The sequence below is a fragment of the Bemisia tabaci genome, chromosome 4 (genome assembly GCF_918797505.1).
Source record: "Bemisia tabaci chromosome 4, PGI_BMITA_v3".
In the NCBI taxonomy this organism is placed as follows: Eukaryota; Metazoa; Arthropoda; class Insecta; order Hemiptera; family Aleyrodidae; genus Bemisia; species Bemisia tabaci.
This window is the reverse complement of record NC_092796.1, coordinates 59,833,090-60,076,882: the sequence shown is the minus strand read 5'-3', so window position 1 is coordinate 60,076,882 and position 243,793 is coordinate 59,833,090. Positions and strand designations below refer to the sequence as shown.

Genomic DNA, 243,793 nt, shown 5'->3' with positions numbered 1-243,793 from the left:
CTGAAATGCTAAAATGCTTTTGCTATGCAGACAATTCACTATGAAATTTGCACAAAAATCCGCAAAACCGTTTTCATGTAAAACATTAAAGTGCCCGATTAAATTTGGCAATAGCTGACGTGGCTTGGTTCCTGTCTTCTTGACGCGGTCCATGTCTTGCATTGAATGCAATGCATTCACGATTTTCATAACGGAAAAGCTTTCAAATTTTAAGTTAATTTTTATTAATCTAGCTTTACTTTACTGCTGACATTACCGGCCGACTCGATCTACAAGCTAAAGACATTGCAATTTTACCGTGTGTACTCACTCATTGCGGCGGGCCAGAAAATGGTTTTAGCCACTATTAATGTGTCTGTGACGCCTTTTTCTTTTTTTGCTCTTCGTGTAAGTGGGGTTTACCAGGGAATTTTTCCTGCTGCCACTGGTTCTCAATGATAGAGAATTGTTATTACTTTCCTTTATATTCATTTTTATCCATCTGTTCTTCATTTGAGGTGATATTACGGGCGTGAGTCCGTACTCACTGTGGACTCTCCAGGCCTCATCTTTAAGCCACTGCCTCAACGTGTAATTTTGAAGCGTTGAACTCAATTTTTAGAAAAGAGAGCAATTATTATTATAAATTGAAAAAAAAAAAAAAAATCGATTTTGACTCAACCGTCTTTTTCTTTATCTTTTCTTTGAGTACCTATAATAATATCAATGGCGAAAGTCGAAAAACACATATTTCGAGTATTGCTACGTTTCAGAATCTGGACTTAAATTCACACACAATTCTGCATGGATTGAGAAGAAAATCTATGAAAATTCTGAGAAATAGTGGTTAAGTATTGGTCTCTATCTGAAACAAAGTAAAAAGGATCTGCAACATCGAAAATCGAGACGCATGTGTTTCGACTTTCACCATCGATACACCTATAAAGGGCAGTGGCGTGACGTGCTTTGCGATAAATCGATTGATCTGCCATTTAAACCTATGGGAAAGGATCGATAAACAGGGTGTTCGCGCAACGAACACCTTAATAATCGATTCTTGAACACAGCTTCAAATGGGGAAATATCGATATTCGATCATTCACGCCTCACGACTCACCACTGCAAAGGGATATGGAGTGATAAGATGTATAATCACGCCCATTTTTCTTTTTGTGTTAAAGGGCGATGGGCTCTCAAATGGGTTATACATACAGGGCGTTAGAAAAGTTAGTTAATATTGATAGATCCACTACCCCCCCCTCCTGAAAAGTTTAAAGGGACCAAGAAGTTACTCTCTTTGACCTGGGTACGTCTCCCAAGTTTCAAATCTTTACCTCAGTCAGATAAAAAGCTAGCAGGAAGGAGGGGACTTATTTAACACCCTGTAAGTCAATGCACTATCTGTAGACGGTGAAACTAGAAACAACTTTAGAAAATCTCGATTTTGGCGATTAAAAATATCTGATTTGATTTCATATTCCAAGAAAATATTCATTATTTTACGATATTACTTTTTACACGACATTTTTAGAAAGTATGGATGGAACAGTAAGAAGAGATCGCGTGAAATTTTAAACTAAAACGATGATTTTTTTTAAAATTTATTTTTATTTTAATGTGTGAAACATGACACGAAATCTGCGACGCAGCATTTATCGACGTACACGATGTTCTAGTTTCACTGTCAATTATCGTGCTTTTGGGAAACTGAAATCACGTGCCAAGAAGAATCAGGCGGCGCTAGTCAGCGCCGCCGCCGACATGGGCACAACAATTCGTGAAAAGAACTCGATCGGATTTCTCTTTATCATGAGCGCATACTAAAGATTGAAGATTGCTCTGTAAATAGCACGTCCGTCTTCGGTCGCCGATGTGCGCGCCTTAAATTCCGTAGGCATACCTTCACAAGTATTCCTATTATTGCTGTGAGCTGTGAGCAGCACTTACATTATTAGTACTCCGTGTACATGAGGTTGCAGCGCTTTAATTTGAAGGCGTTTTAAGGCTGACTCACCTCCCCGCTCTCTCGCTCCTATAGTAAACCAATACCTACTCTTTTAAAACCAAACCAACCGCTTCTTGCATAGTTGTAATTTCTTCAATTTCTAAGCATTTTTGCTATGTACTGACTTTAAAGATTGAATGGGAGGAAACAGAGGGTCCGTCCCACGGTCGCTACGCGGTCCAGCCTCAAGCTGAGAGAGAAATTCGCATCCTCCACACGTATAATTTGTGACTCTGAGAGAATTTTTACCATCTTAGTAAATTAATATTATTTGTTTTAAAATATTTTTTGCTCTTTGCTGCTACTTTTTATTAGTACACACCCCTCATGACTGAAAAGGAAGATAACTCGAATGTATGGTAAAACACCCGTAATAAGCAAATCGGAGGGTGACCATTAACCCAAGGGGGGAAGGGGGATGCCAATGTTTATGACGACTTTGATGTTAGAATAACGTATGCCGCCTTGTAAAATTTGTTAAAAAATCACTGATGGTTTTTGCGGTGTGCGTGCGCTTCGAAATCAATGAAAAGACGTAAGATTTGTTGATTTGAATTTTCCCGCGCGCGCTCTGTGAGAACGGCCTTGGTTGACAGCTGATTTTGTTTTTGTTCTCTCACTCACACAATCACACATTGACATTTGTTTGTTTTGTGCACGATGAATAATGTAATGTATCTTTCATTTCAATGAAACTTCTCAGGTTTCTGCTTTCTTAGCAAATTTTTCTGTTTTCTCCACTCTGCTTTATGTATGTTAATTGTTCACTATTGCTTGTGTTACTCCTGACATTGCTTTAAAATCGTTTTGAGTGTTTTTGATTCGTTTATCAGCATTGAGTCAGACACCAAGTTTACTGTCCTGTGTTTTTGGTTTCTATCCACAAAGAATGAATCAGATCAGTGCACTGAATGAAAACTTTATCAGAAGGTGTTTTCACATCGTTAGTTAATTGTCTTATGTAGCCTATAACATGCTATCTGTTGTTGATCAGAATTTGCTTCGCCATGCGTACCGTCAACTTGTAACTGTGACGGAGAGTCGGATTCCACTCATTTATCTTCAGATCTAACACAGGAGACTTTAAAATCAGGTAACGATGTTTGCTGTTCCTTCCTTTTGTTGGATCCATACTCTGTTTTTGGTATAAAGTCCATCAACATTCGACTAAATTATTCCTCATGATGTAATGTAAACTCGTTAAGTTAGAATAGAAGTCGCTACTATAGTTTGTTGCATTTAAGTTATTTAAAACAGGCTGTTTGAACATTTATGAATGACTCTCATTTGGGATAACTCAATCCTAAATACATTCAAATTTCTTTGATCCAGTGTTTAGGATAATTATAATTGAAATCCTTACAAGTTCAGCCTAAATATGTACGGATCCTTATTCATTCTCATAATCATTTTATGAAATAATTTTAGTCACAACTTGTGACAACCATAGAGATGTTTAAAGACCAACAGAGATGTTTTAAAAGTGACTGGAGCTCCTGTCAAATAAGTTAGCAGTTGGTTACTTTCCATTAAGGTGAATCGATGGACGCCATATTTTGTGTTAGAACGGCATGCGGTATATCGCATCAATTGGCTCCATTTTTTCAGTTACTCGTCAATTTTGAGATCGCAATTCTGTTGTCAGGAGACTAAAGCACTCACTTACCAATTCTAACACAGAAATTCAACGTAGTAAAGACTTGGTTTTTTTAAAGAGAAAATATCGCATTCAAGTGCTGTTTTGATATCAGTATCGAATGCAATGTTTTTTCTCTATAAAAACCACGTCTTTATTATGTTGAATTTGTTTGTGAAAATTGGTAAGTGAGTGCTTTAGTCTTCTGACAACAGAATTGCGATCTCAAACTTTGAGAAAAATGACGAGTAGCTGAAAAAATGGAACTAATTGATGCGATACATTGCACGTCGTTCTGACGCAAAATATGGCGTCCATCGAATCATCTTAACATTAGACCATGCTGCTGTTGTTCAGTGGCGATTTAGGATCAACAGCAGGCAATGTCACTGCTGTGCGCAGATCTGTAGAGCGGTCTACTCCGCAAGACCCTCAGAAGTAAACAAATGCCAACTAATTTATCCTGAGATTTAATAGAAATGTTAAATTGTACTACATATGCAGCTATACTATTTACAGCATGTAGTGTAATGTACGGTAAACATCGTATTGGAGGTGTGCAAAAGTTTTGAGCTTTCCCTGAATTCAATTGGTCCTCCTTGACATTTTACAGAAATGTCAGAGTGTTTCACCCTCTTTGCATCAGGCTCCTTTAGATCGTATCTAAAAATACCAAGTTTATAGAAACTCGGCTGAAGATGTCTTGATCTCAGATGAAGCTATCTGGTAGGGAAAGGTGTGGACTATTTTGTGTAAGATTTTTATTCTCGTATATTGTCCCAATTATCCTCTTTGTCTCTGTTTTTTCTGTCATCAGATCACCAGTGCAGAAACAAACCAACCATGATGGCCCAAAAAGAACGCCGCAAAAAAACGAAAAAGGAATCGGAAGTCGAGTGCCTGATAACAGATGCCATGGGCTGTGATGGAGATCATGATAAGCCTAATGAAACAATTGTTCACATAGAAAATGAAACAAGCGTACAAGATGCATCTAAAAAAATGGTTAATGACAAATTTATGTATGTGAACATGTGTGATAATATCATTACAGATTCAATCGAGGCAGTGCACAGTAAAATTCCGCAACCTCCCACACTGGAGAAATCGACTGAGGATCCTGGTAGCTTTTCTGCCACTATTTCTGATATAATTGAAGATGTAGATGGAATAAATCACAAGAATGTTACAGTTGTAGATACCCCTATTGCGCCTTCTGCAGAGAATGGAAACGAATTTGTTCCAATGGACTCTTCTGTTGATACTCTTCTTGATCCTTTGAATCAACTCGAGATAGGATTTACATCACCATCAGCTCCAAGTATGGTTCCAGATATCGAATGCACTAATCACATTCCTAGTCAACCCAAGAGTCTATCGCTAGACTCTCGCACAAGTCCTGTAGATTCTGTAGCAGAACTTTCTAGTCTATTGCACAAAAAAGATGAGATGGAACCCTTTACGCCTGCTCAGTTGGCTTCATTGTACCGGAACAAAGAGCTGGAGCAGAATGAGGCAATCATTTCAGAGTTTGTCGATGCTGAACTACGGAGTGGACATATTGTGAGGCACCCACTGTACGATCTACTGGTGAACTATTTAAGGATCAGAGCCAAGATTGATAAAAACAAACTAGAGCTGGAATTTTTAAAGCAAAACTGCGCTGAGTATCAAAAGAACATTTGGTCGCTCGAACTTGCAAGGATATCTGAAAATGGCGAGTGTCAGGTAATAATTATTCCATCCTAACTCTTTTCATTTTGGTATGTCCATGGTGGGGGGTTTCAAGCTTATTTTAAACATTTTCTCCGCCTTTGAAAATATTTCAGTTTTCCAAAATGGACAAATTATCCCTAGTTATATTTGAAATTCAATAGGTACAAGAAAATAAAACCACAGTCAAGAACGTATGATTGAATCAACTTCACATGGAACTTTCAGTCATGAATGAAAGGCTCCAATAAAGTTCAAGTCAAATAGGTAAGGCTGAGTTTGCTTGCTGTATTGATCAGTGTTCGAATCTCACCTTTGAGTTTCAGGAGCCATGTGGCGCATCAAGATCGATTTTTAGGGGCCATTAAAGATTTTTTAGGGGCCTAATTGACTTTTTGCCTACATACCACAGCGCATTTAGTGAATAGTTAGACGCAAGATGTTTTAGTTACAGAACTAGTAACTGCAACTTGGGGGAAATTTCGAAAAACTACCTAACAGAAAAATTAGGATTTTTTTTGGAGAGGAGAGGGGCAATCTTTAGGGGCCACGTTGGCGCAGAGCCTTCTTTTTTCAGGCGCCATGACTGATTTCTTAGGCCCATTTGGCGCGTTGGCGCATGTGAGTTTCGAACACTGGTGGTGATGGCCTTCATACCCTAAAATACTTGATTTGAACTTTTTCAAATAAGTTTTGAAAAAGCTCAATCTTATGAAAACAAATGTATCTCACATTCGTAGACGTACACTTAAAAATTGGGAAAATAGTGCTCAGAAATACTTACTTTTCATTTTTTTAAGCCTGCTAGAGCCACAATGAAGTATTACTTAAATTAAATTTGAATGAAATGAGGTATATTGCACAATGAAATGAATCATTCAATCAGGTAATACAAATGAAATAAATGAGATTTGCCACCCTTGATGTCTTTAATTATTTATTTATTCGTTTTGAAGGTTTTTTTGTCATGTGTCCATTTAGTCGAATATCCAATACTCCTAAAGATTTCAAGGAAATTGTAAAAGTACAGAACCCTGAGAACCCATTTGGAATATAACATTTTTTGAAATGACACGAACACTCTTATTTTTTAAGTCATAAATTTTCTCAGCTATCCGGCTCAGTGTTTCGAATGCTCACCAGGACTAATCTCATTATTTCAGGATGGTAACCCAGTTGTTGGGACGTACGAGTATCGAGTCTCCAGGATGAACGAAGTACTGTACTCCAAACTCTCTCATAGCCTTCTCGAAATCCAAGAAATACGTCAAGAACTCTCTTTCAATATTCACTCTTGTGAAGTCATTAAATTTAAGGTGATGCACTTTTTTCTTTAATTGAAAACATGGACATGCTCTTTGTCTCAGTTTATCCCTTTCATAACTTTCTCTAAGATGTATTAGCTTTATTCTTATGGTTTACCTATCTGCTGGGCTTTGCAACTTGAAGATCACTCAGCATAGATTTTAGAGACTTTGGATCAATACAGTTCTTTTGTGAGACGAATTAGCAGTTGAGCAAAAGAAACTGAAAAGATGTGCAATAATGTCTTTTCAGTCGATCCAGGAAAACAATTTTTATTAATTTAAAGTGTAGGTAAATTATTCTGCCAGACAGCAAAAGTCTCAGAATAGCATTAAGTTGGTATTATTTTGAAGCCGGAAGTTCAAATTCCAGTCCACAGAGTGTGAATTGAATTTCCTATACAAAATTGGTATTGAAACCTATATTGCTATATATTTTTAAACATCGAAGTAAGAGAATTTCTAGAAAAATATAATGCATAGTTAGTTACATTCAATCAAGGCTCTGTTTCAAGTTTAAAGTATAATGATTCTCATAAATATTTGCCATATTTTACCATCATTTGTTCAGGCTTTACAGCTAATACAGGCTTTTGCTTTTTTTTTTGCAGGTCGAAAATTTTATTCAGTCATTAGTGTCGCATTTCAATTTCTTAAATCCTAATACCCCAGTGTCTCTAGTCCCTGAATCATCTGCTGTTTCGCACCAAGTTAGTCATATCAAAATTGAACTACGGAGTGCTATCTCTGTTTTATTTGCATTCCAAAGACAACCCATCTCAGATGAAGGATTTGTAAGTTTTGTACGCAATTATCTGAACCAGTTGATTGCTATTCTGGTACGCGTGGCTACCTGGAAAGATCACTTGTTTATCTTGAATCACATTCTAAGGTAAATATTACATGCATTTGTTTACTAAGACTTAATCAATCATACCATGCTGCAATAAAATGAATTAATGCACCCAGAAGTGCTCTGAGAATATTCTTTTATCAGATATAGAGATTTATGTATACATTTTCTACACAATGTATCAACTCTAAGCATATCAATATATATAATTTTAATTAATATTGTCAGAGGCGGATCCTGCAATTTGGCAACACCGAATTTTCTCCATGTAAATCTATGCTAATTAATCAATTCTTGTTGGAGCACCTGCCCCCTCCAAGAATCGATACATTTCCATGGGTTAAAGGGAGGAAATCCGGTGTTGCCAAATTGCTGGATCCGCCAATGAATATTGTTGGGATGGGCTTAACGATGAATGTGATTAAGTCTACCTGTCTAAAAAATGTGGGCTAATACTTCTTTTTTAGAATTGTGTGAATATGTTTTCCTTTACCTGATAAACTGTGAAATCATGCAGAATCCTCCTACTCTAGCCATCTCATCTGGCAGGGAATCTCAAATTGATCATTGACGGTATCAGTCCCAATTTGTTTATAAGCTTTTGTTACCTCTCAAGTCAAAAGACTTCCCTCAAAATGTTGATATCCCATGAGTGTAAGAATTTTTTTCAACGTCTTTACCTCGTTTTGCAGGTGTCCCGCTGGGTTTTCCAGTTGGGCAGCAAATTTCATTCAGCTTCCTGTTCCATATGAAGGATCTCATCATGACCAAGCATATCTAGATCATTTCATCGCAGTGTTGGCCGGAGTATTACTTCCTATAAATAGCAGAGAACAGTTTTTGCAGGTTGGTATTTTTTCATCCAATCAAATGTGTGAACTGTATTCTCGGATTTTAATTCCACCCATGTGGGTAGAATTGACCCTCGATCGGTAAGAATGTAGGCCATTTTTTATCAAACAAAAACTCCTGGATAAAGCAATTCAAAAAAAGTTGCAAAGGGGGACTGACCAGTTGGGATTAAGGGGCAAAAGGAGTCAACATTTTTGACCCATTTTCAAAATATTCACTACTGAAAAGAAATTGAAATAGGAGACATGAAGCGAGTTGCAGGTTCTTATCCTAATCTGCGACAAAATGGCCTCCAGTTGAAGTTGAACGCATCAATGCTTTAACTAGCCTCTACTTTGACAAAAATACAAATCGTGACTTGCGCCAGCATTTGTCTGTTTTACGCTCTTTAGAACAATGGGTCATGAGGGGGGAGGGAGGCAAAATATTCAGTCATAGGGTCACCATCACATTTTATTATTTAGAATGATTCTCATCAATATCTTATTTCCAAATATATCTAAGATTCCCTACATCCAAAGAAATTCTTTGATAAGAACGATTCGCTGTAATAAATGTTATAATCACAAAAATGATCAATCATAGCAATAAAAAAACAGTCCTGAGCAATAATATATATTTAAAACAATAAAACTTTATCATTCTTATCAAATTCAAACAGAAAATTATTTGGTCGTAATTTTAGGTGGATAAAAAATTAGCCAATCATTATTGGGAAGGGAGCTAAGAGGCCAATCAACCCCTCCCTCCACTGAAGAAGATAAAGTAAAATAGAAGAAAGGAGAGAAAAAAGGGAGAAAAGACTGTTGCAGGATTATATGTTTCTTGGAAAGGATGAGCCAGAGAATTTGAATATTGACTGACAATGAGTGACATTTATGTCTCTTGTTTGGTCCTAGACTACGCTTACAACAACTTTTTCTCTCTTCATCTTTCAGTCATTTTTGAGTGATTCAGAATCCGAAGGGGAGGCATTGTGGGTCTTTGTGAATGAAGATGGTGATGATGAAGCTGATGAAGTAACTGGAAAGAAAATTGTGTCCGCTCTCAAAGAAGACGATGTGACTGATTTGTTGAATCAAATACCTTTTGAACAATTTTTTCGACAAGTAAGTTTTGGCTTCTGCATCAGTGTGAAAGGACATTTAAACATGCCCATGGCCAAAGTGCGAAACCACGTATCTCCAATTGCAATGTTGAACACTTCTTGTTGTTCTTTACTTTTTCTTGAGAAAACTAGTCAACGTAATTTCTTGAAAACTTTCTTGATTTTTCTTCTTTGTTAGCAGAATATTTTGTATAAGAGTAGGGGTAGAAATTTTGGAACACCACAATGTAGATACGTGGTTTTGCACTTAGACCATCAATGTGTGATATTCCTTTTGTTTATTTTAATGTTTATCAGGAAGTTGATTTTATGCATAAACTTTAATTCCAGGTGATTATTTATGGTGTATCTACCACTATGCGAGTAACCATTTGAAATTCTGAGTCAAGACAAGGCAATTCCTTTCATATTCTTACCAGGTGAAAAGGTTCAATGTCAACTAATATAGTCCGCGTTAAGTTTTGACAGGTTTCTAACTTGAACCTTGATCTTTCGTTTTGAAGTTTTTGGGGTCAAATACAGGAATCAGGGGTGAAGTTTTATTTTCGTCTTCAACACCAAGAAACCGCAAAGATCATTCAGTAGCTGTGAAAATTGGTAATTTTTAGTTTACTGCCCGCTTCTTCCAAAGTTGAATATTAATTTTTCCGTTTCTACTTTTCACAGTTATTGCTTATTACAAACAGAGATGGGAATGACTTCTACGATCCAAGTATCATCTCAGACAGGGATATTCTACGGATGTTGGCCATTTCCTCCTTAGTTGTCGGACTTTTAGAATGCGGCATGACAAATTTCAGTGCTCCTCGCTACAAGCAATTTGTTAAGAGACTGGGAAGATTAGCTGTCCATATAGTGGAGTATGCTTCTGATCATCTCAAAACCTTCAGGTTTGTGAACTCCATATCTTCATGAATTTAGGCTTTTTTTCAAAGGTTGTTCAATTTGAAGAACATTAACGTTACCAATGGCATGGCCTTTTAACTAAGTATAGTATATGGTATTTTTCCTTTTAATAATTAATATAATTGCAGAGAAAAAGTTAATGAAGGTCAACACTTTGCATGAATATCTTGGTGTCCTAGGAGCCTTTCCTCAGAATTAAGAAAAATAAGTATATCTCAATTGTTCAAGTGTCACTTTAAGCACTATTTTGTTATTAGCTGTACATAGTGTGAACCTTATGGCAGTGTCTGTAAAAGAGCGCATAAGCAACAATTGGACTTCATTTTGCATTTAGAAACCACATATCATCTCTGGCTTGCGTATGGCAATTCTCAGCTTATGACTTATAAAGTCATGATTAAGCTGTAAATGTTTTATGAGGTTGTATTATTAAAAAAAAAAAAGATGCGCATGATAGAAACTTCTTTCATTTTTTTAGTTGTCTGATTCTTTTTCTTTCAGATCCGTTTGCTCTACTAGATCAATAGTTGATAGCAGTCTGTTTTATCGTTTGCAAATTGAGTATGATGGATTTTTCAAGAGAAGTTTTCTTTGTTTGTACAACAACCAAGCGACATGGCAATTTTTGACTTCCCTTCCTTACGACTTACTTTCCATTCATAACTTGTTCAAACTGTTTCCGTTTCTTGTGCCTTTCTCTAATAACTTACCTGGTAAGGAATTTTTTATTTGAATTCTTAAGCACCACATGTAAAAGTCTCGTAGATATCCTAATATAATTCTGTAATAGGGTCTGCTCACTAAAATAAGTTTGTTGAGTCTTGAACTTTTTCCAAAATCAATACATTTTTAGCAATTGTGAAAAAGGAAATTAATTTGACTTCCTTAGGCTTAAGTAATGAGCTTCAGAGGAAGCTAAAGTTTTAAATGGGTCTGTTGGACGCAAGAGAAACAGCCAACTGAATACCCTCTCCAAGAGGTACTTCGCTTGAAAATAACGTTAGGCACATCAAAAAAGTTTGAAATCGACTCCTTAAAGCGCAATCTGCATCGTTTGTAACATGCATTTTCAAATTCACTGTGTATACAGGTAGTTTTTCTTGGCGGATGGTAGTCAGGTTTGCCTGGAATGAGACCCAACCTGCATAATTAAACAGTCTCGCAAACTGTTATAAACTCACCTTGCATAAGATTTCAATTGATTCAAAGCACTGGCTTTTGCAAAATAAAGAAAGAAAAAAGAAACAATACTTGAAAAAGATTGAAATCAAATAGTAGAAAAAGTTGAAATCGAAAGAAGTGAAATCGTTTGTGATCTCGGATCAGTTTTTTTTTTACTCCTCTGCTTGTGCAAACCTGGTTGGCAGTGACTGAGAAAAACTGCCCGCAGACGCAGGAAACTTGAAAAAATTTGTTACAAACTATGCAGATTGTGCACTAAGGAATGGTTTGCAGACTTTTTTGACGTGTCCAGCGTGATTTTCGTGAGATTTAACCTGTGAAGAGTATCATTATTTGTCTGTATCTCTTGCGTGCAATAGACCCATTGCTTCTTTTGTCTATTGCAATTATTTGTATCGTTTATCACCTTCGACGTCTAATTCTTACCTCTGACAATATACTCTGGCAATAAGTAAGAATTAAATTTTCTTACCCTCCAGTTCTTGGTAGACATTAGTTTTTTTCAATTTTTTTTTTTTTGGGGGGGGGGGGGTTTAAAATTTCTAATAATTCCTGATAATGTTTAAATCGGTCATTTTACTCTTGTTTCTTCTTCTTTCAGATGTTGAAGCCTTTGAGGAGACATTGTTGTCTTTATCAGATGAAAAAATAATATATCTCCTAACAACTATTTCAAACATGGCATCAGCCCGATCAGTCGAAGATTGGGTCTTCATCAAATCCATTGCATTGCTCCTATTAAAAGTAAGTTTAAATAGGGATATTTAAACAGTGATCAAAGTAAGGAATTAGAATCTCAATCAATCAAACACAAAAATCAGAAATAGTTTATTTAGGTACGCAAAATTTGTACTTTAGTGTCTGCTTGAAACTTGGAGACTGTGAATGTCTTCCTAGATCTCGTTTCTAAACATGAATAAAAACGATACACAGGGGAAGAGATAAATGCTCTCGCAATTACCTTTTAAACTTTCTTATATGATTTAAAAATTATGAAATTAGGTGCAAGGTTTAAAAATCTCTCAAGCTTCTCAATGGTCAGTAAGCGGCTCAAAATTTTAAATTAAAAATCTCGGGGAAGTAGCCAGTCAAATTATTGCAGATTATGAAATTGCACAAAGAATTTTCTTTCTTCTATCATTTATTCTATACGCATGGTTTGTGATTTTTAAGGTTGGTGTAATGTCCAGCAAATGCCGAGATAAATGTTCCAAATCTGTCCGCAATCTGCTCGCAAGCTTAACAACCAGGTTTCCGAATCTACTCTCAGAGTTTATTTACATTTTCAAAAATGAATTCTCTGATGCTGGAAAGGTAATTTTAATCTTCATAATTTCTTCATCTATTCTGACAACTCTGTTATTCTTTAAATATCACTATACTCTCTAAATTAGCTGTTACCAGTCAACTTATTTTCATAATTTTCAGTCCCTCCTAAAGTATTTTCCGAGTCTCAAGATGTCTGAATGCTGGAACCGAACAACTACTGAGAATATTTTAAAGAGAGTTTTGTTTCCTGACCTCACTGGTAGCCATCAAGGTCGCCTACCTATTATCTCATAAAAAAAAAAAAAAAAAACAAAAAATTTATACGGTCTAGACTGTATCAAAATTTTTTTCATCATTTTTCAATTAAAACTTAATAGTTTTATAATTTTGAGCCTAAAGTTTGAAAATACAGGGAATGTTTTAAATGGCTGGACTTTTTAGTTATTTACTCGCATTATGTATTAATATGTAATTGTTTTTATTTTACAAGCGTCCTACTCTTCTGACGTAAATTAATCTAGTGTTTCTGTATTCTTTCTCAGATCACCCTATTTTTATTTAACACCATGTGCTTAGACAACTGGAGGCCAACCGAGCAAGATTTCAACATCATTAGCAATTGGTTGCTTCTCTATCCATTGATCTCCGCTGAAAACAATCTCGGACGTTTTATTATTGACCGCCTAAACTATGGCTTTGATGCCTCCAATGAGTAAGCTCCTATATATATTAAATTGAGACTAAGATGCACCATCTACCATCTTTATTTTAAAGTTAGAATCTTAGTATTTGTCATTCCTAAGATCTCATAAAATGATGAACATCTTAATCAGCCAAAAAACATCAAAATAACAACTTAATCAGGGGGAAGGCCAGAAGATTAAAATAAAACCGGGACTTCTTTCCCTCAAGACGTTTCAAAATAAATGCAGCTAGTTGTTTTTTGCTCTCTCCCAGATTATAATTATTTTGAAACATCCTGTTTTTTTTTACCTTTTATTTTATTTTAGACTTTCTCCAGATTAAGCTGTGAGATCTCATAAATTTTATCCCTCTGTCAGCAAAACATGCATGTTCGTGCCGTAACATTCTATTATTGAAGATGTCCTGTCGGTAGTGTTCGATTCCTCTTTCCTAAAGTTGGGTTAAAATAGATCAATGTTTTAATTCTGTGTTTTAAATTCTGAGATTTAAATTTTTATCTTTTTCAGAAACTTGTTTCTGCCTTATGATGTCCATTGTAAAGTTGCGATTCTAGTCGTTAAAACTGCTGTTCTTCATGCGCCAGAAACTGTGGGGTCTCAGAAAACTGATGTTCTATCAGAAAGTATGAAACAGGTAATTTGAATTTACACATCATCATGGTCAAATTATGGAAATAAAAGAGGAGCTCAAGGATTTTTCAATTTAGACTTTTTGTTCGATGATGGATCTCATTGTGTTTATAATAAGGTAGGGCCATTCTGTTTTCAAAGAAAGCCAATGGATTTTTTATTGCGACTGCAAGAGAAGGGGGTATAACACTCTGAGCATTGCTGTCAGCTCCAAGCTTAAAAATGATCTCCAAAATAAAGTCTCAGGATAGTCGATGAGACAAAAAGCAATGAAAGGGATACTCCAAATTTTAATGAGTCTCTCTACTGTAAGTAGTAATTTTTTTGAATGTCATTTGTGGCCTTGTCAGCCTGTCGCTTCCGAACAAGGCGACGACAATTAATTTTTTGTGCAGTCATGGGTGGGGAGGGGAGAGGACCAACATGAATGTTGAGCATTGGACGTTGTATCGAAGATGGGAAAGCAAAATATGAGGCCTCGTCTCCACGGGTCGTCCCAGGGGTCCAGGGTCGCGATTGGTCCGAGGGAAAATCCCAGTTTCGAAGTTGGGAAAAATATTGAGTTAATCAATACTTTTCTCAGTACCAAGTATGGTCCTTATACCCCTAAAACCGCCGAAAAAGTGAAAGCAAACCGTGCAATATTTTGTTGTTTACTCGGTTTTTTGTATTTATTAAAATAATTCGTCTGGTTGTTAATCATGTTCAATTATCATCTTAATTCTGCTTTAAATACTCAACTTTTAGTCATTTATCTTCCTGCGCCAACTTGTCACAGGAGCGCGAGAGCCCTGTTCCGTGGAGACAATAACTGGTAATAATCCCAGAAGTTCCATTTCTGCGATTCAGACTTCGGACAAAGCCCATGAATACGTCCCGTGGAGACAAGTCCTAAGAGTGGCTTGTTTAGTACCAAAGATTTCACAGGTCTCTTTGCTTTCCTCATCATTGCTTTCATTTATTTCATTTTTGTTTTTGTTTTCAATTACGAGTTATTTTAAAATATTTTTCACTCCTAATTGAACAAAATCAAATGATACCTACGGAAGTTTCTTATCCATTTACTAAGTATTATCTGTGCTATGAGGGATGAATCTATTTTTTAATAATTTTCAGTAATGTATATGTATATGTGTATCTCAGGTTGATTTTTGTCTTTTTCAGAATGTTTTACTATTCTCTCATAAATATTTATTTTTTTGGCTCTCAGGTTTCTTCTATCGTCAAATTGCAGTCCCCTGAGCAGATTCTAAGTGCATGGGCATGGAGAGTTCTATTGAAACTGCGGTTACACTTATTGGACCAATCCAGTGCGAAAGTTTTTAAGACTGTGATAAATGTTTGTCAGGCTGTTTCGAATTTACCCTCCTTGGAGCACCCAACAGAGGTATTTAACTTCATGGAAGATTTACTGCTGTGATGTGACAGCCTCAGTGGTGTAGTGGTCAAGGCAGTTTGCTGCCAACACTGAGGTCCCGGGTTCAATCCCCGGAGGTGAATGATATTTGAGGACACTCAAATATCAGTCATCGTGATTGTGGATGACTATGCCACTCCGATACCCTGACCCTTTGAGGTAACAGGGTGCGGGAGGGACATAGTCACCCAGTAAGTAATCCGTCTGCACTGTTCGACTGGGTTGTGAAAACTCGTAGTGTGCGCGACTGCCAGCGCTACCTATCAGTGTAGATTGCAACAACACAGTCCAACTCGGTGGAGGCATGGCCGTGCTCCGAAAGTCCGTGCTCCGAAAGTCCGTGCTCTGCAGCGTCTGCCACAGTCTTTAATAAGACCTTCCGTTGGCTATCAGATGGCCGCTGAGCCTTGCGGGAATATAGAGGATACACAATGTGTCAATAGTACAAAGTTAAGGAGCACGGTCCAACTTCGGGGTGCATGACGGCAGGATTCCTGCCAGTTGCCTTGGCCCCTTGAGGGCATCTCGCCGGTTAGCCCGGCCCTTACTTACTTACTTACTGCTGTGACGTGAAATTGAGAATTGAGTAATTTAATGATTTGTATTTTACTGTTGTGTTTAGATTTTAATAATTTCAACAGAATACTTTGTACAATAAACAACTGTCAAATGTTCTCCTTTTTGCTGACAAATTATAACAAGACAAAGGAAAAGTTGCTATTTGTCTTGTTACGGTAAATTTTTCAGAGCAAAACAAGTAAACATGTATTTCTCCTCTTTAATTTTTCAATGGTACGTTGGTCGGATTCGAACTATTTTGGAAATCTCATCCATCCTTACACCTGAACTTTCATTATCTTAAATAAGTTGAAAAATAATTTTCTTCAATTGGTAAAGGAAGGATTTTGGCTAACATTTGTGTTTTTACCTTTTTTCTAGGAAATGAAATGTTTGTCAGAAAACATTGGGAAGCATCAATCTATTGCATTTTATGCAAGTTTGATGATGACTACAAGTGGCCATAGCCTGCCCCTCATTTGTAACCAAGGATTTGACTTCATTCTGAAATTAATAAATAGTTACTATTATACCCCAGCATTTGTTTCCTTGGAACTAATATTCCCGCTTTTTATCGAATCTGCTCAATCGTTGTATTCATCACAAAAGTAAGTAGCCTTTTTTGGCTTTTGAAGAATTCACCTAATTTTTTTGTTGTTTTTTCTAGGTATTGTTGATATTCAGACAAAGTCATCAAAATTAATGGATACTCAGGTTTATGTTAACTGAGAGGGTTACGTCTAAACGTCCTTCTAAAAAGAAGGCACTAATGCTCTATCTTTTTTTGTTGAGAGAGGTTGTTTTCAATCTAAAGCTCGAATTTTTTTTCAGAGAATGAAAGAAATACTGCTAAATGAAAGCTGTGTTAATTGTGCTGAATGTTTGAAAATCCTTAATACACCTAGCATTGTTACATCAGTAATCGATGTTGAATTTTTAAGTTGAATGATTTTCACACTGAGAAGAATAAATCAATGTGAATTTACTCAAACTCTAATAATTTTTCCCCCTCCCATTCATTATGGGTCCTTCCATTAAAACAATTTATTTTACTCTCCAGATTCCGCAATATTATGTTGTCATTATTAGCCGCAGACCGCACTTACTCAAGGACTGCCAAGAATCTCATTTACACCGATTTTCCTGGCCCAATTTTGGCTCAATTTGGTGACCTCATAAATTTTCATTTAAAAAATTTTGAAAGGTTGGTAATTATTATTTATAATATTTGAATTAATTTACTAATTTTATTTGTTACTTTTTGTCTAATCTGGAAATTTGCATATTTTTTTGGATTCAACACTCAAAAGTTATATCCAATGTTTCCCTACACTATCCTCTGATGCTGACTGAACTTGAAGCAATGTTTACAATTCAAAAAGAGTAACCAGTAATTAATGGGAAGTTAGGCATAGAATTTCTCTGATTTCTTAAGTCGAAATGGCTTTACCCTGGGAAAGGTGTTTCTAAGTTTGAATCGATAGTCTGTCCGTAAATATCTGAACATCCGACATTTGTAGTATCAAGAATTCACTTTCAGTTCTTTGTCAGCTATTTCACGTTTACTGACGTATTTTATTATTTTTTCTCTTGCTTAGTTATGCGCTTAATAATTTTGGCCCAATTATTGAGTTGTGGCTGAATTGCCTCTTGTCAGTTTGGAAAATGGAACCTGCTAGCACTGTTTATCTAATCAATATTTTGTTGAAGACTGCCTTTTTTGATGCAAATATGAGACTGAGGGTCCTTGAAATCCTTACCACTTTTTACAAAGTAAGTATATCATTAATTCTATTAATCAACCTGTTAAAGTTAAATTTTACGCAGGAATGACTCAGATTTTTTGATACCACTAAGAAACTGTTTTAAAAGTAAAGCTCTTAATTTAAAATTCAGCAAGTCACAGCTCACCCAAAAAATTATTAGTATTTTTTCCCATTTTCTACTATTTTCTGTCATGTTTTGTATCGTCAGACAAGAAAATGATTAAAGCATGGCTGGGAACCCTCGAAAATTTGGAAGGAAACAATCTTTTGCACGACTAAAAGTAAAAAAAAAGACAAGAAAAAGAATACTGTGGATAATTTTTTGGATTCTGTTATATCCTCCTTTAATTGAGTCTTTGAAATTAGGGTTACAATTTACTTTTACTGGATCTGATGAGAGTGGAGTAACGGCTTTTGTAACTTGTTTAAGCTGCAGAATTCCAATACCAGGAGTAACTTCTAAAATTAAAAAAAAAACAGCTCTAGTCTTCTGAGTTTTTCCTCTTTTTTACCAGTATTTTTATTTTTTTTTTCACTCTAGTCACAGATGATGGGTGACTCGCACAATTCAACGAACGGTCTTTCGTTCCTAGTCAGCTGGATGTCTAACAGCACTCAAGCGTACCCAACTCTAATTCCAAAAAACATCTTCCAACCAGAATTGAGCTGGTATGCCCTCTTTGTTCTCGAAATTGAAGAGAAGATCATGGAGATAGAAACCAACGTTTGGTCAGAGCTTCTGCAATCGCTCGCCTCATCTAATAAGAAAACCTCAATCGACAATTCTCTGAAAAGAGTTTGTTCGAATCTCAAAATACCATGTTTCGGCAGTGCCATGCTGGCTATTTTTCGGTGGAGCCAGTTTGGATTAGCCCTACCTTGTGACGATCCAGTGTTACCATTGTTCTGGCAAAAATTCTTCATGCTGTACTTAGCTCGCGTACCTGGGTATGTAAGCATTTTAGTGAAAGTTTTTTCTCTACCACACCAACTATTTTCAAAATGGATAGTCTTTAAAATTAAAATTATGCAAGGCAAACATTTATTTTATACTCATTTCTTATTTTAAAGTGAGTCTTATTTTAATTTTATTCAATCAAATTTTTGTGCCAAATAAATGATTGCCTATCTGGAATCAAAGGTGGCTCAAAAATAATCATTCTATAAGAATTTTTTTTGTGTGAAGAAAGTAATAAATTTAACAGGGTCTTCTTTTTTGCATCTATCCTGGAAATGATCCATCATCAATTATGTAGACATCCCATCACATGTTGCGTTCATGTTATTTATGAAAAAAATGTTACGCTTTTTTTAAAGTTTCGCAGGATATGAAATGCTGATAAATTAGATTAGACGCGCAAGTCGTAAAATTGGAAGAAATTGCTGATTTTATATTGAAGCAAAAATGTTCTTATATCTCCTGTCACCCATCTCATAACATTTAATTTTTTTGTATGTTCAATTTTCTCAGTCCTTCTGACAAGGGTAGCGTTGGATACAAATTTTTCGAAGGCATTTCAAATCAAATGTATTTGAAAAAAATTAAGAAAAAACTACTCGATTCAGTAGAGCATCATAATAATGAGCTGAAGAAGATAACTTCCAACAATACACCACTTGAAGAATTTCATGAAAACCTTGTTCGGTAAGAACTTTATGTTTGTTTTTAAGTCTATTTTAATGCATGGTAAATGACTCAAATAATTGCAGCAATAAATTCATAATTAACATTCAAAGAGATGTCGGTTTTGTAGTCAAATCTAACTGAGTAGAATCACTCCGTAGTAAGATCCCCTTTTACACCATGAAAATAACCCAATCCTTTTTTTTTTGTTGTTGTTAATGTTACGCAATGTTAATAAAGGCTTACGTTGTAGAACCCTAAATTCATAGAATTTTTTACTCCGAGCCTGAAAAGTTTAAAGAAGGCTCCTCCAACTTTCTTATTTACTGATCGGTTTTTTCTTCATTTTCTCCATTCCTCATCATAAATTCTCTCCGCTATGCTAAACCAAGAAAGGAGAAACTGTGCTGCAGATAATTTGTTTTGTTGGAATACTCATTTTTGGATTGTAATTTTTTGTGTTCTTTTCCGTAGGTTCTATAATACTTTACTTCTTTGGCTGGAAGAGGCTCGTTTACAAGAAGCAGATCTTTTCCTTCCTGCTTTTCCATCCAATTATAACACCTACAAACTCTCGCTGATCTTAGAAAAAGACGCTGTAAGTTAAAAATTATCTTAAGTTAATCATATACCTTATGTAAGTCAAATATTTAACCGGATAATCTGTTCTGTTGAAAGGTGATGGTTTTGTTCTTAAAATTTCATGCAAAAAAATTAACTTCAATGCAGGTATTGGAGGAGCTGGCATCATGTTTTTAAAAATGAAACATGTCAAACAAAAGATAAAGAATTTACTCTCTAAAAGAGTCTCATTTAACTTTCCGATTTTTTTTCAGAGCTACTGGACAGAGTACTTAAATGTAATGGTCATCGAAGATGAGAAAAAAGCATCAATGAAAAATTGGATGGATTCTAAGAACCGAGGCAAAGAAAATTTGTTTAGCTCAACTGCTAATTCTTGTTTAATGGAGGATGATCCGATCAAACGCATCATTAAAAGGTATGAGACTATTTTTTGCCAATCCTGGCTCATCCTATATCCATAAATGAATACTTAGCAATTGGCAAGGAAGTCGAAAATATTGAAAAAAAAAAGTTCTGCAGTCACCTTACCAATTATTTCCAAAAATTCAGTAAGGATTGCGAGTTATTGTAAATTTTGCTGTTTCTCCTTCTCCTTCACTATAAGTGTCTCAATGGTTTATCTACAAAGTTTGCCTACTGCTCGAGCCTAATTTGAATTCCGCTCAATTCCAAAATGCCTGTATTTTCAGATTGAAATCATATGATACTCCTAAAGCTCCACCTCAGCTGAAGCCATCCAGTCAAGTTATTCCCAGTTACCCGCGGGACGCCTTGCTAAATAAAACAGTAATGATGGAGAAAGTTCAGAAATCTTTGAAACCTCTCGCCAATTTTTCTGCGTAAGTTCAGCCAATCATCTTTCACGACTCACCTTCTCAGTATTGCCTGGAAACGTGACAATAAATCCAAAGAACCATCTTACCAAATATTATTTATTTATTCCACAGAGACAGCCAGTGTGTGCTTTGCTCAAAGCCCTCCTTACTACTGACTTGGTAATGGAGCCAAGTGCACTTAGATCTTTTGTTAGATTTAAAATCGATAGTGAAATTTCCTAACCATGTATCTTGGTTTGCGGCATTGCAGGCTTCCCATCATACTTTATTTTTTAAAGGGACAACTACTCAATGTCAACTCTTAAAAACTTCCATGACCTTTTTTTTCCCTGTGTGCAGGGAATTCTGAAAGAACTTAAAGGAATGTTTTTGATTTGTTCTCCCTGAAAAAAAAAAAAAAAGGAGCAGAGATGTTTCAACACTGCAAACGAGATACCGATGGTGGAACTGCATAAATGCATATCTTGGTTTGTGGCATTGCAGACTTCCTGTCATACTTTATTCTTCTCATTAAAAACTACTATACATCATTTTTTGAAAATGTCAGTGATTTTTCTCCTCTTTATAGAGAATATTCTGTGAAAACTTCAAGCCATGATGTTGGTTCAATCTCCTTTTAAAAAATAAAATACTAATGGAGATTTCAAAACATTGCAACCGAGATGCGCATTTTTGCAATTTCATCGTCAATTAAGTGGTTTGGGAGTTTCCCCATCAAAATTTTATCAAGAACGTTTTTAAATTCCTTTAAATGTTCAAAAATTAATTCAGAATGTATAAAGCGCCCTTAAATCTTGCCCCCCGTTGAAGTGCAGTAAAAAGTATTCAGTTGCTTGTTGAGGTTCTTTGTTATCTATCAATTTTATTCAAAGTTTTGTTCGTTTAATTCCATGAAGTACTTAACTGTATGTTCTTCCTTTTTTAGCTCTCACGCAGCCCAACTGGAGTTATACTCAGATTTAGATTCTAAATTTTTAAATTCATTGCTGGAGCTCTACAAAGATGTTGAGAAGGAAATAGTCTTAAAAGCAGCCTGCGACACTGTGAGTCCCAATCGAAGGAAATCGCCACAAAATCTACATTGTGCTGGGCCAGCTACTATAAGATTACTGGTAAATATTTTAGATCAAACTTTCCTATAGAATCAGAACTGTATGCTTAGTTATTCCTTAAGCAGCTTCTTTTCCCAGGTTGCACCATATGGTTTACACTGTGATTCAGGGACGTTCAAGGAAATCCTTGACATAGCATCATAGAAGGACAAGTTTAACGAACCTCTTGTAAAATTTAATGTTGTAACTTTGGAAACACATTCTTGCCAAGGATTACAATTTACAATGAATTGCGTCTGCAAAAACTAAACGTATAAAAGAAAATAATTACAGATTTAACAATTTTTATGCTCAATTCGTAAAAATATAATTAAGTACCAAAATAAACTTATTTGAGAAAGGAAAAGAAAAAAGAATGAGGTCAGGTAGTGAAAGGGTTAAGAATGCAATGATTTTGGGCAAGGTGGTAGTCTGTCACAAAGCGGTACCACCTCTTCTGCAGAATTCCAGTTCCTAATTTCTGGTTTTTTAACTTACCATCATTTTTATCTATCTTTATAGGTGAGAGAAGCTCAGATAAACTATGCTGTAGATGCTATGCTGAAAGAAAATCGTTCAGAATCGGAGCGCCTTCTGAAAGCATCCCTACTGGAACCGCCATCAAATTTGTGCATTTCAACTATTTTTATTGAGAATCTAGTCAAGTAAGTATCGATCAATTCTTTGTATTGCTGCGTTATGTATTAATTAATTGTTTGCAAATTTCAGAATAATCAAATTTTGTACATAAAAGAATGCTGTTTTAAGACTATTGCATCATAATTTATTGGAAATATCATGAGAGAAGTTCATCCTGGAAATTGATGAAAAATGAAGTTTTGTATTGTAATTTTTAAAAAAAATTTTCCAAAATAAATCAAATGGATCCGAAAGCACTTTCTTGATGAAAGCTATAAGGGTTGATGGAAAGTTTTTGCAAGTCTATTCCTGTGCATCGATATTATTAAGTAGATTTTTGGAACACTCTTGCCCACCCCTACGCTCAAAATAATGTCATTCTGAAGGGCAAGGGAAAAAATTTCCCCTCCAAAGGGAATTCGCCATTTCTCGGAATTGATGCTACATTTCTTTTACAAATCGGACTAAAATTTCTGAATGTCATATTCGGAAAACGCCGCAACAGGAAACATTTTTCGTGGTTACTAATGGGAGTTTAGCTGGGACCTAAAGTGTCTCATGTAGTCATGTAGTATCAGGGAAAATTTTGTTTTAAGAAATATTATAATGAAACTTAACTGTGTGCATACTCCTTGTTAGATAAAATTTAAAGTTGGATGTTTTATGTGTGTGTCTCTAGAGCATTTGAGCAGGAGTTTTTGGAGGTGTCCAAAATCGGAGATGCAAAATTAATATGCGCTCTCAAGGACGTTGGTGTTGCCTTATTCTATCATTTTGTCTCGGTGTTTGAGGTCGAAACATTTGTTTATGCACCAAGCAAACAGTTTATCCTGGATATAATCCATTTGCTTGGAGAGGTAAGTGCTCTCTTTTATTTTTGAAAAATTGATCCGGAAATGCCAATCATGGATATAAGTGTATTTTTTATTTTTCAAATTGTATTACCATAACTTAACTGTGATTCACTGAATCATCAACACTAACATCAACAACATTCATCAAGTGTCCATCATTTTCACTGCCAAGATTTTTGAGCATCAAAGGATAAAAATAGTTCAGTGGAACTTCCATAAAATGACTTTTTTGATGTTAGTTTAGACAATATTTTAGTAGGAAGGCGGCGTTAAAATGAGCCTTGATTCCGAATAATGATAATTTCTTCAATAGGTGACAAAGGCAAAAAAATTTTAAAAAATAAAATTTGTTTCAAACGTTTGCAAGCTCCCAAGAATCGATGCTTTTTTTACATTTAAATGATGTCATAAAACTGGTCAAAAGACTAATAAAAAAAAGAACAGGTATAACTTTAACTGTTTCTAATGTGGGAATAAAATTTGCCTTTTCTGTTTTTGACAATGAGAAATCTCTCCGCAACTTCAACAGAAACTTAGTGAATCATTAATTTTTTTTTTTTTTTTACAGCGTTTTATAGATAACGAAGAAGCTGAGTGTTCTAGATTGCTGGATACTGTTTTGAAGAAACCAAAATTGGAACAAATTCTAACCACTCACTTCACCCCTCTGGCTGCCCCTTCGCCAGTTTTCCTGTTGATGTATCGAACTCTCTGTGATTCTATAGATTTTCAAAGTGTGGATCTATGTTTTTCTCTCTTGTCCAAGGTAAACATATGTTTTACACAATAATTTATTCTCAGATCAAAGAGTTAGTAATTTTATCCGTGTCGATTGTTTGTCAAGTGCTCTTGATCAGTAAATCACTGTTTTTTCTAGCCGTATGCTTTATTGATCAATTCATCAACACTCTAAGCTTTGTGACTCCAAAAAGTTTCATTTTTGTTCTTTGTAATATTTAAAAATCCATTAAGCAGATTTTGATAATTTTCAACTGCAGGTCAGTTAGAAGCTTCAAATGAGCCTGTTTTTTTTTTTTTTTTTTTTTTTTTTTTTTAAATTTTTGAATTTTCGTTCAGGTTATTTATCGGAAAAATTTGTATATTTTCTCCTGTCAAAAATTCAAAGTCAATACTTTCCAAATAGAACTTCAAACCTCTGATTCTAAGTTCAAACTTAATGCATTTCTGTTAAAATTGGTTCTAGTATTATAATTAAAATTGCTTCTGCCAGATGTGTCCTTTGTTTTTTACTGACAGTGAGTCTTCAGCTTATTATTATTTTTTATATCCTTTCAGTTTGATGTTCAGCAATGGCTAGTTAGCAAAAAGCCCCGCTTGTCTGAACGATCTCAACTCCTCGATTTAATACGCAAGTCTCTCTCGTATTTTGGCAGTAGGCCTGCCAATGCAGTAGCATCCATCCATGAGGTAAAAATGTTTTATTTTTTTAATTTATCCTTAATATTCTGTATGCATCATAACTGTGGATTATTAAAGTTGATGAGCTACAAAATGTCGCCAACTGGGTCAAAAGAGCTCAAGCTCATAGCTCGCACAAATGTATGAGAGTCGTTCTTGTTTCTACATCGAGCCCACTGCGACTTTTTATGTTACACCCAGACGGTCATTTGTAATTTGCTTTCATCCAACAGTATGTCTTCATGTCTTTGTGTGTGCATGGGTCAGCATGTCTTCAAACTAAGTAAAATTAACCGAAGTTTTGGATTATAAAAACCAACATTTTCTCCTTTAAAATATGCAAAAATAATATAGGAGACTTGTGCTAAGATTGTACGATGGGAGATCCTGTTAGTGGATTGCTGGTAAAATTAGGGAAGCTTTTTTCTTACTTAGTTTTTTCCAAAGAAGGAAAATTTGCCTTTTTTTATCAAGTTAATTTTCAAAAATCTTTCTCTTAAATTCTTCCAAAGGTTTCAATTATCTTGTAAATTTTAAAATTTTGTCAACATTTTCAAAATCTCCTGTAAATTCCACCATTTCTGCCAAATTCAAACTTCTTTAAATTTTAGAGTTTCTCGGGTTCCAAGAGTATTTCTAAGAATTGCATAACTTTTAATGTTTTGTTACAGGAAAATATTGTCTAACTTTCTTTGTTTGTATCTTGTCTTAGGTTTACAGGAAACATCTGTGTGTGTTACTCGCCCATGAGTTTCCAGAACACTATGGTGAAATCCTTCATAGTGTTTTATCTCATACTGCAGAGGAATCAATATCTCCTGAGGTCTGGTTCAGTGTACTCAACACTTTAATCGGTTCCTCTCAGTACGTTTTGAAACCTGATCTCTCAATATCCCAATTGAAAGATATAGCACGAAAGTATGCCACAGAACAGCGGTCACTAAGTTACCATGAGGTAATAATAGAAGAATTTATTTTATTTTCAGAAAATTTTCATTATACCACTTAAACAAAAAATTTAAAATATTCATTGCCATAAAATAAAAAAGCAAGTTTAATCCATTAAACATGCTGTTTCAACAGAAAAGAACACTTTAGAAGTGTTGTTACTTTACCTCTTTACCATTTCTCAATATTTCCAATAGTATTATCAAAGCAGGCTAACTGAAAAATTTGTTCTACAGTCTTCGTTGCATAGCTTGTATTCATTTAACATATCTCTATCAATGATTTTACTTCTGTCCTCTTTTGGCGCGTATACGTAGTATACCGCCTTTGCGATCGTTTCGACCCCCCACTCGATACAATAACCGAGTCCCTTAGTTCCTTACCGAAAAGTGACTACCGCGAACTTCTGAGATTTTCCAAAGCGTGTAAAAAGTTTATTTATCCGTCAATAATTATGATTTAAAGTTGTTTCTCATTCTGGGGCTCGCTAGTTTATGTGTAATGAATACCAAGAGTCTACGTTACTTGGTTTTTTTTAAAAAAACCTTAGAATGGGGCGCGCTGATTTAAAATATGCATATATAAGCAGAAGCAAGCGAACTGATTCGAGGATGGCTGATCAGGTCGGCACTCGTTGAATGAGAATTTCACTTCTTCGTTTTGTTTAAAACGTTGCTTTGACAGATCTCCACAACCCTGTTATGATTTTCAAAATTTGGTACTCCTTGCTCTGATAGCCGGGGCCAGCAGGATAGTGGTAAGTGCAATCTGTGATGAGCCTCGAGACTCATTAGACCATGTGCTAACCGTGGCCCATACAGAAATTCACTCCCCTATCAGGCCAAAACAGTGCACAGGCAGGCACAAAACCCAGGTAGTGTCCCGGTCCTGGCTCGGTTCGCCGCGTCGCTTCCCAGCTGAAGAACAAAAGGCGACCCTCGCGGTCCTCGTCACAGTCAGACCTAATTACTTTCACTCGATTACCCATTTCACCGTCACGCTGGGATCCATCAAATTTTCGAAAAAATTGTTTCGCGAGTACTTAGCAATTTTTTCCTTACTCTCCGTTCAAAGACGAATTGAAAGAGGTCTCATTCATAAAAATCGGCCGAATAGAAGAGAAGTTACAGTATTCGAAATCCGAAGAAATCAACGAAACTTCTCCAAACAAAAAATAAAATGAAGGGGAAAAAAGAAATGTATAAATTACAATTAAATATAATTGACCTCAGAATTTGGCAAGCAATTCAACTATATAACGGAGAAAAAATTGGGAGAAATTACAAAAAATTCGCCTCTTGCAAGGGGCTTCCTTGTAAGAATTTTGATCTGAAGGCAAGGATTGAATACCAGCGCAATACACCATACAATACATGGTGTGCCTGAACGAACATTTTTTTTTTGTGTCAAAATCGAAAATTCTTTATATTTTTTAACTACAGTGTCTCTTGAGTCGTTTAAGCCAAAAAAAAAATTCCGTCAAGATTCTGGAAAGTAAAGGCGCTTTAAAAGTATTCTGGGGCTATGTATCCTAACTGTGTCCACACATGGTTTCTGTTCAGCATATCCATGTGTAAGTATTTTTACACGTAGAATCTAATTTTCACGTCAGGGAGTCGACACATCTCGATTTTTTCGATTTTATACGGAAAATTGATGGTTTTTCGGGATTGAAATTATTATTGTTTCATGAAAAATAAATGCACCCAAAATGACTATAGCATATTGATTTTTATATATTTGCACCCACGAAATTGGTTGGTAAATTCAACGAGTGAGTGCATCGACCTGGTATATCAAGTTTCTGCAATTTTTTACGGCAAATCGGTAGATTTTCGGGATGTAGATTGCTTACTTTCAATTCATGAATGAATAAAGCATGGACATGGTTGAACTTCTTTGCATGGAAATACGTTTAAAATAACAAAATCAAGACATATTTAATGCAATTACATTTATATCGAGTCAATTTCTTTTCAATAATATATCGGGATTTATAATAGGTACCGGTGATTTGGATATTTTAGCCCCAAAAATACCTTTAAATCGACTGTATCTTTCAGGAGTTCGACAGAATTTTTCCTTTCTTCGCTTAAATTATTCCGTAGCACTTTTCTTTAAGAATCTGATAAGATATTGCTGGGGGCAGATCAAAAAACTTAAACTCGTTCGAATGGCTTTCTACATTCACAATACACGGTCTCGTCAAAGTGCGTCGTCGAAGAGTTGGATCGTATGAATTCTCTTGTTGTGCTACTTGCCTATTTTGAAATCTCTGTAAATGAAAACTAAAGGGGTTGATATGTGTGAGTTAATGACGCGCCTTATCAACACATTGTGTTGGAGTTCACTGCTGTTTCCTGTTGTTTAACTCTTCTAGGTATGCACTTCTGTCATGTTATCCTAATTTCAACATTGACTGTTTCAGTTGACGGAAACCATAGTGTTGTTAAGTAATCACTTCATGAAAGAGAGGGTTGCCAATGGGCTCTATGGTCTCTATCCCAAGTACAAAATTTACTTGGAAAGTTTTAACATTCTGTTGATGTTGATCAGCCATGCATTGATCGCATCAATTCTGCAGCAAGATAGGGGTTCTCTTGGAGATAAATGTAAGTCAAACTTGTTGATTTTTCAATCTCATTGAAGCATGCCCATTGCATAATTTTTCCATTATGTTTTCTTGTGCTCTTTTATAATTTCTTAGTCAATTACACATAATTTGTATGCAATTTACTATCACCTTCAGCTATTTTCAATTTTCTTCCGCACGGTATCACTGTTGTATCATGATTTTACTGTTAGTATCAATGAAAATAAACATTAGGTAAAACATTGTAAAGGATTCATTCATCATTCAAATGTAGATCAGTTTATGCTAGTATTGAGCCAGTGTTTTAGTCTACAATTTTTATATCATGACTAATCAAAACCGATGAAACTATTTTTCTTATTGAATTTTTTTGCACTTGCATTACCGCATTTTCAACTCAATGCCTCATTTTTTAGCACTGCACTCATGGCAGAACCAATTATGTCGTCTTCACACATGCCTGGTCTGCACTGCCCTCTTGATTTGTCTTGATTGAGTTTTTTCCGAGTAATACCTCTTGAAATGTTCCGCAAGGATTAGATAAGTCAAGTCTTTTGCTTCTGCTGTATTTAGTTTAATGCTTCTTTTCTAATATAAAATTCTTCAATTTTTGCTGCATTCAATTCTAATTCTCTTCTTCTTCTTTTTTCCAGTGTGTGAACAACTATGGCCAAAACTTCTGAATCTCTTCTCTCCATGGATATCACCATATTTCACATCTCAGCTTAACGAGCCAACTCCTAGTTGGGTTCAACAGCTCGCCGATGACCGCTCGGTTTTACCCCCATTTGTTGCAGAAGATACCTCCAAAGCAAGCAAAGTCATGACAATTTTTGTAGAAGCCATCAAATTCATTTTTGAAGTCTTTCCAAGTAAGTATATTCTAATCTGCATGGTTTAGAAGGCACAGAATGAAAAGTACATACCAATCAGTAAAATTTTCATGCCAGTTTTTATGAGATATATCTTGAAACTTAAATTTTGAGATATTTTGTTATCTGTTATGCACTCATTAAAACCTACTGCATTGGCTCCAATGAGTGACAAAAGCAAAGGAGTCTTCCTTTAATCACAATGTTAATTTTATTGAGATAACTTTAAATTGTGAATCAATATGTTGCTTATAGAAGAAATACATTCAAACAATATCAACGATTAAAACTTCTTTGAAATTTCAATTTTTAAATTTATTTATGATTAATGAATTCAGATGTCAGACAGAAAAACTAATGAGTGAACTCTATTCTCAACTATTGTAAATGTCAAGCAGGTAAAAGGAATTCTAAACACACTGATGTACCTCTATGTTTCTCGAAACATCGTTTTTCCAAGAACAATGTTCATTTTTTAAAGTTTCGACCAATTGCTCATCATAGCGTCTCTTAAAATGACATTTTTCTGGAAACAACATTTTACTTTTAAGTCCCTCTCAAAAATGTCATAACGAGTTACAACTGTATAATTATTGGCAAACATTACACTGAAAAAAATGCTTGAAGGTTATCTGCAATCATAGCTATTTCAGCTCCAGCACTGATTCGCCTTCCAAGAGGGTCTCCTCTGACATCAAGAATGAATTCTAAAAGGGACGGTTTGCAATCCAAAAGTACAGTGTCTTCTTGTGTACCACGCTTACCATAATATTTCCATTTTTTCTCTCTTTTTTCAGATAATAGCAATATTCTAAGTTTTGTTTTGCAATTCTATGGAACAAGTTACGCAAATGCAGCAATCAAAGAATTTATTTTGAAAATTGTACATGATAATCTCATTACTTTACCTTGGCAGAAATACGTTCCCTACGTTCAAGATTTGGATTTAATGATTAAAGTAAGTAATCTTACTAGTTTACAAATTGAAGGTCAACTTACAACACCAAGTATCTGGTAAATATTTCTGGTATCACAGGAGGAGCATGAGGGGATTTTGCTAAGATCAGATTGGAAAGAGGTTGAATGATCGTTATTACTAAAATGCGAGAATTTTAAAAGAGAGCTTTACTAAAAAAACTAGCTTTTTTTTTAAAAAAGAAAACTTGATTGTAGAACTGTAATGGAAGTCCATTGTTAAATTTACAATTCTAATTCTGAATTTCTGAGACTTGAAATGAAGCCATAAGTTCTCCTCTTTTCACCAGTGGTGAAGTGTGAATAATTGGCCGTCGATATTTTTCTATTTGAAACTATGGTAAAGAATTGATTGTTAAGGTGCTCGTTGCAGAAATCCCGATAATTGATCCCTTCCTGTAGGTTTAATTGGCAGATCAATCAATTCATCGCAAAGCAGATGTAATTGAAAATCCTTAGGTTGCATCAGCTGGTTGTATAGATATATGTACGACAGAAATAAGCATCAAGCTATATCGACGGTGTAAGTCGGCAATCACATAACTCGGTTTGCGATGTTACAGACTTCCTGTCATATTTTATTTTTTAAACGGAAAACTACTCAACGGCAATTCTTTAAAACTGCTGTGATTTTTCTTCTCTGTGCGAAGTAAATTCTGCAAAAACTTCAAGGAATGATGTCAATTTGTTCTCCTTTAAAAAATAACATAGGGGCGTAGATTTTCAGACACCGCAAACAAGATTTGTGATTGCGGACTTAAGCCGTCGATATTTAGCCATTCATTTTTGTATGTAATGCACTGGTATTGATTAATTCAACTTGTTCCTTTTGCAGCTTGTTAGGGAAATGAATTGACTTTATCATCTAATTACTTTTTTCCGAAGAAAGGACGCTTGATTTTTTTCTTCTCTCACCTCAGTTTGATTTGATTTCAGATTGTGGATCAGTATTTACCCAACTGTCACACATTCCTTGGTGCTATTTTTATTGAAGTGCAGTGGCCTTCTATTGTAAGTTTACCCCATCCTGTGCCTGTCAGAACGAAAATTCATTCCATCTTACTTCACCTCCTCATCAAGTTAGGCAATGAACCGAATGTACGGCAATCAGGAGGCAGGATAACCGTATTGCTACTGGAAGCCCAAAAATTCCACTGGTACTTAGTCGACTCCAACTGTTACCAAAATGTTTGCAACTGGTTTGTGATGAGCTACGATCCTCGAGTCATCTTGTCAATCGGAAACAATGATTCAATTGCTGTTGACATAGCTGCGCTGGAACTTCTGCAGGTCTCAGCAGGTGATGACCTGTTCTTTCTTTGAATTACTTTCTTTTATCCACCTAATTTCATTGCCTTTCCTTTTTCTAGATAAATTTTGACTGTGTTGGGTTAAAATAACTGGGGAAAATGCTTTCACCTTTTCTTTCATTCAATTTTATTTTTCATCGGATGGAGGTAGGGAAAAATTATTGGAGAATCTATGCATATCTTTGTCTCTTTACTTCTTTAGAAAATCCAATCATTTTTTTCTAATTTTCCTGTGAAAGGGCTATGAAGCTTTGGAAAGTTCCAAGAAGCTTTCAGCAAAAATTCAGTTCCTAAGACTATTATTGTGAAGGAAGGCACTTTGCCGATGTTATCGTTTATTTTAATTTAGATGATGATGTTCGAAATATTTGCAACTTTTTATCCTAAAATTCCTAAAATTCCTAAAAGTATCCTAATTTTTCAGTTGCACATCTGTTTCAGGTTATGTTGACAAAGCCCAGTATTACCATGCTACCACTTCTGTTAAGAGGCAATTGTATGTTCGTTCAGTAGTCAAAATGATTCTTCAGCTGATCACAAGGCATAAAAGCATTGCACAAAGCCGACTTCCAGACTTGAAGCAAGCGATTAGTCGGATACTAGATAAAATGGAATTGGTCATCGTTGCCAGTGAGTATATAAAATGAAACTGTGCTAATAAACTAACTGCTGAACCAAAGCCTCATTGCTGGTCATTTTGCAATGCAGGAGCAGAACTTTTTGGCTCAGAAGCCCAGGTCGGCTCCGTCTGATCCAAGTTCTATCTTGAGCTTTTCCAGGACTTTGCAGTACTTTTCTGCGTTTATGGTCTCATTATTTGTACATAGTCAATGAGTGATATCTTTTCAGCATCCCCTCAAAGTTAGCCATAATTTTGCAACCTGTTAATGCTATCTTTGCAGTGCTGCGGAAGTAGAAAAATTGGACCTGCGGCAAGAGGACATGGATGCAGAAAAAGTTGAATATCTTAGAACCCCGAGATTTGAATTAAAACAATTTATAGCTTGTTTTAAAGCTGAGAGTATGGCCGATAAAGTAAAGTTTTATGGTTTTAATCTATGTATTTTTGTGGAGAAAAAAAAAGCGGAACTGACTTATTGGGAGACCCTGGTATTATTGAAAAAATCCCAGTGTCCCCATGAGTATCTCTAAAATCATGGCAAAGCCTTTTTTTGGGTTTCAATTTGAAAATACAGTCTGTAGATCAATAGAATTATTTTTTTTGAAGGTTTATTGTCCTCTCCCAAATCTGTGTCAATTTTGTATTTAATATAGGTAATCTATCGCATCTAAAAGAGTTTGAGTCAGTTTGATTTCGTGTCTCAATATCTGTTCTTGTGCTTGACAGGTGTTCCTCCTGAAAACCAAACAAATGAAGTTGGGCTGTTGCTTGTTGAGTTTGTTACCCTGCTGAATCAACCACGTGGGACAACTTTGTCAAACCTTTCGACAGAGGTGTTACTCAGTTGGCTTCAGAATAAGTCCTTTAACTGCGTTGTTCTCCGCGGCTTGTTGCACATTGCAGGCTCCTCCATTGAATTTGACGAGACCCTTGGAAGTGTTTTAGAATGCTGCTGCAATGCTTGGTTCAGTATAAATAAAAGTAAGGCAAACTTATTCACCAGAATCTTTTAAATCTCCCAAATGGAATCTTTGAATATAAAGAGCTTAATTTAGTTTTTGTCAAGTGCTATGTATTGGCAACACTCTCACTACTCACTTGGAACTACTCTTCACTCAAATTTAAAATTGCTCTACCTTATCAAGTTTGCTTACCATTACCTTATTTTCCTTCATGCTTCGACATTCTCAAAATTTTTCTTTGATGCTTGTGATACTTTTCACCAAAGGGGACAGCATATCTTTCCGCTGATCTCGTCTGGTAATTCCAGCCATATCTGTGTTTGATGTCAAAAAAATTATCATTGAAAAGTGCATGAAAAGTGATGGATCACATTCAGGTAGGCATCCAAACAAATCAATGGTGAAACTCCCGAATCATGCACCATGGTTTGCGACATTTCATACATCCTGTCGTACTTTATTTTTTAAATGAAAAACTAATCAACTTCAATTCTTTGAAACTTGCGTGATTTTTCTTCTCTGTGCCAAAGAAAGTATGTGAAAACTTTGAGGAATGATATTAATTTGTTCTCCTACAAAAAAGTAAAATGGGAGCGGAGATTTTCAAATGCTTAAACGAGATAAGTGGTTAGGGAGTTTCACTCACGAAATAATATTAATTCAGAATCTTAGACTTTATTACCTCAAATGTAATTATTCAGGATGATTTGTAATATTTGCCCTGTAACTTTAAACAGGATGTCAGAGCGAAGTTGGTTTCACACTTTCCTGAGGAAATAAAGCTGAAAAAAGTACAATCACAATGAAGCTCTTGTAACTCAACTCTCTTAATTTGTGTCTCTAAATACTTTTTTTCTCTCTTTGGCAGATGGAGTTGCGCATCAGCAGTGGGATCATATTTTACAAGTAATTCAACCAATTCAACCTCGTGCCATTCCCATAGAAAACTTTCTTCTCGCTAATAATCATCTCCTGATTCTGTTTGCTCTAACATTGAAGTCAATACCATCTCCACAGAATCTTTCAGAGGAACTCTCCGTTTTAAATAAAGTTGTATTGTATATTTCTTCAGTCAAACCTTGGTAAGTATTACGGGAGCAAGGATTTGTATTTTTTGGTTACATTAAATGAGAATTCAGGCACGCAGGAACTTTCCAATCACTTAAAGAAACAGGAAGGCTTTGAAAATTGAGAGAACTAGTTTGCAAGTGTGTTAAAATTGCGATGAAACTTCCGTGCTTATTGTACTGCTATGCTAAGGAGAAATGTCGCATGAAAATTTGAGAATTACCAAATTTCCTCCAAGAAAACGCTTATTTTTAATGAGAGCTATGAATATTTTTTCTTGAAATTTTCAGATTATTTAAATCTTATTGCAAATAAAATTCTCCAAAAAAATTGGAGGAATCCACAAAATCCTCTAAAAATTTGTTTTTTACCAAAAAAATTTGGGAAAGCCTTTAAGCTCATACAGCGTTCTTTCCTAGCACGGCAGTGCAGATGTACGGTTTTGTGTGTTCGGAAAAATGCAGCCATTTGTGAACAAGAAAAGGTGATAGCTTTGAAAATTTTGGGAAGAAGGAATTCTACAAATGCTAAGGTCGGTTTAAGAATGAGAAAGGCTAAAAACTCTCTGCATCCCAGCGAGAATGCGTCGAAGGAGGTGAATTATGTTATGTATTGTAAAACTTAATGGAAAAAATACCTACTCTGCCTAAGAGTTTTTATGAAAATTGTCACAACATGAGTGCCTTAATCCTGCTGGAAAGCATTCATTCTCCATTTAATAAAGTATTCAGCCACATCTTTTATCACAAGTTGCTTATCCGGGTGGAATAAATTAATAATAATAATAAAAAAAAGTTGATTGAGTCATAAAAATTGAAAATTGTTTGATCTAACAAGTATGATTTATATTTCAGCAAAACTAGTGAAATTAAGCTGGTCTTGTTCTGGGCTTTGGCTCTTCGTCTATGTGCCAATCAAGTGAGTGCTAAAGATTGTTCAACGGAAACATCCGCCAGGATAATTGAGTATCTCCATAAGATAGTGGCAAACACTTCTCTTTTTGCCGAGCAAAAATCAAACTGGGGATTTTTGGGTGCAATTGGACTTGTAAAGCAAAATTCTAACATAATCAGGTTTGTCTAAAAAAAAATTCTCTTTAATGTCCGTTACCGAGTTAGATTTATGTTATCTTCATCAATGCGCACGTAAGGAAGGTCCAGGAAGAAATATTTAAGTTTGACAATACAGTGTTTGTCTGAGAAAAAGCTGCAAAAGATGATGTTTTTTTTTTCATCTGACTTGATCGTAAGATATTACTTTTTACTTTGTGTAAAAGTCAGGATGGTTAAATCTGGAAAGTATCTAAGATAGTAGGCTTTTCAATCTGTTGGCCTTAATAGCAACAATTTTTTTTAAATGCTTTCAGCAGTAAAGGTAGGAACTGGTGTGGGGTCACTGACTGTCAGCTCTAATCTCAACATGAATACATACTCTTTTATAACATGATACAGGGTACCTTTGAATGCAATCTTCTACTTATTCATCAAAAAGATTGTCAATGGGTGAATCATTTTTATTATTGTATGAGCTGTAATAATTAGTGGAAGTAAGTTTCATCCAAAGTATTTACAAAAAAGGTATGCTCTTCTTTTATTCAATTACCTGAAATCTATATCAGATTCAGTTGCGCTTGTTCTGTTTTGGTCTTGGCGGGAAGTTTGAAACAAAAGCACCCTCAAAACTGATTAACAATCTAAACAAGTGTTTTGTAAATTTTGGGTGATCCTCAGTGGAAGTACTTACCTTCATTTCACTTACCTTTAGTGTCATTAATGCATTTCTCTTTTCAGTAAAGAGATAAGTTTATGTAATGCTAGGTCAGGAAATTGACCTCTGATAACAATGTTACTGTTTCTTAACACTCTCAATCAGCATGATCACATTTCAAAGAAAATGTGGGAGGTGTCATTGATGTACAACACCTTCAGCCCTTTAATTGGTCAGTTCCAGCAATGCAATTAAGGGTCATTGCTAATTCAATCACCGTTTGTTTGTTCTTTAATGCCACAACAAAAATTGGAAGTTAAAATTTCTAAAAACAGATACCAGTAATTAAATTTTATCATTCAAATAAATATGTCTACTAAACTTGGGTTTAATCAATCAAAAAAAAAGTATTATAGTCTGGTTTAAGTTCACTGGTTTTTAAATTGAGACTTTTTACATTAAGTCAAGTTGTTCAGTCATTAAACTAGTTATTTCATTTAACTGAAAAATTGTATCAATATTGCTTCTTTCCATCTAAGAATAAATGCACATGGATGGTAAAACTTCCAAATCACATATCTCGGTTTGCAACGTTGCAGACTTTGTGTCATACTTTATTTTTTTAATAGAAAAGTACTCAACGTTTAAAACTTATGTGATTGTTTTTCTCCGTGCCAAGAAAATTCTGTGAAAACTTCAAGAAGTGATGTTGATTTGTTCTCCTTTGAAAAAATAAAAATTGGATCGGAGATTTTAAAACACCTCATAGGAGATACGTCGGTTGGAAGTTTCACTATCATTATGCAAAAGTACCTTTGAAATGTTCTAAATTTTTTAGTTTGTTCCCTAATGTTCCATGTTATTTATGATTTCAGGTTCCGACTCTTGGCAAAAGCTGTCTCAACATACATTTTGGCCCAAATACCCAACAAGTTCGAAGCATCTTCCTTCTTCATTCGTTGCTCTAAGGATGCACCTGGCGCAGTTTCAGACACATCAGGGTGAGTGGATGTTTTGTGATTTTGCCCACCAGCTCCTCCGTCTTTTTGATAAAATTATAATGGCTTAACTCAAAACGCACAAGGTTCACAAGGACACGAGGGTCCTTTGACTCAAAAACAAAATTTGATAAATTTGTTTGAGGTTGAGTTTGAGGTCATTCTGGAACCTCTATCTCACGTCATTCTCTTTGCAGGAAACAGTTTTAGGACTAGAAAATGACCAAAACCAGCTTACCATTACTAAACATATTTTTTCCGCTCATTTTTCATGCTTAGAATTGTTTTTAGAATGTTGATCACTTCAGAATGTTTCATTCAAGCTTCAGCAACAATAGTCATTATCGTACATTAGTCTTGTAAAAATGAATTTGTATCAAAAGGAAAAAAAAAACTTTGAAAAAATAAAATGATGTGGGAGTGAAAAATTGTGCCTGATCATATGGAATGGCATGGCAGTCAACGTCTTGTGCAGTGTCTTCCCACCAAGCAAGGATAGATTCAGTCGAATTAAACCACATCCTTTAATCTCAATGTTTTTTTCTGACATCAATACATAGAATATCTTTCGCGCTGCAAGTACAAGGTGACCTAGGAAATGACTTTAAATAATGCATCTCATTTCATGTGCATTTCTTTGATGCTTAAAAAAAAATGTTTGCAGTTCCCCAGTTTCAATGTAACCATTTTAACTAAATCAAACAAATGATTTAAAATTTCTGTGTCAAATCAGTCGTAGACTCATGATAATTTTTTTTTTTTTTTTTTTTTTTTTTTTTTTTTTCAGGGAGCTGACGCCAAGTGTGGAGGCATTAAAGTCACTGAATTCTTTGGAGTGCCTATTGTCAGAAAAATCATTTGTGGAATTGAAAAATATCATCGAACTATGTATCAGTATGATCAAAGGCCCTGAGAACTCGCTCGATAACGGTGATAACTTTGTCTTATCTATTGCAAGACTTCTATTTCCGGAGGGTTATGTGCATGCTACGCTACCCACTCTGACTGAATCTGGCAATTGATTAAATTAGTTTAAGTTTTTCGGCAGTTTAAATTAAGATTCTTTTTTTTATTTTTACCCTCTCATTGTTACCTCCATACCATGTACTTGTTATTACAAATAGTTTTGTAATGTTGAACTTTTTTAAATACAGAATCTTCCATTTTCATGATGATTTTTTACACATATTACATTTTTACATTTTTTAGCACATACCCCTAACAAGAATGTATCAGCTTGAACTGTTTTGAATACTCCACTTGAGCCTAATTGTCGACATTTCGATTTGTAAACTTGCCTCCAGAAAACCTATCATAGAATGTATGATCATCAACTAAAATTTCAGGATCAAAATTGAAAATTGTTGGATCCGGCTGAATCCCAGCTTGTCCGTGTGGAAATGAATCGAATTTTTCAGTCGGAAAGGCTTTACGTGACCTCTGATCCACGTCAAAAATGTGTGTTTGTCGAACTTTCACAAAGGGCCAAAAGCACTCGTTTCTCAGCTTGAGAAGCCACTGAGAGCCTTAGAACTTCACCCAATCAGTTCTATGCCTCGAACTACATAGGATTTGACACTAATCTCGGGTCTATTTTTCCCGACCAAAATCGAGAAAAATTGACAGGGTAAACTTAATTTTCGGGGTCAAAATCTAAAGTTCTCGGATTGGGCTGAAATCCAGCTAGTCTCCATGTAAATGACCCGGGGAGTCCGATTTTCAGGTTGGAAAAGCTCTACGCGATTGGCGAGAAACGCGAGTTTGTCGAAATTTCACAAAAGGTTAAAAACACTCGTTTTATAACAACCTCTTTGGAGATTGCAGGTTTTGATATTCAATTCAATGTAAAGCACAAAAATTAAATTTGGCTCCGAAAAAATTACATAGGCTTACAGATATAAGTGTGGAGAACATAATTCCTCCCCTGTCTCAATATGCCAAAAAGTGGACGTTGTAGGTTTTGTTACTACGCGCCTCATGACTTTCAAGGTACGAATATTTCATTTCCTTTGTTATTTATAATCTCCTAACTCGTGGAAAGTCTGGGCTCGAAAATCGTATCATCTCACAAGCTGAAGAAGATCATCTACGGCAAATTTGTACATAGTGGGCTGTAAGGCAAGGTATGCAACATGTTTCCTCTTCAAAATTTTACGATGGCAATGAATCACACAAGAAGTCCGAAAATCAACCACTAAACAAACTAAGTATAATAGTGCACAATTACTATTTATTAAATGGCAAAAATACACACGACATCGTTTGTATAATTTAAAAATTAATCTGTGTGAAAATCACTTTTTAATATTTTGTTTGGTGTTGATCTCTCAACTTCTGTTGTGTGAACCGTTTTCTATCTAAGATTTTGGAAAGAAAACAAGTGACATTTTTTTTGGTTCAGACCTCGTCTAGTAACGTAAAAATAGTTATGGCAGGTTAAGGAGGTAAATTAAAACTAATTTTCAATAACTACATTAACAAATACATTTATGAAAACATGTAAATATTTAATTGAAATAAAATTTACTGAACGTTTAAGTAAGTTAGACTTATAAATAGTATATTGTAAAGTTCATTTATGAAGAAACAGTTTTTTTAATCTGAGGAGTATAATTCACTGCAGTTCTTATGTTTATCAAAGTTAATCAAATGTCATTTAAACATAATATCAAGAAAAATAGAGGTATTTACATATCTTAGTCGTATTTACAAACAATAACTACCCAGTAAATATAGCATTTTAGGAAGGTGGAAGTTGATAGCCTAGTTGGAAAAACACTTATACATTAGAATTGTAACTTTGTGGAAGGTCTGCTAATATTTCATCATTGTCTAGGAATACAAACTGCTTTACTCTCAGTAAACTTTTCAAGCATTCATACATTGAACAGTCAGACAGTGATTAAATAAATTATGAACAGAAATTTTGAAAAGTTCTAATGCCAACAAGTGTTATGAAGTGGTAGCAGTAATTCTTAATATAAAAAAAGAAATCAGTATTTATTTGTGAGAAACTCATACATGCAGAATAATGTTTAGATTTTTCGTACATATTTCATCACTTTGATATATTACAAAAACGAAAGAAGCAATCTGCTGATAAAACTTCAAGATAATAACTAACTTACCTCCTCAGAGGCACATGAGAAAGTGTCTGTGTTGATAATTTATAAAAACAAACTGGCAGAATTCCTATTAATATGTTTCAATTTTTTATTTATTTTTTATAACTATTCACAGCTGAGTTAAAACTTTGGGGTTTCAACTGATTGAGCGGAAAAAAATGTACTTCCAACATTTTAAAAATTGTCTACCTACTTTTTGGATAAGCTAATTTCAAAAATTTATGTACAATGCTTTTAAAATTATCTTTGATACCCACTTTTCCTCCCCCTTCGAGTTTTAAAAGGCTGAATAAACACAACCCACCCCCCCCCCCCCCCCCCCCCCTATGTTCGTATATTGTAAAGTCTAACAGCAAAGTTGAGTTGAATTTTTCAAAATCTTCAGAGAGACTTTGATAATAGGTAATAAGTGTCAAAAATACCTTTAATTAAAGTTCTCTAAAATATTTTGAAATTCTAACATTTCAGCTTTGAGTTAAGATTTTTGCAAGAAATTGCAGAAAAATATTCTTTGTCTCACCAAGGACTGACCATTACCATTTTTTACGGATTTGCCCGCTGATTAAAATTTTAAAAGCACCCTGGATACCTGTTAAATTTTAATCAGAGGTTAAACCCTTGGTTTCAAAGTGACCCATCAGAGTCCAAATTGTCATCTGGACCGTAAAATGTATCGTAAAAGCCCCAAAACCCCCTGAAACAGTGTTAGAAGTTTTCCTTTGACAAGAAATAAAAACCAGAGGTGGTAAGAACCGGCCCTAACTGTTGAAGAGAGCATATGTATTAAAATGATATATTTGGTAGCACATGATTGGTAAGTACACCAAATAAATTCTCCTAATGTCATACAAGGTAGTAAGACCAGTAAAAAATATTGAAGATTAAAAAAGCTACAGGAAATACAAATCTAGAATACTCGTCGATCGTCCTTGCAACCATGGCTTGGTTCACTTTAGGGCGGCAATATTGGTCTACTGGCTCCTCTTGGATGATCATCTTTTTCACCTGTAAGTCAAAATTCGTTCGAAAATTATTGCAAGTTGAAATAAGGCCCCCTAACAGGTCAAGCAACCCAAGTAGCACGGTTCAACGAAAAATTTGAAATTATATTGCAGTTTGATTTCAATAAGATTGTATGTAATTTTTTCACCATTAAATTGCAATATTTTTACATCATTTAGTCGATTCATGCCAATTTTAAACAATCAACAAAATGAGGTCCATGTGTCAGAAATATAGGCAATATGCAATGCAATGAAAAATTGCAACGTGTATTTCAATTTTGTTGCAATAAGTTTCAATAAATGTGCCCCCTTCAAATATGAGATCAGCAACATACACACCACTCACAAATCAGTGGAATTTGCAATATTTTTTCAATGCAATTGCTACTTATTGCAGTTTGTGCTACTCGGGAAAGTACTGTCAATCAAACAGACACAAGACTCACAAAATGTTTTTAAAACCAAAAACACTTTTTTTTTTGTTTTTTTTTGTTTTGTTTTTTTTTTTTGGCGTGATGACAGATGACACCACTATGTAAACTAAAGTCGAATTAGACCCATTTCATATATAAAAGAAAAAGAAAATCAAAAGCCATCAGTAACAGTCCATCTGCAATGAAAACCCTAAAACAAGCATTTGATGTAGATAAGGAGTAAGTTACTCCACGCTCGCTTTTCCACGCGGTACTGATTCAAGCAGAAAAGCTCTCTCGAATATCAGGAGTTACGAAATGAAGCGTCGCGTCGCGTCGGTCTTCTCAAAAAGGCTAGTGAGCGTGGGCCATAAATCACCGAAAGCTCCTTCAATTCATCGTATATGCAATTTGGTCTCCGGGGAGTTAAAATAGTTGCTCGAGGTCAAAACAGACCGGCGCGGCTGGACCATGGCAGCCGGCGATTTTTTTGTTCGTTAGGTTCAATTCATTAATCACCGAATACCTGCCCGAAGTGGACCTAGCACTTTTGATGATTATTATACTTCCTTGAACAATTCTGATTTTCAAGTAACGGCCTACGTGTACTGGAGTACCTTTATAGACAGAGTATGGCCATTACTGTTCCGGTTTTTCATTGGTCGCAAGCGAATAGGCTGACACGATGCTCTTAGGGCCGTAAATAAACAAACAAGATGGCTGTTATCAGCAAGCAAGATTGAGGTTATGCACATCTTACATCCTCCGCTGTGATAAAGGTGAAAGGTGATTTAACAATGTTTTCGTGTTTGCGAGAGTGTGTGTGTCCCTTTGACGAGCCGCGGGTTGCCGCATCTGATCAATGAGTGGGAGAGAGATAGACGATAAAACGGCGGCTTGTCAAAGCCGAGTGTGCTCCTTTGACGTGCCGCATCTGAGCAATGAGTGCGAGAGAGAGAAAGGACAAAACAGCGTATGGCCCAATCCAAAGTGAGCCTTAGTCCCCGTTTACGGCCGTTCTTTCCAGGGCTCATGGTCGGAAAGCACTCCGGTGTTTTTTCGGGGCACCCGGATTCGGGCTCGCCACTACCACCGCGGACCAAATTACGAGGCCCAGCCTGTATTTTTGCGATTGTGTGTGTGTCCCTTTGACGAGCCGCGGGTTGCCGCATCTGATCAATGAGTGGGAGAGAGATAGACGATAAAACGGCGGCTTGTCAAAGCCGAGTGTGCTCCTTTGACGTGCCGCATCTGAGCAATGAGTGCGAGAGAGAGAAAGGACAAAACAGCGTATGGCCCAATCCAAAGTGAGCCTTAGTCCCCGTTTACGGCCGTTCTTTCCAGGGCTCACGTTCGGAAAGCACTCCGGTGTTTTTTCGGGGCACCCGGATTCGGGCTCGCCACTACCACCGCGGACCAAATTACGAGGCCCAGCCTGTATTTTTGCGAGTGTGTGTGTGTCCCTTTGACGAGCCGCGGGTTGCCGCATCTGATCAATGAGTGGGAGAGAGATAGACGATAAAACGGCGGCTTGTCAAAGCCGAGTGTGCTCCTTTGACGTGCCGCATCTGAGCAATGAGTGCGAGAGAGAGAAAGGACAAAACAGCGTATGGCCCAATCCAAAGTGAGCCTTAGTCCCCGTTTACGGCCGTTCTTTCCAGGGCTCACGTTCGGAAAGCACTCCGGTGTTTTTTCGGGGCACCCGGATTCGGGCTCGCCACTACCACCGCGGACCAAATTACGAGGCCCAGCCTGTATTTTTGCGATTGTGTGTGTCTCCCTTTGACGAGCCGCGGGTTGCCGCATCTGATCAATGAGTGGGAGAGAGATAGACGATAAAACGGCGGCTTGTCAAAGCCGAGTGTGCTCCTTTGACGTGCCGCATCTGAGCAATGAGTGCGAGAGAGAGAAAGGACAAAACAGCGTATGGCCCAATCCAAAGTGAGCCTTAGTCCCCGTTTACGGCCGTTCTTTCCAGGGCTCACGGTCGGAAAGCACTCCGGTGTTTTTTCGGGGCACCCGGATTCGGGCTCGCCACTACCACCGCGGACCAAATTACGAGGCCCAGCCTGTATTTTTGCGATTGTGTGTGTGTCCCTTTGACGAGCCGCGGGTTGCCGCATCTGATCAATGAGTGGGAGAGAGATAGACGATAAAACGGCGGCTTGTCAAAGCCGAGTGTGCTCCTTTGACGTGCCGCATCTGAGCAATGAGTGCGAGAGAGAGAAAGGACAAAACAGCGTATGGCCCAATCCAAAGTGAGCCTTAGTCCCCGTTTACGGCCGTTCTTTCCAGGGCTCACGGTCGGAAAGCACTCCGGTGTTTTTTCGGGGCACCCGGATTCGGGCTCGCCACTACCACCGCGGACCAAATTACGAGGCCCAAGCCTGTATTTTTGCGATTGTGTGTGTGTCCCTTTGACGAGCCGCGGGTTGCCGCATCTGATCAATGAGTGGGAGAGAGATAGACGATAAAACGGCGGCTTGTCAAAGCCGAGTGTGCTCCTTTGACGTGCCGCATCTGAGCAATGAGTGCGAGAGAGAGAAAGGACAAAACAGCGTATGGCCCAATCCAAAGTGAGCCTTAGTCCCCGTTTACGGCCGTTCTTTCCAGGGCTCACGTTCGGAAAGCACTCCGGTGTTTTTTCGGGGCACCCGGATTCGGGCTCGCCACTACCACCGCGGACCAAATTACGAGGCCCAGCCTGTATTTTTGCGATTGTGTGTGTCTCCCTTTGACGAGCCGCGGGTTGCCGCATCTGATCAATGAGTGGGAGAGAGATATACGATAAAACGGCGGCTTGTCAAAGCCGAGTGTGCTCCTTTGACGTGCCGCATCTGATCAATGAGTGCGAGAGAGAGAAAGGACAAAACAGCGTATGGCCCAATCCAAAGTGAGCCTTAGTCAGGCCCGCCACAAGGGGGGGGATACTGGGTCCTTGGTACCGGGGCCCGGGCCCTGGAGGGGCCCGTGACGCAGGTGACAAACCACTACGAATTCATGTGTAACCCTTGTCTCGTAGGGAAAAGTGAAAAAATTACCCTAAAAATTCCGCAAAAGGTGAATAAAGTTTCAAAAACACGCTAGGGCACTATAAAATTTTTCTTACTTTTTTAGAGATTTTCAAGATTTTGAGTACATCGACGGTGAAAGTCGGCAATCACATAACTCGGTTTGCGACGTCGCAGACTTCCTGCCATACTTTATTTTTTAAATGGAAAACTACTCAACGGCAATTCTTTAGAACTGTCATGATTTTTCTTCTCAATGCGAAGAAAATTCTGCAAAAACTTCAAGAAATAATATCAATTTGTTCTCCTTTAAAAAAATGACGTAGAGGCGGAGATTTTCAGACACCGTAAACGAGTTATGTGATTGGCGACTTTCACCGTCGATATGTAGAATGATATTTTTAGTAACTGGGTTTCATTTTCTTCCGTTGTCGGATGCTAAGAGGCTCCTTTCTGGGCATCCTCGACTTCAATGGCTTAACTCCCTTGCCATAGACGTACAATAGGAGAGTCCAGGGGGGCCCGGCTCCCCATAGAATTGAAAATTATCATCTGCCCCCTTAAAAAAAAAATTTATAGATGTTTTGAATGCAACAATTCGAAAGTTTTTGGTGCTGAAAGTAAACAAAAAGGCGTAATTATTCTGCAAAAATTGATGGAAAATCTCCATCATAAGAGCTTCATAATGCGTCCAAATAGATTTAAAATTTCAAAAATTTCCCGGGGGAAGCCCCCGGACCCCCCCCCGTGCTAGGGGCCTGGGCCAGAAAATTGGTACCAGGGCCCGAGATGGGATGTGGCGGGCCTGGCCTTAGTCCCCGTTTACGGCCGTTCTTTCCAGGGCTCACGTTCGGAAAGCACTCCGGTGTTTTTTCGGGGCACCCGGATTCGGGCTCGCCACTACCACCGCGGACCAAATTACGAGGCCAAGCCTGTATTTTTGCGAGTGTGTGTGTGTCCCTTTGACGAGCCGCGGTTGCCGCATCGATCAATGAGTGGGAGAGAGATAGACGATAAAACGGCGGCTTGTCAAAGCCGAGTGTGCTCCTTTGACGTGCCGCATCTGAGCAATGAGTGCGAGAGAGAGAAAGGACAAAACAGCGTATGGCCCAATCCAAAGTGAGCCTTAGTCCCCGTTTACGGCCGTTCTTTCCAGGGCTCATGGTCGGAAAGCACTCCGGTGTTTTTTCGGGGCACCCGGATTCGGGCTCGCCACTACCACCGCGGACCAAATTACGAGGCCCAACCTGTATGTTTGCGATTTTCGTGTGTTATTCGTAGATATGCTAGTTTAAATTGTTACTGCCGTATAATTGAAATTTTTTTCAAATTTAGCTTCTTATCGATGTTACGGTGAGTCGCCATCTTGTTTGTTTATATACGGCCCTAAGAGCATCATGAAGCCTAAAAACTCGTTGACCAATCAAAAAGCGGAACAGTTTTCCTGTAGTAAAAAGATACGAATGGCCATACTCTGTCTATAAAGGTACTCTAACGTGTACTGTTAAAAATCAATGATTTACTCTGAGTGAATAGCCGGCGTGAAAAAAAAAAAATCCAGCGCGAATTTCGCGCCGTACTCTGAGTGAATAGATCAGAGCGTAAATATCACCAACGACGAACGAATTAGTTGAGGTACCTCAAGTAACGTGAATTTAGGGCCTCCTGGTACGAGCGCCGAATGTCAAAGTGGTAGCACACTCGTCTATCACAGCCGCGACTCGAATTCAAATCCATGCTGCGGCAGTTCCGTTTTACTTTTGCCTGTCAGATTTTCACTCCGGCCAGAGCGCGAAACTCGCGCCGAGCTTCTTTCGCGCCGGATTCATGCACTCAGAGTAATAACATGTGGTCAAAATAGCAACTGAGTAAGCGTGAATTTCGCGCCGGGATTTTTAACAGTGTGCGTAAAAGCATAACTCAGGTTTGAGAGCGCGACTTTATTTGGTTGAAAAAGACTCACCGTAACCATGTTAACGTTTTCATCGTTGGAGCCTTTCGTGTTCGCTTCTCCGTTGACCGGTTCCGGAATAGCAATGAGCCTCCTCATTGGCTCAGGTTGATATTTCCGCCACATGTAATTGACGAAGGTGAATTCTAGTAGAGCGCAAAATACGAACGCTGCAACAAAAGACCAATGTAATCCACACGTTTCTGGAGTTGGGGTTTTTTCTCTCCTTTTTTTCTTCTTTTTCTTCTTTTTTCTTTTCTTTGAATGTAGGGATTCGTGCCCCCGAGAGGAGAGGAAAAGGTGCAAACCATGTCCCTTTGGGCGACCCTCACCTCCCAGCCCGAGGGTGGGTATGTGGGCATGTGGGACTAGAACTTACCTCTAAGGAGCCTGAAATGCAGCTTGGAAATATTTTTCAGCATGATCCATAATTGGACTGCATTTTGCAATTTGGCACTATAAATTCTGGCTCATCTGAAAAAACACTTACGTGCATAGGGAAACTAATGGCACATACGTTGTTTTTAAATCGGGCCAGAATTTATAGTTCCAAATTGCAGAATGCAGTCAAATTATGCCATGTTCTTACTTTCGTTTCGGTTCAGAATTTAATCAAAGGGAACTATAAAGAAAACCATTGATAACAACAATTAATTTTCTGACTCGCTGTAGGAACAACGTATGTGCCATCAGATACCTTAGGCACGTATGTGTTTTTACGGATAAGCCAGAATGGCAGATACGGGTTGGCTCCCAGTTGCAAAATATCGTCCATTTGGGGCTTTAAATTGCCGAGTAGAGTGCACCTTTACACCCATGCAGAGTATGGACTAAATCATTTGTGACTATTCTACAGGACAGCAAAGATTCCATTGAAAAATGGACTCTTTTGTAGACATCGGCAAATCGTGCTTTAAAAACTCAGATTGTGATTTGTCGCCTTAACTTGAGGAGATCTTACCGCAGGTTCTGGTACATCTACCTATCGATATATCGCATCGATTCAGCAAAATAAATCTACCTCAATTTTTCACTTAATCGATGCAATATACTAAGTACAATCCTTCGATCGATTAAGTAAAAGATTGATTTAGTAAGATCGATTAAGTAAAAAATTTCGGTAGATTTTTTTTGCTAAATCGATGCGATATATCGCACGCTAGTTCGACCACACCAGAACCTAGGACGAATCACCCTCACAAAATTTGCTCTTGTGAAAAATGATTTCGACAAATTTGTTCTGGCCTTGCGTGGACACGACAACCATAGACTGATATTGAGGAAGAAAAGAATGCTTGAAAAAAATGAAGATTACACAAAAAAATGCGCAAAATGCAGCGTCAAAATTATTTAAGAATCCAACGAAGTTCACTATACTCACCGGTGCAAGTGCCCATCCAAACGTCTATAGCTTTGACGTAACTCACTTGCGGCAATCCACTTTGAATACCTTTTAACAAAGTCGGAAAAAAGTTAAATAATTTGCGAGTTGACAAAAATACTCATCATGGATAGTCACCCAAGGGGGCTGATTACCGAAATTGATAGACAAAGCCATAAACAAAGAAAATATAGGGAGTATGGAGCGATCTTATCCCTGGTAAAAATTGGCAGTAGAATCTGTGTTCCAAAATACCATCGACTTACAGCCGGCTGTAAGATTTCCAATAGCTTCTATAGCCGGCAACACAATTTCTTATGGCCTTTTATAGCCGATGGCGACCAAGCAACAGCCTGGCGATAAAATGTATGCTAAACTTTACTAATTACGGATGCTAGGACTTAGTGAGTTTTTGGACTACCGCTCTCTTTTTGGGCCGTTTGATTTATTATGCGAGGAAAGCTCCGTACTTTTGAAGGATGCCTGCCATTCCTAACATGTAGGAGCGCCTGCAATTTCGTATGATACTGTGCAATACCTCTGGTGTGAAATAGTTGCTTCGAGCGCCGTGGTACGCTGCGGCGGGCGGGCAGCCAGTGCAAAACGCGCATCAGCGCCTTCAAACCTAACAGGGATACTTCACGCATTGCGCAATGCGTGAAGTATCCCTGTTAGGTTTGTAGGCGCCATTGCGCCGCCGCTCCGCTTTGTGTTGGGCTCTAATATTTAATCTCGTGGAGGCAGCGTTTTTCAACTCATGACTTTAAAATGTTTGCACACTCTGTATGGATTATTCTCATTTTAATTGATGAAAAAAAATATGTAGTAAAGGAAAATATAGTGTGCGTTTTGTAAATATTAAGGTGATTCCGTACAAACTTAAGGATTTACAAAGCACACGAATTTCTACACAATTTCTTATAGCCTTTTATAGCCGATGGCGAAAAAGCAACAGCCAGGCGATAAAGTGTAAAGCCCGGCGATAGGAACTATAGCCCGGCTGTATAACTTTTTATCGCTTCGTGTAGCCTGGCCGTATGATTTTTTCCACTTTCTACAGCCAGCTATATGATTTTCTATCGCCTTCTTCAGTCGACTGTAAGAACTCCTATGGTATTTTGAAACGCAGCTCCTATCGCCAATTTTTACCAGGGATTGGTTAAAACGGGTGCTTCTCATAGATGAAAAGGGGAAAGGATGGACTAACTGGGGGGGGGGGGGGTCTTTTGTGGGCTGTCGCTAGTTAGTCTATTACTTACCTCCTTTGCTCATCCCAGCCACCAATTTCAACCAATGAGCTCACTTCATTTTGCCTCTTCCTCTTATGTCTGTCCACGGTTCGTTTCAGAGGGAGGTAAATAAAATAGTGTTGCCCACTCAAAATTCCTTCGGGATCTTGAAGTAGGATGCATACACAGTCATTTAAGCCTAAAATGAAAATATTCTGTCGAGCTCTTCGAAAATAAAATCGATTTTTGTGTTTTTGGCGCTAAAATGGCCTTCAAAAACGATCAATGATTCAATTCCGATGGGTTGTGCATATGCAAAATGGTACATGTATGATGAAATCTACGTATTTTTGGACCAGAAATCGATTGAGCAGGGTCCCGAATCGGTTCGAAGCTTCAGTGACCGAAAAATGGGCCTTTTTTGGGATTTTAGGGATGTTTTGGGCCCATTTTTTCCCAATTTTGGCGTGAGAAAACCTGTGCCGTCATGGGTATTGATTATTAGGTACTTTCGGGCGAGAAATCGAATGCGCTTGGTCCCGAGTCACTCCGGGGCTTCCTAATCCAAGAATACGCTGTAGGCCCAGGTGGAGCTCCGGAAGAGCTTTGAAAATATTTTTTGTCTTTTATGTTCAAACTGGATGCTGAAATTGGCCTTTCTTTGACTTTAAAATGAGACTCCTGAATAAGTAACAAGAAACTTTTCTATAATTTGATGACCTTTGGCCTCCTTCAGCCAGTCCACTGTGTAAGCTCCTGCATGAAAGCACGATGCATATCTCAGATCTGATCATGCGCTGTGAAGAATGATATCAGTGCGCACGCATGCTGATCTGCACTGATTGACGGGTTCACACACATACACATCAATTTCTCTTTTTCAAAGACCTTCTGACGAGAAATCGTATGCGCTTTATGAAGAGACGGTATAAATTTGGACTCGAAAAATGAACTCCTCTTGTGGGTTTTAATATTTATATGCAGAATAACTATTTTCCCTCCTTTTTCGGTCAAACAAATAATCTTAACCCAACCAAGCCGAGAAAAATTTTTCGGCCTAAGAAGCCCCGGAGTGACTCGGGACCAAGCGCATTCGATTTCTCGCCCGAAATTACCTAATAATCAATACCCATGACGGCACAGGTTTTCTCACGCCAAAATTGGGAAAAAATGGGCCCAAAACATCCCTAAAATCCCAAAAAATGCCCATTTTTCGGTCACTGAAGCTTCGAACCGGTTCGGGACCCTGCTCAATCGATTTCTGGTCCAAAAATACGTAGATTTCATCATACATGTACCATTTTGCATATGCACAACCCATCGGAATTGAATCATTGATCGTTTTTGAAGGCCATTTTAGCGCCAAAAACACAAAAATCGATTTTATTTTCGAAGAGCTCGATAGAATATTTTCATTTTAGGCTTAAATGACTGTGTATGCATCCTACTTCAAGATCCCGAAGGAATTTTGAGTGGGCAACACTATTTTATTTACCTCCCTCTGAAACGAACCGTGTGTCGCTTTGTCCATTGATTTCAATAATCAGCCCGCTGGTATGTAAATTACTTATTCAATAGACATAGACAATGAGGTTTGAAACTGAGCCTTCTTTTAATTTTTAAGCTTTATCTCTCTTTGAAATTTCCGCAAAAATAATTGCTACACCAAAAAATCTAAAACTTGATTAGGTTTCACCAAAAGACGAATAAATTAAAAACGAGAAACGGCAGCATTGCGAAGAATGGTATATCAACGGCACAACTCCCAAACCACGTACCTCATTTGCAGTGTTCGAAAATCTCCGCTCCTTTTTCAATTCTTTATAGAAGAACAAATCAGCATCATCACTTGAAGTTTTCTCAGAATTTCCCTCGCACAGAGAGGAAAATATCACAAAAGTTTTCCAGGATTGACGTTGAGTAGCTCTTCATTTAAAAAGTAAAGTACGACAGAATGACAGGAGGTCCGTAACATCGCAAACCGAGTTACGTGGTTCGGAGTTTCATCGACAATATATGAGCGTCGTAGGCAATTTGCAAACGGCTTACTAACGTGTTGTTTCGATGAACCGCAATACACGCATAGGCATACTTAAGGTTTGAGTGGTAATAGCCTCTACAAGCCTGATCTCGACTTGATCTCGCCCCTTCATTTTGCCGTGATACCTTATGCTTTGTCGTGCAGTTACTTTAGTTGCTTGTCCGAGCCAGACCCATTTAATGACACGGATTTCACTACTTGCTCCAACGAATTTGTCTTATGCTATACCTCACATTGGCGGCAGAAAAGCGTCTAATCCAATTGATGGCAAAATAATCAGGACCATAATCTTATTCTTTTATCTCTGGATTTCATATTTTTCCATTCATTACCAGTGGCTTGTGAATTGCCGGCGATCACTGATTGAACCGCGTTCACCAGAAAGGAACCAAGCCATATCAGCTACTGCCAAATTAATTTGGAAATTTAATTATTTTACATGGAAACGGCTGTGCGGATTTTTGTGCAAACTTCAGTGAATTTTCTTCATAGTACGAGGCAAATTCCTGAAAATTTCCAAAGGAATCCGCACAATCAAATTGCTCAGTTGAGTTAGGCAATAGCTAAATTGGCCTGGTTCCTTTTTGTTAAACGCAGTCCACATGTTCATAGTCTTACGCGCAACGACGCTTAACTACCACACCGTAACGTGAGGATGCGACTTTCACAAAGGCGCTGCATACAACTATTCGTACTTAATGGATGTGCGGGTTGCATACGCATTCATTTGAAGGCGTTTTAACTTTCTTCGCTCTTGCCAGGCTGCAGTGACCCTGACCCTATTATGTATGCTATGTTTTAATACAGGATGTAAAAATCCCACCACTTTATAGAATGCTCGACTTTAGGACGACGAAAGAATGCTCGTGAAAATACCGCCATGATGGTTTATCCAAACATGAATTTTCAAATCCGGATATTTTGCAAAGGAATTTGACAAACATTAACCCAAGTTGAGCCGAGGGCAGAGAAGCAACAGAGAGCCGGCAGACGCGGAGCCTGAATTATAGGGTGTCACATTGAGGGGTTTCAAAGAGAAGTTTCCGGGACGTCTTTCCCGTAACAGGAGATTGCACCGCAGACGAAATCTCCCGCGGAAAAACTTCAGCAGTGAACTTGAGTCAAGTCCTCAAGCTTTCCCCGGCGCAGTTTTTCCGGGTAGATTTAGGATGGCTCCCGAACATAGTGTTTGAGACTTCGCCTGATCGCACTTTAATGGCGCGGCTCAATATAAAAGTTCTTGCGCTGTGCTCTGAGTTTCACGAACGGAATCTACCTGTATACCTATCTGCCGAATTTTAGAACTTGAAATTTTCATAATCCTAATCATTAATCATCCGATGCGATGTTTTTCCTTCAGACTTTGAAACACGGCGATTTTGACTCACCTCCTACAAAATGAGTATAGTTTGAATTCGCGTTATGTTCCTCAACCTCTGAAACGATTGGAAATCTCACATGGGTGCATAGCGCTCGTTTGAGGGCCCATAGCTGCCAGATCGTACAGAAAAAGCAGCACTTTCCTCAGTAAAATACCTACATTTAATTGCAAAATCTGGCAACTTTGTCTGAAGTCGAATTCCGCGGATTGTATCCCTAATTTGAGAACAATGTGGAATTTGTAGTGTATTGTTTCCAAGAGAGCTCCTCAATAACTCCTTCGACCACTATGACCGCGGGGCGCCTGAGAACGGCTGCAGAGGCTCCAATAATGGGCCTGTTGCAAACTTCAGCTAGAGCAAATAGAAGATTTGTACCTAATAGAAATGGCTAAAAATCACGATGAGCGCATCACACTGAAAAAAAAAAACACATTGGATCTAGAGTCCAGACTCTTGAAAACATTGACAAGAAAAAGGACTCTTGATTCAATCAGATTTAAGCTTGAATCAAAAGGAAATCCGCTCAAATTAAGAGGCTTGGTTATTGATTTAAGCAAAAATCCGATTGAATCAAGAGTATTTTTTCTTGTCAATTTTTTAAAGAGTCTGGACTCTAGATCCAATGTGTTTTTTTTCCAGTGCATGAAAGTCGTTAATACACTCCTATCTTCACAATCTACGCAAGAAAATATGTGTTTTATGAAGCTTCCGACTTCAAAAATGAGAACACAAGCAGAACAGAATTAACTATACCGATGTAACCTGGAAAAAATGCGCGTCATTGAGTACTCCTTCATTTTATTTTTTTGAAGTAGACCAAATCAATATCATTCCTTGAAATTTTCCCGGAATTTTCTCCGCACAAAGAGGAAAAATCACAGAAATTTTCAAGACTGGATGTTAAGTAGTTTTTCATTTAAAAAATAAAGTATAACAGGAAGTCTGCGACGTCGCAAACCGAGATACGAGGTTTGGTAGTTTCACCGTCGATATCTCGTTTGCGGTGTCTGAAAATCTCCGTCTCTGTGTTATTTTTTTAAATGAGAACAAATTGACATCCTTCCTTGAAGTTTTTGCAAAATTTTCTTCGCACAGAGAAGAAAAATGACGGCAGTTTTAAAGAATTTCTGTTGAGTAGTTTTCCGTTTAAAAAATGAAGTATGATAGGAAGTCTGCGACGTCGCAAACAGAGTTATGTGATTGTCGACTAACACCGTCGATATGTTTATCACAATGATAGGATTTGTCTCTATCTATCAATGTATTCATTAATGCATTATACATTACTGCAAGTATTTGCAGAATTTTCTTCGCACGGAGAAGAAAAATCACGGCAGTTTTAAAGAATTTCCGTTGAGTAGTTTTCCGTTTAAAAAATAAATTACGACAGGAAGTCTGCGACCGCAACTGAGTTATCTGATTGCCGACTTACGCCGTCGATATGCTTCTTGTTACAAGGATGCAAAATAACGATGGATTTTGTTTAAATTACATGATTCTCTAGCTACAAAAGTAGAGAATAGAGTGTTGAATCACCTGATGACTGGCTGGATACCGCGAGGAGTGTGGTGACACCTAGAGTGGTTCTGCCCGGCACAGAGTCAACATCCATCCAGAAAGAGACCCACGATATGACTACGATAAGTATGGTCGGCAAGTACGACTGCACAAGATGGAACCCAACCGAGCGGCTAAGATAAAATTCCGCTACCAGACAACTGTAGTTTCCTGAAAAAATTGATTCATGGAATTAATAACCAGGTGAGCGAAGAGTAGTTAAGGTATGAATCCAAGCGTTCTGATATATGTTTCGTAACCAAAATGTCACGTAAAACACGATTTACGCGACGAAAATCACTGAAAACATTTAATAATTTTTCTAGTCTCACTAAGCTCTTCCAAATTTTTTCCAAATTTTTCTTGTGTGATTTTGTTGTTAAGCAAAATGTTCCTACTGATCTGGGTGTTTCCTTGAAAATTTTAAAACTACCTAGTGCGACCAAAAACAAAAAACAAAAACAAAAAAACAAGAAAACACCTCCTAGTGAATATATTGACATATTTAATTTACATTGGTTCCAAGGATCTCAAAACCCTCGCTCACAAGAAAAACAATGGTTTATTTGAAACAATCGATATATAATATAAAATACTCGATATAATCGAGATAATCTCTCGTCAAGTAAATCGGATTTTATCCTTAAGTCTGCAAATTGGCATATCCTGTATCAATACTTTAACGAGAATTCAACACACGCTTCTGAAGTATACCAACCGATTTGGAAGGATTCTTGGCAATCTGTGGCTTGGATTTCGACGATCTCGAATTGGGGCATTTTCAACCCCCGGCCCATGATAATCGGATTTACTGACTTCCACTCCAACTTCAATTCTTCCGTTGTCTTCGAAACTGCAAGAGGAAGAATAAGAAAATATTAATAAGAAGCTCCCTCAGAGTATTGAATTTTCACCCAACCCCCAACAGAAAACAAACCAAAAGCAGATACATGTCATTTCTGGAATAAATAAAACCGACATTGATAGCTGTTGTTATCGATAAAAATAATGATTTATCACACGTACGTAAACCAAGGCACTATAAAATGTTTAATGAGGAACTGTGCTCGAATCAACAAGTGCTTCTTCCTTTCTTTCCCCTTTCCCCTTTCACCTTTCATCTATTCTCCCTCCGTTCACTCTCGATTTTGACCAAAAAGTTGAACAAATAAAAGATCCATCAGATAATTTGAAAACATGACAGCGCAATAGAGAATAGAGCTAATGCGAAAGTTGCAATTGAGATTTTTTGTACATGTCAGTCTACAAGCAAAATTTTTAGATTGGCTGGAAGTATACCTATACTACGTCATTCCACATGTCTCGGTTCTCAAAAATATCGGGGAAAAATGTATATTACCACTCTCTGTAGACAATTTGTATTTTTCGGAGTAAATTTGGCGACATCCGAATGTTCATGCGGCGTTTTTCAATGACACATCAGAACGGCGGGTCACTTTTTTTTTTAAAAAAGTGAATTTCTATTGATAGTGCGTCGCCGACGTGACAGGCGCGGAACTAAGTGCGGAAAGTGAAAACGCCTTCATTTTCATGCTATGCAACACGGTCATCCATTGAGCACGAATAGTTGCATGAAGGCGCTACTATTAACGGCGCGAGTTGCGCCCGTATCAGCTGAGGTTTTTCAGAGCTTTATCACTCCTCACCTCTTCAAAAAAGACGCAATAACCGTGTAACAAAAAAAATCAGAAAGGAAAGTCGCTGTATAAACTCTCAAACGCTGAAATTTATCCCCTTTACATATGAATTACAAAAGGATAATCATGAATATTTCTCTTTGATATTACAACAAGTATTTTCGGATTTTACTATACGTTCAGAATTAAAAAATGATTCAATCGATCGACTGCGAGTTTGTTTTAAAAATTGCCCCATTCATAAATAGACCTTTGAAGCGTCGAATGAAAACATGGGTAGGCACTTACAGCTGGCAACCTCCATCGTGCAGACTTGGCTGTCTAGAGGGAATTTCGATAGGTCCATCATGCAGGAGAATGTCAACTTCAGCCTGGAAAAAAGGAGACATATGTACAATTTTTGTGATAAAATCGCAATTAATTTTGTTCTCCAAAAGACAATTACTATTAATGCCGCACTGAGGAAAAAGTTCAGTTAAATACCAGTGCAGAGTGTGTGCGCCTCATGACCCTATACATACTGCCGTGCAAACGTCTGACTGCTCGAATGGCGTCATTGGCGGATCCAGCAAATTGGCAACATTGCCTTTTCTCTATTTAAAGCTATGAAAATGTATCGATTCTTGGAGGGGCCAAGTGCTCCGACAAGAGTCGATTATTTAGCATAGGTTTAAATGGCGGAAATCCAGTGTTGCCATATGGCTGGATCCGCCTCTGAATGGCTTATACTTCCTTAGCACTCGTGTAACTTAACCGTCCAAACCGGACTCTCCGTTCATACAACTGCACTTCGGTTCATACAACCGAACTTAAAAAATAGTTCGGCTGCATAAAATTAGGATATGGTCACTAGAACCGAAAGAATTTTTTATAAATCGAATAGTGCGGCGAATACAGAAAATCGCACTCCGGCTTATATAACTGAACTTTCTTCATGTGTTGGTGTATGAAAATATAAGGAATAAAATGTGACATTTTCGAGACTGCCGGGGTCAGCGAGTGCCGTTCACGTTTTTCTACAATTAATCTACAATACCTTTCCCCGATCGTTGCAAGACAAATGCGACAATTTTGAGACGTCATCACGACAGAGATTTCATATAAACTGAAAAAAAAAAAAACACATTGGATCTAGAGTCCAGACTCTTAAAAACATCGATAAGAAAAAATAATCTTGATTCAATCAGCTTTAAGCTTAAATCAATAACCAAGCCTCTTAATTGGAGCGGATTTCCTTTTGATTCAAGCTTAAATCTGATTGAATCAAGAGTCCTTTTTCTTGTCAATGTTTTCAAGAGTCTGGACTCTAGATCCAATGTGTTTTTTTTCCCAGTGTAAGATAGGGATTCATATTTCTGGCAAGCGGTCCCTCTGGCAAAGTGGCGAAGAAACTTTTTTGCGAGGATCTTTTAATTCACCTCTCCGACATTTAATCCGGCAATTAGCATCAGACAGGGAGAGGAGAGAGAAGGCGAATGAAAAGGGGGAACCCGGTTGCCGATTTAATTAAATTTTCCGCCTTTCTCTGGATTACGCCCGAGAATGTTAACATCGGCACGGCAACGCATGGCCAAGAGGGCAAAACCGACTTTCTTGTTTTGCGAGATCTGTATTTGATTTGTTTTCGAGCGGTACTGCTGCTTTCGCGTAATTTTTTTCCCATCATTTGTTTCATTAAGAGGCACTTAAATGATGATGGTATTCAGATTCATCTCGGAAAAATAGCTGCAGAATTTAATGACCTAGCTGTGCAAAACATAGCATTTCTTTTCCTGGGGAGAAAATTTCAATCTTGATGACCTAGGTATTTCTACAGCTTATTTTCACGGGCAATGGATGCAGGTAGCCAGCGTTGGTTCTATTCGAGAGGCAGTGCCTATCGGCAAGTGTTCCAGCTCAAACACATCAAAAACTTAAAATTTACAACAGAGAAAGGACAAAAAATACATCTTCAAAACCATGAAAAATGAAAAAATTAGACCAAAAAAATATGTTAGCATTTAATGTTTTAATTGCAAGAAAAATACGTAAACATATGTTCTTTCCTATTTTTCCGAGTAGGTATTTTGTATCACGAGTTTTCAAAGTGAAATTCTTGCCACCCAATGACTCCGATGTCAATTTTTTTTCTTTTTTTTTACATAAAACTTTCAAAGAGCCTCCCAAAATAATCGCTGACTTTCGCCCCTTTATCGGTATTCGACCATCAAACCAAGGTTAAAGTGGAAGCTTATAATAACAGAAAACTCAGGAAAAAATTTCAAGATGAGTAAAGGAACTGAATTTGAGTTACCGGGGGGGGGGGGGGGGGGGGGCAAATGAGTCAAACTCCGGCCTTATTTTTCGCTATTTTCTTGTTGAATTGATGAGTCTACGGGGTCGTTAGCGTTGTTTACACATGTTATACACACCGGTTCCTACGTATTTTTACACGCAAAATCTAATTTTAATGTTGACGAGTCGATGTATCGATCGGGTATATCGATTTTTTAAGATTCTTTACGGAAAATCGACGATTTTTTTGGATTGGAATTGTTCATTTTTGATTCATGGATGACTAAATGCACCTAATAAGACTGCAGTACACCGAGACCTAAGTATTTTTTCTTGTAGAGTCGATTTTTAATGTTAACGAGTCGATACCTCAATCGCTTATACCAAATTTTTGCAATTTTTTATGAAAAATCAATGACATATTGGTATTAAAATTGGTTATTCTCCATCCGAGAAAAACCAAATTTTGGGTTGGAACACAATTCCGGTCGGGTGATTTTCTAGTTAAGTCAAGTTTTCGACTGGGGCACATTCCCGGTCCAGTAGAAATTAAGATTTTGAGCTCGCCCACTCGGGAGAGCTCTTTGCGATCGATTTCTTTTAGCATTGGTAGTGTCCGTGGCGACAAATGGATGGTTCTCGTTGCCGTCGGAGGAACGGCCAAAATCCCATTGATTTCAAGGTCTAAAAGTTGAATTTTCGCGGGTTACAGTTTTCCTCCGTCGAACATTTCCGTTCCCTCATTCAACTGAGGATTAATTGTTCCTCGTTTGCTACACTAGAGAGCAGCACTTTCCAGTGGCCGAGTATATCATAGCATGTTGCTATGGTTTTATAGCAAATTACCTAATTGTATGTTATCATCCTCTTATCTTTTCAATGCAGTTTTTGTGTGCAGTTGTACTTGCAATTGTTATTATTTCTTAAAATAAAAAACATGGTGACCTCGACGTGATTTAATAATTTGTTCAATTAATTTTAAGTTACTAAGACTAAGATTGAGATTTGCGCATAATTAATGGATAATCCTTAAGATTGCCGTTATTGGTACCATAGAAGGTTAATTAACCTCAAAATAATTGCATGCTTGAGAGCTCGGTTGAGACTCGCATTGGGATCCTTTCAGAGTTTGTTTAAACCTCATATTAAGAATGCTTTAGGATTCGTTTGAGCCCCTCGCATTAAGAATGCTTGGGAGTTCGTTTGAGCCTCGCATTAAGAATGCTTGAGAGTTCGTTTGAGCCTCGCATTGAGTTTCTTTAGAGTTCGTTTTAACCTTAAAATACAGATGCATGAAGTGCTCTTTCGAGCTCCGTGCTATTTATAGTGCGCGAGGTGCTCCATTGAGCCACCGCATACATACAAAGGCGTGATGTGCTCCATTGAGCCACTCGCATACAAAGACTTGAAGTGGTCTTTCGAGCTCCACGCTAAAATTCAAGTGAGTTCCTTTTCCGCTCTTAGTGTATACCATAAGTATTGTGTAAGAATTATGGCAGAAACGTTCCTCCGAACCGTGCTCAATTATAGTTTCTTTGAACTCTGTGCCGATAAAAATTCAGAATTTCAGACTGCCAGCTTAACAAAGTATAACCTTAATTCAAGTTGGCGACTTGATTTAAAAAAAAAAAAAATTAAAATTAAATCATATGGTTTCATTACATTGTTGACAAGTTAAGAAAAAGCTTATCAACGATGAAAGCCAGAAACAAAAATGCGATGGCAAAAATAGCCATTGCAACATTTGCCGCAAAATCACATTCATAAAAGATAATTCCATTTCTCTCTCTTTATTTCTCTTTATTTATTGAAATGTGAAAAATTTGACTTATGAAATTACGTCATAACATTTTGCATCGGCATGTAACCTCTGATAATTGGGTAAAGATTCATTTAATACGTATACAATTTTAGAAAAAAGCATTAATAGTTGTTAATAGTTTCCCAAAGGCGAGCTCTCCAACACAGTAGTGTTCGTGTGTGTAAGATTTTCGATTTCCGGTCAAGTGTTTCAAGTGGATAACAAATCCCGTGGATTTGGGTTTTCTGTCGGTCAGATTTCCGTGTGTGAGGTAGGCAGCCCCCGCAATTGATTTCGCAGTTGCCAGGGGGGCAGCCCCGGTGCGGGGCCTCTTGGTTGCCAGGGGGGGCAGCCCCGGGTTTGGACCTCTCGGTTGCCAGGGGGAGCAGCCCCGGTGCGGGGCCTCTTGGTTGCCAGGGGGGGTAGCCCCGGTGCGGGGCCTCTCGGTTGCCAGGGGGGGGCAGCCCCGGTCCGGGCTCCTTGGTTGCCAGGGGGGCAGCCCCGGTGCGGGGCCTCTTGGTTGCCAGGGGGGGCAGCCCCGGGTTTGGACCTCTCGGTTGCCAGGGGGAGCAGCCCCGGTGCGGGGCCTCTCGGTTGCCAGGAGGAGCAGCCCCGCTGCGGGGCCTCCTTGGTTGCCAGGGGGGGCAGCCCCGGTCCGGGACTCCTTGGTTGCCAGGGGGGCAGCCCCGGTTAGGGCCTCTTGGTTGCCAGGCGGAGCAGCCCTAGTGCGGGGCCTCTTGGTTGCCAGGGGGGGCAGCCCCGGTCCGGGGTCTTGGTTGCCAGGGGGGCAGCCCCGGGTTTGGGCCTCTTGGTTGCCAAGGGGAGCAGCCCCGGTGCGGGGCCTCTTGGTTGCCAGGGGGGCAGCCCCAGTCCGGGGCTTCTTGGTTGCCAGGGGGGGCAGCCCCGGTGCGGGGCCTCTTGGTTGCCAGGGGGGTCAGCCCCGTTGCGGGGCATTTTGGTTGCCAGGGGGGGCAGCCGCGGTGCGGGGCCTCCTGGTTGCCAAGGGGGGCAGCCTTGTCCGGGGCCTCTTGGTCGCCAGGGGGGGCAGCCCCGGTCCGGGGCTTCTTGGCTGCCGGGGGGGCAGCCCCGATGCGGGCCTCTTGGTTGCCAAGGGGGGCAGCCCCGGTGCGGGGCCTGTTGGTTGCGAGGGGGGTGCCCTCGGTTCTGGCTCCTGAGAATGCAGGTGACACTGTAATTCGTACCCCGTTGCCTGAAGTCAATGAATCGCCTTCAAATGGCCGGGTATGCAAAATGACTACCTTGACGCACGAATAGTGGTATCAGAATTTTGCATTATGTTTACGGAATGATTTGAAGGCGCTCTTCTGTATCCACTGTGAGTGGCCTTGATTATTGATGTTGACCAAAAAGTTTACAATTTCGAGTTTCAAATTGAGCCGCATATTCGAAAAATGCTAGGGAATATTATTTTGAAAAAATAGCAAGATTGTTTTTTCCTTTACGTCTTATTTCAAAGAAGAAAGTGCAGGCGGCTGGATCAAATTGTGTATTTTAAGTTCATTGGTTCGGTCACCATATTCTGAAGCGAAACTGAAAGAGTCGCCGTTTACAAGATCGCAACTTACTCAAAAGCGGTTGTGAATATGAAAATTTTCGCACGGATAAAATGAGTTTTCTTTGATTAACTGTGAATAATTAAAATTAATGAAAAGGTACTTTGTCCACTGGTCCATAGGAAAGCGTAAAACGTGGATGGATGGAGCATCGATGACCAACTAAATCTTATCTGATAAGGAATTTTAAGTGTGAAACCCTTTTTTCAGTTTTTAATGGATCCAAATCCACCAACAAGTTTAAAACACTAATTGCAAAAATGCGTATCTCCTGATGAAGTGTGGATTCTTAGTGCCAAAAACGCGAATCCAGGCATTTCTGCCGTATTTTCAAATAGTTCGAGAAATCATTGAAACTGCTGATGAGTTTGAAAAAACATCTTATTCTTGCTATCCTCAAGAATTATTACCCTTCTACCGACAATAAAGAGGAATGCAGACAGTTTTTTTACTCTCCTGGAAAATCGTTTTTTCCGAGATTCGCACTTCTGCACTTTCACCATCGATAAAGTGCTTTAGTATTGTTTAATTAACATTTGCACAGGCAGTGATTGTGATTGTTCAGTCAGTAATTTTTTTCTCATTAATTTCTTCACAAACATTCTCAGGTATATATGTTGCAGGCAATTAGCAATCGCCGGCAAATTGCAAGCAATTCGTGTTTCATTAACAAATTAAATCGTTTTAAAGTGAAAAAACGAGATTGAAAGTAGGGATGATTATGCTTTGAATTCAATCATACACTAGCCCCTTCTCCCTCGATACATGGTGCCAGCTAGCACACTCGCGAGTTCGTGAAATGTCATCAATAATCTGTGTTAGGTTCGGTTAAGCAACTAAACTAACTCCTTGGCAAAGCGGAGAGTATCGCTGGATTTGAAGGCGTGAAAGAAAGCTTTAATACATGATAATTACAATTTGACGAATTGACAAGTACGGAGCTTGCAAATTGCCGGCGATTGCTGACTCCCTGCGACTTATACACTGAAAAAGATTTCAGAGATATTTATTTCCATCTTTAAGATTACATGTACTTTTCTCTCTTCTAATCAGCATGTGTGTTTCTTTTTTGTTTCTGGTGCATCCCTCGGAATTCTTGGATTCAAAAATCGACGATCTTCCTGAACAACGCAAATCGTCAATTAAACAATTTTGAGCGTTCAATTAAACGGGACACTTGATTCACTTAACTGAATCTTTAAATTACGAAAATTTGACTAGACTGAAAATTTGATTCGATCGAAAATCTGACCGACCGGAAACCACAATCAACGGGATTCGTTATTCACCCGAAATTTCACTTGACCGGAAATCGAAAATCTTAATTTCTACTGGACCGGGAATGTGCCCCAGTCGAAAACTTGACTTAACTAGAAAATCACCCGACCGGAATTGTGTTCCAACCCAAAATTTGGTTTTTCTCGGATGGAGAATAACCAATTTCAATACCAGTATGTCATTGATTTTCCTAAAAAATCGCAAAAACTCGATATAAGCAATCGTTTATATCGATTGATAAATCGACTCGTTAACGTTAAAAATCGATTCTACAAGAAAAAATACTTAGGTCTCGGTGTACTGCAGTCTTATTAGGTGCATTTAGGCATCCATGAATCAAAAATGAACAATTCCAATCTAAAAAAATCGTCGATTTTCCGTAAAGAATCTTAAAAAATCGATATAACCAATCGATATATTGACTCGTCAGCATTAAAACTAGATTTTGCGTGTAAAAATACGTAGGAACCGGTGTGTATAACATGCGTAAACAACGCTAACGACCCCGTAGGCACATCAATTCAACAAGAAAATAGCGAAAAATAAGGCCGGAGTTTGACTCATTTGCCCCCCCCCCCCCCCCGTAACTCGAAAACGGTTCCTATACTCATCTTGAAATTTTTTCCTGAGTTTTCTGTTATTATAAGCTTCCACTTAAACCTTGGTTCGATGGTCGAATCGAATACCGAAAAAGGGGCGAAATTTTGGGAGGCTCTTTATAAAAATTATCAGCTAACATTTTTTGCGCAAGTAATTTTATGAGCTGTGCTATTCAGGAGGGTTGACCATCATAACGAAATTCTGCGATACACGCCACGGACCCATTCCAGTGGTAGAAGTATCGTCTCATGGATCTCGGTTTGAGACGTTGCAAATTTCCTGTCACATTTTATTTTTCTGAAGAAAATCTAAGCACTTTTAATGCACAAAGTGTTGCTTGATCCTTTTTTCACTCTTCCAACAACATTCTCTGAAAAGTTCTTTCTTAAAAGTAGAACAGTATCCTCTCGAAAATATAAAATATAAGCGGAAATTTTTAAATATCGCCATCAAAGTCCGTAACAAGACGGCTTGATAGTTTTACCATAAATTTTATATCCACCCGAAAAATACGTATAGTCTTCTGTGACTTTTGCACTCCTCTTTCAAAAATATAGAAGTTACAGTAATTTTCATATCGACGGTGAAACTACCAGACCACGTATCTCGTTTGCAGTGTTTTAAAACCTCTGCTCCTTTTTTATTTTTTCGAGGGAGAAAATTTCAAAATCACTTCTTGAAATTTCCTCAGAGTTTCCTAAGTATAGAGAGGAAAAAACACGGAAGTTTTCATGAATCGATGTTGATTATTTCTTTGTTTAAATATAAAGTATGGCAGGAAGTCTGCAACATCGAAAATCGGGATACGTGGTTTGAGCGTTTCAACATCGATATGTATTGCGATTTATTACTTACAGGGGCGGATCCAGCAATTTGGCAACAACGGATTCCCTCCATTTAAACCTATGTTAAAGAATCGATTCTGGTCGGGGCACTTGGCCCCTCCAAAAATCGATACATTTCCATAGGTTTAAATGGAGAAAAACAGTGTTGCCAATTTGCTAGATCCGCCAATGTAACTTACCTCAACATGTACAAGATTTCCCCGTCGGGATTTATCCGGACAAGAACGTTGGGAACGGTGACGAACTGGAACTCGGCATGTTTAGCATTCGGAAAGTAGACCTCGGGTTTCCAGATGGCTTTCACTAAGTTCGGATCGTTCAGGTCCAGAGACTCGGTAATGGCTGAGTGTTTGAGACGCTCGTCTTGCCACTTCTGTCGTAGGTACAGATCCACCTCGTAGTCCTGTAACAATCAACGATAGGATTTCTTCAGTGGCGTGACGTGCTTAAAATCAAGACAAAACAATGAAAACCTCCCGAATAGGAAACTCAAAACTAATAGAAAACACAACATGAGCAGAACAAGAGAAAACATAGGGGACCAGTCCCAAAACATTGATAATCAAAATAAAGAAAGAAAAAGAGATAAATAAAATTACCCTAAGTTTTATAGTATTATAAAAATAAAAATTGATTCATTGCGATTTATCGATCGATCTACCATTTAAACCGATAAAAAAGGATCGAAAAACAGATTGTTCGCGACGAACACCATTATAATTGATTCATTACCATAGTTTCAAATAGGGAGATATTGTTACTCGATCACTCACGCTAGTTTTCACCATTGAGAAAAAAAGGAGGTGTTTGCATTTCGGGCATCTTAGAATTTTTTTGATGACGTAGGTCGGTACGGCGACTATTATCATCGATTTTCTCGGAAATTGTGTAGTTTATAGAAAAAATTCATTCTACATGAAGTGTTTGAAATTACATCTTAAGTTGATGTAAGCAAAAAAATCGGACGTTATGGTCCGTTTTTCATACTTCGAATTCCGGATTTGGCTGACCAGATTGTACCGACCTACGTCACAGGGTACACAATCCTCAAGATGCAAACACCTCCTGATTTTCTTTATGAGTTTTCACTGCATTTTTTATGTATTTAAACGAATAATACTTCCGAGAAATTAGCACTGGGAAAAAAAAACACATTGGATCTAGAGTCCAGACTCTTGAAAACATTGAAAAGAAAATGGACTCTTGATTCAATCAGATTTAAGCATAAATCAAATGGAAATCCGCTAAAATGAGGAGGCTTGGCTTGGTCCTTGATTTAAGCTTAAATCTGATTGAATCAAGAATATTTTTTCTTGTTGATGTTTTTAAGAGTCTGGACTCTAGATCCAATGTTTTTTTTTTTTTTTTTCCAGTGAGGTTCTAAACATCTCTTGATTTAAAAACTTACTTTGGACCTTGAGATAAATGCCAAAAATGAAAAGGCAAGTATCTTACTCTACACACGATATAATCATGAGAGTATAACGCGTAACGCATGTGGCTTGAAGCGGCCAGGAGGAGTTGTCCCCTAGACATACATTTTAAATTATCAACGCTTATGAACCTTGGTATGCTGTATTACTGTGTCCGTATTATTTTAAAAGTATAAAAATGAACCAAATAACGAGAACGCCTTCACTTTTTAAGTATGCAACAAGTTACGCACGAACAGTTGTATGCTTGTTATTAAGGATTTAGCGTCGTATTTTTCGTCCGTATTAAAAAACTAGGGGTTCGCCCTCTACCGCTTCGCAATCCAACTCTCCGAAGCGCTTCGCGTCCCAGGAGTTGTAAGTTACGCGTAAATCTTACGTTCTTATATTATAGAGTAAGATCAGTGGCGTGGCGTCAATTGCGATTTATCGATTGTTATGTCATTTAAACCTATGATAAATAATCGATTATTAAGGTGTTCGCCGCGAACAGGAACACCCTGTTAATCGATCCTTTTCCATAGGTTTAAATGACATCACAATCGATATATCGCAATTCACGCCACGCCGCTGAGTAAGATAATTAGGGTATTGCAGAGAATACACGAGAGGGTACCGGTTAATCGTACTACCGAAGATATAATCTGGTCGTAGAGGAAGAAAACAAGTATTGTATTAGAAGTCGAGAAAATTCCGTGAAATCTTCCCGATGAAAACGAAGTTATCTGAGCGCTTTTAGCATTGGCCTCATTTCTTTCCATTGTACACGGCATCGAGGATTTCTTCCGCCGGTATTAAAAAATACCTCTCTCTTTCAACTTTTAAAGGCCCTCGCGGCCCGCAGGTGCACACGTGGGGAAGCGAGGGAGGCCGACATTTTGAGGGAAAAACGCTTTTAACGAAGAGTCTAATCTTATCCATCCCTATTAGGCGTGAGAATTCAATACAAATTAAACCCATTTGCTCACACCCAGTGGCGAGGCGTGAATGATCGATACCTCCCATTTAAAAGCACGGTAAAGAATCGATTATTAAGGTGTTTGTTGCGAACATCCTGTTAATCGATCCTTTTTCGTAGGATAAAATGGTTGATCAATCGATACATCGCAAAGCACGCCACGCATTTGCTCAAATAGAGGCTGCCTTTGAAAATTTGGGCCTTCTCTTCCATTCTCTGCTCCATCTACGTTTCAGCTGAGAAACATCGCAAGGTAACCAATTCATATTGAGAAGAAGTCAGGAGTAAAAGAAGAGAGAGAGGAGGAAAAACAGCTGAAGTTCTAGTTTTATAACTTTACAGAGTGCTGGAGGTTAGATTAGGTTCGGAAAACGAAAATACTGACGACTGAGCTTGTTCTAACAATCGTAAGAAGTGATGAATTTATGTGATTTTTTTAAACCTAAAGATCCATTTCGCCTGACTGCCATCACAAATCAAACAAAGTTAACATCATCATTTTCGGGCATTATTGCTACAGAATGACGACAAAGGCAACAATGACAGCAAGAGAAACTCCCTCCAGGGCTTGTTATTTTTGCGACGATGCACATTTAAAAGTTTTGATTGATGAAAACATAAAATCTCAAGCGGTATCGTTCGAACTTCGTGATTAATGAAAACGTTGAACCTCTACACCAGCCCTCCCCCTTCCGCAGGTAACCTTGCCCCTGCCACGTTGCGGGAGGAGGGGGGTAATTAAATCCCCATCTTTATACTCCGGTGTACCGACCCTCGCTCATATGAAACGTTGTCACGTACGATGAAAAAGCAACGCCAAAGGTCATCGCACTATCTCATCTCATTTGACCACGTGCAGTTTCGACGTAATCATTGTGGCAACATTTTCAAGCGGCAATGCAGAACCTGGGGATAATAAAAATAACAAAATAAACTTCCCTCCATTGAGAATCTAAATGACGCTCGCTTTTACATTGTGTTAGAATATTAGTGTTTTTTCGATCTACCTATAGAAAGAGAACGGATTACGGGAAGGACGATCAGTTAAAGTTCTGTTCATACGCGGTGTAACTTTTCTCGCGACATAGCATTATTGTTAAATAGTCGATGGCCTTGGAGGACAAGGCGCACAAGTGCAATTTTTCCAAAAATTGAGGGATTAAGTGATTTCAATTAAAACTAGTCTTGAAAAATATTCTGGGAAAAATTTACTACTGATATCCGACGATTATGCATCAAAAAGTGAGTTTGAACATTCTTTTCGCCATAAGACTCCTGCAATATTGAAACTTTAAACACACATTTCTTGAAATATAAAAAACTGCACTTGTGCACCTTGTCCTCCAAGCCCTTCAATTGATGGTGAGATGGGTACACGCGAACAAAAATTGCGCAAAAAGATGGGAACTTGAACATGCCGTCTCATGTAAGTTTTCATTTAACTTTTTGTTCAAATGCTGTGTAACTCTCCGTTCAAATAACTACGGAAATGACAATTGCAAACTTTGCTACAGCTAGGAGGACAGTTCTCTCTGCCTTTAAATCGCTTACAATCTCCGTTCTTTATACCACCCACTTTGGAGGAAATTGTGGCTACTCTAGTTTTTTGCTTCAAAAACTAAGTATACGGCCACAAAAATCTAATTGGCCACAGTAGATAAGTCACCACTCCCACCATTCGATATTACTTCACGTAAAATATAAAATGACCGCAGACTACCATCTCACCACACAGGATTGTTCTATTTGACGATGAGTACCGACAATGCAATTTTTGAGTCTTTGGAAACTTTGAAACTTTTCAAACAGACATAAAAAAAATTGACTCCTGTAATTCTTTTAGAAAGGGAACGTAACAGGAGGGAAATTCGAAGAAAGGCTGCCAAAACAGAAGCTTGATTGGGTCTTTTCTGGGAGGAGACAGAGAGGACGCACTGTGAAAAGATGGCGATGTGCGGTTAAACGAAACTGAGGGAATGTCAGCCCCCCGCGAGGCTTTCGAGGGACAGGGTTATGTGGCGGTTGGGTGTCGCAGAGCGGCAGAGACGGCTCAAGAAAAATTGCAGATCCAAACGGGGAGAGGGGAGTTGCAGTGGCTCTTCAACACCCTGATATGCATCGGCCCTAAACCCGATTCACCGGTATTGGGATTCTATCACCATCAAAGGGCTTGATTTTATGTGTGGGAATCCAGACAACGTTACCATTGACTCCAGAATCCCACCTTTCACCGATGCATTATATCGGGAAAATGAGTTCAGCGGAAGGGCTGAGATTCGCTGCGCTCCAGCGGTTGGAGTAAAGGCGGAATATAACAGTAAATGGGCAAAGAAGTGCTATCGTAATAGCATTACCGAATTACTGGATATTGACCATCTGTAGTTGCCATGTGGTGCGAGGTGGACTCTCTCTGGACGGTTCTATCGGGGATCAGGGCTATCTCGGGCTCATCTATCGACGTCGCAGCTGAAACCCGCGATGCCGCGGCAAAGAACGCCCGAGCGGGCTAATGCAATGCTTTAGGTGAGCGTTAATACGCCTTAATTAGTTTCATTGCCAAGCCATGTTGCCCGCTCGATTGCTCACCGCCGTGATTCCAGCAAAAAGTTCACTTCATTTTTTTTTTTTTTTTTTTTTTTTTATATAATAAAATGTACTACTGCCCCTTACGGGGCATTAATTACATGGATGTTAGCTTAAGCTTAAAGCTAATCTTAAAACTAATATTATAAGATTTTGTTTTTAGTTAATAAATACATTCAGACCTTAACCTACGCTTCTCAATTACAATCCTACGTTATCCTCATCATTCATACAAAAACATACATACTACAAGAAAAGCAGATGCAACACAAAGTTAGCAAATGCAAAATAAATTAGTTAAATTGTCTAATGGCTTCACAATAGGAGCCATCGGTGTCATGGGCACTCACTGTAAAGTAGTACCCCGCATTAAGCTGCGTTTTGTTTAGGTACACCTCATTTGAGGAAGCAAAGATATGTTCTTTATTTTTCGATTTACTCACTGGAAAAATGCTAGTTCTTCGTATTTCTACTCTCAGTTCTGGCCTTAAAATGATTAGAAAAATGGTGAATTTCATCTCAAGCATGAAAAAAAAATGTTTGTTGCACTACGATGCTTATAGTAGAGTCTAGCTCACATCTATTTCAATAGTCGGTGATAAGGTTAAGCGTTTGTGGTAAAAATCAATTCGATGCCGGTAGCAAGTCAAGTTCGTGACCTAGATTGACAGCATTGTTACCCGAAGGACCTTTGAAACTACGACTAAAAAAGTGAATGAGCCTTGGAATCCACTAAAGCATTGTAAATTTTGTTTTTCGAATGAATACTTTCAAGCCGACATTAGTGCAACGAACATTTTTATCGGCAGACATCTCGTAAACTGACCATTCGAAGTTGCACATTCCTACTACCTGTCACGTCTCTGCAGTGTCTCTTGGTCTATTGTAGATCAATGCCGTTGATCACTAAAGTTTGTTTTTATCTGAAATGTCATTTTAGGCTCAAATTACTCACCTTTTTGCATTAAAATATGCAGCTCAAATAGCACTCTAAATCAACACAGCAAGACTCAACTCTTCGTAGGTCGCGGTCGGACCAATATAAAACGCCTTCAAATGAGCGTGATACTGTGCAACACACCAGAGTTTAAATAGTTGTATTCTTAGGTTCGAACCTAACTCAAGTAAATTGCGCTCCCAAACGAGGCATGTTAATCTGTTACCTGCTGTATTTCAAATTATCTAGTATGTTTAATGCCCATTATCGCCCGTGACAAAAATTTCAATTTCAATTGATTTAAAAAGGAAGATTTATTATTATAAATGTAGCCAAAGAAACAAACTCCTCTGCGGAAAACCTTTACTATACACTCTTATATACACTTTTATACTCTTTAAGCGCTCCCGTTAAGTACCGAGGGTTATTTTTCTTTACAGGAAACTCAAATTCCTGATTATATTTTCAAAACTCCGAAATCTAATATGACGGACATGCCTTGAAATGCTATCTCGGCTCCTGTGCGATTGATATCGGTAAAACTCGGTATCAGGGAATATTTTTTGACGATAAACTTGATTTTTTTTCGAATTTTCAAACTTCAAAATTCAAGATGGTGGTCATGGTCTGTAAGAGCCGTATTGGCTTTTCCAGAAGTATCTATCCTTGCAATCAAGACATGTATTAATTTTCTGTTCATTTTTCATAATTGATATACCCTCAGTTAATATAGACCTTGATAGGTCGCGCTCATCTGTTGAAATTGCTTGGTTCGCATTCTGAATGATTTAAATTTCACATCTTCAACAAGAGTCCTCCTTTTACTAACTACTCTCCTGACTCTTAAAATTCAGTGGCAATCACTGAGCACGACATCAAACACGAGTTGGACCGATCCTCGAAACTTGCTTAACACTTTTCCTCCGACAACCTCGCCAGTGAAAAACTTGGAGATTATTTCGTTCCGGTCCGTTCCACAGTGCGCAGCTTCTTGCCTCCCTTCAACTCCCTTGGCATTTGCTCTGAGTGTGGATAAAGCAAACATCCGTTTCTTTAAAACTTAGAATTACCGGTGGCATAAAAAATTTTGAACTGAGCAAAAGAGCAAGAGTTGCTTGAGCTCTAATTTCCTTCCCGCGGCACAAGCAGGTGTTTCCGCCTTTGAATGTTGCCTAATTGCATATAACTTTAAGATATATAAGGTTCGGAGATGGCAGTTTCCACTCGCTCTTCCGATGCATCAAGGATGTTTGTGAGTAGGAAAGTCATACTACGATTAATCTAAGCGAAGAATATTAATCTTATAACTTTTTTTTTAATAAAAAAAGAAGAAGGAAGAAGATAATTTGTCCAAAAAACAAACACATATCAGTGATGACTCCACGGAGCAAAAGGGGTTATCCTCTAAAATTGTGGTACCACCCCAATACCGGGAGTTGAACCCGGGACCTGTTGACCTAAAAGCAGACGCGCTGCGACCACTAAGCTAACCTGGCTGGCTCTTTCCAGCCTTTATTACAAAATACGCGTGGCATGAAGGCAAAATTCCGGATCTTCTTGTGAAACTCCACACTTTTTCAGTACTTTCGGATCGCCCTTAAAAATCAGTAATATTTCCGAACTTTCCGGATTAGCAGACTACCTGTCAATAGTTGATACCATATCGACGGTGAAACTACCAGACCACGTATCTCGGTTTGCGACGTCGCAGACTTCCTGTCATACTTCATTTTTTAGATGGAAAACAACTCAACGTCAATTCTTGAAAACTTCCGTGATTTTTCTTCTTTGAGTGATGGAAAAGCTGCGAAAACTTCAATGAATGATACTGGTCTTTTCCTTTACAAAAATAAAATGTGAGAGGAGATTTTGAAACACCGCAAACGAGATACGTGGTCTGGTAGTTTCACCATCGATATCCATACGCAGCATACTTTCACCGTGCGTGGGTTCCTATGCGAAGCCTCCAAAATATGTTTTCTCCGCAGAGGCAGCAGCGAGATAAATATGTATTTCTGTAACTCACTTCAAAGGAAGCAATTCCGCGAAGGAGAGAGGTGAGGACTAGTCGCGAATGAGCGGTCTCCTCGTAAGCAAAATTTTTCAATAAGGAAAAGAGCGGGCCATAAGTTGCGGCAGCGAGGTTAACTTTGTGTTCAAATTCATATTCGAGTGGTCTCATAAGTGCCATCGTCGAAAGTTTCTCACCCTCCGCGCATACTACCGTGCTAAGCAAGAATGCCGTATGAACTTTCGAGAGTTGCCAAATTTCCTTCGATAAAACATGCATTCTGGACGAAATTTATGCATATGTTCCCTCGAAACTTTCAGACATTTCAGACTAAATTGCGTAAAACATTGTGTCAAAATTTTGGAAACAAATATTCACAATTATTTCTCAGTAAATTCGATTTTTATTGGAGGAAATTTGGCAACGTCTGAAGGTTCATACGGCGTTTTTCCTTAGCACAGCAGCATCGACTCGCCTCAGTTCCTCGTACGTGTGTTCAATCAGACTTTAATACAGGTTAGACTCAGTTCGAGAGTCGCTGAAAACGTTTGTCGCGACCTTGTCCCAGAGTGGCGCGTCGCACTTTGCGATAGGTCGGTTAAGCTGACATTTAACCTACGTGAAAGGATCGATTATTGGAGTGTTCGTAATGGACGCCTCAATAATCGATTCTTCACTACAGCTTCAAATGATGAAATATCGATAGTCGATTATGCTTTCCTTGCTATTATTGTCTTGGAGATTCTTCTCTTCAAAGTCGCTCCATTCCTTGCGAGGAGAATTATTTTTCGCTCTCTTTGTTTTTCTCATGAGGCTGAAAACGCTCATGATATGATATCATTTCTTCGCATTTAAATGGAAGGGAACTTCCACTGTGATGAAAGCCCCCAAAATAAACGTGCTATTATGGATCTCAGGCGTCATATCAGAATAGATAGAGTTCCTTTTCATATAAAGGCGTTCATTTTTTCTTGATTTTGACAGAGGGAGAACCCAAGGTACCGATGGCGTCGTAATAACAACTGAACCTGATTGCTCCTTCATTTTCATGGTTATATCGTTTGTGTTACGCAGAAGGCAATACAATTGCTTCATGCCTTCTGCTTCCTTTGATAGAGTTTAATTTAGGATCCATGACAGTATACGATCGCAAAAAATGAATGCAAGGAGACAGAATTTTCATAGGTGACAATTTATTTGTAATAATATGCGAAAATATTAAGAAAAGTATGAGCTATACGGAAACTTTTATGACCGTTTTTCCCTTGTTCACGCGTCTTTGTTTTTCTATCTCCATCTATTTTTTTAAGTCAATATTTCCACTTAGAAATAAAGTCGTATCCTTTTCTCCAGTCGTCTACACTAAATTCAAGGGGAAGAATAATTGTGAACTCCGTTGTGTATTTATGACTACCTGCAAGGTAGAGATCTATGTACGTGACTAGAAACTTACAATTTAGTCACTGTTGTTGTAGAAGATACAAACATTTTGTCTTATTTAAAAAAAAAAAAAACCTAAACGTGAGATCAAACAAAAGCTACACGGCAGTTTGGGATCATAGAGTACATAGAGTCAGTGGCAGAGTAAGTGGAAGAGCTGGCGTCACTTTTAAGCATTTTCCATGCAGGTCCCGAATTCCAAAACCCCTGTGTGACGCCGGGTCACTTTTTTTTTTTTTTTTTTTTTTTTAAAGTTGTGTTTGTCCAATAAAAAATAAAGTGGTCGGCCGAAGAGGTTCAACCGTTTTATTTTAAATTCCCCCCCCCCCCCCGCATTTTCAGAGTATTTATTGTATTTCAAATTTAGTAGAATAAGAGTGGCAACCGCGAAGTTCGAATATCGCTGTCAGCGATGCAAGTTTTGGAAGCGTGTCTCAGCGCCACGGCGTCATCTTACGAGGGGCCTCGGGGTGTTTCGTATCTTCCGCGCGCAGCGCGGTGCAATAATTTCATTTAAAACGAGCGGAACAACTCGAGAATCAAATTATCGATGCATTTACTGGCTTCGGCCGGAACATCGTCGCAGGCAAAACAGGGTTCGGCTTTCCCACCTCCATTGTGGCCACAGCACTGCTGCATATTTCAATTCCACAGATCAAACTTGACATTTCCATCTCGTATTATGGTTGTACACTGTTAGCGTTTCGGGGAATGAGGCACAGAATCGACCATTATAGACAGGTTCGGAGGTTGAGTATCGTGATACATGGTTGTTGTTTACTCTAATTTGACAGGCGGAGATAGTGTTCAGGATTCTTAATGTATGTCAAATAGGGTCGCATCAAGAGTCCCTTAGTTAGGAATCGCTAAATTTGCGGTTTTTTGACACCCCCATACCCTCCTGTAACGCTCCGTACCGTAACGCTGCGCTAGACCCCCCTAAAAATTACATAACGCTTGCCCGGACCCCTCCTCCATTTCAATAAAAAATAATCTAAATATCACCTTACATTTACTGAACGGATTGGCATTTCTATTAGTGAGTAAAAGTGAAAGTATTGCAAAGAATATTTTCGAAATTCTTTAAGACTTCTGAAGACGGCCGATGAAAATTTTTGCAGAAAGTCGAAAAAATCACTTTAATTCTTTATGTATCGCTCGGCTCTATGCCTTCCCACCCCCTGTAACGCTAGTAACGAACCCCCTTCCTCTTTGGAGCCTTACCTAATTGAATCAGTGAGAACGAAAACATACCAACTCAAAAAAATGAAAATAATAAGACACACGCAAAACTACACAGTAGTTGAAAAAGTTAACACAAGAAAAAGATCTTTGGTGCCGAAAGACAAGTACTTAATGACACTTTTAAGGTCCAAGTTGGAACACATGCGTTAATTTCAATGACCTTTTTGAACCGACTCCTTTTCATGAAAATTGAGCATTTTTGAGTTACCGAGTTGGTGTGTTTTCGTTCTCACTGATTCAATTTAGGGACGGCCCCCAAATGGAATAATAGAAGAAGATTAGAGAGAGGAAGAAAAACAATTCTTCTCAAATCAATAAGCGTCCCTGTTAAATGAGCGACGCAAAAAGAACTTTTTGCTATTTTGTACAGTGATACTCAACTAGAAGAAAGGGGGTAGGGGTTAAAAAATGAAAACGGTTTATGGCTGCATCACAAGATTTGCGATGGGCGGCAAAAGCGCGTCACGTGGCAATCAACCAAGATGATTTTTCATCTAAAGAAAAATTCTCGCCTCCGACCAAATTGGAAACATAGTATCCAGTTACCTGGGACAGTCACATTGGTCATTCTCGAATCCATCAACAACATCGGGTCGGCTGTTGAATGGACGTATTTCTGTCAAACGGAACCATGTGCATTAAGACATGAGCCCTCGAGACCCACAAGAATGTATGTGTAACGGGGCTCACGTCATAATGCACATAGTTCCGTTTGATAGAAATACGCCCAAATGATCTTCACGATTCGGGAGCTCTACTTCATAAACCCCGGTAACAGTGGCGAGGCGTTAATGTATCGAGTATCGATATTCCCCCATTTGAAGCTATGGTAAAGCATCGATTATTAAGGTGCTCGCTGCGGACACCCCGGTTATCGATCCTTTTTCATTGGTTTAAATGGTAGATGAATCGAGATATCGCAAAATACGTCACGGCACTGCCCGGTAATTCAAAGTTAGAGGACTCGCACCCTCTCAGAGATTGGAGAGTGATTCCATAACCTTGCGCGTCAGAACTTGGAAGCTCAAGTCACTCTTGACATCTGAATTGCGTGGAACAATCTCAAAAGGGCGCTAGGCGAGCCGCCTGGGCCGTCATTACCGTCTGCTGTGCTATCCCTTCGTTGTCAATTGGGGGCCTCTTCCACTTTCGGGGATATCATCAAAATATGCGCAGCACGATTGGAACTCAAGGGGATCGAGCCATTGCGATACGAGATCTGAAATAGCAGGTTTAGGACTGCTGAATTACCGATTTCCATGCATTAGGCTTGCATTAGGATGCATTGGGATGCATTAGGATTGCATTTAGGATGCACTAGATTTACCAATTTTAATGCTATAGGTTTGGGACTGCTGATTTACCAATTTTAATGCATTAATTACCTGAAAATGCAACCAACTCTTGTATCCTTAACCTCCTGCTTCCATGCTCAGCATGTTCTTAGCTCCAACCAGCTGAGGTCCATAGGATTGTTAAAAATTAAAGAGACAACCGTGCACGATATCATGACCAAGCAATAGATGTGGTGTGTGTAGAGAATGGCCGAAACAAGGTTTCTTAAAAAGGTTTTGAAGTGGGTTTCTCCAAGGAAGCATCGGAGCTCCACGTGTCAGAAAGATAGACAGTATGCATTGCAATGATAATTCGCGACTTGATTCAATTTCATCTGAATAAATTTCAACAAGAAGTGGTCTTTTGATCAATCGATATGCAAGTCACACAAAATTCCGATGCAGAAGCAATGATCCTACCATGCACACTGAAAAAAAAAGATTGGTAGCATTTATCATTTCTTCACGCTGTATTTTACATTGCGTGAATTCGAAGTCGATTCTGCCAGAGGAATGGTTACTTGTTCCAATACATGGTAACGTTTACCTTTTTTCTGGCAGAATTGACTCTGAATTGACGCTGACGCTGTGTGAAATACATCGCGAAAAAATGGTTAATTTTACCAATCTTTTTTTTTTCAGTGCAATGAGCTCGTTCAGTAATGTTCAATTCCTGCATTTTTGAAAACTAGAGAGTGCACAGGAATTTCCCCCGAACATTTGAAGAAGATTAACCGACGAAATACGAGCACAAAATACCAAATTTTGGGCTTGTTTTTGGTGAGTTAAAATTCTTGAAAAAAATCGGGGGAATTCCTGTGATCTATGTGCACTCTCTACAGTTTTCAAAAATGCAGGGATTAAACATTATTAAACAAGCTCATTGCGATCTATTGAAATCTGTGCTCGAATTTCTTGGCGTCAAAAGGAACAGCGAGATAACAGCATTAAGGATTTTATGGGCTTTTAAAATTCTCTGCTTTTTACCCGCACGGCAACGTTGATATTACAAAAAAACACCAGAGAAAAGTCCCCTGAATAATACAGATGGAACAAAGAGATAAGTGTGCATGAAAGACAGAGGGCATTAAATGAGGATCTTTTCGTGGATCAATCGTCTCGAATGTTGTCCACCCGGCTGAATTCATCGAGGAAATCCTATTGGTCGAATTAAAGGCATCGAACTTTCCCCACCCGAATGACAACGTTGATCGTATCAGCCCTTATCATCATCCGTCCCTCCCATTTTCCTCTCTTTTCTTTCACCGTCCGATTTCGTTCTCGTCTGCCTACACTGCTCAGCATCCTGCGCCCTCTTTCTCAAAATTACGTGATTCTTTTACAAAGAGCCCGGAATTTTACCGGGATTTAACGTAAAAGCGATAGCTGTTACCTTGTCTTCGCGCCCAAGTTAAGTATTCTATACCGACCCATCATAATTTTTCTTTCTCGACGTCGGTACAAATCATTCGTTTATTTTTTTAGCGCGCGAGCGTGGACCGGCCTTGACACAACTGCCGAGATAGCGAAGAGAGCAGTAAGTGCATTTCTGTATGAGCCACGGTTAGCACATGCTTTTAAGGGTCTCGGGGTTCATCCCAGCATGCACTTACTGCTCTCTTCGCGATCATGGCAGACATATCAAGCACGGAGACCATGTCAAAACCGGATGTGACATGCATGACTAATTTTAACGATTTATCATAACGTATTAACTTATTCAAATGAGTTTAAATATGATGAAGTAATCAGTTTTGGCCCAAAGGATATTTTAAACGGGCAGAGATGACCTCTTTGAATGCAACGACATTTTTAATTTCCGGGCAAACGATTGCAGAAAGTTCCAATCAATGGGATCCGGAAAACATCGTATAAAATTGCTCTCGTATTATACAGGGTGATCCAAAAGTTCCGCACCACCAGCATCGGGCATCATCCCCGTAACTTTTGAACAAAGTGAGACAAGACTCGAGGTTTCTTAGTTTTTATAATCTTATATTTTTTGTTTCTGGCGAGGAGGGGTTGAAAACATCTCGAAACGTCCCAGCGTCCCTAGTATTCCGTTTGTGTTTTAGCCTTGGTTGCCCTTTTATTAGTTTTTGTTTCAGTTACTAGACGTATGTTTGTTACTAGACGTTTGTTGTTATTATTGTATTGTGTCTATATGTAATAGCATAATACAGTAATAACAATTTAAACAGCGGATAACAAGGCTAATTGTCACATAAACACCACCAAAACGTTTCAGCTGAAAACTCAGATTTCCATAGTTGGATAAAAACAGTAAAGAATTTTAAAAATATAAAAACTTGGGTAGTACTTGGCTGTACCCGTGTACCCTCCCAAGTCCCCAAGCGAGATAAAAGTCGTTATCTAACAACAGTTGTGCTATCCAACATGTTATCGAACAACATTTTTCTCGCTTTGAAAGGTACAGCCAAGTTCTAAGTTCTTAGATTTTTAAAATTTTTTACTATTTTTATCCAACTGAGGAAGGCTGAGTTTTCAGCCGAAACATTTTGGTGGTATTTATGTGAAAATCAGCCTTGTTACCCGCTGTTTATATTGGTCACGGGCTGCGGAGCATGAAACATATCTCGTGTATAGACATAATGTAGTAATGTCGTTCTGAGACCGTAAGTTCTAGATTCAAGAGCTGGAAACTTCAGCCTCTCCAGCCAGGTTCAGCGGCCGTTGCTCTGAATCCTGCGCCGAGATTAAAGCTTTCAGACTGGGCGCCCTCCATTGAGCGCGGAAAAAGTGAGTTATTCAATTATTAAGTGTCTCCCCTCGGTATCAAGGCAAAGTTGCAATCCATTATTACAACGGACACGAGACGTGAGGAAAAGGAGGGAGGTAGTAAGTGACGTTGCCTCCTTCACCTCGGCGGGGGCGGAGGGGGCGGAGGGGGCGAAATGTCCTAAGTCCTAACGTCTGGATCTGCGGCCAGTTTTTTACTGGTCCCTCGGCTGGTCGATTGACACGCAACGCGAGAGCCGAGACCTGTCACGGGCACCACGGGAGACTCTTAAGCTTTGTTCCTCGCACGCTAATGTAATTAATCAAGTCCGCCTCCGTTCGCAGTTCCAGAACCTGCCACACTCACAGATACGACGCGACGGACAAGTCCTCCGCGACTCGATGTGCGTGCGTACGTCGATGACTTGGACTATAACTGACTAAAACTGAGATTTACCAGTAGCATTTACCATACTGTGGTAAATATCACCAGAGTTCGGTGAATACTGCTATAATTGTGGTTATTTCCACAACATAGTACACCTGTAAAAAGTATGTAGACTTACAGTAGGTGTTACCATACTTTTTTTCAGTATACGAACTATCCATCCACGCAAGAATCAGACATTTATCCTGTTTTGTGGGTTATAGGACATTTCGTCAACGATTTTTTGTCCGCGCACCTGTTTTTCCAGTAATTTACATCCACGCGTTCGGCGCCTACAAACCTAAGTGGATACTTCAAGCATTGTACAATGCGTGAAGTATCCACTTAGGTTTGTAGGCGCCAGTGAGCCTCTCGCGCTGGCAGCACGCCGCTCCGCTCTGTTAGGCTTTAATATTTATACTCGCATAGTCAGCGTTTTTTAACTCATGATTTTGAAATGTTTGCACACTCTGCATTGATTATTCTCATTTAAATTGATGGGAAAAAATATGTATCAATTTATCAAAGGAGAATAATAATATAATGTGTGTTTTTTAAATATTGGTGGTTCCGTGTCAAATTTAATGATTTCCAAAGCACTTTAATTTTTTCTTTTACATTTTGTGCTTTTATTGTGCTGCAGCGAGGTATACGCGCAACCAAACGCTCATTTGACGTATTTGACTCTAAAAGATCGATGTACAAATGGGTTAAAACTGAAGATTGCGTGCTTCTTGGTTTTTTCCTCCTTTTATTCATTTTTGCAGTTTCTGTCGGCACAACTGCGGCTTATTGAGATTAATGTCGCCTAGAAAAGGTTTTACAAATATTTGTCACGTTTTAAAAATATAAATGTTTTCAAAATGAAGTAATAATTTCGTAAAGAAAAAATAAAAAAATAAGAAAAAGTACCTATACATATAAAAGGTATATTGTACATCGAACATTTTAAGGATAGAAATAAAACCAAATATTCACCAATGACAATTTAAAAAGATGATTCAAAAGGAGAAAGTAATAACATTTCATTTAGAAAATGAGCAACCATAAAAATACCTCCTTCTCTCTCAATTTCTCATTTCCATATTGTCAATATAATTTTACATACCGACTAAAATATAACGCTTGAACCAAGTCACCGTTGCTTATTTTACGTGTGGGCGTAAACTACTGGACAAAAAAGGTGCGCGGACAAAAAATCGTTGACAAAATGTCCTGAAACCGTTTTGTGCTTTAACTTAGTGGCAATGGGTGGTAACTTACTGTGGTAACTTATGGGCAATGTTTCAGTCAATCTGAAAGTTTTGATCGCTAAAGTTCGCCTTCAATTTAGCTGGATAGGCAACAATCCGACAGTGGAGCTCGAATAGTTGCTTGTCAAAAAATTGACATTTTACGCTTTGATTAGGATATGACCATATCCAGCATCCATTGAAGTTCGCCTTCAATGTATCGTTCGTTCAATGTTCGCAGGCAACAAACCAACGACGGCTACGAATATTTACCCGTCAAAGAATACGGAAGGATCAGTATTGCAATAACACGAAGTTAAAGACAAAAAGGTTGACGATAGCTGCGAAAGGTTTGACTCATTGCATATTATAGTCAATGGATTACTCTCTTTAACTAAATGAAGTCATTTAATCATTCAACCAACTTACAGACGAATACCATCCCTTGTGTCAGACATCACCGACCTTTAATTAGCCTTTAATTCCATGAGAAAGGAATACACATTCCGAATAGAGCACGCCCTTCAAAGGAAGGACACAATTTTCGGGAATGGCACCAGCATGAATATTTGACTATGTTTTACTTACTTAAAGTTGCTGTTTAGTGGGCTTGGCTTTGTATTTTGCTTGAGGTCGAATAAAAGAGAATGCAAAGTAGCTCGATCAAAGTTTATCCGAGGGACGTATTGTGGTCCAAGGGTCTACCCACGCGAGAGGAGGTTAGTTACGGAAATGGAGCAGAGTTTAATCTGCGAAACGAGAGGAGATTAGCATTCTAAGGATAATCAAAGACGCCGCCAATGACCAGGAGGCTTTATGCAAAATGGGCGGTGCAGTAATGGCTTGGAAACGTTTTAAATTGCAAATAGGTTTGTTATTGATTCAAGCGACATTTTAAAGACGTTAACTAAGTAAAACCAGAGCGAGTTCATGAGAAACGAATCAATTACTCGGCTCCACCGAATATACGCGCCGTGCTCCGTCAAAAAGCCTAAAACCCAGCTGTTGCCACTCAAATTTCATTCCCTCCTCCATGAATCCACTTTCGTGACGCGCGTATAGGGGGAAAGTTTGTTCATCTCTCTGCTTATTCCGGCCCTTCTTATCGTAGTGTAACTGTGCAAGAGCCCGTGAACAGTGAACTGGTGGGGATAAACACCAAGTTAACTGAATAGGGGCAACTAAAAAACCGGAATCCAATTCAAGAAAATGTGTCTTATGGAAAAATGAGCAACGGTTTGCCTGGACTTGCGTGCATATATTCTTATAATTCAGATCAAAGTCACAGAAATTTTTCAGGCACACTGAAAAAAAAAACTCCGGTTGTGGAAGCCGTACTTACGAGCTATGTAGACACACCATCTACGTCCGGGCTCGGAGGCCGAAAGTTCCGGGCGTAGCACCCGAAGCAATCAAAGCTACGGCTCAAACACCCGGAACTTTCGGTCTCTGAGCCCGAACGGACGTACGTCTATATGGCCCGTAACTTTTTTTCAGTGCGTTATGAACCTTAGATATTCGTTAAAAAGAAAAATGAGAGAAAATTTGGTTACGCGAAATGTAAAAATTTACATTTCTCGTATTTTAGTTTTGGCGTTTAAATCTTTTAAAGAAGGGCTGGTTTAATTTGGTGAGATTTTTCACCAATTCCATCCGCTACATGAATTTTATAAACAAAAAATTATGTTTCAGCAAAAAGATAATTGGCAAGAATTATGACTATTTAAATTAAAATTGTGATCCGAGATTATTGTTTCAACTGCTTCGACACAAATTGCAGACTTCAGTCGAGTGAAATTCACCGATCAAAGTGGCGGAAAGCCCGGGGACCAAGGGGGTAGAGTTTATCGATATTTCCCTCTTCGGAGCTGTGGTAAAGAATCGATTATCAAGAAGTTGGTTTCGAGTACCTTGTTAATCGATCCTTTTCCATAGGTTTGAACGGTAGATCAATCGATATATCGCAAAGCACGCCACGCCAATGATGATAACTTGAGGGGCGGGCGTCACGCGGGCGTGATGCGGGAAACGTGAAGCAGTTCACCTTGTCCCTGAGCAGCGCTCGCGGTTGTCAATTTCCTTTCATTGTGCTAACACGTATTCCCACGCTTGACTTGAACCACATGACCCCCGCCCAGATTTCTCGTATAAATCATAAATATTCCCATCGAACCAATACAAAGTCTGCCAATTGAAATACATAAACCGGCAGTATGTAAAGTAAGGTAATTAAAAGTTTAGCGTGGGTTACGATGGCATTTGTCCATTTCAAGTTTAAAATAATAGCTTCTAGTTAACAGATATCCGATACAATTCAGGACTATGCAAGTTTGTAAATTAAAGTTAAGTTGAAGCCACCAGTAGAATATACATAAAAATTGTGTTACTCATGAGCGTTCTGCGTTATTCTGGCAGTTGTTTCTCATTTATCGCAGAAGCGTTTCGCGCCCCCCCCCCCCCCCCCCATAAACATTCACGCTAAAGCATTATACACTAAAAACTAGAACTAAGACACTAAGAGAACAAACGATAGTCTTCGCAAAACTGAACGCAATTAATAAGTTTTTACCATCAATGTAAGACCATCGTTTATTCTTTTAGTGTTTTAGTTTTAGTTTTTAGTGTACAATGTGTCAGCACTGAAGAAGCCCCGTTTGAGGGCGAAACCCGGCTGCGATAACTGAAAATATCTGCCAGAACGCTCATGAAGTCGTGAGTAACACAATTTTCATAAATTAATCATGACTTTATATAGGTTTCAGGCATGGCTGAGTTTCTCTCCGAAACTCTATGCATATCATCTATTCGATGGTATAATATGCAAAAGGACAGCAGAACTTTTTGAGGGTAAAACGGTACATGTATGCTCGCGTTCTGGGAAATGACGGACAAACGCGCATTAGAATACGTTGGTATGAGGATTGTCCAGAAAGTAAGTTTACACATTCAATAACTCCTAAATCAAGATTGATACAGAGATAATCTGCAAATAGCGTTGAACATTCACTACCCTCAGATTTCTAAGGCGATGCAGATTTAGCCACTCGTATACTAGCATTCTATATCGACGGCGTAAGTCCGCAACCACGTATCACGTTTGCGGTGTTTGAGAATCTCCGCCTCTGTATTATTTTTTTAAAGGAGAACAAATTGACATCAGTCCTTGAAGTTTTTGTAAAATTTTTTTCGCACAGAGAAAAAAATCACGGCAGTTTTAAAGAATTGCCGTTGAGAAGTTTTCCGTTTAAAAAATGAAGTATGACAGGAAGTCTGCGACGTCGCAAACCGAGATACGTAGTTGCGGACATACACCGTCGATATGCAGGTTGAAATCAAAAAGCGCTCCCTATCGACCGAGCGCTTGGTTAGTGAAATTTTCAGTCAGAAATTCCCGACAGTTCCCTTGTACATGGAGAAAAAAACTTCGTGCATGGGACCCGAAGTTGAGGTCATATGATCTCTGAAGTTTTCAGATCACGCATCCGAGAACTTGAGGTCGAGCTGCCGAAGCTCGGATCAGACACCGAGGCACTTCGGTATGTACCGGAGTACTTCAGATGTGTGACCCGAACCCTTCGGTATATATTGAAGTACTTCAGATGTCTGACCCGAACTTCGGCAGCTCGACCTCAAGTTTTTAGATACGTAATCCAAAAACTTCAGAGATCCATATGACCTCAACTTCGGGTCCCACGCACGAAGATTTTTTATCTGTGTAAAAACAGAAATGGAGAGTTAAATTTTTCAGTTGCATTCAGAGCATTTGGTTGCGCATACACCTCGCTGCAGCACCGTAAAAGCACAAAATGTAAAATAAAAATATTATAGTGCCTTGAAAGACATTATTTGACACGGAACCACCAATATCTAATTATATTATTAATCTCCTTTGATAAATTGATACATATTTTTTTTTCATCAATGTAAATGAAATACTCAATGCAGAGTGTGCAAACATTTCAAAATCATCAGTTAAAAAACGCTGACTATGCGAGTATAAATATTAGAGCCTAACAGAGCGGAGCGGCGTGCTGCCAGCGCGAGAGGCTCACTGGCGCCTACAAACCTAAGTGGATACTTCGCGCATTGCACAATGCTTGAAGTATCCACTTAGGTTTGTAGGCGCCAATGCGCGTTGCACGCTGACCGCCCGCCCGCCGTGCGGCGGCGCCTGGAGCAACTATTTCACAACAGAGGTGTTGCACAGTATTATACGAAATTGAACGTATTAAGAATGACAGGCATCCTTTAAAAGTACAGATCTTTCCTCGCAAAATAAATCAAGATACTTATCGTACACAGGAAAAATCTAAGAGCCTTTAGCTGAGGCAAATATAGAGGTTTATCCGGTTCAGGTATAACAAGGTGGGAAAATCTTGACAGATAATTAAATCCTGTTACACCAAAGAGGTGTTGAGAGTTTTAGTGAATTTTGTCTCATGGAATTGACGCTCTCCCATTTTTACCAAAACTCTCAACTATATATTATTCTCCGTTGGACCAAACAGACAAAACAAAAAAACAAGCGAAACCCTCATTCTTCCAAGAGATTATACATTTTCATCCAAAAACGTTGTGAGCAATTGTCGTTTGTATTTACATGTGGACCAATTAACTTTGTGTCTCAACTGGCACGTGGACCAAAACCTCCGTGCCGCAAAAACCGTGAACGTAAATTACTGGAAAAAACAGATGCGCGGACAAAAAATCCTTGAAGAAATGTCCTATGACCATGGTATGCACCACCGGGTTGGATGACGTTACGACGTGTTTTTTGAAGGGCGACATCTCCGTTAATACTGAACGTGGAATCTTGCTGTTTTGACGGATCGTATCATTTTTCTTTGCATAGAATCTAAAATCATTAAAATTCGATTCTGTAATTACAAGTAGTTCAACTGACTTGTTTGATCCAGTGTCAGTAAAAATTCCAAGGAAGATTGTCAAGTTTGTCAGTTTTCCCATGGAAAATTTAAATGAGATGAGAAATCTGCAACGACGCAAATCAGATGATTTGCGACTTCCGCCATCGATGTGATCAGCGCATAATACCAAAGTTGCCGCAAAGCCACGGGATCGTTGGTAACTTGGCGGCAACGCTCTCGTGAGATTTGATTCAAGCGGTTCCGGATTGTTACGTGGAAATCTCGAAAGCTCTGGTGAAATATTACTCCCCATTTGCATAACGTCCACTCCGAACGGAGATGCTCTTTCAGTCGTTAAGGCCTGATAAGAACATTTATGCAGCTCTCCACAACAATATTGATCTGCCAGCATTTTGTTTGTTTCCCTAAAAGACTTTCCCCTAATGGGGCAATCATGTTTGCCGATGGGAAGCAAACGTATCAATCCAGTCGTTTCCTGCTTATTTCAAGATTTGTAGGGGTAGTTTTTCACTCCTTCTGTTTGGATCTGAAATCCGTTTGAACCATCATAATACCATTTTAAGCCTGCGTATCAAAGAATCTAACTTAATTCATGTTATCTTCAGTTGATAAGCAACGATTCCACATTGAAATATTTTTTTTTAAACTAACATCAGTGGAAAATGAGAGGAGATAGCTGGAGATTTGACGCTGGAGTACATAACTTCTATCATTTTTCCGTCATATTCTGGCGCATTTGAAATTCCTGCAAGTCTTTGGACTTCTTAATTGCGGGCTTGTCCGGGAATTTGCCACTAAAAGTATGCAATAAATCACGAAGTAATCTACTCACCTAGTACTTTAAGAATATTAATAAGAAAATATGAAGTTTAATGACCCATTGCACAATCTTAGCAGCATTGCAAGCCTCATGCCGATCTTCACGAAAAAAGAGCCCATACGACTTTTCATCGAAAAAGTCCCCAATTATGCAACGCACGAAATGTCCAAATTCATAGACTTGGTCTACTTACTAACCCCTCAGCAAACTTGAGCTGATGTAGACGGTCCGGTCATCCATACTAAAGACTCCCATCGAAGCAAAATCTTTGGCGAAAACATCCCTTACATCGCGAAGGGCGCGAGTATAAGGCGTGGATCATGGTTACGGTAGGATGCGGTGGGCGAAGTTGGAAAATTCCGGCGACACCCTGGCCACATTTTTCAATTTTCAGCGAAGATTCCTCCCTCATTCCTCGTCTCTGGGCGGAGTTTTGATGAGATTGAAGAGCTAACTGAGGGAGCTCCTGTGTAAGGGACCCGCGGTGTCAGAGCGTGGAGCTGTCGAAACTTCACCACGCCTGCCCGCCGCCGGGCGCCGGGATATATTCCCCGTTTTCGGGTCCGATTCGACAAGCCGCCTCGATTACGCAGCAACTCATCAATTCAGCGGAATTTATGGTCCACTGATCCTCCTTTGTGGAGTGCTCGACAAATCGCCACGACGCGCTACGTCTCGAGCGTTGCCGAAATTTGGTAAAAACCGGAAACGTTCAATGTTGAGGAAATCGATGGCTAACGAGCAATACCGTTTATCTGCAAACTGGTAATTTTGTAGAACGAGGAAAAACGTCGTCATTTTTGTGATTTTAAGGTTCAATTTGCATTTTTTTCATACACTGAAAAAAAAGAAGTTACGGGCTAGTAGATATAACGTCCCATTCCGGGCTCAGAGGCCGAAAGTTCCGGGTGCTGGAGTCCTAGCTTCGATTGTTCCGGCTGCTACGCCCGGAACTTTCGGCCTCTGAACCCGGAATACGGACGGTATGTCTATTTAGCCCGTGAATGCGGCTTCCACGGCCGATTTTTTTTCTAGTGTACATTACACCGTAAATGAAGAGCTCCCTTACAGAATTGGAAAAAACTAAAATCATCAGCTTGCGTATTTTATACTGTAGAATGCGGCAAAGTTGCTAACTCTTTTTTGCCAAGATTATCAGTTAGATGGTAGTGTTCGTTAGCCCTCGAAATGCTAAATTTCGAAGTCATTTAGGACGGAGGCAGGTAAAAAGAATCCTCAGGCGAGGGAAAAAAATAAAAATGTGATACTATACCACAGTACAAAGCGGTATCGATTATCGATATTTCCCCATTTGAAGCTATGGTAAAGGATCGATTACTAAGTTGCTCGCTGCGAACACCCTGTCTATTGATATTCGTTTTCATAGGTTTAAATGACGGATCAATCGATGTATCGTACAGCACACCATACCACTGAAGAAAGGCATTGTCAATAGTTAACAAGTTTGCCGGCGCTGTTTTCCGCCTTCAAAACGATTTATTTCAAATGCTCACAACATCATTAAACATGCAGATTATGTCTTGAAATTTCGAATCAATGCCCATGAAATTATCAGAGAGCGTAATATAACATCGAAAAGAGGGAATCAATATTTTTGACCCCAAAACGGTTTTGTTATACGGCACTGGACAGTGAGAATTTCCACCTTAAAAGTTCTTCGCTGACTTAAGCAAATCGCAGTTGATGAAAATATGCTTAATTTTTCTTCATCACACTTATCGGTGAAAGCAACTTTTTAATAAATAATGATATGCAATGATGTGGTGGATAATTCAATCGGCGTACTGCCTTTTGAAGGTTAACTTGTTCGTTAGAGGAGTGAGGAGGAAAAACGGTCAATTCCGGATTTGGCCATTTTCCCGGAGAACGGATTTTTGGAAACTACATGTTACTGAATTTTACCTGTACAAAATTTAATTTTTTTTTGTTTAAAATTTTTATTTTTGTGTTTTCCCTCACAAGAAAATTATTTTTCATTAATTTTTTTTAAAACCATATGACTTTTGTCATGTACATGTTCAGTTCAACAAGTCAATTACTGGAAGGAGGGTGTAAAAAGAGGTGTGTAAAATGTCTTTCAATGACAGGCATTTTACACTAAACTGAAAAGATCAACAGCTTGTTCCTCACCAACGCCATTTTCCGAATTTGGCCGTTTTTCCACCTGACTCTCGACTGTAAAATTTGGCGTTTTGACAAATTGTTTCATTCCTTGGCCAATCTACACAATTCGCTGATGGATGAAATTTCTTCTACCTTCACGGAGGATAACTTCGATTTACGTTCTCGTGTCAGCCTACCAAGAGGATGATGCGACAACAGTGGTTATACTCATCGGCAGGCGTAGTGATAACTCGTCGCCACAACTGAAGGTGAGAGGTTACGCGCCGGCGAAGAGTGATGAATATTGTTCCTCGACGGATAACCTCTTTTCTTTACGCGATTTTTTATCGCCTAAGTTGTGGCACTACCTACTGCCGCACGTCAGTTGTCGCGCCACAAAACGGGGGCTCTCACAAATAGTCATTCACTGGCATCGTTTAGTTTTGGAGCCACTTCGGAGAGAGACTTTCAAACTTACTGTACCTTGGTTGTAGCATAATGTTACAATCATTCTTTTCAAAAAGGATTGCACGGTTTGTAACTGTCCACGGGTAAGGTTGTATATAAGGACTCAAAATTACATGATTGGTACCGTCAAATTGTGTGCGAGTTCACACAAATCTTGGTGAAGACATATAAATGTAAAATTAAACTAAAGTTATGATGTTCTGACACCAAAAAAAGGTATTGAAACGCGATTGAAATACTACATTTACTGCCTAGCGTTTCCCAATTGAAGTACGGACTTCATACGCCGTCAATCGGGAAAAATGAAATCATTGCTTTTTCCTCTGCACAGAATAGATCTATAAAACGTAAAGGTCATTCTAGTTCAGCATATCTTCTTTTTGGTAAGTTTAATCTCGCTCTCAAAGACAAGAAGCGTGATATTACCATTGCGACGTCCAAGTTGCTAAAATTGCATAACCACTGAATTGAAGGAACTTTCAACGCCTCGCAATCCTTCCGATTTCTTTGTGCATACTAAAAGTCTGGGCAAAACTTAAGGTTTATAACCCCGAGGCACGGCCTATGGTGCCTCTAAACCTTCATCCGCAAAAATTACAGGTAAGTTATGCAGCAGGGAAGGCTCGGGAAAATTTGAACACGTCTTAAAGACAAATTGAGACACTCTTCGGCACAAATCATAGAGGAAAAGAATGGAAAATTTCAGGTAAAAAATGCTCCATTTTGGACTTTTTGAAGTGCATATGAAACGAATATGTTGGTTTACTTTTAAAAATATTTATATACTATATACTTCTCAATAGAGCTGAAAGTATATTCTCCACCATGAGGAGACTGGAAGAGTTTAAATCTATTTTGTAATGTGTTTCTAATATTTTTGCCGGGGGAGGAGGCGGGAGCTTTAACGAGAAAAACGCATCCATCTCCATCACTTGCAGACGGGCAAATACAGACCACCCGCGGTGGTATGTTCTGACATTGCGATGGGATAAACAGGATGGGATACGTTAGAATGCGAAGAATCCCAATGAAGAAGGATAAATATTAAGTGCAGTGCAGATAAGAATCGAAAATTTCCAATGAATTTAACTCGAGCGAAAAGTTAATGTTTTTTCCACGTTCGGCGATTCAAGCGCTTTGTTCTCGCTCTGATGGAACGAAGATTACTTGCGTCAAATTGCGCACCTAACTAGTGTGAGTGTGTTCTATGATAAGAGTATTTCATGAAACGATGTATTTTTTCCGGGCAAGTTTTGAAGCGACGTGTAAAAGAATAAAGGCACATATGTTTGTCACATAGATTTTCCAAAATCAAATATTACAAATGAGGACAATTTTTAATAAATTTAAGGATAGTAATCTCTCTTGACAGCCTCTCTTAGAACAAAACCACCTCGGCATTACACCGGAAAAGACTACGCCTAGAGGTCTAAAAATCGTGAATCGAGCTCCCGCTTTCAAAACAAAAGGATTGAAAGACAAGTGAGACATGTGAATTTCCTTCCATTCGGCGGTTCTGCAATTTTAACCACTTAGACGTCGAAATAGTTGTATCACGCTCTTTGTTCTCAACCTGTAGATACCCTCTTCGTAGACTTGTACCTATAATCATCGTATTATCTAACGTAACCCTGTAAATTTAATGCAATTCGTTTAGTTTTAGTTTTAAACAATGTAGATAGATACAAGGAAATACATGTAGTAGTTAAGTTACATTTAAATAAAATTCTTTAAAAAAAAGAAGAAGAAGCTTGTACCTCTCTTTACAGTGTCAAAATAAATCGTTTTCCGTCATGGAAGTAAAAGACACCGCGATGTAAATCAATGCGATTTCAAATAAATCAAACAACTCAAAAGTTTTGATAGTGAAGAAAACCATAGTAGTTAAACTATCAGTCTTTTATGCCGAAAAATGACCGACATATGATATATTCCTAGGGGAAATTCGTATACATTTTTTCTCGACGATAAGCTGTTTCGTGTAAATTGACATCCTCCATTCTTAGACCAAACTGGCGATAAAAGTCCTCCCAAAAAAGAGCGTTTAGTCACCTCGTCTTTTAGAACTTGAGAATTTTAATAACTGGGAGCGAAAATGATCTTATGATGAGACAATCCATCTGTAAAAGTTTGAGTCTCAGTCAAAAGCCGGCTTTGACGATATATCATTGCAAAGTTTACTATAGGCACATGCCACTCCGGCACAGATGAACATTTCATAGAAGGAGACGTTCCATCTTCCATCCAACCCTTGTGCACAAGGGTGCCTCGCAATATTCAACACGGCCCAACGTCAACTTGCCAAAACACATGTGAGGAGACAGTATTTTACTAATCGGCGTACATTTTCCTTGCGTTGATGAAGACTACGGTGCTTCCTCACGATTCCTGCGCGGAAATGTCAGCCACGTTGAATATTATGTGGCATCTAAGCGCGCAAGGGTTGGATGGAACGACTCCGGTTATAGGACATTTCGTCAACGATTTTTTGTCCGCGCACCTGTTTTTCCCAGTAATTTACGTCCACGCGTTTTTTCGGCACGGGAGTTTTGGTCCACGTGCCAGTTGAGACCCAAAGTTAATTGGCCCACATGTAAATACAAACGACAATTGCTCACGACGTTTTTGGATGAAAATGTAAAATGTCTTGGAAGAATGAGGGTTTGCTTGTTTTTTTTGTTTTGTCTGTTTGGTCCAACGGAGAATAATATATAGTTGAGAGTTTTGGTAAAAATGGGAGAGCGTCAATTCTATGAGACAAAATTCACTAAAACTCTCTACACCTCTTTGGTGTAACAGGATTTAATTATCTTTCAAGATTTTCCCACCTTGTTATACCTGAACCGGATAAACCTCTATATTTGCCTCAGCTAAAGGCTCTTAGATTTTTCCAGTGTACGATAAGTATCTTGATTTATTTTGCGAGGAAAGATCTGTACTTTTAAAGGATGCCTGTCATTCTTAATACGTTCAATTTCGTATAATACTGTGCAACACCTCTGTTGTGAAATAGTTGCTTCAGGCGCCGCCGCACGGCGGGCGGGCGGCCAGCGCGAACGCGCATTGGCGCCTACAAACCTAAGTGGATACTTCAAGCATTGTGCAATGCGCGAAGTATCCACTTAGGTTTGTAGGCGCCAGTGAGCCTCTCGCGCTGGCAGCACGCCGCTCCGCTCTGTTAGGCTTTAATATTTATACTCGCATAGTCAGCGTTTTTTAACTCATGATTTTGAAATGTTAGCACACTCTGCATTGATTATTCTCATTTAAATTGATGGGGAAAAATATGTATCAATTTATCAAAGGAGAATAATAATATAATGTGTGTTTTTTTAAATATTGGTGGTTCCGTGTCAAATTTAATGATTTCCAAAGCACTTGAATTTTTTCTTTTACATTTTGTGCTTTTACTGTGCTGCAGCGAGGTGTACGCGCAACCAAACGCTCAAAATTTGACGTATTTGACTCTAAAAGATCGATGTACAAATGGGTTAAAACTAAAGATTGCGTGCTTCTTGGTTTTTTTCCTCTTTTATTCATTTTTGCAGTTTCTGTCGGCACAACTGCGGCTTATTGAGATTAATGTCGCTTGGAAAAGGTTTTACAAATATTTGTCACGTTTTAAAAATATAAATGTTTTCAAAATGAAGTAATAATTTCGTAAAGAAAAAATTAAAAAAATAAAAAAAGTACCTATACACATATGAGGTATATTGTACATCGAATATTTTAAGGATAGAAATAAAACCAAATATTCACCAATGACAATTTAAAAAGATGATTCAAAAGGAGAAAGTAATAACATTTCATTTAGAAAATGAGCAACCATAACAATACCTCCTTCTCTCTCAATTTCTCATTTCCATATTGTCAATATAATTTTACATACCGACTAAAATATATAACGCTTGAACCAAGTCACCGTTGCTTATTTTACGTGTGGGCGTAAACTACTGGACAAAAAAGGTGCGCGGACAAAAAATCGTTGACAAAATGTCCTGAATCCACGACACCTCTTATGAAATGAGCACCTGTGCCGTAGTATCATTTTTGAAGCGGGAATCTTAAAAAAGGCAATTTATTGCGCAGATTGTAAAGTTAGGAGTGCATTTATGACTTTGCCCATGCGCTCATCGTGACTTTTGAAGCATATTCCAGATGATACAACTCTTATTTTTGTTCCAGCAAAAGTTTGCAACAGGCCCATTCTCTCCCTCGGCGAGATTCGGCAACGTCGCAGGTATTTTGTCACGCTGCCGATAAATCTCGGAGCACCACTTTGCGTTGCAAGATGCCTACTTTTGAGGCGTGCAAGGCGGCGCGTGGGCCGGCGCCAGCTCAACGCAGGTGGGATTCTGAATAAATTGAGACGTGCACCGCGAGCGCCTTCCTGGCAGCGAGCGGGTTTCGGGGCGCCGGGAGTTTAATCGATCGCAACATTGTTTTCCTTGAAAAATGGCGCTTTAATGGGGTGGCAACTTACTCAAAAGGTTTGCACAAGAACCCCTGTACGCCTGCAAATACTTATCGAGACCCAAATCTGACTCCCGTCTCGGTAATTATGTACACAAACCAGACGCCAAGTTTTGCACCGCAAAATGCAGCCTCTGCACGGCTCCATGGACGAGACAGTGTTCTAAGGGGCCTTTCATAAAACACGACACCTTAAAGATTGGATGTTACAGGATTTTTTAAGCAGAGTTAGAAATCTTACAGGCAGCATCATCATCGTTTGCTTCGGCGATCCTTTGACGTAAGGGCGTACATCGGCGGATCCAGCAATTTGGCAACACCAGATTTCCTCCATTTAAACCTATGGAAATGTATCGATTCTTGGAGGGCCCAGGTGCCCCGACAAGAATCGATTATTTAGCATACATTTAAATGGAGGAACTCTGGTGTTGCCAAATTGCTGGATCCACCTCTGAGGGCGTGTCTCAATTTCCACGTGAGCCTTGATTCACATATGAATCCATATTTTCTGGGGCTCATGCGGAAATCGAGGTACGCCCTTACGTTAGAGGAGCAACGACTTAAGATTAATCTGCCTTGCTAAGGAAAAATGCCGAATGAACATTCGAGAGTTGCCAAATTCCCTCCGATAAAATGTTAATTTTTGAGGAGAGTTATGAATATTTTATCTTTGAATTTTCAGATACTGTAGATTAAAGTGTGAATGGAATTCTGTGAAAAATTGGGAGAAAAATATACACTGGTTTTCCAGGAAATTCGCATTTTTTGAAGGAAATTCGGCAACGCTTGAAGGCTCAAACGGCGTTTTTCCCTAGCACGGCAGTAATGTACGTCGGTTGGAGCGTTTTGCTTGGCAAAGTTTGCCGAGAGACTTATAATAGTCGAAATCCGACTTTCCTTGCATGTACGTTTCTTTAACGCGCTTAAAAATCACTTGTGACAGCGTACGATTGGGATTAATTAAAGGTCACATTTATGGTGAAAATTTCCCTCTAAATAGAGGCCAATTAAAGACCACTAGAGAGTACTGAATAAAAACATGTTTTTCCGTAATTTTAAAACTCTGGAACCTAAAATGAGCTCAATTTATTTCAGCAGAAATTTGTTTTGTACGATGACAACAACAGTGTAAAAGCTCGATTCCATCTTAGATAATATGATGACGAAGTTGTGGCCGAAGTTTACTCGATGAGGAAAACGCAACCACTTCCAACTGCACAAAGATATGAATCCAATAACTAAAGCCTCAAAGGTACAAAGGTGCTGAGTAAAGTGGACAGATGCTGGGACTGCGGAGGAAGGGTCAAGGAAGAGAGGATCTGAAGGGTGCGGTAGGGTAAGCATGTTGCGGTGGGAAAGCGAAGCGGAAAGAGGGGACATAAATTCGAAGAGTATGAATAAACAGGATATGAAAAGCAGGAAATAGCCCATACTCATAAAGTGGCTTGGTTCAAGTGTGACCACGAAAGTAGCCGGATCGCCTGCGTTTCCACGATGTGAACAAATATCTTCAAGTGATCCGCATTCCCATTTTGCAACAATGCCCACCGCTGTGTGCTAACATGTAGCACAAGGCGCGAGTTAATTCTCGAATATTAATACCTGCTAGATTAAACCAAGGAAATTATTGTCAATCTTATTTTCCTGGAATCCTCTCTCACCTGGCGAACATGCTTCGTTGATAGAAAAACTGGATCGCATTTAGCAAAAAAGAACCAACGCGATTACAGTGTTTTCAAAATCGTGCAACTTTTTCTCCTCTTTTAAAAATACTTAATTATTTATGAACACTACTAAAATTTACAATATTATTTTCCTTTCAACTCAACATATTTTTGGTAGGAAGAAAAAAGTATTTACTATCCTTGGAGATTTTTTTAGATAAACATGAAGAAAGAACATTTTTACAACACAGCAATCACGCTGGTTCCTTTTTTCTGAATGCTATCCAACTTATCTTCGGACTATACGGACCAAATATATAAATTAATAAAATCCTTTTGCTTACTCACCTGCACATAGATTTATTATTGAAGATATTATGGGGTGGATTAATTAGAAAATGATTAGTGTGAGCTTTATGAAAGGAGACTGCATGAAAACCACGATGTCAACTGTGAGTAAAAGATCGGAAAGCGTAATATCGACGGTGAAAGTACCAGACCCTCGTATCTCGTTTGCGGTGTTTAAAAGTCTCCGCTCTCATTTTATGTTTTTGAAGGAGAACAAAGCAATATCATTTCTTGTAACTTTCACAGAGTTTTCTTCGCACGGAGAAGAAAAAACACAGAAGTTTTCAAGAATTGACGTTGAGTAGTTTTCCATTTAAAAAACAGGATAGTGTGACAGGAGGTCTGCAATGTCGTAAACCGAGATACGTGGTCTGCTAGTTTCGCCGTTGATATGCTGTTGGTTGCGGCTTATCTTCCGTATCGTGAAGGAGCTCTACCGAAGTGTGTAAAATCTGCTCCTTACCCTCAAATATTTCTCAGTCATATACTTTGAATACAGGGTACAAATTCAACCGGAAAACAGGTAGAGCTGGAGAATGAATTCCAAGACGAACTACCTTGAAAGCAGTTTTGGACTTCGCTGGAATCCATCAAAGGCGCAAGTCTTTGCGAGCTTTTAAGGATGTATGCATCGTGGCTGTGTTCGCGCTTAAGCACAAGGAGCGTGCGTCTAAGAAGCCAATGACAGTGCTTGCGTTAAGTGGTGAAATGTGTAAAGAAGGATTCCTGCGAAATGAGACCCCTGCGTGCGTTCAAAGTGCTGTGATCAAAGCGAATGATGGATGATTGTTGCGCATCCCTGCCTCAAAGCTTTGGCGAGATGGAGAAACTTTTGGAGCTTGTCAATGTCTCTTACAGGATTTCCGACGCATCCCTCTTAAAACCGATAAGTATTTGACGCCCGGTAAGTATGCCAAGTTTTTCGCGGGAGAAGGTGCACCAAATAATAATGAAAGTCTTGGGACACTTACTTAATACTGTTTGACTGACGTAACTTATTTGGAGACGCTATCGCTGCCGTAAAGGAAAAACGCAGTAAGAACATTCGAATGCCGCCAAATGTTCTCTATGAAAATACTCAGTTTTAAAGAAAGTTATGCATATAATGCTTGAAAATTTGCAGACACTTTAGATAAAATTATGAACAAAATTCTTTGCAAAATCGGTAGAGAAATATCTTTAAAAATTTTCCCGAAAATTCGTAATTTGTCAAATGTAATTTGGAAACTTCTGAGGCACATACGACGTTATTCCTTACGGCAGATCGGGCTGAGGGAATTGACAACAAATTAGAGAAAGATGGTATGCTTTGTTGAAGAGGTAGTTAGGAAACTGTGAATGTTGAAATATCTTCATAATCGAAGAAAAAAAGTATACTAACTACTTTTTAAAACAATGATAATTGCTACAACGGGAATTTTATGTTGGACTGACTCGAGGTAAAATTTACATACAAGAAAATTAGTTAAGGTAACCCAAGATAACCAAACCAGTCAGATTATTACTTATACACCGAAAAAAATAATATGCTGTTTTAGCATCTAGGATGTCAAAAATGTGTCTGGTGATCCCAAGATGCTGCCTTTACTGCCCCCGCAGTTAATTTTACATCCTGTGAATGCAAATTCAACTGCGAGGGCAGTAAAGGCAGCATCTTGGGATCACCAGACACATTTTTGACATTCTAGATGCTAAAACAGCATATTATTTTTTTCAGTGTAGCCATCATGCAAATACTCTCTTAGTTAAATTTTAAATAATTAGAACTAAAATTAGTTAAAAGTCAATCAATGCGTAGCATTCTTAATGAATTTTCGGTCTGTACTCGGATAATGGAGGCAAATATCCTTAAATTCTGCATCTAACATCTCCTCGGTCGCAGAGGATGAATGATCTGCAACGTAAACTGAGACACATTGGGCGCGCATGCATTGCTTTTAACCTACTTGCTAGACTTTCCGAAAAGCAATTCCCGCAACTAATTTATCACGAAGCCGCTAAAATTCCACACTTTGTGAAAGGCTTTTTGAATAAAATGCTAAAGTTGATGACGTTGGGATCTGAAGTCATTTGAGGGTCCACAAAGTTAAAAACTCTTTTACATACTTTGACGGGGAAAAACCAATTAGAGATAAAAGAAGTGGGTGAGGAGGGGGAGGAGAGAAAGGGCGAGAAAATGGATGGACTAACAGCCCACGCCTAGAATATTATTTTTTTTACGCAGAATGGTGGTTCCAAGGTAACTGCCACTGAAAATATTTTGGTTTTGGTCGTTGGTCGTAATAATATAGTCGAAGATCACAGTCCTGAAGTTCGTGTGGAAGTACACATTATCAGTGGGACATGCCGCCATAGCGCCAATTTTGTGCCAGTTCAAAAACAAGCAACCCCGCACACCATTTCTCACGTATGGCTTCAATAATTTCCAAGCGTTTTCCTTTTTTCCGATTTCTTTGTTTTGCAAAAATGAAGCATTAAAAGAAGTGAAATCGTACGTAAATAAACTTTCCTACAAAATGCGAGAGTGTTTGTTTACTTCCGTTAGGTCCTCTTCCATTTCAGGGCAAACTTGATTTCCAGTGGTTCGAAAAAAAGTACCCGCACTCGCGGTAATTTTGAAAATGCGCGATGAGAACTACGAACAATGGGGGATTGAGTGATCTCGACATTTTTTTCTATATGCTTGACGCGAATTTAGTACAATTCTTACTGGAAAAGGTCTACTCAGTAGGCCGTTAGTATATTTTTTTGCGCAACAGACACATTGAATCATTGCATGTTATTCTTGCCTCTTTTTTTACAATCACTGAAAATAAAAGTTACGGGCTAAATAGTCATACCGTCCGTTCTGGACTCAGAGGCCGAAAGTTCCGGGTGCTGGAGCCGCAGTTCCGACTGTCCCGGGCGCTACGCCAGAATTTTGACCTTTGAGCCCGGAACGCGGACGGTAGGTCCACACAGCTCGTAAGTACGGCTTCCACGGCCGAAGTTTTTTTTTCTCAGTGGATGTACAAATCTCATACACAATATAAATTGAATTTCAATAAGCGACAACCATACTCGATGCCGGTCAGGTATTTCTGTTATGGCTCATTGTGCCAATTTATTGGAAGGCAGTATACAGCAGGTGGTTCAGAAATTGAGAGGGGGCCGAAAGAGGTGCGTAATGAATCCGGTAGGAACAAGGTCAATCACGCTTTAGGAATTTTCCGTCTTAATTTGAGCTTATAATTTTTTCTTCAATTATCTCGATTTGCCATTACGCAGAGGAACGAGGATTGAGAATGAAATTAGACTCTTATACCGTTAATTTCTTGCCATGAAGACTGAACAACTTTTAACAAGAGTTTGCGTACTTGAACGCGTTTCGCTTCAAGAGTTAAGACGCTGGCGTTTTTGTCCTTCAGTTGAGACAAAGCCCGGTCTTCACTTTTAATTGTAGTCAAACGATTCCAGGCCCAAAAGCACGATTCGCCTTAAGACCTCGTGTATAAATAACGTCGCAGAGGCTCAAGGCGGATTTAGCGTAACAATGTTGACGCCTCCTCTTGGTGACAGTTCGCTGACTTTTGAGCAAGATTAGAGCAGCAGCCAGATTCAGAATAATTTTATCGCATTAGTTCAAGGGCACAACCAAAAATTTTATAAATTGGCAACATACACGATTTAGTGGCTTAGAAGTTCGGGAGGTCGCAGGGCGTTTCATGTTACAAACAATGTCATTTTAAAACGCGCAAATCAAATTATTTGACATGTAATATTCATAAATAACAGGAATATAAATAGGGGAAGATTGCTACGGATACGAAGAATAATTGCGGAGGTAATAAGATTCCTTGAACCCCATCTTTCAAGTGTAAAACTTGTCTAGGTTCATTATTATCCCTTCTTCGCCTAAGAGAAACATTCAAATTTCTCAATTTTTTTCATTGAAGGAAAGAGGAGAATATTGATGGCCAAAGTTGAAAAATGTGTGCCTCATGTTTAGTAACTATGAATTTGGCTGTATTGCTCACGTAGCCCTTCAAGCACCACTACGGATAAGACAAACGGAACCAACACATGATGACAACAGAACAAGGAAAAAGACGCACTCGGATGACGGCGCAGAGATACAACTGTTCGTGCTTGATCGATGTCTGTGTTGCATCTGCGAAATTGAAGGCGCGATCGCAGCGTGGAATTGCATCGTGCATGCTCCGCGCTACACTGCCAATTAGAAGGTATCGCTCAGATTCGGGAGAAAGGTTAAAAAACGAGACCCGATTCCGTCTCTCCTATGTCTTGGCTGCATTGACACTCGATTTTTTCTGTTTGTTAATTTGATGCCTGATTTTTTTTAAAGAATATATTCGTGGACTTATATCTAAAGCTCGCACATAACGACCCTATCACTCCCCGAGAATCGATCGTCGGGCTTGAGATTCCTAAGGGTGGTTGTCAAAAAATAAAAAAATCCCTGACACTCGATGTTACTCCTTTTCCAATATCAAGTCTGATTCTTTGTTGCAGGATGTATTTTTAGGCTTATATCTGAAGATTGTATGTACTGGCCCCAAACAACCCGCGGGGCATTATGTTTGGCAAACCGGATTTGGCATCTAAGGGTTAAAAAGCAATGACTTTCTTTAATAATATTAATAACGTGTTTGAAGACACTTTTTAGCAAAACATAAGGTATTCATAAACGCGTCTACTAAGCAATGCCGTTCGTTAAGCTAGAATAATTTGTAACAATGTTGTCAAATCGAAACGTTGACATTTAATGTCATGGACTCGACCACGCTCAACAAGAGGGATTGGCGGGATGTTGAAAACTATGTGCATTTGTCTATAGATTTTGCTGTTTCACACAAGTTTGGTGCATAATGGAGTTCCTTAAGTCCATAAACGACGCTTTATGCCCGGTTAATGTATCGTAAAAGGGGAAATAATTACGTGGAAAAGTTTTCAACGGCTAGACAAAGCTCATTCCGCTCAGTCGTCTTATTGCGGAAGAAACCGACTAAAATCATCGTCCCTCTGACGCAAGGGCATGTCTCAATTTCCACGTGAGACCTGTTCCCCATAAGACTCCCTACTCTCCGCAGCTCATGTGAAAATAGAGATAATCCCTAGGACAAAAGGGCGACGACATTTTCGACACCGGATTCGAATCTCGGATTTTTTCGCGGCAGAGCTCCGGCACCGTTGGACTGTCGTGCTTTTGCAGAGATTGAGAAGTGTCGTAAAAAAGTAACGAGTACGGTACAAGTTGAAGGGACCGATAGTTTGTTCCCCAAAACGGGTTTGAGCGACTGAACGTGAAACGTTTCTGTTCTATTTAATCAACGAGCTTTATGGTAGGGAGCTGACAGCTTTCCTTGCTGTCACAGCCACTACTGACTCTTTGCTTTAGATTTGGACGGCATTCGTCGAAAAGTAGTCGAACTGCGAGTACACATCATTGTGCCCATCAAAGCGCTCATCATTTTATGGAAATGATTATACCTACATGTCGACTAGGTACGATAGAGGGAATATAGGCTTGTCATGGTTGATCCGAAAAAATGAGGTTTGAAGGGTACTTCTTTATTGGACTCCATGTTAGATTTAATGCTCAACGTTTATTTTAATATTCGAAACACCACTTGCCAACTTTAAAACTTTGACAGGAGAGAATGAACGGCCATTTAAGCTCAAAACTAGTCCAAACTCATTTTTGTTCCACCGAAATGAGGTTTGATTCCTTTCTGTTTAACTCAGAACTTATTTGGGCTACATTTTACAATTCGGAACAGCGATTTCTGGCGTGCTTTTACAGATGAGCCAAAATTTGTAGTTTCTGATTGCAAAATGAAGTTCATTTAGTCTCTAAAAAGAGCCAAATTATTTGAAAACAGTATGAGTATGAGGAGTATCATGGATATTAATATTAATATAGTATTACGGGTCCATTGGGCGGTATGGATTTTAATGGAATGAGAGGATGTAGATTTTCGGTGACTATACGTTTTGAAGAGAACTACGGAATAATTTCCTCCACCCTAACTCTTCAGTGCTCGGCTTTGTCTAGGAAATCGGAATAACCGTTTCCCGTTGAGAAACTTTTCGTTAGGAATTCGAACCGCTTAACCTCGGCCATTCCTCCAGTCATTCCTCAAAGTAAGGACGCAACTCGGGCAACTTTAGAAGCTTCCGTATTCCATCGATGAACCGCGATTCGTTCATTGTGAGTTTATGAATCTGCTAAGCTCACTCGTCCAAATCTCAAGAGACGCTTGCTCGGGCATCAGAGTTGCGAGATTGCATGATTTCTTTTTCTTTTCCTTTTTTTGAATATTGGAAAATGTTGTATCAACACGGAAAAAACAATATAGCGCTGAGCCTTAACACTTTAGATAAAATGGAGCCAACTAAAGACAGCAGGGCTGAGCCCTATATGCAGGGCCGGATTTACCAACTTGCCGCCCATGGGCTGCCTATAGTTTGCCGCCTCCTTCTCATTCGTTTTGAAACATCAATAAAAATCATCAAGTGAACGTGCCAGAGGGAGAGGGGGAGGGGCGCATAAGACGCGTTTACTCGTGTTGGACACATTTTTTGCGAAAGCCCTGTCTATACTATTAGCAAAAGTTCATGCAAGTTCCGTAAACCTATCTCTGCGTGGAAAAGGCCTTTCATTCATAAGAAAAGAACGAAAAAATTATGAAAGAACAAACTTAAATATGGTTAAATAATTGTAATTTCCGCCGCCGCGCCGCACTGACCGCACCGTGTTTGGCGCAATGCTTGAAGTATTCCCACAGTCTTGTAGGCGCTATGCGTTTCGTGCCGACCGCTGCTGACCGCACTGTTTTTGACGCAATGCGTGAAGTATTCACGCAGTCTTGTAGGCGCTAATATGTGTTACATGCCGATCACCGCGCCGAGGGCTTCTCCTTTTCATCTCAAGTCCTCATCATTATCTCATCATTGCTCTCTGCGCCGCGCGCCGTTCCAGGCCAAGTTGCGCGTATTTGGTTCCTCTCTTAACTTGAATAATTAAAGGTGCTGTCTCTTGTATCACTCAAATACGACAAAATTAGAAATTACAATACTATCAGGAAATGAGAGATACTGTCACCTTTTCTCGTTTGTAATTTTTTTTTCTGAATCGGATTTTTTTAATACCTACATTTAAAAAATTGCAAAATTTGCTTAATTTGCCGCCACGGGCCGCGACCGATGTGGGCACCCCCTAAATTCGGCCCGGCCAATATGGTCTGTAAGACTGGACCCTATAGCTATCGGGCTGGACCTTAAAGTTGCATATGAAATTGCATTTTTTGTAGAATTTGCATGAAAATTGTGACTTACCATAGTCACGGGGCTGATGGATCCGAAACTGCGAATGTAGAGTTCACAGAGGACATTCGTAGCGTTATCTGGAAAACAAATAAATATTATAAAAAATCAATGTATCAAATGCAAAACCTAGTTAATTCATGTATTTCAATGCGACAAATTCGAGAGGATTGATTCAAAACGATAAGCAAGACCAATTGAGGGGCCTGGAGGAAAAGGCACACAAGTACAGTTTTTGAAAAATAGATTCATCAATGATTTCAGTTAAAACTAGTCTTAATGGATATTCTGAGAAAAATTCGCTCCCAAAACCCAATATTTAAGTATTAAAAATTCGAACTATCTTTCCACCTTAAGGATCCATGTAATTTCGAAATTTCAAGCACGTATTTCTCGAAATGACAAAAATTGCACTTATGCGCCTTGCCCTCCGAGCCCCCAATTATTAGTATCAGTCATTAGAGAGTTGCAGAGATCGAGCAACTTGTACTGTTATTTTACCATTACCAAATAAATTTATCTTAAGATGATTTGTTCCGAATGTGTATCGATCCAGTTAAAAGCTCACGGCCAATTTCGACTTCCTAGCCAAAAAAATGACAATAGATCCGGTGCATGAGTTCAAAGAATCATCCGCCACGAAAAAAATTGCAATTTTTGAGAAATAAAATCAGCAAATGGCTACGAAAAAAGAATGTTCTATTTGATGTAGATACTGATTGCTGTATTGCTGATTGCGGTGTTTTTGGTTTTCTAAGCCAAGGCATGTTTGCCTTTCTTCAAATTTTGCAATTTTTTGCGTTGCGAATGATTCCGTAAACTAATGCGCAAGAGTTATCCTCGTTTTTCAACTACAGAGTTGAAATCTTTGAAGATTTTTAACTTTGATCCATGCGATAAATCCGGCGCTACTTCACGACCACACCATAGATCTCAGGCCGAATTACCTTAACAATTTTTTTCCAGCAGACGATGCCGCACTAAGAACATTTCCAAATAGCAGCAATGGATTGATCAAGTTGGTGCACACAAACAAGATAGCGACAGAATTCTAGACATGATAGAGCAAACTTTGATGAATATTTTTATCATTCATTTTTCATGCGATAATACAAATCACTCTTCATCGGGTTTGTTCACATTGGTCCACAAGAGCCCTATTTTAACCCGAAAACTGATGAACTAAGCTAGTGGCGCAGACATGGCAATACCACCGTGCTACGGGAAAAGGCCGTATGAGCCTTTAGATGTTGTCATATTTTCTTCGATAAAAATCAAATTTAGTGAGAAAATTGTCAAAATTCGTCTTCAAATTTTTCAGAAAATGTTGTTTGTAGTTCAATCTAAAATATCTGGAAATTCCAAGGAAATATAAGCACAATTTTCCTAAAAAATACACGATTTATCCGGAGAAATTCGGCAACTCTCGAATGTTTATAAGACGTTTTTCCTGGGCACAGTAGAATATTCTCTTAATGTGGGTGTGCTAAATCCCGTGTACTCACAAAGCACTGACTTCCGCCGGTTTGATATTTTAACAGGAGTAGCTTTGATTTCGCTCGAGTGGTAAGTAAATGCACGCCAATTCTTTCACTAAAAGCTCATTTTTCAGAGTAAATAGAGCTCGAGGATATCTTCCAATTAGGAGAGATGTGCAAATACATTTCATTCGGATTCATCGCAAACCATAATCCAGGCAGCTCCTGTTAAAATTCTTAAGATGCTTGTGCGACCAGGCTTAATTTCCACCTCTAGAGAGCGTTTCATCTGAGCGTGGATTATTATGTTTAATAACTAGCGGTTAAAACGTCGAAAATTAAACATCGGTGAATCAAAAGGGAGAAGTGGATTGAAATATTTAGCCGTGGTATACATTTTGAAAGCTGATTTCGTGGACCGGATTAAATGTATGGTAGGAGATGGATGATAACTGTAGTCAGAATTTTCAACCTTTCGCTCTTTGTGAAATATTATTCAAATATTATATAATAATTGAAACATAATATAATATTGTCCATAACATACAAAATATATTTTCTTTAATATATCCAAAATAACATGAGTATAATATTTTTTATAAAATCATTGAGAACAGAAGTGGAATTAATGGAACTAGATAACGATCGAAGGAAATGAGAGTTGATGCAGGAAAACCAACTTTAATTTTCGTGTTCAGTTGCTGAAAACGCATATCGTGTCTTTTTTATTAAAGTTCACGGATTGTGGAGCTCTGTCAGTTGCATGTTTTTTGAACGAGTGCAGTTGTCATCCATCCTATTTGATTGTTTCAAGTCATGATAATATTAATATGGACTGGCGACACATATTCTTTTCCCTCTTTTTTAAAAATCTATTTCATAAGTAAAGAGCAGCGGCACAGTTCCCCGTTTTAACCCGGTAAAGTTTTCCACCCTTTTTCTTCTTTTTTTTACGAAAGCTAACCGAGTCATTAAAATAAATTGCGAAGTGACAGGCGGTGAAGTTCTGAAAATGACTTTCAGCGGAAGAGAGATGGAAAGGTTTGTTAAACTTTTTACGATTATGACCCTGCTTTAAGTTGAATAATTAAATTTAAAAGTTGTTCCGAATGTAAGTTTTATTCTATCTGCATCAGTGGTGATTATTTGCAAGATGTGACAAACTTGCATTTGCAGAAGTGTACAAATTGAAACAGGCTGCGATTCTTACCCACACAGTTGAACGAGGACTTGTAACTTACAGCGGAGCTACGTTGCCACTCACCTTAAAATGTCGCTTCAGCGATTTTATACCGTGGCTCAAAGCTTAAAATTATAATCAAGTTTCGCTCTCAGGAGATATATTAGTAATAAGTGTGCGAGAAATGAGGTAAACTATATCACCGTTTCTTATGACACCCTTTTAGGTCAAGTAGTATGAACTCGATGTAATGTTGTGCCGCCCTCATTAAAATCTTCTGATGATCGCACCGATCGCTAAGGATATTTTGGGGAGGGAGAGGGAATTGAAAAATTTATCTCTCGGGGCAATGCATATATGAAGACCCAAAATATGACTTTTATACTCCCCCTTTTTTAGCTTTCCTCTTTGTTTTCTTTCAAAACCCTCTGATTTTATTAAAATTGAAAAAATATCGCAAAGAACATAATGGTAGAGAAATAGTCATCGGCAAGATATTATCTACGATAAGCCACAACGCCAAGCATTGTGGTACCAATTTAATACACGTGATCATTGAACCAAGACTTCTATCAAAAGAGCAGTAAAGGTATAACATTTTTCATCGTCATAATGTTAATGAAAAGGCCCAGTTCACGGAGGGCAAGCAACTTCGCAAGTATAATGCGTCAGGGTTGGAAAAGTTAAGACCCCGTTTAATCCTCCAGCACTTGTCGAGTTAAAAAGAGCATATTGGGAAAAGCATCTCCTCTTTTTCGCAGCCCATGACTCTGTATTTTTTCTTCCTTTTCCATTTCCAAAAGGCAAATACCCTCTACATTGCACTTCATTGGAAGTATTTCTGCTCAACGAAACGAGATACAGGTGGGAAAGAAGGAGTGCGCTCGCTAGTCGAAGGCCGTAGGAATGAATCGGAACTACGAGTCAGTGAGTGATTTCTATCCTGACAAGTCAAAGCGTTTTTGTTTGTCGTTATAAAGAGAAAACTTCCATAGTCTTTTCTTTGATACTGTCAAGAGGTCGATACCCCGATTCATAAATATTCTTACCACCTGACATTACCCAATAGGAAAACACATTTAGAATCAACTCTGAAAACATTACATTGAAACAAGACATTATCTGGATCATGCTCGAGTCCCTAGAAAATTGCACCCTTGTGAAAGAGAATGTAAAAGAAACACTGGCCTCTCAAAACAAAAAGTTTCGGAGGGTCAAGTTACGGACCTTTCTTGTCTCCGAATCTCCGATTAGATGCCCCCGGGCCCCGCCGGAGTGGGGAGGGGGGGGGGGGGAGTGTCAACCTTCACTTAGGCTCGGTGGCTTTTTAGCGAGGCCGTTCTGTGTATTCGGTGACAGCCTAAGACCCTACTAAATTGAGGAATAACCCCGTGTGCCGAAACTCTCCAGGTCTGAACGAGAAGTTTGACCCCAAAAATGATAGTGCTCATTCCTGTACTGCCGTGCTAAGGAGAAACGCCGTATGAACCTTCAGACGCTGCCATATTTCCGTCAATAAAAACCTAATTTGCTAAGAAAATCGTTAATAATTTTTTTCAATTTTTTCAGAAAATTTAGTACGCAACTTTGTCTGGAACGTCTGAAAATTTCGAGGAAAAATACGCATAATTTTATTTAAAAATACATGTTTTATCCGGGGCAATTTAGCAACTATCGAATGTTTATGCGGCGTTTTTCCTTAGCACGGCAAAGAACCTCTAGATTCAGGTTTTATATCTGTGCTTCCGAAGATCCTTTCGAATTCATAAAGAGTTCAGGACTCGTGCAAAAAGGTTTTAATTTCAAATGTCAATACTAACGGATGTATCGAACATGACGGTTTGATTTTGCGATTGTTCTAAGCATAATATTCGGTTTCTTCATATCTCATAGAATTTTTATCGAGGAAATTACATATCGTGCAGAACTGGAACTGCAGTAACTATATCACGTCTCATCAATTATTTTACTCGATTACAATTTACCCATTCAGAGCCAGTTTTTTATGAACAAATATAAATTATAGTATCTAATTAAAATATCTCTTAAAATATCTAAGTAGAATACAATGACATTTTTCAACTTAAGCCGCAGTGGCATTTTCCAAAAGAACATCACAATGCGGAAGAGAAAAATCAAAAGATGGAAAAACATACAAGGATATGATATAAAAGTAAAGACGCTTTATCGAACGTGCAAGAAACAGTAAAGACAAAACATAACATAAGAGGGATCAACACGTTGTGGGTCACTTGCACGTAATCATTTTCTATCTCCTGGATATCGCGAGGAAAATGTCAACACAACATCGTCTGAGACCATCTCTCACTAGGAAAAGTCCATTTTCCTGTCTCTCTTCAATATGCAAATCGTTGAAGGTCTCCCGCTACGAAATGCACAAACGGCCTCCCCTATGACGTAAGGGCGTATCTCAAATTCCAAGTGAGCCCTGTTTTACATAAATATCCATGCTTTTTAAGGCTCATACGGAAATCGAGATACATTTTTACGTCAGAGAGACGACGAAATATAAAGAGGAAAACGGCTACAAAATCATACATGGCCTAGTCAACTAAGCCACCGGTTATCGGAAACGAGACAAGAATGGAGTGCATTGTTTGACAGAGGAGCAAAAATGATAAGGCACAAAACTATTTTTGTCGTGTTTGAAAACTTGAAAGTAGAGAATCGTTATTTATTTACTCGGTCTTGCGTGTTCCTTGTCAAGTCTAGAAGTGAAGTCATTCGAATTTCCTCACGCATATTCTATTTTAGAAGCCAAAAAAAACTTCAGTTTTTTTCATCACTGTGCCCGTTTTTTTAGAAAGTAGAATTTTTCTGAGAAACGATTTTTTTTAGATGAAAAAAGGGATCTTCCTACAAAATGACGATGCGCATTTTGGTTTTCTTTCTAGTCTCACTAAGAAAGAAGAAATTAGAAAGTAGAGAAAGTAAAATTTTTCCGAGAAACGCTTTTCTTAGATTAAATATAAGGGATCTTCCTGCGAAATGATAGTGCGCGGTTTGGTTTTCTTCCTGATCACACTTCTCGCCACGGTGACATGCAACATCCTTGAGAATCCCTTGGGGTATAGCTCCAGCCTGGAGATCGTTCATCTGTTCTACGGGCAGTTCCCTGTTGGTATAGCCGTATCCGCTTCCGGCCGCAAGTTCACCTGCTACCCAGCCGGCTTCGACGAGCAAAACACCAACAACGGAACCAACAACGCCATCCAAGTCTCAGAACTCACCACCTTCGATTCCGAAACGCCCTACCCCAACGCAGCCATCAACGACCCACCCAACGGCTCTATTGATTTCTCTGGTCCTTACCCCCGAACGAGAGGTCTATCGAACTACTTCCTAGGTGAGGAAATTGACAAAACGTCAAGAAAATCGGTCCAAAATATTTATTTTCTTACACTACTAGTGGGCTTTATTATTTTCATTTTATTTTAATTTTAAGTTAAGATGAATTTATGATTTTTAGAATTACTAAGCGTTGATTCCTGGCTACTGCGAGACCAGATACCCACAAACGTTTCTGAGCAATAAAAAAACTAAATTAAAAATTTGAAATTTGAAGATAGCTGGCCCCTCTAGAGATTGTTACCTGCCGATAAAGTAAAAATCATGGAATTCAAGCGAGTAAACTTTTGGATATCTATCCGTGAAAAGAAAATGATAATTAACCCTTAGGTTGCCCGGGCCGGGTCAAATAATTGACCCGAGGCTTGCTGAAAAATGTGCTTCGCGGGTTGCATGGGCTGGTACATCCGAGATTTACATTTAGGTTCACGAATACACCCTAAAAAAAGAATCAGACATCAAGTTGAAATTTTTTTTTTGACAACTACCCTTAGACTTTCAAAACGGGTCAAATTAACGCGACCATCTCTTTTAGGAGAGCAATGAGTGCAGCAGGCGCGGGTCCGGAGGTGCATCCGATATTTGGATATATAGGTTTACAAATACATCGTAAAAAATGAATCGGACATTAAATTGAAAAAAAAGAAAAAACTGGAGCTTCAACACAGCCGAAGAAAAGAAAAACGTGATCAGACCTCGTTTTTTAACTTTTCTCCCGAATCCGAGCGATACATCAATGGCAGCGGGGTGTAGACTGAGCGGAGCACTCAGAGTTCACGCTCGCGCCATCGCGCCTTCAATTTTGTAGATACAACGTGGACATCCATCAAGCACGAATAGTTGTATCTCTGCGCCGTCTTCAACACGCGTCATTTCCCTTGCTTCATTTCCAGATTGCGTTTGTTTCCGTTTGCCTAATTTGTAGTGGTGTCTCAAGGGCTACGTCAGCAATACAACCGAATCCGAAGATAGGAAGGGTGTAAACGGGCCTCATTTTTCAGTTTACTGAAAGTTTCAGTCACTGAATTCTTGAATCTACCTCAAAATTTCATGTTTCCATGTTGCAATATGAGGATTAGTAGTTTATAAAAATGTATGCTTGTTTAAGTAGCCGCTAAGATATTTGAGTTTCACATATTTTATTTTTGGTATTTAAAAAGGGTCGATTGAGCAGCATTTAGTGGAAGGTAACTGGATGAAACATTTACACAATAATTAAGTGAATTAGTACTTGTTTTTGCTTTTTAAGATGCGTGCAATCTCTCAACCAAAAAAAAAAAATTAATAAAAAAAAAAAAAAAAAATATTATCAGAAAGAATTTAGAATGAGAAAGTTGGACAACCTTGAAGTTCATCTTTTTCAGCAAGCCTTACTGCGGCACGAAAAGTCAAATATTTCCTCCGTTCCAAGCCCGAATCACTCAGTTCCTTTTCATTTCAAAAATCAATTACAATTTTCACTCCTTTTGAGAGGCTTGGAGGACAAGGCGCATAGGTGCAGTTTTTGCTATCTCAAGAAATACATGTTTAAAGCTTCAAAATAACATTTAGTCTTATTGCAGAATTGAATTTTAAACTACATTTTCGATGCTTTAAAGTTGGATTTTAGTCGTGAATTTCTCACAAATTATACACAAACTAGTTTCAGTTGAGTTCATGAATATCTCACTTTTTTCAAAAACTGCACTTATGCGCCTTGTCCTCCAAGCCCCTCTTGATCTTTGTGTTCCCCAGGTGTACAGGCCGTCGTCATCGACTTTCTGGACACCCTGTGGATCCTGGACACGGGCCGGGTCTCCTACGCCGGAGTAATGCTGGAATCCTCACCGGGTGGCCCGAAACTCGTCTCCATCGACCTGACCAACGATACAATCATCAGAACCTTCACGTTCCCGACGAGCGTGGCCAAGCCGATCTCCTACTTCTCCGACGTGCGCTTCGACACCCTCCGCGACTTCGCGTACATCGCAGACGCGAGCCCGGGGGTCCAGCGGGGCGATTATTGAAATTGATAGACAAAGCTATAGACAAAGAAGACAAAAAGGATATGCAGGGATCCTATTGGTGGAAGCAGGTGGTTGCAATGGACAAAGGAAGGTAATAGACTAACGAACGGCAACCGACAAGAGAACCGACAGTTAGTCTACCATTTTCCCTATTAGTCTGTAAAGATCACCGGTTTCAACCAATAGGATCGCTTCATACTCTCAATGTCTTCTTTGTCTATCGCTTTGTCTATCAATTTCAATAATCGGCCCGCAGGCCAACGCCCTCGTTGTCGTCGACTTGGAGAGCGGCAATTCCTGGCGCGTTCTAGAACGAGACCTCTCGGTCACCGGGACCCCTGGCTTCGTGCCGTTCGTCTACGGCGACCCGGTGTACACGATACAGAGGAGCTCCAGTGGGGAGATCGTGGGTGTGGAGTTCATAACGATCGGAGTCGGAGGTGTGGCGTTATCGCCGGATACTGATACCCTTTACTATTCCGCGGCTGATGGTCGATACTTATTCTCGGTGCCAACTGCACTTCTCCGCAACCGGTTCACGCCGGGACCCGAGATCGTCGGCTCGGTGCGGAACCTCGGTGAGAAAGGGTGGTCGGCCGCCATAGTTTCCGACTCGCTCGGGTTCGTGTACGGCGGGAACTTCGAGCAGGATGGTGTATTCGTGTTCGACCCTCGAACCGGTTTCGCGGTGCTCCTCGTCCGGGATAAAATGATCAATTTCGTGTCGAGGTTCAGTGTGGGGGAGGATGGCTATCTGTACTTCGTGGTCAACCAGTTGCATTCCCTTCCGGCGTTTTATCCGGGCCGCGGGGAACTGGGCCAAGACCGGAGGCAGAAACCGTACGTCGTGTTCAGGATCAAGTTGCCCGGCAACGCGACCAAGGGTCCGGGTTCTTGATTCCGGTATACAGGGTGTTCCCGGGTTCAATGTCTAGGCAGCGGGAGTGTAAAAAAGTGTGCGAGAACTCATCAAATACTGAATTACCCGCTATCAGCACGTTAGTTTTACATCCTGACGTTGCTGAAACAGACTGCTGTAACGGAATCAGCATTTCGTAAGTTCTCGCACACTTCCGCTACATCCGAATGCACCCACTCTCTCTTTTCCTCCCGCTATGGCGCTTAGGTCCGTTTGATAGAAATACGTCCAAATTAGACTGGAGGTGCGATTTTTTGAAGTTACTTGTAATTAGAAAAAAGTCTAGGACGTCTAAATTAAAAAAAGTCTAGATTGCGGGAGTGTGTTGAACCAAGCCTCTCAAATTAGACTGGAGGAGCGATTGTTTGAAGTTACTTGCACAAGTAATTAAAAAAAAAACGTAAGTCATTTCAAATTCTAATCCGATATGTGCAGGGCACGAAAGAAACAGCTTATAGTTCCTCGGAGAAAAATCAATTAAATCGCCCAAAACTTATCCTTTTAGGCAAAAAGAACATTCTCTGTCGAAATCTCAGTTTTAAAGAATTAAACCTCTGTTATTTTGACCCATTCTGACAAAGATTGCTCTCTTGAAGGTATCTCGTCCATTGTCTAAGGCCCCTTTTTCAGTGGGTGGTCACACATTTTTCACCCCTCTGAAGTAACGGCGTATCTTAATTTCCACGTGAACCTCATTTTACTGATGAATCCAGCCTTTCTGAGGCTCATACGAGAATTGCGATACGCCCTTACGCAAGAGGGGGAGGAATAGGAAAAAAATCAACTAACATAAATCTAACGTTGGTAAAAATAGTCTCGGTATCTGTTGTGTATATCTTAAACGAGGCAGATAAATACGGCAGCAGTAGGCAGCAGCGATAAAGACTCGGGAGTGAAATATACTCCCCATGGGCGATCGTTGAGCTCCCATTTATTCGAGTGAAGTAGACTTCCCAGGAGGGCTTGTTCGGCAAGTCGTTATTTTAAGAGGAAATTTTTCTCAAAGGTCTCGCGTATAATCTGGGTTTCTGGTTAAAAAATAATGACTTTCGCGTACCTTTTTAATACATAAAATCACAACCGAATACTGATTTCAAGTTTCTTCTCCCTCACTCTGGTGTCATTGAATGGGCATTTCAAAGAAACTTAGATCAGAAGGCCATAGATGCAACATTGTGTTGTGATAAAAAATACTCATCTCATATATTCGTAGAATTCCGGATTCAATCATAAGAGAGACAGGACAATTTAAAAATCTTTGATGGAGTGCCGAAAGCTTGGCAAATAGAAACAAGCATTGTCAAGCCCCCTCTCCAACCTCTCTTCTTCTACTTGCTCTCTCACGCTCTTGTCGTCCACCTCTCTCTTCCGAGAAAAATGGTATTCAAGCGTGAACAAGTGCTTTCAGTTACGAAGATTGCATCGTGTTCGAAAAATGTATTCAGCGTATAAAGAGGGATATTGACTATGTAGAAACTTGGGGACTTACGTATTCCATGTAAAATCGGAAGCGATGGCGTTCTTTTCATCGCGATTCTGGGATCCGAGAATGGTGAATATTACTAGGATGATCCTGAGAGTGATGGATATTACTCAATGGTACTGTGATGAAGTAGTAAAAAAACGCCACGGCCAGCAAAAGACCTGTAAATATTAGAGCGTGTCTCAACACGCACCGAACTCTATCTGTGTGTGAAATCGTCGGCATACTGTTTACAATTTTTATTTTTTACAATTTTTGAAATTAAAGATTACTAAATTGATGATCTTCTGTGTAACAAGACGGACGAGGTGAAGTCTGAAACATTTTAGAAACTACCGAAAATTTGAACTGAATACCTTATCACAGCACAACATTCTAAAATGCATGATTTGAAGTCTAAAATTACAGTTGTGAATGTCCTGATATATATTCTTAGATTGAATGTTGCTAGAGTTAGCTATTCTTGAAAAGCTATTTTCAAGGTGTAGAGGACGTTGGACTGGAGGGAACATGAAAAGTGGATCCTAACCTAATCTTGGCGGAGGATAGACGATTTTGCAACATTGCTGCAACCATGATGCTTACGGTTCAAGTTTTCTACAATAAGGTCTCTGCGGAAACAGCTGTTTTTTAAATTCAAACAGTACAGTCAATATTGCAATGAGCATACTGAATTTTAAAAACTAGGGTATTATTTATATTTATTTTTTTAGGCATCAAAGAGGAAATAAAATTAAAGCGAGATAAAGAAAGAGGTCATTTTTTTTTTTTTTTTTTTTTTAATTTTTATTTGAGTGCCCGAGCACCCTTTTTATTAATGCAATGTATGCCACCGTCATTTACCTCACCAGTCACCATACCATGTTCTTGCCCTTCTATTACCTTATAAAATTTAACATAGTGGTTAAATTACATTAAAATTGAGTCGACTTAATCACTTGTAATGAGGTATGAAACGAGCGAAAATATTACGTACAAATTTCCGGCGATTGATGATAATCCGCGGAATTTCTTTAGAAAAACTGTATTTGCCTTTCGTGACAAGAATGATTAAAAATAAGACATTAGTTGAGGTCTATAACGTTGCAATCGGAGCCAAATACGCTTCCTTACGCGTGCAGGAAAGGATATTTGAACTCATTCACGGCAGGCGCAGTGATACAACTATTCGACCACGGGTGTAAGCATGTTGCTGCCAGCCGGATTGAAGGCGCGCCACACTCCAAGCAATTCCTCGGGTCCCGTCCCGTACGATCTCCCTGGCTGGCGCGCCGCTAAAATCGCCGCAAAGGGAGGACTGCACGTCATTATCCTTGACTCTCTGTTCCGTTTTTACCACAATTTGAGTGAAAGAGTATCCCTGAATTGTAACGATTCAGAACCTCGGATTGGGATTATTAAATTCATTTTTTTAAAATGAGGTATGCAACGAGCGAAAATATTGCGTCAAAATTTTCGGCGACTGAAGAAAATCCGCGGAATTTCTTTAGAAAAACTGTATTTGCCTTTCGTGACAAGAATGATTAAAAATAAGACATTAGTTGAGGTCTGTAACGTTGCAGTCGGAGCCAAATACGCTTCCTTACGCGTGCAGGAAAGGATATTTGAACTCATTCACAGCAGGCGCAGTGATACAACTATTCGACCACGGGTGTAAGCATGTTGCTGCCAGCCGGATTGAAGGCGCGCCACACTCCAGCAATTACTCGGGTCCCGTCCAGTGCGATCTCATTATAGTATTTGGCCTGGTTAATTCAAGCGAGATTGAGGTAGGTTGGGGTTTTCACGAATCTTTTGCGGAAAGATCTACATTCAGTGAGATGAACCGCCGGCGGGACTTGATTGTAATCGAATTTGAATAATTTCTCCAGTTCAACTGTGATGCGCAAATCAAGTCATACAAATTTTGTTAGAAAGGAGGTTATCATGATGGTCACATATCGACGTTCCGTAAAAACTTCTCAGGAACGTGACTCCATTCCAAGGATGCAACATTCACTCAAACGATTCAAATTTACACACGGATGTGATATGACTCAGCAACGGATCTCTTGCATCTCTGATGACTTCAGATTATAGATCAGGAATAATCAGAATATCCGCCCAAGTTCAAGTTTCTATGTCCAATATTAGTGGAGATATTTCCATTCATAAAACAAAGCGCGGCGCATGATGCCATTCACTATGGTGAAGCACACCACGGTTTCATCTAATTTGGTTTCGTTTACTTCGGTTTAATCCGGGTTTAAGGTCGAGCAACGAGTGCATAAGTGTGTATCACTAAGTGCGCTACATTTTGCAATTCGTAACTACATTTCCTGGCTCGGTTTAGAAACAACATATGGACGTATTTCTATCAAACGGAACTGTGTGTATCATGACGTGAGCCCTGTTATGCGTGTGTTCTTATGGGTCTCAGGGATCATGTCTTAATGCACTTAGTTCCGTTTGATAGAAATACGTCCATATGTATCATTAAGTTCTTTATTTGCATAAGTTTTTTTTTTAGGATGAGTCAAAAATTGTAGTTCCCTAATGCAAGTCCAATAATTGATGAATCCAAGGTGAAATCGTCACCTTCCAGGCAAAGTATCACAAGCGCCATGCGACGTTTAAAAATTTCCGCCACCATTTTATTCCTTTACTGAGAAATTGTTCGTTGAATCTGTTTGAAAATTTCACTAAATTTTATCGGCAGCACAAAGAAAATTCAGTGAAATTTTCGGACAGCTTCGTTGAGCAATTTCTCCGTAAAAAAATAAAATGGCGGCGGAAATTTTTAAACGGCGCATGGCGCTTGTGATACTTTGCCTGGAAGGTGACGAAATGATGAGTACTAATGCGGTTGATGACGTCATACATCGTGTTTTTCGATACCTCTTTTAATATTTGACGTGGGAAATAGTCGTTTGAACAGACTTCATTATTCTTTTGCTAATCTAAAAGCTTATCAAAACGTAACTTCGTGGCTAGCGCAATTAAACCATTACTTATGGTCTTTCACAGGTATGTTCTTGACATAGCACGAAAATCGAGGGAGGGCTGGGGTTCGAGCTCCCCTCCTCCACGCATGATCGACGTCCCTGTTTTGCCGTAATGAAAAACGCCTTATGAGGCTTCGGATGCTGCCAAATTTCCGTTGATAAAAACACTAATTTCTTCGGAAACTTGTAAATATTTTTCTTCCAATTTTTTAAGAACATACTTTCCACAGTTTAATGTAAGTGCATGATGGTGTCTGGAATTCTTCAAAATGCTCATTGCTCATTTTCTGATTTTCCCCTGATATTTAAGATCCCATTTCCTTGATTAGAAAGTGAAGTTTTCTTCCCTTTCCCCGGGATTTTCTTGGGGGAAAACTTTATAACCCTCCGGAGTTCCAAATACGAACATATAATTTTTTCATTTTTCAGCCGAATCTTCGGCGCATTCGAGGGGATAGACCTCATTGTGTCATCTGCTGCTGGTCAGATGCCGGTAGAAGCTTTTCTATCATAATGATGCTTTGACGACTCAAAAATGTCATAGGTCAATGATGGCGACTCAAATGCAAAAACATAAACCGCTCAATAACAGTAGGTACTTACACCGGAAAAAAAGTTGCTGCAGTAACATCGCGGATGTTATAAATAAATGCGACAACTCTAGAATGTTGTTATTACCACTCTGGCTGATAAAGTAACAGCCTAATACTACTAGGACACTAACATTCAAGAATTGTCGTAAATATTTGTAACATTCGGAATGTTATTACAGCAATTTTTTGTTCGGTGTAGGCACTTAAAATTTTCGAAAAAATTGTAAAACAATGGTCTTAAAGCAGTAAAAGAAAAGATTCCCGGTTGCTAGAACTGCTTTCCAGATTTTACTCTGATTTTTCTTGGTATTTTTCATTCCCTGATGAATCCTGAGGTTTTCAGATTATTCCCGGTCCTAGATACAAAGAATTCTAAATTATTTCACATTTTCAAGGATAAATGGACCGAATTCATCAAAAAGGAACCAACCCTTATTAAGTTGAAACGGAGAAAAAAAGGTTTGAAGTTGTATTCCTGCATATGGCTCAATGTGGATTTGAACTTCAACCCCTCTTTTCACCAACTAATTTCTATTTTTCGACTTCCAGTTTTTGGCAGGATAAAATATACGGCTTGTAGAACTCGGAACCATTCTTAACACCTTTTTTTCGATAATGTGGGTTGGTTCTTTTCTGATAAACTCGGTCCAAACATTCATATCTTTTCTCAAAATAAATATACTATAACTGGAAATTAGACAACATTTAAGTGCTCATACGGCGTTTTTATTTGTGTAGGTGATGGACATCCCATGACCGAGGGTGTGGAGCTTGATAAAAGTGAGCAAAACAGGGGATGACCAAGTGACAACATCGGCGGGGATGCGGACAAAAGGACACTCTGAGAGGGTGATTAGCCGAAACCCTCGGAAATGAGGGGGGCGGTCCCGCGGCCGCGGTCCGTGATACCTTGGAACCCGTTCCCCGTTTCGGTGCTCATAATTAGACCCGGGTCCAGATCCAGAACTCGCCCAAAGAAGAGTTCGTCTCGTCCAGATTCATATGCTGCCCACTCGTCGCTTCATACTGGACGTCACCGTTTCCTCCATCCCTCGCGTTTGAAAGTGCTCAGATATGTACTAAGGAAGTCTCATCATAGATGAACTGGACAACCTTTTTAAATGGGCCTATTGCAATTTTGTATTGCACTTGGCAAAAAGGAAACAAGGGCATTCCAATGTTGCTAAGGAGTGTGCATCTTACATTCTTTGCAAGAAAAGTACTGAAATCATGCTAAACTTAAATTTAACAAAGGTAATTTTCATATTGAATTTTTAGTTGATTGAGAGTAAAGATAAAACTTGTTGAGATGATCAGTTTATATTTGCAAGGTAAAAAAAATTGCACGATCTTAGCAACATTGGATTACTTGTTGTTGATTGAATGATTCGATTCGTGCAGCTGAGCGTTCGGTTCGTGTAACCAAATATTCAGTTCTTGTTACTGAACGTTGAATTCGTGTAATCGAACGTTAGCATCAGCTCCCGACACTTTTCTACCTCCTTCTAACTACTAATTAGGGCAAAAATTATTCTGTTTTTCTTTCTTGTTTGAATTTTCTGACACGATATAATTTCCTTCCGGTTTTTCAATAACGCAGAAAATATACCAACATAACGAGTTTGAATCTAGAGCGTACCGAATCTTGCTTGATAAACGCGAAATTGTCCGCGGTAGCAACATTGCGTATCAAAATTTTGTGGCAAATATTGCTAAGATGTAATCAATGTAGGTGATAAAGTAAATATGGTCGTAATATTTCGGGCAATATTTTTGCAATGTTGTCAATATTTATATGCAGGGTGCGGCGCGCTTTCATAGTTATAGCTTTCGAAGTATTATTTTTCTCATGGAAACACCTGGAGGGAAAATATATAAAGTGAGAAAATTTTCTGAGTCGTTTCACGTTTCAATCCCCATCGCACTTAAATGCTCTATGCGGAGGAATGAGTTCTGATCTGAGCATAGCGCAAAATTCAGGAGGAACCTAACAGGTAATTGATTAATTTCCCCGAGAGGGAGGTCAAACTGAATGAAAAGGGAAGTATTGAGACGAAAACTGGACGAGAGTGAGAGAGTGTTGACATATTGCTAAAATAATAACCAATTATTTCGCATTAGATTTTAGATTTATAAGACCATTTGCTTGACGCTTCAACTTTAACGAGAAACCGAACACAGCCCTTTAAGAAATAATGCAATGGGTCAGTTGCGCTGGTCATAGAATCGTGTTTTGATGATTATTTCATCACTTAAACTCGTTGCGGAACGCTTCGCTCAGTCGCTCTAGACCCCCATCCCTTTGTAACGTCACGTAACGCTGGCAAAAACTCCATCCTCCTTCGGAGCGTTACGTAATTTAAGGACAGCCGTTTTAGGATGGTGGCACGTTTGCGCAAATGGTAGTATTATTTTGGGGCGACAGAGAGGGATTCAAGTGGTCATTATCTGGCCTAACCTAACCTATCTCAAGGTTAGGTTAGATTAGGTTGGTTTCCACGTTTGCGCTTTTGGTCGACTACTTGTAAACTGGAAAAAAAATTGGTCCTGTGAACCGAACTTTCAGTGTTCCATATCATCCTATTTATTCGGTTTGTCAAACTGAACTTTTGGTTCGTGTAATCGAACGTTCGGTTTGTCAAACTGAACTCTTGGTTCGTGTAACCGAACGTTCGGTTTGTCAAACTGAACTTTTGGTTCGTGTAACCGAACGTTCGGCATATATGACCAAACTTAGTTCGTCAGTTCACTTTACCGGATAAGTTGGATTACACGGACCAAAATTTCGGTTTGACGAACCGAATTAGTTGGGATGCTATGGAACACCGAACTTTGGTACATACGACCAAACTTTAGTTTCAGTGTGTTTAAATTTGCGCTGTTGGTTTATGCATTTTTGCGCTTATTGCCTATCGTTTTTCCCGCTTATTGCCTACCGTTTTTGCGCTCTCAGGAATTTGAACTTTCAGATAGTATCCACTGATAACGTCCTACCTCCCTGCGGGACTTGCTATCGAACGTCAGTCATCGAAAGTTGGCGGTTTATCGAGCAGTTTGGCAAGGATCCGTTGAATTCGCGCGGTGGCGGGCGGATGGGAGGCGATAAAAACCGAAACTTTTACGACGCGGCGCGGCGCGGCGTTCGCGGCCGTTTGAAAGTTTCCGCGGATAATTTTTCTCGCGCGATGACAGTCTCGCCCAACTTTCCGCTCCTTTGGAAATTATTTCCTCCAGCGCCGCGCCGGGATGAATGCCACACTCCATACCTGATGCGACGACGCGTCTTTCCTGTTTGTTTCGGTCGGCTACATATTTCCCTTGCGGTTCCCTTTTCACGAGCAGGACCCCACTCATCTCCACAATTTGCAACTTCAGCTCCCCGTCGATTTATCGCCAAGATATTTGGACTCCATTCAGCAAACTTGTTCGCAAATAACGGGACTGCTTGTTAGTTGGTTCACAGAATTTTCGGGAAAGTGCATAGGGTTCAATATGGAACTTTCATTACAAAGCTCGCTTTTTACTTCTTGAACGTTTCAAAAGGAGCGAAACGCTGACCTTCTAACTTTGAAACTGCAATAGTTACACATCGTTAATTGTAGCCGTATGATACAGAATTTAAACAAATAACTTTTCAATACTTACTTAGATGGTTTGTCGGCGTCGCTCTTCTATCGTAATCTTTTTTTAAGAGTCCATCTAAAATTTGCAGATGGTCCATTTTGATACCCCGCCTGGAACCAACGAAAATTGAAATATTTAGTGGTCTTAAAATCGATACGGCGCGCGGCGTCAAAAAATATACCCTGGCAGAGATACTTACGTGAAAAAAAACCATTGGTTGCACGCTTTAAAAGTTGGAACAATAACTTCACTGCTGAATTGCAAACGATAACATTTTCATATTTTTAAAAGTGAAGTTTCGTGTCAAATCAGAAAAATATGTTATCTCTGATTTTCTTGATAGTAACTTCGCTCCTTTGAATCACACATTTAATCATCTTCTTCTCCAGAACTGAGAAATATTAGGCTGAGATTTTAATAATGAGATTAAAGCTGCCGAAGTATCACGTTTAAAAAATAAGACAAATATTTTGACCCAGAAATAAATGCATACTACTACTACCTTCATTCTTAAAAACATTTCATTCATGAATCAAGTCATGAAAGAGAACAGACTCTAAGAGCAGATAAAAGCATATGTTCATGTGTACACTGTACGGATATGATAAGATGAAAACCAAAGCGGGAGCCTAGGAAACCCTCCAATGCCAAATTAAACATTTTTCAGTAACAGATGCTGTCAAAATTGAAAGTCCTCTTTAACTAGTTATTTCAGGCGCCTCCAATCTTGTAGGATACTGTGCAACGCCTCTGACGCGAAATAGTTGCGTAAAGCGTTGCGGCGCGGCAGGCAACTAGCGCAGAACGCGCACTGGCGCCTACAAACCTAACGGGATACTTCGCGCGTTGCGCAATGCGTGAAGTATCCCGTTAGGTTTGTAGGCGCCAGTGCGCGTTTTGCGCTGCTAACACGCCGCTCCGCTCTGTGTTAGGCTCTAATATTTAAACTCGCGGAGTCAGCGTTTTTCAACTCATGATTTTGAAATGTTTGCACTCTCTGCATTGATTATTCCCTTTTAAACTGATGCAAAAGAAATATGCACTACTGGAAAATATAATGTGTTTTTTGTAAATATAATAGTCGTCCCGTGTCAAATTTAATGATTTCCAAAGCATTCAAATGTATTCTTTTATGTTTTGGGCTTTTACTGTGCTGCAGCGTGGTGTAAGCGCATATAAACGCTCAAAATTGGACGTATTTGACTCAAGAAGGTCGATGTGCAAATAAGTTACAAACAAAAAATTGCGTGCTTCTTAGTTTTTTCCTCTTTGATTAATTTTTGTACAGTTTCTTTCATCACGCAACTATGGCTCATTGAGATTTATATCGATGCCATTGCTTGGAAAAGGTTTTACAAATATTTACCACGTATTGAATGTTTTTAAAATGAAGTAACTGATTTCATTTAAAAAAAAATGTGCATTTAAGGCATATTTTATATCGGAAATTTCAAGGATAAAAATGAAACCAAGTATTTACCAAAGACACCTACCTTTCAAATGAAGGAAAACTAATAAGCTTGTACCAAATCAAAAATCTAAAGCATATTGATACCGTACTACTAGCCCCAGGTGACGGAATATGATTTAGTGTCACTTATTCCCAGCAGAAATTAGCAGTCTGGAGAATACAATTATTTTAACTTTACGGATATGCGTGAAGTATTCGATCAAATGAGGGCGTTTTAAGAATCGCTTAAATTTGTTACAAATCCAGTATTGAATTTTAAGGCAACACATACTGAGCTGCTAGGTGATTTGCTCTTCAAAAATATGCAAACTCAGGTCATACTCTAATAAAAAACAATGTGTAAGAGAATGTTTGTATATTTTTGAAGAGAAAATCGGCTGATACCTCAGTATTTGTTCTCATTATGTGTGGCCGAACACCCTATAATTTCAAATCTTAAGATTGTTTGATACCTAAATTTTGTGTTTATACTGAAGATCCAGTATAAATTAAGTGAAAGAAGTAATCTTCGAAACTAATTTACGGAAAACTAGGACTTATTAGCTTTCGGCAAGTACATATTTCCTGAGCCAAATTCCTCTTAGATTACGATGAAAAAATATTATATTTCGCGTTGTATCAGTTTTTTTTTGTTAACAAAAAGAAGAAGAAGATTAGATCATTACTTTTTAGGGTTGCAGCATAACATTGCACTTGATATTTTTTTAAAGAGCTAAGACCGTTATAGCCCTTTAAATTTGAAGGCTTAAAAATACAGAGCCAGAATGCGAAAATAATATCATGTACCTATTTACTCGTGATGCAATAGCTATTCTTAGCTAGCCTTTATTTGAATCAACAATATATTTTAAAGGAAAACCAAGTAGAATTTTCAGATTATTTGAAGCAAGCGAAAAACTTGCTCAATTATAAGGGGACTCTTTCATTTACATCCGTAAGTTTGAGTTTTGAAAGATCATAATGTAAGTTACGGCGTAGAAAAGGCTCCAAAAAGCTTTTTACATTTATTTAATATACCTTCTCGGAATCATGCTACAGAAGCTAGCGTTGATATTAATTAGCGCGCTTAAGAAAATGTAAAAATACCGGCTTTTAATTTCGCTGACATCCTCAAGCGGCGGTCTTTCAAACTTTCTTCAACCGACATTACATGTTTTCAAAATAAAATAATGCGACCTCCTTTGTTTGCATGTGCTCGCATTTGAATGTCAGGCCGAGCAGATCCATACGAATGAGAGAAAGTCTCATTCGAGCTCGCATCTCTTGCAAAATTTATGACGAAAGCTCAGGAAGTTGTGCTTTTGCTTTCCTTCCTGTGGCTCCGCGCCTGCAACATTCGAGCGCTCTCCATTACCCATTTTACGACTGAACAGGCCAGTCAAACAGACCGGGGGAGTCTGTCCAAGACGGTTGCCATGCTAAGCCACTAATTTAGAACATATTCTGTGTTTTATCAGGCGAATTTATTAAAGTTCCATCGTGAGAGTATGACGCTGAGAATCGAGGAGTAAGGCCGCGAACCGCCCCGAGATTCTTTTGTCTCCCCGGCATCTTTAAAAATTAAACTGCAGCGCATACAAAAACGTTTGGCAAAACGATGTATTTATGTAAATCTGTGAACACATTGTTGGGTCTGTTTATTCTCGAATAAAAAAAGAGATGACCCGCATACCCGCGATTTATATTCCTCCGAAGCTTTCGGTAAGTAGCGAACAGAAAAGACTAAGGAAGGTTGCGGTTTTGATTTACACAACTTTGCCTTTTGTTTGCTGAAGCGGCGCTTAGGTCTCTGTCCCGCTCTCGTCCTTGGCTTTCACGTGTAATAAATAATACCTGCGTTTAGGAAGAGCGGTTGTAGCTTTGATTTATACGCTTATTATGGATGACCGTATTCTAATATATTCCCTGAGAACACATTTATGAAAGTAGATTTTATGAGAAAACTGAAGAAAAAGGTTGCGTCAGCTTTTCAAATGAATTGTAATGAGGGCGGGAATGTGGGAGAAGGTAAGGAAGGAGACAAGAAAGGGCGGGAGAGGAAGGGATAGGTGGAGACAGGGGGAGGAAGCTGCGGATAGAGAAAGGGATAGGAAGGAGGAGTATTCTGTAATTTCCTGAGAATCCAATTGATGAATAACTTTGTTTAACTTTAGATCCAATCGAATAGAAGGGCTTTTATGGTCATTTTGATTTATTTTGTATGAAGAATTCACCCAGTCAATTAAATTGTATACCCTTAGAATATCAAATTCCACTTTGTTTGCTTTACGCAAATTTATCGTTTCACCCACTCAATAATGACATGATCTTGCTTTCAATTCATGTCTCTGAACAGAGCAAGTAACAAATATCATCATTATTCATGAATGCTTTCAGATTTTGTAGTCACTGCAATGTGCAGTCGGAGCAGCACTTAAAGCACGTTTCACCCATCTTTTACAACCCAACTTATTTTGTGTAAGTACAATTTTGTGCATACAGCTGTCTGAGATTGTCTTTCTTACTTTTTGGTAACACGCAATTAGGGATCATCTCCGCTGTAATTTGTATCAATACATTAAACGCGATAGTAATAAGTTGATCATAGAAAAAGAGCCTGTTCAACAAAATGTCGAGTAATCATAAAAAAACCATTGATAGAGCAAGGGTTTCGAAGGAAGTACCTAACTTGTAGTCGAGGTAAGTACAAACTCTCTTTTGATTATTTGCGTTGAATGATGTCACAAGAGAGCTCTGGACAACATAAATATTTCAGAGAAACAGCCAGCAAACACCAAATCGACGGTGCAAGTCGGCAATCACATAACTCGTTTGCGGTGTCTGAAAATCTCCGCAACTATGTTATTTTTTTAAAGGAGAACAAATGGACATTGAAGTTTTTGCAGAATTTTCCTCGCACATAGAAGAACAATCACGGCAGTTTTAAAGAATTACCGTTGAGTAGTTTTCCGTTTAAAAAATAAAGTATGACAGGAAGTCTGCGACGTCGCAAACCGAGTTATGTGATTGCCGACTTTCACCGTCGAAATGTATACTGCCCAGCGAAAAGTACATCTACATTATACGTTTTTCCTAGAATAAAAAAAAAATGTTTACTTGCCATGTAAATAAGACTCTGTTTTTTAATTTAACTCCGAAAGCCATTCTTCGTCGCTTTTTCGACGCAAGGGTGTATCTCAAATTATACATGATCCCCGAAACTCATAAAATTGTTACGGAGAACAGGAATCACGTGCTGATATAGATACGCCCTCCAGTCAGAGGAGCAACGATTTGGTCACTATTCCACACGTTAGAGCAGAGACATTAAATTAAATAACCAAATGTTGTTACTCTTTCAGTATGTAAATACAACCAAATTAATGTTACACTCGTAAGTGAATGTTACACGAGGGCTCATATGATTTCATTCATACGGCACATTATTAGATTCTGCGGCGGAAACTTTTTAACGAGCGGCAACTGTACGTTGAGTGGCGTGGCGCTATTAAAAGCGTTTGCAAACTTGGGAGAAAATTAACGTGCCACATACATGACTAAGAGTCTGGAGTTCCCTTAACGACCGCAGCGGTTATTACTCCGCCTCATGTCGGTGCAGGTTTTATTTTTCCTGGCGAAAAAAAGTCCTCCTCATCCGGCCGCGGCCGCGGCGGGAGTAATTAAATCCACGAAAAGGAAATTTCATCTCGTGTAAGCGGGCCGAGCAATTATAAACCGGTTAGGAGCCGGTTGATTGTTAAAAATTGCAAAACGTGGCCCATTAGTCAGCTGCTCTTAATTTGATTAGCCAAATGGGTTTTTTCGCCGTTTGCCGGTGCCTTTCTTTATTATTTTAGGTGATACCGCCGCCAACACGTGATATATTCCGGATCGGTAACATAATATAACGCCCGCGTCGGGGAATTAAGTTGGGGTTGAAGTGCAAGCACTTACTTCCCTGAATCCGTGTCGCGCTGTCCACCGCATCGCGGGGGTGGCGGGCTGGGGTGAAGTGTGAAGAATGATCTCATTTACTTGGACTCAAGCTTGGGAGCGAAGCAGCGGTGACGAATAGCCTCCCCCCAGAATTTATCCACCGCATCACGCTACCGTACACCCCCTCCCCCTCTTGCGACGACGCGCTGAAGCAGGATCAAATTTCTCTCTATGAACCGTCTGACCGGTTCAAGTTTTTTTTAGACACCACATGGGGAAAAAATCGGTTCTCGGAACTGTCGTATTTTGGCATTACTATCTTCTGGTCGAACGGGAATATCGGTCGACGCAATTCCACTTTTGGTTCATTGGACCGAACTTAAAAGAAAGCACTAAAGGGCTTAAGAAGCTACTTAAAGAGATAGAAAAATTATGGTTTCATGAGCCTAAATCACGGTCACACGAAGAAAAGTATGGCTGGAATGCAAGCACACGGTTTATAACACTAGAATTCTGTTCGGTGTACTCAGCAAAAAAGTCCCACGAGTATTGATAACGAAGATAGCTGATTACACCCATAGCTCATTTTATTGGAAAATTCGCGTTATCCTGTGATATGATATGCAGTGCAGAAGTATTTCAAATCGTAAATTAGAAACATATCTCAATGGTGAGATGAAAAAAGGACGTACCTCGAATGTGGCGTCTGAAAGTCTGTTATTACTGTATTTGAAAAAAAAAAGAACTATGGGAGACATGGGAACTGGAAATAGGAACTTACATGAGAATTTTAGTTGCTAGCATTCTAAAAACTCAATAAAATCATGTGAAATTTTATGAATTATGTTGGGTGTTACACATTAAAATAAAAGGCGAGGGAAAGTTTGAGACATCGCAAGCTAAGGTTTGCTTTTCTCCGGTTTTACCATCAATCAAAGTCATATTTCAGTACACGTTATTTTATTTCTTGGTGATGATTTTCATACAAATCCTCCTGATCGGCTTGGAATAATTGGATCGAGTTTTGCAATTAAGTACTACAATTTGAGAATCATCCGTAAAAATGCACATGTCAATAGAAAAACCAATGGTACATACGTTGTTTTTAAACTTGGCCAGAAATTATAGTTTCCAATTTATTGCAAAATGTAATCCTATTAAATATAGTTTGCCCCGAAAATGTTGATGTTTTTCGCCACACGAAATGATGGAACACTGATATTCCTTTTTGTGTTTTTACGACGATGCACGCTAAAGGAATCGATATCCAGTAAAAAATCGAGCGTTTAGGATTGAGGAAATATTTTTTTGGTGACTCTCGACCAACAACAAAGGACGTCAAAACTCGAACAGAGTGTTGTACGCGCTGATTCAGCATCGATAAACCTGCGCGAGCTCTCCAGAGCAAAATTCGCACTAATAGCTTTTTTCCTTTCGTTGTGCTTGCCCCGCTTATTTCTCCGAAGCTTTCAGAATTAATAAAAATAAATGGATTTCCGCTTAATGCAGTTACCAAGTTGGAAACTGCTTTGACTTTTTGCTCCATGCCGTAAGGTACCACTTGAAAAAAGCGTCAATTCCACTGGAAAATGGATGCACGCAAACGGTGGTTTTATTTTTATTTTTGTATTTATTTCATTTTATTTTTTGTGCGTGGCTCTGCTCTTACATAGTTGATGATTAACGGATTGCCAGATTTGACTTTTTCCGTGATTTTTTTTCCTGAAATCATTGTTAGGGAAAGGAGAGTTGTTCCATCCTATTGTGCGCTATGGTCTGGTACTGTCACAAACTCACCGAGTATAGTTTTGTATAGAGTCAGAGATAGGAAAGTTTCAATAGATGCCATTTCAGATGATCGCCACTGGAGGAGGTGTGAAACACTTCGCGTTTGGACCCGAAAAATAAAATAAACTTTTTCAATGCTGCTTATAGGGGTAAATCTGCACCTCCCTTCGACGTGTAATAAGTGAGTCTATAACAGTTTCATGAACGTTGTCGTTGATACATTTTTATACGTTAAAGTTTTAAATCATTCAAGAAACTCTTGTAAGTTGCTGAATACATCCGACTAAAAGTTCATCGCTTCGTGTAAGTTGAGCATAAAGGAGGGGGTAACATCTGGTCAAAAGAAATCGACAACCAACCCCTCCCCCCCCCAAAAAAAAAAAAAAAAAAAAAAAATAACCTAGAGCGTTAATCGCAGACTTTCACGTAAGCAATTGAATAATTTACTTTTTTACCAGCTGCCGAAAATCGAGAGAATGTACATTAAACATTCATTCTAACTTATGACATATTAATTTTTAATCACGATTAAAATTGATTAGGTAATTAAACGAAAATAGATTTTTAGTAAAAGATCAAATCCCTACAATAGAATGTTGAATAATAATCTGTATAATGAATGTCTCTGCACCGAGAATAGTACTGCCATATAGTAGTCTTATGTCTTATCATGTACAAAATTGAATATCGAGCGGGCTAATTTTATCAATGAATCAGCACGTTGAAAAGACAGTTTTACGTCACCCAATTTGTCACCTATGCTTGGGTATCCTACGTTTCCTTTCAAATTGTTCCTCCGATCTACAGCGGAATGCTTTTCAAAGCGATGCATTTGGGTGCATATTTGTCGATCGTTTCACCTCAATTAGCCTCAGACTAGAGCCAAAGACTTCATTTTGATTGATTTATTCCCAGTCAGTGGAGTTTGCAATTTAATCAACATATTGAAGTTATTTACTTTTCAGTAACTGCATAGTAGGCTAATGATGATTAATTTACTTAGCGCGCGTAGCTGAGATCACATAATCACCCTCGGTGCATAGATTTTGACTGCCGATTAGATCGGGAGAAACTTGATCCCTGATTTTGGGGTTGGTTTTATACTTGGGACCACTGACCAAAAACTTCGTCGTTTTCTCTCGACATGCATATTGACAGAGGTAGTAATCATTATTAGTAATATTAACATTATTATCAGTAATCATCTTATATAGATAGACTGCATTTTAGAGGAGGACATTCCCATCCCAAGATGGGGGTAGTGGAAAATACTGGTCTTTCAACATTGAGACTACGTCCCAGGAGATTTTGGTGCAATATCCTCCGGCAATATTGTTACGCTTTGTTTCTAAGGGATATTGGCAAAATATAGCCCGGCGAAGTTGTGATGGATATCGCCTGAAAATATATCGATAGCAATATTGCTGAACAATATGACCAGAGTAGTTTTTTAGTAATGCTTGTACGAACTCTCGACCTCTTTTGTGATCGATCCTCGAATAAGAGGAGCCAAAAACAAACACTGTGGATCTGAACTCATCACTTTTTCCTCATAATTAAAACTTAAATCGCCCAAATATATTTCTTTTTGTCAGAAAAAAATGTCTGCCATGCCAATGCAATGCCATGTCTGAGATAACAATTTCGGTCCCTGGGTCAAAACTTCGGTCCAAATTAAGCACCTAAGAGTTTGGCTCAGGTAACCAAAATTGTCGGCTATAAAAACAGAACTTCAGCTTCTGTGACCGTGAGTTTTGGTTACCTGAACCGAAAAATTTCGGTGTTCAATATGAAGCGAACTTTATTTATTCGTGTAGCAATAAAGGCCAGACTGTGTCCCTGAACGTCATAATGTATCATCTACTTCCAATCCGGTGTTAAAATCCATGCGGCTGTGCAGTTTGCACTGTTATAGGCGAGAGAAGCTTGAAGGGCAATAAAGGCAAATTAATTGCCAAAAAGAAAATTGATTGTGACTATATATCTGTTTGCGGAAGCTTGGACTCGTTCCTCTCGAAATATCCGATAGGTAATATCGGTAACCTTAAGTATCCATTACGGGGTGATGACGGATAAGGAAACAGGTCAGCCTTGCAACTGTTACGTATAAAAGTAATGCCCGAAACGTGAGGAGCCGATTCCTACCGTCCATTCCAGATTTGCCACGTTTAGTGCCTCCAAATCGAGCACATTGTGGCATTTGTCTCGTTGCTTTGCCAACCCTACCGTCCCTTGTAAACCTGAACACGCCGCAACGTAACCTCGCTGAAAATACGGCATTAAAGTTAATTTCCGATAATAATTACTTGAATAAGTTGCACTTTGTGCAAATGTAAATATATAAACACGCCGGTTGATACACACCCGTCTGGTCACGTGTGTTTTGGCGGGTTGGCGTCGGCCATGTTGAATATTGTGTAGCATCCTAGTGCGTAAGAGTTGGATGGAACGACTCCTCTTACGAAATGTTCACCGGTGCCATAGTATCGTTTCTGAAGCGGGAAGCTCAAAAAACGCATATCGACGGTGAAACTACCAAACCACGTATCTCGTTTGCGGTGTTTAAAAATCTACGCTCACATTTTATTTTTTTGAAGTCGACCAAATCAATATCATTCCTTGAAATTTTCACAGAATTTTCTCCGCACAAAGAGGAAAAATCACAGAAATGTTCAAGACTGGACGTTAAGTAGTTTTTCATTTAAAAAATAAAGTATGACAGGAAGTCTGCGACGTCGCAAACCGAGATACGTGGTTTGGTAGTTTCACCGTCGATATTTCTCACGCAGCTTGTGAAGTTAAGAATGTATTTCAGATTTTTTCGATTCGCTCATCGTGATTTTTGAGACATTCTGTAAAAGGAACAACTCTTCCTTCCGCTCTAGCTGAAGTTTGCAACGGGCCCATCCCCAAAAATTTACAAGGAAAAACTGTGTAGATCTGTTTTTAACACTGCGTATTGCAATGTTTGATTACCGTGCTTGGTTTATTTCAAAATTGCAGAAACCACCCTTCTCGAAACCACTCCACCCTTCTCTAAGGGAGCTCGGGAGGGAGGCAGGAAAAGGTCAAATCGAGGGAGAACTTGTTGTGAGAGCACGTGGGTGTCCGGACAATTCTAGACTACTTTCGAAAGCCTCTCAAACATCGATTTGATGTACTTCACAGAAAGAGTAATAACGATAAGTTTTGGTGCGGAGCAATATTCCAAAAAGAGGACTACACATCGTGATTTCGAAGAGAGTCGGTTGGACTTTGTTTGCTACGTTCGTCGAGAAACCGTGGTTGTTCTCGGAATGAATTTTTGAGAGAATCAATTACACCTGAAGATTCATGCGGGTCCTTCCAGAGAAAATCCCTCAATAATACCTACAACTACGAGCACGAGGAAATTAATAAAAGCGGACCTGGATCAAGCATTAATCGGTAACTGTAAGCCATCTCTATGATGTTTTTACTTATTCGCTGTGTAGTCGGCTTTACATAACAAGTCGTGGAAGGGAGGAATAATTTTTTGGACCTTGGGGTTAGCCTTTTGTTTTTTGATTCATGTTTCTGTTCTAAGAAAATACATATTTACTTTCATCCTGAAGTACCTTGCAGTCTTGAGGGTAGTTTATTAGTTCCCGCTGCGGAAGTTTTTATGATGAATTTGGATCCTCATGTTCATAGCTTTCATATATTTTCAGAAACAAATACTGGGAAAAGGACAGGAATGTAGAATGCGTCAGATCTAAGCGTCGTAGAATCGTGGTTTAGTGGTTGACACGCATGAGTTTGTTAAAAAAGAGAACGTCCTATGAAAAAAGTCAGTTGGTGTTACGAAACTATCTTTTGACTATAAACTAAAACACAAATTTGACTAAAAACTCGATTTTCCTGTCAAAAATATTCTTTATCTACAAGTTGTTGATTCCATATCGTGGATTTTGAATGAGGTCATGACGAACTATGTGTAATCGGTAAATTTAAGAAAATTCCTATATTCGCCGTAGAATTCAATGCACAAGAGAACCGCAAAAACTATCAACGGAGTCTTAAATTGAGGTGTATCAGACTTTAAAATCATCGTTGATGGTGAATAGTGGTTTTAAACATGCGTTGGAATATTACTCTCTTGATAAACATGAAACTTCATCGTCAAGGCTGCGCGAAATCAACCAGGGCGCCTCAAGCAACTATTTCGGCACTGAGGTGTTGCACAGTATCAGATGAAAATGAAGGCGCGCGCGGTTTACGTGAATTAATGGGCAGTTTTTAACATGACAGAATTTTGAAAAGAATACCATACCGTTCGTCCTGCATATTTTTCCTCGCACATTCACGGAAGCATCCTTCTTCTAAATAATACGTAGGATGACGTCATTCAACAATGCATAACTGTGCACTTAGAGAGAGAAATTAGTCTCAATGAAGCGTATTATTTTTGTCGACGCGTGTGTTGCTTTCAATAAATTAATTTCGCCGGTTCAACAAATGGTTACACATTAGTGCGCCTTCAATTCCATCTGATACCGTGCAATACTTCTGTGCCTAAATAGTTGCTCAGAGCGCCTTCTGCAGTATCGCTTCGACTTGATGGCAAAAGATCACACATACCACTAAAATTTATTACACTCTATCGTGTGTGCATCCACACACATTTCTATCACTGACAGGAAGGTTCCAAGATATAAAACACACCATGTCCTTATCCAAATCAGTGCCACGTCGTTTCTGAACCCACACAAATTCCAACACTGAGTCTTTGAAAAATATTGTAATTTAACGCTTCGGTCTTCATCGTCGAAGATTATCCCTAAACATATTCTGCTTTTATGATCCTCATCACACCGTTTCAGCAACTTTCAGTGGACTCATTTTTAAATTGATTTAAAAAAAATCCCTTCGATTATTCAATAAAAAAGGCAATAAGGCTGACTGCCTTTTATCCCCTGAGTGTTTTTTGGATTATTCGGCAACGCAGCAAAGAGGGGGTGAAAGGGATGTTCAACAAGTGTTTATCCACGCGACCCTCGCAAATTGGCGCAATTATTCGTTCACATTTTCAAAAGACAGATGAAGTTACGTCTAAGGAAACAAAATTGTGTCGGCCCTTACCTCCGCGACGTAAGAAAATACCAATCAAAACTTGTTTTCTTCGCAGAGGTAAGGGGAAGTTTCATGAGAGGTCTGCTCGCTCAATATTTACCGAAAGGGATATAAGAGAGGCACTTCACCATCCGATATTTTTAATATTAAGTTTCTTTCACTTTCTACGATGCTCGGATAAGCGTCTCTTTTCGTCTCGTATTCGGGAAAATTTTATCACGCTCATATTTTGTTTAGCGGTCAGTTTGCGTTTCACCTCCGTTTATCGGAGCCTTGCTTATGACGCAAGCAGACAATTGGAAACAAAAACACGAAGAGAGAGATTGACTTTTTTCTGTTTGAAACTCACCAGAAGGTTGGAAGTCAGTTTATCCTACCAATTCGCCACTATGCTAATATCGCAGGCTCGGTTAATCAAGAATTAATAATCTTGGGGCTGAACCATTGCCGAGAACCAAGTTATTACTTCACTCAAGCTTAAGGCTGGTATAATATTCGTCGAGAAGTTACGAATCCTACAAAGAGGTCGACAAATATAGGTAAAATTGGATGAGAGAGCAATAATGAGACAAACCAGTGGCGAGTCATGCATGATCAATTATCGATAGTCACTCATTTGAATCAATGGCAAAGAATCGATGATTGAGGTGTTCGTTCTGAACACCCTGCTAACTGATCCTCTTCCGTAGGTTTAAATGGCAGATCCATCGATATATCGCACAACACACAACGCCACTGATACTGACCTCGACGAAAAGCTCTCTCTCCGATATTAACGGAAATAGCACCCATCGAAAAATAGGGTATGATTCAACGCGTAAGCCGTGAGAATTACTTATATCTCTCCACCATTGTCACCTTGAGCCGACGGTGGTGTAGGAAACCGAATCGAATGTCCGCGCATTATGTTATTACTAAAAATCGATGATGATTACTGCAGGGTGAGACCATCGAATGATCGTAGAGTACTGAATACAAGATATTATCTGAGTAAATTTTGCAAACAAAGTGAAAAATCAGTTTATACTGTATAACTTGCGTGCAAAAAAAAAGGAGAAAGATTTAAGTGGCTGTAATTTGGTGATAAAGGTCGATCCATGGCTTAAATCATCATGGATCTCGAGCAAACAAAACAATACGGCAAGAGCATTGCAATGTCGCTAACCTTGCAAACATAAACGATCATCTAAACTAGTTTCACCTCTACTCCCAATAAACTATGAATTCAAGACGAAAATTACCGTCGCAAAGTTTACTTTTTTCAAAGAATGTACCTAAGTTGCACAATCCCAGCAACATTGAAATGCTCTTAGTTCCTTTTTGCAAAATGCGATCCAATTGGTTGTTGCTGCAAAAAAATAGTTTCCCACAACCTGCTATACAATGCTCCAGTGACCATGTAAGTTGGCCCGAGCACTAACTTTTCGGGAAGAAAGCCTTTCCCCTACCTGGTTTCTCACTTAATATCCGCCCGAGTTTCGCATATCTTCCGTTTCTCCTCATCGCAGCTTCCAGCAAACCGCAATTGCCCGGAAACTAGGACCGCACATTTTATCTGATAAAATCGTTCGCCCTTTAGACCGATTCTGGGGGGTTAGGCTGGACTAGTCGATGAGTCAACTGTTGATCTAATTTCATTACGTGAACGTAGAAGAAAAACGGGGTAAAAAATCACAAATGTGTGATCAATTTTCAAGGACAATTCTGTAATTTCTCCTACGATTTTAAATAGATTAAAACGCGTAATATCCAAAATCTAAGCTCAGATTCGGATTCCTCGTGAAAAACTGATGCGATTTCATGCATCAAATTTTAGAATAGCGTGAAGGAAAGAGGTTTAATGACGTAAAAAAAACACTAATGTGTGATCAATTTTCAAGGACAATTCTGTAATTTCTCCTACGATTTTAAATGGATTAAAAGGCGTAATATCGAAAATCTAAGCTCAGATTCGGATTCCTCGTGAAAAATTGATGAGATTTCATGTATCATATGTTAAAATAGCGCGAAGGAAAAAGGTTTAACAACGCGTATAGATTCTGTCATACTACCCGTTTGAACTACGCCGCCGCACCGGTCGCCCGAGATGCGACCGAACGGTGAGGCGCCGGCTTAGCGCCGGCGTTCGGTTTCGTCCCGAGGAATTTCTCACGATAAATTCTTATTCTTCCTCCTCCGCTGACCCACTGAGCACTACCCATGTTGCCACGTTGGATTCATATGCTCGAATCAGTATGTCTACGTTACGTCTCTTTCCTTCACGCTATGCTCGGGTATGATACATGAAATTGTATCAATTTTTAACGAGGAATCCGAATCTGAACTTCGATTTTGGGTATCACGCGTTTTAAGTCAAATTTTCCAAATTCGAAAATCTGAAATGACTGACGTGGCTTAAAATGCCATCTCGGCTCCTGTTCGATGGATTTTCCTGAAATTCGGTGTCAGGGTATGATATATGAAATCGCATCGATTTTTTACGAGGAATCCGAATCTGAGCTTCGATTTTGGGGGTCACGCGTTTTAAATCAAAATCTGTCAAAATTCAAAAAATTCAAAATTCGAAAATCCGAAATGGCTTAAAATGCCATCTCGGCCCCTGTTCGATGGATTTTTCTGAAATTCGGTGTCAGGAGGTATTTTTCGACGGAAAACTCGAATTTTCAGTCAATTTTTTAAAATTCTCAACTTAAAAATGTTGGATGTGGCCTAAAATGAGCCCCGGTTCTGGCCTCCGTTCCTGTTCATTAGAGCTTTGTGAACCGCGGGATCAGGGGTACTTTTCGACGGGAAACTCGAATTTTTGGTCGATTTTTGAAAATTCTCAAATCCAAGATGGCGGACGTGGCCTAAAATGCTATGTCGGCTCCTGTTCGATGGATTTATGGCGCCTCCTTACTACATGCCTACTCTTGTATTTCTGTACAGCCGCAAATTTAGGGTCAAGGGGCGCCTGACCGTCTATGGACCAGGTGGAGTTTTTGTCCTGAAAATTTAAGTTTAGAAGGCAATTCTTTTTATATTTTGTCTATGGTTTTTATGCCCCCCTTTCTTGCGGACTCTCTTCTCACTTTTCTTGCCTCCTTTTTCCTTCCATTTCCCCCTTCTTCCTTGCTTTCACCGCCCAACCTTGTTTCCTTTTCCTTTTTCCCCTTGTCCTTTCTTCCCTTTTTTTCCTTTTCCTTTTCCCCCTTTATTCCCCTCTCTTCTTCTTTCGTGGCGCCCCCCAAAGGCTGGCGCCCGTGTGCGCCGCACGCCCTGCACACGCCCTAAGTCCAGGCCTGAATACGGCTAATGCGCTCAATTATAATTTTCATAAAATTTCGGAACTACTTTCGCTCTCTGTTGTTTCACAAATCGACGGTGAATCTATCGGACCACGATTTTTGTTTTGTGGCGCTTAAAAATCTTCGCTCCCATTTTATTTTATTTTTTTGGAGGAGAACAAATCAATATAATTTCTTGAAATTTTCCCCGAGTTATCATCGCAAAGAGAGGAAAAAAACACTGAAGTTTTCGAGAATTGCCGTTGAGTTTTTATCCATTTAAAAAATAAAGTATGACAGGAAGTCTACAACGTCGCCAACCGAAATACTTGGTCTGGTAGTTTTACCAGCGAAATGGTTTTTCTACAGCAGATCATAGAAATTGTTGGTGCGATCTTTTTTCTCTCTAAAAGAGATCAGATCGCGAAGGACTTGAATATTGTGTTTTACAGCTAAAATTTGAATTCAATTATGAATTCAAATTTTAGCTTTCCCGTTACTTATAACGGGAAAATACCCGTATCTTTATGTTTCAGTGCTCTTTATAATTTAAACAAAAGAAAAAACAAGACCCCCGCCCACCCCAAAAAATCAAAGAAAAATCAACGTCAGCAAAATATCAATAACGCCGCTGCAGCTATACATTTCCATGCCAGAGCGTTATGAGACAAAATTTGACAGCATGTTATTTCAGGTAGCAGAAGCTTACTTCGGAGACATAGCAGTCAGAAACAATCCGGAAGTGTAACAAATCTCGGAACTCAGAAATGATCCGTGCAGTATGTTGAATAATTTAAATGTCAGGAAGAGCTGGGTTACGTTTGTCATGTCACAATCGTTCCAGGAAGTCCCTTTAACTTGCTTCCTGTAGATTAAAGTTTGGATTTGATATCGGAATCATTCTGTCACTGGGAATCGTATGCAAGAGTGACATCAAAGGTGCATCTTCCGAGCAATTTCAGAGAAGTTTCTTAAACTTTCTCGTCAACTTACGTTGCAGAGAAAGAGCCACAAAAGATGATGGCGCGAGACTCAAGACAAGATCATTAAACTTCTCTCAGACTTCCTTTGAACTTTTCTCAAGTGATGCCCATATGACTTACGTTAAGATTCCGAAAACCTTTGTGTACACGATCCCATCATTAGATAAGAACTACCAATATTACGCTGTTCTTCTTTTTTTTTCATCCCCCAATTGTTTCCAATTTTTTTCATTTTTTTCAATTTTGTTATCACTATGTCTTCGGTTATCACATAGTAGAGAGATCATCAGTTCTCTGCAGTGAATTTTTGAAAATTGAGGGAAAAATACAAACATCGATCAAGGTAAATCTTGAAAATAGAAAGAAAAAAATTGAAACTTTTTTCTCACATGCAGGTTTATTAAATAAACATCGGTGCAGTTTCAAACGCAGGAGTAAGATAGACCAACATTATGCATTACTATCCTCACGCTTGATGTGATTACAAATAGGATGAATGGTATTTTGCAAAATTTTGTGACGAGTCGCTGCGCTGATGAAATAACCTCTAGGACAGAAAGTGCCTCCATTTTCGTTGATTATGTAATTCAAGCTATAGAGAGTTAGAAAAATCACATCTGTGGTTGAACATATCATTCGGTCAGGATACAAAGTTCATACAATGATTTACTTTCCTCCTAATTAGACGCTTTTCCACGAAGAATATGACGTGACCACGGAGAATAGTTTTTTTTTTTAAAAAAAATTAAATAAGGGTGCACTTTTTATTTTTTTCATCCCGCTATTAGCATATATGTTGATATCACATCATGAGCGGTCGTGTCGTAGAGTGGTTGGGATAATTGCCTGATATTTAAAACAGGATTTTATATAAAATCATCAGATGCAATGCTGTGGATTACGCCAACAAGAATATACACCTTCGAATTATAATACCCGCTATAACAATGAGAAGCATTTCATTCGAAAGTGTTACATCACGTATCTCACATTAAAAGTAATGAGAAAAAAGGAGGAGTACAATTGAATTAAAAACATATCCAGTCCTACTTCCAAGACTCTAAAGGCTGGAACTCGAAGCACTGATACGAGAACTCCGCCATTCCTATTTATCATCTCTAATTTTCGAAGAAGTGCTGTAATTCGTATCAGCCCAGTGAACCGATTACATTGTTTACGGCGCGTTCAACTTCATTACGCGAACGCTGCCAATATTTAAGCACATGAATGCCTATACTTGCACATGATATTAAGGGCCTACGTGAAATTTGGCAGCAGTGCGGTTAGAATTCTGGGTAGCATTTAAATGCGCCTTGTGTGTATGCAATGCGGATTCTAATCGCGGGGCGCAATCTGTAATATTACATCGGCGAGGCAATGATAAAATGAAATCTCTTACTTAACCAGGGTCGGCGGATCGTACGAGAAAAGGTGCGTTTCGATGGTGTCAGAATGGGCAAAAGTTCAAGTGATTGCAAAATCTAGAAATTATGCTGTCGAAACTTTCGGAGATTGTCGCGTCAAACTAAAAATGCATGCTTTTGAAAGGAGTCGGGTTGGATCAAAAATAACAATTCCTGGTTTTTTGGGGATGGTTCAATATGATATTTTTTCCTATGGGATTTTCCGCTTTTTAGAATATGAAGTCCGATTGAATACAAAAAAAAAAACAAAATTCATGCTAAAAATTGATATTTTGGGTCAAAACGGACAATATCCAAGCAAGTTATGATTTTATTTGATTTTAAAATTCATGATTAATAAATATTAATCATTGGCATCAACCTATCCATTTTTTACTGTTATTCGTTGTTTTGAAAATGTCTAGATTTTAATTTATTTCTTGAATGTGTGTTTGAATAAGTTTTTTTTAAAGCTTAAAAAAACTATTCGGTATACTAAATCTTATTTTGGCAAAACCAACTATAATATATTACTTAAGATCATGAAAATCATCTCCATTTTTTATAATTATTTTATATTAAAAAACTAAAAATTTTTGGTGCTCTAAACTTTCAATACTGATTCCCTTGGTTACTTGCAACTTATTATGCTCTCCTTGTAACATATCGATCGACAAATATTAAAATGAAAGTTTTCAGAGGTTCTTTGAAAGTTGAAAAGTTGGAGGTCGCTCTTCGATCCTCTAAGCTTACAAGTACCACAAGAAAGTGATAGCGGCAATTAAACTTTAAAGGTGGCAACTCCACGTATGCAGCGAACATGTTTTGAACGGGTGGTTTCGGTAGTTTAATGTCAGCTCTACGTGTGGAATTCCTTCCCGGTTCGGTTCGGATACTTACATTTGTATTCTCATCCCTTCGCTCTTCCATTCAACAGGAGGAAGTTGAAGACGGAGTTCCGATATGCCTAGAGGGTAACAAAGGAGGATCGGCGGGGAAGGGGGAGCATGTTACACTCCATCGTGTAATTATTTTAAAAACCGACAGGCGACGTGTTGCAGAGGGGGAAACGTCTCCACTCGCGGGGAAAGGAAATCTCCGGCAAGAGATTAATTTTAAGAGATAAATCTTCCGTTCGTTATTTTTAAAGAATAAATCAAAGGCTTTGAATCAGGTCGCGTTGGACTCGAGACGGTTCCCCGATTAAATCTTCTTTGAAGAACGTTGAGAAATACACGTGAATGTGCTGTACAGCTCATGCATGTTGATTAAAATATGATGTTCTAGGGTGCTACGTACTTCTTTTTAAAGCGTCACCTCGCATATAACTCGAATGTACTTGCTCAGTTAAAAGGATTTAACCTCTTTTCTTCCTTTTGAAAAGATTGGATCTACTCGTCGAATTTTGTTGACAGGTATCATACATTTTGGTATCACAAGTTATGTACAACATGTTTAACATTGATGAAAATGCGAGAGAATGAATAGAAAAGTGTATGTATTCGTGGTAAAAGGTGCCAGAGGCGAGTGGGAAAGAAGGTGTGTGCTGATTAGTTGAGGACTGTAAGAATGAATGGGAATTCTAAAGCGCCAAAGACGTCAGCGTCGACGATGGGGACCCAAACAGGGACGGGAACGCTTTTTAACTTATGAGCCCTGTAATACTCTTCTCCAATGCCCACGGCTCACGAGTCAACATATTTTGGCGCTTAGTTCCCTTTGATTTAATGTCAAATCCCACTTTTCCTTTTTCCCCAGAAGAAATCACGTCCACTTTTACATTGTTTCATATGCAACTTTCTGAAGCACACCCCATCTTTCCCACGGGTCTCTATTTCCTTTTGACTTACATACGTCCAAGTGAGGTATTAAAATGTGAGAAAATACACACATTTTTTAAAATGTATATAACATCCTCTTGTACATCGCAACTTCATTTCATCATTTCTGGGCGTTATAAGGTACCTGGTGCCTGAAGTAAAAAGGAACCATTACTTGAAAAAATGTGTGTCCATCCGCCCAACGTTCATTATTTCTGTGTACAGCTTCATCTCAAAATCTATTCGTCCAATTTTATTCAGAATTCGAGCGGAAATCCGTATTCATGGTTTTATATTGCACGTCAAGAGTTTGCGAGGTGCGCCAAAATGTAGAGAGGGGGAAGGGCTAGGGGCAAAACATGCTTTTTTCGGTACAGCTAGAGACTTTTTAGCAGTTATCATGATTGTAAAATGAAGCTTCAGGAAGGTCACAGCTATCGTAGATGGAGTCACAAAATCACATATCAGTTGGCTGCTCCCTTCCTCTGGCCCCTGGTCACGATTTCATTGTGTTGCTAGATGAAAAGGGCAACTTGGACAATGAACTGGACATGGGTTTTTCGAATCGGAACAGTTTGCTTTGCAGAAAGGTCTCGTAAAAGTTCTGCCGTGGGTGGGATAACTGGGCTGCACATGGAGGGGGGGGGGGGGGTTGGAAAAGATGGAAGAACATGCTGTTACATTTCATGAGAGAGGACGAAACGAGAGGAAGCTGAGAATTTAATTACTGGTATTTTCTCTCTCCACTCGGCGTTTTATTACGAGCTTCCCTTCTTTTCTTGACCGTGAAGACTCCCATCTGATGATTTGCCTCGCCTTTGCACTTCCGCGAGAGGTCAGGCATCAACCTTAGATTTGAATAAGTAACGAAATGTCGTAAAACAATGAGCAATTTTCGTGCTCGCTGTGAGATTTAATTCCATTTTTCATTCACTCATTCCTTAGTGTAGCAGGAGACAATGAGATATGAATTAAAGAACAAGCTTTTTGCTCTATCAAAATTTCACTTCAAATTTTGAAACCAAAACAAACTGGAAAAGTTTTAAATCAACTTTTCACTTGCGTATTATAATATGTTACATTTTGACGGTGAAACTGCGAGACCCCGTATTTCGGTTTGCGGCGTTGTAGACTTCACTTCTTAAATGAAAAACTCTGCAACGTCAGTTCTTGAAAACTTCCATGATTTTTCCTCTTCGTGCAGAGAGAAATCTGTGAAAATTTCAAGGAATGATACTGATTTGCTCTCTCTAAAAAAAATAAAATGTGAGCGGAAATGTTCAAACACCGCAAACGAGATACGTGGCCTGGTAGTTTCACCGTCGATTTGTATTCAACTTATTTGCACGAGTCAAAACCAACTGTCTTTTGCTTCATGAGGTTTTAGTAATAAACTTAACGCATGACAATGATTTGATACAAAATTTCATGCCTCTAATGGGTGTTCACATGAATGATGTAGGACCGCATTTTTGAGATCCTGCGTTCTATGACGCAGCACCGCTGTGGTGCTATCCTACGTTACCACTTCGGAACTTCGAGTGAACACCCATCCAGCAGCTTGATTGTTGAAAACGGCCGACAAAGCACGGACGATAGTATGTCTTGTCGGACTGACGAGTTAACTTCAGCAAATTTCGATCGTTAAATAATTCGAACGGGTTAATAAGACAAGACAAACTGTCGAAGACATGACAAGCAGCAGCGTTGCCGTCCTCATTTGCGTAATTGCCGAAATTTTAAATATCCATCATCAGATCAAAATACAGCATGGCCGGTGGTCATTTAGACGCAATTTTTGAGTCAGCATTGAAGTTAGCAAAATGACGTTAGCCTGTAATTTTTTCTCATCCACTTTATTGATGACGTAGATTGGATTGTAAGCAACCCGTTGACTGACTGTGCTAGCATGTAGTTGGTTATCGGATTGAACGATCGGATATTTAGCGCTGAACAATGTGGGCTTTATAAACCCGGAGGAAATGTAACCTATAGGCACTGTCAGAGGCGTAGAAAGGGGGGGCAGGGGGGGCCTGGCCCCCCAGAATTGGAAATAGCATCATCTGCCCCCCCCCCCAGAAATTCTGGATGGTGCAGAAACACCATCTTCAACGGTAAGTCTCTGTCGTTGTGGCCCGCGAGAGGATGCCTATTAATAGAATAACCTGTTGAATGCAACAATTTCAAAGTATTTTTACCTTAAAATACATGAAACTGGGCGATTTTTAGGCAGAAATTGAAGAAAAATTAGCGCCCTTAGTGCCTCAAAATGCGCTCAAATAGAGTTAAAATTTCAAAAATTTTTCGGGGGAGGCCCCCCGGACCCCCCACTGGGCTGGGGGATATTCCATACGCCCCAGACCCCCTGGTGGTGGGAGGCCAGGCCCCCCAGCAAAATGACCTAGCTATGCCTATGATTAGTCTCTTGCAGATGGGATAGATAGGCGCAGATAGGTGCTTTTTTTGGATGAGCCAGAACTTTTAGTTCCCTGGTGCAAAAGATAAAATGCATTTATAAGGCTCACATCGCAGTCGTCTGCTTAATCTTATATGACTGAAATAAATGTTAGTTCTGCCTGAAAATCTTTTGGAACCTGGCAAGTTTTAGTGAACGCTTAGTTAACTGTTAGTTTATGAACGCCGGGAGAGCCTTCAAATACTGGCTATACATCCCGCTTTATCAAGAGGGTAGTTTAGTTGCGTGACCACTGAACGCTTAGAACACCTTCAATCTGCGATACCCCGTTTCGGGAGGTTAGTTAGTTGCGGACCAACGAACTTAAACGCCTTCAAATCTGGCGATACCTCCCGCTTTGCCGGGAAGTTAGTTTAGTTGCGTGACCCAACCAAACGCTTCGAACGCCTTCAAATCTGGCTATACTTCTCGTTTCTCCGGGAGGTTAGTTTAGTTGCGTGATCTAACTGAACGCAACACGTTGTTAGTTTACTCATTTTACTACACGCAGCAAGCTGATACCATCAAAAGAAGCATTACAAACAGTGTTTTCTTTTTCTTCTTTACCTTTCAATTTTTGCATTTTTCATGCGTCACAAATAGAAAGTAAATATTTCGGCAATTAGTAAACATGTAGTATATTAGTATGTATTCAGTATGTTAGTCAACCATGCCTAACATATCGACGGTGAAACTACCAAACCACGTATCTCGTTTGCGGTGTTTAAAAATCTACGTTCACATTTTATTTTTTTGAAGTAGACCAAATCAATATCATTCCTTGAAATTTTCACGGAATTTTCTCCGCACAAAGAGGAAAAATCACAGAAATTTTCAAGACTGGATGTTAAGTAGTTTTTCATTTAAAAAATAAAGTATGACCGGAAGTCTGCGACGTCGCAAACCGAGATACGTGGTTTGGTAGTTTCACCGTCGATATGCCTATAATAAATAGTATAGCCTGTTGAATGCAACAATTTCAAAGTATTTTAACCTTAAATGCATAAAACTGGGTGATTTTTAGGCAGAAATTGAAGGAAGATTAGCGCCACAAGTGCCTCGAAATGCGCTCAAATAGAGTTAACATTTCAAAAAATTTGACCCCCATTGAGCTGGGGGTTATTCCATACCCCCCAGGCCCCCCCCCCCCAGCAAAATGACCTAGCTACGCCTATGGGCACTGTACCCAACACGCTCCACCAAGTTTCTCAAATGTGGACGTGCAGATTACAGGATCAACCGAAAGCAGGGACGCAGAATCGCGTATTGGAACGTAGATGACCGCATCATAGTGGTCAACTCACCACATTGCTCAATTAGAGAATAATTATCGATTTAAATTAATAAATCCCGAAAAACACTCCCAGCTTGCGAGGTTTCCATAAGCCGCCGTGTTGAAAAACGCAGCATCGCTCACACTTGTTTCACAGTTTTGGCGAACGGGAGGCGAAGGCTATAGCGATTCAAGGATTGAATTTAGCGCGTTCAAGTGCATACTGAATTAGCGACTCTGATGTACTCTAAGTTCACAACTGCTGCATACGGGTCTGCGTTTCCACTTTCGGTTGATCCTATGTTCCGTACGCCCGCACTTCAGAAACTTAGTCAAGCGTGCTAAATGGATTACTTAAGGTCCTAACCGTAACAATTCCATAGATAATAATAGTCATTAATAAATTACGTCAAAGTATCATTGAGTCAACAGGAAATCTCTTTGTTTCGAATAGCATTTCTGTTATTTCAATAAGACCTCCTGTCTATTTACAGAGATTTTCGGTTGATTTAACTGAAATTCTTGTCCTGGAATTATTGTCTGGAAAGAGCTGCAGAGTGTATTGAAGAAAATAGGCGATTCTCTTTACTTCATGAACAGAGAATAATGAAACTGCTTGCCGATATTATGTGATTTTTGTTTACTTTGAAGATCACTAATGTTTGATTTACAGTTCAAAGGTTTTAGTCGTAACTCGTAGCCAAAGGTGACGCTGAATATTCATTTGACGGAGCCTTATACCTGTCTTGCGTGGGTAAGCTACGAATCAATAATCAAAAAAGTGGTGAATATTGACATTTTACACTATTCTCCTTCCGATCTTACTTCAACTATGTTTTTAATTTTAACAAAACAACTCAACAGAATTTACTTTCATTATTTTTTTAATTGTGTTCGCTTCAAAACTTTACGCAGAATAACTTGAATTAAGTGTGTTCACTTGTTTCATTAATTGGTTCGTCCTTCTGACTTTAGACACTATTCAGAGGGCTCGCAGAGCTGAGTGCATTGGAGTCAGATTTCATGCTGACGGTAAAATTCTTGAAAAATTCAGTGCTCTTACTATTCACAAGAAATGCACGTTTTTTTCTAACCATTTGGTAACTTCGGTTAATCACAAGCAAGAATTAACACTATTCTGAGAGATGATTAAAACTCACGATGGAGAGGGTAAGAGCTGAAATTAATTAAGTAAGCGGGCGAGTTATGTGCCACGTTGAGCTCTTGAACGTGAAATGATATATCGATTTCTGTTTCTATCCAATTGAATACCAGGTTGAACAAGGATTTCAGATGTCTGGAGAAAAAAATATTTTACCAGACCAATAACGACACGAAAAAGCAACTCAGATTACCTCGTAATAAAGATGAAGAGAGATGAAGGCGTAAAACGATCATAAAAGATGACTAGAGAACAGTTTGGCAACATTTCATTAAAATTCTTATATCCGTCCGGCCACGTTCTTTGCGATATGTGTATATTGCACGAGCTCTCAGAATTTTAATTCGTTACGCAAGTTTTAATAAATGTGAAGTTTCAGTGCCTGAGAATAATAAATTGCATTTATTTTTTATTTTTATTATTTAGAGTGTATTTGGAGAGTGAAAAGCATACATTTCTATTCGCTACTTTTTCTTAAACATAAAAAATATAAAACTTTCAATGAGCTTTAGATATGGGGGGGAGGGAGGGGCGCTTTACATTTTTCCTCGAATTCGTTCGAAAAGAACTCCACTCATAAGAGAATCATATTCATTTCTCTTTGTTCGTTAATTTTGATTCATCATGAAAGATTATATAGTCACTTTCCTAACATAGGCGGTACAGGTGTAACTACATTCTGCAATGTGTCCTGTCATTCGTACAATTTACCGCTTTTTCGGGCAGTAGTTACGCCCTTTTGTCAGCCAGGTGACGATTTTTTTGGAAGAAATCGGAAAACTGGGAGAAAAATAATCGTTGAATAACAAAGTAAACAATAGCGAAGCAGAAAAAAAGATGAAAAAAGGGCAATTCTCTTGATTTCTTGAGGATATCACCTGGAGTGGGATTGAATTTTGAATCGCAGGGCGAAGTATCTTAGAGATGACCATACAGTGCAAGAGAACTTATGCTAGCGTGATTCCTATTGCAGACACGTGCGTCCATTGCCTTTTAAAGGCTCGTAAAGGACGCTTTTAAAGCTCCGGAGTGTACTCCACTCCCTATCTCGGTTGATTACGGTGGATTTGCACTAGACCGACTGGGAGGACAGCAGCACATCGAGCAACATTCCACCTACTTTCTCTCACAGAGGAAGTCTTAAAGGTTCTGCCAGCCATCCTTTGAATCCTGGTAAGAAGTGGACGAAATCCAACTTGAGTCTACGAATGTAACTTAGTATCGTAAATGTATATGTTTTACAGCTATAGTATACAAGTATAAGTCTACAGGGACAAACTGATGATGCAAAAATCGAGCTAAAAGCCAATATTAATAAAATAATGTAATTTGGCATCCCACTGTATAGGCCTACTGTTCTCATAATAATGAAGTAATATGAAGTTTCAAAATAATTTGCTACATTCAATTGTCACAACCACACCTGAAATTTTCCACTGATTGGTGCGAGGAATGGGTTGGTACCGTTGTAATTAGTGCACGGAAAACTCGATTAAAACCATAGGCTACCTTCATAGGTGCATTACGCAGCATGTACACCGCACTTTGAAGTCAAATTTATTGCGCTAGATGTGATGCTGTTGATTCGGATCCAAGAATTTAATGGGTTTGTTATAGAAACCAATAGAACTTAGCATTGTAAGACTGGATTTCATTACCGATATTAATGTACCGATAATAATTATTATTAATAATTTCCAGATCAGTCTTAATTTTGTCAGGGCTGATCGCACGGTTTTCAATGTAGTTGTGTTTTTAGCCTTATTTTTTAATTGTGTATTTATTTTAGCAGTTGATGATGGCTTGAGTCACCAGCCGAAACGTCCGGCGAATGCTCGTGAATTTTTAGCCTTGTTTCCCACTGTTTTTTTTTTGTGGTTTCGCTATGAATTTACATCTAAATTCTGTTCTCTTAATTATTTGGTAAGGATCAAAACAAAAAACTGTTCATAACGTCGATAATCAGTCGTGTAGTAACTGTATATTACACCTAGTTTTAATTTTATAATTGCATACCTCAAGTTTTCGCGAAAAAGTTTTCATTCTTGAGATGACACTTAAATCAGGCTCTCAGGGTGGGAGTTTTATTATTTCTGCGCACGTTCAAATACAGAACAAATTTACGTGTAGGCTGGAATTCATCTGTTAGAGGGAGCAAAAGTAAACATTTGAAAATCGAAAATGATCGAGGTCCGTTTTTATTGAACAAATCCCCTGAGAACGTGTTATTTCAGTTGTTTGCCCTGAATGCGTTCTCGTGACAGCTATTATCAAAGCTCCGATTGAATTTTAACCGCCGCACAGTGGATCGAGTCAATGGGGGAAGTTGGACAAAATTTGGAAACTTTAAAAGCTCATAACTTCATTCATTCAAAAATTTGAGGTTTTAAAAGTGGCTCCATTTATTTCCTCGTGAAATTTTCCTCTGGATGCACCTCTTAAAATTTAAAACGTGACGAATTAAACTTCAAAATTTGTAGTTTTAGTTAAAAATGCCATGTCCGACCTTTCCGATTGACCCGATCCACTGTGTGTCGCACGTCGCAGCATGTAAATACTGATCAACGCATTCCTGGCTCGTGATGATCAAAAATTAATTAAAGCTCACACGCATCTCATTCATCACGTCGAACCAAAACATGGTACCATCTTCTGCACGTACGCTGTTCAATGCAGTCAGTCACTTTTGGAGGCTCGAGTATTATTTTTTCTTGTGGTGTCGTCGGCCGAAACGCTTAAATACATTTTCACATGACTCCAAAAATCACATTATCCACAGTCAGCGAAAAAACCAACATTTTTCAGAGCAAAGCCTCGAGATATACGTGAACTATTTAAATCTTGAACACAAGGCTTTGGATAAAAGGCCAGGCGTGAACATATATTCCGAACTCGCTGATGGCTTTATACAGAGTTTTTTTTCTTTCATGAAATTCTGGTTTAGTTGCAAATCTATTTCATGAGATTGAACCTATTGAATATTGTTACATTGTAGGGTGGGTTAGCATAACTATTTGAAAAAAATATCTACACTTTATCTCTAATTTATATCTATCTTGTTTTTGTGCCTCTTATTTCACGCGTACATGGAGAAGTTTTCTCGTTTACTAAAGGGTCGTCAAGAGCAATTGCAGAACGATTGCAAGATAGATATAGTCGATCGGTAAAACAACGAACGAAACCAACACAGTGTGGGAATAGAGTAACGGAAAGGACGCGCGTTGATGACGGCGCAAAGATACAACTATTCGTACTTGATGGATGTCCGTGTTGCGTCTGAAAAATTGAAGGCGCGATGGCGCGAGCGTGAACTCGCAATGCTCCGCTCTTTACTGTCAATGAGGTGTCGCTCAGATCCAGGGGGAAAACTAGACAATGTGGCCCGAATACGCCTCTCCTATCTTCGGCTGTGTTGAAATTCGATTTTTTCTCCTTTTTTTCCAATTTGTCGCATGATTCTTTTATTTAAGAGGGTATTTGCTCATATGAGCCGGACCCATCCAACCCACAAAGTGACGTGTTTTCAGCGAGCCTCAGGTCAATTTGACTCTTCTTGGGCATCGAAGGACAAAGTGCGGAGTTGGTACCATATATATTTTGCCATTTGCGTGACACGCGACGATATTATTTATTTCACACCCCCAAAATTAAAATCTTTTTTGCATGTAAGGCTGGCAACATCCGTTAATGGTGCACTTGAATGTGAAAGTATCGCGTGTTAACTTATCAATGAACACTAGCGCGACTGGCGCTACACAAAAATTGACCTGTTTACAAGCGAGCAGCGAGAGTTTATATGTTTATTTTGGTGAAGTTATAGAACAAGAAAATTATTCGTTTAGTGAGCAGTACACGAGGTGGCACCCAGGTCGGTGCTCATTTGAAAAAGGCGATGTCAAATTGCAAGTATATTTTTAATATTTGCACACGCGCCATTCATCAGTATAAAATAATCGAATAAAGGTAATAAGATCGTTTCCTGTGTGACTGAGGAAGGGACTCAATGGAAATCTTTGAAAGGAAGACATTACTTTTATACCATACGTTATAATAACGGTTTTGTTTATTGTCTTTGATATGATTCGGTAGTTTGATTTTTCGTTACAAGCACTTGATGGTCAAAAATCGAAACTTATGTTAGCGTAATACAGTGACGCAAAAAAATTGAGATAGGTACGTGTATAACAATTGAATGTTTAAAAAAAAAAAAAAAAAAAAAAAAAAAAAAAAAAAAAAAAAAAAATAGTACTTTTATGTATATTTGCGCAATGTTTTAAATTCTTGACTGTAAAGGTTATAAATTTAAAGGAACTTAGCGTTTTATGTGTACAGCTCAAAAAAAAAAATTTGAGTTTACTCGAGCCGAATCGAACACTGAATTAATTTCGGCCTTTTTTTTACGATATAAGACTTTTTCTGTACGCTGTTAAAAATTGTAAAGTGAAATTCTGTGCCGGGGTCCATATAGCGCCCAAAAACTCCGAGTGATATGAGTGTGGAGCGGAATCTATTCTCCTTACAGAGTGGCTCGCACTATTACGGAGCGGAATCCTCTCTTTTCGCGGTGTTTCATACGCTTTTATGGTGTTAATTTCACCTCGTATTCATATCACTCGGGGTTTTCGGGCGCTACATAGACTCCGGCACCGAATTAAACTCCTCGATTTTTAACAGTGTATATGCTTTTTTTTCGGTAAAATTTTTCAGATGATTCGTCTGGGAACCGTTTTAGAGTTCTTCGAGCCCACGGTTGACGCATTCTGTTTGGAAAGCTGCAAAAAACTGAAATTTCGGTGAGATGTGACAGGTTGGTTGTTACGGATTTATTAGATAGCAGGCGTGCCGAAAACAAACTGGAAAGCGCGACAGTTTGTGAAAGTAGCAGTCACGGCTCTAGAGTGGCGAGGGGAGGGGGTGAGGGGGAGGGGGGGGGTCCGGAACGGGGAACGCGAGTAGGGACTCCTCATAATCGGATGCAACCCAGTGCAGCTGTTTTTTCGCCGCCCTAATACCGACGAATTCTTTACAAATTGGATTATCAAATCGATTGCTATTCTCTCGCGCGATAAGTTGATGCTCGCCGCAAAAGCAGCTCCCGATGTTGTCAAATTGCTCGGTGACTAGCGACCTAGTTTCGTCGTTGTCATGAAAATTCAAAACGCCTTCATGATTCCGAACGCAACACGCACATCCATAGAGGTTGAATAGTTGCATCTAGACTCCTGCAATCAGTGTCCATTGCACATTCAACTGGTCCTGATTTGAACATGGACGCGTACGGACGTATGTAAATGTGCTATGTAATGAAGTATATTATTCAGCTAGATTTCAAGCACTTGACCCAATAATAATAATAAAAAAATAATAATAAAATAAAACAACGAAATGAAATGATAAAATAACGCTTGAATAACTGCTTTAAAAGCTACGAAATCATGAAAATTCAAAACGCCTTCATGTTTTCTGAACGCAACACGCACATCCATCGAGGTTGAATAGTCGCATCCAGACTCCTGCAATCAATGTCCATCGCAAATTCAACTGTTCCTGATTTGAACATGGACGCACATCAATTCTCAGTCTCGTCTCTGTTGATGTACAATTGAATGACTCTACTTAAGAAATTCATCAAAATACGCTTAATGAGAGGTTGTATTTTTGAAAAACGCAAATTGCAAATCTTAGGTTCAGTTAGAAATTAGTCGTCTAATGATAAAGTCGCACAGAAACCACAATCAGAGGATCAAAATACTTATCTGGATATCACTCTTTAATTCACAATTTGAGTTGTGTCAATTAGGAATTTTCTACTTTCATATGACTGTGAGTGCTTTTTTTCGTGAATTATTAGCGAGCCAAATTGTAAGAAAACGTAATCAAAATATATACCTAAATACGAAATTTCGCAAATCTCACAGGTTGTCATCAATTTTTTGACAAGTGTTAGACAAGCGTTTTGCCGTTTTCTCTGATTCGGTATTTCTTATGAAAAGTTTTCATTTTGCGCTAAGAAGCTTTAGGAAAACTTCCGAAATTTTCGCTTTATTTAAGTCCGAGTTTCTTACATCTCTCTTTCTCTTTCGAATACCTGATTAACGCCTTTAAAAATAGGGGGCAGAGAATAAGTGCCAATAAACACTGGAAGTTCGAAAATGCGGGAAACAAATCATGTAAATTGTGCACTCTGGGAGTGAATTTGAAACTTTTCCGATTTGCCTGACGTCATTTTTATGCGATTTTTTCTGCAAAAACGTCTCTCAGTTTGCTTTATTTCTTAAACGTAACAAACCCATTAAACATTATAAAATCAGCAAAAATCAATAGGATGAGTGTTTTTTTTTTTTTTTTTTTTTTTTTTTTTTTTTTTTTTTAAATGGATTCTTCTCTTTTCCACAAAGAGGACAAGGAAATAAAAACGTCCTCCTGGCGAAATTCGGGATTTCGTCGCAGACTGGCCACAGCGGATTGGCCGGCCGAAGCCACGAAAAGAAGGAGTGGGCGTGAACGGAAGAGCTTTTCACTGGGCAGGCAAATTAATGAAAATGCAGTAACGTGTTCGAAGACTGAAATTCCATTGGGTGACCTCTCATTCAGCGCGGGGTGACGCAGCTCTCAGAGAAGTCCTACTTAGGATAATTGGTCCGGCTCGGAAATCAAAAATGTGGTCGGGCTAATTTAATATGCCCACCCGCATTTTATTCGTCAACGAGCAATTATCAAGTCGCTGCGCAGCACGTCGAGCCTTAAATAGCACCGTTTTTCTGTTAATTGAGCCTGAGGCTGTATTTTTCGTGGTTTCTACCGCCGGAACGACGTGTCGATCGCCCTCTAATTTTTCACTCAAATTTCGACAAATGTAACTTTATCCGTGAGCTTGATTAGATGCTGTGAGGTGATTAAGCGAGCTTCCGTTGCCTGCCAAAAAGCTTTCTGGACCACCTGGGATTAATCCTTTTACCGTTTGAATCGGTTTCTGTTAGACGGGCGTAAGTTCCAAAAACTGATGAGCCCTGGCATCCCGCGTGATCAAGGAAAGCCAGGGCTCATGAGTTTTTGGACTGACGCCCGCCTAATAGAAACCGATTCATTTATACACGGATCACCTAAAATGCAATTATTTGGACGAAGAAAGGAGAACGCCAGGTGGCCAAAGATTCACTTCGTCTAGACACGGTACCTCGTCTAAATAAATAACAATTTTGGCCAAATAGCTCCATTTCTACAGGGTGTCTGAGGGTTCAGTGGCCTGAATTCGAGAGCGTGTTTTATTGGTTTAAATGTGACTATTTTCTCCATAAAGGTTTTTTTTTCACCAAAAATCCCCCGAACTATGACCCGACTTATTGTTTGAAAACTCACACTGAAAAAAAAAATTGCTTGGCTCAAGCATGATGATTCTTGAATTTGTCGCCAAGAATTTTTTGTATCTTGATTTAAGCTGAATTTTTCTTGATACAAGATAAAAATGCTCGGGCTAAGCAAAAAAAAATGTTTATATTTAGCAGTAAAGTTCTTGATTCAAGAAAAATACTTCTTGGCGGCAAAAAGATTCCTTTTTTTCAGTGGCAGTTTTTTCTGAAATATGGCGACTGTTATAGACCAGATGTCATGAAAAATGACTGTTCTCCTATAAAGTTCAGAGCTAGATTTATCCATGTCTGTCTTTTTAAAATTCCCTGACATTTCCTGGTTTTCTCGGTTTTCCCGGACTGTGGCAACCTTGAAAAAAGCCCTACAGGAACTAAGCGAAATTTTGCTTCGTATTCGGATTCTTTAGGGAGGAACAAGCTTAGTTATTTGTTGCTTTCTACTCTCCTTCATTTTCCAGTGAGGATCCGAGCATAACACTGTAAAGAATACAAATTGCCCCTCCCTCGGATTGATCCTAGTCCCCGCGGGGCTTGGATTTAAACCTAAATTATCAGCCGGATACGCCTTCGAAAATTGCCTACTTCCGGGTTGGGTATTTAACGCTGACGGCGGAATCTTGCTTCAAATCGATTGGACCCACGGGACGCCAGCTCCTTTTGTAGCGTTTGGTTCACATCGGCGGAATAAGTGAATGGAATCTAGAGCCAGGATCGAAATATCCGAAATATCTCGCGCTGGCCATTTCAGCAATGTAGTCAAATAAACTTGGAATCCAAAGGATAAACATTCATATTTATCTCATAATGATTGCAAATTATAATTTTGATTTTTTTTTTGAATAATTTATCAGATAACAGGTATGCCGCATCTAAGATATTCGAGTAAATGAACGTTTTTGGAGGTAAAATAGCCCGAAATTTGCGTTGAATGAATTAGAAATGTTTAAAATACTCTTTAACTCAGGATTTGCGCAATCGAAATCGAGCATTTTCAAATTTACCGTATTTGCGGGCACTTATTTCTTAGCCACAGGCATGCAGGTTTGCTCGAAGAGAAATTTTATACACAATTTACATGAGTAAACAATCTAGCCAAGTGTTTCACATCTCTTTTTACGCACGAGTCAAGATTCATGGGATCCCTATTTTTGCATTACATTGGATCAGTGTTTATCCTCACGAGATTGTCGTTCAAATTCGAACGATTTACAAGGGAAATGTGTCAAACTGGCTCTTATCATCAAACAAATCGCTCAACACGTTCACCACGAAGCACAGCTGAGTGTTGATCCGCGGAAATTACGTGCGCACCCGGGAAAGGCATTCGAGTCGGGGATAGGTATCCAGGATATTCACTGTGGCGTCAGGAGCATAATGGCCGTAGTCGGCGAAGCAGAGCCGGCCAGCGGGGTCGGAGCGCGAAATAAAAAATCCAAACATTAGTTGCGGCGATGAGCTCTTGTTCTCTGTTTCGGCGTTTAACGCCAATCTCCCGGAGGACATTTCCACGAGAGCCGCGGGCGGGCGGGTTGTCAGCGCGTTCACGGCTCTTGAGCGCTCTCGTCGAGTTCAAAAGCTCGCGCTCTGCCCGGCCTCAAAGGGGCGCCTCGCTCAAGTTTAATTTCATTCCCCGCGGTTTCCGGTGTTTGCTCCGCTGCTGTGCACGTCCTCTGTCGGTTCCGGCAAATTCCCATTTCCGTGTATCGATACACGACACCGACACGTTCTAATTGGTTCTTCAGGGCTCCAACGTCCGGGCTGCCATGTTGCGTCCATGTAGCCACCGAATCGCCAATGGGAGGACTGAATGGACCAGTGGGCTGCTTGTTGAAATTGGACGTATTTCTGTCAAACGGAACTAAGCGCCAATTTGAGTTCCTTTTGAGGAATTTAGAATCCCGGATAGTGCGTTCTATCAAACGGAACTAAGCGCCATGGAAAAGCATGGCGAGTATAGGAACGAATGAGCCCGACGCCCGGTTCCGCCGCCAATCCAAGCCCCTCTCTACCTTCCTAGCCCGATGGCGCTTAGTTCCGTTTGACAGAAATACGTCCAATTGATAGACAAAAAAGACATAGGAAGTATGAAGCGATCCTGTATTCGTTGAAATGTGTGGTCCTTATAGACTATGGGGGTAAATGATGAACTAACTATAGGGACTCTCGTGGGTTGCCGTTAGTTAGTATATTACCTATACCTCCTTTGTCCATTGCAACCACCCGCTTCCACCAATATGATCCCTCCATATACCTTTTGTCTTCTTTGTCTAGAGCTTTGTCTATCAATTTCAAGAATCGGCCCGCAGGTTCGACTGGATGCAAAATAAGTGTACCGGCCTTAACGAAGGAACTTTCTATCAATTTCTACAATCAGCTTGGAGTAGATATCATACGAATTTAAACATTGTGATAAATGTTTCCAAACTAAATTTTCAAGACGCAAGACACTGATGATTTTTGCAATGAATCAATTAATAGCATGAAGCATGAAAAGTGCGATAGCAAGAAACTACAATCCCTTGAAATTAAGATTTTGCAAGCGCAAAATTTCTTCACAGGATGCATTTTATTCTTCACCAACGGCACTTTTGACGAGTAAACCTCTTTCATACTTCAGGATTCCTATCACCATAAATGCAGCATGAAATTTCGCGTGCAAAGGCTTGAATTTGAAATCAACATTAACATTAACATCAAGGTAAACATTGATACCAATACGAATGTTGGAATGATCGGTTGTAAATTTGATCAAAACATTTAATACGTAAGGGCACTAATACTATCAGCAGCCCGACTACAGACTTTGGCTGCTCCATTGAAGACGACAAAACAGGCCGAATCCATCAAGTGCTCCCTATGGTACGGAGTTCCATTCTATCTATATCAATAGATGTGAAAGTCTGTAGTCGGGCGCAGTATGACTTGAACTCCAAGATGCTTACAAAACAAAATCAACATCAATATAAATAACGCAGCTACAACAACTAAAGGGGAGAATACGAGAAGCATCGCTAATTTCGCAACTTAGGGATCTAGAGATCTCTCATCTAGGGATTCAATTAAGTTGGGAGTAGTCAATCTAAAACACCTTTGATCTAAACGACGGTTGAGCCAATAATGGTGAAATTTTCACGGTAGTGAGTTTCGAATGCCGCTATTCGTTCTCTCTCCAAGCAACGATGGCGCTAAAAGAACTGCGTGCAAAGCTTTGATCGGATAAATTCAAAGCTAGATGAGATAGAAAAGACCCGCTATAAAAGTTTATCTCTTTTATAAATAAGTCAGAGCACCTCGTGTGCCGGAAATCAATACAAAATTTACTGGAAAGGTCAAGGGCGGGGAAATTAGAGGGGTTCGCGGTCTGCGGTTTGATCCACGAATCTACCTTTCTCAAAACCACCCCCACTCACTTTAGATAGGTAGAGAAGAGAAGCTCACGTGCCATCGTTTTGTTCCGACCCTTCCGAAAAAAAAGACATCCTATACATTGAAAAGCTGAGCAATTCGCCATTGGATAAATTTAGAAGTACGAGATTACCTCGTAGGATGGAAAAAGTGATGCGTAACTTTATTATTATAAAGCTAAAGCTAGTTAAAGCTAAGCATGTCGCGATATTTACAATGGTTCTTTAGACCTTCGATGCCTAAGCTGTGTAAAATTGGCCCGCGCCTTGCTAAAAGCAAGTAGCCCACGGGTTGTATGAGGCGAGAGGCCAGTACATTCTAGTCGACAGGTATAGGTTTTCAAATACATCGTACAAAAGGATCACACAGAAAATTGAAAAAATCGAAGATTAACGGCTGTGTTAATCTTCGATTTTTTCAATCGAAGATAGGAAAGACGTAATTCGGTCTCTTTTTTAATTTTTTTTTCCAGAATCAGGGCGACACCTCATTGGCAGCATAGAGCGGAGCATTGCCAGTTCACGCCATAGCGCCTTCAATTTTGTAGACGCAATATGGACATCCATCAAGAACGAATAGTTGTATCTCTGCGCCGTCACTAGTGCGTGTCATTTCCTTTGCTCTGTTTCAATTTGCCTTATTTGTCGTGATAAGCTTCAAAAGCTAGTTCTGGCACTATGTTTTAAACCAATCTTTTAAATAATTTTCAGCTTAATTTCAATGCTTCAAGTTATATGACACCACCGTTGTAGATTGGGCTCTTTCTTAATGGGCCAATAATCAAGAGGCAAAAAGCATTCTGATGCATGTTTCAATCAAATTTTCATGTAGAACACTATTCGCGCAACCAAAATTACAAAAATTAACTTGAAACTTAGATTTTTAACTTTTGTCGATACATAAAATCGAACCTCCCGCTCATGAAAGAATAAAAGTCTACGCCAGTCAAATTGTTGGGCGAATCGTGTTCTATGTGAAATTTTGAGGCGGAAAGATGTATCAAAATGCTTAAGGCCTAGATACACGCGGCGATTAATCGCCGCGATTGAAAGACGAAAGCCAATGAAGAGCCTTGATTTCGATATATCGACGTCACTGGATCGAAATCAAGGCTCTCCATTGGCCTCCGTCTCTCAATCGCAGCGATTAATCGCCGTGTGTATCTAGGACTTTGAATCCGCATCTTGTCTGATGGTCCATTGTGGTCGATCGGAGACTTCAAACTAACTTTCAAACAACCGAAAATTACTTCCTATCTATCAATATCCGGATTCACTCGAGGAGAGAGAAGTTTAATCTGGTAGTTGAATATCTTGAACGAAAACGATCCATTGATATAATCTTCTGATCCTCTTGCTGGCTATTAGAAATACCACCTGAGGGGAAACTTATGACAATAGTTCTTCCGATAGTTTAAGCAAATATTCCGATAAATAGAAAGCATTTAATAGTGAAGAGCAAGCTGTATTTATAAAGTTAAGGAGCTATTGATTTTTATTGAGCACAGCTCCTTAAACACTGTTCAATTTCAGCTTCTTTTACTAGAAAGCAGGATTAAAGAATCCTTGATTATCGGATTACAAAATGGAAAACTTTTGTGGACCTCCAGTAAAATTTAGTAGGTATTATAACTCCCGGAAATGGATCCATACAAGGGATTACAATGATTTACCACTGCAAAAATTGCATGATTTTGACCAACTTTCAAGGTAGATTCGCACCTACTTTGATTTACTGATCAGGAATATGTTTCCTTTTGTATTTTTCACTTCTTGCAGCGGTAAATTATTTCAATCCCTTCAAAGAATTCATTTCTAACACTTCTGAATTTACTCAAGGTTTGCAAAAATTGTCCTATTTATGCTACTATTTTGAGGGCTTCCTCAAACTACCCTTAATCACAATATAAAAACCATATGGGGCCTCCTAAGTGAAAGAGCTGTGTAAAGAACAACTACGAATAAGGCCCTACATAGATTTAACGAATTAAGAGCAAAATTGAGGGAATTGAGAGAGAAAAAATTGGCAAAAATGTTCTGAAAACTTGTAAGAATACCCAGGGAAATCTGGCAAACATGAATGTGACGAAGGGGCAATAAAACGGGGGTTTACCCCCCGGTGGGAAAAGGGCGGACGCGGATCCGCTTGGCTGCCCCGTTATTTTTAATGCAAATTGGTTACAATAATAACCGGTCTAATCATCACCGCAACCTTCATTATAAGAAACACGCTCCGACCCCTAAAAGGTTATCCACTTTTCACGGTCCTGGCTACAGCTTTCCGTTCTCATCTCCGGACTCAGCTGAGCTTTAATAGTTTTGCAAAGTGGAAAAAAGTATGCCCCCTCCCCAACGGTTGCCAAATTGTATTATCGATTTAAAAAGGGTGTCATATTACGTTCCCTGATTCACATTTGGCAAAAAAATCAACATTTTGGAAAATCGAGAGTGTATGTAGCAGTCTGTTGATTTGGAGAGTTTGCCATTTTCATGAAGTAATTGAATACAGTTTGACGCAGTCCATCTCTCTGAAAGAGTTAGATGCGTTAGTCGTAGACTCGAAGTTTGATGGGCTAAGATCATAGATCACCAAAAACCAAGTGGATCTGTTCAAAGGCCTAGTTTCTACATCCAAATGATATTGGTGGAATAGTCAAGTAGTGTCAGTGGAATCTCTACTGATGTACGAGTAAGTTGGCAAAAAATGAGTTGGCCCACTAGCCATTTTTAGCATGGATTCTTTTCTTATGGTTTGAAATTCTGTCAACAATTTTCAAGAAGCAGGCCCTTTCTTTTCAAAAAAATTTTCGCCATTTGTTGAAACACTTTAGTAGATTTATTTTTTCAATTACCTAAGTAAATGTAGCCATTGTGCAATAGTGCATTATTTCAAGAAAAATACCAGGAATAGGTGAGAGCATACTGCAAGCCTCCTTACTTTTGAAATCTGAAACATAAAAAAAAAATTGCATATTAATAAATCTCATTGAATATATGCATGTAATCTTAAAACATTCATCAGAAAAGTTTTCACGGCAGGGAGCAAAGTTGAACATGGTCTTTGAGTAAAAAGAGAATGTCCAAAAATAATCGGTACGTTTTTCAGTTATTTGTTAATTTGTTTTGTTTCTTTGTTTGTTCTTTTTTCATCTCATTTTGTACTACCACTTTCCTAGGAATGATCGAATCCAGCTGGAAAGTAATCATCGGATGTTAACATCGGTGGCGCAAGCGAAATACCATGCATCATCATTGCAATGTTTCGGAATTTCCGCTCATATTATATTTTTTCGAAAAGGAACCAGCCAACTTTATAGCTAGAAATTCCTACAGAATCAATTGCTGACAGGGAAGAAAAATCATAAAGAAAATCAGAAAAATCATCTTTCAAGAAATCACGTTGACTAGTTTCCCAAAAAGTGGCCAGAAGTCTGCAACGTCGCAAACGGAGTTACGTGGTTTCGCAATATGGCCATCGATACAGCATGTATAATGTTATACGTACAATTCGAGCGGAAAAACGTGCGAAGAAATACACCATTTGGACGCATTTATGCTGAAAGGAACTATGTGCGTAGGACTCCCGTGGAACATAGTTCCTTTTAGCATAAGTACGTCAATTTAAAACCTCATGCATTCGCCAATCGTTCATCTCCGGCTAAATTTTCCAAAAAGCTGAATCACATACACCTTTGGCATTGCCCTCCCCTCCTCTGACACCCCTAATCCTCCATTCCCACCCTATTCCCACCCCCATTCTCATCCCCATCCCATTTCCCCGTTATTCAAAGCAATAATATTTCATTTTACGCGTTACCCATTTACATTTGGACCATTTCGCGCGGTTGGAAAGAGCAAACTATATTTCACGCATAATTGACGTTGCGCGGCCTTACCTTCCATTTGGAGGCAAATGAAATTTTGAGCTGCAGGGAGCGTGGTTCGGCGTGGCGCTGGTCTCGCGCGTGACAGGAGAGGAGCTCGTGCTTCCGCAGCCCGCAGCTTGCTCAACAATTGTTCGTAACCCGAGGAAAAAAACAAACGTGTCCTATTTATTTTTTCCCAGCCACGGTGAAAAATTGGACCCGTGCCGGGTTGTCAGACAGCGATATCTTCCTTATACGTTTTATAAACCTTAAACGGTTCAAAAGTGATTCAAACGAATCGTCGTCTCCTGGACGAAAGAACGTAACTCTATTCTGCCGTCCAAAGTAAAAACCCGGTAACTCCATTCGACATTTTTTCGATTTATTTCAGACAAAATACTAATTCACAAGAAAACCAACAAATGTTCTTTCTTCATTTTTCGAGTTCATTTTGGCATACCATTACACTGAAAAAAAAAAAAAACAAGCAGTTCCAACGCCAAAGCGTTGAAGGGCGCTTCTTTAACACTGCGCATGCGAGGAACGTTTTCATACGGCCAAGCGAGAGTATTGCGGACGGACGATGTATAACAAATTGCCTACGTGAAGGTGGTCCGGCAGCAACATACCCGCCGCTAGTCTCTGGAAAACAATAGAAAATAGTAGTTGCGTACGTTGCCAGCGAGCGCGCTGCGAGCGCATCTGTTTCAATTACCTAGCAATCGAGTCGGGCCTCTAACTTTCTATTCTCTCTGACATAACCTTAAACCTTCAACCCAGAGCCGCAAACAGCTGACGCTTGACGATGCTGCGCCGAGAAAATGAACCAATCACAAAATAGCACAGTAATACGTCACTAAAATGAAGAGATCACGTGACTGTTCGTGATTTTTTCGAATCAATCTGAAACTACAACCTCGAATATGAGGCATTTAAGCATAACGAAGCCCCAAAATAGTTTAACCAGGTAATACGTCCGTGCGAGATTGTTATGCTTAAAAGCAAAACATTTCACGAAAACTTTTACGAATACCAGATGCAGAAAAAAATCAAATTTTCCCGGGTGTACCAGAATGGCGTCATTACCCATAAGGCAAAACGGTATGTAGTATAGTACATGTTACATCGGGGGAGTCGAACGGCTGGAAAGGGCGCATCTGGTACCCAGAAGCGCCCAAAATGGGCGTGGAGGCCGTAGTTACGGGCAATTTAGCACTACCGTCCATTTGCCGGTTCAGACGCCCGGAGTTCCGGGTGATGGAGCCGTAGCTCCGACCGTTCCGGGTGCAGAGTCCGGAGCAGCGTCTGCTCCAACCGTAACTTTTGGCCTCCCAACCCGTAACAGACGGTAGTGCTATATAGATCGTAACTACGGCTTCCACACCCGCAGTTTTTTTTCAGTGTAGGCGAACTCAAAATTGAAAAAAAATGAAGCCTTGCCACACTTGGATTTTCTTGTATTAGAGTATTGCGAGCAGAAGAAAAATACAACATTTGCAATGGAGTTACGGCGTTTTTTGCTGTGGACGGCAATATCCCAAGGTTGTACAATTGACTCAAACAATTCGATTTTTACAAGAATGTATCTTCCGAAATTTGACCGATTTTTGCAGAAGAAAAATTAGAGTTTTTAGTTCTTCACAAGATTCTCCGGGTAAAAAATGGAATTTGCGTGGTGAAATTTAGCAACATTGAACATTAGATACGACTTGTCGTTGGGGAAACGAGGGAATGTGAATATGTTTCTTGGGTGAATGTGCGAATCGAGAGAACACAATATTTATTATAGGATAAACGTGTACCGTTAATTAATAAGAAGACGCATAATTCTTTAATTTTGCATGAAAGGGTATGTCATTAGAGTGTTTAAATAGTCCATTACGGGCAGTTGGGTTTTTTATACTGAAAATATTGCTTTAATTTAAGTAGATATATTCTTGAAGTTGCCGTCAAGTGCGAAAATATTTCTTGAATGAAGCATGAAAGATGCTTATATGAAGAAAAACGTAGCGTATGTATTAAGTGGAAACTTCCTCGGTTCAAAAAATTTCATTTTTAATTCAAAGGTAATGTTTTGTCGGCAAATTCAAGTCATTTTTACTTCAGGGTACAGATGGTCAACCTGAAAAATCTCCTATCGGGAATATTTATGATTTTGCTCGACCGTAAAGAAGAAATTACTTGGTTCTCCTGAAGTGTCCGAAAGAATGTCTTCTCATGTAAAAAAAAGAAGTATCCTATTAATTTTCCCCGTGCAGATGAAAAAATGGATCCATGTTTTATACAAATCAAAATTAAAATGCTTTAAAAATCAAAAGATCTATAGATTGCTGCTACCTCCGAGTGTTTCAAGTCTATCTTCCAAACGGAGAAGAGGAATAGGGAAATTTGAATATGATTTCACAACCTTGCGGCTGCAGCCAGGATGAACGGATTCCCGCCCGAGGCGCAAATCAACGACTTGAACTTATTCAATATGTTCACATAACTTTGAAAACTTTTTCAACTATTTCAAGAAGGTGAACTTCCAATACCTTTGCCGATTGACTTCTGTCCTTTGTATTGGTGAGAGAATCGGGCCGGGACTTCCGCCTCCCTCCCGATTCGAGAAGCGAAGGCATGCACGTGACAGGTGCAACCAGCTTCTGCCTCCAACTTACGTTTCTTCAACAACAAAGTCATGGTGAAATTAGAGACGAACACCCGTATCTCCTTTCCTGTGTTTAAAAATTTCTCCTCGACGATGATCAAAATTATTTCAAAATTAAAATAGGCGAAATTAAAGGACTTTTGAACGTATTTATGCCAAAGGAATTCGAGAGAAAGATGTGGAAATATGAGGTGTGCTTGTTTGAGCTTCATAAGAAAAATGTTAATTTGGGCGTGATTCCTTTTGGAAAAATGGAAAAGTAGGAATTTACATTAAATCGAAAGGACTTAAGCGCCAAAATATGCTGATTCGTTTTGATACAACTATCACTGATCCAAGGATGCTCGTGTTGCATACCCAAAGGAATGCGGGCGCATCGGCTTAGCGACACGTGCTTGCTGAAAATACCTTGAGGGACGCGGGTCTCAAAGTATCAGTTATGATTTCCTCCTTCAATCTCCTCGATGCTGAGCCCACAGGATCTCTTTCTGTCCCTTCCTTTTTCATCCGAATCATGGGATAAACATTAATCCGAGAGGATCCGCCCATTCTGTATAATACTCCGCGGGGTCAAGCAAAAAACGGCAAGCTGGTTCCACGTTTGAATGGCAGGTCAACTCAGCGAGCATCCATTTCACATTTGAAGACTCGTTTTTAAAACTTCCGCCCTGTCAACGTCATTCGTCCATCCCGCTCGGCAAAGTTGCCAGATTTCGCTGAAAATTATCAAAGTCCCCTAAGAATCAAATAACAATACTGCTTTTTCAGTGCAATGTGGTCACCACCTTGCTTGGAATTGAACGCCTCAAACTTCCCCTCCTCCCGTCACTAAAAAAAGGTAACAAAATATAAAACAAATTGATGATGCTGTACGCTCTGTATACACGTGCGTGTGCAGGTGAGCATTTGTGTGTTGGAATAACACCCCCTCGGCGAATGAAAGTACCAACGAGATAGATAATCGGATGATTAATTATTACGATCCGTAAATGAGTTTAGTCAATTGTTCAAAGAATAGAGAAATAAAGCAGGGTTAGAGCTCACAGAGGTGATTTTTGCATAACACCATCGGTTATGTTCATACGTTATTTGCGCAATTGATAAATCTGCAGAGAGGAATGTTAAATCATTTTGATGAGTTTTAATTATATCCTCCGGATTATTGAATGTATTCCCTTAATACTATACAATGATCATACCTGACCTCGTTTGCCCCTCGTTAAAGAAGAAGGAGAAGAAAAAAAATTGCTCTCGCAATGTTCATAGTAAATCTCAGGATCTACCTTCTTCTCTGGTTATAATTACCATCTTACGTTTCGACGGCGTGAGTCCGCAATCACGTATCTCGTTTGCGGTGTCTGAAAATCTCCGCCTCTATGTTATTTTTTTAAAGGAGAACAAATCGGCATCATTCCTTGAAATTTTTGCAGAATTTTCTTAGCGCAGAGAAAAATCGCGGCAGTTTTAAATAAATGCCGTTGAGTAATTTTTCGTTTAAAAAATAAAGTATGACAGGAAGTCTGCGACGTCGCAAACCGAGTTATGTGATAAGCGACTTATTCGGCCCCGGTAACAAATATTTTGTACCCGGTTGCATTGTTCCAGAGACCGAAGTAATCGTAACCACAACTGGAGAAGGAGGTAGGGCGTGAAATCCACTAAGAGCATGTCAGAGCGAAGAAACTCTGTTTTCCGCAACCCATTTTTTGGCTGTTATAGGAGTTGTAGTTGTAATCTTGGTGCGTCCCTTCATCCTGCAATACCACTTTTTAAATCGCACGTCTCTACTCATAAACTTGAAGAATTATTCGAAAAAATTCAACGAGACGGAGGTCTTGATTCGCGAAAATACGAATTCGACGTAAACACTGGAAACACGGTCAAAACTATAAAACTAAAAACAGACAAAAGTCTAAAAAGAATCAAATCAAGAAAAGTAACTTTAGATATTCCGACGAGGAGTGCATTGACCGGAAGTCGAGTCGTTACGGTTTGGGTTCGGATCATTTTCGGTTATTTTAAGCCATGTCGCCACTCATTTAAGGGTTATCTCTATTTCCGCATGAGCTCCGGATAGCATAGTCTTGTATCAAGAACAGGGCTCACGCGAAAACTGAAACGGGGCGACGATGTTTCCTCCAAATCGGCTGGTTGCGCTGCTTCACGGTATGCCTCACCGACTCCCATTTCTGCCATGCTATAAGATGAGCACACCGTATGTACATTGAGAGATGCCAAATTTCCTACAACGATTTCCAAGTTGATTTTTAATCATCCAACGATTTTTAAGAGTCTTTCGGGTGATTAGTGGCAATTTGACAAGGAACGGAGGCTTCTTTCAATACAAATTTCCAATCAGACGCGCTTCTAAGCCCGTTTTTTCAAAACTTCATTTTTGCACTTACTGCTCTCTTCACTATGACGGCAGAAATATTCGCGGATATCCGCTGAAAATTCTTATTTTATCAAAAGGGATCAATGTCTAAGGTTAATACCGTAAATACACATGCTGACTAAAAGAGGGAAAAATCCATGTAAACTTAAAGATGGAAATAAATATCTCTGAAATCTTTAACAGTGTATAAGTCGCAGGGAGTCAGCAATCACCGGCAATTTGCAAGCTCCGTACTTGTCAATTCGTCAAATTGTAATTACGATAACATCGATATGGTAAAGGTTTCTTTAGCGGAGAAATTCAAGGCACGACCTCACCTTGGAACGCCTTCAAATCCAGCGATACTCTCCGCTTTGCTTAGGAGTTAGTTTAGTTGCGTAACCGAACCTAACACAGATTATTGATGACATTTCACGAACTCGCGAGTGTGCTAGGTGGCACCATGTATCCAAGAAGAAGGGGCTAACGTATGTTTGAATTCAAAGCATAATAATCCTTACTTCCAATCTCGTTTTTTCACTTTAAAACGATTTAATTTTTTGATTAAACACGAATAGATTGCAATTTGCCGGCGATTGCTAATTGCCTGCAACATATATAACTGAGAGTGTAAACAACGATAACAACCCCGTAGACACATAAATTCAACAAGAAAATATTGAAAAATAAGGCCGGAGTTTGACCCCTTTGCTCCCCCCCCCCCCGTAACTCGGAAAACGGTTCCTATACTCATCTTGGAATTTTTTCCTGAGTTTTCTGTTATTATAAGCCTCCACTTAAACCTTGGTTCGATGGTCGAATCGAATACCGAAAAAGGGGCGAAATATTGGGAGGCTCTTTCATTTGAAAATGCCTTCTCTTTTCTTAGTTCAAGGTATGGGAGGTTACAAAATCAAATTATAAACTATTGACAGAGATGATGAACACTGATGATGATTTTGCTCCATAGTAAAACTGCATTAAGTGACGTGTCAACGATGGCGTGCTTTAATTACATCATTAAGGATATGAAAGGGGAGAAGAAAAAACTTTGATTATCAAGAGTCTCATCAGCCAATCAGTGAAAAAATATATGAATCCTATTCAATCCTAGAAAAAAATGTTTCAACATCACCGGTAAAAGGAAAAAAATCTAACATCCGTGATGAAAAAAGTAGACATTTACATAGCAAAACGGGACGTTGAAGCGATAGTGCATGAAATTCAATTAAACAAACGCTTCACATAGCTTGACGTTGAGTTTATACACGTGTGAAAATAATTTAATCCTTTTTATTATCTTGCCTGTTCCTGGATTACAGATTTTTTCGAGGCCAATCACTCACGTTTTAGGTCATACTGTTGCACGCGCATCCTATTTTCTCTATTTCCAATTTTTCTTTTATTTAATTTTTTTTTTTTAACATATAAGAGTCAATTTTCTGCAAACTAATGAACATAATTTTGAAAGTGACAGAAATGCAGCGGGATAAAATCATTATTATGAACAGAGACACTTTTTAAAGAGCATAGCGCATGTCATTAGCCATTGCTGTAGTGCATGATAAGAATTTCACCACTTTGACCTCATTGCTGATGCATGCTAATGGTCAATTTCACTCACTAACGATTTACTACGAGAGCAAAAAAGACTGGTGAATGTCATACATTTACTTTTCAGAGAAGATACCTTTGCTAATGTATTTTATGTAAAGGCTTCCAGATTAGACAGATTTCCCATCATTTATAAGATTCAACCATCTAACGACGATCATGTGACATGATCTAATATGCTCAAAAGAAATACATTATTTTCTTCCCGAAGTTTTAATGATCAAAATCGGCTCCATGCTTTTCATCGGACAGTTGCAGTTCAACTGCCTTGAATCAATCCTGGCTACTACTTCCACTACACTGGAACTCACTGTTGTTCTAGCTCCACGTGGGGGAAACTTCCGTGAAATGAATCGAGTTTCAGCCCATGCGGCCCGCTAGAGTTCTCGTGCTGCAATAAGATTAACTTGATTATTTGATTTGAGGACTTCAGAGAGGAGGAGGAAATGGGAAAAAGTCAGAATTCTTGAGGCAATGAAGAGTCCCAGATCTCATTTTAACTTGAAGCCGTTTCACAGAAAGAAAAGTCTGTGCAAGATTCCAGACGCCTGGCGTGTAGTCTCTCGCTTTTTACTCCAATATAATGGTAAATTAAAGTTGTGATGTGTCGAAAAAATACTATGTGTGTATTCTCTGGCGTGGACTAGACAAGTTATTGATCGTGCGGTGTAGCTAATTGGATTTGAGTAAAATCGCAAATAAATAATTAGACAATTTTGTGTGACTATTTGGTTATTTTAGATTCATTCTCCGTGTTCATTGTTCAAGTATTAATAACACGGAAAAAATATGGATAGTCGCTCACGACCAGCCACTGACTTTGCGACTATCCTAACTATCCTATTTTTTCCGTAAAGAGTCAGCGGTATTAGTAAAAACGAATCTCCTACCATATTAAAAGATAAAGACAGTAAAACAAGCCACAACGCGTGGCTCGATTTTGATGTTTTAAACTACTGATCTTTTAAAAGCTAATGTAGCACTTTAAGCCATGGTCGCCACTTTAGATTATGTAAATTAAAAATTTGACGAAAAATTCGAGTTTTTCGTAAAAAAAAAATACCCCCCTACATCGAGCTCCACAAAAATCTATCAATCAGGAGCCAAGATAGCATTTAAGGCCACGTCCGCCATCTTGGATTTTAGACTTTTAGAAATTAGACTGAAAATTCGAATTTTTATTGAAAAAATACCCCCTCGTACATAACAGACGTGCTCAAAAACTACAATGGTTTCAAAAACAGGTTTTCCTGTAGGTAATAAGCCACTTTCGTTGGCCACATTAGTAATGATAATTCTTCCTGTTTAAATCAATGGAAGTTTAAATTTTTGTCACGGGCAATAATGGGCATAAAACATTCGAGGTATAACTTGAAATACAGCAGGTAACAGATTAACATGCCTCATCTGGGGGTGCAATTTACATGAGTTAGGTTCCAACATAAGAATACAAATATTTAAACTCCGGTGTGTTGCACAGTATCACACGCAATTGAAGGCGTTTTATATTGGTCCGACCGTGACGTACAAAGAGTAGATTCTTAATGTGTTGACTTGGAGTGCTGTTCTTGCTGTATACGTCGAATGCAAAATGATGAGTAATTTTCATATATTAGTATTACGAAGAGCCGAAAATGACATTTTGGGTTAACATTATAGTATACAAGATATTGGTTTTTGCGCTCTAGCTTTTCCAGAATCATTCTAAGTTTAACATTTTTGCAATGCTCCAATACAAATTTCACAAATTTTATTCAGAAAGTAAGTTTTTGGATTTTTATCTAAAAAATTATCCAACCTGTGTAGAAAAAATTAATACATAACTCTGGAAGCCTTTCAATTTCCAACATTCTACTAGTGTGTAAGGTTCTACTTTTTGATCAGCCGGCCACTAAGAAATCGTATTTTTACACTCTTTGCTTACAATGCCAGGCCAAAAAAATTGCACGGTAAGAGTGGTTGCTTGGGGTGAAAATAATACTTGCATAGGGAGTCTTACTTGAACGTAAGTCGAGATTTCGGTTGAAGCGATATTAATGACCAAAGTACAATGATTTCCCTCAAAAGAACCATTGTTTCCCGCGGAAATAGTGATTATAGAAGTTACATAAGAAGTTGAATGGTGCAATTAAGGGCCATTCTGACAAATGGTCAATTAAAAATGGAAGGTGTAGATTTTTGAAAACTTGCACCTGTGCACGTCAACAATATTGTTCATTCTCAAAATTTTAGACAGTTCTGTTCACTCATATATCATTAGGGTGTATTCATATCATACGGGAAATGAATCCCTTCGAGCATTTTTAGCAGACTCAAATTCACTTGCAGGATACGGAAGGAGGTTTCCATGGATGCGCATCGTTGATAATGAAAACTCGGTAAAATAAGCGCAAAGTCCTACATGAACTGCAGAGTTTATGTTGACGTTAAACTACTCAATACTCGGGCAAATAGACGATGTGTTCGGCCAATTCCTAGGTAGCTATTATTCAGGGTCAGAGACTCAGAGAGACAGAGCCGCAAGGAACCTATAGGCAAAATGGATTGCATTTTGCAAAAAGGAACCAGAAGCATTGCCACGATGCTAAGATTTTGCAACTTCATCCTCTGCAATAAAATTACTGAAATCATGAAAAAATATGAAATTTGCGTGGGAATTTTTGTCTTAAATTTACAGTTTTTAGCTAGCAAAATAGGAACTATCAATGGATAATCGGGTTTCTCTTCCAAGGCAAAATAAGTTGCACAATCTTTGCAACATTGCAATGCCCCTGGTCCCTTTTTGCAAAATGCAATCCAAATATGTTCGAGTAGGATCTACCCTGGAGCATAAGGGCCCTTTTGCATTTTGCAAAAAGGAACCAAGAGCATTCCAATGTTGATAGGATTGCGTTACATACATTCTGTATACAAAATTTACAAAGGTAATTTTCGTCTTACATTCATAGTTTATTAGGAGTAAAGATAAAACTTATTTCGATGGTCAGTGTTTAAGCGAATTTTATTTAACGTTCAGAGTCTCTTTGGGAAGTTCCGTCCGGTTTTGTTCCTTCATCAACAATCAACACTAATGGACACCGTTGCCAACAGATTCGACGAATCAGATCCGTCGGTGCTCGATCGATCGAACTTTTTTTAGTACCATCTCGTAAGGCGGTACCAAAATTATGCACCAAAGTTGCGATTCCTCATTCACGGAATCGGAGGTACCGAAATCAAAATAAAATGGCAGCTGCGAGGTTTGGTCGCCGAAGTACCATCGAACCTCTAAATAAAATTCGCTTTATATTTGCAAGGGAAAAAAATTTCATAATCTTGGCGACATTGGAATGCTTTTGCACGGGGGAAAAACTTTGTGCGTGGGACCCGAAGTTGAGGTCATATGGATCTCTGAAGTTTTCGGAGCACGTAACTAAAAACTTGAGGTCCAGCTGCCGAAGTTCGGGTCAGACATCTGAAGTAGTTCGATATATACCGAAGGTTTCGGGTCACTTATCTGAAGTACTCCAGTACATACCGAAGTGCCGCGATGTCTGACCCAAACTTCGGCAGCTCGACCTCAAGTTTTCGGATGCGTGATCGGAAAACTTCAGAGATCCACATGACCTCAACTTCGGGTCCCATGCACGAGGTTTGTTTCTCCGTGCACGGTCTAGCTGCCGAAGTTCAGGTCTAACATCTGAAACTTCAGTTCTTACATCTGAAGTACTTCAGATGTGAGAACCGAAGTTTTTCGAATGTGAAAACCGAAGTACTTCAGGTGTAAGAGCTGAAGTTTCAGATGTGTGATCCGAACCTCGACAGCTAGACCTTGAGTGTTCAGATGCTCAATCTGAAAACTTCAGAGATCCATATGACCTCAACTTCGGGCCCCATGCACGAGGTTTTTCTCTCCGTGCGGTTTCTTTTCGCAAACTGGAATCCATTTTTCCTCCGTGGATGAAAGTATCACGCACTAGTTGAACTCGACGTGACGGATCGTGTCAAGATTAGGCGGGGCGAAGCGAACGGTTGGCGGTAACAATAAGTAGTGCTTTTAAGCCGGTGATTCGCGGTGATGCTCGTCGTGTGTGACAAGCGATGAAGTGGGTCTCCGTGCGCGGCGAGGGAGGAGCGAGCCAGGGCCCGGGTCCCGTCTCCGTCCAGGGACAGTCGGGTCGGTCGTGAGCTATGAGCGCCGCTCCTGCTTAAATTAATAAGTAATGAGCCGGGCGTAGTTGATGAGACACCGCAGTGGCCGTGGCAGTGCCAATGAAAGGAATAAAGTTGAACCGAATCCGCGAGTCTCGCATCTCAGACGCGCCACTTCCATCGTCGCCGAGATAAATGGAGTCTTGAAAATTGCAGCTCGGCTCATGACGTGACTTATCTTCCCCTACGCTACACCCCAGACGTGCGCGTCTCTCATTGAAAATTTCCACCCTTGCATCTTAAATCCGCAATTTTATCTCGTCCTTCCGAGCTGACCACTCGCACTTGGACAATTTTTTGGCTCTGAATGAGGTACCCGGGATATTCGTCGACCCTCTGACGTAATAAGGGCGTACCTCTATTTCCGCGTAAGCCGTGAAAAGCATGGAGTTATATGGAAAACAGGGATCACGTGGAAATTGAGATACGCCCTAACGTCGAAGGGACGACAATATATCATCTCCGGGAATTATGGTGATTTGAGGTGCTTCCTGATTTTGAAATTAACATGTCCTCCTGATTTCCAACACAATGTATTGCTACATGTACGTCACACAATGTGCTGTCACATTACGAACGCGGACGCGGAAACCGAACAGTAACTACTCGCGATCGCCAAAGCGTATTATAATTTTAGTTTGTTAGAATTTTTAAATACCTGACGATGAATAGTTGCTCAAAACGGCCGTGATGGAAAAGTAAACGCATCAAAATTTGAAAAATCGGTAAGAAAAATGTTTCATAACGTTTTGACAATGTATTGCTGCTAAAAATCGATTATGCGACTAGGGAAGTAAAATAATTTCGGATACAGTTGCAAACTTGTTGACAGGTTTTCTTTTTACTTCTAATCTGTCAAATTTTATAAAAGTTGTCTTCTTTTCCAACAATCTAAATTATTACTTGGTTGGATAGTGGACAATTAAAGTTATCGTGGACATTTCAAACGCTCTACCGCAAGTGGATTTGTATTTTTCCCTCTCATGAAAAATGGTCAATTTTAAACACAAACCCCCTCTCCCTCCCCCATAAAAACATTTTTGGGGGCCCCACTGGGGAACTCTAGAGTCCTTTTATAGAGAGAGTTGAGACAACGCTGCTTACGGAAGTCACAAACGGGAATAAAGATTACACAAATCGGACGTTATCTGTAATCTTTGATCAACCCATTCCCGAATTCCTATCTCCGTTCCCTCCCACATTCCATTTGTTCCTTGCCGTACCCCCGATTCCCCGGGCCATTCCAGTCTATAATCTTTGCAATTGGTGAAAATGTAATCTTTATTCCTGTTTGTGACACCGTGAAGGCCTAAAATAAGGGAACCAATCAGAAATGGATTCGCATTGTCTTTACTCTCAGTATGAAGGGGCTCTAGAGTCCACGTCCCGGAAGGAAATGTTTAAACCTCAGCAAGAAGGATCCAAAATTTTTTAAGCGGGGCGCTTAAAAGCGAATAGCGAAATAATCGGTTCAATCAAGAGTCATCTGGCGTGAAGGGGCGTGCACATGGCTCCCGTGCGCTTCTCAGGAGACCGAGCTAACTGGATGATGACATTTGTTTCTCCCCGATGTGCTTTCATTTGTTCACGAGTCCACGAGTAAGCACGCCCGGGTGGTCCCGCGAGCGCGATCATTCCAAATATTTACGTCCAGAAAAATAAACAAGCCCCCTTTAAATGCCCCTAAGTAGATTTCAGGTTTCTATCTCGTGTCTTCTCTTTCCCATCACGGATACGTTGAAAAACCGGGCGACCAATAGCATAAACACTGTTGTATGCGATGCTTATGAACAACAAAATTATTCTTCTCGAGAGCTTCTCACATCATTCTCCTTACTATGGTTATATTATCAAGTCCAGACTCTTAATAACATTGACAAGAAATAATACTCTTGATTCAATCCGATTTTTCCTTGAACCGAAGAGACGAGCCTGTTGATTTAGGCGGATTTCCTTTTGATTCAAGCAAAAAGTCCTATTGAATCAACAGTTTTTTTCTTGTTAATGTTTTTAAGAGTCTTGAATCTAGATCCAAGCGATTTTTCTCCAGTGTAGATTTACTAAGAACTTCCCTCAGCCAGTGGGTCACTTAACCTTGATCTTTTTTTTAAAATTTAATATGCTGAATGTACCAGGCTAGTAGATTATGTGGTGATTTTTTACGTATATTTGGAGCCGAAAAACTGGAAGAAACCGCTCATGAAAAGTCCAAAAACCCTAAGGAGCTTCAAACGCACCCGAAGGGTGGGAAAATGAAGGCAGTGAAGTACTACGATAATCAAATCACTATATCCACTGATCTTCACTGATGCTCGTTAAAATAGAACATACATCAATGTGAAATTCTTAGGGCTTTGAAGGAATCCGCTCGGGGAGAAATTTAGGAGCCCCGTTTAAGCTACGCCCATATCTTCAATCGAAAATTTCACTACAATTTTAGCTAAGATTTGAGAATTGAAACCTTCATTTTAGTCTCTCCCCCCTCTCTTGAACAAATATTCTCAACAATTCAAAATGGTTTAAGTTTTGATTTGAATCCTCCCACTCGTGATGCAATCCACCTCGCCCATCCTGTCGCTCCCTCCCTAAAAACTCGCCACGTCGAATACAAAAAAGAAAAAAAAAATCAGGGCGGTAACTTTTAGACTCTGAGAGGATATTTGAATAGCGTTAAACAGCTTCAAGCTCAGCGATCTGAGACTGTAATCGTAGGAATATCTCTGTGGTATCACATTGACGCGCAAGAAGTGGCTCTTTCACAACTTTTCAGCCTCTCGCTTGAGACTTTTGCTTTAAACCCCTCGTTCTTTTATTCAGCTGAACATACCTGATGACTTACTTTTCAAGATTACCACTTATCGTTGCTCGTCAAAAAAGCAGAACTTGGATGCCGCCATTCCGAGCAGTTAAAGAGTGTCAGCTATTTCCCCTGTTGTGGAGGCACATCAGAGGACATTTCGTCTCTGAATGTTACTCGAGAGAGTAATGCCTACGGACTTGAGGGACTTATGAAAGAGGTTTGAGATGCACGGAAGCCGTGAGCTGTGAAAACCGAGGTGGGAACCGAGTAAATATTAAGTGCGCTTCTGAACGGGTACAAATTGTTGAAATAGCTTCATCGTCTTACGTGACGCGCTGTGAGAAAACCGCAGTCAATTTACCGGGTAAACTTCCCAGAAAAGGTAGAATAAGAGAATAAAGGAAAAATAATCGTTTTCAGGTTATTGATGTGAACACTCTGCAATCTGTTAAAGAGGGGGTAAAAGTTATGATTTTCAAATTTTATCGTTAAAACTGAAATAGCACAAAAGCGGATTTTTCAAACGACGGAATAATGGTACCTATAATGTAAACTGCAAAGAACGTCAACGCCAATTTTCTGCAAATAATTGTTCTTGGTCTTCACTTTAAAAATATCTACGGGCTAATTATTGAAAATGACGGACAAAGCGATGGATAAAATAGAAAAACAAGCAGTTCCAACGCCCAAGCGTTGGAGGGCGCTTCTTTGACAAAGCATATTTCTACCAAATTATGTACCCGAAGACTGACTGACGAAAATGGAATAATTATAACTGGGCTTCGTTAACCGCAAAACCCTTCTAAGCTACAGATCGACCGCGAAGATCTGAAACTTTCACAAGCACTTTGTGACGAATTAAGTTGGTGGTGAATGGAAACATAAAGGATGCACTGTAAATCAGACGACGGGAAAGAGCGGCGGAACCTCTAAAGCTGGTGCGTCAACGCGATCTAGCGGACAGCGGCGTCGCGACGCCGCGAGGTAGGGCGCGCAGGTCGCGGGGGAGCGGGGCCGCGTGAAGAGGAGTTCAGCAGTGGGGAGGGGAAGCGCGGGTCGCGGGGAAGAGAGGGACCGGCCGGCCGGCGGTGACATCGGCCATGGATGAAAATATAGGCAGCGCTAATGTCTCCGCTAACTGGAGTTGGGGGTCCTTATTCATTCTCTTGGTCCATGACATAACCTTAAACCTTCCGCTCAATGCCGCAAACAGCTGACGTGTCGATGCTGCGCCAAGAAAATGAACCAATCACAAAGTAGCACAGTAATACGTCACTAAAATGAAGAGATCACGTGACTGTTCGTAATATTTTCAAATCGATCTGAAAGTACTGCCTCGGATATAAGTATTTAAAGCATAAGGAGGCCCTAAAATACTTTAACCAGGTAATACGTCCGTGCGAGATTGTTATGCTTAAAAGCAAAACATTTCACGAAAACTTTTACGAATACCAGATGCAGAAAAAAATCAAATTTTCCCGGGTGTACCAGAATGGCGTCATTACCCATAAGGCAAAAGGGCATGTAGTATAGTACATGTTACATCGGGGGAGTCGAACGGTTGGAAAGGGCGCATCTGGTACCCAGAAGCGCCCAACAGAAGGTGCAGCGATCCTATTAGTGAAAGCGGGTGGTTACAATGAACAAAGGAGGAAAGCAATAAATTGACCAACAGCAACCAAAGAAAGACCCTAGAGGTAGTCCATCATCTCCCTTCTTAGTCTTTAACAGCCATTCATTTCAACCAATATAGGATCGCGTTATTTTTTTTTATCTTCTTTCTCCATCGTTTTGTCTACCAATTTCAATCATTTGACTGGAAAAAATATATTGAGTGCCATGAGGTTTTGCTATGTTCACCGCCAAGTGAGATCACGCAGCTGTCTCCTTTCATTGTGTAAACAGAGATTTTTGCTCTCTTTCATTCAATATTTTCCCGAAAAATTACTCAATATCGATTGCTTTCGTTAATACCTCATTGAAGAATATACTTTGAAGTTTTTTATGAATACGCTAGCTTTTGGAGGAAGGACATCTGCAGGGAAAGCATGCTTTGGAGTGTTCTCATGCGAACCTTTGGGCAACCGCAAGTTTCGTTTTCATCACCAGCAACTATTCTAACTCTCCGGAGCGCAAATTGCCTATCCAAAAAATTGAAGGCTCCCGCTGCTGCAAGAGTTATGATCGACAACTACGTATGCAATGCACTCGACAGCAGCCCAGTTTGTTGGTGAGGATCTAGCGTCTAGCTCTAGCGGGTCGATTGTTGAATGATCGTTATCGAATGAATTTAATCGATAAATATCATTGCTAAGATAGGGGCTTATCGATCAAGGTCGTTCGAGAACGATTCAATAATCGACCAGCGGACCGATTATTGAAACTGATAGATAAAGCGATAGACAAAGACGGCAAAAGGGATTTGGAGGGATCCTATTGGTGGAAACGGGTTGTTGCAATGGACAAAGGAGGTAGGTAATCGACTAAGTAACGGCAACCCACGAGAAACCCGACAGTTAGTCTATCATTTTCCCCCTTAGTCGATGAGAACCACCCATTTCAACCAATAGAATTGCTTTATACCCCCTATGTCATCTTTGTCTATCGCTTTGTCTATCAGTTTCAATAATCGCCCCGCTGCAGTCTAGACAAAAAATTTTTGAGCTGGCCGTGACCCTCAACTTTGACGGCTTTATCGCTTCTCAAAAATCTTCCACTTGAAGCCTTTCTATCAGGCACATGGGGTATCCCATGAATTGCGCGCCTGCTTGTCATTGCTGAAAGATAAGTGACACAAAATAAATAAAACCGCGCGGGCTTGGCAAATATTTGATCACAGAATTGGAGCGAAATGAGAGATTTGGATGATTTCCGCGTTTCACTCGTCCGGCGGACGGTCAGTGAAAAATATGTCGTTATCCTCGCAGCGGCCTGATTATTGAAATTGACGGACATAGTGATAGACAAAGAAGGTATGAGGGAGTATGGAGTGACCCTATTGGTTTAAGCGGATGGTTTTTATGGACTGACTGAGATACGAGTGAACACAAATGAAATCTATAATATTTTTATGGAATTGTTGTATAACCATAATTAAAATCATGTGATTTACTTTATCTATTTTTTACTTGGAGAATGAGCGTTTTAGCATTCGCGCACACACATACACCGCAGATAATTTGAAAAGCAAACGGGTTGCAAATGGTTTAAATTCTTACTCTAAAAAAATTACATTCTCCAAAGCTTATCTTCGATTAAACTTTTTTTAGAATATGTAATTAAAAGCAGTATATTCTGCATGATTATGTCGGCAAAGTTTGCGAGGGTTCAGAATAACGTTACAAAAAAAATTCAAGAAAATTCAAGAAACGTAAAAGTATCAATGACCAAAGTACAAAACCGTGTATCTCCGTTTGCGACGTTGCAGAATTTCTGTCATTCTTTGAACTTTCTTAGGACAACCAGTCAACATAATTTTTTAGAGACTTCTTTAAATTTTCTCTCTGTTGGCAGAATATTATGTAAGAAGTTTAAGCTATTTAGTTGGCTTGATTTTTTTTTGTAAAAAAGTTCAAGAGGAAATTTTGATACACTGCAATAGAGATACGTGGTCTCGCACTTTAGATATGGATATGCTACGAGGTCATGCATCTGCAACCTTTGAATCAAAATTTAATTAAACCGCCCGGCTGAGTTCAGATAATAATGATTAAATCTACCTAGGTACTGTCATGTTGCACGATGCTATAGTAAACTGCGATGCCAGTTTGAACACTAACAACTTTGTCATCATTAAGGTTCAGTTACACGATCAAATTGAACCATCAAACTGAAGCTCTGATTGGTGGAAAAAGACCTGAGGTGAGGATGCGACCAATGAGAGGCCCAATTTGATGGCTCAATTTGATCGTGTAACTGGACCTTTGCATGGACGATTAAAAACTGCTCCAGCGCGCGGCCCTCGCGGGTATTACAACTTGTAACTCAGACCGTCGATTTCCTGCTGTGAGGGCATATCTCAATTTTCACGTGAGCCCTGTTCCCAACATAACCCAATGCTTTCCAGGGCTTATGTAAAAATAGAGATAGGCCCTTACGGCAGAGGAGTTACGTCAACTGATCGTTGAAGGGGGAAAATTCCGAGTCGATAATTGGCAACCGATGAATTGGGATGAAGCTAGGCTGGATACTGGTTTATTAGCTGGCTCAAAGTCAACTCGGACTATTATCGCAGCGATTAACTCTGGAACAACATTTTCAATTGACTACACTTGAATGGGCGCGAAAGGCATTCTGCTACAGCGCCACCGCGCCCGGACGCGGATACGATGGCGGACGCGCGCCACCACATTTCATTTATCAGCCGCTCGCGCGGTAGCTGCTCTCTGGACCCTCCGCTTCCGCCAGGGACGTCCAAGGGGCCCGGATTCATCGCATGACTTGTGTCAATGTCTACGAAATGCCTTCGTCATACGAACGATTACGATTTTTCAACGACTAAAGGCCGCAATAGACTCTATTAGTGCAACGTCACAGAAAAGCGATATCTATCGATTTTTCCGCATTGATAGCATTGAAAGAGGTTATGCCAATGTTATTGTTTAGATCCAATTCGATATAATGGAGAATCCGTATGATGACGTCGCCACTAATAGCGTCTATATGGTATGCGCGCAATGCGTGAGGTATTCCTGCAGTCCTGCAGGCGCTAATGTGCGTTTGCCGCGATTATTCAAACTCGCAGAGTTGTCGTTTTTCAATTTGTTATGCAAGTTTGTGTGGATGGATTGTTTGCATGGATTATTGCTGTTTAAAATGATGAAAAAAATAAAAAAGTACATTAATCTAGCTAATTTTTCCTTTTTCCTGAGTGTGCCTGTTTCGATCAAACCAGCAAAATATACCAATATGTACGAGTGAATTGAACGCTCCACAGTTAAAAATGTTCGTGTTCGGTGTTACTCAGTGTTATATTCCTTTGTGTCGGATCAACGCAAAGGACGTGGCTGTTTAACACAATTTTGTGTTAAATCGGCCCAAATCGTAGGTTACTCTGTAACATCGGGGCATTAAGAGAGTGTCCTGAGGAAATTATGTACTCCTGCTTTCCTCCCCGTCACTAGAGATTGCGTTTTGCTAGTGGTTAACGCGTTGGATTCATCACCAATGCGATTAGGGTTCGATCCTGACGGCTGGCATATAGTTTTAACGAGGACGCAGATTTTCGACACAAAAATTTGGTTGCTTCAACACAAAGATTTGGTCGATTTTATACAAGAAAAACTAACACGATTTTTAGTCATCTGAACAATTTCTAAGTCTTTTGGGATGATTCAAACAATTTTACGAAGAACGAAGAATTCGTTCGATAAAATTTCCTGCTAAGACGTTACCTACTAGGTGCATCCTCTCAAAACCTCATTTTTGCACGTCCTGCTGTATAGTGGCCATTATTGAAAGTTAGGTTAGGTAAAGTTGGGTTTAGGTTGCCTTCGATACCTGGCCCAATATCGTCATTTTTCAAGGCCAAGGCGGCCTTGGTCGTTCCATTCCGTTTCTACACACGGGTTAGGCACTGTCTCGACTCTTTTTCACCAGAAATGTTCCCAGGAGGCATTCCTTAAAGACCCTTAAAATTGCCTAAAATAAGGGAAACGTAGATGGAGGTGTTCTTTTCAGCCCTTCTACGACCCCCGACCATATTGAGCTCGGTTCCTTTTTGCAGCGATGTGCCCAATCGATTTCATGACGCGTTAAATTAGTCTCCGAGTAATTTCGTCCCAGCGGGAGCCGTCCCCTCCCCTCCTCCCGGCACTCCGCTGCCCTGTCCTTGATGCTTCTCACTTCATCACTAACAGGATCTTTCACCTCACATCGGGACGTGAAATATGACCTATTTTTTGAGGAGTTACGAACGCTTTTAGCTCCGACCGACTCCGCGATGGTTCTCAGCCACCGAACTCTCTCCTCCCGCGAGGAAGGAGCGGGTGTGTCATAAATGTTGATGAGATCTCGCTTCGGGAGTTATATCGGATTAGACATTGGCCAAACGATACTCTGCGCGGAAGTGAACTCTGTTTACAATTGCTTCAATCTCGGGTGGCGGACGGGAAGGGGGCTGTGCGCGGGCCTTGATTTGCGGGTCTTTTTATGCGGTGCTTTCGGAAATTGGCGGTTGTTTGTGCCGCTCGTTTACGCGAGGCCCGCGAGGAGGCCTTTCGAGTCGGAATGGGGTGGTAAGCGTCTTTTGCATGCTTTCATTTTCGTCGACATCAGCGGCGCATCAAAACTCTGACGGAGCCTAATGATAAAACGCTCCCTCTGCCGGCCTCAAGTTTGGGACATAAATCTAATGGGAGTGTGCATGTAGGGATTGCTAGAGAGAAGAGAAATCCGTTTAAGATATTAGGCTAACGCTCCAATATGATTTTGAAAATTTCGCATTGCTAAAGGGAGGCGGCGCAGTTGTGAAATTATGTTTCGTTTCATCGATACTTTTTGCAGTTCAACGCATACGAAGGAATGCGTAAACACTACGTGATGTTTTGCATTACTAATTTCGAAAGTTTTTTTCCGAGAGACTCTCATACTTTTTGCGTTCTGATCTCCTTTCAACGCCGTTTCATACGATATTATTTTAAAGTCCCAGTTATCAGTTGCGAGGCACGAATTTAAACATTCTGATTCCTTGACCTGAATTTCACGTGGAGCACGAAGATTCGAGCAACGAGAATTAATGAAATTAACTCCTAACTAAGAAATTGATGGTTTCATTTTGCATTGGTCACGGGAAATTTTGAATGATCCTCTCACAAGAAAAAAATACTCTCATAATTGATCCAAATTGCGCAGTACAACGGTCGTGGCAGGACTCTTTATCAAACAGTGTACCCCGTGTTCTTGTTTGAAGTGTAAGCAATGTGCAACAACTGAGCCAAAGCGTGAAGATTGACGTTGTCACATTTTATGCCGCAGTGACTAACATAGCAACATATAATGCGCCATTCGACTCACGTAGAGTTTTGGTTTTTACATGAGCGGAGCTTTGAAACCACGCATCAAAAAACGCAAAATATCTTAGTTCGGAGTTAATTTTAGCAATTTTTAAAGTCCGAATCGTGTTTTATATTATATTATATTATGGAAATGTATATCGAATTGTTTCAATTCGTACCTTGTCTATAGGTCCATTTCGACATTTACTAATCGCGCGCGTGGATCTCTACTTTAATTTCTTCTTCTTAATTTTTTTTCGCTACAAATTATAACTTTAAACCGCGGAAAATAATAAAATAAACGTTGTCAATGAATCACAAATGTAAGGGCTTACGCTCAACGTCGCGCAATTACCGTAACGTGAGGATGCGACTTTTACTAAGGCGCTACATACAACTATTCGTACTCGATGGATGTCCGTGTTGCATACGCATTCATTTGAAGGCGTTTTAACTTTCCTCGCGCTTGCCAGGCAGCAGTGACCCTATGTATGCTATGCCTAGATACAGGATGTAATAATCCTACGACTTTCTCTACCTTGATCTCATCAGTCTGTGATGAGTAAAATTTATATCGATTTATAAAGAGTGATTTTGGAAGTTATTCAACACAAACCGCATCTATCTCACATAAAAATCTACCACATATATCTACACAGAATTACTCCATTCGAGTCAAATTGCGCACTACAATGGTTGTGGCAGGTTTCTTATTCAAGCTGTGGTCCAATCCTTACCCTGTGTAGTTTGAAGTGTGAATAACCTGCCAAAACTGAAGAAGAGAATTCTACAACACTCTTGAAACGCCGGACTTACTCACAAATACAGGATGCATCAGAAGTTGAATCGGATACGTATACAGCAACCGGGAAATCACTCTCACTGTGGTGCTTACTTGAGCTCGCTGAGTACAAAGTTTGTCCTCATTTAGATTGAGTTTTCGGTAAAAGCTGCAAAACCTCTATTGATCGACGAAATACCCGTAGCGGGACTCGTAACGGAAGAGCCAAGCCAGTCATTCGTATTACTGATGAAAGCCAGTGGCGGTTCCAGCAAGTTGGCAACTCTGTTAATACTGCAATAAAATCTCGATCATTACGATCTTTTTAGGTTTATGTCGGTGGAATTTCACAATATTCAATACGTGGATGAGATTTAGAACGCAAAGTATGAATAACTATACAGTTTTGTTTTAAATGTGGATGCAGAAATTCATACTTTCTTTGTTGACGTTATTTTCAAATTAGCCAATTCCTTGGTACTGACAATAGGTTCTGAGAGATATGTGAGATCTATCTGAGCCAAAATGGCGATGGATTATATTTCTTTTGGCTGCGCAGAAAATTGATTTTCCTTTCAACCAACATGCTTTGTGGTGAATTTGCTTTTTAAAATCATCCAAGTAAGAAAGACGCGTAGATCAAGTAAATTGTTCAGTTTTACTTGAAACATATGCATTTGCTTTGTTTTTCATTTATGTTTCATTTCGTATTTTTTTTAAATTTACATCTATTTTTTGTGCAAAAAAAGTATTTGCATTCCATCTTGCAACTCTTAAGTTTGAGTGACTTCATAATCCATCTTATACTTCATCTGTGTAAGACCTCTAATGTTTTATAACTATGCTCAGCTTGAAAAAAGGAACACATTCCAAGAAGGGAAGCTGAAACGCTGAAAACAGAATTGAATCAATCTTGCAAGCTCTCTCAGAATGGCAATGCCTTCTCCAGGAAATTGCTTATTAAATGCTGACGTTTCAGGAGAGAAATATTTTTTGATAAAACCATTTCTTCATCATGAATAGGTTTGTAGAAAAGAAACGTAGGGCGCATTGAAGAGCCGAAAATATGCGCACCTTTTAAGCGATACTAGGTAGTTTGGTTTCACTGCCTCTTTTTCTCAATTTTTTTTATTTTTTTATTTTTTTTTTGAGAATTTAATGAGGAAAAGCTTACTTTATAATCCAACTCATATAAAATGGGCACGAGCAGAGATCAGGTGGGCGCAGGAAAGCCATGATTCTCTTGCAACTGTAAGAAATCGCCCACTCTCTAAAGAATGAATAGGATGCTCGTTTTAATACTGCTTTATTTTTGCTCTCAGTATGTCTATTTTCCTTGAAAATATACAGGTAAACTTACTTTAAAATTCACTCTCGTAACTTCTGGCGCAGGTGTTTTTTGGCGTTGGAAAGTAATTTCGCATTAGTTCGATATTCATTCACGAAAAAACACAGCCTCTCCCGAAAAAGCGACCGAGAAATTTGGAGAAATGTCACTGATCCGTTTCTTAAATATTTTCTTCGCGAGGAATTTCAACTGAGAGTGAAGCCAAATTATCGTGGAATTATGGAAAAAGTGGGGAGAAAAATGAAGTTCTGTTTAGAGGACTGAAACGAGGGATAAAATCACCTAGCTTAAACAACTAAAAATAGCTTCATCTGATCCTCAGAGCAAAATATTTTACCTCTCTAGTAGACGGAAAACGGATAGAACCTACATTGGGTAGTGGGTGGATTTTGTCGTTTGACCGAAGGGAATTAGTTTCTCAGATATAAAATAGTTTCCAGGTATGTCGTGTATGAATCCGTACGCGTATTTTTGGCTCCAAAAGCCAAAATTAACTTTGGCTGTTTCCCAACATGCACTTGTAATCTGGAGTTTCCATCTCTCGGTAAACTCGTTTTCCTGGCCAAACCCTTACGAGACAAGGAAAGACATATTCGTAATCATCGCTAAAAATCTAAGGTCATTGTCCCTTATTGGCTGCAGATTTGCGTAAGAAATAGAAAAAGAAATGAACTGCATTTTGCAATTTGGAGCTATAAATTCTGGCTCATCTGAAAAAACACTTATGCGAATAGGGAAACTAATGGCACATACGTTGTTTTTTAAACCGGGCTAGAATTTATAATTCCAAATTGCAAATGGTAGTCCAAATGAAGCAGCGGCGAGACATTTTTGCAGGATTACACTTAAGTTGTCCTAAGGTAAAATTTCGGAAAAACACCACAAAGGTCACTGAAAAGTTTGCTACAGATCCATCGTGACGTCCAAACACCTAATATTTTCTTCACGGAAAAAAAGAAAAAACTCTGTGTCTGCGAATGGACTCTAAACTTTGCTAATTAAAGCGACTAAAAATTCAGATCCTCCCGAGTGCAGCGGTAATAAAACTGATTGGATAAGGGAATAGTGAATGTAATATTAACGCGACTGTAAAGAAGGAAAGTTCACGGTCGAAAAGGATTAGGTATCTAGTTCTGAAAAGAAATCTTGTTCCTCCGTGAAACTCATACATATTACACCATTAAAAATTCCTACAATTTTCCCCAACAGAATCGTACATTCGCCTGCAAGACCTTATGCATAATTAGGGAGCCCCGTCGGATCATAAACAAGTGAAAAAACTATTGGCGAGTTGTGAACCCACGAAATTTTCTCATCCGCGAACCGAGTAAAACAGGATGAATAATAAGGAAATTTGGCAACTGCGGATAGAGACGGAGTCGAGCGTGGGGTTCCTTGGTGTGATGAATATTCCATGGGTGAGTGGTCGGGTCTTTGCAAAAACAGCAGCAAAAATGCTCAACAATGACGGGGTAAGGAAGGACTTTTGCGGGCACCGAGCTGGGGCGTTAATTCTTATCGCCTCTCTCGCCCAGTGTTTTCTAATATATCAGAGCACCTCCTATTTCATTTTCTAACTTCATCCTAACTATAAATCGCATGAGAGAAACGATGCACTGATTTTAGTATGAAAAATCCATTGGAAAAAAAAGGATCGTGTTTTAGGACCTCGATAGACGAGATCCAATTCCGAACCGATTCAGATCAAAAGAGATCATCCGATGACTGTCAATCACCATGCAACATTCTCATTGGATAAAAATGGATTTAATTTTGATCAAAATGGAGTGCTCCCATTCATAATTTCTCGCCGGCCGGAAAATTTCTGCCAAGGTTTGGTTGGTTAGTAAGGTTGAAACGCTTTACGATCACATCAAACATGTATATATGATGTCTATCCAATGTAGTCCAATAGGTATAATAATACTACCAGTTTAATTGAAATCTACCTATAAGAATGTTGAATAACTTCAAAAATCACTCTTTATAAATCGATATAAATTTTACTCATCACAGACTGATGAGATCAAGGTAGAGAAAGTCGTATGGTTATTACATCATGTATCTAGGCATAGCATACATAGGGTCACTGCTGCCTGTCAAGCGCGAGGAAAGTTAAAACGCCTTCAAATGAATGCGTATGCAACACGGACATCCATCGAGTACGAATAGTTGTATGTGGCGCCTTAGTAAAAGTCGCATCCTCACGTTACGGTGGTTGCGCTTCGTTGAGCGTAAGCCTTCATATTTCTGATTCATTGACAACGTTTATTTTATTATTTTCCGCGGTTTAAAATTATAATGTGTGGCGAAAAAAATTAAGAAGAAGAAATTAAAGTAGAGATCCAATCGCGTCATTAGTAAATGTCAAAATGGACCTATACAGACAAGGTACGAATTGAAGCATTCCGATATACGTGTTTCCATTATATAATGTGACGTAAAACACGATTCGGACATTACATATTGCTATAATTAACTCCTGACTGAGATATTTAGCGTTTTTCGATGCGTGAATTCAAAGCCCCTGCTCATGAAAAAACCAAAACTCTACGCGAGTCGAATGACGCATTATACGTCGCCATGTTAGTCACTGCGGCATAAAATGTGACAACCTCAATCTTGACGCTTTGTCTCGGTTGTTGCACATTGTTTACACTTCAAAGAAGAACACTGGGTAGGGACGGAACACTGTTTGGCGAAGAAGCCTGCTACGACCGTTGAATTGCGCGATTTGACTCAATTATGAGAGTATTTTTTTCTTGTGAAAGGGTAATTCAAAATGTCCCGTGACCAATGCAAAATAAAACCGTTAATTTCTTCGTTGTTAAGAGTTGATTTCAGTATTTTCGTTCAGCGAATCTTCGTGTTCTACGTTAAATTCAGGTTAAGAAACCAGATGGCTTAAGTTCGTGCCTTAATTGCAACTGATAACTGGGGCTTTAAAATAATGCCATTATTGGTTTTATTGAATGGCATTGAAAGGAGATCAGAACGCAACACGTATGAAAGTCTCTTGAAGAAAAACCATCGACATCAGTAATCCAAAACATCACGTAGAGTTTACGCATTCGACTGCAAAAAGTATCGATGAAAAGAAACATAATTTCACAACGCGCTGCCTCCCTTTAGGAATGCGAAATTTTCAAAATCATATTTGAGCGTTAACTTTATTTTGTTTGAGGCAGTTACTAAAAGTCTTAGGTGAGCAAGTATTTTACGGTCGAGTAAAAGGTCAAAGACAATTATAATTAAAAAAGATATGAAGATAAGGTCCAGATTGAGACGACTGTTTAATTAATACCCCAGATAAATACCTCCGTACTGAAGTTGTATCCGTAACTAGGTGTAATTCGTTAAATACTCATTCGGCGGAATTTATAATTTTATTATGGAGGGAGGCCCGTTATTAGTTCCTCACTTAAGTCCAGAGATAAGACTTTTACGGCGTACGTGTGCACCGTTGAATCGTAAACTGCTGTTTAAACCTGTCGTGTTCGCTGGTTTAAGAGAAAAGAATTACTCGCCGTTACCCCGGCCATAAACTCAGTTAAAGGTCAATAAACTTCGAATTTGCGGCAGAATCAACGAATTCCTTGACTTTTACTTATTTTGAACGCCACACGATCAAAATAAACGCAGAATTATCACATTTTTGGCGAAGGACGTACGTTATGGACCATGTACACCAGGGTCAAGCACCTGAGCGCACTATATCGTGCAACCATGGATTGGAATGGAACTTGATAAATGGTTCGAAGTCGACAGTTCTGTAGGAACGGTACTCTTTGCAGCGAACTGTGAGCTGGAGAAAAGGCACGTGTCATTTGTTAACCATTGACGCCGGCAAGTGTCAAAAATCACTAAGTTACCGAATGACATGACGTTTGGAACATCCAACGCACAGTTGATCGGAACGTATCTTTCCTCTCGTGAGAGTTTAAGCACGCCTTCAGCAGACTCTTATTGCTCACATCGACGGCGTAAGTCCGCAATCACATATCTCGTTTGCGGTGTCTGAAACTCTCCGTCTCTATGCTATTTTTTCGGAGGAGAACAAATCGACATCGTTCCTTGAAGTTTTTGCAGAATTTTTTCCGCACAGAGAAGAAAAATCACGGCAGTTCTATAGAATTGCTGTTGAGTAGTTTTCCGTTTAAAATATGAAATATGACAAGAAGTCTGCAAACCGAGTTGTGATTGCCGGCGTACACCGTCGACATGCTTTAGGAAATCGCTTAGCCACACTAAACTCAAGCTCGCGCTAGACGCTTTTACGTCCGTTCGACCAAATATCTGTACATTTGATTCAATTTGAAATCTGCAATGCTACGTAGTATCAAATTTAAAGTGATTTTAGTTTCAACTCATGCATTGATTTTTTCCATCAATTTTCTCCCATCCCTTTTAAAAAACAAAGGGTTACTCTTTTTTCCTGTAGGATATGTGAATCAATGTTTTAACGAGCCTTGGTCGGTATATTAATGGTTAAAGTCTAAAAATGCTTATATCCTAGTGAGGCGTTACAATTCTCGTCTCGTTTTATAATTTTTAAAAGAGAGCAGACCAAAAATTTTATGAGAGTTCCAATTCATTAAAAAATATTCAAAGTAATTTCAAGAAGATTCGAGGCCAGTCTCCTTTTAAGAAAAATTAACGTGATCGAAAATTTTCAAGTATTATAATGAGGATTCGCATTTTTGACTTCAGTTATCGAATTAGGCCACTAATTCCATGTGCTGATTTAAGTGCCCTGAGGGTTTGTTTATTTTTTAATCATTAGGAATTCTGACAAAATGTATGCCAATACAGGCTAACAATAAGTCACAGCCCATATACAGGGATCGCGTGAAATTTTCACCAGAGCGAATAATAAATACTGGAATATTTCATCAGAGGAGGGGGGGGGGGTTGGATGTTCAACTATCGGAGTTGATAGTCACAACTCCGACGAGGAACTACATTTCGGCGATTTGACGAGACGGAACAAGAAGCACGGGTGAGTTGGACGGGAGCGGCGCGGGCGCGCGGCGTTTATCGAAATGAATATTCCGGGTCCGTCATCATTATTAATAAGGGGTCATTATGCAGCCCCATTGACGGGGTCGCTTTGATTCGCGATTGCCCGCCCTCTCGCTCGTGAGTAATGGCCCACTAAAGTTTGCTTGGGTGATCCCACGTTATTCATATCGCCCGACGCACGTTGCCATTTCTACTCCTGGCGAAAGCATTCTCGATGAGACTTAGTCTATAAAAAAGTAGCGCAGGAATCTGGATTTTTAACCTCCTTTCATTACGCAACCGTAACGTACGTCTACACCCCCCTGAGAAGTATATTGCACGCGCCCCAGGATCCTTATGTAAAAAATTTACACCTATACTTCATCGAATAAACGTGTCTTTTGATGTACACACAATGCACCAGGCACAAGGCTGATCATTCTATTTACGCATTTTCTTTTTAAAACGATGGGTATCGATAAAGGCCGTTTCGTGCCTACCCTGAACCTCTTCAACTCTAATTTCTGCTCATTAACGGTTTATATTCTACGGAGTGCTTAAAATTTGGTCATTTTCGGTCTCGTTTCGGGTCTAATACTGGCCTAAACATGGGTCTGAGGGCCGATATTGGCGAAACGTGAGGGTTTCGAGAATGCAAAAAAATCCGCACTTTTCGTCAAAATCGGCCTTTAGATCCATGTTCTGCTCAGAGTTTACCCCAAAAGAGACGAAAACGATCAAATCATGATACATTACATACAATACAGATCTCAATGAGGAATAAAAATCATAGAGTTGAGGGAATTCAGCTAGGGTGGACTAGAAAATGGCTCTCATAAGAAATGAAAAGTAGAGAAGTGTCACAACTTTCATATGGATTTATTAAATCTTTATGAGACGAGTTTTGGTTCAAGAGAAACAATTTAAAAGGTTTCCAAGTCCGTCGAGCACCTATTCTGGGTGATTTCTCATGGGATAACCCTTCAACGGATCCCTCATGCTATATTCAGCAGACATCAATCAAAACATTTAAAGTACTGAACAGTTTCTCACTAGAATTACCGGTCAGAGAAAAAAAAGAGATTACGAAAATTGTTCCTCGCGAGGCACATCGTGATTGTCAAAATCGGTTAAGTTGTATTTCCTTTTGCTCCACACGTTTGCGAGTTCGTGAACTTAAGTTTTTCACCGACCTGAAGCTGAATTAATGCCGGATCGGTCATTCCAAATAAAAAATGAAGCGATTGGATACCCATTTTCACACGTTTACGTAATGCTTGACGGAGATAGTCGGTCAATATAAAATACGTTTCCGTCATGGAACTCTCAATAAGTGGATTCCTTGATTTAAAATAGCCAACTAATCTACGACGTCCATGTATTCCTCTTATTTTATGCAGACTTGACAACAGCGTGAGTGTCCACCCTCATCCTCACGATAGCTTGTGACACGCGTGTCCCGTGTTCCGTGACTGATCATTGTCCTCAGTGGCCACCAGATTCACCAGACCGTTGAAAATCTCGCGAATTTTCCACTTGGCCCATTCGCCAAAGGACGAATCCAGTCATACGATCTGACAACTTTATATTGACATAGGAGGCACTCCATTGACCCTAAGTCGGATTCGGCAAAATTGATAGGTCTCATCGGCATCTATTCTCTCTCGGATGTTTTCAAGCTATTGTAAATGCATTGGCGCAGTCATTTAGAAGGAACTACAGCAACCCAACAGATCGATTACAACTGTGAAACTAGAAAAACAAGTACCTCGCAAGCGACGTTGCATTGTGAGAATCTTCCTCTTGCATTTTCTCTTAATGCAGTATGGTTTTTCTTCAACCATAAAAAAGGAAAAAAAAACGCATCCAACTTGGATCCAGAACGCATTGGTGCAGTACCAAGAAGGAACTACATCAACCCAACAGATTGATTATGAAACTCGAAAAATGTAGTATGGTTTTTCCTCAACCACGACCAAAGAAAAAATCATTCAACATTTCAAAATAAATATTCATTCGTATCCTGTTGCATCTAAAGCTTAAAAGCGTTTATTCTGAAACGCCGCAATCGAGCAGCTTTTTCCCCTATTCTTACCAGCGATACATAATTCAGGAAATCATAAGTTATTGATGATAATCCACACAATAATACCGTAAAAGATAAGATCTCTGTGATAAGAGATGACTCGTCACGTGCCCTGATACTTCAGGGGAAAATAGGTAACGGTTTTTTTTCTGATTCGGAAACACGCTTCAGTCAGAGCAGGTCGGACTGGCTCGCATCTGAGGGCGTAGACCCTTGGCTGGTTAAAGGGGCGTAATGCGATATTTCCTGATGGGGCATCTCCTTCGTGGAGAGGGGTTCAGAAAATTTTGGCAAAGCAGCACAAGTTTACGCTATTTTCAGGTTCAAAGTTTATTAATCGTACAGAGTAAAAATTGTAAAATTGAACGTATTGAAGTGACCGACAGACTTCTGAAATTAAAGAAAACAAAAAAATTAAAGCCACTAGACGCATCCAAGCACCATTATTTCCATAAGAACCGTGTCAGTGCTGCGGTTTACACGAGCTTAAGACGTGGGTCTAATAATCCATCCTAAAAAAGAATCAGGCAAGAACCTGAAAAAAGAAGAAGAACCGAGTAAATAACACAGCCGAAGGTAGGAGAGATGTGTTCGGGCCTATTTTTTAACTTTTCTCTCGAATCTGAGCGACACTTCATTGACAGCATATTGTAGAGCATTGAGAACTCACGCTTCGCGTCATCGCGCCTTCAATTTTTCAGACGCAGCACGGACGTCCATCAAGTACGAATAGTTGTATCTCTGCGCCGTCGTTAGCGTTCATCCTTTCCCTCGCTTTATTTCCATGTTGTGTTTGTTTCCGTTTGTCTTATTTGTAATGTTGCTTTAAACTAGAGCAGAGCATTGCGAGTTCACGACTCACGCCATCGCGTCTTACATTTTTCATATGCAATGTGGACATCCATCTTGCGAGAATAGTTGTATCGCGTTTACACTTTATATGTCTCTTACTTTTGAATTTCGAAATAAATTAAGGTTAAGTTTGCCCGAGATATGCTATGATATGTCCAAATCAATAGTCATTTTGAAAAGGAAGAAATATGTTTAAAGGTCTCTCAAGAGGTCTTTAAAGTGTGCGTATGTCTAAAAATCGAACCGGCTATCGCTTCTACGGGAGTTACACATAGAGAATGAAGGAGGGGGATGATAAAGCGCCTGTATGTCAACAAAAAGGTGAACATTTCACAGAAAAGTGTTTACGCTTCAGAAAGTAGTTCTTGGACCTCTGTTCACCACTATGCGTAAAAGCACCTCCTTCACTCCTAACTCTCTCTTCTTCCGTTCATTTAAGAAATTTTCCGCATATATTCTCGGTCGTAATTTTTTTTCTCTTCTTATTTTGCTATCTGTCAGAGGGGCGCATTTTTGGCGCGCCAAGGGGGCGTATCTGCCAATGGCAGATTGGCCTTATGGCCAGTCCGAGCCTGAGTCAGAGGCAAGCACAATTTTTGTTTTAATCATAAGGAGGAGCCTCTAGTTTAAATTTTTTGGAGATGTCATATTTTTTTATTAGAATGACAAATATACATTATCTAATATTCGTCGATCTCTCACTTGAAGGATTATCGAAAGATTTAGTGATCTTCCTCAATCCTGAAAGATTCAAGTGTTTTTCTCTGGAGTCTGTATCTTCTGATGACGTTGTATGGTGCCTTGCTGTAAAAAGGTTCCTAGGATTATGATTAATATTTGACCGCTTTGTATAACACGCAGAGGAATAAAGTGAAAAGGCAGTGGTGAGGCATGAATGATCGATATTTCCTCATTTGAAGGCGTGGTAAAGAATCGATTATTAAGGTGTTCGTTGCTGACACCCCGTTTTTCGATCCTTTTCGCAAAGAACGCCACGCCACTGGAAAAGGATACAACTTATTAGCGAGAGGGTTCAGAATTCAAGAGGTAGCTTAGAGGCGAAATTGGCACTGTTATGCATCATCATAATGCCGCGGAAAAGTAAGTGGCTAGAAACCTTTGGGAGGGGGGGGGGGTCTAGATGCACGGGTGATAGGGGGAGGGGGACGATGTTTAGCCGTAGTGAGCAATTCTAAAGGAGGTGCTGGGCAGGTTATGCTTTGCCCCGATCTTGAGCACAGAACACTCGCTCCTGAATTAATTTCACGCTCACTTGCCAACGGAGAGACGGGAGAGAGCTTTGCCTTGCTTTCGGATCGAAGCGGATCCGAGCTCTAACTATGAGAGAGTTGCCAAGGTGTAATCGCTTTATCTAACATATCGACGGTGAAACTACCAAACCACGTATCTCGGTTTGCGACGTCGCAGACTTCCTGTCATACTTTATTTTTTAAATGAAAAACTACTTAACGTCCAGTCTTGAAAATTTCTGTGATTTTTCCTCTTCGTGTGGAGAAAATTCTGTGAAAATTTCAAGGAATGATATTTATTTGGTCTACTTCAAAAAAATAAAATGTGAGCGTAGATTTTTAAACACCGCAAACGAGATACGTGGTTTGGTAGTTTCACCGTCGATATCCGAAATTCGATGGCCGTTGCTTCCTGCAGCCTTCATTTACTTGGAGCTCAGACCCAATTACATATCCGGCGAGATTATAAAAATACTCTCATTGGGGCAGGTTTATTAAAATTGGACGTATTTCTACCAAAAAGAACTATGTGCCGGTGGGAAAGATGGGATGTGCTCGTTATTCGATGGCCGTAAGAAGGAATGGGAATTATAAAGCGCCAGTGACGTCAGCGGCGACGATAAAGCCGCGGAACGGCAATCCGCGGCATTAACTCATGAACCCTATCCACAACGCTCTAGACACATGCCCACGGCTCACGAGTCCCGCATACAGTTGACACATAGTTCCGTTTGCTGAATTGGAAAAACGGGATTTTACACCCTGTCAAACGGAACTATGTGACAACTGTATGCGGGGCTTATGAGCCGTGGGCATGTGACAAGAGCGTTGTGGACAGGGTTCATGAGATGATGCCGTGGATGAATTGGTTTGTCGCCGCCGACTTCACTGGCGCTTTATACTTGGTGCTCTACTTCCCATTGTAACACAACATGTCGTTCATTTCTTCTTACCGTGTATCATCAATAGAATTTTGATGTTTGGAGCTTTTTTTGACTAGAGTACCTATATTAGGAGTGTACGGACTTATCGGAACACGGAGTTATTAGGGCCCAAAAGGGCAGTCAACCTTCTAGTACAAAACATGTTACTGTCAACATTCAGATTCCACCACAACAAGATGGCCAAGAATTTTCATACGTAAGCGTTCTTCCGCAAAAATGAGTGGAATTATGCAAGCACTAAATCAAATACATACCTCACGAACGAATATTCCTAACAGCTGTAATAATAAATCACTCTGGATATTTTGAATTCCTCGATTGGCTGCCCTTCGGGGCCCTGAAAGCTCCACGACTTAACCTCAAAATTACCGGCATTTCCGTGCTCTCCCTATATGAGTACTCTTTTTTTGAGATACGAAATTGTCTTTACTGGTGATTTTTTGTGAGAAATAAAGCGGGACGTATGACGTATGACGTGCGACGAACGGAACACCATCCCGCTCTCCATTTTCATCCCTGCCTAACTCCTTGCGCGCCCTTTTAAATGCCGCCCCCCTCCCGCCTGCGCCTTCCGCTCACTGTTTTTTTACGATCGGGCTTGAGCCTCGTAACTACGAGTCCACTGCGATGGCGTGTGAGGGATAAACACCGCATGAGCATTAGAGTGTTGCCAAAATTCCCCCGATAGATTTTTAAGCGCTCAGCCGGTAGGGAGCGCTTTATGATTTCGAACTGCGTCTGTAGAATTCTAATATACTGGTTGCAATGTGTTCAAATGATGCACCGCCTCATCAAGATGGAGAAAAGGGGCTTCACATATTTGGAATATATTTAACTGTTATACTTTTATTTACTGCTTCTGATATCAAAGAGCGGAAAACGACAATCGTTTTTCTATAATTTATTTTCTTAACGGTAGTGTCCTTTTTTCAAAATTGATCATTTTTGTTAAAAAAGGAAATTTTGTTCCGTTTTGTCCAAATATTCAGTCTGACGTGCAACGACGACGCTCAACCACCGCACCGTAACGTGAGGATGCGACTTTCTCAAAGGCGCTGCATACAACTATTCGTACTTAATGGATGTCCATGTTGCATACGCATTCATTTGAAGGCGTTTTACCTTCCCTCGCTCTTACCAGGCAGCAGCGGCCCTGACCCTATGTATGCCATGTTTACGTACAGGATGTAAAAATCCCACGACTTTCTCTACCTCAATCTCATCAGTCAGTGATGAGTAAAATTTGTATCGGTTTGCAAAGAGTACTTTTTAACGTTTCAGCACGAACTGCACCTAACTAACAAAAAAATCCTTCATTTATTGCTTCTGATATCAAAGAACGGAAAACAATAATCGTTTTTCTGTAATTTATTTTCTAAACGGTAGTGTCCTTTTTTCAAAATTGATAGTTGAAATTTTGGTGAGGCGATTTTAGTCATTCAACGTTGCTCGTTTTTGCTGCAACAAAAATATAAAAACGCGCCTCCATAGAAAACAGCTAAGCGTTTCTCAAAAATTACCGTAATAGAGCTTTTCCGCTTGTTCTATAATGAGGTTCGTCACGAGTATTCTTCATGGAAATCCCCAGGTGTCTGTGCTCGGATGAGAAGTGAATATCTCCAAATAAATTCGAAGAATAATATCTACTGGTTTTTTGAGGATAATTCAAAGCAGAAAGGAGCCAGCTATTGCAAAATTTAAGTGGGCAATTCAATTTTTAAACGAGACGGTTGTGCGGATTTTTGTGCGAGTTTCAGTGAATTTTCTGCATAGTACGAAGCAAATTCTTTTATATTTTTCAAAAAAGTCCGCGCAATCGTCCTCTAGTAAAAAATCAAATTGCTCAGTTGAGTTAGGCAATAGCTAAATTGGCCTGGTCCCTTTTTGTTAAACGCGGTCCAAATATTCAATATTACGCGCAACGACGCTCAACCACCGCACCGTAACGTGAGACTTTCTCAAAGGCGCTGCATACAACTATTCGTACTTAATGGATGTCCGTGTTGCATACGCATTCATTTGAAGGCGTTTTAACTTTCCTCGATTTTGCCAAGCAGCAGTGACCCGGACCATATTATTTATGCCATGTTTACATACAGGATGTAAAAATCCCACGACTTTCTCTATCTTAATCTCATCAGTCAGTGATGATTAAAATTTGTATCGGTTTGCAAAGAGTGCTTTTTGACGTTTCAGCACGAACCGCACCTAACTAACAATAAAATGTACTCTAAAATCCACGGAAAAAAATTATCACAATCTCATTTATACTCCTGGCTGATTTTGGCGCAAGTTATAAGAGTGGTTGCACTAGCCTTTGGGACGGTTGAGTAAGCCGAAAGTGTGGGGGGGGGGGGGTATCAACCATACCTCTGTCAGGTGTAACTGGACCGAGTTTAACAGAAAGGAAGCAACCCATATAAAGTTGAAACTGAGAAAAAGAGGGCTGAAGTTTTATTTCTCGATAAGGTTCAACGTAAAAAATAAATTCTAACCCCTCTCAGCACAGACTAATTTTTTTTCTCGACTTTGAATTTTTGGCAGGGAAATATATGCGGCTAGTGGAACTCAAAAACATTCTTAACTCAATTTTTTCGAAAATGTGGGTTGGTTCCTTTCTGATGAACTCGGTCCAAGTAATCTATAACTAAGGCCAAAATCATCCAGGGGTATAGTTGAGATTGTGATTCTTTTTTTTTTCAGTGTAGCTGACGTGGCATGCTTCTTTTCTGCTAAACGCGGTCCATTTTGCTCCTAAAAATAAATTCTAAAAATATTCGCGATGAAGCTGGGGAAAGCGATACCCTGTATCTTGTCTCTGGTTCTATTTTGTCGCGCTGGCGCTTCCTGCGTGGGTGATATTCTTCCGACGGTCGCGACGGCCCGAAGTGTAAAGGTATTTTGTGTCTAGCCACAATGCGGATGGGAGGAATCTCTCGCCGACGCAGTGGCTCATGGAAATTCGAGCCGGGCTGCCGAAGTGGGGGACTTGACTTAGCAAGTTCCCGTAGGTGAGTCAATTAGTCGAGGAGCACTTGACGGCGGCGCTGTAGCTTTTAAGTGAGGTTAGAGGGGTCGACCGCCACGCCAGCGCCAGCGCCAGCGCCGCGACGCCGGCCGTGCCGAGTTCATCCTCGGCCAGCTTAACTCCATTAGCATCCTCCTGCATCTCGAATGTTGGCACGGCGGCGCTGGCCCGGCTCCCGACAAGCATGCAATTTGTTGAATCTGACCGCCAACCGACAACTTACCTGCAACAGACAAAGGAACAAAGGGTTAGTTCCGGCAACTGCATAGTTCAAACGTATGTACATATGTTGTCCAGCAGTATTGCCGGATTTCGAGGAACAGTAAACTCCCGATTATCCGGCACAATAGATACATCAAACGGGTAAGATTGTATCCATGATTGGTTCAAAACATAAACATTGCCTCAAAAGTCAATTGAGTAACCTGACGAAACGGGTTTTTTGTATTAGATTTTTGATACGTATGAGAACTTTTTGGCCAAGAGTAGTGAAATTAACACGAAATTTTTCATTTTCAGCTTTTCTGATTAACATCCCAAAATTCTGGCCCATTTTCTATCGTATCGGTAAGATATACTCATTTAATTTGAAAACAAACACAAAAAAAACACGCATCCAAGATATTCAATTTTTGCCCTAAAAAGGTACGAATCCTGGTTCCGTGTCGTACCAGAAAAGTTCACGTTTCAGCGGTAAAAAAGTAATCGTGTTGGATAATCGAGTGTCCGATACTCGGTGTTTTTCTATGTAGTGGATACCTTTCGGACTCCTCCAAGGTATTATCTTAGGGGCAGCTGAAGCAACTGCCTCAGATTATCAGTGCAAAGGAGAGTTGGCTCCTCCGAAAATTTTGAAAAATTTTCTCGCAAAATTTAGCCGTAAATTCCAAATCATGAAGAAAACATACCAATAATTTCCGAGGAAATTTTGCAACCTTTCTCGAGTAAATGAACAAAATGCCTGATAGAATTTTACAACGTTGCAGTGCGAATATCACCCTGGGCCTCTAACCCTCGCGCGTGAATAAATATATCAAAGAAAGCATGTTAATCATTTAATCTGGCAAAGGGGTTGCAAAAACTCGAGGCTGACCTCAGTAGAACACTCGTAAACTATTTCCCGGGAGGGATGGGAGGTGGAATTGCGTAATTTTGGAGAAGAGAACGAGAAGCGGCGAGAGCTTCTACATTTTACGATACTAGGCTTTTCGGGTAAGCCTTGAACTGGAGGTATGCAAATATGGGAAGCCCACCAACCATACATGAAAAGGGAACAGATGAAGCTTTTCCACTTTTTCCCATTAAAAACATCAGTAAATAACCGCTGTTGCGGAAAACTGCTTCTGCCTACATTTGAAAGTTATACCCATTTAAACATTGCGGAGTTTGCATCCTTTTTTTGCAGTCTTTTAGTGATAAATAACGATTCTTGGTACTCATAAAAGCGAGGGTCAAGACTTTTTTAATCCACATCGTGGTATTATCGACCAATGTCGTATATCGACGGTGAAACTACCAGACCACGTATCTCGGTTTGCGACGTTGCAGACTTTCTGTCTTACTTTATTTTTTCAATGGAAAACTACCCAACGTGAATTCTTGAAAATTTCCGTGTTTCTCTTCTCGGTTCAAAGAAAACTCTGTAAACATATCAAGAAATGATGATTGTTTGCTTTTCTCCAAAAAAAAAAAAAAATTAAATAAAATAAAATGGGAGCGGAGATTTTTAAACACCGCAAACCAGATACGTGGTTTTGGAGTTTTACTGTCGATATGTTGAAGAGTAAAGTTTCAGAACTTTACATAGAGCATGTTAGGATTTTGCGTGTTATTAATAGAAAATGAAATAAAATGGAATGTCTTGCCTTACACGCTTGCTGATTTTTTATTAGTGTATGCGGGTGTACATTTTGATGAATACGGGTTCATCCTCAGCCCTAACAGGTTACACAAAAACTCACAAAAATTTCATGAAATTAACATAATATTCGTATGGACCGAAATGTACATCCACTTAACCACAATAAAATATCCTTTTCATTTCATTTTGATTATCGATCAGCGCTTTGTTTAATTTTGTTTAAGCGGTTAACACACGAATAAATAATCTCTTTAGACACTCTGCCTGCAATGTATTATACGGATATTACGATTGCACGAGTATTGAAGACAAATTCTTTTTAATTGCTTATTTATAAGGTTAGTTTAATGTCACGGAATGGAAAGTAATCGAGCGCTCTCATTGAATCAAGATCGACCAAAAAAAGGCTGTGAGGCAAAATGAATGTGACCCAAAAGAAGAATTCATCCCAGTCGATGATCAAAATTACGAAAAATATTCAGCGAAATAACACCGAGTTTTCACCAGTGGCCACATTGGTGAAGACTAGCTTCAGGAAACTTTGCATTAATGAAAGCGCAATCATTTTTTCTTGAGTTAAAACAAGTTTGATTAAGCTATTAAAAAGTTTGAGACTGGCGAAGATATCACCCCACACTTTGTGGACATTTGGAACGAGTCTCTCGCCTTCGCAGCCACAATTCATCCCTCCTTTGACGTAAGGACGTGTCTCTATTCCAACTGAACCCTGAGAAGCATAGGTTTATACGGACAACACGGCTCACGTAGAAATTGAGATATGCCTTTATGTCAGACGGGTAACAAATCGATAGTTCGAGCTGTTATCCGCCACCTTTTTGGATAGGAAACTTCCTTCTGGGCGGTTGGCGATATCCTGAGAAGCCAGGAATCGCTTGTACCCGGGGATCAACAAGTTGTTGCGAGCTCGCACAAAAGAGGCGGTATCCTGCCTCGTAATAAAATTATTTTGCATCGTAGAGCTAGGAAGTTGCAGTTAAATGCGTTAGTCATAGAGGAGCGCTTCGGAAGTCTAAATCCCACCCTCCCTCGCACATCTGCTCAAGTCTGTCCTAGGAACGAGGAACGAAACTTTACACAGTGGAGTAGTTTAACAGCGACAGCCACTTGAACTGAACGGTGAATTATATGATCCTATGCTGTCAGTGCTTGCATGTTTACGAATGGTGGGTTGAGTAAGTCCTCGGACTAGATAAATCACTGACACTCTATCTGGTGATATGCAGCATCGAACTGAAGCAGGACGTATCTCAGTAGCTGGTTCCCGATATTGGTGAATATCATTTCAATCCGAAGCTAAATGTTGGTTGTTTCGCTACTTCCTTGCTCGGAAACCTCCCATTAAAGTGAGCACATTATGAGTTCGTACCCTTCTGTATATCGATGTCCAAAGTGAAAAACCACGTATCTGCGTTTGCGACGTTGCAGACTTTCTGTCATTCTTTATTTTTACTTTGGAGGACTCGTCACCGTACGTTCTTGAAAGCCTCCTTGGTTCGTCTTCTTAAATAACATAATATTTTAAATGAATTTCGAGCTTTAAATTCAGCTTGCTTCTCCTCAAAAAAAAAAAAAGAAAATATGAATTTTAAAATGCCGCGGTGCAGATATTTGGTTTCGCACTTTGGCTATCGATATCTCTGTCTGTTCAATAGTAAGAATATAAGCTCATGAAATTTCAATATCAATATCCACGGAGAAAAAAACTTCGTGTGTGGGACCCGAAGTTTAGGCATATGGATCTCTGAAGTTTTTGGATTGAGCACCCGAACACTTAAGGTCCAGCTGCTGAGGTTTGGATCACACTATCTGAAACTTCAGTTCTTATACATCTGAAGTACTTCGGTTTTCACATCCGAAAAGCTTCGGTTCTCACATCTGAAGTGCTTCAGATGTAAGAACTGAAGTTTCAGATGTGTGGTCCGAACCTCGACAGCTAGACCTTAAGTGTTCAGATGCTCAATCTGAAAACTTCAGAGATCCATATGACCTAAACTTCGGGTCCCACGCACGAGGGTTTTTTCTCCGTGTCGGAATGCTTGGAAAACTGTAGGTTCTAAGTCAAAAATATCAGTTTGGTGAAAATAATAATCAACCTTGTTCTTAATTCATTATAAAAAAGAATACGGCTAGCAAGTTAGTTTCGTCTAAAAGTCTAGAACTTTGTTTCACGGAGTGACAAATATGAACATAAAGAACATTCCATCACTTAGAAAAAAAGTTTGAGAGGTAAATTCAAAAAGGAAGAATTTTTGTCTCTCATAGACACGAAAGAGTGAAAATGGTGTATTTGTGTGGGAGATAATTAGGAGTTTTCTTGAAATTCCCCGGGGCCATTCCGTGTTATAAATGTTCTTTTGAATCCACTCGTCCCGGAGCCATTTGATGCAACAAGACTCAAGGTTGCAGGTATAGCGGAAGGAGCCTCCCTGATTTATTTCAAGCCCAAGTTGTTTATTAAAGTTCTTGCTTTGAGAAGTTTTTAATTCCTCTCAGATCTCGGAGACTCTGTGAGACTTCTTTGGAACTTCAGAACAAGAGTAGAAAAGTCATTTTGTATGAGCCATCCGCTTTCACTGCTTTAGGATAACGGATAGTTTTTGGGAAGAGTTATCCAAGATGAAGCGGCGTCAGTATACATATGGTGTCACGCGTATCTAGATTCTATATCCTTTAGGAGAAACTACGGTTGTGATAAAGAGGAATTAGTATTCTGTCAATTAGGTAATTAATAAATGCATAATTTATGGTTTTTAAAATATTTTTTTAATAATTCCTGATAATTAGATTATTTTTAGTGCATCAAGCACAGTATTCAATTTACAATATTTGAAGCTACAAAATGTAATCAAAAAACATCTTGAAATAACTCTAAATGTACACCCAGCAATCCAGCAAACGTTTAGTACCACTCAAAGAAGGCAAACTTAATGCACCAATTAACTGTAGGTTAATTCCTGCAACGGCCAAAGTCAATGGGTTTTAATGAATAACATCGAAAATGGACGCAACCTATATGCTTAGGGTCGTATTCATAGTCGCTCTTTAATTCTGCCGTGCTAAGGAAGAACGAGGTAGAACATGCAAGAGTTATTAAATTTCTTCTGATAAAATGTTTATTTTTGAGGCAAGTTTTGAATATTTTTCCTTGACATTTTTAGGAACTCTAGGTGAAATTGCGAACAAAATTATCTGACAAATTGGAAGAAAAATATTCATATATTTACCAGGAAAATCGTTGTCGTGCCACAAGCTGTTAGCTACGGCAACTCCGCGTTGCACTTTTCTCACGAGCCGGACCATCTCTAGTGATATGCATTATGTCCTTATTTCCTCCTCATTTTGCACAACCCAACCGATTAGAGATGAGCTTGACCTCGACACTGCCCCAACGCCCCGAGCACCAGGAACCTCCGCCGCCGCCCCGCCGCTCGCCCCGCTCGCGGATACGCGAGGCTTTAAAGCCACCCCGCCAGCCGCTGGGGCCATCCCTTATACTCCCTCCCCTCTGGCGACTTTATGGAAAGTATGATTGAAGGAGTGTTTTCATATTTAATGCTATGTATACATCACTCGTTTGTAACCTCGTAGCTGTGAGCTACTTTTTTTGTTTACATTGGAGCTTGTTGCGTGCAGTTTTTGCCATATAAAAGTGTTCATTTTTTTTATATTCTTTCTTATATTTTTCATCAGTTCGTAATCCCCATGGATCCTTTTTCCAGTTTTTAGGTTTGCTTTTCACGAGGCTTGTCGTCCTCAATGGTATTTACTCGCGAACGCTGGTCTTTCGGATTCGCTTTGCGTGAAATACATAGCATGATGTCCTCTCAGAAAAGATTCATTTTTATTTTTCTAGTTTGCTTTTCTGAGTTTTTTGACCATCCTCGTGGATTTCCCTGCGAGAAGCGCGTCTCCGGATCGCTTTTGCGGGGAAAATCCATGAGTATGACTTCCTGCTCGGAAAAGGGGCCGTAGTTCTCTCCGGATGGCTATTTTTTCCTGCTTCCGCATTTGCGCGGCGTGGGACATAAAGTTAGCATATCTTTCTAGCTTTCCCCTCTTGTGGTGTTTTCCTCCTCACCCTGCCTTGCCTGCCGAAGTGCTGGTCCTCAGGATCGCTTGTTTGCGCGGGAAAGCGTTTTGAGTATGAGTAGAGCAAATGTGATGGACGAGCTGGGAAGGATCCCTGCGCTAGCCCACCCGCTGCGCGGCTGCAGTCGCATTGGAAGACACGCAAACCTAAAGGTTTGCTATAGTCATATCTTTGCCTCTTAGATTTTCTCATATGATTTTTTTGCTGCCCGGGTTTCCTCCCACTCATTGCTTATTCTAGCTGGAAGGTTAATTTTTGAATAGCCGCGGAGCCGAGGCACGACAATCGTGTTTTATCAAAGGAAATTTGGCAACGCCTGAAGGTTCATACGGCGTTTTTCCTTAGCATATGACAGAATTGTTAAGGCCTCCTTAAACCAATGTATTTATTGTGGCTTAGGAAGACTTAATGTTGTAGGAGCTGCAATGAATACATATCTGGAAATGGGCGGTTTTCAAAGATATCTCTCATAACCCTCATGTCTCTCAAGTTACGAATCAAAGTGCAATTCTAGAGCGGAGAACCAAGCTTACGCAGCTTTTGGTGCAGAACTTTCACATATCTCACACACGTGAATAATATTCAAATTTAAACTTTTTAATTACTCTGAATCTGAACGCAGTGCGGTGGCTCGATAAACTGTCTAGCAACGTGAACACGGCCCCAGGTTGCATATTAATCATCCGAATATACGACCCACTGGAGATTTTTAGACCGAAGATTCCGACTTAACCACCCCTCTATCTCTTACTGTAAAATTCAAAACGCGCTATGAAGGGGCTCAGTGATTATATCACACCTTGATATATTGCAAAATTACTCGGAGCCTGAACTTGAAATGTGTCGTTTCTGTCTCTTTCCAGATCATTTGACTCACATCCTGAGCTGTGTCGCTTCATTTCAATAATGATTTTTAGGTTTAAATTACAAAAATGTTTCAAATTATTTCGTGATATACTACGGAGGAAATTTCCACTTATGCTCTGGATAGAAAAATAAATCAGTTTACAAACCTATCCTTGGCGTCAATAAAATCCGGGAAACATAGCATTTCATGAAATGCAAATAATGATTTACAGCGATCAGATGTGTTTACATGACATGACATTTTGAACTGGAAGCTTAAATGCTTTCCAGTTCTCCCCGATTTTTAAAATAAGAATGTACAAAAACATCAAAATGATAAGTTGAAAACCGCTGACGCCGTATGTTCGAAAACTCGCGTTAAACACTGCGGCCGGCGCGGCGGCGCGGGGCTAGCGCGCATAGCGTGGAGCGTATAGTGGCGCCTTACAAGACCGCAGGATACTTCATGCATGGCGCGTACAGCACGGTGCGCGCAAAGCGCAGTAGCGGTTACAAGTCTGCAGGATACTTTATGCACTGCGCGTATATTTTTTAAAACAACCTTTTACTAATAGTGTAATATCCATTTTATGTAAGAGACTACCCCGGGCCGAAGCAAAGTGCTAGCCTAAGTACCTTAATCAGCCTTCGTTGAGGTTGGTAAAAGGATGAATGAGTTTGGAAATGCGAAAAATTGTATTTCTTTCCAAACAGTGGATGCATTAAGTATTTGAAACCACAGTAACGCCAAGAACAAAAGGTAAATTTTTACAAAATGAGGCAACACTGAGGAGTTCATCTCCAACCCTCCGGTTTACACGAACAACTGCCTTGATATCTTCTCGATTGAAAATACTTCCGTATTTGATTAAGATGCTCTACCGGTGCATGGTTACCGACTTGCTGGAGAAAAACCAACTTTCTCCTTACAAAAAACGTGATTATCTGACTGAATTTGCCTCCCACGCTGAGGTAGTGAGGCGGAAAAATGGAAAAAAACATACAAGCAAGAGCCCTCGGCGCTTAGACACCATTGACCCGTAAATTCTCACGTTAAAAAGATTTCATCCTCTAGTGATCCACGATTGTTTTTAGCAGGTAAAAATCAAATATCCGGAGTGTCTACCTCTTAATTATTAATTTTGTTTAAAAATAAGGTCGCGCATAAAAATGGTCTCTCACAATGAGTTATTCATCGGAGAAGATTTTCCCCCATTTTCTCAAGTCCATTCTATGCAATAAGTACACGATTCATTCAATTTCTAGATATTCATTTACTATATACTTGTCTCTTTACTTCATTTACGTAAAATGTCAACGTGGGAAAGGAGATGTACGCCTTTTTATATTTTAATATCGGTGGCAAATTCCGTTAGCGTATTGAAAGGGGACTTCTTTGACTCAAACAAGTAATTGTAATGTTACTTCCTAAATTAGATCAAAATGATGATATACAATTTTAGTCTTACATAATATTTTTTTTTGCTGGACTTCTCTGTTCAATGAAGATATAATAGTGCAATAATAGGCAAATGTAAGATTTAGAAATTGGATAAGATTGATTAGATTTTTATGTTCGTATGTCACAATGAAAGCTATTTGTAAGTGTTTTTTGTGTAAAATGAGGGGAGGGGACCTATGTATTTTTCCATCCCCAGTGAGAGAAAGTTATTTTTTCCATAAGGCAAAAAATATATGAAAACTTGCACATTTAGAGATGTTAAAAAATAAGGCTTCTTATCTGTCGGCAATAAACCTCTTAAAAAAAGTATAAAACAGATTCCGATGGAAAAGTTTCAAATTTACAGCACGATTTTATTATTCCAGGCAAAATTAACGTAAATTTCTCCATGAAATTTCGACGAGACTTATCTAAAGAGGTACTTTCTATTTTTAAAGAACTTATCTTCGCATTTTTCTTGATAATGATTCTATAATAGATGAATTAAGAGGATCGAGTTGCGAATAAAAAGAGTAATTGTTAATGATGTGCCTTCGAACGACAATTAATGATACAGCTTTGACAATCACGGCCTCAGGGCGCATTTATTCAAGCTCGTGAAAAATTCCTTTCTAACGTGCTTAACCGCAAGGAAAGGTCGTTTGTTAGAATTACTCAACCGACTTTGGAGGGTGTCGATTGAGACGCAGTACTCGAACGGAAAAGTATAATTCAGCTGATGAAAAATTGAACGTGAGTCGGACGTAGATTAGAGTATTTGAGCGAGAGGATTGATGTTGACAGATTTGTTCTTATTTTCTCGATCTCTCTTTTCAGCGCACACGCAGAGAATAAACATGCTGTATTTACAGCACTTACGGACTTACGCATTATTTTTTCCGAGTGTTACGTGATAGTGAGAAATACGTGCTAAAACGATCAAAACCAGTGCGCCTTCAATATTTTGCTATGCAACCAAGACAATCGTCGCGCACGAATATAGTGGCATCCACAAAACTTTACGGTAATCAAAATAGGACGACTCCGAAACGTAATGTCACACATACGCGCAAGTGCGATGGCAAGTGTGAGTCTTCAATATTTTGATATGCAACACGGACAGTTGCTAAGCATAGATAGTGGCACTCTTAAATCTATAGTAATTTGACAACTTTTGATTCTGCCTGGACGAATCAGAATCTGCCCGTAAAACTTAGACAGGATAGGCCAGGAATCAGGAACTGCTCGGTAACATTTACATTAATATCATTATTCAATCCATGTATTCTTCAAAATGTAATGTTAATAATGGGTCATATGATGGAATATTGATCTTGATGAGGTTTTCAGTGTGTTTTGTATAACAAAATCAGACGAATTCACACATCAATGTCTAACGAAAAATATATTGCTTACCTACAAACTGACGATTTTGCAGTGCGAAGCGAAAACTTCGCCATTTTTGTAATTTTAAAGTTAGATTTGCAATTTTTGCATAGATCACAGCGTCATTGAAGAGCTCTCCTATAGAATCGGAAAACAAACGCAAATCATCAGCTTGCGTATTTTATACCGTCGAATGTGGCAAAGTCGCTAACTAATTTTTGCCAAAATTATCAGTTCGGCGGGATTGTTTGTTAGCCATCGGTATGTCTTCTTGTGTATTTAGAGGGGAAAAAAGCAAATAGTTTTTCAAAATAGGGTCAATTTGGCACAGACCCTGTAAATATCAATGAAAGTAAGAGGACGCATTGAAAGTAAAAACCACACGTAGAAATCGGACAACAATGAAAAAAAAGACAAAAAATCAGTGTTGAGGTCGGTCGTAGAGCGAAGCACCTTAATTTTTTCGAAGATCAATCATCGTCCAACCTCATCATCTCATCGGATTGAAAATCAATCATGATTACTCCCATCGGAGTTGCAACGAAGCGAGCTACAACCACAGACAACGCACGCAGAGATTCGCGGACGTATCTTGATAGATCCGCATCCCAAACTCAGCTCCAAACGACGCACATCTAAGTGAGGCGGAAAAAAGCTCCCTGTTGCCATTTTGAACGAAATTATCAAAATTATTCCTCCTTGATTTAATACGATACTCGATCGAATGGCAACTTCTACGGAGTGATCGCCCACTCGTTCAAAATAGGATGTCTCTTGCCGAGGAATGACTAAAAAGACTTCCTTAAAATTAGAGACTGATTAAATAATGAAGAGAGAACGGAGCTACCATCCCTCCCCCCGCATTCATCCCCCACCCCTCCACCGCAGCCCCGAAGCGTTTTTGTGTGGTTTTTATGCTTCCCCCTTTTCTCTGAGGACTTAAATGTTTCCCCACTCCGAAACTTCCCTTTCCTTGTCCATCCTCACCGCGCACTGCCGTTCGTCCCTGTGAGAAATGAAGTTCTCGTTTTGGCAGGGATTTTTTAATTCGACCGATACATTGTTGCCCGATTTGTCTATTTAAGTCTATCTATCATGCTATGAAGAATTTGAATGTAAATCAAGCGTGATTCCGAAGTGTGATTCATGAGTCGTATTTATTAAGTTATGCAGAGGTGGACTAGTCACAATCACAATTCCAAAATTCTGAACTATTGAGGCTTTTCCTTCAAGGAAAGCAAAAATCATTTCCACACTCACTTCCTTCAAGGTTACGACAATACGCCGCAAATATGTCCCTAATATTTCTGCTTTAGACATATTCTGAGCAACTCTTGGAGGGACGAGTGAAGTAAACAAAAGAATAATCAGCATTCTTGGGAAATGTTTGACACGCGAAAAGGAAAATTTGCACGTTGGAAGTTTTCCTAAAAAAATGCATTTGTCCCTTAACAAATACTTAAAAAGAAATGCATAACCATTTACTTTGTCACCGATTTTTTTTTTATTTCTGACAGCTAGTAACTAAAAATAATTAAGTCGTATGCAGAGACAGTTTCTAAAGATATTTTCTAATCGCATGTGTATAATCTTGAGGTATGTTTTGACAAGGCCAAACACAACATTCTAAGCTTTTGAAGCTCTTCAAATTGTACTTGCAGAGAAGCATATTATTGTTCGCCCACTGGCGGCATGGATGAATCAAGACTTACTTCATGAGAGGGTGTGTTTTATGGGTTTTTTATATAATTGGAGCAAACTAAAATTGATCACATAGATACGGTCAAACCACTCACTTAGGTATATTGCCAAATTGGTTTGAAAAACGTTAGGTATTAAGTGGGGTGCATGCTCACAGGGGTGGGTTACATATAATGGGTACATTATGATAGAATCCCAGTAAGCAACTTTAACAATCAAAAGTTTCTTCCTGCGAAAATTTCGGTAGTTGAGGTAAACGAAATGCACGATAAAAAAATGGAGATGATGGCAAAATGTTACTACGGATCTAATTGTTTCTTTGGAAAAACCACCTAGTGCGACACACACAATAAAACAAAAACAAAAAAAACCTGCTGTTAATGTTAGATTTTCTTGCAGGGACAGTTTATTCGGAAAACAATAAGTCTTCCAATTGTTATCATTCCTCTCCGCAACTCAATTAAGCAGGCAATAGGACAAAATAGTAAAAACAGAGAGAGAGAGAAAAAACAGCATCACCGATGATCGAGTAATCTAAGTTTCAATTAAATTAATTAATCTGAATGGGACAGTAAGGAGCTTACACTAACCATTTAAAATTTACCCCGTAATTCATCAAAGCCCTGACCAATTAAGATTCTTGCAGTAGCGTTATATCGCCACTGTTCCCTGAAAATCCCATTTCTCTTCAAAAACTCTCGTAATAACAGTACTTCATCAATCGTGAAGTTGGCCTTTTTGTTACTTTCTATTTTTAGCAAAATCTTCTGTAAAAGCATATTTTTTCTGTTTATCTTAACCTGCATATGTATTTTTTTGTTTATTGCTTAGAACAGGAGATTCAAGTCAAGATTGAACCAACGGTGTAAGAACGGAATGTATGCGATTTCTATGAGACAGTGATTAATAAAATTTAAAAGTAACGATTTTCTTCCCATCAGCGGATTCCTCAATCCACTGGAGGGCACCACAGATGGCAATGCAGATGTACGAAAACGACTGAAATTGCAATTATCAAAAATATCAAAACGTAGGCATTCCTTGAAATTGGTGGACTTGTGCAGTTCTACCGTCTACTTCTGAATTCTATACATTCTTCGTAAATCGTTGCAGCAAGAGACCGAATACTCGGTGGAATAGTTTGGGTGTCCAAGTACCTAAAATTAGTGGACCTATTAGAGGAACTATTGAATATCTTTCTAACATTTTCATTCGTTTGAATTTACCTAGTCTATTTCTAGAGCCACCTAAAAGAGAAAATTACGGCTTTCAAGAAGAACCAAATACAGATACAAACAGAAGGATAAGTATGCTCAAATAGGAAGAAAATGGGATGCTGCCAAAATTATTGTATGGTGCCTGCTAATTCCTTTATTTCCAATTTTTCTTCTGTTTTAATTGCATCATTTATCACGGAAAGCTCTGTGATTGGAATAAAAGTAATTAGAATATTTAACAAAACAAGGCACCTGCGTATTTGTGATTGGAAATAAATTAGCCTGCTTAAAACTAAAATGAAGAACAACTTAATCAGCTAAATAGCAATATGAAATTGATTAAGATGGATAATCTGATTAAGCTGTCATTTTCTAAGAATTAAAAGCTGAGACAAAAGACAAATTTTAATAGGAATTGAATTTGTGATGACATTATAATCTATACGGTGGGCAACGGCCCCCGCAGAAATAAACACGCCACTGACATCCGGAAAAGACTTCATTCCGTTCTTCCCGCCGTTCGCTTCGTAAATGTGCTCGGAAGCAAGATACCATCTTCAAGACGGTTCGATGGAATTTTCAAAGTGCATCATGATGAGAATCCGCGGAGTACGAATATATAGCTTTAAACAAATGGTAGATCAAAAAACCTTTTTAAACTGGTATGCACTAAGACTTATATGAATCATCTTTTATCCTGAGTTACTATTTCGACTTTCATAGTGCCGTACTTTCCCCTTTCCTCGAAATCTTCTGTCACAGCAGATGACAATAGAGGAATTTCCGCATTCATATAATACCATTGATTAGATATTGCAACGTTGTAGGTGGAACCAAAAGGCAGAGTCTGCTCTTCAGGGAGCGAGCTCGTTCAGACAGAGGAAACTTCCGGGTTACTCAAGTTGTTGTTTTAATGTATTCATTTAATTTGCCCTTCCTTCGCGGAGAAAATCTAATTTGCAGTGTTTGAACCTGCTTTTTTCCATATACTATCTTGAAGGATAGAAAGGAAGGGAGAGTGATAAGGAACAGAAAAAGAAAAAAAAAATCAACATCAACGGTCAAGGTTCATAAATTGAAGCTGAGCAAACGTAGCCGCCGTTCCAACCACAGAGTACGTCACGTACTTTTTTCCCGTTTGTTCGTTCATGTCAGTGATAATACAAAATGGCAGACTGGCTTGATAAGAAAAAATGCTGCTCAGATTTTGCAAATATCCATCGTCTGCCTTTTGCTCCCATGATGGGCCAGTTGCGCAGATCACAAAATTGTATTTTTATGTTAAATTCTTGTGAATCAGCTAAAATCTGTTCCAACAGCAACTTTCTGCATGCGTTCAATATTACCCGAGACATCGCGCTTTGAAGAATTTGTTTAATGACGTCATTCACCGAGGTAGTAACACCCTTGGTTTCTTCCAACTTGCTTTCATTTGTGAGAGAGACACATATTTTCATTATCAAATTCAATACTAGGCTCCAATTTTAAAGCATAAAAAAGCGAGTTTGAACCTTCTTTTCGCTTTACGTCTCCGTGTTATTTTAAAACCTTAAACGTGTGTTTCTTGGAATAGCGAAATCTGCACTTATCCCACTTGGACATATTTATGCTAAAAGGAACCAGAAATGGGTGGAAAAGATGGAGTGTGCTCTTTGGTTGAGGGGAATAATAATGAATGCATCACCAGTGACGTCAGCGTCGACGACGGAGAGTCTTTAGCCAAAGAGCCCTGCCCACAACGTTCTTGTCACATGCTCATAGCCCACGAGTTAGTATATTTCGGCGCTTAGTTCCTTTTGATTTTATGTCGAATCCCAATTTTCGATTTTTCCAAATTGAATCACGTACACTGAGACTTTGTTTCGTTAGAAGCTCAAACGAGCGTACTCTGTCTTTTAAACCTGTCTGTGATAGACTAAGCTATAGACAAAGATGACATAGGGGGTATGGAGCGATCCTATTGGTTCAAATGAAAGACACTGTCTTTCCCACACGTCTCTAGTTCCTTTCAGCATCCACTTGTCCTCCAACCCCTCATATATGACCTTCCCATCTATGCAGCGGGCCGATTGTTAAAATTGGTAGACAAAGCGATAGGCAAATAAGAAAAAAGGGATATGGAGGGATCCTATTGGTGGCAGCGGGTGGTTGCAATGGACAAAGGAGGTGAGTAATCGACGAACTAATGGCAACCCACGACAGACCCTGTAGTTAATCCATCATTTATTTGCTATAAGTCTAAAGGAACCACCCATTTGAACCAATATAATAGCTCCATACTCCCTATGTCTTCTTTGTCTATCGCTTAGTCTATCAATTTATCAATCAGCTCGCATAGCATTGATCATAAACGCCCCGCAACAAAACTTGGCGAATGTCCCGGAGTCGGAAACATCTGAATCCGGGAGGGAAAAACTACAGAATTTCAAAGCTAATCCGATTAAACTGATTGAATCACGTAGCGGTAAAAAGAGGAGGCTCATCTTTCGGCTAAACTTTTCAATTTTTCCGGGTGACAATCCCCCGAGACACCTCGGGCGCAGTCTATTGATATCCAGTTAAGCCCCCCATCGGGCGTCGCTTAGGGGGTTGTTCGCGCTGTTGCTATCTCACAGCTTAAAAAAGTATATCCCCAGCCCCTATCACACAATCAGGCTTATGATTACCCATTTAATCCACCGCTCCGACAACACCGCTTGACGCAAGCCAATCGGACTACTTCCACAGGTGTGACTTCTTTTAAACAAGACTATACGAGAATCTTCTTAAATCCAGATTCTGTAGATGAGAAGCTTTGCGACGGTGCCGTTTTTGTTGAGAAATTCCGATTTCCTCACGTGTAGGAACATTGAATGGAAACATTTTTTTTTTTGCAAAGAATGACAGGTTCGGATCAGCTAAAAGACGCGACAAAGCTTATCACGTCGCTACTGAGGGATTTAAAGTCCTTAGGAGACATAATAGTATTGAAAATAGTTTCCAGGAAATCGCTGAAAAGGCTTCGCGTAAAAGAGAATGTGAGATGGTGCTGATTTGTGGGAATTGGAAAGACAATCAACAGGATAAAATAAAGTACTGGACCCCTCTTTCGCACTAGTGGCAATATATCTGGAGAGACTTTGCAATGACTATTCAATGGCACAATTATTGAGTCATTGTTTGTAGACTCCACGTATAAGCTTCACCATGCCGGTCAGATAGTGCTAGGGTTTTCATGATTTGTAGCAAATCGAGGAAACATAAGCGTAGTGATTATTTTTAAAAAAAATTAATGAAAATATGGAAGATTTTTAGGGGCAAAATGTCAGTCTGGCTTTTAAATTGGCCATTTGTAAATGATGCACCAATTCACACAACTTGGGAAGCACTGCAAAGATTATACGTTGTTTCTACAAAGAGTGGCACAATTACTCGGTCTTCAACATGGGTAATCGATGTCTTTTCCAGCCCTATCTCATTGACCAGCAATGCAAGCTCGGTCAATCGATTGCTCTCATGAAAGAACTCAATTTCACCGTGTAATTATTTCCCCGGGGTATAGCATTTCTCTTCTCCTGATGATGACGTTGATATAAATTGCTACAGGTTTAAGTTTTTTTTGTTCTATCTTTTGCGCTCTATCGCTTGTATTATTCTACCATTCCAAAAATTATCGGACGAATTGGCCCGCGAATCAACTCCACTCACCCAAAAAGCATATGCCTACTTTAGCCGCCGTTTTTTGCATACACAACTTCTTGAAGGCAATAGGTCTGCTGCACACATGAGATACAGCCGCGTGAATAGACTTTGAAAAGGTAAAATGGCACGATAACCACGGTTATAACATCACAAAATACTAAAATCAACTCCTTAAGCCACGATTTGCGTAGTTCGGTTATAGGACATTTCGTCAACGATTTTTTGTCTGCGCACCTGTTTTTTTCCAGTAATTTACGTCCACGCGTTTTTTCGGCACGGGAGTTTTGGTCCACGTGCCAGTTGAGACCCAAAGTTAACTGGCCCATATGTAAATACAAACGAAAATTGCTCACGACGTTTTTGGATGAAAATATATAATGTCTTAGAAGAATGAGGGTTTGCTTGTTTTTTTTGTTTTGTCTGTTTGGTCCGACGGAGAATAATATGTAGTTGAGAGTTTTGGTAAAAATGGGGGATAATTCAAGCATTGTGCAATGCATGAAGTATCCACTTAGGTTTGTAGGCGCCAGTAGATACCTTAAGTGGAAACCTAAGTGGATACTTCACGCATTGCACAATGCTTGAAGTATCCACTTAGGTTTGTAGGCGCCAGTGAGCCTCTCGCGCTGGCAGCACGCCGCTCCGCTCTGTTAGGCTTTAATATTTATACTCGCATAGTCAGCGTTTTTAACTCATGATTCTGAAATGTTAGCACACTCTGCATTGGTTCTTCTCATTTAAATTGATGGGGAAAAAATATGTATCAATTTATCAAAGGAGAATAATAATATAATGTGTGTTTTTTAAATATGGCGGCGGAAAATTTGAAAACGTCGCATGGCGCTTGTGATACTTTGGCCGCAAGGTGACGATATTTTGCTAATTCTACTCACCAAGGCATGCTAAAATACCCTGATTACATCAGATTGAGAAAATATCTCGATGCGTCGGGGAAAATAATGCGTTCCTTTTCAGAAGCGTCAAACGTCGAGGGAGAAAAGAATTGATAGTGTCGCTCATCGCGTTATCCTCGGAATAAGAGGCAGAGCGAGTTATGATAACTGATCATTAGTGACAAAGTCTCTCCATTTCTTGACACGCGAGCTGATGTCTCTTTTATCGCCAGGCGCTCTAGCGAGAGAGTTCGCACAAAACGCGAGCGACATTAGGCCATTTACGGGCACACCGCCCGCAAACCACTCGTATTCTCAGTATATGAATTTTATTGTTGTCGAGTACATGATCACTCCAACCAAGCGAGCTCGTAAAAATGCTTATCTTGTCTGACAAACGTGCTTTTAGCGCCAACGTAGAAAATAAAATTCGCATTTTTTGTGTGCGGAGGAAGGTATGATTATCTCGAAGACCTTGAAGGGAATAGCGCGTTTCACAAGTTCGAACTAGAGGTTCAGTCTGAGGGCATCGACGCGGGGGTTGGCTGTTGAACATTTACAAAAAACAGTAAAAAAAAACGGCACAGTTTTCACATTTATGACAAAAACATGAGAGAAAGCCGTACGTTCTGGTGATTGCTGTTTTCGGAGTTTTAGTTCTAAGGTATTCAGCCCGCGGACCTTTGAACCTCAACAGTCAACACCCGCATCGGTGCCCCCCGACTGAACCTCCACTTGAAAGTGTGGAACACGCCAATATTAAGTGTCAATCAAAGTCTGGTACTTTCTAGTGTTATTTGCGGTGATGGTTTTGATATTATTTTGGAATGTTTCAAGTCCGTTGACCCTTTGTTTATTTTAGAGCAACTAATTAGTCAATACGTCACCCGTTGGACAAAAGGGCATAACTACGCATTGAGATGAGCCAGGATAAGTATTGAATTTTATGGACGACAGTCTTCATCGCGAAGAGTAGTTACGCCTTTATGTCAAGCGAATTCGACGAATATAAATTGATTTTTACGGCAAAAACAAGAGAGTTTTTTTTTTTTTTTTTTTTTTTTTTTTTTTTTTGAATGAAAATGACCACCGAAATGAAACTTTTTGTGTATTCCTCTAGGAGCATTTACAATGTAAATACGAGATTTTAAAACAATATTGTCGTACAACTAATTTTCTTGCAAAAAATAAAATTGCGAGGAAATTAGGCAACATTTGTGATACGAGTTACACTATTATTATTTAGGCTGATTCTGTTTTATACCGCCTCGATGTCTTTTACCGAATGAAACATAGGCGAGGTATAGGAGTTTGGTTTTTAACCGACACATTTATTTAAGCTTTGGATGTTGTGTCCAATAATATTTTCAAGTTCCCTTTCGAATTCTGGCATTGAGGCAACACTTTCATGATTTTCGTGCACGAAAATCCTTAAATTCCTCCTCTTCTCGAAATCGCGTGCTTCCGTTTGAGTTTACTATCCTAGGATGTTTTTTATGCTCCAATAAAAGTTGCCGGTCTAAAAAATTGCGTCAGGCCGAGAGACGATTTAAGGCGTTTTTTCTGTAAAAAGAGTTCACTCCTAGCGTGCGTGCGGCATATTTTATTAAGGTTTTAGAATTAGCTTATCTCGAAACAGTTTCTAACGCTGCCACATCAACCCAAGAATGCACTGTTTAACATTAGGAACTAGCCTAAGGGTGTCAAATATCACGGCAAAATTTCGAAACCACGTATTTCCATTTCGGTGCTTCAAAACCGTCCATATAATATATTTTTGCAGAACGAGCCAACTAAATAGTTTGAAAATTTTACAGAATATTTTGCTAATATTGAAAAAAAAATCAGGAGAGTTTTGAAGAAATCACGTTGAATAATTCTCAAAAGGAAAAATTAAGTATAGGAAGTTTGCAACGTCGCAAGTGGATATACGTGGTTTCGCTCTATGCCCATCGATATACGTTATCCTCCGTGTCACTACATGCGTTAGTGTCACGTCGCGTCGGCGCATAAAAATCCTTCAGATTCTCGTGTAGGCAATTTATCGACTTTGGCGTTCGTATAGTTGCTCGGTCATAATGAATCAATAAAACTTGCAGTATGCCTTGACGTTCCTATGTCCTTTCTATTTTGCCCTGCTGAAAAGATATCTCGTTCGTTTTGTTGTAAGCACGAACAATACAACGTAGTGTACACATCACAGTTATATGTAGGAAAATACGTATACATCAGTTTGCGATGTTACTGACAAATTCACACAATCGTTGGTTAGTTTGTATTTTTTCGTTTAAAAAATACACTTTTGTTACTTCGAGAACAAAGAGGTATAGTACCAGCAAATGGACAAATACATTTCCAGGAAACTATATAATTGAATTGTATATCCTGATTCTTTGCGAATCTGAAGCGAGCGAAAAGTATGTTTAAGCAAAGCAATGGAGTATATTCCAAAACGCTTGGACTACATTTTACAATTGAGAACTACAGTTTCTGGCTCATCCTTAAAAACACTCACGTGTATAGGGAAACTAGTGGTAGCATCGGTTGTACCTAAACCGAGCCAGAAATTTTAGTTCTTAATTGATTCGTGCCATGCAAAACCCACTAATGTCCATCTTTCCAGTCTTGAGTTTTTTGGGTTGATAATACTTTTCGGAGTTAAATGCAACCATGAAAGGCGTATCAGTGCTTGATGTAGGGCTATTCTCATCCCAAAACAAGTATTGGTACCACTTTCATGATCTGTATCAACTCTTGAAAAGTAATTTTAACATGAAAAAAACTGGAAGCTGAAAAAATGGACATTAGCGGTTTCCGCACGACACGATTTAATTGCAAATTGAAGTCCAATTGCTCGACAACTTGAAAAATTATTCCCACTATAAAACTTTGAAAATCGTCAGTTTAGTGAACCTATGCACTGAAATGATCCAGAAACCTCAGAATTGAAGGAATTCTGGTTTGGCAATCGCAGCACGTGATTTTGAACGATCGAGACGAAAATTCGGTCAATTTTTGGTTGTGCGGGTTCTCAGGTTTTTTACCTCATCCCCTCTCTTTTTCTATGCTAAACGCTCCCGCGTCGTGATCCCGATACAGAGAGGGTAATACCTGCTGATAGAACCCGTCGAGCAAAATTGGCCGGGAATAACGTTAACTGAGTCTTCGATCTCGGAGGACACGACGGAATTCTATGAACGGCGGAAACGGAAATGCGTGGCGGAGCCACAGCAAGTGCAGAATTAAATTGAGTTAGAAGCCGACAACAAAAGAAAATGCCGAGAAAAGAGCAAGAATAACAAAGCGAGAAACCCCGAGAAGACGCGGAGGACGGCCAAAGCGAGGAGAGGAGAGAGCAAGATGGAATGCCACCGAGCTAGTTTTATTCCTCCGGTTTATGTCTTTTGCGAGGCGCCCACATCGGGGCAAAAATTCACACGTTGCATTGATTTATGGCGGAGGGATTCGAGACCCGGCAACGATGGGTGTCTCCCGGAGCATTGCCGCTACCCTAACCCCGTCCCGCCCTCGGCTAGGAAATTTCTCGCCAGAAAATAAAAATAAAACCTCGCACCACCCTTGTCAAGCACCGTGCATACGCGGGAGCCAGAGCTGGGATCGGACCTATACGCCACGTCGTGTCGGACACAAGACCGTCGACCATCTGAAATAATTAGAAAAGAAACCGCCCTACGGTTCGAATGAAAAAAGGTGATTTAATTAAAAAATACTTCCGAGAATTTACAACCCTCAGGTAATGGATGCGTGCAATGCATGCAACCAAGGGTGTCGAAATTGCTTTGAAACGAGAATCAGTCGCAATCTCGAACTTAAAAGTTCTTTATGCTTGAAAAATCCTCCTATTCTAAGAAATGGTCGAAAGAACACATTAGACTAAAGTACTTTTTTTTAAAAAAAAAAAAAAAAAAAAAAAAAAAAAAAAAAAACTGGCCCTCAATGTTTTCCATTGTATGAAAAATAGTCACAAGCTCTAGAATTTTCTGAATCTCACCACGCGAGACTGCCTTCAATTAAAATCCGGCGATTTAAAAATTTGAAACAGATAACCCTTTGATGCCCAAATTTACCCGAGGCTTAAAAACACATGGCCCGCAGGTTGTATGTGGGCGGGTACACACGAGCTTTAGATATTAGTCTGCCAGTACATCCTAGAAGAAAATCAATGATGGAGTTTTTTAGCCATCGTGCGTAAAAAGTTCAGCTTAAAGCTGAAAGTTTACCGCAATCAGTTTGCGTAAAAAAGAATCAGACATCAAATTAGGAAAAAAAGAAAAAATTCAAATGGTAGCACAGCCAAAGATATAGGAGGGACGTATTCGAGCCTCGTTGTTTAACTCTCCTCCCTTTTCTGAATGACACTTCATCGACAGCATAGAGCGGAGCATTGCGAGTTTACCACGTCTCACGCCATCGCGCCTTCAATTTTGCAAATGCAGCACTGACATCCATCAAGTACGAATAGTTGTATCTCCGCGCCGCGCTGTCATCAATGCGCCTCATTTCCCTCTCAATGACGTGAGCACCGTAAAAGTAAGAGCAAATAAGGCATTATCCGTTAGCCGACAATTGCCGACGTGTTTATCGTTTCTCGTAGGAAATTTTGACGAGGTCCCGCAGGAAAATATTCTTTGATTTAAGCTCCAACCTCTGACTTCTTGAATCACTCAGGAAAAATTGATAGAGAGCAAGTAGCGCCATAAACAATACATTTTTGTGGTTTATCTTTGAAACCTCGTATCTCAGTGAGCATCGATGTATCTATTTGGCTATTCTTTACTGTTTAATTTGAGAACCAATCAAGTTAATTATTTAAAACTTATATGAGTTTCAGCTTTGCCTGAAGAATAACTAGATACAAAAATTGAAGCATGCAATGCAGTTGGCTGGTAAAATAAAATAGAAAAGGGAATTTTCAGACACCGCAATCAAAATATGTGGTTTCCATCGATTTGTTGTACTCCGCGCGGTAGAAGCTAAAGGTTCTAAAATTCCTTAATCTTAGATTGAAAGCATATCCTTTTTTATGAGCCTCTCCTTGCGTGGGAGATCTCGATAAACCTAGAGGTCGGATTTTTAGCATTGTTTTTATTCGTTCATCAGTTTACGAACACGGCATCATTTCACCGCTTGAATGATAATTTTTGCCTCACCTCTGAAGTTTATTTAATTTTCCAGGATATTTGTATGAACACTATTTAATAACCGCCGACGCCAGTGCAAGGGAAATATTTTATAAGATCTGCTTTACGGTCCAAAAAAAGTCTCAAGATAAAATTTTACGATCCTCCTCGAGGTTCGCTGCGAATTCCCTCCCTTTCAGGGTTTAAAGGCAGCACCTCTGAGGGACATAAACATTTCATGAGACTTGATATGATCGCGTCTTAGTTTTTAGCGCCCGGCAAAAAGAGGGAGACGTAGCGGGCGGCTAGAAGGTGGATCGAACGGGGGTCGTTGGGGGGAGGGGGTACGAGGGAACCGAATTGAAAATCAAAGTGTTGAGGGAATAAAATCGTTCAGGAAGAAGACGGCAAAACCGGATAAGCATCAAGTTTTGATTGCGGACAGTTTTGACCCGTTTTTCTCGGGGGTTTTAAATGCGCGGACTCGCTGAGTTTTACAGTGGCGTGCTTTGCGATATATCGATTTATCTGCCATTTAAACCTAAGGAAAATGATTGATAAAGAGGGTGATTGCGATGAACTTTTTCATAATCGATTCTTTACCACAGCTTCAAATGGGGAGATATCGATAATCGATCATTCACGCCTCGCCGGGTTTCCATCTTCGTTTGTGCAGTCGTTAGAGTGACAGCTTCTTCCCCTCATGAATCGGAGCGTGTGCTGTGGCTATTTCCGTTTTTAACGAACGAAATTGAATAGCGGGACCAAGTTTTGGTGAAAGAAAAAGTTTTGGAGTTTTAAGTCCGGTAAGTATCTTAGAGTAATTAAAAGGATCATGTCATGTACTATTAATTGAATGTAAACTTACAGATAGATGGTAAATTACAAAAAATTGCGCTGAGGATCAATTATGCCGTATTACGGAAAAACACCGTAGTAATCTTCTGGGGTTGCCAATTTTTCTTTTTTATAAAATACGAATGTATTGAAAAGTTGTACACATTCTAACGCAATTTATTCTAAAATATCTAAAAAATGTATCTTTATATTTCTAAAAATTATTCTTTCAAGATAAATTTTTCATCGGGGAAAATCTTCCAAATTCAATTGTTCATACGCGGCGGAATCGAGCGTCCGGCTTATTCCGTCCTATACTCGCAATGCTTTTCTATGGCGCTTAGGTCCGTTTGACAGAACGCGCTATCCGGGATTCTAAATTCCTCAAAAGGAACTCAAATGGCGCTTAGCTCCGTTTGATAGAAATACGTCCATTTGACTATTACCTTTGATTTGATCAAGTTTAAAACAAAAACTTAACTTTCAAACTAAAAATTAGATTTACTTTATTCAAATTTCAAACACATTAGATAGGTGATTTCAAAAGTGTAAATCTAATACGCAAAAACCGTAAGGATCACAATTTTTCAGTAGAGACCTTAGCTTAAGCGTAGAAGATAAATAGCTTCAGACTTTCGACGACAGCAGATATGTCGTTTCCTGAAGCAAATGAGACTTTCTCTTTTTCGGGCTACCCTCAACAAGCCTCGGAGAAAAGTTCGTCATCTCCAGTATGTTTCGAGCCATTATGCCGGTAATTTCGAAAGTGCCCTGATCCGGAGGCTAAATTGAAAACGGGAAATTTCGAATGAGCGGCACGGTGAACTCAACGACAAGAGGACAATCATGTAAATCCGTTCCCCAAATAAAAGTTGTCAGCGCGTGGCATCGGCACTTACCCGAAACATTTCTGAGGTCTGCGTACCGGCGCGTGGCGTACCTTGCGATATATCGATCGATCTGCCATTTAAACCCCTGTAAAAGGATCGATGGACAGATCGGTAGTCGAAAATCGATTCTTCACCACAGCTTCAAATGAGGAAATATCGGCAATCGATCATTCACGCTTCGCCAGTGTTGAGTACAAGAGGTGAGATAGATTTTAAATTTCTAACTTAACCGGCAACCGAGTTGAAAAAAGAGGGGAGCTTCCTTCGTCATGATGTAATTTGAGAGACTCATGCATATTACATTCAGATGTTTTTTCCCGGTTTGCATGCTTGAGATAACGTTGGAAATCTCCACGACTTTGCAATCCGCACACCTTCTGTCTCCAAGCTGCTCGGGGCACCGCTAACTTCATGACTCGAGGAAATAATACATTTTAACCATCCGTTGCTCCTCATTCGCCATTCTTACTGCTCAAATTATTTCTGTTAGCGGTTGAACCCGAGAGGTCATCCGTGGAGGAGGTACTTCGTCTTTGCCAACCCCCGTGGGTCTGCTAGAGTAATACTCGATGACTTTTTCATTCACTTCTTCCTTGTAACGCAAATTGCAAACCTCCTTCCTAGATAATGTAGTGCTGTAAGGATACGCACGACATTCCCCACCCCCGGTGCCGTCCCTACTGCCTCGGTAAGGAGGAACGCCGTATGAGCCTTCGGCAGTTGCAAAATTTCCTCAGAAAAATCACGAATTTTCGGGAAAATTGGTGAATATTTTCTCCCCAATTTTTCACAGAATTTTGTCCGAGCTTTGATCATTACATTCTGAAAATTTCAAGGAAAACATATTCGTGGCTATCCTCCAAAATAAATATTTTTGAAGAGGAAATTTGGCAATTCTTGAATGTCCATACGGCGTTTCGTCCTTAATACGGGAGCATAGATGAAGTGCTTTTCCTCTCGGATTGGATCTTCGTTGCTGTAACAATATTTTACGTTTCTTATGAATTTTACACTGGGCGACACTTTCGTTTGAGCATGTTTCTTTTTTTATGATGACCTGTCATAGGCATGATAAGAGATTCAGGTGAAACTATGTAAAATGAGGAACTTCACATTCGGATACTTCCAGCTTTATTTTTGGCTTTGAAAATCGATTTTTTGCGGGAAAAACAACTAAAATATCGAGAACAATTTGCATCCCGGAAAAATTCCTACCCTATTAAAATTCAACATGCATAAAATGAGCATATACATACCAGAGTCGCAGCTGCGGCCCACTCATTTAATTTTGATTGAAAAGGCTAGACAAGACGAAAAACTGACCGGAGGAATGATAAAGAAGAATAAATAATAGAATAAAATAAATTTGACCTAATGTGATATGATGAGCATGAGTGAGAGAACAAGTTTCAAACCGGAACTTGGGTGACCTCCTGTCGGTTGTCAGGAGTTGTTGAGCGCAAGTTCTCCAGCGTCCCGGGACATCTTCGATCAAGAAAGTAGGCCCCCTGCGCTTGCCCCTACCCCCAGGTATGAGGTGGTTTCTCGGAAATAATTTAGAAACAGGAAACTTGCTCATTAGCACAGCCCGCGGCCAGTTCCCATACCTTGTCTTAGGTTGTAAAATTTGGCGCGGAATGGAGAATATTATGTCGCTCCTCTGACGTTAGGGCCCACCTTAATGTCCACGTGATCCCTGTTTTACATATAAATTTATGCTTTCTAGGGCTTATGTAGAAATCGAGATACGCCCTTACGTTAAAGAGGTGACGAATATTGACCGGACGCGGGCAGACTGACAGGGAAGCAAATATGATGTGCTTACAGTGCATTGCAAAGAAAAAGCACAGTAAGAGGAAAAATTTGCTTTCACCGTAAGTCGTTTTATTTTTATCTGCTATTGTACGAGTTTGAAGGATATCTATTTGATACATCCATTTTGGAAGTTTCTTGTGGACGTTTCAAAGATAGGGCTGAAGTTGGCTCTGTAAAGTTAACAGATCAAAACAGCTAACCCATTGATTTTGCGTCTATAGTGTGGACTAGAATCTTTCCCGGCAACCAAAAATGCTGTGTGAGCTCATCAGAGCTAAAGGAATGCTCAATCAAAAATGTGAATATCTGAAACAAAATTACGCACAGGTGATGCCTATCCGCAAGAAATCCTAGAGAGCAGAGAAAAGTTTTGGAGAGCGATTTTTTTGAGACAATAAAGGCAGGGATCCCAAAACATGACAGACTGTATTCCCACTTGATAAAAAGGGAAAAAGTAGAAAAGAAAACCCCCTGTTTTAAGAGATTGTTTCGAAATTGTATTGATTCGTCGGCTAAGGCAACAAGTGTGCGTGATTGGGACAAAAATCAATTGAGCGCGGAGCGGTTATCAAGTGACACACAGCAGGCACTCGGCACTTGTTGCTTCGGCTAGTGGTGGAGCCACAAGCCCGGAAATCCACCTCTCTCTTATTCTTTTGAACACATGAGAGGGTATCAAAGGTACAATATTGGTCCAGCGAGTGACCCTTTTAAAAGCTTGTTCTCACAAGGACCTCTATGTTGTAAAAGAGCGACTGCACATTTTCTCTCGGTTCAGTATCAATTCTCTGACGTTGCCGGTATGGTAAAAGCAGTCAAACTTGAAAGTACCTGGATTTGAGACGTAAAATAATTTCTGCCCAGGGCTGCCACAAAATTTGGAAAATTAAATTCCCTGACCTTTCCCTGATTTCCCCGACACATGTTGGTAAAATTCCCTGACAATTGAGCAAATGTTAGATTTTCAAAAGGTCATATTAGTCCGGGCAATAGGGAAGTTCTTGGGGAAAATTTCCCGGAAAACTTTTTGATGAGTGATTCCTATGTATTTTTAGACGCTGAATCCGAATTTCGCATTTGTGTAAAGATCTTTTCGCCGCTAAAGCCGCCATTTTGAAAAAATGGCCTAAAAATGGCCTAAAATCCCAATTTTTGAAAATATCTCGCTTATTTTTGATTTTTTGACCAAAGTAGTTATTTTCAAAAATAAACTACATAAAATTCTAAAGAAAACAAGTTCTTATCAATTTTTTGATATGACTGAAATTTAAGCCGCCAGAGCGCGCTGAAAAAACCGCCGAAATTCGAATTTCGCCAAACTTGCGCTTTTCTCGTGAATAACTTTTCTCGGGGTGACTCTACGTGAAAAATCTTAACTATTAAACTTATAGAGCAACAAATGTAATACTAGGAGTTGCTTTTTTTATTTTTCTTAATCCTGGACGCCACTGACAAGTTTTTGAAGTTGGACTGAAAAAAGCTGAACCGAGCATGGACAGGGCTCGCCAGTATCTGCGTAATTACTCTTCTGTGGACTTTTCTAGGGGACTTATTTACGAGTCAGATTGTAAAATTTCATTGGAAGGTGACCCCCCCCCCCCCGAAGACCCCCTAATAATTAAATGTCACAAATTACCCCCCCCCCCCCTCACTCTCGCAATTTCCGCTGTTGGCGCAATTCATTTTAGTGAAAGAAACGTGAATTCAATGATTTCATCGGTGATATTTCGAGTAACATTAATAATCCATCAGGTAATTTCTATAAGTTTTCATGAATAATTGCTCATTTTTGGACGGGAAGAGGGAAAATGGACGGAAAAAAGCTTACTTTAAAGTAGACGGAATGTATGTACATTTGCATAGTTTTTTCAAGTTGCAATAAAAACATTTCAGAGTTCTCTTAATTTTCACAAATCAAGCAAGTTTTGAAAATAAACAGAATCTTGGGTCTTTGCCACCAACTGAGAAGGCTGCAGCAGAGCATGCATTCCGAACTCATTTGCAGGTTCAGGAGTGGCAGGGTGAGAAAAACGATCCTTGCAATTGGGACTGGAAAGCCACCAAAAATGGGCTAACGCCTATAACAACTTTGGATTCACCAGCTCCCGAAAATATTTTAAAGCTAATTGCCTGCAAATGCAAGAAAGGTTGCCGCAAGACTTGTGGGTGCCGTAAAAATGGCTTACGATGCACCATTCTCTGTCAGATGTGCAATCAATCCTCCGATAATTTTCAAATGGAACATACCCTACAAGGAGAGGAAGAGGAAGGAGACGTCGATGAACCGGAAATTATGACATTCTAAGATGATAATCAGGATTGTGAATCTGGCTCATCTACGTCATCAACTGATCAAAAATCTGAAGCAGACAGTGAATATGACGAAAGAGACCTGGAAATTGAAAAACCAGCAACAAGGGTACTGCGCTCAAGCAAAGCAGTGCAACGTATTGATCCGGAAACATCCAATCAAAAAAACAAGAACTCAGATGTGCCACAAACTGATCTAACGAAAATTCCAAGACCATCTACAATGCGCTGTAGAGAATAATTCGGTAGATACTTGATTTGCATTTTTTAACTTTGTATATGCACAGTACAATTTCTTCAAAACTTGCTTGATTTGTGAAAATTAAGAGAACTCTGAAATGTTTTTATTGCAACTTGAAAAAACTATGCAAATGTACATACATTCCGTCTACTTTAAAGTAAGCTTTTTTCCGTCCATTTTCCCTCTTCCCGTCCAAAAATGAGCAATTATTCATGAAAACTTATAGAAATTACCTGATGGATTATTAATGTTACTCGAAATATCACCGATGAAATCATTGAATTCACGTTTCTTTCACTAAAATGAATTGCGCCAACAGCGGAAATTGCGAGAGTGAGGGGGGGGGGGGTAATTTGTGACATTTAATTATTAGGGGGTCTTCGGGGGGGGGGGGGGGTCACCTTCCAATGAAATTTTACAATCTGACTCGTAAATAAGTCCCCTAGAAAAGTCCACAGAAGAGTAATTACGCAGATACTGGCGAGCCCTGTCCATGCTCGGTTCAGCTTTTTTCAGTCCAACTTCAAAAACTTGTCAGTGGCGTCCAGGATTAAGAAAAATAAAAAAAGCAACTCCTAGTATTACATTTGTTGCTCTATAAGTTTAATAGTTAAGATTTTTCACGTAGAGTCACCCCGAGAAAAGTTATTCACGAGAAAAGCGCAAGTTTGGCGAAATTCGAATTTCGGCGGTTTTTTCAGCGCGCTCTGGCGGCTTAAATTTCAGTCATATCAAAAAATTGATAAGAACTTGTTTTCTTTAGAATTTTATGTAGTTTATTTTTGAAAATAACTACTTTGGTCAAAAAATCAAAAATAAGCGAGATATTTTCAAAAATTGGGATTTTAGGCCATTTTTAGGCCATTTTTTCAAAATGGCGGCTTTAGCGGCGAAAAGATCTTTACACAAATGCGAAATTCGGATTCAGCGTCTAAAAATACATAGGAATCACTCATCAAAAAGTTTTCCGGGAAATTTTCCCCAAGAGCCCCTATTTGATGCCCAATTGCCTGGACTATATGGTTTGAGATAGTTTTCAAGCAAACTTTGTTGTTCGAAACGTCAAACCCACTCGAGGAAGCAAATGAAAACAATTTGACAATTTTTCCCTGATGTATTCAGGTTTCCTTTACTTTTCAAAATTCTCTAACATTTCCCGGTATTTTCTGACTTTGGTAACCCTGTCATGACTTTTTTTTCTCCCGTAACACTGATCAAGATTAGTCTGCTAGACATTGACACTCGTTTGGAAGATTGAACCCTAAGCTGCGATATTTAGACAAGCGTTAATGAGGTTTCATTATGCTATTATCAGAATTCAAAGGGGTTCCATCGTTTTGCGCCAACAGTAGGGTTTAAAGTATATTTATCAATACATGAGAAAACAAATTTTTTATATCGACGATGAAACTCGCAAATCGAATCTCGTTTGCGATGTTTAAAAATCTCCGCTCCTCTTTTATTTTTTAAAAGGAAAACAAATCAACATCATTTCTCGAGGCTGTCTTAGAAGTTGCTTTGCATGGAGAAGAAATATCACGGAAGTTTTTCAGAAATGACTTTTGTTAAAAATAGAGTATGTAACAGGAAGTCTGCAATGCGTCGCAAACCGAGGGGTACGTGGTTTGGGAGTTCCGCCATTCAATGGCGAGGTGTGAATAATCGATTATCGATATTTCCCCACTTAAAGCTGTGGTAGAGAATCGGTTATTAAGGTGTTCGTTGCAAACACCCCGATTATCGATCCTTTGCTGTGGGTTTAATGGCAAATCAATCGATTTATCGCAAAGCACGCCTGTTTTATTATTTTCCAGGTTCCAGTGGTAGGTTCCAGATTTTTGGAACAGCTTTGGCTACGTCGTACATTCACAAGGGAAAAGAGGGATTGACATGCTATGAGCGTGTTTGACTTGGTATAAATGTTTTTATTATTTTTTTATTTATTTTATTTTTTTAATTTTTTTTTATCTCAACGATCATGTGACACATCGAAACAGAAGATACTTAACAGGCGACCATAAATTACGTCGGGAGATTTTCCCGATTTTTCAACCCCCTTCTGCCAGGCCACCCTCCTCTCCATTTTACCCGCATGTTGAGTCCTCCCTCCCTTCACCTCAGGTATATTCAATGTAATTTATGCACGGCTCCGTAGAAGTATCAGTTATGATAAGAATTTGTTCTTTCTCTCTCTCTTGCCCCATTCTTCTAAAAACTTGGGAGGAATGAATTTTTTGCCTTACTGTTCTGAAGGGATAAAGTTTTTTTTTTTCATTATAATAACTATCAAAATCCTAGAGCTTTTTCAAAGTTTGATAAATCCCAAGAAGAGGGAAAACCACACGATCGAGTTCAATCGACAAGGCAAATATGAACAAAATCGTGGGAACAGGTTAAACTATATCATACTTCACAAGAGCATTGGCATATTTAAACAGCTTTTAGTAGCCCGCCGTGGATCAAAGTGATAAAACGACACTTTGAAAGCTTCAATAGTTAAAATGAATCGTAGAACTGAACAGAACTCGGAGAAACCTTTTCCAGATTACTTGGATTTGTTAAAATTAAGCCTTTTATTAAGAAAAAATGTAACAAAAATTCAAGATATAGCAAAATGCATAGATAAAATTGCTTCATATCGCCAGCAATTATAGAGGGGATTCAGTAATTGTATTTGCCAATTCAATATAACTCTTGATTCAAGACCCCTGCTCTTAACATCTAACCGTCCTTCATTCTTGGAGCTATTTTCAATTAAAGTTAAATTTCCAGTTATTCATTTCGACTCTGTTGTTCAATAGAAGGGGTAAACTCATTAACGCGGTCATAAGTTTTCTCCAAGTTTTCCTTGTTTTTCTCTCAGCCCGAATCAAGCAAAATTTATTCACGCTGAACCACGAAGGTCCCGACTGAAATTTCGTGAATTGCCAAGGACAGCTACAGCTCATTCAAGAGTTGACTCGATGGGTTAGTAGAAAATGCTTAAATCAAATTATTAAGAGGTCTAAGATATTTTGAGGAAACTCTGTCTGCCATTACTTTATTCACAGATAATTCAGAGATAATTATTTATACTAAAGAGCACATTAAATATCAGATATTGCACCAAATTAGGTCAAATTAATTTATTGACTGATGCTGGTAGCATTTTACGTAACCCCACTTAAAATGCTACTTTCTTATAATCATTATTTTGTGTTAAAAAACCCCCGAATCTCAATTTACAAACCTTTATCTTCAAATCAAACTTGGATACATTGATAAAAATGGGTTGTCTTCGAGTAATCCGTGCATTTTTTCGATCAGCGTCGAATTCATATACACTGAATGTTGTCCGTTTTACTCATAGTGCTTGCCAACGATACAGCTACGCCGATTTCCCGTAATCTTCCTGTGGTCATAATACGACTGACATCCTTTTTGGTTCCGGATATGGTCATGGCGAAAAAAAAACCGAGGAGTCCACAAATTGCGAAGCTTCATACCTAGTAAGCAACGAGGCAATAAATAAGCGAACCTATTTTACTGTCGTCCTGATCATGAAGATCTACGGTTCATGACTCTATGCGGACAATCTGAAGGAATGAATATTGGCCATATTTGCTCAAGCTCCCCGCTTTTGTCAACGTTTTTTGGCAAGTGATTGTGATTCATGTAAAGACTCGTGACTAGAATTGTATTCCTGGCGTCGTCTTTACGTTCCCTGCATAAAATCTAGATCGTCGAAGTAGCAGGTTCGTCGCGGGTTTTGGGAGACCTCCCGCTTCCTCGAGACAATCGCAAAACGTGTATTTTCTTGGCATAAGATGGATAGTGATTTTAAGCCAGACATGCCCTCTTTATCCGTATTTATTTATACGCTAGGTGTGTATTTTATTTATCTTTTCCTCTCCTCACTCCTTCCTTGATTTGATGAAAAAACTTTCCTGTTTCTGAAAAGTTTTATCTTGCGTGGAATTGACCGATGAAATATAGAGGCGATTCTCGTCCATGTTGTTGCCAGATTGAATTGTGCAAAAACACAAATAAATATGATTCAAAATAATATGAACAAATGAGCAATAAAATGGACTGCGTTAAGCAGAAAGGAACCAAGGCCACATCAACTAGTAGTGGGCAATTTCATTTTTTACAAGATAACGTTATGTAGTGCGGATTCTTATGAAAATTTTAGGGAATTGCCTTGTAATATGTAGAAAATCTACTGAAAAGTGCACAAAAATCCGCACAATCGTTTCATGTTAAAAATTAAATCGCTCGACTAAATTTGGCGATAGCTGATGTGGCTTGGCTCCTTTCTGCTAAACGCGGTGAAAATATGATGTGATGCGGTTATCAATGTAATGTAATGCAGCCCGATAACACTTCAAATCCCACTGCTGGTATTTCAATTTTGTAAAGAATTCAGGGAGGGTTACAGGATAAACCTTCATACGCTTCAGCTCTTCATTTCGTAGTGGCGCACAATTTTTTAAAGTGTCATGAGCGTCAACGCGTTTATACTTTCAGCGTCTTGCTTCTTGACGCGCACAAGAAAGAGAAAGAGGGATCCCACATCTCCACACCTCGACTTTAAAAACTCCTCTTTATGGATGATTGATTGTATTGAGAGAAGAAGAAACCGATTTACGGAAGCACTCCGTCTTGTATTATAATACAGTTTTTAACAAGTCGTTTCGGGGGCGGCAATACATGCAACTCATTACTTTCCAATACATCCACAACGTTATTAGCTCCCACAAAGTGCATGAATGTGTGCGAGCGTGAGTTTCCTTCGGGGTTCAATTTCCCACTCAACTAGAAAGTAATTACTTTTAAAGAAGTGGAGAGGCGTGAATGATCGAGCATCGATTTTCCCCCATTTAAAGGCGTGGTAAAGAATCGATTATTAAGGTGTTCGTTGCGAACACTCTGTCTATCGATGTTTTTACATAGGTTTAAATGGCAGATCACTCGATTTATCGCAAATCATGACACGCCAGCGTCTCAAAGAATAATGTGTCGGGGCCAGGCACGCGTTATTGCGTCGTGCGAACAGGAAGTGGAGGCGTTTAGTTGGGTTTGAGGTGGATCTTTAGCTTTAGCGCAATGCATTCTGGATCAATACAATTCAAATTTTAACTTCAAGATGAATGATTTTGCCAAAATCAAAATTTAAGTCAGAAATCACTGAGGAACGTTCGTGCGGAAAATTATCTTTCAGAGACTCAAAACAAAGTCAAAAGTTCTGTTTCCAATCAACCAACAATATCGAGACACTGAAATCGGTTGCAAAAGAGAGGCAATGCTCTCAATTAATTTTAAGATATTGGCGGATGATTTTCGGCACGTGCATTCCTTGATGATCGATCTGCAGACTAAAATTTTAAAACATTACTTTTGACTTTATTTTAAGATTTTGGAAAATGGTTTTCGGCTCGAAACATTCCTTAATGTTTCGAGCCAATCATTGATCTACAGGCTGAAATTGGGACTTTCATTTAAGATTTTGGAAGATGATTTCCAACGGGAACATTCCTTGCTGATTGATCTACAGACTAAGATTTTGATTTTCCCTGAAATCCACGAAAAATTGAAATTTTAAGTACATCGATCCCACTTAGAACACATTGCAACAAAAGCTGAAGATCCTCCTTAAGCAAGACAAGATCTCGAAGCAACTAGAGTCCCTTTATACTGAGAGTCAAGACAATTTGAATCCATTTCTGATTGGTTCCCGTATTTTAGGCCTCCACAGTGTCACAAACGGGAATAAAGATTACATTTTCACCAATTGCAAAGATTATAATCTGGAATGGACCAGGGAATCACGGGTTCGGCAAGGAACAAACGGAATGAGAGGAGAAACGGAGAAAGGCATTTGAGAATGGGCCGATCAAAGATTACAAAACACGTTCAATTTCTGTAATCTTTATTCCCGTTTGTGACATCCATGAGCCGAATCGTCTTGACTCTCAGCATAAAGGGACTCTAGAAGCAACAACAGCCGATCGGTGTTTCCGCGGGGAATCCCTCTCCGGACGTGGCAGCATTGCGTGACCACGCCGAACGTGTGTAACGCATTCGAGAGAATTAACAAGATACAGCTCTTATTCCTCTCAAACTGCCCGACTTTGTTCTCTCGTCTACGCACGAGTTCAATTTTTTATCCTCGGCCGGTGTCACAAACGACGAGGGAGTTTTGAAAATAACAAATTACATCCTCCTGTTGGGCCTGTCTCCCGGTGTCCCGGTGTCCCGCGTCCCGCACAGTGGTTCGAGTCAACGGGAGAGGTCGGACAAAATTTGAAAACTCATAACGCTTACAACTCCGTTTATACAAAACTTTGAGCTTCTGAAAGTTGTTCCATTGGTTTTTTCGTGAATTTTCCTTCCTTGAACACCCCTTGAAATTTAAAATATGACGAATTTAACATCAAAATTTGCTGTTTTAGTCAAAAATTTTCATGTCCAGCCTCTGCCATTGATTCGGTCCATTGTACGCCGTGAAAGGAACGAACGCCGAACACCAATGAAAACGAGAGCCTTCCCTCAGAATTCGTCGCTCCTCTCGCATAAAGCGCGTATCTCGATTCCAACGTGAGCCCCGTGTTCCGTATATCTCTACGTTTGCCAAGGCTCATGTGGGAAGAGAGATACGCCTCTACGCCAGAAAAGCGTGGAATTGCTCCGGACCTCCTTATTGTCCCAAACTTGTTCCCCCGTGCGTGTTTAAATATAAATTGTTGTTGGATTTTCAAGAGACCGGTGAGTTTTCCACCAAATAGATTCGCGGCCTCGGCTCTCTTAAGCAGTGGCGCGGCGTGCTTTGCGATATATCGATTGATCGGCCATTTAAACCTATGGAAAAGTATCGATAAACAGGGTGTTCGCAGCGAGCACCTTAATAATCGATTATTTACCGCAGCTTCAAATGGGGAAATATCGATAGATCGCAGAGCACGCCACGCCGCGCCAGTGCTCTTAAGGACGTGTAATAAATCCTCCCCGGAGAGCCGTTTAGCGTAGATTGAACACGCACGGGGAGCCGCTTCGCAGAACATCAAAAAACTCTTCAACACAAAAGAAAAATTGGCGGTTTTTTCTCGAGGCAAGAGTCTGTCTAATAATACAATAAAGAATTTTCTTTTTTTTTTTTGGAGGGGGAGCTCTTTGGAACCTAACTCGAGGAGATAGCGTTATGATGCGTTCGGAAGAGTGAAGAGGAGCGAGCTCAAGCCTAGCGTTATTTGGACTACATTTTGCAATTAGGAACGACAATTTCCAGCTCACCTTAGGATCGACGTATGTGCTAATTGTTTTCGTGTCATTAGATACGTGTTTTAACGAATGAGTAAGAAATTGTAGTTCCTAATTGCAAAATGGAGGCCATATACTTAACGGTCCGAATTTTAATAATTCAGATTTACGTTGCAGAAAATTAATACGCAACACGACTTCGAATGGAAATGACGAATATGAGAGAAAAGAGAGGCTACAGTGGGTTGATTATTGTAATCGATAGACAAAACTATATGATAAACGATTTATAGGCTAATGAGCGCATGACAAAAGGAATATGGAGTGATCCTTTAGGGAAACAAGTGGTTGCTGTAGACGAAGGGAGAAAACTTTAAGCCCCTCGTAGGTTGCCGTTAGTGTGTCTATTACTTACCTCCTGGGTCCACTGCAACCGCCCACTTCCACTAATCGGATCGCTCCATTTTTCCTTTGTTTTCATTGTCTATAGCTTTGTCTATCAATCTCAATAATCAACCAAACACTTCTTCTTGCCCTGGCTGAAGTTTGCAACAAGCCCATTGGACGCATGCTAAAAGAAAATGTGTGCATAGGTTTTGCGCACATCGTAGTTTATTTTAACATAGATACGTCCAATTTCACGAACGAGTTCATATGTAAGTGAGGGCATTTTAAAATTATATTCTTCTAAGATAGAATATGAAAAATGTAAGTACATGGATAGATTTGTATACATGTAATCGATCTAAAAATAGATATAAGATGGGATTAAAAAACTCCGTCACAAAAGGGCTAAAACAAGGCTGTTGTTTGTCACCAACACTATTTAAGGTATACCTAGAGCACGTGTTAAAGGAATGGAAAAATAAGGTTGCGGGAATGGGCGTTCCACTCCTTGATGGGCAGACCCTTTATACTCTATGCTTTGCCGATGACCAGATCGTTGTAGCTCAAGATGAGGAAGATGCAGATTTCATGACGCGGAAGTTGGTCGAAGAATATCGGAAATGGGGCATGGACGTTAGTGTGTCCAAGACAGAGAAGCTGGTCGTGGGAGCAGCGCATCAACGGCAAAGCATAGAGCTTGAGGATGGACGGCGCATCGAAGAGCGTGATGAGTACAAGTATCTCGATGTCTGGCTTGATCAGGATGGAAGGATGGATAGAGCAATTAAGGACAGGATCATTCAGGGCAGGAGAGCCATCGCGATGCTGAACGGGGTGCTCTGGGATCAGAGCATCTCCAAGGCAAACAAGCACCGGATATATGACGCCATCGTTAAAAGTATCGTGCTCTATGGTAGTGAAGTGTGGCCTTTGACGAAAAGAACGCAAGAAATGTTGAGGGCAACTGAAATGGATTTTTGGCGGCGATCTGCCGGCATTCCGAGACGGGACCGTGTCCGTAATGAGAGAATTCGCCAGGTGATGAAGGTTGAGAAAGATATCGTGCACGACGTCATGTCCAGGCAGTTATGCTGGTATGGACATGTGCAAAGAATGTCGGAGGAGAGGTTGCCCAAACAAGTTTTGGATTGGGTACCACCTGGGAAGAGGCGACGGGGACGTCCCGTAAAGGGTTGGCGGCAGGGCGTTGACGAAGAGATGTTGCGCTGTCAGTTGCCCGATAACCTCTGGGAAGACAGGCATATGTGGCGTTTGGGTGTCGTAGAACGCCAGAGTGCGTTATAAAGCGACTTTATATATATATTAAAAAACTCGATCAAGAGTCTTTGACGAGGTATTCAGAGAAATCTCACTTTGAGAAAGAAAAGAATGAGGGCGGTAAAGAAATAATTCTCTTAGCTCGCCGAGGATGTTTATCTAGAGTTTGGTAAGCGGTTTATATGTACAGCCGTGGGCCACGGTTCGGATCGTGTAATTCTTTTCTTTTTGTGTTGCTCTCCAACTTTTCAAGTGTAGACGATGGAGAGTGAAGAAACCTTTGGTGGCATTTTCATTTCGGATTTGTAAAGATGTGCATCCCATGCGCTTTGTGATCACTCGCACTCGTCCCTGTGAATAATGGGGCCATTGCCGCCAAATTATTCCCTCCAAAAACCCTATTATTTAGCTCCGTGCGGTATTTTTACATCATATAAAGCTCCGCGACCTCCCAAATTTGCGTATCTGGTAACGCTTAGTTCCAGCGTCCTACCGGGCCGATTTTCATGATTTTTGCGGCTATCGACAGGCAATTGTCTCTAGGTAAGCCCGTTCTATTTATATTTTGATGACCCAGGTTTTTGTATATTACGTGGTAAAGTTGCGAATTCTCTCATTTAAACAATGTAATTTTTTATACGACGGACAATATCTCAGGTCACGTCCGTCATCTTGGATTTTGGAATTTTGAAAATTGGACTAAAATCTGATTTTCCTGTAAAAAATACCCTTGGTACATAACGGAGGCACTCAAAATCTATAAAAGGAACTGTTCTTGAAAACAGTTTCAAGAACAGGTTTTCCTTCCAGTGAGTATCTTCCATTGGTTTTTAAATCAACTGAGGCTTAAATTTTCGTCACGGGCAAAAATGGGCATGAGATATGGGAGATATCTTGAAATACAGCAGTTCAGCAGGTTGACGTGTCTTATTTGGTAGGGCAATCTATACGAGTTAGGTTCCAACCTGAGAATACAAATATTTCGACTTTGAAGTGTTGCACAGTATCACACGCAATTGAAGGCGTTTTATATTGGCCCGGCCGCGACCAACGGAGAGTAGACTGTGTTGACTTAGAGCGCTGTTTACGCTGCATGAGTCGAATGTGAAATCATCGTATATTAGTGCGTCACGAGGAGCCTAAAATGACACTTCAGATTTGAAAAAAATATTCGATTTTACTTTAAACAAATGTTGGAAGTCTTAATCTTTCGCATGTCTCATATTTTGAAGAACATCAGTTACATTTTTTCGACCTGACTTGACCAAAACCGGTCGACTGGAAAGCCTGCATACGGTTTAAGGCCCCATTCTCCGTAGAGGATCACATCATTAATATCATAGAGAAAAAAAAGGAGGTGTTTGCATTTCGGGCATCTTGGAATTTTTCATAGAGTATCTATAGCTTTGATGACGTCAGTGGGTACAGCGACGTTTTTATCCCGTCGATTTTCTTGGAAATGGTGTAATTTAAGGGAAAAAGTCATTCTATAAAAAGTTCTTGAAATTATATAAAGAGTTGATTTAAGTAAAAAAATCGGACATTATGGTCCGTTTTTACAGCGTCAACATAACCCTCAACGAGCGTCTTGTTTACAGTGATGACGTAGGTGGGTACAAATCCTCAAGATGCAAACACCTCCTTTTTTTTCTCTATGCATTAATATAAACTTCGAAGGATTCTGCCTTTTTCTATTTCACTCGAGGGGAAGTGTCCCCTCCCGGACTCTCTTCCCCACCCGGTGACTGACGCTGCGCTGTGCTGAACGGTTCAGCCTGAACCTTTCCCCTACGTCTGACCGTTCCCCACTCCTCTGTCAATCGAACCATATGCCACCGCTTACGTATTGTCGCTCGCCCACCCAGGTACCTACCGGCCAGCGGTCAGTTGATGATAAATCTCGCTCATGCTCCTACGCAGCTACGCATTGATTACCTACGCCAGCGAATTACTTTCCAAATAATTAGAATTTCTTCGATAATAGTTTTCTTTATTTATTCGACGGTATTTTTTCTCTGTTCTACTGTGATTTCCTTGGTTCTCTACTGTGTTTGACTGTGTTGAAATTTATATTAATACTCACACGGAGAAAAAACTTCGTGCATGGGACCCGACGTTGAGATCATATGAATCTCTTAAAACTTGAGGTCCAGCTGCCGAAATTCGGGTCAGAAATCTGAAACACTTCGGTATGCACCGAGTACTTCAGATGTGTGACCTGAAACCTTCGGTATATACCGAACTACTTCAATTGTCTGACCCGAACTTCGGCAGATGGACCTTAACTTTTCGGATGCGTGATCCGAAAACTTCAGAGATCCATATGATCTCAGCTTCGGGTTCCATGCACAAAATTTTTTTCTCCGTGTTTCCTTTTAGGGGACGCAACTAAAATTTCAGTAAATTTTTTCAGAAAAGTAAAAAAAAAAAAAGTGGCTAACAATGGTTCCTCACCTTCTCGTGGTGTTGGCTGTTTTTACTAAGTGGGAACCGTCCATAAGATATAGTCTATTTCTTGCCCTGCCATTATTATTCTACAAGTTAATTGTGGAATGAGAATTTCATAATGTTTTCTATGAAATCTTCAAAATATAGTGATAAAAAATTTGCAACTACTACAAAATCGGCTCGCGAAGCGAGCCGAATGTCACTCGCGCAGCGAGTGACCGGGGGTCCAGGGGGCGTAGCCCCCGGCTAGGCGTGACGGGCGCGCGAAGCGCGCCCAGAACGGCTAGTATAAGTATAAGTACCAATGTTCTGGGCTGTAAATGAACAGAGATAACACGCTTTGAGGATGATGTAAGTGACGTTATCAACGCAGTCAGCTACGTCATGGTTTCGTGAGCCCCGTCCTCATGCATCAATCGATAATGTAGTAATGCAGATATTTGCACTCGTTGCCAAACGCGTGTGCGTCATCGAAGAGACCAATGTGGAAGAACCAACGTTTGGTGAATTTACGAATTCCTCATAATCATACCGGTTATTTCCAATTATTTTTACATATAGTAGTCAATGCGTCATTTTCGTAAGTGGTCAACTCTTAAATGAGATTTTCCCGGAACTAATTTTGAAGAGACCAATTTTCTGATAGTTGAATACACCTTAGAGTGTTAAGTAGTCAGCTCTTAAAGAGGATTTTTTCTTCTCTAGTGCCATTTTTCATAAACTGATTCATTTCTGTGACCTCTGGTAAAAATTGGCGATAAGAGCTGCGTTTCAAAATACCATAGGAGTTCTTATAGCCGGCTAAAGAAGGCGACAGAAAATCATATAGCTGGCTGTAGATGGGATCATGTAGCGGGCTATAGTTCCTATCGCCGGGCTTTACACTTTATCGCCTGGCTGTTGCTTTTTCGCCATCGATTATAAAAGGCTATAAGAAATTGTGTAGAAATTCGTGTGCTTTGGAAATCATTAAGTTTGATACGGAACCACCTTAGTATTTACAAAACACACATTATATTTTCCTTTAATACATATTTTTTTTCATCAATTAAAATGAGAATAATCCATACAGGATGTGCAAACATTTGAAAATCATGAGTTGAATAACGCTGACTCCGCCAGATAAAATATTAGACCTTAACACAAAACGGAGCGGTGACGCACTGGCGCCTACAAACCTAACAGGGATACTTCACGCATTGCGCAACGCGTGAAGTATCCCTGTTAGGTTTGTAGGCGCCAAAGCGTGTTTCGCGCTGGCTGCCCGCCTACCACGGCGCTTGAAGCAACTATTTCACACCAGAGGTATTGCACAGTATCATACGAAACTGAAGGCGCTCTAATATATTAGTAATGGCAGGCATCCATCAAAAGTACGGAGCTTTCCTCCCAAAATAAATCAAGATACTATGGCCCAAAAAGAGAGCAGTATTCCAAAAACTCACTAAGTCCTAGCATCCGTAAATAGTAACGTTTAGCATACACTTTATCGCCTGGCTGTTGCTTAATCGCCATCGGCTATAAAAGGCTATAAGAAATTGTGTAGCCGGCTATAGAAGCTATTGGAAACCTTACAGCCGGCTGTAGGTCTATGGTATTTTGGAACACAGATTCTACTGCCAATTTTTACCAGGGACCTAAACAATTTAATGACGGAATTTTTTCTTTACTTGGTTTTTTCGACCAAACTTTGCTGACAAGTAATTAAGTACCAAAAAATATGTAAGAACTTGTAATTGTATAATTATAGGGGAATGTTATGTCAAAGGACGGTTCCTCTTTTTGTAATATTTTTTACAATGAAGATTTAAAAAAAAAAAAAAAAAATCTGTCATTATCTAAGTAAAAATTATACTTCCCAATTTGTTTTGAATTTTTTGATTTGCAAGCATCATAAATGGAAACTGGCGTACCTTTAAGATACGCGCACCAGACATTTCGAGAAATCGACGTTAAATTTTGCGGGATTTGCTTTAAAAATGTAGAATATATACTTTCAAATTTATTTTGAATTTTTTGAAAATTTGCAAGCATCATTAATGAATACTGGTATACTAAGCATTCTGAGAAATCGACGTTAAATATTTAGGAATTCGATTAAAATATTTGAATCCAGGATCGATAAATTTAAGCCATTTTCGTGTATTTTACCTTACATAATAATTTCCAAACGTTACATGCTGCCAAAAGAGCGAATATGGCAACAAACAAACGTGGACGAGAGTGGACATCGTTATATTCAGTTGAATATTTGATGCTGCAGGGTTAATCGATAAAAAGCTTCAAAGCAAAAACCCCCAACTCAGAGTGGGAGGAGAGCGGTGGTTCTGTATCTGCACCGCGCAATGTGCACTCAACACTCGAAAATTAGGTTATGGCACTTAGCGTCTCTTCCTAACTTTCTTTAATTTTTATTTTATGCTAATTTCACTGCTAATGTGGTAACTTTGTACACTTCTCGCTCGGCAGGAAACAGACTGAATCTGGACGGATAATAAATGGTACCTTAAGATGGCCACCATTTGATATATCTCAGGATTGACGCAACATTTCCGTCTCCGCTCCATTCTACAATCTGCAGCATTGCCAAATTTAATTCAATCGCATTCATTTTTTAAGTTCTGTTTGAAAAAGAGGTACGCATGGTGTGTCTCTCAACTTAGAGGAATACATCCTGAATTCATATATGATATTGTGAACAATTTTGAATTGAAACATGGCTGAACAAGATTATTCCTTAATTATGAATTATGGTCATGGGGCGTTGCCCTCTATTGGTCAAAAGATCATCTTTTAGTTCCGCTGCCAAAAATATGTCAAACGTACAAATATTTTCCCTTTAAACTCTTATTCTTCCCGGCTGGAACTGTGAGAGGGTCTGAATGGGTACATGAAAGCTTGAAAACTTCTAGATTTAAAATTTTCTGGGGATTCGCAAATCAGTAACGTACGCTTGTATACATATTGGCAAATAAGTTTAAACTACGGTATCGAATAAAAAGCTTCATTCCTCGCCTGCCCAATAATGAGGAGATTTTAGTCGCGAATAATGGAAGCATTAATTGTAATTTTTTCCATTTTACAGCGTTGCTTATTTTATGAGAGATTATTCCGCCTGAGACGATTCAAATAATGGTAGATTGTAAGCAATTACAAATATCAACTTCTAGTCGATTAAATGTTAAGTTGAACTGATTTAAACGATCAGAATCTATTTTCCTACACTTTCCCAGATCGGAAAAAAATCGACCATAAAAAATACTGCTAACGCGTCTCATTAAGCATTCTCAGATGCAGAGATAACATTTTTTAATGGAAATTCTTCATTTGACTTGAAATGTTTTCGTATTCTGACCAATTTTTTGGATTAAGGACATTATGTGGAAAATCTTAACTGATACTTCTTTTATTATTTTTGTATGAACGGATTACATTTTGCAATAAGGAACCACAATCTTTGGCTCTTCCATAGAAACACCTTTCTGCATGAGGAAACCGCTGCTTTATCATGGAAAAAATTAAATTGCTGATTTAACAATTCAATGGCTAAAAAAAGTGACTACAACGTTTCAACGTAGATTTTTCAACAAAAAAATGCTACTTTAACCACTATCGTAAGCTAATGTAACCACGGGGGTGGTTTAAGTAGCATTTTTGTGTTATAAAATCTATATTGAAACATTGCAGTCACTTTTTGTAGCAATTGAATTGTTAAATCAGCAATTTAATTTTTCCCGTGATGCTTTTCAAATGAACCAGAAATAGTGGTTTTTTACTGCAAAATGTAGTCCAAATGTACTTATGGTTCGACGACTCAAACTACGGCGTTTGGCATGAAGAGGAACCCAGCGGAGAGATCGGAAAAATCAATTAGCGTTCACGTCTCGGGTTCTCGAGGAGCGAAATCGTCGCCCCTCTGACGTAAGGGCGTATCTTGATTCCCACGTGAGCTCTGTTTTACATATAAATCCATGCTTTCTGGGTCTCATGCAAAAATCGAGATACGCCCTTACGTCAGAGGAGCGACGAAATGGAGGAGTGCGAAAACGGGAGCGGCACGGGGCCAAGGAGGTGGAGGGATGAAGCTATCGAAAGACGATTAACGCTTGCATTTTCTCCCCGACAGAACGGAACGAGTGCTTGCGCTTGTACCGGAATCGATATCGGTAAACTTGGAGCCGTAAAACAAGATGTAAAATTTCAACAAGATTTAAAGTGTCTCTCGATATCCCGACCCGGAGATTTTATGGTTAATCCATAATCGTTTTTTGACACCTCATAAAACAAATCGCTTCCGCGCTCCTCGCACGCCTTGGAACGTGTGCTCCTCCGAGTGCTATCCTGGATTTTATGGAGCTTTATGTCTTTTTCAGCTTCGCCGGCCACATTCTCAGATTCCTCGAAAAATTGAACTGCACCCAAGAAAAGGAAGCAATTTCTTTTTTTTTCTAGGAGAGAGAGGGGGAGGGGGAAAGCAGACGAGAATGCTTTCATTCGTTGATTGTGTTCTCCAAAATTATCTACGTGGGTAGTTCTGCGATTTACGATTTTTACGGACTCCGTGAAAAATCTACGTGGATTTTCCCTTGAAACTAAAACCGCGCAATTTCTCTCTCGAATATTGCTGATTTTCGCGTGGAATTAGAAATACGCGACACACCGACACTCGTTTTTCAAACTTCTATAACTTATTTTCATTTTCAACCAAGTGGGTTTACCTTGGTCTTATTAAAAATCTATTAGGCATATCTTTCAAATAAAACCAAGAAAACGCTTCTACGTGCAGCTTCCTTTTGAATTTATAGCATTTGGAACAGCCTGTGTATATGTTTCACATTTGCTAATTGAAATAGTACACTAATACACTCCAACTTTGCATCACATTCAAAAAGCATGTGTGGATCTCAGGAGATATTCCAATACAGATATTTTACCTTCGCGTCAAAGTCTCTAAAAAACTGCGTTTCAAAACTTACCTGCAACAGAAAAACGAAATAAAAGTTATAACTAAGAATTCCTTTACTTTTTACATACACAAAAAACAAGGAAGCAAAAGCCAAATGATTACTTTTGCTGAGTACAACAGAATGTTTTTAAAATAAGGTGAAAAAGAACACATCAGGCACGAAATGTATTTACACGATGAAAATTTGATTTTGCGTTGGTTTTGTTTTCAGTCTTCCCCCTTGAGAGAGGATTGGTGGATTTTTCTGCGATTGTTCATAAGAAGACCTAACTGGAGAGTAGTAAAATTGCCCATTTAGTTTCGCTTTCATGTGTAGGCGGGACTCCGCGAGTCATGAAGTTCAATATTACTTGGATTTTTTAGGTCCTTATGGTTAAGGTGCTAATAGTATTTTACTCTATAAAATAAAATTAAAGGAGTGTAACGCATAACGCATAACACATTAGGCCCGAAGCGCCTCGCGGGTTGGAAGCGAAGCAGTCACAGGGCTTACCCCCCTAGTCTCATCATAATTTAATTACATATACATTTAATAAGGTAAACATTGGATCATTTTTATTATCAGAATTATAATCTATTATTATTTACACATTCAAATTCGTTGGACAAAATGGAAAAAAAGCTGAACTATTGGAACAGACAAATTAGGTATGTACTTCTGTCAAATTATCTTGTCCATACCCAGGGTCTACCTTGAGATCTTTGCATTATATATCAATATCGGGGATGAGAAATTTAGACCGTTAAAATTGCCGTCAACACTTTTACAATGCAAAAATAAGTTGGAAAAAACGTGAATAGCTGAGGAAAATGAGTTCCTACCGAGAAAATATTTTGCTTCATCGCGAGCATTGGCGATTTTCAATTCAAATTCAATTATGCAAAGGAAATGAAAGTGACGCACAATCGGAACGGAAAAGGAAAATAATTAGGAAAATATTGACGAAGGGACCAGTCGATAAATAACCATCTGCAAAAGAATCGAATGGAAAAAGCGGGCCATCTCACGAGAGGGAGTGAACTCACAAAAACCCCGCTTTGGTCGGAAGATATCATCGTCTTGCAGACGAAGGAAATTAACTCTATTCCAAGGTTTCAAAATTGACTAAAATAATTCAATTTTTCACAAGAATCAGACTGAGCAATTTCTGTACAACATTTCACAGGTTTTTATACGCACAATAAGGAGAAGAACCAGTGCATTTTCAGACAGAAATAATGCATCAATTCCTTGATTTAAATCGCACTTGCGGATGAAAAATTTCGTAAGATTGAAACGCACTTTCGCTCGTTTCTTTGGAAAATGACGAAATGGCTTCTGATAAAAATACCTTTATGGAAGCTCTCTCGATTTGCCGTCCACTGCGAGAAATTAGCCGTGACTCCGGTTAAAAATTGATTTCCACAAATGACATCAATTTGCGAGTATATCAAGAGAGCGTGCAAAATAAATATTCAATGAGAACCTCCGAAGCTTTCTGTGGGAAAGGGAGTGAGGACAAGGAAGGGGAAGAGAAATCTACCAAGTCACCTATTTCTTCAACACCCACCGATAAACTTTGTTGACACTCGAGTCCAGTAATCGATTATTCTGAAAATTATCAAAGGCGGAAGCTTAAACTTGCTCTACGAATGTTTGCTCTCGGGTAGAACTGGAAATCCTTAAGAGACGAGGGTTCTGTAGTCGGTCGGTCTCATAGGCAAATTAGTGTCACATTAGAGCTTGTTTTTTGCAGCATTATAGTGCACTTCAAGGTTTGACGAGGGTAACTTCCTACAAGATCTTAAAAAAGGATTTAAAAGTAGACGAGGGTCACGACTTTCAAGATCAATGAGGAAGATACGAGGGATTTCGGAGTTGTTATTCGCTTTCATGTCAAGGATTAGTCACATCGAATCATTCTTTGGTGAGTGAAAGCTTGGGAGGTGGCTTTTAAGAGAGAAAAAAAATCGGCGATAGAACCCTTCGATGAATGAGGTGCGAAACCACGTACTTTCGTTTGCGACGTTGCAATTTTCTAGTCATTCTTTAACATTTCTTTGAACAACTAGTCAATTTACTTTTTGGAGATTTTCGTGATTTTTCTTCCCTGCGAGTTGAATATTTTGGAGAAGTTCAAGCTACTATACTTCCGTGCTAGGTAGAAACGCCGTATAAGCATTCGAATGTTGCCAAATTTCTTCTTTGAAATTATTTATTTTTGACGAAAATTATGAATATGTATCCTTGTTTATTGATTTATTCGGTCAAATTACGAAATAAGTCCCTTGAAAATCGAAGAAGAAATATTCACGAATTCTCCTGAGATTTTTGATTTGTCGAGAGAAATTTGGCAACTCCTGATGGCTCATACGGCGTTCTTACGTAAAATGGCAGAATAGTGGACTTGTTTTTCCTCGAAAAAATAAAGTAGGAGCAGAGATTTTGAAACAACGTTATGGAGACACGTGGTTTCGCACATTAGCCATCTACATACTGTTAAGATAGGCTCTGCTGTGACGCTTGCATGAATCACTGGATGAAAAATCCTAGATTTCATGGAAAACGTTTGTTGCAAGACTGTCTAGATCGCAATACCTTTTGTGAGAAAATCGTTCTTTGAAATAGTTGCCTCCGGTGGATGAAGTTCTTTACCGTAAACAACCACAAATATAATTTACCGGGAAAACTGATGATTGCGAAAAATCATACATAGCATATATTGTAAAATGACGGTTAGTTAGTGATGCAAAGTTCGGAATGAGATCAAAACATACATGGTTCCTTTCCACCCTCTGAAACATTATTCTGAAGATGCTTCGGTCCCATTTAGGAACATGAGTTACGCGGAAGGATGCGTGTAATGGGAAAGCTTTGAGCTTCAAAGCTTCGATAGCACTGTAAACACACGGCTAAAGCTTAAAAGCAATGGTGTATTGTCGTACAAAGAGGAGATCATGAAATCCTCGTAAAGGAAAATCGACATGTGAGGGGGGGGGGGGACAAAAAACTGGTTCCGCACGATATTTTCTCAATCTTTATTTTCCGGGAAAATCCTTTATTTCATGCGGAAACTTGTCAGATTTCTGGGAAATAGTGACTTGATTCTGGAGTATTCATAGAGATCAATTTGTTTGTTAAAAAAGCGCAATCTAACTTATGACAATATATACATTCCTGATTTTGAACTTAAGTAAACTGCTGCGATATATTGACAAATTTGAGAAAAAAAAACATGCATCTCTACGTTGAAAAAGCTCTGGAAGTTCTGCGACTGTGTCAAAAATAGACATTTCCTACTTCAAAGATATTGCAATACCAACAACAGTATGAATAAAAATTAAAGATCCCTCCTACCTATTTTATTGTTATGAGTTGATAAGAGGAAATGGTAAATACCAATCTCTGAATATATTTTCATCATGAGGAGGTGGGAACCTTTCATGTACGAGAAATTAGTTTAGAAGTATGCAGTGAGCACTTTGCGCGGAAATTGAACACAGTACGATATATTGCAGTGGTTCCGGTCCTTTATAAAAGTAACATCCGAGAAAATTGACGTATATGACTGTTATTATAATTTGAAAAAAGAGAGAGGAAAAAGAAAATATTATTTGGATTGCTCCTCTACATACGCAGGAAATAAAGTATGCTCTATTTCAGAATGTTCAGAATTACAGATCAATACATTGACGCGCACACAAGATACAAGCGCCTTCAATTTACCGTGACGCAATGCACGACACAAGA

At 39.4% G+C, this 243,793-nt stretch overlaps 2 protein-coding genes across 2 annotated transcripts; one reads left to right on the top strand and one right to left on the bottom strand.

Annotated features, from left to right (window-relative positions):
• The first annotated feature begins 791 nt into the window (after nt 1–791).
• Epg5 (ectopic P-granules autophagy protein 5) lies at nt 792–38,154 on the top strand. The gene is made up of 37 exons (XM_019059442.2): nt 792–3,077; nt 4,438–5,348; nt 6,497–6,649; nt 7,249–7,529; nt 8,183–8,336; nt 9,281–9,451; nt 10,117–10,340; nt 10,858–11,069; nt 12,140–12,282; nt 12,712–12,852; nt 13,350–13,519; nt 14,019–14,145; nt 15,352–15,528; nt 16,498–16,724; nt 17,177–17,320; nt 17,715–17,889; nt 18,424–18,830; nt 19,354–19,527; nt 19,981–20,104; nt 20,343–20,506; nt 20,781–20,930; nt 21,853–22,039; nt 22,541–22,683; nt 23,337–23,514; nt 24,080–24,277; nt 24,808–24,939; nt 25,643–25,885; nt 28,307–28,490; nt 29,125–29,343; nt 30,141–30,301; nt 31,255–31,618; nt 32,070–32,258; nt 32,977–33,231; nt 34,081–34,294; nt 35,135–35,353; nt 36,863–36,988; nt 37,773–38,154. The coding sequence occupies exons 2-37, from the start codon at nt 4,464–4,466 to the stop codon at nt 38,005–38,007; spliced, it is 7,650 nt and encodes a 2,549-aa protein (XP_018914987.2). The 5' UTR covers nt 792–3,077; nt 4,438–4,463; the 3' UTR covers nt 38,008–38,154.
• A 2,264-nt stretch (nt 38,155–40,418) lies between these two features.
• Nucleotides 40,419–120,303, bottom strand: LOC109042614 (glycine receptor subunit alpha-2). The gene is made up of 9 exons (XM_072300184.1): nt 120,215–120,303; nt 102,570–102,637; nt 64,289–64,512; nt 56,026–56,108; nt 54,798–54,932; nt 54,059–54,250; nt 47,871–47,939; nt 46,502–46,659; nt 40,419–41,115 (listed from the first exon to the last, which is right to left on the bottom strand). Exons 1-9 carry the CDS (start codon nt 120,288–120,290, stop codon nt 40,954–40,956), a joined length of 1,167 nt encoding a protein of 388 aa, XP_072156285.1. The 5' UTR covers nt 120,291–120,303; the 3' UTR covers nt 40,419–40,953.
• Nucleotides 120,304–243,793: the final 123,490 nt, after the last annotated feature.

What these genes read in the sequence shown, in the direction of transcription:
- Epg5 (XM_019059442.2), top strand. Translation starts at nt 4,464, where the DNA reads ATGATGGCCCAAAAAGAACGCCGCAAAAAAACGAAAAAGGAATCGGAA. An exon ending in CAGCTACTATAAGATTACTG is followed by an intron (nt 22,040 to 22,540) that starts GTAAATATTTTA and finishes CTATCTTTATAG; the next exon opens with GTGAGAGAAGCTCAGATAAA. An exon ending in GGAATTGGTCATCGTTGCCA is followed by an intron (nt 32,259 to 32,976) that starts GTGAGTATATAA and finishes TGTGCTTGACAG; the next exon opens with GTGTTCCTCCTGAAAACCAA.
- LOC109042614 (XM_072300184.1), bottom strand. Translation starts at nt 120,290, where the DNA reads ATGGACCATCTGCAAATTTTAGATGGACTCTTAAAAAAAGATTACGAT. An exon ending in GACGCCGACAAACCATCTAA is followed by an intron (nt 102,638 to 120,214) that starts GTAAGTATTGAA and finishes TTTGTTTTCCAG; the next exon opens with ATAACGCTACGAATGTCCTC. An exon ending in AAAACGTTAACATGGTTACG is followed by an intron (nt 41,116 to 46,501) that starts GTGAGTCTTTTT and finishes TTTGACTTACAG; the next exon opens with GTGAAAAAGATGATCATCCA.